At 36.1% G+C, this 264911-nt stretch overlaps 22 protein-coding genes and 3 long non-coding RNA genes across 52 annotated transcripts; 10 read left to right on the top strand and 15 right to left on the bottom strand.

Moving 5' to 3' along the window:
• The first annotated feature begins 23335 nt into the window (after positions 1–23335).
• Positions 23336–32606, top strand: LOC116170635. The gene is made up of 17 exons (XM_031487138.1): positions 23336–23461; positions 23581–24181; positions 24224–24376; positions 24428–24651; positions 24702–24839; positions 24888–25128; positions 25169–25337; positions 25394–25644; positions 25692–26035; positions 28938–29538; positions 29591–29743; positions 29803–30023; positions 30073–30192; positions 31294–31534; positions 31578–31746; positions 31799–32049; positions 32098–32606. Exons 1-17 carry the CDS (start codon positions 23370–23372, stop codon positions 32437–32439), a joined length of 4311 nt encoding a protein of 1436 aa, XP_031342998.1. The 5' UTR covers positions 23336–23369; the 3' UTR covers positions 32440–32606.
• Positions 32607–36484: 3878 nt separating this feature from the next.
• LOC116170847 (neprilysin-2-like) lies at positions 36485–39395 on the top strand. 2 transcript variants are annotated; one of them, XM_031487372.1, is made up of 9 exons: positions 36485–36691; positions 36777–37377; positions 37426–37578; positions 37642–37862; positions 37913–38050; positions 38100–38340; positions 38385–38553; positions 38606–38856; positions 38905–39395. In XM_031487372.1, exons 1-9 carry the CDS (start codon positions 36627–36629, stop codon positions 39241–39243), a joined length of 2178 nt encoding a protein of 725 aa, XP_031343232.1. In that variant the 5' UTR covers positions 36485–36626; the 3' UTR covers positions 39244–39395. The 2 variants fall into 2 exon arrangements, with proteins under 2 accessions (XP_031343232.1, XP_031343233.1); XM_031487373.1 differs by having other exon boundaries at positions 36632–36714.
• A 4141-nt stretch (positions 39396–43536) lies between these two features.
• On the bottom strand, positions 43537–43956 carry LOC116170291. The gene is made up of 2 exons (XR_004145206.1): positions 43827–43956; positions 43537–43774 (listed from the first exon to the last, which is right to left on the bottom strand). It is a non-coding gene; the product is annotated as an uncharacterized LOC116170291 (long non-coding RNA).
• An 8444-nt stretch (positions 43957–52400) lies between these two features.
• On the top strand, positions 52401–53114 carry LOC116172098 (flexible cuticle protein 12-like). The gene is made up of 2 exons (XM_031489234.1): positions 52401–52763; positions 52819–53114. The coding sequence occupies exons 1-2, from the start codon at positions 52642–52644 to the stop codon at positions 53078–53080; spliced, it is 384 nt and encodes a 127-aa protein (XP_031345094.1). The 5' UTR covers positions 52401–52641; the 3' UTR covers positions 53081–53114.
• A 4349-nt stretch (positions 53115–57463) lies between these two features.
• On the bottom strand, positions 57464–59197 carry LOC116171116 (putative Dol-P-Glc:Glc(2)Man(9)GlcNAc(2)-PP-Dol alpha-1,2-glucosyltransferase). Its single transcript, XM_031487800.1, has 5 exons — positions 58926–59197; positions 58711–58875; positions 58501–58660; positions 58284–58405; positions 57464–58231 (listed from the first exon to the last, which is right to left on the bottom strand). Exons 1-5 carry the CDS (start codon positions 59094–59096, stop codon positions 57488–57490), a joined length of 1362 nt encoding a protein of 453 aa, XP_031343660.1. The 5' UTR covers positions 59097–59197; the 3' UTR covers positions 57464–57487.
• A 1103-nt stretch (positions 59198–60300) lies between these two features.
• On the top strand, positions 60301–63478 carry LOC116171787 (aspartate aminotransferase, mitochondrial). Its single transcript, XM_031488788.1, has 5 exons — positions 60301–60663; positions 60714–61221; positions 62575–62996; positions 63047–63197; positions 63245–63478. The coding sequence occupies exons 1-5, from the start codon at positions 60602–60604 to the stop codon at positions 63365–63367; spliced, it is 1266 nt and encodes a 421-aa protein (XP_031344648.1). The 5' UTR covers positions 60301–60601; the 3' UTR covers positions 63368–63478.
• LOC116171785 (BRCA2-interacting transcriptional repressor EMSY) lies at positions 63401–72229 on the bottom strand. Of its 2 annotated transcripts, XM_031488785.1 has the most exons (7): positions 71819–72229; positions 71510–71769; positions 71281–71455; positions 71188–71231; positions 70869–71133; positions 68217–69376; positions 63401–63999 (listed from the first exon to the last, which is right to left on the bottom strand). In XM_031488785.1, exons 2-7 carry the CDS (start codon positions 71568–71570, stop codon positions 63797–63799), a joined length of 1908 nt encoding a protein of 635 aa, XP_031344645.1. In that variant the 5' UTR covers positions 71571–71769; positions 71819–72229; the 3' UTR covers positions 63401–63796. The 2 variants fall into 2 exon arrangements, with proteins under 2 accessions (XP_031344645.1, XP_031344644.1); XM_031488784.1 differs by having other exon boundaries at positions 70869–71231; positions 71819–72145.
• Positions 72230–73502: 1273 nt separating this feature from the next.
• LOC116171788 (WD repeat and FYVE domain-containing protein 2) lies at positions 73503–75601 on the top strand. The gene is made up of 5 exons (XM_031488789.1): positions 73503–73698; positions 73755–74102; positions 74363–74609; positions 74654–74985; positions 75032–75601. Exons 1-5 carry the CDS (start codon positions 73541–73543, stop codon positions 75165–75167), a joined length of 1221 nt encoding a protein of 406 aa, XP_031344649.1. The 5' UTR covers positions 73503–73540; the 3' UTR covers positions 75168–75601.
• Positions 75602–80060: 4459 nt separating this feature from the next.
• On the bottom strand, positions 80061–89312 carry LOC116171777 (neprilysin-2-like). Its single transcript, XM_031488765.1, has 11 exons — positions 88664–89312; positions 88504–88616; positions 83337–83654; positions 83079–83290; positions 82857–83033; positions 82596–82813; positions 82389–82547; positions 81011–81251; positions 80799–80967; positions 80495–80745; positions 80061–80447 (listed from the first exon to the last, which is right to left on the bottom strand). The coding sequence occupies exons 1-11, from the start codon at positions 88681–88683 to the stop codon at positions 80109–80111; spliced, it is 2217 nt and encodes a 738-aa protein (XP_031344625.1). The 5' UTR covers positions 88684–89312; the 3' UTR covers positions 80061–80108.
• A 2264-nt stretch (positions 89313–91576) lies between these two features.
• On the bottom strand, positions 91577–100194 carry LOC116171778 (neprilysin-2-like). 4 transcript variants are annotated; one of them, XM_031488766.1, is made up of 10 exons: positions 100057–100194; positions 94063–94184; positions 93469–94016; positions 93280–93423; positions 93020–93228; positions 92817–92975; positions 92493–92733; positions 92282–92447; positions 91987–92237; positions 91577–91938 (listed from the first exon to the last, which is right to left on the bottom strand). In XM_031488766.1, the coding sequence occupies exons 1-10, from the start codon at positions 100086–100088 to the stop codon at positions 91597–91599; spliced, it is 2214 nt and encodes a 737-aa protein (XP_031344626.1). In that variant the 5' UTR covers positions 100089–100194; the 3' UTR covers positions 91577–91596. The 4 variants fall into 4 exon arrangements, with proteins under 4 accessions (XP_031344626.1, XP_031344628.1, XP_031344627.1 ...); XM_031488768.1 differs by having other exon boundaries at positions 92288–92447; XM_031488767.1 differs by having other exon boundaries at positions 93469–94013.
• Positions 100195–101709: 1515 nt separating this feature from the next.
• LOC116171776 (neprilysin-2-like) lies at positions 101710–107878 on the bottom strand. Of its 5 annotated transcripts, none has more exons than XM_031488759.1 (11): positions 107790–107878; positions 107662–107740; positions 104297–104424; positions 103726–104246; positions 103498–103671; positions 103252–103445; positions 103040–103201; positions 102751–102991; positions 102538–102706; positions 102231–102484; positions 101710–102130 (listed from the first exon to the last, which is right to left on the bottom strand). In XM_031488759.1, exons 2-11 carry the CDS (start codon positions 107694–107696, stop codon positions 101786–101788), a joined length of 2223 nt encoding a protein of 740 aa, XP_031344619.1. In that variant the 5' UTR covers positions 107697–107740; positions 107790–107878; the 3' UTR covers positions 101710–101785. The 5 variants fall into 5 exon arrangements, with proteins under 5 accessions (XP_031344619.1, XP_031344620.1, XP_031344622.1 ...); XM_031488760.1 differs by having other exon boundaries at positions 102231–102481; XM_031488762.1 differs by lacking the exons at positions 107662–107740; positions 107790–107878 and adding an exon at positions 104558–104859.
• Positions 107806–112406, bottom strand: LOC116171783 (neprilysin-2-like). Of its 4 annotated transcripts, XM_031488780.1 has the most exons (10): positions 112318–112405; positions 111644–111943; positions 110856–111586; positions 110665–110811; positions 110397–110605; positions 110221–110343; positions 109928–110168; positions 109715–109883; positions 109415–109665; positions 107806–108256 (listed from the first exon to the last, which is right to left on the bottom strand). In XM_031488780.1, exons 3-10 carry the CDS (start codon positions 111408–111410, stop codon positions 107909–107911), a joined length of 2043 nt encoding a protein of 680 aa, XP_031344640.1. In that variant the 5' UTR covers positions 111411–111586; positions 111644–111943; positions 112318–112405; the 3' UTR covers positions 107806–107908. The 4 variants fall into 4 exon arrangements, with proteins under 4 accessions (XP_031344640.1, XP_031344641.1, XP_031344642.1 ...); XM_031488781.1 differs by lacking the exon at positions 111644–111943 and having other exon boundaries at positions 110856–111435; positions 112318–112406; XM_031488782.1 differs by lacking the exons at positions 111644–111943; positions 112318–112405 and having other exon boundaries at positions 110856–111019; positions 111093–111204.
• Positions 112407–116106: 3700 nt separating this feature from the next.
• Positions 116107–119820, bottom strand: LOC116171786 (neprilysin-2-like). The gene is made up of 10 exons (XM_031488787.1): positions 119725–119820; positions 119399–119541; positions 118828–119348; positions 118599–118772; positions 118350–118546; positions 118141–118299; positions 117853–118093; positions 117640–117808; positions 117334–117587; positions 116107–116549 (listed from the first exon to the last, which is right to left on the bottom strand). The coding sequence occupies exons 2-10, from the start codon at positions 119508–119510 to the stop codon at positions 116202–116204; spliced, it is 2175 nt and encodes a 724-aa protein (XP_031344647.1). The 5' UTR covers positions 119511–119541; positions 119725–119820; the 3' UTR covers positions 116107–116201.
• Positions 119821–123466: 3646 nt separating this feature from the next.
• LOC116171779 (neprilysin-2-like) lies at positions 123467–126546 on the top strand. 3 transcript variants are annotated; one of them, XM_031488770.1, is made up of 10 exons: positions 123467–123628; positions 123968–124098; positions 124148–124686; positions 124732–124905; positions 124949–125142; positions 125187–125330; positions 125378–125618; positions 125663–125798; positions 125850–126091; positions 126139–126546. In XM_031488770.1, exons 1-10 carry the CDS (start codon positions 123600–123602, stop codon positions 126451–126453), a joined length of 2145 nt encoding a protein of 714 aa, XP_031344630.1. In that variant the 5' UTR covers positions 123467–123599; the 3' UTR covers positions 126454–126546. The 3 variants fall into 3 exon arrangements, with proteins under 3 accessions (XP_031344630.1, XP_031344632.1, XP_031344631.1); XM_031488772.1 differs by having other exon boundaries at positions 123954–124098; XM_031488771.1 differs by having other exon boundaries at positions 123628–123753.
• A 1730-nt stretch (positions 126547–128276) lies between these two features.
• On the bottom strand, positions 128277–128935 carry LOC116171792. The gene is made up of 2 exons (XR_004145520.1): positions 128878–128935; positions 128277–128824 (listed from the first exon to the last, which is right to left on the bottom strand). It is a non-coding gene; the product is annotated as an uncharacterized LOC116171792 (long non-coding RNA).
• A 2989-nt stretch (positions 128936–131924) lies between these two features.
• On the bottom strand, positions 131925–137576 carry LOC116171782 (neprilysin-2-like). Its single transcript, XM_031488779.1, has 9 exons — positions 137146–137576; positions 133845–134437; positions 133651–133800; positions 133376–133593; positions 133191–133328; positions 132900–133140; positions 132683–132854; positions 132420–132637; positions 131925–132363 (listed from the first exon to the last, which is right to left on the bottom strand). Exons 2-9 carry the CDS (start codon positions 134412–134414, stop codon positions 132022–132024), a joined length of 2049 nt encoding a protein of 682 aa, XP_031344639.1. The 5' UTR covers positions 134415–134437; positions 137146–137576; the 3' UTR covers positions 131925–132021.
• A 1611-nt stretch (positions 137577–139187) lies between these two features.
• LOC116171774 (neprilysin-2-like) lies at positions 139188–145328 on the bottom strand. Of its 2 annotated transcripts, XM_031488755.1 has the most exons (11): positions 145208–145328; positions 144193–144327; positions 143272–144143; positions 141848–142574; positions 141625–141801; positions 141354–141574; positions 141147–141305; positions 140861–141101; positions 140644–140812; positions 140337–140587; positions 139188–139590 (listed from the first exon to the last, which is right to left on the bottom strand). In XM_031488755.1, the coding sequence occupies exons 3-11, from the start codon at positions 143301–143303 to the stop codon at positions 139252–139254; spliced, it is 2316 nt and encodes a 771-aa protein (XP_031344615.1). In that variant the 5' UTR covers positions 143304–144143; positions 144193–144327; positions 145208–145328; the 3' UTR covers positions 139188–139251. The 2 variants fall into 2 exon arrangements, with proteins under 2 accessions (XP_031344615.1, XP_031344613.1); XM_031488753.1 differs by lacking the exon at positions 145208–145328 and having other exon boundaries at positions 143272–144224.
• A 623-nt stretch (positions 145329–145951) lies between these two features.
• On the top strand, positions 145952–149062 carry LOC116171781 (neprilysin-2-like). The gene is made up of 9 exons (XM_031488778.1): positions 145952–146080; positions 146294–146879; positions 146924–147076; positions 147138–147358; positions 147409–147534; positions 147595–147835; positions 147881–148052; positions 148105–148355; positions 148415–149062. The coding sequence occupies exons 2-9, from the start codon at positions 146325–146327 to the stop codon at positions 148760–148762; spliced, it is 2067 nt and encodes a 688-aa protein (XP_031344638.1). The 5' UTR covers positions 145952–146080; positions 146294–146324; the 3' UTR covers positions 148763–149062.
• A 6075-nt stretch (positions 149063–155137) lies between these two features.
• On the top strand, positions 155138–159531 carry LOC116171780 (neprilysin-2-like). Of its 4 annotated transcripts, none has more exons than XM_031488777.1 (9): positions 155138–155156; positions 156225–156682; positions 157381–157533; positions 157595–157845; positions 157895–158020; positions 158065–158305; positions 158351–158528; positions 158581–158831; positions 158889–159531. In XM_031488777.1, the coding sequence occupies exons 1-9, from the start codon at positions 155153–155155 to the stop codon at positions 159234–159236; spliced, it is 2010 nt and encodes a 669-aa protein (XP_031344637.1). In that variant the 5' UTR covers positions 155138–155152; the 3' UTR covers positions 159237–159531. The 4 variants fall into 4 exon arrangements, with proteins under 4 accessions (XP_031344637.1, XP_031344635.1, XP_031344636.1 ...); XM_031488775.1 differs by lacking the exon at positions 155138–155156 and adding an exon at positions 155165–155253 and having other exon boundaries at positions 156103–156682; XM_031488776.1 differs by lacking the exon at positions 155138–155156 and adding an exon at positions 155165–155253 and having other exon boundaries at positions 156097–156682; positions 158083–158305.
• A 14371-nt stretch (positions 159532–173902) lies between these two features.
• Positions 173903–176627, top strand: LOC116171790 (neprilysin-2-like). 3 transcript variants are annotated; one of them, XR_004145519.1, is made up of 4 exons: positions 173903–174411; positions 175571–176147; positions 176196–176344; positions 176404–176627. XR_004145519.1 is itself a non-coding variant. In XM_031488793.1 (4 exons), the coding sequence occupies exons 2-4, from the start codon at positions 175725–175727 to the stop codon at positions 176436–176438; spliced, it is 606 nt and encodes a 201-aa protein (XP_031344653.1). In that variant the 5' UTR covers positions 173903–174411; positions 175571–175724; the 3' UTR covers positions 176439–176627. The 3 variants fall into 3 exon arrangements, 1 of the variants encoding a protein (XP_031344653.1); XM_031488793.1 differs by having other exon boundaries at positions 176192–176339; XR_004145518.1 differs by having other exon boundaries at positions 175571–176344.
• A 42-nt stretch (positions 176628–176669) lies between these two features.
• Positions 176670–178168, top strand: LOC116171789 (neprilysin-2-like). Of its 3 annotated transcripts, none has more exons than XM_031488792.1 (5): positions 176670–176807; positions 176860–177048; positions 177146–177317; positions 177370–177620; positions 177679–178168. In XM_031488792.1, the coding sequence occupies exons 3-5, from the start codon at positions 177176–177178 to the stop codon at positions 178021–178023; spliced, it is 738 nt and encodes a 245-aa protein (XP_031344652.1). In that variant the 5' UTR covers positions 176670–176807; positions 176860–177048; positions 177146–177175; the 3' UTR covers positions 178024–178168. The 3 variants fall into 3 exon arrangements, with proteins under 3 accessions (XP_031344652.1, XP_031344651.1, XP_031344650.1); XM_031488791.1 differs by having other exon boundaries at positions 177139–177317; XM_031488790.1 differs by having other exon boundaries at positions 176860–177078; positions 177122–177317.
• A 5505-nt stretch (positions 178169–183673) lies between these two features.
• Positions 183674–188018, bottom strand: LOC116171775 (neprilysin-2-like). Of its 3 annotated transcripts, none has more exons than XM_031488758.1 (10): positions 187690–188017; positions 187255–187388; positions 186674–187197; positions 186451–186627; positions 186179–186399; positions 185980–186138; positions 185694–185934; positions 185477–185645; positions 185173–185423; positions 183674–184119 (listed from the first exon to the last, which is right to left on the bottom strand). In XM_031488758.1, the coding sequence occupies exons 1-10, from the start codon at positions 187716–187718 to the stop codon at positions 183781–183783; spliced, it is 2244 nt and encodes a 747-aa protein (XP_031344618.1). In that variant the 5' UTR covers positions 187719–188017; the 3' UTR covers positions 183674–183780. The 3 variants fall into 3 exon arrangements, with proteins under 3 accessions (XP_031344618.1, XP_031344617.1, XP_031344616.1); XM_031488757.1 differs by having other exon boundaries at positions 186674–187209; positions 187690–188016; XM_031488756.1 differs by having other exon boundaries at positions 186674–187388; positions 187690–188018.
• Positions 188019–191289: 3271 nt separating this feature from the next.
• Positions 191290–193078, bottom strand: LOC116171793. Its single transcript, XR_004145521.1, has 2 exons — positions 191962–193078; positions 191290–191913 (listed from the first exon to the last, which is right to left on the bottom strand). It is a non-coding gene; the product is annotated as an uncharacterized LOC116171793 (long non-coding RNA).
• A 4855-nt stretch (positions 193079–197933) lies between these two features.
• On the bottom strand, positions 197934–222469 carry LOC116171772 (neprilysin-2-like). 4 transcript variants are annotated; one of them, XM_031488752.1, is made up of 11 exons: positions 206075–206328; positions 205868–205926; positions 205582–205721; positions 204964–205532; positions 204737–204913; positions 204469–204689; positions 204265–204423; positions 203979–204219; positions 203766–203934; positions 203466–203716; positions 198487–199402 (listed from the first exon to the last, which is right to left on the bottom strand). In XM_031488752.1, exons 3-11 carry the CDS (start codon positions 205688–205690, stop codon positions 199064–199066), a joined length of 2235 nt encoding a protein of 744 aa, XP_031344612.1. In that variant the 5' UTR covers positions 205691–205721; positions 205868–205926; positions 206075–206328; the 3' UTR covers positions 198487–199063. The 4 variants fall into 4 exon arrangements, with proteins under 4 accessions (XP_031344610.1, XP_031344612.1, XP_031344611.1 ...); XM_031488750.1 differs by lacking the exon at positions 205868–205926 and having other exon boundaries at positions 197934–198583; XM_031488751.1 differs by lacking the exons at positions 205868–205926; positions 206075–206328 and adding an exon at positions 222281–222469.
• A 23466-nt stretch (positions 222470–245935) lies between these two features.
• Positions 245936–249056, bottom strand: LOC116170634. Its single transcript, XM_031487137.1, has 3 exons — positions 248790–249056; positions 247234–247419; positions 245936–247182 (listed from the first exon to the last, which is right to left on the bottom strand). Exons 1-3 carry the CDS (start codon positions 248812–248814, stop codon positions 245936–245938), a joined length of 1458 nt encoding a protein of 485 aa, XP_031342997.1. The 5' UTR covers positions 248815–249056.
• Between the last annotated feature and the right edge of the window lie 15855 nt (positions 249057–264911).

Raw genomic sequence — 264911 nt, 5'->3', positions numbered from 1 at the left:
TTGTAAGGGGGGTAAGAACCTTCGCTTATAACTCGTAAAGTAACAATATTTTTGTAACCTAGTGCATTACAAAATTGTAGGGCATTAAATTTGCTAGACTTTGGCTGGTGAAGCGCATTTCTAGACCTAATATTAACCGAAAAACAGCTGATCAAATTTAGAGAAGGTTTCTCGAAATGTAAAAAAATCCGAGAAAAGCGAAGGTTTTGGTTCTATAACTATTAATTACCACCATTTCGAATTTACACACTGATCTTGGAACACCTTTCCCCCCCCCCCCCTCTTATTGTTATCATTAGAAAGGAAATTTTCTTGCGAAATGATATTAACCAAAGGTGTCTTGGTGCAAGCCTCGACACCATAACGAACCAAATACCGAAAATAGTAGAATAGCTTTTAAGATAAAGATCTAGTAGCGACATATAGGAACGGACAAAGTGAAAATGGTGAATTAATTAAAAATGGCTATATCTAAATTCCCTATTGGTTAGATCTTTTTGCGTTACCAATCCCGAACGTTTTTAGGTCATTAATTTTCATACAGAGGAAAGCTGATGCAAGTTTTCCACGGTCTGATTTTGCGTTATGTCGATTTCACTGATGTAATTTTATCTAGCTCTTAAAAAAGGCTTAATTTGAGATTCCCTTGCGTTATCGCGGCGCCATAATATCCTGAACTCATTACGAAGACAAAAGAGGCGATGAAACTTGAATTATGCACTTCATTTCCAACACGATTTTAATTTTTATTAGTGAAATTCCACCGCGGACGATTTTTTATGGGACACTTTAAATATCTAAATTTCGACACCCTGCAACTTCCAATAATATTCCAAAAACAACACGGATCTACCCTTACATTTAAAATTTGATACGATTCCAACGAAGGTTCGAGAAAAAAATTGAAATCCCAAATGACCTCTCCCGTTACAGAATCGCCAAGAACGTTCTGATAACCTTTGAAGTCGCATTAGAATTCTTCTCCTAATTCTTTCCTCGGAGCTTTTCTAGAATATTCCTGCGATTATAGAATATAGCTAGGATTTAACGGTTCTTCTGCACATTCTTAGAATTTGTATAAAACTAATAAGAACGTCTGGAATCTTTAGAATGTTAAAAGAATCGTATAAATATCACCTTAGGATCTTCTTCGAATGGAATATCCTAGATAATCCTTCAGAATTCAAAATATCTTTAGAATCCTTTTAGAAATTTTTGTTCTAATATTCCTTAAATGGAATCTGAACAGCGTAATTAGAACTTTGTAATAAGACGTATCTAAATATAATTTTGTGGTTCGCGAATGTGTACAGGAAAATTAATATTTCATGATTCATAATAAATGGTGTTTATTTAACCGCAATAGGAAGCTACAAGGGCATTGGCAATGTAAAGCAACAAGTGCGGTTACAAATGCAATTTTATTTCAAATGTAATAGAGTAAATTAATATTTTTACGGCAGTAACATGTGTATATTCAGGATCGGACAATGAAGCGGGTCATTGTAATTAAAATAAGGGCGAGTTAAATACGTTTGTAGTAACCGAATGTTGATCTACAAAAAGTTTATGATAGCGCGGAGGTTAAGTATTTATACCATTCATCGTTGTAATAAAGCGTTTATTGGGTCAGATTTTCCAAGGGCGATACCTATAAATATGAGTGTACAGAGTGGGAAAACAAGCATTCGCTAAACGCTGTTACGCAATGCTAAATCTGCGCCGGTCGTTTTCGCAAGGCGCGTCGTACAATCTTAAGCAAATCGGTCCATTGGGTGAACCTCAAAGAAACGAATTTGCCAAGAGCTAGCCATTATCCTCACCGAGCCACAATAGGTATTATATATTGGGCGATCAAAAATGAGTGACTATCGAGTCGACTTTGGAAGTTCGAGTTAAGTACGATTTCCTGTGTAAACAAGAAATGCAAGTGTGACTCGACGATCACTCATCGCTATGTATATACAAATAGACACAAATAGGCGTGTTGTTGTAATGCATAGCAGTATTGTTGTTTTCCGTTGTGGTTGTATATTTGCACTAGAGTTACAAACCATTTTTGCGTAAAACATTTGTGCGATAATAATATTTTGAAGACATCATTCGGGAGGCAACAATTGGTCCATTTACCCACAACACAAAGCTTAATTAATTGGGCAAAATTTAATATTAGGTAACACAGCACAGAGGAATCTTGGCGTTTTATTCCAGAGTATATAACAATATTGTGTATTATTTTCGTAAAATTGGAACTTGGAGCTTTGCATTCAACACGAAGTTAACGTTACCAGGCTGGAAGTGGCATTTTTCCGAGAAAAGAGGATCAATAATTGTAAATTTAAAGGAAGGTTGGTTATTTCTAGAAAATTGCATATTGGTTTTGCTTAAAATAACGTTGATATTCCTGAAGAAATCTACCTATGAGAACTATTTGTATGAAAAGATTCTGCATTGTATTTCATTCATTGATAAGAATCAGATCTAAGGAAACGATTTTGGTTTATATTATTTCAATAGTTGGGAATTTTATTTGCATTTAATTTCGGTGTTAATTAATTTAGAACTTTTATGGTCCAAAGTGAAACAGATTTACAATTGTGTGTAAATGGGGCCAATGTACATGACAGGGGTAAGTCTCTTCAGTCCAAGAAATTTCTATTCCAGCTACTGTTTGTAATGATACCTAGATTCCTACTGATTAACAGGATTAACAGGAAATTAAAAATACCTTCCGGTGCAAAGCGTAAGAACAATGCTTCCTTAATCGATGAAAATTACACTGATAAATCACACTGTCCTCTTTCTGGCAATGAAATATGGGTGTTCTATGAGACGATACTACTTATTGTTAAAATTTACATATTTATTAATTTTCTCTTTTCCGCTTTACGGACTTAATGTGTATGTAACCCAGTTTGTAAACTTAGGAAACGCCCTCACAAATTGAATTTCTTGCATACCAAATTAACTGATGAAAGTGCTTAATGGTGAAAAAGCTGCCATTGGAAAATTATCGTCCTGATCTTTCAATTTAATGGTATAATAAAATGAGTAGATATAATAATTTATATAACGCGCTTGCAGTGGGTTTAAAGACTTAATTTGAATAGGTGTAATTTTATTTCATTTTTGTTAGCTATACAAGAGTATCAAAGGCTAAGTTGCAAACAAGATGAATTGTCACGATCAACATTGTTTTTATTACAGCAACTTGGTCATCTGGTGTTTGCCCAATAATTATTGTTATCTGTAGTAAAGGTTCTTCTCGGTCAATCTACCGCTAACCTTTAAAGAAGATAAATATCTTGGATTAACTCTGATAAATATCTGAGTAAGTAATAGTAACTTAGGAAGACGTACCATTTATTAATGTGTAACAATTTTACATAAATCGCTTTGAGAAGGTTTGGTTTTTTTTATTACTAAATTCTCTAAACCTATGTAACAATGTGGTACGTAGTAATTATCCCATCAATATATTGCTGTATAATTACGCGTGTTATTTCCTGGTTTACCTAAACGAAATATGAAGAAAAGGTAGAAATTAAATACCATAAAAATAAATGGTTGTGAACTAAAGGTTTCATCTTCATAAAAAATCATATAAAAGTGTGGAATGCATCGATACCACTTAATCTCTGGTGCTCCATCGTTTAATAATTATTTCTGTAATATCAGGCCGTATACATTAAGTTCCTTTACCTAATATTCTATCTATAGTAATATGACGTTCTAAATTTCAACTATTTTCAAAGTGTGTTTGTTCATAGCGTCCACGAGGCATCATTACGAAATCTTCTATGGGGTAGAAGGTTCAGCATGCTGGATAAAACGTGTGGCGTATTTACGCTTAGTTTCGGAGTTATAAGTGAACGGGTAGGGACGTTTCATACCCGGACAACTCATACCCGGACGACTCATACCCGGACACCACATACCCAGGACAACTCATACCCAGGACAACTCATACCCAGTACAATTTGTACCCAGGACTATTCATACCCCATGATAACTCATACCCAGCACTATTCTTACCGACGATAATTCTTACATAGGGTGCGCCATACCCGGGAAATTTTACACATGTGGGCATCATCTCGGGACACATTTGTCAGCACCCGAGGGAATAGCTACCGCATTATATACTCCATAATATACCCCTTCGGATCCTCAAGGTTTATTTAACATGTGTAAGAACTGTTCAGTTTCCTCCCCTTATTATTTTATAATGAAAATTTGGATCAACAGTTAAAGGGTCCAAAGGGGTATATTATGGAGTATATATTGCGGTAGAGATTCCCTCGGGTGCGGACAAACGTGTCCCGAGATGATGCCCACATGTGTAAAATTTCCCGGGTATGGCGCACCCTATGTAAGAATGATCGTCGGTAAGAATAGTGCTGGGTATGAGTTATCATGGGGTATGAATAGTCCTGGGTACCAATTGTACTGGGTATGAGTCGTACTGGGTATGAGTTGTCCTGGGCATGAGTTGTCCTGGGTATGAGTTGTCCTGGGTATGAGTTGTCCTGGGTATGAGTTGTCCTGGGTATGTGGTGTCCGGGTATGAGTCGTCCGGGTATGAGTTGTCTGGGTATGAAACGTCCCCGACCCATAAGTGAAAAACTTTAAAGTAGTCCGAAAATTTCAACGTTTTTCGAATCCTCTTATACATGATTTTTTGTTAAATAAACTGATACAACGATATATCCTCAGTATTATCGCAATTTATTCTTTCGCCAGAATGTTTGTATATAAGGGGGTTGAACCACTGTTTCGACTGTCTTGAAAATTCTTTAGCAAAATAATTAACTGGCCAATGACTAGCTCTATATGGAATAATTTTTTAATATCTGGTCCCCGAATGAAAAAACTGCTCCCCTTCGTTTTTACCTGAAACAAAAATTTTTTTGTTTGATTTCTGATTTCCTGGTAGACAATGAATATTCCAACGAAATATTAACACAAATATATTCCTATGTGCAATGGCATACGGACACTAAGCCACCCACCACACACCTGTCCAGCTAGCTCAATTTAATAAGGTCACTCTCAATAACAAATAACTCTTAATATACTGGGTCGTAACTTGGGCTCATTTTAATACAAAACCATTCTTTTAACACAAAGCACAAATTTATTCAAAAATTGTAGTAAAACAAATCGGCACTTAGGGCCAGAAACACATACCAGTTAAATAAAGTTTGAATGACCTGGTAATATCAATAATCCAAATTCTTTACAATTAAATAAACAAAATAAAAAATTACAATAAGTACGGTTACAAACAAAACTTAGGCATCGAATAAACAACGTAAATTAACAACTAAATTTATAAATAAAACAAATCTTAATCCAGACTACGTAAGTTAATAATTAATATCTCTTATGTCACAAATTTATTGGTCCAATTGCTTAGAAATGGCGGGCGCGAATCCCGCCATTGGAAGGGTGGTTCGAAGGCAGACTTAATTACAGTTAACGTTTCCGAAATAATGCATTGTATTTAATTAGGATTAATTAAAATTTGGCCCTTTCGGCCGTCAATTGTTTGTAATTTGAATTAAGTTTGTTAATTACGTAAGCTGCTAATAAATTATATTAACTTAGCTGAAGTGATAAATTAATTCACTCATGTTAATTTTATCATATCACTTCATCCATATGGATTGAAATGCGTCAAAGAAAGTTGTAATGGTTTAGGTTGGTTTTGGGACATTTCGGCTCCGATACCAGTCGGCGATTCCGTGGCCAATCAGTCAACGAAAGACCAGTACCAATAAAATCTGGTACAAAAAATGGAGGATCGGTGATGTCGTTGCGTACAGGATCGCGCCGACGGGAAGGAGGTAAGGGCGATGCCGTTTAGGTCACGCTTAGTAGGCACTCGCTTAAATAAGTGTCGGAAAACATCCGATTGTATTGTCTATCGGATTGCCTTTGCTTATATGCGAGTGTGCAACTGCAACAAGCTACGGAAGCATCACCGCCTAGGCTGTCGAGGTAAACTCTAGCCAGTGCTTGCTCCAGCGTTAGTAACTCACCTGGGCCGATTTCGAAGTAGGAGTTTGCGAATATTGAGGCGCTGGTGGAGTCTGATTCCCGCAACGCCGGATAAACAGATATTGTTTACATACATAAGTATGAAAGAGAATTTTATCAAAATAAACCTGCAACACTGTAGGGCGTCTGCTGTTATCTTAGGCAGACGCCTCACTGTAAAGCAGGACATTACCCTCATTCACGAACCTGAGGGTTTCTGGTCTTGGGGGCACAAAAGGAACCGCAATAAAAACCTAGACCTTAAAGCTCTTCTGCTGCCACACCTGTGTGATCGTGCTATCACGACTATACAGTTAAGCTGTGACATACAGGGTAAAGGTCAAGGAGTAATGTAATAGCATCAGTATATCTCCCGGGAGATCCTGTCAACCTACCTCCCAGTAATAAGATGGCAGAGTTCCTCATTATAGGTTGTGACTCAAATGCTCACCGTACTACATGGGGGAACACTAACGGCAACCCTAGGGGTAAATCATTACTTGAATATCTACAAGTACTAGGTAATACTCAGTCAGGGCAGTGAACCCATGTTCGTAACTACCCGAAGCCATACTGATGATCTCAGTCGGGCATCATTGAGAATCTCTGACTACATATCGAACTGGCAAGTCACTCCAGAAGCGACTATGTCAGATCATAGATTAATTTCATTTGGAATAAACTGTAAGGGCGCCGTCCGAAAGGGTTTTTGCAACCCCAAGTTAACGGATATTCTCCTTTACAAACATCTCCTTGGAGAAAAACTTAGAGAGCACTTTTTCGGGGAACGCCTCTTGGGTCCTGCCGACATACAGGATAAAGTAATCCACTGTGGAGTTATTTGACCAGGGATGTCCTCTAAGAACTGCCAAGACTCACACCATCCGTGGTGGAGCAGGGCGCTCGAAAAGCAGAAAACTCGTTTGGGCAAACTGTTCAATAAGGCAAAGAAGAGCAAAGCTACAGCCGATTGGGAGGCCTATACGGTAAACCTATGGCTGTATAGGAAGGCGTCAGAGAGAGGCATGGAAGAGTTTTTGCACCTCTGTAGAATCCACCCCCTCAGTATCCCGCCTAAAAAATTCTAACGAAAGTTCATATTATAACCAAGCTAGCCTCAGGCGATACGATGGTTCTTACACGAACTACCTCTCAGAGTCAGCCGAGGTACTGAGGGACGACCACATTCCCGAAGTTACCACAGCGCCATACCCCAACTGGGGTGGTTGCCTGGTAGATGGTGGATGTGGCGAGGGTGACCTGGGCGGTGAAATCGTTCTCAGCAGTTCGTTACAAACGGTCCGGTAGTTCTAAAATTTTGATATGTTGTCTAAGATTGTTTGTTTAAATGGGACTGGGCGCGGAGGAGGAATAATTGTGCATTTTGCATTTCAAACACTTACTAACCATCCTAGACAACTTATCAAAAATTTAGACCTACCGGACCGTTTCTAAAGTACCCCCCCCCCTCTTTTTTCTCTATTCTCTGGACTAAACCTTTTCCAGCTCAAAGCCGAAAAAGCGAATAGGGTTTTCTGGCAAAGTCGTCGCGCAATTGGTAGACTTTTGGGACCATCCCCCAAGGCTTCTTAACCATGTGCGAAGTCTTCCGTGCTTTGCTTGCACGGGCGCGATGCGAACAACTCCCACCTACCTCCACTAGATCTCCACGTGAGAGAGCAGGCCATTATGGCATCCTTGCGTCTGAAAAATAAGGGGTTGTTGAATAGCAGAGGTTCTGAGGTGGGCCACTCTCGAATTCTGGGCGAGGTGATGAAGTGATTGCATATTCTAGAAGGGCGATCGAACTAGCTCACTCCTCAATTCGTATTAGGGAAAAACTATCTCGATGATGATGTGGCATCCCGACCAGATATATTCTACTTCACTGGTATTTACTCCCAAGAAGTGAACTTCCATATCACCCAACCACTAGGCAAACTCCCAACGGTATACCGCTCAGAATGGGTAAGACTAACGGTTAGCGCAAGAAAAGTTCTTACGCAAAAGATAAAGAACAAAACTATCAGAAACACCAGTGATAGTAGGGCACTTGGTCTCTGTAAAATTACATCCAGGTTGGTTTCCGAATGTCACCATGCACTAGAGCAAGTAGCAACACCCTTGAGCTCGCATGGGTCAAAGGGCATGCTGGAAATGGTAGGTCATGAGAAAGCTGATGAGTTAGTCCGACTGGCCTCAAGGGTATCCTAGCCGGACATGGCTACGATTAGAGCCGCCTCCCCTTCCAACATCCTCAGGTTCATCTCACGTGTGGAATTAAGGGGTTGAACGATTTTACTCAGGGAGGAACTACAAAGGACCCGAATTTGAGGCCTAGGTGCGCGTGGACCCTGTCCACCCTCCCATCCTAGTCTAGAATCCAGAATCTAGTAATACTAAGCTCAATTAGGTCACTTGTAAATCAGCTTCAAAATGTTATCGTTTCATTTTTTACTTTACCTAAAGCTATTTAAGAATTTTATAGTGCCCTCATTTATTAATTATTTGCTTAGCTTTATACTCCCACGATCCAGCTTACGTGAATATTAGCGTACTACGATTATTGACCTACGACATAACAGACTCTCTTCCCCTAAAGCGTAACAAACGTAACAATTTCTTGTAGTTGGTGTTATTACTCAAATTGACAATGAGTGAATCAATCATTTAGAGTCTTCGGCTTCGAAATTTGCTGCTTGAATATCACGTTCCCAAAAAGGAATGCGACAAATAGGAAAATGTCATTCAGGGCTCGTGCAGTTAATGAAGATTTTCATTTTATTTTGTTGCGCTGGAAAATGGTAAATTTTGACAGGTAGGTACTAATTACGCAAAAGTGCATGATTTATAAATTAGTTTAGATACTCATCAAGTCATCACATTGACATTCGAGGAGCGTCTAATAAACGTGTTAGTTGTTTACGGCTTGGCTTTTAAAATCGCACAATTACCAAGATAAACAATTTTTCACTTCGGTAAACAGGAGTAAAAAATAATTTACAATGGAAATTAATTATTCATGTTTGTTGACATCCTCCTTTCATTCAGTACGCTCTTGAATTAGAGTTTATTATAAATACCAGTAAGACAAAGTGAAATGTTTGGCTTTGAAATAATCATTAGATTTCGATTAAACGTGAGTTTACAGGTTCGTGTACATAATCCCTAATTGTTATTATAAGACTATTAACTTTATTTAGGTAACCTCGGATATAGCACCAAAAAAAGCTAAGTGTCTATGAATATTCAGAGAGAAAATAATGGTATTTTCAAATACGAAAAAAAATGTAAATACGGAAGCAGAACAATGATGCTACCAAGTTTGGTCTGAAGCATTGTAATAATGGCAAAATGTTGCAGCGCAAATTCATCTCGAGGGTTATTAAAGGCTGATTTAAAGTAGAATGCGTGCTGACATTTCATCTTCGTATTGTGTTGCCTCTATTACATAACCAGTTTTCACCTATTACAATATATTAATCATCTTCATTCACATCATATGTATACCTACCTATCGAAACGAAAGATAGAATGGGTATAAATATTGTTTTAATTATCCGATTGATATTTCTACTGCCAGAAAAAAAAACGAGAATTAAATTAATTTAATTTTATAAACCTATCACGACAGTAGATAAAAGTGAAGATATCTTCAGGTATGGATGGAATCCTCTATCCACAATGCCAAAGAACAGAAAGGGAAAGACCGTTATTGGTCAGCGTTTAACCTTGCCCAAGGTAAAAGATGTTCAAATGTCACGTTAAAATGTACGTACGAAATAACAAATACTCACGGATATATTTACAACATTAATGAGTACCTGTGGAATGTACCTTTATTTTGTTAGATGCGTCCAAGTGTATTAATTACTATTGCGGGTCAATCGAATATAATAAATTTAAATAACCGCAACATTAGTATTTTTTATACCGTAATTACTAATTTTGCAATCGGTAGATTAGACAAAGATTCAATACTGAATTCACTAAATTTTGAAATAGCGAATGTGCATTAAAATTAACTATCACATGATGCATGACGAAAATTATATTCAATATTTACCATCGTCGGACATTTTTCACATCTTTGATGTACTTGTAAGGATGGGTATTGCTTATTTATCTTCGCATTTAATTGTAATAAAGGAAATTCCAGTAGTGAACGTCAAGCAACAGGTTTGGTATTCTATTAGGATGTGGCGTCATTTACAGCTGTGCGAAAAATGTGATCATTAGCAATCTTATTTGACCCACAGAGAAAATTTAATACAAACATGTTGTATTGGTAATTGATTATAGTTGTACAGTCGCGTATCCTTCAGGTGCTTTTACTGTTGCACATTTGGATACTTTATTTCGAAGCAATTTTGCTCTGCACTTTGTCCTCTGCTGTAAAGGAAAAGCATAAGTAACTCCTATAAATCAAAGTCGAAACGACAATGCGTTTCTAATGAAACTTAAATTTTTATTACTTAGTTGAGTTTCCTATTTCATGAACTAGATTCAGTGATGATTGGAGATTTTGATCCACTAGATCCAAAAATTACCAAGTTTTAATGAACTATTGAAGGATATTAATAACAAAATAAAACCCCAATAAATCATCCCTTGAAATTTTTCTAGGCAAAACCTGAATCAAAAGTAATAGGCAAAAATCCAATTTCGAAAAAAATTCAAGGGGCTGTAACTTATGATCTAGTAGCCCAATCTTGGAACTGTTTGAAATTATGGATTCTACAGGCAACATTCTATACGAAAATCTTTTTCCCGGTCGATCTGAGACAATTTTTTTTCCGGCCTCAAAAAAAGGCAGTGTATAACCTTCTTTTTTTACCAAAACTCGACTACACCAAAATTTCTCGGGAAAACACATTTTCTTATTAATTTCGGTGCGTAGAATCCAAAACGATTCGTACTTTTTCGATTAGGCTTCTCAATCAAAAGTTATGGGCAAAAAACCAATTTCGACAAAAAATTCAAAGGGCTGTTACTTTTGAATTAGTAGCCCAATCTTGGAACTGTTTGAAATTATGGATTCTACAGGCCACGTTCTAGAAGAAAATTTTTTTCCGGGTCGATCTGATACAATTTTTTTTCGCCCCTCAAAAAAGGGCAGTGTATAACATTCCTTTTTTACCAAAAATCGACTGCACCAAAATTTCTCGGGAAAACACTTTTCTTATTAATTTTGGGGCGTAGAATCCAAAACAATTCGTACTTTTTCGATTAGACTTCTCAATCAAAAGTTATAGACTAGAAACCAATTTCGAAAAAAAAATCAAAGGGCTGTAACTTTTGAACTAGTAGCCCAATCTTGGAACTGTTTGAAATTATGGATTCTACAGGCCACATTCTATAAGAAAATTTTTTCCGGGTCGATCTGAGACAATTTTTTTTTCGGGGCTCAAAAAAAGGCAGTGTATAACCTTCCTTTTTTACCAAAAAACGACTACACCAAAATTTCTCGGGAAAACACTTTTTCTTATTAATTTTGGTGCGTAGAATCCAAAACAATTCGTACTTTTTCGATCAGACCTCTCAATCAAAAGTTATAGACTAGAAACCAATGTCGAAAGAAAATTCAAAGAGCTGTAACTTTTGAACTAGTAGCCCAATCTTGTAACTGTTTGAAATTATGGATTCTACAGGCCACGTTCTATAAGAAAATTTTTTTCCGGGTCGATCTGGCACAATTTTTTTTCGCCCCTCAAAAAAAGGCAGTGTAACCTTCCTTTTTTACCAAAAATCGCCTGCACCAAAATTTCACGGGAAAACACTTTTTCTTATTAATTTTGGGGCGTAGAATCCAAAATAATTCGTACTTTTTCGATCATACCTCTCAATCAAAAGTTATAGACTAGAAACCAATTTCGAAAGAAAATTCAAAGGGCTGTAACTATTGAACTAGTAGCCCAATCTTGGAACTGTTTGAAATTATGGATTCTATAGGTCACGTTCTATAAGAAAATTTTTTCCGGGTCGATCTGACACAATTTTTCTTTCGCCCCTCAAAAAAGGCAGTGTATAACCTTCCTTTTTTACAAAAAATCGACTGCACCAAAATTTCTCGGGAGAACACTTTTTCTTATTAATTTAGGGGCGTAGAATCCAAAACAATTCGTACTTTTTCGATCAGACCTCTCAATCAAATGTTATAGACTAGAAACCAATTTCGAAAGAAAATTCAAAGGGCTGTAACTTTTGAACTAGTAGCCCAAAATTTCTCGGGAAAACACTGTTCCTTATAAATCTAGGTGCGTAGAATCCAAAACGATTCGTACTTTTTCGATTAGACCTCTCAATCAAAAGTTGTGGGCAAAAAACCAATTTCGAGAAAAATTTCAACGGGCTGCAACTTTTCCCGGTATTTTTTCGATTAGACGCTCTGCAAGATTTCGTAAGCGGAAGAGTAAGTACGTAAATATAGCATGTGCGTTACTATAGTAGTGAAAAATGAATTCGTTTATAGCGATTGTTGTCCCACAATATCAATCAGGCTGGGTATTTCTATGCGAGAGTATTAATTTAATTACCCCGAACTTTTAATGCAATAGTTGCAAATTTTGTGTGATCCTTAAAGTGACAGAACCAGGGTCAGTAGATGAACCCCAGTTTAAATAAAATTGTAACTCGTCGTATATAAACCCATTTAAAAAATGTAGTTTATGTAAATGCATCCACTGTTCAATTTATTTTATGAATAATATAATATGTAAACATCCATTATGGCTCTTCCTCAAATAAAGATAGCCCATTGAATTATTATTACGAAGTGCGGAAAAAGCAATCGCCATCAACTATTTTCCTAATTATCATCATCGAAACATAAAAGATCTCGTTAAGGAAATTAATTTAAAAACACATAAAAATGCAATTTTTTACGTCTGTCGGTAGGAACACGAGATTAATGTCACTAAAAAATTTATTGGAAAATTTATGTAAACTAGCTTATTTTTAACTCTTCCGTGATGTAAACTGATAATAATAATCAATTATCACAATACAACGATACATTACATGAGGTTTTCAGAGAGCCTTTGATTGATTTGTGTCAGTTCTACTTGACTTTTGTCAAATATATTAAAAAGATTAATGATCACCAATCTTGTCAGTACAAATGCTCAACTACTGCATCTCATTTGCATACTGGACAATGACTTCGCATGACCAACCGATAGGTATAATGATTATAATTAGCTTATGATATAATTGTTTGCTTCTTCGTGTATTCAGTCGACTTATGTTCACGACATGACATAATACAGGCTTCTTCTTCCGTATTGCCAAATAATTGACATATATATTTGATTAATTTGACCATTTATCGTAAATATTGTCAAAAGATTTCTCTTCTTTAAACCATTATTAAGGAAAGAGTAAAACACAAGTCATTTTATTTAATGTAAGAAGTCGTAATCAATATAAATCAAAATGAGTAATTCAAGTAGTATTGACCCTGGTATTGACACAAACTATGGGGTGTTTTTTTCAATCTTCACGAAGGGTGCGTAGGAATTAATCAGACAATCTGTCAGGTCGTTTAAAAAACGATACAGAGAGTTCTTGTAGATGCACGTTATTTTTTTGTTTGAGGAAGCCCAAAAATAAAGTTGATGATGGTTAACCTTCTTCTTAATTATCCACGAGGAAATCAACACCAAGTCTTCACCTAAGGAGTATTGGGAATTTTTTCAGTTTCAAAACGATATTTTTGACAGTACCCAAAACCCTTTAACCCTAACAGGGCACATAAAATTAACATGAAAATTATAATACCAATAAGGCGTTGGCATTTTAGACCAATGGTAGTCAATTTTCTTCGTCTTGTTCTATTTGTGTAGTACGTTGGGACCTACCTTTCGTACTTTTACTCCCCAGGCTAGCTCAGGTAAAAATGGCCTAAGAATTGCGAATAATTCAATAGATGTTTCCTTCACTGATTAAAAATTCGTAAGCAACATTTCGAAAAATATTAACTTGCTACGTGCACTTTAAGCACACGCACCACGCTACTCTGTTTAGAAATCGGGATTGAAGAGAACATTTTCTGCAAATAAATTGAGGGCCCAAAATGCTTTGATGGTGCTACGGCAAAAAAACTTGCACATACGCCTTCTTCCAAAAAAGCGCAAACGAAAACCAAACCGGCCTTCAACTTAACAATTAACTCGAACTTGATTGAGCCTTTCTTCACACGAGTACGAACTGGGCAGAATTAATTTTTCACTTCTGAAGAGTCGTACTCGAAACTGGCAAAAAGGTTTCTATAAACGGACCGTAACTTGTCCTGAAAATTTTATACAAAAGATACTGCTTCTGCGGTCGTCGTCGTCGTCATGTCCACACTAAACAAAAGTGTTCTTTTCTAAACCTAAGAAATTTTCTTAATGATTAAAATTGTCACGTTATCTCTAACAATTACCTTTATCTTTCTCAAATAAGAAACCTTAATAAATCATATCGAAACTGTCACATTCGCATTAATGAACGCCTAGATAGCAAATAAAGTTGAGTTACAAAAATTCCTTAATCTAACAATTCCAAGAAATACTCTATGGTTTATAACGACATGGATTAGAAAAAAAAATGTTTAATAAACATAATTAACAATTCATTCCAAATTTCTTAAAACAAATTACAACGTCCCAATTGTTTACACAGCAATATGCATTATTTTGTCATTTAACGCCTAGACATGCGTTATACCAAAAAATACGCAGTATCAACTTTATTATTTATAAATGTGCGTAATTCCAGCTTTATTATTTATGGAAATATTCTTTTGAGATTTGAGCTAAACATTCTTCTAGTAAAGGTAAACCTACCCAATATTTTTGTACATACTTTTAGTTCAACTTGTCTATAGCAAATGGCAGAGAAAGCTAATCTGCCGCCCTCCATCTCCTACTACGCTTCCCTTTGCCAGGTGCTTTCAAAGCTTGAAAAAATGTATACTGAATTGAATGCCATAACATAATACATGAACCCCCAGTGTACTTTGATAAATTTTGATGAAATTTTGCAGGTGGATTCTTTTACAAATTTTATTTTTTTATTTTTTGTAACAGGGTTACAGTAGTCCCAAGTTTCCAATACATAAATAGCGTTTTTAATTTTTCTAAAACTAGTAATTTCGCACTTTTTCAGTTTCATAATTGGGTAAATTGACAAACAATGTGCGAAAGATGTGTTTTAACTACTAAGAAAATTCTAAAAAAGGTTAAAAAGTGTTTATAAGCCAAATCGTGTTTCTAAAAAAATTCGTCAGACCTGTTTTAAAATTTCTACGGTTCCTATATTCCAAGATTATTACGATTTGTAGTGAACTTCCAACAATTTCTTAAGAAGATTTCCAAACAGACTTGATAAACTATTGTTGAAAATTTGTAATTTCACTGATGTCAAAACAATATCCTAATAAGGTATTTAAGAAACTTAGTTCTGAGAAGAAAATTGCAATTAGGATAGTCTGCACGGCCATATGTTTGCAAAACGTTTCAAAAATGTTTTTTTAAATATAAGTCAAATCTGCCTAAAAGAATTCACGAGTCGGTGACCACTATAATCTAATAATCTAATAATTTCAATTTCCTTATTTATTGTGATTATAACGAGGCCCGTTTATTTTCCTTCGGGTAGTAATTCTACAAAAAATTGGATGCCCTGTTATTTTTCCAAGATAATCGTCTGCACTACCTCAATGACAATTAACTGCAAAAATGTAATGGATTTCTTACTACAGTTTTTTGGAAATCTCACGAAACTGCAAGATGACTTTTAATGTCGAACTATTTTGTTCCGACAAAAAGGGGATGTCTAAAGTTACTGCCTACACGGGTTGACTTCGCTGTGGTCTGTTGAGCAAAAAAAGTAAAAAGTAATTGCAAACTATAGTAGAATAGCTGAAGACTTCTCCTAATCCGCCACGTCTGTTAAAACGAGTTCACCCTAAGCCTATTTGCAGACGATGAGGCAAAGTGTATTCGATGCGTCAAGCCGGTGTAAAAATTTCAGGTGTGGGACAGGGTGAGATGTTTCTAATGTACAGGGTGGCCAACTGTAATTGCGAAGTACTGTATCTTGGAGCCTATCCATCGTAGAGGCTTGCGGAAAAAGAGTTATTACTAAAACGACCAAGAGAAAAATCTGGAAAATATTTTCAAGTTTCTGAAATGGCCGCTAGGGTACGTAACTGAAAATCTTGAACCTAAAAAAGTGATGTTTCTGTGAATTTCTCTATATTACCCTAACAAAAAATTTCTGGTCTTTAAAGTTGAGGATAATCTGAATCTTTTTTGTTTGACATTTTTTGCTGTATCTCTAAAAATAAGGTGGTGGGGGTATTCAAAGATTTCCCTAAAAGTACCCTGTATCTTCGAAACGGCTGAGTCGATTTTAAAAAACTTGGGCTATTTTTTGAAAAAGGCTGCTCTTGAGCTACAAATATTATAATATTTGAAGTTTTGTTAGTTTCACATGTCGCCGCTAGAGGGCTTGTTTCGACATTCCGACAGAAATGGTTAATTTTCTCAAAAAAATTACTCCCCTTAGCGGCCAGTTCAGAAACTTGAAAAGTACTCGTATAGAACTCAATCCTCTCTTCTTGAGAAATGCCTTGTACCGTTGTACCAATGTACCTTTAAGCTTGTGGAAAATCTTAATTGATTTTAATTTGTTGTTCAGCACGATAAGACTAGAAAAGTTCAAGGCGGCTTTTCCAAGCTGGCGGTTTCTTTTGGACCTTTTTGGAAGCTTTCACATATTATTTACAAACTTTCAACAATCAGTGAGTAATCATTTCAGTGCAATTGAGCTGTTAATTAAGTTTGACGTTGCCGAAACTCCCTCGTCAACACCAACAGATTAAAAACTCTTTTTACACACTAATTTACCTTCAGACAGAAGTTCAAGATACTCTCATTAGCGAGGAAGGTCGATACTGACCAACTTCGTTTATCTAACACAAATAAAATTCAGTCAAAACATTCGCACTTGCCCACATAAGGTACCAATTACAGTAACCTTTCGGATAAAATTAAACAATTACGTCGACATTTACCTTGTATGACACCGCATTACGTATTAAACGAGGCGCGTAGGCAGTATCTTTACTAATTACTGAAAATTTTGCGTGTAATTTTTATGCAATCTTTGGCTTCAATTGCATAGATCCTTTACTTACTCACGTCTGCATTTATGTGTTGAATAGGACGATAGTGTCAACTGACCTTTTGCACGTTTCTATGAGGTAATAGGTCAACCTCATCTGCCTTTCCCCGACAGTGATAGAACGACACTAAATTAAACAACGCTTGTTTGCTACGGCAAACACAATGTCTAATTTGTAGTAAACGAATTTCTTTGGGTGGGTAGGCTATGATTTGAGAAAGTAGAGCTTCTGGCGATATGCGTTAAATTCACGATCGAAGTACCAAACCACGTGTGCATGGGTACTTGGATATGACAGTTTAGTGGAAAAGTGAACTTGCAACGTAGGTATGCCAAGGATAGCTCGGTTTCTATTGTAGCATCATCTCCACTCTTACTTTTCTTAAGCATGTCAAGTTCAATCCACCTTATCAGAAATTTGGTCATTTAACGTTCTTGAAATATGTAGATTGGTAGAACCAATTAAGTTTCGTAATCGAGAAATTTCCAAAATAAGTTTCACGGATGTTTTCCCATTAGTGTATTAATTGCTTTTTTTTTAGTACACTGACCTTCGGTAGATGTCTTCCCACACAAAAAGACATTTTGTACTAATTTATCATCTCGTATAAGGACTTAATCGTTATGGGATGTAAACAAGACGGTCATTTTACACATACAAAATGCTTTACAAGGTCTGGCTACTGAAGCTTCAAATTCCATTCCATTTTTATTCCAGCCGAATGACATTTCCTAATGTATACGATAGCAAAACGAAATGTCATAACTTGGAAAAATTGGATGGGAATAATAGATAAACATGTAGGTGAAAGTACCACAGGCTGTGCTTATTTGATGAGGAAATGCTCATTATGATGAAATTTATTCCGTCAAATACAGAATTATTTGACATTATATCGGCAATCTTAGCAAATAAAATTTGCACATTTCCAATTTGGTAGTTCGATGCCTATTGCTATTTTGATGAAATATTCGCGTCTGTAGAATTTTTCTTCCAATTGGAAAACTTTTTTTGGCAAACTAAACACGATCCCCGTCACGGGATCCCTTTGCATAAAAAAATATCAGAAGAATTTTACTGTGATTGCTTTTCAAGATGATCAATCGGCAAAATGCCCATTGATCCTGAAGTATGTCATGTGTGACCTTTTTAAGCGCACTAATAGCGTTCAATCCACCGTTTTGGTAGCATAACTTCTTATAGACTAAAGAAAACTATGTGTTAATTCTGGATTTCTTCAGTTTTGGAAATGTCTCTACTGCCAAGAACACATAACGAACTTAAGAGACGCACTACGAAGCACCCGTCTCCCGACTGGAAATTACCAGTTTTAGTGATCACTATGTAGATGCAATGCACACCCTGTATCTAGAAGTTGGGCGCTTCGTTACGAAGACTGTCGCTCTGAAAATATTTATTTCTGTTTAGGACGTGTTTAATTAGCCGTTTGCAACTGTTCCCGTAGGAATATTTAAACTATTTTTACAGCCACCACCGAAAGCTTTCTTGCCAGAGAAGAAGAGAGAGGATCAATCTTCTTAAATATTAGGTCCGTTAATTACCCCTTAATAGCTTTTAATTTCTAATGGTATACGAAAACCAGCATTAAACTGGTAATTTATAGAAAATATCAACATGATAACAGAAATCGCCGCTTGACCTGACATTCCAAGGAACAAACTTTTTACTTTAAACAGTGGCGATGATCGTATATTCTGAAGGCACAATGGCCTCGACGTTTTAAGAAATACCTTCTTGGAGTGAGTTAGGGTTTTGGCTAGAGTCCAGGCATGTCATCTTACTGTAATGAAATTTTATGGTAACCCTTATTATAAAAAAAATGAAAAATTCTAATGACATTTGGCATCGTTGTTGACCATAAGAGCCTCTACTGTAAAGTCAAGGTGAGACGGACTATAGAGACAGTGAATTATTACGGAAACTAACGGGAATATCAATCATTTAATGATATTTTGCACATTTTCACATGTCCCTTAAGCGTCAGGTCAAGGGCCGCTTCATTTTTTTTTCACAATGTTATTAAGCCTGTTCAGCCTAATTTGACTATTGTAGTTCAGGTATTGTTCACAATGTTCAGTGTTTTAGGCACTATTACTTTCTAAAAATACTCCCAAGAACTTTTCTAAGAAAGGTTCTTAGTCCCTTTTCTATTGAAATTTGCTAGGAGATTTCGAGGAAGGCCTCCTAGGTAAGAAGGTAAAGTTTACAGGAAGAGTTCTAAAAGAAAAGCACATGATCCATCATGGCCATTTCACCGCATTCGTTTACTTCAGATTCCGCCGAAAACGCCTACAAATTCAACTGCCATAGCCACACCCGTAATATGATTCAAAAGCCTACTTATACTCAACGAAACAGATCATTCTTACGCGGTAATATCCAAGAGAGTAAACGATTCGTTACTCCAGGACCGCGGATCCACGCTCGGAATATTGCTAGTACCACTCGAAACAAGGTGCTTTTGTCGCTCCAAGCAGAAAATGGTAGGTACGCCCATAACGACCTTCGATACTCAAGAGCTTACCTTGAATCTCGGCCTACGTCGACCGTTCAGTTGGACTTTCGTTATCGCGGATGCTCAGACTGCCATACTTGGAGCTGATCCTCTTAAAAACTCCACGGATTGACTATAGATATTCGACAACACCGCTTTCGACATGGACTCACCAATATCCACACCGTATGGACTCTTGCTTCAACATCATTTCCACCCCAATAACCCCGGATGGCCCAGTAGGAGACGCTTACAGGTGTATTATTGCTCAGTTTTCCCACTCTGCTGTCTCGCCTGGAGGAATGGCCACGATTCCCGACCTATTCGTCGAACATCAAATCGTCACCTGCGGACCTCCAATTTTTGCTTGTCCCCACCGACTTGCAAGATAACGCCTCAGTGCGGCAAAGCAAGAGTTCGAACTCTTATTGGAACGAGGCATCATCCACCATCATCGAGCCAGTGCTGGTGGAATTGCGTGCCACTGGAGATTATTAACATTTGAACTCGCCCAGACTACTACCCACTGCCAATCATTGAAGTCTTGCTTCAAGAAGCCAGTGGTTCAGCATTTTTGGTCATCGATCTGCAACGCGCCTTCTACCAGATTTCAGTCGCTTCTGACGAATTTTTGTTTTGTGCGCATGATTTGTTGATTGTGGTCGCCGGTTTCGGCCTGCGCTAAAAGGTTAATTCATTAATGCACTTCGTTGACGATGTACCATTTTTATATTTTTGTTTGTATCGAGAAAAAGTTTTAAAGTTAAATTGCAATTAAACGATTTATAAAACCAGCGTTTTTTTTAATAAGCAGTTCAACAAACATCTGGTTACCACGCCTTTTGGCCTTTTCGAAACTTGTTGGAATGCCCCCAGGCTGCCCAATCCGTACAGCGGACTATAAACCACCTCCTTCGTAAGCTGTATTTCGTCCGTTACCAAGATGACATCTTAGTTTTTCCCCGGTCATGAGAAGCATCTTCAGCATGTCAATGGGCGTCTTACGCTAGTTAAAAAAGCCAAGCTTCCACTAAAGTGCCAAGTTACCAATTACTATCGCCGCCATTTTGACCACAAACAGCATCACATCGATTATTCACCCTTCCCCTCTCCTACTCACCGGATCTCGCCATGAGAAGAAAGTGGTTTGCCACTGTAGAGGAGGTAAAGCAAAAATCGCTAGGAAGCCTAATGAACATCCATATAAGGGAATTTAAAGAAAACTTTGAAGGTGATCAAAAATTTGTGAAAAATTATTTTATTAAGAACCAAAGGAATTATGATGAAATGCCCGTTTCTTTTGGGTCCTCCCTCGTATAAAGATCTTCCTTTTGGTAAGGTTCTCTCTTCACAGTTCAGCACCTACCGTCAGGATTGCATATGCCTCGGTTTGGAACACGGTTGCTTTATTTCCTAGATTTACACTGATGCTGCAGCTTTCGTACACCCCACAGCCAGTGCCCTCCGTAGTTTTTGAGCCATCTGTGTAATACATTCAGCGTTACCTTATTGGACTTATCTTCCAGTCGCGTCGAGCGGCAATTGTCGTCTTAAACAGTCTGTGGTGCCACCAAGGCACTTTATTTGAGATTCTCTTTGGTTTTGTGGGACAGCACCTTTGATGGCCATGCGAAGGTTTGATTCCATGACCTTTAGTACTTTCTCTACAGAGTTCCCAGTTGGTTCTTCTCTGATTTCTATATACGGCTACAGATGCTTCATCCAATGTCAAAATGAATATATCTATAGTCAGATAGCGGTTGGTTCTTCTGACATATGTCATTTGTGTATTGAGCTACATACAGTCACAGTTCCAAACGTTATGTCAATTACCTACCCCCCTTCGTCGATTATTGCCATTGCCCACATTAGCAACTCTAGTTATTGTTGATAATGTAATCTAGGGGAGAATCGCCTCTTCGGTTGATGTCGGTGTTGCCGGTGCCCCTTTGCATCACATCCAAGGAGTTACCATCCTTTCCGCTGACAGTGCTCCGCCAGTATGCTAACTTCTATGCTTGGTGGTGGATAAGGTTGATCATACGAGAGTCCACTGTCAGCATTACTGCCACCAGGTCTCTGCAACAGAATTCCCATAGTGGCAGTTAACGCTATTCCTAGCTAAGATGCATGATCTGGGATTGATTTCCTCATGTATGCACAGATGCAGATGAATTTGTGCAACTTTTCCATTAATAAAATACTAAAACCGGGCATAGTTGGCTGTGATTCCCCTGAGGGCCCCTCAACTGTCTCTTCCCACTCCATGCTTGTTACTTTCTAGCCCTCCACCTTGGGGAGGATTTTGAACGTCACCCTGCGATAGTTGCAAGTGACAGCCATCTTGCCCACACGATTTAGATTCTTTTCAGGATCTTCTCCGGTTATACTTGAACCCCAGGGATCCAAACGTGTGCCCTTACTGGTTTTGGGAGATTCTTCGCTTCGACGAATTGAAATTTCGCCTCCTCCCACGGAGGTACCTACTTCAGACCTTAACAAGGCTTCCGGAAGCTGGTCTGCGCATGTGATCAACAGCGCTCCTCCTCGGTAACCGCCCCAATGGACAAAGCGTCGACTCAATCAAGGATCCGGGCTTTGAATCGCCTCGTCTCCTCATCCAACGTTCCCTCCAGATCTTCATGGACAAAAACCATTCGGAAGCCTGTAGCTGCATCGCTAAAGGTTATGGTATCCTTTGCGGACCCAGTTTTTGCCTTTTTCGAGCTACTTCCCTTCAGGCCGGTTTCGCGTTTACGTCCCAGTATGCAGCACGGCCTTGGTAGGTGCGTTTCCAGGTTGCTTAGGGCTCACTTCAGCACTTTCGGTGCCCCGGAAAGTTCTTTACGATGTTCAGTACCAGGTGTTCCGGGAGTAGTTGCTTATTTTTGTTTTTCCTGGTCCATATGAGTCCCACTAGTAATGGAAAATGAAATGTCCACACACGCGGTGCCCCCCGCGCACTTAATACAACGGATTGGAGCCCGATGCTCCGAGGGAGAGCACGGTAGCTGCTGATCTACTATTCAGTCCTCGGTCCTGCCTTCTGGTCCTTGCAATTTATTGGGTTGTATTTTCTCGGTCCAGGAGGCCTTCGGTCCATCCTGAACCCACCAGGTTAGTGCATGCTATATCGACAGGGCTAACGGACATGAGCACATGTCGGCGCCGTTTAACTCCATGCAAGCCCTTGGCAACAACACGACAGCTGGGTGAAACACCTGGCCACGACGCTCTGCTTGGTTACTACCAGTCACTATTTCATAAGCGACCAACATCCTTATCCCTAGCATTAATACCTACTAGATAAACTGAGTAACGATGATTCTTGAAAGAATTGCTTCTACACCCGTTATAGGTTTAAAGAAGAAGTTCTTGAAAGGATTCACTAGATCTAACAGACTTTGCGAAAGGTTTGGTGATTATAAGGCACAAGTGTAGTTTTAGAATAGCAAACTCCCAGCAAAATTCAAAGTTTTCATAGTATAGAATTCTTAATTGGTAGATAGTGTTAAGTATCCATATAAAACAAAGTTACTGCTATAATGTATAGTCCATTAACTTTGACTTACACGTAAGTCATTGTTCATTACCGTAAATTTAATTGGAAAACAACATCCAAATTAAATTCAATCAACCATGCGAAGTGTGAAGAGAAGCATAAGTGAAAAAAGTTTTGTAGTTGGCTCATTACATATGAAACTTGCTTTATTATTATCACAGATAATTGGGTATTCTATCTGTGCGTACTATCACAGATAATTTTATCTGTAGTACTATGCACTTCCGACAAGCTTAATTACAAAGCGGAACGTATCTCCAGATAAAACTAATTTTGGTATCTTTTTAGAAATGAATCACTGTGCAAGAGGAGAATAAGTATGAAAAATTACCTAATTGTAAGTGCAGCTGTAAATATAGCGTTGGTGGCTTCAGATACGACTTCCAACCAAACGCCAAGCTTATGTTTAACTCCAAGCTGTATTGATGCAGCCTCGAGTGTTTTAAATAATATGGACGAAAGTGTTGAGCCATGCGATGATTTTTATCAATTCGCATGTGGTAACTTTCTCCAACACGCAAAAATACCTAACGATAAATATTCGGTTTCATACTTTAAAATTACTGAAGATTTGGTTAAACACCAGCTAAGAGTAGTACTGGAAGAGAACGTCACAGTACAAGAACCACGACCGTTCAAGCTAGTTAAAAGGACATATCAAACATGCATGAATACAACTGCTATTGAACTAGACGGATTGACGACTATAAAATCAATTTTAGAAAAACTAGGCGGATGGCCGGTAGTACAAGGGTGCAAGTGGAATCAGGAGAAATTTGATTGGAAACGGTCCGTTTACAAGTTTCGTAACTTCGGTTACGATTTTAATTATTTCATTGCCGTTGACACTGCGGCCGATATAAAGAATTCTTCTGTGGACACGCTTTATGTAAGTATAATATTGTAACTCACTGATTTAACTGTTCTCCAGATAGGACCAGCGAAAGTATCTCGTTCAAACGCAAGTGGCCTCAAATGGTACCTTAATAAAATGGTGAACGTTGCCACTAGCTTCGGTGCTAAAAAAGGAGTGGCCATTAGGGAGCTAAATGAATCCGTACACTTCGAGCTCAATTTAAGTATGGTAATGTGCAGACGGGTGCAGTCTTCGGTTTAATTTTAACTATATGTTCAGATGGCAAGACCATTTCAAAAAGAGAAAAACCTTAGTTTTTTGTACCATCGCATATCTGTATCAGAACTACAACAAAAGGCTCCTAATATTCCTTGGTTGGAGTACTTAAATTCAGTACTAAACGTTACCAACGTTACCATTGAAGCTTCTGACCTAATAATACTGCAGGTAGCTCCTAGCTACTTTTCCGAGTTAGAGAAATTGCTCAACAATACACCAAAAAGGTTTAATAAACATGCCCCCTATAAAACAAAATTGAAGCTTTCTATTTCAGAGTACTGGCCAACTATCTTATGTGGAAAGTTGTCGAATCATCAATACCTTACCTTGCGGAGAAGTTGCTGAACAACTCAACACAATACAAGAATTCCACTTTCAGGTGGAAGAAATGTGTCAGTTTCACTTTAGAGAGGTTAGTAGTGACAATTAACGTATTTAACGTTAACGTAATTGCAATCAGTATGCCAACTGCTACCAGTGCTTTATATGTTCGAAAACATTTCAATGAAAATGTCAAGCAACACGTTATGGAAATGGTTTCCGACATCAGAAAAGAATTTGTCAACATGGTAAAAAGGACCGACTGGATGGATGGCGATACAAAACAACATGCTTTAGAAAAAGCCGCAGCTATGTCGTCTTACATTGCGTATCCAGACGAATTTCTCTTAGACGAAAAATTGGAAGACTATTATAAAGAGGTTTACAGAATTTCTGTTTCATTTTATGAATTAGTTTTAGTTCCATGTGGAATCCGACAACTTCCTCCAAGTAAGACTAAGCACTAAACTCTTTAATTACGAGAATGTAATCAAACGTTTGGTACTACCAGTGAATCAAACCAGTTGGATTAAATACGGAAAATCCGTCGATGTTAATGCATACTACAGTATGAGATCGAACAGAATAAGTACCTACATTAAACTGCTCCCTGTAATGCACGTTGAATTATTATTAAATTTACAGTACTACCTGCCGCAATATTGCAAGGCGCCTTTTTCAGTGATGATAGGCCATGGTATATGAACTATGGGGGAATAGGTTTCATAATCGCACACGAAATTATTCATGGATTCGACAATGACGGCCGACAACATGACAAATTCGGAAATTTGGAAGATTGGTGGGCACCTTCCACAAAAGCAAAGTTTCTCACAAAATCCCAGTGCATAATTGATCAGTATGGAAACCATTCCGTGCCCGAATTGGGATTAAATGTACGTTGGCAGCAAAGCTGCGTCTGACTTTGTGTTAACTGTTCTAGCTAGACGGCTTTATGACTCAAGGCGAAAATATAGCAGATAACGGTGGTATAAAAATTGCGTATTTAGCATACAATGAGTGGATTCGGCGCAATGGAAGAGAACGACTTCTTCCCGGGCTGAACTACACTGATCGGCAATTATTTTGGATTTCGGCTGCGAATGTTTGGTGCACAAAGACGGAACCGGTTATTGAAATGATGCTAATGTATGCGAGCGTGCATCCTCCGGCCAAATTTAGAATAAATGTGGCTCTAAGTAATGCACATTATTTTGCTAGAGATTTCAATTGCCGTATAGGAAGCAAAATGAACCCCTTCAAAAAATGCGTGGTTTGGAAGTTTTTTTAAGCGAGCTTTTTGACGCGTAATCCTTTGTCATCAAAGGATGAATGGATGAAAATAAATTAAGTATATGCTTTCTTTCGTACAGTAAAAGAGCGAATAAGGAAATATGACAATTAATTAAGAATAAATTCACTACAGTCTTCAAATGGATTAATTTAAAACCGTAATTACAATGTATCACTCACAATTATTTATAACATAACAAGAACGCACCAAAAGTCCCCGAATAGTGTTCTAGGGCACTAGAACAAAATACCTAAAAAACCTACACTGGATACAATCATTCTCTTCACTCTGATATACATAAATACAATACAAGAAACAAGGACTTAGTATGTACCTATACCTTGTTGTCGATTAAGAAAAACTCAGAATGGACCCACCAACTTGGCACTTAAAATATACAACCATGTACCCAGCTGTTTAACCGCCTTAGAATTAAAGCTTTAAGTTAAATGTTAAAGCTTTCTTATTAAGTAAAGCGTTCTATTCTGTTGCAGAGTTTCTGCTTTACGATATGAAAACTTCCATGTAATTATTAAGCATGTATAATATTTTAGATTTACCCATTGTTTTGAGGAATGTAAGTTTCTTTTGTTGACTATGCATGAAATAAATATTACCTACTATTATTCTATTATTACGTCAAATTTTCCGAAAAAATTACGTTACATCGTTTAGTAAAAAATATTAAGGAAGAGGAGTAACAGTAATGTAAACTTTGTGCCTCAATCCATAATGTAGGTATTCTCATCCTTGTCTAGCACGTTGTTTTATACTGAATATGCAACACCGATCACACGTATTTGGTTAAAAATACAGAAAAGTAAATAAACTGAGAGGTTGGGGCCTTAGAGAGATAAAGATAAATGCTTGTCGATGCTTTTATAAGTGCTAATATCTATGGGTTAATGGAATATCTTAAAATATATACTTAATAAAGTGGCAAACTGCGCCATTTCTCACTCACACACTCACATACTTGATTCTTGAAGTTTAATGTCATTCATAGTGGCTCGACGCATTCCATTTGCTTATTCACGTAAAATAAAGTTATAAACAATGGTTGTGTCCGTTTGTAACGCACCCTCTACGTCAATTTTAGCAAGGGTTTATCTAATATATTACAATTGGCGTCGAGGTAAACGTAAATTAAAAAAAGCGCTTTTTTTTTTTAAATAAAATGAGTATAAGAATCGTGGGTACTGTAAGAGCAAAAGTTCAATTTACTCGTAATGGTCACCGCTTTGCCATTAGATATTTCAATGAGTGGAATCGACTTTTAGTAGGTGTTAAAAAAACCCTGAGGATAAAATTGACATTTCCATGCTGCGGAATATTGGTTCAAGAGTTCAATTATATTTCAATTTCAATTATATTAAACATTTCACTATCCAATTTTCCGAATTTTCTATACCTTTCAGAACCAGCAGAAAATGTGTCTCAGAAAGTGCTAATTAACGCATATTATGCCCTAATTCATAGTGTTATGACTCATGCAATCATAGTGTGGGGTAATCAAGGAAACGCAATGCAGCTTTTATAATGCAGAGAAGAGCTGTTTGCATAATTGCGGGTTTGGGGTACCGGGAAGACTGTCGCGAAGCATTCAAACATTTAAATATATTAACTCTGTCGTGTGCCTACATCCTTGAGTATTTGTGCTACGCAAAGAAGAACTTCTACTCATTTACAACAAACTCTCAAATACATCACCACAACACGAGGCACAAAGTTGACGTAAGAGTAAACTTCGGCCGACTCTGCAAAACTCAAAAAGGTCCTAGAATACAATCACAAATATTTTTTAACTGCATCAATGTGTCCCTAAGTCATAAATAGAATTTAAGAATCAAATAAAAACATTTTTAAGTAGCCAATGCTTTTATAGCTATCAAGAATTTTTAACTTTTGATTTTACCTGTGATACTTCTAAATATTTGTTTAGATAAGTGACTGTGATATTTTTGGCGATGTGTAAGTACTCCATGTATGTAAAGCCTGAATATGTATTATTATTATTCTTTCAAAAGAAGAAAATATACTTACTGTAAATTGGAGAAAAGTCCAACGCATCGATCAACGTAAGTTATTTGAATTTTTTTCAGTGTGTTTGTAAAGGAGTTTATGCTCAAAGTCAATTTAACATTCCTAAAGTAGTCGACCCACGGAAGTTTATTCCGTGAACAAATTTGTATATTTTTTAAGAATTATAAGCGGGTCCAAACAAAAGGTGTTGGTGATTTTTTCTCATTCTTTGTTAAGTTGATTCTTGTGTGTAGAGGTGTGTAAATACTTTGAATAGGAAAATGTACCAGATGTTGGAAGAGTGTACTAGATCAGAGTGCAATGGTGACTCGTGGAAGAATTGCTTCTACCCCCGTTAGGTCTAAAAACTGCGCTAGTTTTTGGAAGTTTTTGAAAGGGTTATATGGCACTAGGTCTAACAGACATAAAAATTCAAAGTCTTAATTGTAAAATTAAGAATCCCTAATTGGTAGGTACTAAAACAAAGTTGGTACTATAATATTATGGTCCATTAACTTTGAATAAGCAATTCACATAATCACGTAAATCTTTGTTCATTACCATAAATTTAATGCGAAAACTTCGTAAATGAAAAAACTTTTGTAATTGGTTCATCACATACAAAACTTGCTTTCCAGTTGTCAATTAATATCCTAGCTTAGTTATTTCGAATTGTTTTCTTGTTTCCGTGCCTGAATTACTGTATAACAGGTGAAGAGCATGACATTCGTCAACCCCATTGCCGCCATATTTTATAGGAGTTATGACTACCTTGTTGAGTGCGGGTAATGTAGAATGATGTACCATATAAGTGTGTAGTTTAATTACAAGCGGAGCGATCTCCAGATAAAACTAATTTTGGTATCTTCTTAGAAATGGATCACTGTGCAAGATGAGAATAAGTATGAAAAATTACCTAATTGTAAGTGTAGCTATGAATATAACATTGGTGGCTTCAGTTACGACTTCCAACCAAATGTCAAACTTATGTTTAACTCCAGGCTGTATTCATGCAGCGTCTAGTGTTTTAAAAAATATAGACGCAAGTGTTGATCCATGCGATGATTTTTATCAATTCGCATGTGGAAACTTTCTTAAACAGGCTATTATACCGGACGGTAGCTATGCTGCTTCATACTTTCAAATTACTGAAGGTTTGGTTAAACACCAACTAAGAGTAGTACTGGAAGTGAACGTCACAGCACAAGAACCACGACCGTTCAGGCTACTTAAGAAGATATATCAAACATGCATGAATACAACTGCTATTGAACTAGATGGATTGACGACTATAAAATCAATTTTAGAAGAACTAGGCGGATGGCCGGTAATAAAAGGACGGAGGTGGAATAAAAAAAAATTTGAATGGAAACGGACCATTTACAAGCTTCGTAATTTCGGTTACGATCCTAATTATTTCATTGCCATTCTAATTGATGAAGACATGAAGAATTCTTCACTGAATGCGCTCTATGTAAGTAGGTATGTATAATATTGTGACCCTCACTTATTCAACTGCTCCTTAGATACAGCCACCAAAGATTTCTCGTTCAAACGCAAGTGATAACATCAAATACCTTAATACAATGGTGAACATTGCCACTGTTTTAGGTGCTAAAAGAAGGGTGGCCAAAAGAGAACTTAATGAATCATTAAACTTCGAGCTCAATTTAAGTACGGTAATGTGTAGAGCGATACAGTGTTAAATGCATCGGTTTAATTTTAACTATACATTTAGATGGCAAACCAATTTCGAGAACTGAGAAATTTTAGCTTATTGTACCATCGCATGTCTGTATCAGAACTACAACAAAAAGTTCCTAATATTCCTTGGTTGGAGTACTTGAATTCAGTATTAAACGTACCCACAATTACCATTAAAGCATCTGATGTAATCATAGCAGCACCTCCTATCTATTTCTCAGAGTTAGAGAAATTGCTCCTCAATACACCAAAAAGGTTTAATAAATATATCACCTATGAAACAAAATTGAAGCTTTTTTTTTAGAGTACAGGCAAACTATCTTATGTGGAAAACTGTCGAATTTTCGCTACCTTACCTTACAGAGAAGTTGCTGCACAGTTCAACTACCGGTTGGAAGAAATGTGTCAGTTTAACTGTAAAGAGGTTAGTAGCGACATTCAGCCCTGTGATGTATCAGAAACGTCAAACTTAACCTGCATATTATCTGCCAAAAAACGTTAAATTGCGTTATTTAGTATAGGGAAAATGAGATTTTTGACAGATAACTTGCGCGTTAAGATAGCGGGTAGTTTATACGGGATAGTAAATTGCGATAGTACTTCTGAGAATAACTTGCGCTAACGTTTACATATAAGCAAGTTGTAAAAAGCACTTTCTCTCAGCAAGTACTCTCATAAACCTTTCAGCTAAAAATTTTAATGTGTTTTGTTTCTTGAGTCTGTCTGTTTTGATTTGACTTGCCACAACTCCGGAAATTCTTCAAAAGTATTAATTAAAGAAGACGTGCCTTCTTTTGACCACCCACGTTTTGCCTCCATGCAGCGCAGCACTTGCGTACAACTTTGAACAAGATTGAAATAAATGTCAACGTTCTGTCAAAACTGTGTTTAAACGTGCAAGATTTTATTGCAGCAATTACTTCTTGGCAAATTTTCGACTTGCTGGGAGAGAGCCCTGTATCACTGTTTACATTATGACACAAACTTGTGAGAGTTTTACTATCCCGTGTAAATTACGCTTTGTGATATATCACAGGGTTGAATGTTTAAATAAAGGGTGTTAATGACCGCATGTTAAAAAAATGGGCGGTAGAAGGGATCAGGGCAAGCACTTTTTCCAAATAAACAGAGGGTCCAACGTGTTTCGTTTGGGAGCCACCCCACGAAATTCGGTATTTGGGGTTTTTGAACATGGAAATCACGAATCTGGAATTAGTTTTTGAAAATTCGAAAAAAAAGTTCCACTGCAATTCTTGGCCAGACAACGAAAATGAAAAGAATTCCACGAAATTTGTTGTGTACATACTTGAGGGGGAACAAAATTTTTGTAACTCTTATGGTTGCTGAGAAAAAAATTAAAGAGAAATCCAAATTTCACCACTTCTTTGGGGGTGGCTCCCAAACGAAACACGTTGGACCCTTGGTTTATTTGGAAAAAATGCTTGTCCTGATCCCCTCTACCACCCATTTTTTTTTACATGCAGTCATGTAACACCCTGTATAACCTTAACGTAATTACAATCAGTATGCCAATTGCCACCTGGGCTTTGTATGTTCGGAAACATTTCAACGAAAATGCCAAGCAAGACGTTATGGAAATGGTTTCCGACATCAGAAAAGTGTTTGTAAATATAGTAAAAAGGGCCGACTGGATGGATGTCGAAACAAAAAAATATGCTTTAGAAAAAGCCGAAGCTATGTCGTCTTACATTGCGTATCCAGACGAATTTCTCTCAGATGAAACATTGGAAGACTTTTATAAGGAGGTTGACATTAGAGTGCGCGTATGATTTTATGAATTAGTTTTAGTTGCATGTGGAATCCGACAACTTCCTAAAAATAATGCTGAGCACTAATCTCTTTGGTTATGAGAGTACAGCCAAACGTTTAGCACTGCCTGTGAATCAAACCGATTGGGTTAAATCCGGACAATCCGCTGGCGTTAATGCATACTACAATGTACTATCGAATAGAATAAGTAAGTTAAACTGCTTGCTGTAATGCACGTTGAAGTATTATTAAATTTACAGTACTGCCTGCCCCAATATTGCAAGGCGTATTTTTCAGTGATGATAGACCATGGTATATGAACTATGGGGGAATAGGATTGCTAATCTCTCACGAAATTGTTCATGGATTCGACAATAAAGGCCGACAATTTGACAAATTTGGAAATTTGGATGATTGGTGGACACCTTCCACAAACGAAAAGTTTATAACAAAGGCCCAGTGCATAATTGATCAGTATGGAAACCAGTCCATACCCGAATTGGGATTAAATGTATGTTGGCAGAAAAGCTGCATTCTTTTAGTATTTTTAACTTTCTAGGTAAATGGGTTTAAGACGCAAGGAGAAAATATAGCAGACAACGGCGGTATAAGAAATGCATATTTAGCATATAATGAATGGATTCGGCGTAATGGAAGGGAACGACTTCTTCCCGGGCTGAATTATACTGATCGCCAATTATTTTGGATTTCGGCTGCAAATATTGGGTGTATAAAGATGGAACCTGCTGTTGCGAAGATGCTAATCCGCATAGACACTCATTCTCCCGCCAAATTTAGAATAAATCTACCTCTTAGTAATACGGATTATTTTGCTAAAGATTTTAATTGCCGGATAGGAAGCAAAATGAACCCCGATAAAAAGTGCGAGGTTTGGAAATGATTCGAAGTTTTTTTTTGGCGATGAATCAATTCTAGAGTTTGTTTATACAATTCCTTTTATCAATTATCTATATGTTGTTTGCTTTCTTTCTTACAGTAAGAGAGCGAATAAGAAAATGATTATTATGTTATTTAATACTTATTAAAATAGTTTTATGTATAATTAGATTATTTGTGCTTTATTATCCAACTGGATATGCCACATGCGTTTGTCATTCAAAAAAGGGGAGTTGGACGACGCTTTAGGTTATGGTAAAATTATTCCTGTAAGCCTCTTTTTTTAAAACATAGATTCTTAGCCTTATGGATTTCCATCTTAGAGGTCCTACCGTTCGTTCATAATAACATCCTTCACTTACTTACCGGTACTATTCAGGTCACATCTTAATTAACTGTTGAATCAAATTCTAACAGCTTAGGTACTTACAAACTGGAAACCAGGAAATTTTGTCTCAATATCTGTTCAAATTCAGTTAAAATCAAATAAAAGTTATGTGGGAGAAGTAAACTTATTCCCCCCTTACTATCTTTTCCAAAAGTGGTCACTTTGGTTTCGATGATGCGCGTAACGCGAGCAATTGTTATAACGTCGATAAAAAATAATATCGTACGACTTTAGTAACGAAAGTTAATAGAAAACCAGGAATAAAGGTGTCTACCAGAGAGCTCACGAAGAAAAGGAATTCAAATTAAAAGTTAAGTGACAATTCCCCACGCGGGTGGCATGGGTGACTGAAAAGCTCTTGTTCCTTGTTCTGTTCCCCTTAAAAAATACTATGCAGAATTAAAATTTTGGAGTCGAGTATTTGGCGTGTATGGATTTATTGTGTGCTTGTGCAATATTCATGAAGTCCCCTTGTGGGTTCGAGGGTGAAATTGGTCCTGGATATCGTAAAGAGAAGAGAAGTGGGAGATCAGTCTCTTTTCACACTCAAATCTCTTTCTATAATATTACCGTGCATAAAAGTCGTGTTTTTCTATACTTTCCACGAAACTTTCCACACGTTTTCAGTGATATTTTTAAATATTAAATTAAATTAAAAATGTTTGTACCACCGCTCGGTTAAGGTGTGTTGCCCTGGGTATCATGTAAATAAAAAGATTTGGTGACTTTTAGACGCAGACTCTAGAGCACAAAATAACAATTTCCTTGGTCTGGGTGAGCTTATCGTTTATAAAAAAAACAAAAATTTGTTCTCAAAATAAATTTCAGATGGAAGGCAACAGTAATTTGGAAAATAGAATGGCAGAATTCTCTTTTACAATACAATCGGTCTTTTGTACCGCCAGTTTCATGTTCCTCACAATTTCTTAGTCCTAGTTTACTTATAGGAAAAAATTACCACTCCAAAAAATAACGCAACGGAAATGTTTTGCACTTCGAACCTCAACGTGTTAGTGGTAACAATTTATTTAAGCGCTACAACAATAATTCAAATTTGCACTAAAACGAACAAATATGTTTGCGCACGCATTACAACGGTAACGCCTCGCAATAATCGCAGTTACTACACCAAGAAATTCCCCTTTTTTCTTAAATAGACCACTTTATATTAGTTAACTCTAGAGTTAACTCGTAAAGGCGAATCGGAACGCATTTAAAATGCACCCAACAATAAATTTTGTCGGACTTGCGGCGCGTTTTTCACTTAAAATCTAATGAAAAACTTCAACTTTCGTGATACACTGTCACATACGACTACGCGACTGACAAATCTTTTCACATGCCTCGATTATACTTTTTGAAGCTTTCCGTTGAAGAAACAATTGTTTGCGCGATATAAAATGTTTGCGTTTACGTTACGTAGTTTTGCATGGTCTGGCGTATAATTCCATACACGATCAAAAAAATGCAGCGCTCGTCCTGCACAGGTTCTCTCCGAAAGTTTGAGTAAGAATGCCGTTCTCCCCCCAAATTATTCATAGTCTATTCGCCAATTAAAAGCGAAATGAAAATAAAATGCAAGAGTTTCGGATGAGCACGAAGTACCAATAATAAATAAGTCGAGGTCGGTTAGGATTAGATACTTTACAGCTGCAATTTGCAAATCCATAGGCTAAGTCCCTCAAAGTAAAATAAGAATAAATACATTGTTATTAGATAGCCATAAGAAGAAAATAGAGACAGGTGGTCGCTTTAGGTATAGAAAGTTGTGTTTGTTGGGTATCGATTTTACAAATTTCCCAGTAGAGGAAATTTGATAACTGTACCGCTTCATAGTGAAATGGAACAAAACTGAAATGCAAGAGAATGAAGTGCTTTCATATAAGCAGCGAATGTACGAGCAGGGCCCTTGTTTTTGAAGTTGATAGGAATAGAATTAGAAAGAAAAAGGGCCGAGTTCTCTCTTAAAACATCAATCAAGGATAGGCTTTTGTTTTACGAGAGAACTCTGCCCTCTTTCTCTCACTAATTCTGTTTCTGTGAACTTAAGAATAAAGACCATGTTTACGGAGCGTGTGGGACGGCTGTTTAGCTATACATTTTCAATGTATATGAACGTAGCCGTAGATTAGGTGGGTCCGTTTTGGATTTTTAATTTCGCGAGTATATTAAGAAAAATTTGCCGTAACTAGCACAGATATCACCCGCGCACCTGCACATGGCGCGATTCTACCCTTTTATGCCTAAGAATATGTATACCAAATAGAGAGTACAGACAGACAGACAGACGGATCGGTCGACATCATTAAGATTTGATACCGATTGCTGGTGCGCTTCAAAACGTATATTTCCGCCAAAAAATTGGGGGGGGGGGCAGTACTTTCGACGCGAAACTACAGCGTTGTAGAGCATTTTAAGGACACGTAATATTAAGTTCTCAGCTGAACCTCCAAAGGGAATCTATTTAAGTTGTACGCCGCATTATTTTAGAACGCATAACATTTTCAACTGAAAATTCCAAGACGAATTCATAAAATCACGGTGTACGGGAGATTTCAACAGCCGTGTAATCGTACGTTAAATTTTCACTGGTGAAGTAGAAGTTAATCGCCGCATAATCGGAAAACTGTCGCCATGTGACTTTAAATCCTCTGCGAGTTGCCATTACAGGTAAGCTAACATAAAGTGGCATATTTATGCAAAATAGTATATTATATACCGCCGGACTGAAGTAGTACTTTTAATCCCGAATGTAAAGTTTATGGCCTCGAAAACCTTAGGATCAAGAGTACAGGACATTTCATTGCGTTTATACTTGAAGTGGTTAGTTACGATTAAAAACGACTGTACCAATTAAATTTATGCGCCTATCGTGTTTATATAGACAATTCTTTCTAATTTAAAGGGCAACCGTTGAAAAGTCTAAGGACGATTAATTAGTGCTTTTAGTAGGTGTTAAACTCTGAGATTATAAGGGTAAAATTGACATTCCCATACTGCGGAACATTGGTAAATCATTCCAGTGAGTAAACAAACGTTCAACAACTAAGTTTCGAGAAACCTGAAGCCCAGTTTGTTCCTGATTTGGGTCGTCAACCGTATCTCAAAATTCACTTTCAACGATATGTCAAATTTACCAGGCGATAGAAAGTGTTCTATTATTACATATACAGTTTTCCATTAATAAATATAAATCAAAGTCCATTTAACATTCCTGAAGAAGCCGACCTACGGCAGATTATTCCGTGAACAAATGTGTATATTCTTTAAGAATTATAAGCGGGCCCAAACATTTCTCATTCATTTTAAAGTTGATTCTTGTGTGTAGAGGTGTGTACATACTTTGAATAGGAAAATGTACCAGGTGTTGGACGAGTGTACTAGAATCTAGATCAGCAGAGCAATGGTGATGCGTGAAAGAATTGCTTCTACCCCCTTTAGGTCTAAAAAACTGGGCTAGTTTTTGGAAGTTGTTGAAAGGGTTATATGGCACTAGGTCTAACAGACATCAAAATTCAAAGTCTTTATTGTAAAATTAAGAATCTTTAATTGGTAGGTAGTAAAACAAAGTTGGTACTATAATATTATGGTCCATTAACTTTGAATAAGCAATTCACGTTATCACGTAAATCTTTGTTCATTACCATAAATTTAATGCGAAAACTTCGTAAGTGAAAAAAGTTTTGTAATTGGTTCATCACAAACAAAACTTGATTTCCAGTTGTCAATGAATATCCTAGCTTAGTGATTTAGAATTGTTTTCCTGTTTCCGTGCCTGAATTACTGTATAACAGGTGAAGAGTATGACATTCGTCAACGCCATTGCCGACATAACTTATAGTAGTTATGGCTACCTTGTTGAGCGCGGGTAATGCAGAATGATGTACCATAGTGTGTAGTTTAATTACAAGCGGAGCGATCTCCAGATAAAACTAATTTTGGTATCTTCTTAGAAATGGATCACTGTGCAAGATGAGAATAAGTATGAAAAATTACCTAATTGTAAGTGTAGCTATGAATATAACATTGGTGGCTTCAGTTACGACTTCCAACCAAATGTCAAACTTATGTTTAACTCCAGGCTGTATTCATGCAGCGTCTAGTGTTTTAAAAAATATAGACGCAAGTGTTGATCCATGCGATGATTTTTATCAATTCGCATGTGGCAACTTTCTCAAACAGGCAGTTATACCGGACGATAACGATTATGCTTCATACTTTCAAATTACTGCAGATTTGTATGAGCAACAACTAAGAGTACTACTGGAAGAGAACGTCACAGCGCAAGAACCACGACCGTTCAGGCTACTTAAGAAGATATATCAAACATGCATGAATACAACTGCTATTGAACTAGATGGATTGACGACTCTAAAATCAATTTTAGAAGAACTAGGCGGATGGCCGGTAGTAAAAGGACGAAGGTGGAATAAAAGAAAATTTGAATGGAAACGGACCGTTTACAAGTTTCGTAATTTCGGTTACGATACTAATTATTTCATTGCCATTAAAATTATGGAAGACGTGAAGAATTCTTCACAGCATATGCTCTATGTAAGTAGGTATAATATTGTAACCCTCACTTATTCAACTGTTCCTTAGATAGGGCCACCAGTGATATTTCGTTCAAACGCAAGTGACAACATCAAATACCTTAATGCAATGGTGGACGTTGCCACTGATTTAGGAGCTAAAAGAAGGGTGGCCAAAAGAGAGCTTAATGAATCATTAAACTTCGAGCTCAAATTAAGTACGGTAATGTGTAGAGCGATACAGTGTTAAATGCATCGGTTTAATTTTAACTACCTATACGTTTAGATCGCACGCCCATTTCAAGAACACGCAAACTTTACCTTAATGTACCATCGCATATCTGTATCAGAACTACAACAAAAAGTTCCTAATATTCCTTGGTTGGAGTATTTGAATTCAGTATTAAACGTACCCACAATTACCATTAAAGCATCTGATGTAATCATAGCAGCACCCCCTATCTATTTCTCAGAGTTAGAGAAATTGCTCCTCAATACACCAAAAAGGTTGAATACACATATCACCTATGAAACAAAATTGAAGCTTTAGATTTTAGAGTACAGGCAAACTATCTTATGTGGAAAACTGTCGCATCATCGGTACCTTGTCTTACAGAGAAGTTGCTGCACAGTTTAACGCAGAACATGTATTCAATTGTTGGTTGGAAGAAATGCGTCAGTTTAACGTTAGACAGGTTAGTAGCGACATTTAAACGTATATAACCCTGACGTCATTACAAACAGTATGCCAATTGCCACCGGGGCTTTGTATGTTCGGAAACATTTCAACGAAGATGCCAAGAAAGACGCTATGGAAATGGTTTCTGACATCAGAAAGGTATTTTTAAACATAGTAAAAAGGGCCGACTGGATGGATGTCGATACCAAAAAATATGCTTTAGAAAAAGCCGAAGCTATGTCGTCTTACATTGCGTATCCAGACGAATTTCTCTCAGATGAAACATTGGAAGACTTTTATAAGGAGGTTGACATTAGAGTGCGCGTATGATTTTATGAATTAGTTTTTAGTTGCATTTGGCATCCGACAACTTCCTAAAAATCAGACTGAGCACTAAACGCTTTGATTATGAGAGTGTAGCCAAACGTTTAGTACTGCCAGTGAACCAAACCGATTGGGTTAAATCCGGAAAACTCGCTAACGTTAATGCATACTACAATGTACTATCGAATAGAATAAGTAAGTTAAACTGCTTGCTGTAATGCACGTTGAAGTATTATTAAATTTACAGTACTGCCTGCCCCAATATTGCAAGGCGTCTTTTTCGGTGATGATAGACCATGGTATATGAACTATGGGGGAATAGGTTTCCTGATCTCTCACGAAATTGTTCATGGATTCGACAATAAAGGCCGACAATTTGACAAATTTGGAAATTTGGAAGATTGGTGGACACCTTCCACAAACGAAAAGTTTATAACAAAGGCCCAGTGCATAATTGATCAGTACGGAAACCAGTCCATACCCGAATTGGGACTAAGTGTATGTTGACAGAAAAGCTGCATTTTTCTAGTATTTTTAACTTTCTAGATAAATGGGTTTAGGACGCAAGCAGAAAATATAGCAGATAACGGCGGTATAAGAAATGCATATTTAGCATACAATGAATGGATTCGACGTAATGGAAGGGAACAGCTACTTCCCGGGGTGAACTACACTGATCGCCAATTATTTTGGATTTCGGCTGCAAATGTTTGGTGTACAAAGATGGAACCGGTTTTTGCGAAGGAGCTAATCGGCATCGACACTCATTCTCCCGCCAAATTTAGAATAAATCTACCTCTTAGTAATACGGATTATTTTGCTAGAGATTTTAACTGCCGTATAGGAAGCAAAATGCACCCCCATACAAAATGCGAGGTTTGGTAATGATTCAAAGTTTTTTCAATGATGAATCTTTTCTAGAGTTTGTTTATACAATTCATTGCTCAATTAACTGTATGTATGCTTTCTTTCTTATAGTAAAAGGGCGAATAAGAAAATGTTATTAAACCATTAAAATAGATTTATGCTGCACTGGATTACTTGTGCTTTATTATCCAAGAGGATGTGGCAATATCTCAAGTCTGTCTCCCTTCACACTCAAATCCTAGCTCAAATCTATGTAAAGGTAGGTACATCTTGCTAGCTAGCTCAAATTACACCATTTAGTTTTTTTCCTTTAAAATTCTCCCTTAGGACACAACAATAAAATCCTGTAAGAAGGCTAACAGCGCCTTTTGAGTAAAACACACCCCGTTTGCAAACGGTCGGCCTAAACACAAATTAAGAGGTCTCAAAAATTACTCACATAATAATCCAATAGACTGGTCAGGCGATGTTCGCCGAAACCCATACTTTAACACAAATCTGACAGATTCTTCTCAGGACCAAAAAAACTCACTTTCAATACACCACAACTGGCTCGAAGACGACACACTTCACCTTATGGCTGCTCGGGTGGTAAGAGTTTTTTTTGTATTACACCAATTATTTCTTCATTCTTGATAACACAAACTTTTTAAACTCGAAATTCCATGTGTAAAACTTCTTGGACAACTTGTTTCCGCATTATTTAAGTAGCATGAGGACGATTACGGTACCAAGATTAGCGACACGCCCTTCTTCCTATTTAAGGGAAAACCGCCTCCTCCAATAAAATTAACATCGTTATTCCCGACGACACTCAAAATTCCTCTATCACCGCCGACCCTGATAAAACAGCTGCATCGCTTGTCTCGCACGTACCGTTGTTTGTCGAAAAACCAATTAATTCTTGTCCGATAACTACTCATATAGCTTTAAACTCACCTAAAAATTTCGATTAAATGTTCCCCAAGTTATCCGTTATCACACAAACTAAATATAATTAATTGCATTAAACAATTACCGACTAAATTTACAATAAGAAACTAACATAAAAATGATAAATCAACAATTCTGTGTATATTGTTACATACAGGCTTTCCTGACTGCTATTTTCGATATTCACGCTGAAATTACGTTAACAACACGTAGGTATTTTCACATTACAAGGTGGTTCGCTCTCATCTTCGGCATTGTGTCAGTCTAGAGAAACCACACCAACAATATTGTGAAAAATTATTATGTGGCAGCGCAGATGAAACAGAAATCTTTTTCAAATTAGTCGAAAGTGTAAGGAGTGAATGTCCAAATTTCGCACTTAAAATTCAAGCATATTTTTTATGGCAAGTGGGCAAAGAATAAACGGACTTATAACTGATTCAAGAACCTAAAATTTGAAACTGTTAATTTGGTACCTTTTAGACACAGACTTCACCTAAACAGTAAATTTTACATTTTGGACAATCATAAATTGAAATATTTTGGATGGTATCTTCTTTTTCTGAACCTTTTTTAAGCTTTTGAAAGAAATGCATATCCAAAAGAAGAAATTTTTGAATCTACATGTGTTAGGCTCTAAACTCCATAAAAATTTGTTTTAAAAATTGGAAATTCTTCAATATTAGTTATCCTGGGATGGTATAAAGCCAAACAATGTCTTTAGTTTTTCAACTTTAGAACTTGATATAGCTCTGCAGCTAATAAATTTGAAATCTATGCAAACCAAAGGTGCTAAAAAATAATGCTCTACAATTTCGATCTTCTGTCAATGAATTGAGCCATCTTGCAAATCGCTTTTCAATTAAAGATTTGCTGAAAAATTCGAAAAATCAATGAATTCAAAGACAGAACGGAACATGAAATCATCATGAAAAAAAGCACAAAGAGTACATACAGTATCATGAGACATTGGATATGACTACAACTTAATAAGATCAATATAATCCATTATAGTACCACCCCCAACATACAATTAAAGTTTCCACCCCTGCCAAATTAGTGTCCACAAAGTTTACAAAAAAGTACTCTTACAAATCATATGCATCGAAAGGGGCGAAATTGAACTCATCACCCTTAATCACAGTTGCCACCCAGTTGAGAAATTTAATTGACACGATAGGGCGTGAGCATGTAACGAAGTCCTTTGTATATTCCGATCTAGAACTTTTCTGGGACTTTTCCCGGATTAACTATCAAATGACTGCCGCGATCTTTTTCGTTGCTTCGAAGAAAACTACGTTCAGAACCGCCTGTCTCTGGAATTTTTTTTCTCTCCCTCTTAATTAATTAATAAATAAATTAATATTTCCTATCAATGCGAAGTCTGTTTTTGAGAATGAATTTGCCTTACAGGATTGCTCGCCTCAACCCCATTCACTGATGCCCTTATAGCAAACAATTTAAATGTTACTAACGATTATTGACTTATTATTTATCCCTTTACCTTATCCTTAAAACCAGAATAAGGTTATCAACCGACGTGTATTAATTACATAACAAGAACCACCCCTAACCATATCCAGAAGAAGTAGGAGAAGACGTAAATTTGTAACGTCCGTTTCACAGTCGATTTTCTAACATAACTAAACTGGAAATGTTAAAATAAGAACCTAAACATTTTAAGACACAAAACTCAATGTGTTACGTATCGAGAGATGTAAGCGAATTTAATTATCGTAATGCTGTTCTTAATCTTTCAGTAAGTTACTGATCCTATTGTTGCTTTTATTGCATTTTAGCGTGAATTTGAACTATAGAAATCCGATCCGCGATCCCCTATACTTGCCACCCTTTTTCATACTCCGTCCATCCATCATTTATGCTCTAGGTCTGGAAGTCGACGTCATTTTGAGTATGGGGTTTTTTACGACCGCACCTAACGGATGTAATCTCGACTTAACCGGAGGCTGTTATCTGTAACCATTCAACTAATTACAGTTAATTATATTTATCCAAATAATGGGAATGAAATCTCCAAATTGGGCAGTCCAGAAATGTTCCCTGGAATGTCAGGTTAAACGACGTAATCTGTTATTACGTTGATATTTCCTTTACACTGCAGGACCTTGCTGCTTTAAAGTTGGATTTCGTATACCATTAGAAAGGACTAAACTAAAACCGACTAATGAATAATTAAGGACCTAAAACTTAATAAAACTGATTCTCTCTCTCCTTCCCTAACAAGATTGCAACCGCAACCTCTCGGATACCAGGCCGCAACGCAACCACTGCACCACCGGCTTCATATTTCCAACTCCCTACACAGAAATACATATTTTCGGTGTGAAAATCTTCGTAACGAAGCGCCCATTTTAAAACGCTTCTTGATACCGGGTGTTCATCTACAGAGTGATCACTAAAACTGGTAATTTTAAGGCGGAAAACAGGTGCTTCGTTACAACACTTCCAAGGGAGGTTCGCCCCTTGGTGACTTTTGAGGCCTCTACATCGCTGTACCAACTCAAATCCAAGACGAAGTGAATGTCGGACTCTCAATGTGTTGCAATAGCTGCACAAATTTACAGATTCACATCTTGCAAAAAATGCTTACATTTCCCTTGTAAGATCGTAAAATCGTAAAAGTACACAGAAACTTAATGTCTCCCTAAAGACATGAAGAAAGTGAATTTGATAGTTGACACGTATAAAATAGCAAATTTGTAACAAAACTCAATAACAATGAGCAATGTAGGTACTCAACTTAGCACGTTTTGTATCTTAAATAAATATAAATAAATTGTGTTGAAAGTGAAACCACAACGTCTAGACGTTAATAGGACCCGCCTTTCTAACGGAATTCCGCAGCGAATATAGTTTGTAAACCACGGTGGCATTAAACATACCTAATGGAAGTTTTGATAAAGTTTTACCGAGATTTTTGTGCAGTAAGAGAAAATTTGCATGAATAGGTTATGGGTCTTGGTCTTTCACAATTCAAATTCAAACTATTGACGTCCGTAACAAATGAACCGCATAAAGCAATAACAATTATAGCTAATTGTTGGCAGTCACGAATCGCATCTCGATTATTATATAACAACCTTTTTGTATTGAAAATCTGTTCTTCGGCGCCTACATGCGCATGCAACTTCTCAATCTAACCAGAATTGCTGACACATAACTTGAGGTGTGACATCGCAAAAAAGGCAATTCATATTTTTGCAACCAAAGATCGTTTGATGTTGATAACCACCTGCTAGAAAAATATTGCAACATTTAATGGGCGAGATTATCCTGCATCGCACTTTTAGGTAGATTTCTATCTACCTATTGTAATGGTACCAGTTTATATACTCGTATCACTTCCAAGAAACAGTCTAACTGCAGGTATAGTATATTATTGTCTGATTAACAAAGTCAGTACAACAGTGATCATTTGCCAAGACCTCCACCAGAAAGTGCCTTAAGCGCCGCTGTATTGATTCTAAGAAAGGGCATGGCCCACTCCACTACCTCATCTGCACCATCTGAATTTACCTCAAATCGACCAAGTGAGCCATTTGTTTCTTCGCTAACATTCGTACTTTCTTGTCCTTGTATATCGTCGTAGATCGATCTAAAGTAGGTAGGTATCTTGCAAATGAAGTGGGTAGTTTCTGAACACTTACCGATAAGAATCGTACGAATTATTTATTACACGTGCATCTATTACTAATATTAACAAAATGAACATGAAAATAGTGCACATTTTCAGCATCGTACTACTGTTAGAATTAATGAAATAAGAATGGCGAGAAATAAACGAGAAAACAATTAAATATGTATAATTAGTTATGTTCGAGTGATTATTAAAAAAAAGCAGGCCTAATTGATAAGTGATTGTTAATCTAAGACTGATAAGATGCTAATTCAGGTCACCTTACACTACTTTTTCAACTTTTTATTTAAATATTAGCGCAAACATAGATAAGGGTAGGTATATCCCAAAAATATGGGTACCAAGTAACTCTTCCAAGTGCCATATTGAATTTTTGTCCTCTAAATTCGTTGCTGTAAAAAGAAAAACTGGGAATTTCAACAAGAAAACTGTATTACTAACAACAATTACAATTCTTCTTCTTCATGGACGCGAGGGAACTCGTATTGCTAATTTCTACTAGTCAAATTGGGGTTGATATCAGATGGTTTCTAAAAGACTGCATAGGTACTTAAACCCGCTGGTATGGTAGTGTTCCGAAGATATTTTTCTGAGTGAAATGTGAAGATTGAATGGATATTACAATGCTGACTTGGTCCAAAAAAGTGTTTTGCTTACGCACTCACATTAACTTAATTTGACTACGGTTTTATTTGGAGAAATCTCTTAGGTTGAACTTAATTGTCCTTTATATTAGAGGCACTAGCAATGAACTTTATTTTACAAACAGTATTCTTTGTTGTAATTCCACGCAACAAATGGATCAACAACTCCTTCTTCCTTGCTCTATTACGCTGCACACGTATACTGGAAGGTTTTCTAAGGAAGGCGAAAGTGCTTGCTAACACTCTATTCTGATGAACTAGCATGCATTAAGAAACTTGCCAATTCGAAATTTATACGCTCGATCCGTTTATTTAAACCAATTCAACAGTAACACTTTTAATTTTCCACGTTCACGTAAAACGGCTTCTATCCACCGTACTTTTTTCCAACTTGAAACGACAAACGCGGATTTTTCACAATTTTCTTGACCACTAGGTCGCTAATAATTTAGATCGTCTTTGACCAGGTCGACAAACGACAATCGTTTTTTTTATGGACCGTACTTTATACCAGCTAACTGCTACTCTTGGAATGCCTCAATTTTTTTTTGCTAAAATAATCCCCTCGCCAATTCCTGGTGCAACAATGTCTCTTCCCCTACACCCAATGACCCAATCTATCAATTGAACTCGTAATCACAAACTATCTCTCTATTAAAGCGGAGAATGTGTTTTATTGTGTCGCTGAAGATTGGGATTCAGATTCCGACCAGTTAAGTTATACCAAATTATGAATTTATTTAAAAAAAAAAAGGTGTAAAACGCATATAAGTGCAATGAATTAAATCAACTACGAAAGCATGCAAAAACCTTACAAAACTACCCTTTATAAGGAACTCCTATAATAAGTATAGCTTAATAGTTATTCGGGGGTAAGTACACAAGAGCTTGAATTTTAATCGGATAATTATTTTTACACGAAAGTTTTGTTGCGACGGGAAAAACTAGAGATCAAAAGCGTAATCTGGAGCGATTTTATCTTATGCTTTCGAAATGGTGTAATATGTAATATATTAATACTGATTTAAAACCAAAATCGAGGGTATTTTGGGGAGATTAATAATAATAATAATAATAATTTAATCGTTCGATCGTCATTACAATCATCGATAAGTCAAAATTAACAAACAATAATATATATAACAATTGGACAAACAAAGAGTGTATTACATCAACTATAGCCTAGAAGTATAAAAGTGTATGAACTCTTGAATCGCATAAAAAGCATTTTTCTGGAGAACAGTCTTGATGAGAGATTTAAATTGTTTAATATCACAGTTTGTCAGGTCCTGGGGTAGCAAATTATACAATTTAGAGGCCATATAATAGGGTGATTTTTTATAATACTCATAATGGTGTTTGTGAATTAATATTTTGTTTTTTCCTCGTGTGTTATAATTGTGTGTACTTCCTACTCTACGGAAACTATCTGAGTGCGAGCGCATGTACATTAATAATTTTAGGATGTATATACAGGGGAGAGGTAAAATTTTGAATTTTTTAAATGTGTCTCTACAAGTTTGTAAGTAATGCAGATTGAATATCAATCTGATTACACGTTTTTGTAAAACAAATATTCTATTTACTTCGGTACTTGCACCCCAGCACATAATGTTGTAACTTAAATGGGAATACACTACTGCGTAATACACTTCAATAATGTGTGTGGTGTCAAATTGGTTCCTAATACGAGATATTAGATAGTATGCCTTGTTTAATTTGCTACGAACGTGATCCAGATGAGAGTTCCAGGAGAGGTTATCGTCTATTTTGCATCCTAGGTACGTGGACGTTGGTTGGCATGGTATTACTGCGCTCTCCATGGGGGTGATGTATTGTCCCACTTTGACCCGAGACATATTCAAAATTATTGTCTTCTCAGTGTTCGCTGTAAGTTTGTTTGTTTGACACCAAAATGTAAATTCCGCTATAACTTGATTTAACTTTTCTGCAGCTTGGTCAGGATTATCGGCGCTCACTACTACAGCAGTGTCGTCTAGGCATGGGAATTTTTTTCGATATATCGATATGTCGATAACTATTGATATATCGATATGTCGATAACTATCGATATATCGATCGATATATCGATATGTCGATAACTATCGATATATCGATATGTCGATAACTATATCGATATGTCGATAACTATCGATATATCGATATGTCGATAACTATCGATATATCGATATCGATTGATATATCGATATGTCGATAACTATTCGATATATCGATATGTCGATAACTGTACGATAAAATTATGTTATTGTTGAGATTTCAACGAGCGCTACTATTTTTATTAATAAAATCCATTTTCGGGTTTACTCTCGTGTAAATTTACTATTTTTAGTTGCTCGACGTTTCGGAAACTTAACTTTGCTCCCTTTCTCAAGAGAAGCGCTACGTCACATCATCATCCATGCCAAATAAACGCAGTAATAAAATCTTTAGAAAATAGATCTTTTCGTCTTACTGACGATTGCTCAAAAAAAGAAGCACTTCAAAAACTTGAACAAAATGTTGCATCAAAATGGCTACTCTTTAGATAAAATAAAGAAGACAATCAAAGGGTGTAATCATGGCCTATGTATCGGTACCTGATTGATGGTTACAGAGGACCAGTCACAAAAAAACAGAAAAAGCTAAGAACAGTTCAAATTTAGATATACAGTTTCAATTGATTGACATTTACGAAATCTAACAAAAAACTCTTGATAAAGGTAGCAAAGAAACGTCGAGTAACTATTAATAGTCACTTTACACGAGAATAAACCGGAAAATGGATTTTATTAATAAAACTCGATAAGATAACTATCCCTGTCGATAACTATCGATACGTCGAATATTTCTCTCGAATGAGGCGTGCAATTACCGCTTAATTACAGCGGTAATTGCATTGTAGAAAGCTAAAGAGCCCTGCGATAATTGCACATTTAATATGGTAACTCCATTAAAGTTGCAAGAACTGCATTGGGTTATTTTCATATTTTGTTAAAAGAGCCCTCTTGTCTTGTCGGGCTCTTTCGCCAAAATATAAAAGTAAACTCATGCAGTTTTTAGACACGCTTTCAAAAAAATTATCGGTAATATTATATCGATACCTATATATTAAAAACTATCGCCATAACGAGAACTATCGATATACCGAACTTATCGATATAGCGACAGTTATCGATCTTTCGATAGTTATCGGTGTATCGATAACCATCGATATTTCGATAATTATCGGCATATCGATAAGTAAAATATATCGATAGGTAAGTACCCGATACTTATATCGATAGGTGAAAACAGTTATCGCCCATCCCTAGCGATAACTATCGACATATCGATATATCGATCACTATCGACATATCGATATATCGATACCTATCGATAGTATTCATATATCGATAACTATCGATATATCGATAACTATTGATATCGATATATCGATAACTATCGAAATATCGATAACTATCGATATATCGATAACTATCGACATATCGATAACTATCGATATTTCGATATATCGATAGGTATCGATATATCGATAACCATCGATATTTCGATAATTATCGGCATATCGATAAGTAAAATATATCGATAGGTAAGTACCCGATACTTATCGATAGGTGAAAACAGTTATCGCCCATCCCTAGTGTCGTCAGCATACATGTAGGTTTTTCCGTGCAGTATATGTCGTGGCAGGTCGTTAATGTATAGTACGAACAAGATGGGGCCTAAGTTGCTGCCTTGGGGCGTTCCTAAATTCAACGTATATTCGAATGAAGACGTATTATCATAATTCACGATGTACTTTCGGTTAGCCAAGAATGACAAGATGAAATCCTGGCATTCATTGCGAATACCTGCATCCTCAAGTTTCCTTGATAAAATACCTACATCTAAACTGTCAAAAGCTTTTCTGATGTCAAATAACACAACAAAGCAATGTTTATTTGAATCGAGTTCCTCATATATATGCTGCACTAAGTGCGTTGTGGCGTCTTCTGTGGATAACCCAGCGCGGAAACCGTACTGACTGTCGGAAAGAATGTTGAATTTTTGCAAAAACGTTGTTAGTCTCTCGTTAACACATTTCTCAAAAATTTTCGAAAAGGAACTTAATAAGGATATCGGTCTGTAATTGGAGACAACTGCTGTGTCACCTTTTTTATGCACAGGCACTACGCGCGCACTTTTTAATTTTTGATTAATAAAAGACCATAAATTTCACAACCACCATATACAGGATTATCATAAAATAAGGGATATATTTTAAATTATTATAACTTTTTAACAAACTAAGTTAATAACAAAAAATTAGGAAACTATTATTGGGTGGTTAAGATGGGGGAAGTCCTAGTCCACCTAACCACCCAATAATAGTACCTAGTGCTCTATACGAAACAATATCGTTGTTATTTTAATTGTTGATACGAGTGTCAAAACGAAATCATTGAATTTGGAGTTTTAGTTTGAAATTAAAACTCAAGTAAATGTAGAGTTCAGATGAAAGCGTACATACCGCAATTTGATACAAAAATGTGAAAGAACAGGGTCCGTAATTGACCTACCAAGATCAGGAAGACCAAGAATGTGATGTCCAAGTTGCAGAAGTTCTTCATGAAAATGTTACGGAATGCTGTGTACAATTTGAAGGGAAGATTGGTAATCTTACAACAGCAAAATGGAGGTCATATTGAGCAATTGCCGTATGGTTTTGGGCATACTAAGTCCCATTTCTTAAGCAATTAGATTTCATTTATTTTTTGTTATTAACTTAATTGGTTAAAAAGTGATAATAATTTTAAAATCACTTATTTTATGATAACCCTGTATTTTACGCATTCTACACGCATTTTAAAGCAGATAAAAAGCTACCTATTTCAATCGCTGATAAAAGCTACTTAGCTTTTAATCACTTAAAAAATCATCTGATTGGTTAGAATTTGAAACAATCGCCAAGCTGATTGGTCGTATATTAATGTAGTGTATTAATCCTTTATAATTACTTTACTAAAAGGCTACAAAAGTTCATTATAAACAACGCTAACTTCTGCGAAGAGAATCACGCAATAAATAACACTTCTGCAGAAATTACAGATTCTGAGACTCAAGGGACGAATCTACCCTTCAAATATAGGGGTAAAATTATATCTTCTGCAATTATGTTTGTAATAATCTGGAACAAGTTTAATAAAATCATGCAAATAATAAAAAAACACCCCTGTCAAGACTCCAGAAATAGGGTTAAAATTATATCTTCTACAATTATGTTCGTAACAGGCTAGAATAACTCATATGAAATCATGCAGAATATAAGAAACACCACTTAATTTGAAAAATTCCAATAATAAGTCAATCCAGTACGAAGACAAAGACCCCACCCCTACTTTCATGAGGCAACTCGTCCGTCCTTTCGTCGCCCCCTATTCCGCAGTGCGCTGGAATTATAATTAAGCTGATCCTAATAGAAGACTCGTCCAATGTATCTGGAGATCGCCTCCGTAGCCGATTGGGACAGGGCCCTCAGCGCCATCTGACTGTTACCGCATATGTTTACAGGGTGCCCGTTTTTCGGATGTCTTCAAAGGTTGCCGAGATTTTTGAAAAATTTTTAATTTGCGATTTTCCCTTTTTTTCAAAAACGACAAAAACTGGACGTTTTAAACTAAAACATTATTGACGCACTTTTTTATAAGGAATCCTATTCTAATATGTTATCGAAAAATTCAAGACACTCTAGACTTGGAAGTTACATTAAATAACTTTTTATTTCTTAGGCAGCCATATTGGATTTTACCATTTTTTAATGAAGCTCGTTTTTCTGATTAGAATGATGTTGAAAAACCGTTTTTGAGAAAAGTGCTTTAGAAAGAACATGCATTTTTTTGTTTAAAACACATATTTTGATGAAGTTCAAAAATTATTTATTTTTTAAAAATTTATTGTTTCTTGAAAAAATTCTTTAATGAAGAAGAAAGGAAAAAAACCCGCTCAAAACTATTTTCTTACGAACACAATTTCAGACCACATTTTGATTTTGATTAAATGCACACTATTTCAAATTAAAAAGTTAATTCCAATAATAATAGATAAAACCAAAGTATAAATGTATAATAAACATGAACCCAAAGAAGAAACTTTACAAGAGATCCTCAAAGGCTTCACCATCTAAAAAATAAATATAATAAAAATAATTTTGAGCAGACCTTTCAGGATACCGCTCTATGCATGTTTGTGCAGTAATATGGGCATTTCGGTGTGAAGCGTAATAGATTTCTAACATATCTCGTCTTTCTCCATTTGAAAACGGCATTTTATCGAGAAACATATAATAAATAGACGAGAAAAAGCAACAACTATTGAAATTTTAACGAACTGTCAAGTATGTGTTTTTGTTAAACAAAAGAGTGCATGTTCTTTCCAAAGCACTTAAGCAAACATGGTTTTTCCATATTTTGAGTTGAAACATGATACATCATTGTAACCAGAAAAAAGAGCTTTATTCAAAAATGCTAAAATCCAATATGGCTGCCATTAGAAATAAAAAAGTGATCTACTGTAACTTCCAAGTCTAGAAATCTAGAATCCCTTGAACTTTTCGATAACATATTTGGATTCATCACCAAAGGTCCTTTAATAATGTTTTCGAAATAAAAGGGAAAATCGAAAATTAAAAAATTCGTTTTTTTCCAAAAATATTGGCAACCTCTGAAGATATCTGAATTTTTGTAAAGGCCAAAATAGGGAAATTTTCCCGAATTTAAACTACGATTGCACCTCTTCAAATAAAAACGGGCACCCTGTATATGTTTATTACGATAACCTCTACCGAGATTCTCCTGTGCACAGTTGCTATGCAAGGGGGAAACTTGAGGTGAGCTTTCGGTCGATCACACCGTATCCAATGTATTCCAGGCGTTCAACGTACTACTTCAACCTCGAGCTAACTGCATCCCTCCCACATCCGCCCGTTCCAAGGGCTGTCTCGATCCATCGACTCGTCCCAATCGTTTAGCCGTCCCGCGTTGGTCCAAGAAGTGCCTCCATGGCCAACGTTGACCTGGTTTTCATGACTCCAGTGACTTCCAGACAGGTGACTCTCTGTACATTAGCCAGCTGCTTCCTGTAGGTATCACTGCAGTAGTCGAGGATTCAAGTCCCATGTACAGCCAAAAGCCCTTCTACAGTCCCAGCCTGTTACAAATATAATTGAAGAAGTTAAATTTTACCCCTATCTTTGGAGGGCAGATTCGTCCCTTTTATCTGAAATATCTGTCTTGGCAGAAGTTTTTCTTATATTATTTATTGTGTGATTCTATAAAAGTTTTTCCATCCTTTTATGCTAGATTAATTGCAAAAGTCATAATTCTACCCTATCGTTGAAGGGTAGGTCGTGATGTGTATAATTAATGAGTTTTTGTGGCCTGTTACTAATTTAATTATAAAGGAATAACTATTAACCTATACCTATTATAGTAGTTACTAATAAGGGGTAGTTTGATAATGTTTGTTATTTTGTAAGGTTTTTTGGCATGCTTTCGTAGTTAATTTATATTGTGTTCATTGCGCTTATATGCGTTTTAATTTGGTATAACTTAGCTGATGACCTGTAGTATTTGCAAATCCGAATCCGAATCCCAAGCTCACTTCAGCGACTAATTTGGTAGATTTTGTTTTGATACACTATGACTAGCAAAAACATTAATTGACATTTGAAACCGGATTTTTAAAACTGCGTGCAATTAATACAAAATAGTAACAAAATTTGAAATCAACAATATTAATAGGCCAAGCACCTCTTCTACAAAACACCAAATATTTACAAGCGATTAAAATACAATGACCTGTTTTACTAGTATGCCATTGAATCGAAGATGGTGTGCCTACTGCCTACTGCCTACCTACTGCCTATCCTTAAATCTAACTTATTGAATTGAAGGACTTCAACTCAATCGACTTCCGAAATCAGTTCTCCCGATTTTATCTTTAAGAGACCAGTTCGTACGACGTAACTTAAGTTGATTAGTGAAAGTGTTGATCTTCATAAGTACCTAATAAGAAGAATTCGTTAACAATCGTGAAGGACTTGTATTACATAATGCTAAATCTTTGCAGTCTCATCATGCCGAGTATCTAATAAAAATACAACTAACACAGTTACTTTTCGTTATTACACCAAGACGCGGTGCAATGCGTGTAATCGCCTACCTATTCGTAGCGTTCATAAGCTTCGCGTTTTGCCAGGATTCCAAGGATGCCAAAATTTTGGAATACAAGAATGAAAACGCCGACCCGAGCAAGTATTATTTCAGGTAGGCTAGCAGATTTTCTTTATGCGTATAATTTCACCAATCTGTTTTCTTGAAGATTTGAAACTAGCAACGGAATTTTTCGAGAGGAGTCTGGGCAGTTGGTCGTCTCAGAATCCAATCAAGAGATTATGGTCGTGCATGGCAAGTATTCGTACGAAGGGCCCGATAACCAACGCTACATTGTGAAGTACGTTGCGGATGATAAGGGTTACAGAATTGAAAGAATCCAAAAGGTCGGCATCGAGCAATCTAACAACCCTCTTGTTAATCGAATCAGTAAAAATGCGATTATAAGCTTACAGGGGGGCCTTGGCTAAAATTGAAAACAATAAACACTGATTTTGAATTTGATAGTAGTTGTTAATCCTTGGGGTTTTATCCTTAGATCATAGTGTGACCCATATAAATTGTTTGTGCGGCATATTTTTTCGGTAGGTGAATTAAATAATCGCTCTCACGACCTCGTCTTTTAAACTCTCTACAATATACCCACTATTAGTCCGTGCATTAGCAAATAATTAGCGTGCAAAAACACAGTGATTACCGCACGCCGTGTTTGAAAAGTGATCAAAATTCAGTTAGGGCTTTTCCTCCTCAGATACCTTGGATGGCCGAAAAACTACGAAATGTTGGCACTGTTTGCAGTTTTTAGGCTATAACTTGAAAGCAATGAAATACTGAAAAATAGATGAGACCTTAATGCTATGAAGGTGTTACCGGCAGTTTTATCAAAATTTTATTTGTGACACCTTCTGGTTGTCGGACAGGTGAAACGATCCACTAGGCACCATTTTCAAAGTCAGCAATTTTTGTAAACACACCGAAAACGGCCTCAGAACTTGTAAAATATATCCGCAAATGCGTCAGCGAAGTGTTGAAAGCAAAATAACAAGAGAAAACTTCACTAAACGTATACAGCACCAATAGAAATTCCAAAAAGACTGACAACAATTTTCGAGTGTAACTGTAATAGCGTCTATATTCTTCTGCAAGTAATGATCGAATCTCGTCTTTGTAAAAAGAAGTGCGTACGCTGAAAGAAATAAAGAGAACTCTGCATGACTTCGGACGGAAAAACAAAGAACATCGTAAAACAAATCTATACTAAGGTAATAACAAATTTACTACAGAAATAATTTACATCTAAAATTATCGGATTACAAAGAAGACACCTAGATGGCATAAGGACTTAAATAAGAGCACAAGAATACTAAATTTGCTGTACTTAGCAACATATATGACATTACCAACTTACAGAGGTGCGCAACCGCAGAGGTGGGAGAACTAAATTTTAAATATTAATAAATGCATTTAATTTGTAAATACTTTTTAAACAATAGCGGTTTCCGCTTCTACTTTGAATTAATGAACACCCGGTACTTTGACGAACTCTAACGGGCTCTTCCTTACTAGAAATTGTAGTTCCGGACCTATGTATTTCTTTTCTAGACGGTAAAGATACTGACTAATTTGTAGCGCCGTTTTAGCCACCGATAAGGAAATCAAGATACTGCAACTAATTTGCAGTTTATAGCCGTTCCCGATTAGAAGAGGCGGGAGAATTAATACTGTATGATTAATTAATGAATTGGCCGATTTTAGTTTAGCCTAATGGTAATTTAAACCTAGGATAGTAAGCTCTCACTTGCACGCATATCGTTATAACTGAACTACCGAATTTCGAAATGAGTATAACCATAGATGTTGCGGCAAAGATATCAAAATGGGCTGTGTTTGCTATTGTTGGAAGCGCGCTCAAATACCATTGATTTTAAGACTGGTCCCAGATTTCTAGTAGGATGACAGGAGCTCGAGTAATGAATTAAAGAAGTGTTAATTTTTGAACGATATGTTCCCTTTCCGCACCGAGGCACGTGGCGCAGTGGATGCGCTCACCGATGCTATTCGGGAGGTTGTGGGTTCGAATCCCGCTGCCGACTGCTCTGTCTGAGGTTTTGTCAGGGGGTTTTCCTCAGACATACGTAGCTTCGCATAATGCTAGCATTATGTTGAAATCTACGAGGCGAATGCTGGAGCAGTACTCTCCCCCTCAGCACCCTAACTCCATTCCTTCCGTTCCCATCCCTAACTTAACCCATCCTTACAATCCCGTTCTCTGGCTGAAGAGGGCCAGGAAGCCCTGAGCAGCCCGCCTCCGGTATCCCTGTAGTCAGGAGTGCCGGAGGAATGAAACACGTTGGCCTTTTTCCTTTTTTTCCTTCCCTTTCCGCATTTTTATAAAAGAGGTGGCCGATAATTAGGGGGGGGGGTCTCTTTTTCTTTGGTATTTTTGATGGTAGAACGTTAACGTTTGAAAGTTTTTTAATTTCGAACCGCACCAATTTAAATTAAAAAAGTTTTTAACTTCAAATCAACAATACGGACTGGATGTTTTAAATTTTGATCGCCCTATTTTAAAACTAATTTTAATAACTTCAAACTTTAAAAAGTTAGTTTTTTCAAATAAAACATGTTTTCCCAATTTTCACCGATTTTACGTTAATTTAAAATTTCAGTTCAAATACTCAAACACAACCGATAAATTATACAATTGAAAGTATTTAATTATAACTTACAAGTCTCACCCCTCGACTGCCGTCCATATTGACGAGGCGTTCTCCAAAAAAATTGGGAGATTGCACAGCTTTTCTGGATGGTACAGCCAAACTTTATGGGTGACCCTCGCACGATATTGACTCTCGCTGTAACGGATACGCAATGTGTATTTACCTCGACCACATCAAACTGCTCAAATTTCTCGGTAACATACTCGAGATATATTAGTACTGTTTAGGCACAGAAATAAAAAGCCAATTTCCATCTGTAATGAATATTAATTTCACACGTTTATTAGTTGGGTTTTGTTGCGAGTAATTGCACCAATCACCAATTAATTGTAGTTAGAATGTTACCCTGCCGTTGATAACAGAGATCCTTGTGTGTAAATGCGTCACATCCAAAAACATTCACAGCCTACAGTTTACCTATCTGAAATCCGAAATACCTATACATACTTTCGTTCACGTTTACCATGAAGCGGTATATGTGTAAATTTTCTCTATTTTGAACGATATCCAAAATTTAAAAAAATTTCAAAACTGCAAAGTTGCCACCCGTTACAGCATGCAAGCCTCAAACACCAAGCCCTTTGTAATTTCTTAAAAGCAAAAGAAACATTCTGTTAACGTTGCACAATTAAATATGATTCAATATTTAGTAAGTACCTAATATTAAATTGAATGAGTTTATAGTGGTGAATAGTGTGTTTGTAATTGTGTGTTATATTTGTATATGCGAATAATTAATATGATACCTGCAGAAGCTATGAGTTTTGATAATAATTAACACTTTGTGACCATTATGGTCCTGGTCATGGCGAATGTGCAACATTCAACAATCAGTTTCATTGGATTCATCTTACTGTCTGTCAGCGCAGTATTCAGAATATTTACCCACCTCTGAACGCTAAACAAAATTTTAAGCCTACGAATGGTAGGTATCACTCAAATGAAATGTAAATTCCCAGCTAATGAACAAAATTAACCGCAATGTCCTTTGCCTGGATTCGATTATTATCAATAAAATGCGATACAAATCGGTTTTATGCAATTGTTTTTCACAGGTCGGTTCTTTTAGGCTTTTTATTACGTTAAACAATACAAATTCCTAAAAATAATCGGTCAATACTTACGTTAAATTGTTTACAGCCACCAGATAAAATTTCACAAACTAGTTGTACGCATTTGCTCTAGATGTCAAACTGAGAATCTGCCGAGCACGAGTGCAGGTCTACGAATTAATTCTCACGCGCCAAACTTGTACGTGCTCGCTCTCGAAGCCAAAGTGAGAATGCCGGCTCTTTCATTTCGTTGGCTTTTTATATTTTGCCCGCTAGAAAAACGGAAACGTCACACTCATCCGGTTCTCTGATTTTATCCATACGCTTTATAGCCCCCTAACTCTCCGACGCCGCGGTTATTAAAACTGAAAACACGCTCGAGCTAGCGCTTATCTACTAAGCACAGCCTGAGTTTTTTTTTCGAAATGCGCGTCGGTATCGCCAGACATAGTTTCGTACACGTTTACTACGAAGCGGTATATATATAAATTTTTATATGTTGAACAAAATCGGAAAAGTAATTTTTAAAACTGCAAAGCGGCCACCCGTTACACGATCTTAATGCATCAAAAGCGAACAGATTTTTTGATGCCAATGTATAGCACTTTTCGAATATGAACAAAATTTACGTCAATAAAAATGTTTTAGTGAGTTTAGGTGCATCATAATTAAATGAAAGGTCACCTTTACGCTTATTAGTTTAGTCTCTCCAAGTGAAGGATAATTACCGTTGGGCCTATCATTTACCATTGGTCACCCAGTTGACTATTTTTTGTTCCTGAATCTCAAAAAAAAACAGGAAGGGGGACAAAATTTAGGAACAGTAACGAACTTATAGCAGCTGGTGAGGGCCATTTTGTGGGAAAACCAAATGAATATTTGTATACTGGATTAAAGATGTTATTAAAATGGTGTATACCTGTATTCAACTCAAAAACAGGGGAACTATATTGAAAAATAAAACTTTGTTGTTGCTCTAGTCTTTTGTTTTCATGCCTACTCCAGGAATATAAAAATGACTCCTCGTAATTTGTTGTTGCTTCTTAACATATCAACTAACACTCGCAAGAAATCAACTACCTATACTTTATAATAATTTCTTTATTCACCAAATTAACTTTTGAACATAATCATAATCCGACCAATATATATCTTTCGTGAAGAATACATAAAATGTTGCAAGATTTATTGTGCAAAAAGTACAAAACTCCAACAGTAGATTCGACCATTTCACATTCTCTAAATGTAACCTGAATAAAACATACGGAATTAAAAAATATCTGACCTCAATCATTTTTTGAAATACTAAAACTGTAGTGGTACAGAGTAAAAACATGAATGTTAATATTATCTTGCGATTAGCATTCAAATTTGAAAGTAATCCGTACAATCCAAAGTAATATACTAGGACCATTAAATAACGAAATAGTTTATATTTGGCGTAAAACCTGTTCCAAATGTAAAAAGTGTAGTGACGATTGTCTGCCAACAAATAGTCATGTTCCAATGTGTTTACGTAAACTATTATTGCAAATATAGTTAATACAAGAACAGAAAAAATGAACCTGTTCCGAATGTAAGAGAAAAAGTGAGATAATTCTCTCACAAAATATGGCCAACCAAAGATCAAACAAAATACAAGAAAGTAAAATAGTTGAGGTACATGTAGAGAAGCAGTGTGCGCAGATTTATCACCAACAACAATACTACCATTCATAAATATAAAAAGTACAAAAGCAGCGAGCACAAGGATGTAAGTTGCAATATTGGTCCAAAATTGATGTGATTTTGAAAAAAGATTTCTCAGGATGTTTTGAACCTTTAAATGCCGCTGTAAGGGTGCCAAATCCTAAAACAGATGAAAATAATATTGGCAAAACAAATACTATAATCAAACGTACACTTATACAAATATCTGAATGCTTTTTCTTTAAATGTACAAGGAATTGCTTTAAAGCATATTGTCCCAGTAGAAATACCACCCATACTATATTTGTTTGTCTCATCATAACCGACAAGGCACCTACAATGCATCATGTAAATATTAAAATACGAATTGTGAACAGTGTGAATATTCGCTAAATTCTTATTGGGTGCAGGTTTTAAAAAAATTATTACCATAAAGTGATGCCATGATGTGGTTATTCTTCTTCTGAGCAATACTTGCCAACAAAATGAACGTAATTGAAAGAACATCAGTATAATAAACATGCGAGAAGAAGTACAATGGTGGTAAAATCGCTATGTTAATACTCGACATCAAATTAGACCAAGAATGCTGTAACATTTAAATGAGTATCCACAACTGTTACTGTTTTCAATGTGTACCTTTGGATTCTGTAGCGTGAGATACTTGCGAAACAGTATAAGATTTAAAAATGAACCCAGTAAATTTGTAAATCGTAGTCCATACACTGAACATAATTGTAATGGTCCTAATATAGCAGCGGAAATTAAGTACAATCCTGGTAAAGTTGTTATTTTAGGATTCCACTGAAAAGTGACGTGTTAATACAATATGGGAAACACAAGGGAGAGTTTACGGTATTAAAGGTGAAATTGCAATATAAAAGGCCCTGTTGAAGATGAAACTCTTCGTCGATTATCAGCTGGCTTGCACGAAACACATTATCAAAGATGTGTTTCGAAAAAACAACAAATGCGGCGAGGCTTATGTAGAAGACCGCATTCGAAGAGAGATTTCTTGACAACATACTGATGGGGACGTTGCTGTTAGTCGGGGTTTATGAGAGTTGATAACATTTTTAGTTTCAGAAAATTATTGAGGTTACAAACAATATAACCTCAACCTCAACAAATTAAAAAACGGAATTTTTACCAAAGAATAGAATAATTATAGTTCTGTGTTTATACTACAGGGTGTTTCATACATACGATGTAATGGAACAATGTCCGACTCTGCAATACCAATTTAAATCAAAGAATGGTGGCTAATGGTAGTATAACTACAAATTACCTTCACGCGATACAACCCATTTTTACTCACGAGGATATGGCAACCGTGGGATGTCCGGCATAACAGGTCCTCTACCCTCTACCTAAGTGAGTCTTTGAAGGACGGATGATCGAGTAGAGGGCTGGACACGCTTCCAGGGAGTTGTGTACCTAGTTAGTTAAGGTGCGAAGGTTAAGAAGAAAGAAACGTGGGTGATGCACATATTATTTTTGCAGGGGAGGAATGGGGTGGGGTTTATTGCAAATAAAAGAATAAAGGCTTATATAAGAAAAAGTACGATTGTAATCAGGGACGTTAAAATGCGTCCTTGGTTGTGATAGCAGTAAAGATCGAAGCTAGCCATTCCGGTATATATGCCGATTAGTAGTTGGTGAAATATTCATGAAATCATTACGGAAGGATTCAAGGATTACCGTCACATTTTAAAGGGCGATTGCAATCAGGGGCTGGAACCGCGGAAATGAAAAGAACCGGAACCAATTGCATTTATAAGCCTCTCACTTAGAACTGGGACCATTTTATATTGTTGCTCTTAAAATTTGGTTGCCAGAAATGAAACGAACACACAACTTGTGAAAGACTACAAAATATGTTTACTTATGCAAAATAATAATGTACTTTTTGTATTATTTTTTCCTATAACATATTATTTAGTTATTTATGTTGGAACCTTTAAAAACTTAAAGAAAAAGCTGGACGTAAACCGAAAATTACTGGAAACGCAGAACAATGGGCCTTGGTTACGGGAGTTCCCAGCCTAGAGTTGAGAACAGTTCAGATTATGAGATTATTCTTACCCTTTGATTATATACCTCAAAGTTCTTACCGATTGCTGTAAAATAGGCATTAATGCTTCCTGTAGGTCGTATACTCTGCAGTAGATCAAATGTTTTGAAAATTCAATGGCTTCTTGGAGGGTTATTTGAATGACCTATTATTCTCTTTATGTTAGGAAATTGAGAAACAACTTGAAGAGTTCTGTTATCAGTTACGAGATTGTATTTAGTTCAATAAATAATCTAAATGAAAGTGAACGTTTAGTACGCGATAAGAGTTGCTATTTTTACTTTTAGCCGGTCATTTTTTTCCATGACCTCTACATCTGTTAATTTCACCTTGGGGACTCGCCAAATTATTCACGTAACAAATTTTATTGCCAATATCTGCATTTGTTGCATTTTAAAATAAGTTCAATCGTTAAATAACATTCTAATCTAATTCCAACATTTGTGATAATAAAAAATGTCATTTAAATCGATAAGTTTGTGCAAAAATGCTGTGGATATCATTTCCAAAAGGCCCAGGTAAGGTGGTGGCGACCGAAGGGGGGTGGATAATTCAGATTCGATTTAAGCTCTTGGTGGTCTCACGTTGCCATGGGTCCTCCGGATGCGATTTTGGGAGTAACAGAGGCATTTAAGAAAGACAACAACCCTAAAAAAATTAATTTAGGCGTGGGTGCGTATCGTGACGACAACGGTAAACCCTACGTCTTACCTTCGATTCTGAAAGCCGAAGACAAACTGAGAGCTAAAAATTTAGATAAAGAGTATCTCCCGATTTCGGGCCAAGCGGATTTTTGCAAACTTAGCATACAGTTGGCCTTGGGCGACGATAGCGAGCACGTAGCGAATGGCTTGAACGTGACGACACAAGGAATTTCGGGAACAGGATCGCTTCGTATTGGTGCTGCATTTATAAACGCGTTCTTTCCTGGTCCTAAAGTAGTCTACTTACCTACACCGTCCTGGGGTAATCACACCCCCATTTTTAAGCATTCCGGTGTTGATGTTAAAAGCTATGCCTTCTTCGATCCGAAAACCTGTGGATTTGATTTTCAGGGAACATTAAATGATATTAATGTAAGTGATAGCATTTTATGAATGGCCCCGTAAGGATTTTTTTGTACTTAAACTTCGAAGTCTGAGTATAAACTCGAAATTCCAGAGGTTTTTGAATTGCCCCCTTCCAAGATAAGACACACTGTTCATCAGTAGGGAAAAAGTAAGTTTCCATTAAAAAAATAAGTTTCCACATTTTCAAAAAAGAGAATTTTAACATGATTTCTTGAGCACCATGTATGTTCTTACATATTAGTAGGTCTTATTTATATTGGAGCAAAGTTGTTCAGTTAAGTCACATTTGAGCTCTTTAATTCTTGAAATAATTGACAAAAAGAAATTTGAAAATGAAACACGTCAAATTTCTTTTTAAAATTTCAAAAACCAAATTTGGATTCCTTATTTACATGTTCAAAACTCACCAAATACCAAATTTCTTCGAAATCAAAAGAGTTTCCTGACTAGTATTCAATACTCCACGAGCTCCTGATGTTACTTTTATGGCTCCTCTCGAAAAATTCTGGATCAGGTCATATATGTAGTACCTATACGTTTTGGAAATTAATGTAGAACAGGGGGCCTGGAAAATCCCTCAGCTCGCCCCTCAAAATAGAATGAATTAGTGCTTCTTTCCCTACAACTGTTATGTTTTGGGGTTGAATGTAGAAATGGGAGTCTGGGGAGTATAAGGCAGATCAATTAGTGCTTCTTCTCTTACCACTATCACAAAATCTTCGTGCTTGGAGGGTATTGGAATACCCCCCAGACCCCCAGCACTACGTTCTCCCACAAAACATTCAGCCTTAAGGACTATTGTGGTACTTTTGCATTCATTTCCTGACTCCATGAGATTCTGATATACTTTTATGGTCCCTTTTCAAAAATTCTGGATTATGTCGTATGTGCAGTATACATTTTGGGAATGAATGTAGAACCGGGGGCCTGGGATACCCCCAGGATAGAACGAGTTAGCGCTTCTTTCCCTACAACTCAAGATCTTGGTTCATTGTTTGTATGTTCAAAACCCACCAGATACCCAACTTCTTTGAAATCAGAATATTTTCATACCCGTTTAAAAGAGCGCCTTCTTGGGAGAGATAATACAGCAGAAAGGCAAATTGTATGACTTTTGAATTCACTTCTTTCAAAATTTGAAAAATGAAGCAATTTGTGAAGGAGAAAGAGACATAAAGAATGCAGACTCAGGCTACATTTTGTACAATATATTGAAAAAATTAGTTTCCGGGAAGGAAAACAGTAACTAAAAAATATAGGGAGAGAGGTCATTTAACCAAAGGTTAAAATCAGAGTACAGAAAAATCTACACAGGCCCTTCTACGCCTTCATCTACACTTTTTAGTTTTTTCATTCCAGAAAATGCCAGAGAAATCTGTTATACTTCTCCACGCGTGTGCCCACAATCCGACTGGAGTCGATCCGAACTTCGAGCAGTGGAAGGAGTTATCCGCGCTAATAAAAAAGAAGAATCTATTCCCCTTCTTCGATATGGCGTATCAAGGATTTGCTTCGGGCGATTGCACTAAAGATGCGCAAGCTGTACGTTACTTTGTAAAGGAAGGCCACTGCATAGCGTTGGCTCAAAGTTACGCGAAAAATATGGGTCTGTACGGGGAGCGAGCGGGCGCTTTCAGTATAATTACCGATAACAAAGAGGAGGCGGCTAAGGTTATGTCACAAATTAAAATTTTAATTAGACCCATGTACTCAAATCCGCCTCTGCACGGAGCGAGGCTTGTGACCGAAGTTTTAAGTGATCAAGCATTACGAAAACAATGGTAAGTCGGAAGTTGCTACAAGGTTGTCATTTTAATTGTTGATTTAACAGGTTGGGAGAAGTTAAGGGAATGGCAGATAGAATTATATCAGTACGAACGAAACTTAGAGATAATTTAAAGAAGGAGGGTTCCAGCTTGAATTGGAGTCACATTACCGACCAAATAGGAATGTTCTGTTTCACGGGAATGAAGCCAGACCAGGTGATAACGGCAGGGTGGTACGGTCATGTTGTAATTTCCAATTTCAGGTGGCTCGTATAACAAAGGACTTCAGCGTTTTCCTGACTAAGGATGGCAGAATTTCCATGGCCGGAGTCACATCGAAGAACGTCGAATACCTTGCTCATGCCATGCATGAAGTAACAAAATGAGTTTATTTATTGTAGATTGCATGTATCGATTTATTTTTCTAAGTGTCGCGATTGCACCTTAAATCATTTCAAATGTTACAGTCTTCACAAATAAATTCTTTTATTTTATAATTTAGAGTTGGTGAGCGTTCCTATTTACATATTTGGAAATTTACAATCACATCTACATAACGTAATAAATTATGTTAGAATTGAAATAAGTTAAAGTGAAATCATTTTATGCACACATTTAGCATGTATGATTATTTTACATAAATCAAATATACAGAATATTACATAAATTATACATCTCACAAAAGTCAGATTGGTGTTTTAATTATAATTCACAACAAGGTTAAAACTAATTATCACAAAATATAATGACGCTTGAGAGAACAATGCACAAAACTGAGACAATTGAGTTGAGAACTTACAGAGGGGGGGAAAGTGTCAGTTTATCGTTTCAATGTCTGCAGAGTTCTGCACATTGACCACTGGGTCACTAGTTACCGCGTATGACTGTTCACTTTCGTAGTCAGAATGAGGTGTGGCCGTTTTGGCGGTGCACTCACCATTTTCCGTGTCTGAATTGTGAATGACCACATCTTCGCCGACACTATTGTTCATTATTTCACAAATTTCGTTGTTGCTATCTGGAATTAAAGTAGATCAGTTAATAGCAGATGTAGTACAGACTTTCCCCGCTTGGTGTAAAAATGCACGGTGTATGATAGGTTGAAATTTGGGCATTCACTTGCATCAGAAGACTATTTTCATATAAACATTTATAAATCATTTATTACATTATGACTTAACAAGTTAAAAAAGTAATCGTAAACGATTTACAAAAAGCGCACATTAACACGGCTCCTTCTGTTAAAATTTTGATTTTATGAGAAGCATCTTCAGTTGAAATTTGAAAAAGTGTGCGCATGCGCAAATGTATATTTTTACAAGTGATTTCAATTTGCAAAGTTCCATTGCATTTACGTAAGCGCAGTCCCGCACTTTCCCTTAAAATTTCAGAAAAACACCGCACATAAATAAGAAAGTTGAGTCTGCGCATGCCCAATCTATTTTTTCAAAAAATTCCAACAGAGCCAATTTGATTTTTTTCTATTAATACACTTAACCGTTTCCTCAATCAAATTTCGGGTTTCTTTAAACCACAATAAACAAAAGTGTAAAACAGCGGGAAGCGAACAAATAGTTTTTTTAACAGCCTTTGTAAGAGACAGAAAAAATTCCTTCCTTCATGCAAGCCTCGACATCATAATGAACTAAATAGCAAAGTCAGTGGCGTATTTACGCGGGGGGGGGGGGATGAAGGGGATATATCCCCCCCCCAGAAGAATTGATTTATCATCATAGCTACTAGGTATTTAGGTAATACTCCACTATCCGCTCCGCCCACTTTAAAATAAAGGCAATAATATATAGGTATATATAGAGAGCAATTTTGGTTTTGGTTAAAGTCTAAAGTCACTAAAATCTAAATATTCTGTAGTATTCAGTATTCACTATTCAGTGAGTGATCAGTGTTGGCAGTCAACGATTTGGCTATTCGGCATCGATCGGCAATTCGCTACATTGATGCCCAAAATAACAAATAGGTATCAGGTACTTAGTACTGCTACTGAGGTGAGGTACCTGCGTCCTGCCTTTCACGAAATGACGAAAATAAGAATTTTAAATTTTAAAAACGGGAATTTTTTTGCTCATAACTTTTGATTGAGACGTCTAATCGAAAAAGTACGAATCGTTTTGGTTTCTACGCACCCAAATTTCTTATAGAATGTGGCCTGTAGAATCCATAATTCCAAACAGTTCCAAGATCGGACTACTAGATCAAAAGTTACAGCCCTTTGAATTTTTTGTCGAAATTGGTTTTTTTGCCCATAAATATACCTATTATTCAAAGTTTTCGTTGACTAATTAAAGCAAAAGCAATAAAGGGGCCTGTCAGCAGTAAGAAATAAAATACCGTTCTAATCTAATCTTTTTCGCCTGTACAATAATAAATAGATAAATGACTACCAGCATCAGCAACCCAATTTCTATTTCTTACCCCCCCTTCTAGTAAACACTGGGTGACTGTATGTGCCACGAACTTGTTTAATCCCCCCCCCCCAGAATACATTTCTACGTACGCCACTGAGCAAAGTAGCTCTTAAGATCAAAATCTGAAAGCAACACAAGGACCGGACGGGCGCAGAAAGTTCGCACAATAGCACATTTTTATTTTTGTGAAGATGTGCTAAGAAGCTAAGATCTTGGCTCAGCGTATGCGCAATTCATTTCCGACATACATAAATTGGCCCACAAATAAAAGTTGAATTTGCGCATGCGCAATCTGTTTTTGGGAGATGTCAAACTTTCGCCAATCGATTTCTATGAGTTCAAAGATCACTGCTATTGAATATGAAACGGATTAAAAGTCTGGTTTCTGAATGTGAGCGGAGTGGCAAAAAATTCCCCTACATATGCCATTCTTCGTATTTCGTTTTAGATTTTTTATATTTATAAATTGTTCTACGTGTTTTTAGTCTGCGTTCTTTTAAAGTTTCAGAAAAATCCGTCCACAAATTTGCGATTCACATTAACAGCGAGACCTCTGGTGGCAGCACACTGTAATTACCATTGGTGGTATAAGACCGCCATTTTGTTTATTTACAATGACCAAAAGTAATCAATATCGTAGTTTTTACGGTTGTAAAAGTAAAGACACTTGTAAAAATTTCATTGGCAATCAATGTACTTACACTTTAAAGAGCAAGGATAGTTTAAAACGTCACATTTTATCACTTTCAAGGATTGTAAATGTGATCGGGGTAATTATGCAAACAACAATAAGGATAATTTAAGAAATCGTCGTCTAACGCATATTTAAGTAATAAGTTTTCAATTGTGAACAGTGCAATATTACACAACCAATAATAGGAAAAGGATAAGTTAAAGAATCATCGTCTAACGTATGACATTTCCAAAGTTTTTAATTGTGGACAGTACAATTACACAACAAAAAATAGGAGATATATACGTCATTCTTTGACACTCCGCAGTGTAATTACGCTACCTTCTCAAACATTTAATTTGTGAACCCACCAAAGCTTTATAAGAAAATATTGAGTACTTTTTGAGAGTATCATGAAATACGGAAGCATGTTTTCCGTATATTTACCATAGACGAAATCCTAGCCTTAAGGAGTGCGCCCAGAACTAATTAGATGTGCAACATTTGGTAAATGAGGAACAATTACAAAGAAACTGACTTTATTTAGAATCCAGACACCTGGTTCTATGTGCCCGGATGCTAAGTGGACCATATTTTATCTATTGTCAAAATCAGTAAACTTCTATTTAAACCCAAAGAATTACTTCTAATTCACCAAACCAAAGTCTTTAGTAATTACCAGAAGTTGTAGGGTAATTGTTTTGTATCACTAGCTTGTTGAGTTATTAGGTTGTTTGCTTCTATAAATTTGAATTTGCAAGGCCCTATAAAACATTGCGTAATGTTCGTAAAATAAGTTGAGGAAGTGACCGTACTACTTAGGGGTGGTTTTTATTTGCTATAGATGTCACATACATAATGCTTTCTCATATACGTAGAAGTTTCATTTAGAATGTCGCTTCAATTATGTTTATAGGAAGGGCGAGCTTCCTTTAGCTTGACTAATTTTTTTTCCTGTTTTGAGTTCAGGGGTTAGATTGACTAATTGTTAGAGAAAGGATAAAGATTAGTACTAGTAATGGAGCCCAATAAGGGATTATGGGATTTACTCAAGTGCAACAGATAAGCCTAATATAGGATCGTGAATCTATAGTACGCCATCAGAGTAGTAAAAAAAATGGATCGTTAGAAACACTCGAGCGCGTCAGATTAAAGTAAGGTGGGTTGACTACGTGTCGAAAAGTGTGCATTTCAATAATCTGACGGTTTGAGCATGGCAAAAGGGAGAAGTTCATAAACTTTGCAAAAAAAAACATTACTTTATATATTATATTATAAAGTTTGTATTTTTATTTATTTACGTCTGAAACAATAAAAAATTGCGCACTTAAAAAAGTAATTCCAAATCATCAGATTAAGAGGAACACTCTAAAATATCGTTAGATTATAGGTCAGCTCGACTAGGACTTCAAGCTAAATCGACTGTAAAAATATGTTGCGTTCGCGTATTTCAAAATGACGATTCTTTTAAGTTTTTGCAAAAGCCGCCCGAGCTTGCGTCATGTTCAAATCGTCAATCTTTTGAATAGCAGTTCCTTTGGGTTCGACTTAACATACTCTAAATATCTGACACGCTCGAATAAATCCCGTTTTCTACCCTTCCGTACAGCCTGTCCCGGAATAGAAACTGGTAGATCAACATACCTCCAATACCAGAGACATGTGGGACATATATACTATCAATATCTATCGCAGTATTTTCATGTGTCAATTATTGTAGCGTGTATTTTTTATTAACATGTTCTGACCGTGACCTGACAAATAATGTGAATCGGTCTTAAGGAATACACGCTATAATAATTAACAGGACCGTGACATGACTGATGATGTGAATGGGCCTTTATGGCGTAAGACGTAATTTTTAGCCCGAGGGCGCCGAGGCGTCGCCCGATATAAAAGCAAGTTATGCTTGAGAAGCATACATAACTTGATGCACAGATGAAGGCCTTTTATTAAAAGATCATAAGTATAAACAAACCTGTAGTAGTGATATTAACTATGACAATTGTCGACAATGAAATGTGGGAGATAAAATAGTTGTCAAACCTTAGATTATACAAGGGATAAGATATCTTTCTCTAACAAAAAAATCATACTTCCCTGTATATGTATAAAATTTATAATGAAAAAGCATACCTGAGGACATATACGAGTCACACTGATTATCCTCACATCCGTCAGAGCTTTCACTTATCTCCGAAGTAGCAACAACCTCAAAAGTCTCATCCATTGTGACGTGTTCGTCCACAACCCTCTCCTGAGAAATCGTATAGCGCGATAAATGCGCCTCCACATCAAGATCATTCTGAATATCATCAGAAGGTACTTTTACAACGTCTGCGTTTAAATTTTCGCCTTCGCTAGTCTCGCTATTATCGTCGCTACTTTTTCTGACGGGTTCCTGAGGCTTACAGGTCATTATCACAGGCGTGCTCGAGGTGCTTTTTGTTATGGCCTGTACTCCACTGACACTATTCATGATATACAATGGAGAAGTAGTCGTCGCTTTTGTTACAAATTTTCCGCCCAAAGGTAACATTTTGATACTTCCTTTAGCGTTTAGTGCCTGCAACTGAGCGAGCGGAATAACCTTTTTACTCGTCGAATTCGTCTTGACAGTGACCACCTTGTGCTTGGCCGAGTTCGTAGTAAATGCGCCAGAGGTGACGTTTCCGATCGAAGTCAGTTGAAGAGTGTTAGTACTGGTACTTGTCGCGACAATTTTAAACTTGTCAAAGTTTTTCACCGACACATTTTTCACAAACGGAATGGAGAGGGTACGCTGTAGAATGCTGGTCGAGTTAATCGGCTGAGCGTTCGACACAATTATCAGTTTTTGACCACCGATTGCTTTTGTTAGAGGTTTGCGTGTGGTGCACACTTTCAAACACTTTGGTGCTTCGTTGCTGGGCCCCGGCGAGGCGATATGTTTGTAGGTGATATTTGAGTTCGGTTTCAAGTTCACTAATGTCTGTTTTTGAGACTTGGGAGCTTGATTTTCGTTCGAACAACTAGGCTGAGGAGACGGACAACGTGTATCCGTATTTTGCGGTGCCGATAAATTGCTTATATCACTCTTTAGATGCTCTGTCGATTCATCCTCTTTGCTTGGTGGTGGTATACTAATGTTTTGTAGGATATTGATTTTAGGACTAGCACTGGATAAGGATAATGGCAGTTTCGCTGGGTATTGCTGTAATATTCGATTTGGTTGATGAATGTTTTTGTAGTCGTACTCTAATTCTTGTTTGTTCTTTATTTTCTGTTCTTCTTTTGTTGATGCTTTTACTTTCTGCCTAGAACAACAAATATTTATTATCAATACATTATCAAAATTTTTATTTTATTTATTTTATTATACCGAGTGTTAATACCAAGTCGTTACACTCGAAAACGGCAGTTCGAACTCATTAAAACAAACAACTTTTCTTAGTTCCAATTTTTGATTTGATGCCCCGGTTCAAAGTTAGTGACGTTTCTTTTTTTTCCAAAAATCTTCATAACTTTCTTATTTTAAGGACTATTGAAAAAACCTCGGACCTCTTTCAGCTCTCTAAAATATTCGTACTTATAATTATTTTTTATTTTTTCAAATAATCAAATAGCGATGGATCAAAAATCAAAAAAACATTTATTGATAACCACCCCATCGATTTTTGAAAATAAAACATTTATAAAATCCCTACACCATTTACTACAACATTTGTCCTAAATTTTTTTTCAATATATCCTATGAAGGAGGGCCATTTTAGAAATTGAAATTGAAAAAAAATAAATACCATCCATTGTTTTCTAAATAATGATAAGAGTTGTCAAATTCATCCCTAACGTTATGAAAAACTTCTATCGGCATTTCTTGACATGCCACTGTGATTCTCCGGATCAAGTCTTCCAAATCTTGAGGCTATGTTTTATAAACAACTGATGCCCTCATTAAAAGAAATTTAAATGTGTGAAGTCCAGTGATCGTGGTGGCCATTCCTCTGTTGTCAACCATCTGCCAGGAAGTGTCTCATCTAGCCAGTGTCGAACTGGTAAAAATTAATGTGGCGGAGCTCCATCATGCTAGAAGTGAATAAGACCTTCTTGCAATGTACTTAACTTGATTAGCTTGACCAATGGTAAGACTATTTTAGGTGGCCCCAAAATTATGCAATTAAAAAAGTTGAAATATTTAACAAAATAGGAACCTCTATTATTTTAATACTATGTACTATCACAAAATATATGTTTTTCTTTAACTTTGCAAGCCTAAGAAAATATGTACAATTTAATAATACATTGTTATTAATATTAATAAAACATTCATTCAATTGCACTTTATTTATTTTATTTCTAAATTTTAAAAGTAAACATTTGTAAACCACAAGTAATCACTAGCAATAGTTGGCACCCAGTCACCAGTCTGAATCAGTCAGGCATGCACTAAGAATCATTGGAAACATTGAAACACCCCTTGATGTCAATGGAAGAATAAGTGTACCAGGTTAGGTTTCTCCACATAGGAGAAGACATTTTTTAAACATTAGATACACAATGTAAAATATCCAAAAAACAAAATTATTAACCTTGACCCTACCTACCACCTACCACCCATTTTTTTAAATATAGACTCAGTGTAAATGTTATAGTAATACATTGTTCAGGGAAATACTTACCCCGAGACTTACCCTTAAAATAATAAATACCATGAGATTTGCGTACTTTTATCAAAATGATGTACATAGTACACAACAATTACTTTGCATTATTTACATGTGAAAATGAATGTTGATTAAAACAACTTACCTATAAATTTGTTGAATTTTGCTAATTTTAGAAGGGCCAAGTTGGGCCAAGCTACTATGTTCCACTCCAAACGCAAGCTTCCGCTTCTTCGAGTCCTCGTTCTTAAATCCGTCCCCTGTCCTAAACACTTGCGCCCTTGAAGATTCAGGTACATTGTTCGATTGCGCTTGTGACGACGTGCTGCCCCTTTTTCGTTCCGATTGTGTCGGATGTGACAACTGTTCGTTGTTCGCACTTGCGTTATCCGCCACTTCATCAGCTATGGCTGAATATATGGTTTGAGGAGCAACTCGCGGCATTAATGATATTAATCTCCTACCTTCTTTAATCCATTCATCGGACGTTTCTACCTGACCACACGAGCTAGTTACATAGCGACATTAAACAATTACCAACAGTGACAGTGACTTACAAGTAAGCTATCGTGTTTAACCTTTCGTCCAAAATAACTCTTCGAATTTCCGCTTTACATCGTTCCTGTGGGATTCGTAATGCATTACCTACATCCTTTAGTAACTTCAGTTTCTCCGAAGTCGGTGGCCCTTGTGCTCTTAGAGCTGCTAGCATATTTGCATAAGCGTCCAGTTCTACAAAATGTAACACAGAACACATCACAAGTGTAACATTACGTGGTTACAAACCTAGCATTCGTAAGTACTTGGAGGATTCATTTTCGTTCATATCCAGAATTGAAGGATACATTGTTGAATTAGGTAACGCAAACAGTAAATAATCCAAGTATTTGACAGCAAAAAAGCGTCCCTAAACTAGCACTAAAGTTTGAGGTTAAGTAAAACAATTTTTACTGGAAATTCTTCCTGCATTTGCATCCATTTTCCACAAAGATACTTCTTTTTGGCTACATTTTTAATGTTGTAACTAGCCCCAGTCCAAAAACCTACTGAGGGTTTAATATAAGAGAAATTATTGTAATTGTAACAGGGTTATACTTCAGTTTTAAGTAATGGTTGTAGGTACAAATAATAACAGATCAGGATTCTCGAGTTGTGGCTTGAGGGTCTTCAAAAACGGCCCAGTTTTTCTTTTAAAGCCAATATGAAAATATTTCTGGACAAATATTTCAAATGTGGTGGCTTCTACTGCCAACCGTCAACGTCATGTACAGCGAAAACTTGTTTACCTTCTTACTTGATTTTTTTTTACTTTTGCATTGGTAGTATACATTTCTTTGTTTAGCTTATTGGGATGTATATCGCCATCTCTGTAATATTCTCGCCGTATCAGTTATATACAGCGTGTTTAGGATGTATTCGAGATGCAACTTTTTCGTTAATGCGTTGCAGCAATTATAATGTAAAACCTATGTGTCATAAATTGCGAGTTTGTTATATGCACGTTATGTTTTGTTATGCATGCAATGCCCAGACCTCTTAATTAAGAGGTACATGATGCAATAATGCAATTATATTGAAATTAAGTTGATAGTTATCTGATATAATAACTGAATATTCTATAAAAAAGACTTGTCAATCCTTCAAAGTTATAATTTATAACTTTATTGAAACAGAATATTAGCCGCAGACAGTGGTTACATTTTAGTTGCATGTATTTTTAGATGAAATCTACGCTATAATTTCACATCATGTCTATTATCCAATGTTTCCATTGGGCGATTGTTAATTCCTGGAGCAGAGAAGGTAGCCGCACCCACAAAGCGAACATACTCTGACCAAGTCACCGGGGTTGCCACTATACAGTCGTGCTTTTTGCTTGGGTTGTGTGATTATTTGTTCGGATCCTGTCCCGCTTGAGGTATTTTATTTGCCTCCTGCCCGTTATATCTAGTGAGCGTTCCCCATAGACATATATGCATCTATGGTGTTCCCTTATCCGCCACCTGGGGACACAGAACCTACCTTACATATAATATTTTATCGTTAATAATAATAGCGAGCAAGCACTAATGTTAAATCTAGAAACGGTTTTAACACTAACTTCAGAACCAAATTTTAAGAACAACAATACGAAGGGTTCTTCTCTCACAACACGCAACATGTTTATTCAACCGATAAGAGACGGACAGAACCGACAAATACCGATTATTTGGTACTAATAATAACACGGTTCCGATTCTCGTTATCATAACTTCTTGAATTGCGGTTACGGTTCCGAGGGAAGTGTTCATAAATGCAATTGGTTCCGTTTCTTGTCGATTCCGGTTCCATCCCCTTGTTAGTAAGTTTCTAAAATGCTGTATGAACATACAAATAGAGATCATCGATTCATTCATTACAGATTCATGTATTAGTATAGTATCTAAGAAAAGTAAAAATTGGACTATTACTCATTTGTCTTGAAGGCCTAGATCTCTATCTTTTAGAATTTAAACTATTCAAAATAATTTTATGGCCGTATATGAAACGACAAATTTAAGGCTGGAAAACCCATAGCAACCATTGTCGCAATAATCGTTGCCAAGGATTATAAGCTACGCTCAAGCTAAGCCTCGCTTAAATTTTGTGGGTGCATACGGTCATAATACAGGCGGGGGGTGTGTATAATCATTTATGACCCTGTGTGTCATGTGTAAAATACTCCCCACAATCGTCACAAAGCTGTCTGAAACGCTCTGTGTATAAGAGGACATGTTGGTTTTGTAGAGACCTGCAAACATATCTTGTCATTTTTCAAATCAGTTGTTAAAAATAAAAATGGCAGCGGAAATTAAACCAGCAACACAATCAAACGATAGATTCTGTACGACAAAAAAGCCGGCACTGCTCGCAAAACTCGAAGGCTGTAACGATGAAGTAAACGCCGCCGTTTTAATTCCAGGAGAAGACGGCATTATTAGCGTATCCGACGACAAGTAAGATTCAAATCTGGGTTTGACATTACCCTTTTCCTACTTAAACTTTCACACAGGACCGTTCGAGTATGGTTGAAACGCGACTCCGGCCAATACTGGCCCAGTATATGTCAATATATGCCCAGCGGGGCGACGTCGATGTTTTACCAAGTCGAGACCAGGGAATTATTTGTGGGGCAAGAAAACGGGACGGTTTCCGAATTTTCGTTGGCCTCGGACTTTAATCGTATGATGCCCGTTCGAGAGTACTTAGCGCATCAGGCTCGGGTTACCGATGTATTGTACGCACTCAATTGCGAATGGGTTTTGAGTGTTAGTCGAGATAAGGTATTTTCGTATAATTGTACACAGACTGGTAGGACGATTGGAATTTTTACTGCTGAAGCTTGGTGCACCTCTTTACAGTATCCTTTTGGCATACGAAGGAGAGCGATGGTTTTGCAAATGTCCCCTTTAGGTTTTAGACAAATAGTGCAAAATTGTGTAATTAAAAATGATGCCTGCTCCCTTTAGTAATATGACAGTTGATCAAAAACTAGGTATTGGCTTTGGACTGAACCAGCTGCCCATCCCAACCTTTTATATTAATCAATTTTTTTCAAATCTTCCTCTTAAATCATTTGTTGCTTTCTTAGCCACTTAGACCTCCTTAACACAATAACAGATTCGATTCTCAGACGAAACACGCCTTCGTCGGTGATTACTCAGGTCAAATAACTATGTTGAAGCTAACTAACTCGGGAGCTACATTTGTAACCACACTTAAAGGGCACTCAGGATCTGTACGTACGTTAGCTTGGGACCCAGATAGGCAAATGTTATTCAGCGGCTCATTCGATCAGACTGTTATTGTGTGGGATATAGGAGGCCAACAGGGTAACGCCTATGAACTTCAGGGGCATCACAATAAGGTACTACTAGTCTTTATAAACGGAAGTCACATTGTCTCTTAAAGGTTTCCGCCCTATGTTACTTAAGTGGAAGCAAGCAGTTAGTCAGTGCCGGCGAAGATAGCGTTTTAGTATTTTGGGATATGAGTCAACATCGGCAGGAGACCCCCGAATGGGTTCAATCAAATTCGTGTCAATTATGTAATCGACCATTCTTTTGGAATTTGCGTGCCATGATGGATCAGAGGCAGTTGGGGCTGCGACAACACCATTGCCGTCACTGTGGGAAAGCTGTGTGTGATCGATGCTCGTTAGGAAGACTAACAATTCCAATTATGGGCTTTGAATTTGCGGTTCGAGTTTGCGAGCCGTGTCATATAGCGCTGAAAGACAACGAGTAAGTGAGTGAGTTTTTCATTCATTTGCTATAAATTATGTTCCAGACGTCCATCAATGGCGACCTTTCATGATGCGAAACATAGTGTTGTAGCAATGGAAATTGATGAAACTAGGAAGAGATTAATTACAGTTGGGCAGGATCGTCTCATTAAAGTGTGGGACATTTCCGCATTATGTTAGGTTTATATATTGATATAAAGTGATGTGATTAAACAATTCTGATTTGTATAGATTATGTTACATTTTAGGATACATTTTATTATTTAAACTTCTATTCCATACAAGTAGTTAATTTAATATTAATATTGTGAATACTTAATTTCCAGCATTTTTCAGAATTTTATCTAACACAATGCATACATATTGTTATTGCCTTTTTAATCGAACAAAAGGTTGTGTAAGCTACATGCTTCTATGTACATTATACCTACAGTTATTTTTGTTTTTTATGTAATTATGTAATATATTCAATGTAGCATTTGTTTAGAATTTGAAGTGTTTCCAAAGATTTATTTTAAGCTTCATTTCTTTTCTTCATTTTAATGCAAAAAGACTTTTGCACAATTTATATTTTTATCGTTTGTAAACCAAGTGCAACTATTAATTAGTTTGTTTACTTTAGTCGAATATTTATTTAATGGTTATGTAGACTTTCTGATTTTGTACAATTTTAAAGATTATGTAATTAAATATATAATTATATTTGTAAATAATGTAACATTTATATGCCACAATATATACTCGATTCTAATTTGAAGCATGTTGCTAAGAAGTTGTCTCAAACTTTGTTTCAATTTAAATAAATTTAGTATTTACAAAGATTGCGTGATAAAAAAATTTGAAAATGGATCAGAAACTTAGAGAAGGAGGGATAGAGGAGAGATAAAAGATGACCGTAAGTGAAGCAAATCTTAGCTCTGTTTGCCATCAATAACATGGCCGCCTACAGTCTTTTTGCAGGATTAAAGTAGCAACCGTAACATTTTCACAAAATATCTATAATAGCTACTTATTATAAGGGGATATTAGTGAAAGATGTTTTACAGATGGTTAGTTTCCCTTCATCGTCTTGTATAATACAAATTCTGAATTTTATTTAGACGTCAAAAATAGTAAGCTTGGGTTCTGCCGTTGCGGTCTTTTCCATAGAAATAGTATTGTCATATGTTCTGAACGTCATTTTATATCATGCTCCCTGTTCTACTTGACAGATTAAATGCACAATTATCTGTTTCACTTTATCTACCTTCAGGATTAAAGAGCCTACTCATTCAAACCTATTAAAATGTCAATTTAACATCTGTTATAAAAATAAAGTCAATTATAGTATGCTTACAATTACGTACAGCCGAAAGGAAAATGCAAACAAGAAGTAAAACAGTTTTGCGTGCCACCAAGCCATGCAAAAATTTGTTTCAACCCGCAGTATTGCATTTGATGGGGTGAATTACAGGTCCCCTCCTTCCATAGTCTAAGGGTCAGAAGGTAGCATCTAGGGTGATTATCATTTGTTTAGTATTTCCTCAGTATTCCGTTTTGCTACCCTATTCGACGAAACAGGGTTTTATATCAGATTGTGAGGACGACTCGCAGATTGATGGTATTTCACATCTGCTTATTTGGGGTGACAACAAAAGTTAGGGCAGACCTATCAGTTCGAACTGGACAATCCGTCTGAAAGCCGATCGCCGAATTGACTTGATGACGACCCCCCAGACGTTCAGGCGAATCTGCAATATTTTTCATAATCATCCATTTCCATGATGGCCTCTAGTGACGACGACGCGATAGCAGTTTTCGGTGAATGAATTTAAGTTGGTTCCAAAAAGATTGGCATCTACGCATGGATGAAGATACTTATGTGCAACTTTTGTCATTGGTAGCGCCTTTGATAGAAAGAAAAAATATTATAATATAATATAATACAACATTATGAAAAGCCGACTATGATAAATTCGCGAAAAATTCCTCCTGTTTTCTGTTTCGTGTGACATGATGTACGCGAGCTCACTACTTGTAGTAACCCTGTCATACACACGTTCCAACTTGCCTTTGATTACCAGGTCGACCGGATGAATGAACATACTTTTGATTATTCTCCGACTGCCTGAATAGATCGACCAGTGTATACACCGTCAGGTGACCAACTTTCAGGCGGACTGTTCAGTTCGAAGTGACAGGCTTGCCGGATCGTGTGTAGCCGGCTTTAGATTTTTTCCTGAAAAATGAAGGTTTTTTTGATATAATTTCGCCAATTTTTCAAGAATATTTACTTCTTGACTTTTTGAATGTATTTATATTAAGTATCTAAATTTTCCTTCCGGAATTCATCTAAGGGACTTCCTCAATTAAGAGTTTTGGAAAATAAACAGAAATATCGATGTAAAAAAAACGAAACTCGCGTGCCCCGAGTTCGGCGCGCGCACGCCCCTATTCGAACCCGGTGCCGAGGACTTCCGGCAACCTAAAACCTAAAAAAATAAAGGCAAATAAATAAATAATTCGAGTCGGTACCGTTGGTTTTCCGACTTCGTCTACTCCTCGTCAACAATTTTTATATTGGACTTTTTCGTCCGCAGAAAAAAGTCGATTACTGAATTTTACTACACCTAATTCTTTTGTCGACGCGGTGTCAAGGGTTGCGCCAACGTATGTCACCCTGCCCGATGACTTTTGCTACATGTATTTTCACACGAATGCACGCTTTTTTAGCGCATTTTTTAAAAATTAAAAAAAAGTGGTATTTCCCTTATACCCCAAGAACGGATTGTCAGTTAGAAAGATATGGAGAACCTTTGAAAATAAAACTAAACTGATAAGTCCATTAAGGGTTTTGGCACATGATGAATTGAATTAAAATATTTTCAATTTCCGCAAATACCGAAAGTAGCCATCAACTTTGTTATTTTAAATAGGGCCCCCTATTTTTTCTACATTTTTGGATTCTACGTGAAATTTGGAGTTGGTACAACGATACCCCATAGTTGACTCTTTGCATCAAGGGCTTCGTCGATATTCAAGCTTTTATGTCAAAAATGGAATTTGCAGGGGTAATTTTAAAAATTTGAGATATATTTGAGAGATATTGCAAAACAGTTTTCACTGCTTTATTAAGGAAAGATCAAATTTTCTTATGGCATGCGTAACCGTCTAAAAAAGTGAAACTTATATGTCACTTTTTCAAAGCTCCTCAACTTTTAATTTTTAAATATCCGGAACACCATTTTTTCAAATAGCACCCCCTCCCCCATTTGTTTCTTTACTGTTGTTTTCCTTTTTCCGAGACCTTTAATTTGATACAAAATGTCAAAGGCTGCTTCAAACGGTTTCCGAGATATTCCATGTTTTAGTTATTTCTCGTGAATAATGGCTCGTTTGGGTTACACTAATGAAGATTTTTTGAATTTAATATTAATACACGGTGAAGTAATCGAACAGCGGCCAAGACTTGCCGGTTTTTCGAAAGATACCCTGAGAAGGCACGACCCACAGAGGGTACAATTCGCAAATTATTACAAAAATTGCAGGAATAACGATATGTTTCAAACAAATACAAAAAAGAAAGCCTGTGGTAGACTCTGAAGAACAAGAAATAACTGTACTGGCTTATTTTGCTGCAAATCCAACTGCATCGCTTAATGATATTCAGCCTTAATTTTTTTATAAATTTATTACAAGAAGTAATTAAAACATGGAACATTTCGGAAACCGTTTGAAGCAGCCTTTAACATTTTTTATTAAATTAAAGGTCTCGGAAAAAGGAAAACAACAGTAAAGCAAAATTGGGGGTGCCATTTGAAAAAATGGGGTTACGGATATTTAAAAATTTAAAAGTTGAGAGCTTTGAAAAAGTGACGTAATCTCACTTTTTTAGACGGTTACGCATGCCATAAGAAAATTCGATCTTTCCTTAATAAAGCAGTGAAAACTGTTTTGCAATAATTATCTCTCACCGTTTTCGAATAATAAATTTTTAAAATTACCCCTGCAAATTCAATTTTATGACATAGAAACTTGAATATCGACGAAGCCCTTGGAGCAAAGGGTCAAGTATGGGGTATCGTTGTACTCCAAATTCGACGTAGAATCCGAAAATGTAGAAAAAATAGGGGGCCTCTATTTAAAATAACAAAGTTGATGGCTACTTCTGGTATTTGACTATTTTTTCCAATACCGACCGATTTAAATCCATTTTTCCATAAATGATTCACAAAAAAACAAAAATGAGATTAAAATTATCTGTTAATGCACAAAAATTAGGGATTAAATTCAATAAAACAATGTAGGTATTGGAAAAAAAAATTGAGCCAAAATGTAACTGATCTAATTTTCGTATTTTCAAATTCGCAAATCAACTTTTTGTGTTCTTTCTTTGTCAAAGACTATAATATAGAAATGACAAACTGGACAGCATTTGATGTATCCTATGAGGTTTATTTATTTTCCCCAAAGCAGAAAAATGAAGAAACTATTACATAGATGGAACGAGACCATGCTGTAGGTGGGGCTTAACCCCCTTCAGTTTACTTCCCGAATAATTGAATTATCCGTGACACTTCAAAAAACACGAAAAATCATTAAAAAAATACTGCCTGGCTTTAAAAATCTAAAATTCACTAGATTTAAAGGTTAAATTTGACGGATGAGGATAAGGCAGTTTTTTTAAGTTTGAAACTAAAATATGACGAATAAATGAATGTCATGTTATTTTCATGTTTACCAGGAAAATAACCGAATTCTATTAGCTCTCAAAGCATTGAGCTTCCGTCAACCTGACACCTGGATTCCAGTGCAACTCGAAGCGGATTCAATTCCGAGGCGTTTGTCTTGTTTAAGAAAAAAAGCAAAGATAGATATTAATTCGTTAATAAATTTATCTTTTGGGATTTTGTCATCTGAAGACACCCTCCACCCATGCACCTATAGATACAGTTGTAATACCTACATCCCTCGCTACAATTTTTTCCTTCTTTTCGAACGTTACCTCAACCACAGATATACGCAAAGTATATCTGTGCCTCAACAGAACAATGGTGGAAGATGGATTCTTCTTCTTTTCGTGTAGTGACAGAGTAAACAAAGTAACATTTATTTCCTAAAATAAAAGAAGCTATAAGCATTCTACCATACAGTACACTTATGAATTGGGTTCATTACTGAACCCGACGGACATTTAAAATCAGTTGCGAATTCCGCAAGGTTACCAAATGGTCCCAGTACTCTAAACTCATTTATGGAATGGGTGTCAGTAGCTAATAGCCACGTCAGTACTTCAGGCCGATAGACAGCGCACCAGTTGATAGCACCTGAAATCCAAAACAATTGAGATGGAGAGTAGCTTAACCCCGGCAACATAGGCTCAGGTTCATTTCTCTTTATCCATGTGGTATAAGCGAAGTACGCTTCCTTAATTCCGCCGTTGTCTGCGATATTTTCACCTTGAGTGTTAAACCCGTTCAGCTACAACCCTTGGTTTTATAATCATAACCAAAAGTGTACCTACTTACGGTCTGATTGACTTCAACGACGGTGTACTTGTTGTATTGGTCAATAATGCATTGGGTTTTTTCCAGAAATAGTTCTTGTGTCTTTTGATCCCACCAATCGGTGAAAATGCCATTTTTGTCGAACTGTTTACCGGTGTCATCGAAACCGTGCGTGATTTCGTGACCGATAACGGAACCGATGGCGGCAAAGTTCATGTAACGAGGCCGATCCTTATGAAAATAGGTACCCTGGAGTATACCCGCAGGAACCACTGGAAACATAAAATGAAACGGTGATTGGAAAAGTAGGTAGTGTTTTGTTTACTGATGCTGTTTTCCAAAGGGTTGTAAAACGCGTTAACCTGTGCCACGTTGCTGTGGTCAATCCAGGAGGTTTTATTTACTGCCTCACGTAAACCAGAGTTCGTAACTGATAAAGAGTGTAACTGAATGTTTAAATGGGACGAAAAATATTCATCGGGGTCCACTTTCAGCTGAAATTGAGTTGTAGAGCGAGGTCGAAAACGTATCTGTTACCGTTTCGTGATATTTCCCTAAGATCTCGTCGTCCAAAAGTTCGTCTGGGTAACCAATGTGACTTTCTAACAAAGCAGCTTTGTCAAGTGCACTTTTCCTAGTCTGCTCATCCATCCAATCCAAAGATAGTAATATATTATGGAAAGATTCCTTAATGTAAGTAACCATTTCGTGAGCCGCACTTTTTGCATCATTATCAAAGTACTTACGTACATATAACGCACTTGTAAGTATTGGTAACCTGCAACAATGAACCACACAAATTTTGAATAGGTATATATACCAAGTACAATAATGCTATTTTAAATAAACTACGGCAATTACCAAAAGGCCAATAACTGTTAATAATTTTAATAGACTACGTAACTACTATCGCAAAATAACAACTGATTCAGGGAGGAAAAGTGCGACCACTCTCAAAGGGGGACTACTCGCTGACTCAGGAGCTGATAGATATCTTGAATCGTCAAGGCGGCCGATTTTATCTGTTGTTTTATGTTTTTTTAAACTGTAGTTACGTAAAAGTTTTTTTTAATAAACTGTAACTCCTTTTAGGCTATCTGTGTATTTCTCGTGTAAAATCGCTATAGTTTTGTTGGTAGTTTTTCTTTCATAGTTCTTGATTTTCCCGCTAGAGGTCACTCTATATGTACCTTTCTGTATTTAATTCTATCTCTTCTTTAATCCTGGTTTGCGTACAAGCTGTACTGGTCCTTTTTCAGAGATGATTTTGCATTCATAGTGGTTACTTGTGAAAGAATTTAATACACCTTTACTTTACTTGACTACCTTGTCTACCTGAAAAGTGATTTTTATTATAGCATTTATTTTTCTCCCTGTTTCTGATATGTTGATTGCGGATTTATATTTTCCAATTAAATTACGCTGTGAGGTACGTACAGTTATGACTCAGCATTATTTTAACACATACAGTTTTGTCTTTTCTCCTTCATTGTTTTTCTTCATTATATTTGGTTATTAAATCTACCTAAGTCGTTATGTTCTAGACAAAGGCGGGTCCTGAACTAATGTAGTCTTATGAATGAATCACAATGGCTGACCGAAATAAATGACATTGATTAAGCCGAACGGCTGAGGCCGAAAGTTCCGAAGACACCACTGGTCCAAGGAATGAAATATTGGAAAAGTGACTTTGTGAAATGATTGGATTCATGCACAGCCACTTACACTTCACATTTGACAAAATTTTGACTAAATAGGAGTAGCAATCGTCAATCCTTCCGTGAAAATAGGATGCCAAACTTAAAAGTATGGTCGGTATGGAGCATGTGGAACGATGTGGGTTAAGGTAAAAGCTAAAAACGTCAACACCTTAAAGGCATAAATGAAGATCTTCTGTTAATGTTGGGAAACTTACTCTGAACTTACTTCTTCCACGCACTCCTTCCAACGAGATGGCCTCTCAGAAACGCCAAACAGTGTTCGATGGAAATTAAGCTGATGTTGAATCATACCTTCAGTTAAATAAGAAATCTGACTTTTAATAACCCTCCACATTGCATAATTTGCTTGAACCCTATCGGAAACTGCAAATAATTCAGACATTCCTCTTAGATTTATTTACCGTTTTGGAGTTCGCGAAAGCAAATCGATTAGCGATGAAATGTAGCGCGGTGATACAACATTTACCGCCTCACTGGAATTAACATGAACATGGGGGTGTAAAATGCTATTTAAGTACTCCAACCATTGAATTCCCGAAAATCTTTCTTGAATTTCCGCTATCGTCATTACATTATATAGCATCGTTATATTTCGCCTCTCTTCTTTAGAGGAAGATATCTGAAAAAGAAGATAATCGACGGTTTTCGTAGCGTACACATACTTTAGCCAACTCAATTTCAAAATCCAAAGATTCCTTTAATTCTCTTTCAGCTGCCTGCTTTTCACACCCCAATTCCACAGCGACATCGATCATATACTTAAAATATCCTTGCACAAATTGTGACTCATTCCCTTGCAATATAAAGTCTCTACTCAGGCCCAAAGAAGGTTGATCTAGCTGCAGTACAAATATTCATCTCTATTTTACAATGCGTCCAGTTACCTGAATGCCCCGAATAGAGTTGTTCTTTAAATCAGTTCCGATTGTCACTTCTACAAGATACCCCGAGTCAAACCCTATTCTGTTGAAGGCGAACATTAAATTTTCCCAATCGAACGAATCTGGAATCCACCGTGGCCCTTCTAATACCGGCCAACCCCCACAGCTGACCAAAACATCTTTCAGTACTTGCAAACCAAGCTCAGCGATTTTACCTGGAAATAGACGAATCGGTACTATGGAAAATTCGAAGAACCTTACCTTTGTTCATGCATGCTTTGTAATAGTCCTTCACCGTTTGTAGAACTTTTGCCTCATTTTTATCGTGAGATTCTAATACAACCCGCAACTGTTGCTGCACTTTATCATTCACAATTGAGAATGAATTCACTGCAAGTTTTTCGTCAGGAATAATGTTATTTTTTATGTAATTGCCACAAGCAAATTTATAAAAATTATCACAAGGATCTACACTGGTGTCTATGTACTCTAATACCAAATTGGAGGTGCTAACACAACTTTGTGTTACACATATTTCTTCATTTGAAGACGTATAGGCGACGTTTTCCTTGGTATGATCTAAAATAAATTATTTTAGAAATTCCTTTCAAAATTACATGTCTACTAAGTATGTACAAAAATAGGTGGTAAAAGAAAAAGCAGTGCACGTTAGGAAATAAATTCAATGCTTACAAATATGCTATGGTTTGTCCCAAAAGTAATGAGACTCATTTTTTCGCCACGCGACTGCGCACACCTGCGCGACCAGTTGGAAGTGGTGGGGGGATTGTAAGCTTTTCTCCTTTTCAGGAAGCTCAGTTTCCCACGAGCTCTCCGAGCGGTGGCCCGTGGGTTTTAGTGAACCTCCGTGGAGAGTGGTTAGGATGGAGATAACTATGAAGCTACGCTGTGCTATGCGATAAAATTTTGCGTCAAACGCCACAGGAACGCGCGGCAACGAGTTGCTTGAACTCTGCGAGGAGGACCCAATTTTCCTTGACAACGTCGTCACAGGAGATGAAATCATAGATCTTTGAATACGACCCGGAGACGATAATGCAGAGTGCGGAGTGCCATACGACCGAGTCATCAGATGAAAGTAAGAATGAGCAGATCCCGCATCAAATCCATGGTCATCGTGATCTTCGTTGCTAAGGGAATCGTGCGCCACGAGTTTGTACCACCTGGGCAGACCATGAATAAGCACTTCTACAAACCAGTTCTAAAAAGATTCACAGAGTCATCCGCATCCGCTCAGAGACCCAGTGGTCAAGGAGACTCCACCATGACAACGCGCCGAGTCACACAGCCTTTATTATCAACTGCTATATAACGCCCGATATAGCCCATGAAGACTTCTTCTTGTTTCCAAAGGCGAAAAGGGAGGTGAAGAGAAATCCGGAGATCCTAGACAGCATATCCATGACAACCATTGTCGGAATAATCCTTACCATAGATTTTAAGCTACACTTAAGCTAAGTTCAGTTTAAATTTGTCGGTGAAAACGGCCATAAGTTGTATTACATGTTTGATCAATAAATATATTTTTTTTGAATAAAAGCTCATTACTTTTGGGACAAACCCTGTACAAGGATCGGATATAATCGAAGTATGAACCAGTAACAGTATATTTGAAAAACGTCTAAATTTTTTAGAATTTTATATACAGTGTGTTCCAGGTAGATCGCACCATAGGGAAACGGTAATGTATTTTTTCGCGAAGGATCCACGAAGCCTTGGAAATTAGCGTTCAACGTACTACTAGTGGAGGACCGACAAGAAATCCAAATTCCAACTCTTTAGGGACAAATTATCCAAATAATTTGGATTGTTTTCGTCAAGATATCCAATTTTTATCGACAAATTATCCAAATCCAAATAAAGCCACAAAATATCCAACCAATTTGGAAACTCCGCGCCACCGACAAGATATCCAAATATCGAATTTTTTTTAGACAAGAAATCCAAATTTTTGGACAAAATATCCAAAAAGTTCGGAAATTTTTTGACAAGATATCCAAACTTTTTTAGACAAGAAATCCAAAGGTTTGGAAAGTTTTCAACAAGATATCCAATTTTCGAATAGATAAAGGTACGCCATTTTTTCGTGTATTTGATCATTACCTATACGTTTTTAACAGCAGTTGTTTTCAGCGTGAGAGCTTTGTGCTTGTCAAAGTGCTGAGCTTTAAAAGTACTTATTAATTATAATTTTAATCAGGCATGAACCTTGTGTGGTACGAAAAATTCCGAATCAGCATTTCAGTTTCAGTGTTAAACCCCGGCATAGCAATTAGCATTCAGTTTTTATACAGCGTTTAATAGTGTAGTGTACTTGTTCATTTTGCTGCTATCCTATAACTCGCATTTGTTACTAGGTAGGCACTAAGACGCTGTATGAAAACATACTAAAATGCTATGGCGTGCTTTAACACTTAAACTGAAATGTTTCGTACTGCACAAGGTTCATACGTGATTAAAGGGCTTGAATAAAATTTGGATTTCTTGTCTAAAAAAGTTGGGATATCTTGTCAAAAAATTTCCGAACTTTTTGGATATTTTGTCCAAAAAATTTGGATTTCTTGTCTAAAAAAAATTCGATATTTGGATATCTTGTCGCGCCACCGACAAGATATCCAAATCGGAGTTTCCAAATTGGTTGGATCTTTTGTCGCTTTATTTGGATTTGGATAATTTGTCGATAAAAATTGGATATCTTGACGAAAACAATCCAAATTATTTGGATAATTTGTCCCTAAAAAGTTGGAATTAGGATTTCTTGTCGGTCCCCTACTAGTGGTTAGCTCTTTCTAGGATCAGGCAAGCGCAACAACGTACGTTGAACGCTAACTACAAATACATACGTATCAAAGGCCTCGTGGATCCTTCCGCGAAAAAATACAATACTCTGTTTGCTTATGGTGCGTTCGGCCTGGGACACACGGTATGTGTAAAATATCATATGTACCGCTTTATAAGAATAGCGGGTTTAATTGCGACAACGGCTAATGATTCGTGGGTTTTGAAAAAGTATAAACGAATCGCAAGAATTCTGTCGGTTCCTTTTCGGTTTTTCTGCGGGACTATAGATTAGATAAAAATAGAAGTTCGTGATTGGATAAAAGGTGTGGGGGAAGCTATCGGAGCCGAAGACGAGCCTTCCTGTTTCGTTTGAGTCGTAAAGGGTTTTCTACGCGGCAACATAGATAGTGAAGTAAAAGGTAAAATGGCAGAGACACTAAGCAGTCGCAATAGCGTGTAGGTCGTCCACTAAAAGTTCAATTAGCAAAATAAAGTAAATACTCCTTTAGAAGAGCAAACATTAGTGAAAGCACAGCGGCGAATTAAGCCTTTAAACAAAGTTAATCGCGACCGCGCCGACTGAACTTCGAGGAAGTTAGGGGCATTTATTGTATTAATAAAATATTAGAAATTCAAGCCGGCCCGTACTAATTTTTTTGTGGGTGAACAAGTCGGAGTTCTAAATAAAAATTCCATTGAACAACGAAGAAGCAAAACAAACTCAGTTCATTTCCGTAAGCGCTATGTTTAACATACATTGGAAAATACGTGACATTGTATTCGGATCATCGCGTTTTAGAGAGAGCAGTATAGGAGTGGTTGTATTTCGCAACTCGTGATACTAAAAATAGAAAAGGCAATTTTTCGGACAAAATAAAATATTCTACGCGTGGATTTCGTGTTGAAACCGCGCATAAGTTTTGGAACTTTGCGCTCCGCAGAATTTACACTATTATAAACAAAGTCACACTTTGACATTAGGAAAGCTGAAGCCGTATAAATGCACAATAATTTGCAAACCCAGACGAAATAACGAACCCTTTCAATAAATTTTGGAGGCGTTGTTCGAGCAGTCAACTTTGACCAAAAAATTAACCCTCAATTACTTTTGAAAGCGTTGTTCGGACAGCCAACTCAGGCAAATGGATCGTTCTAAATAGACAAATTGCAACCAATTATCAAAAAAATGTTGTTTTGTTTTCCCCGAGGTTTTTCCTATCCACCACCGTCTAATAAAACAACCTTGTACACCACCTACATACGATTACGATCGTATGGGCGTTGCGCTTACTTAAACCAAAACACCAGATGAAGCGAGTTTGATACAGTTTCCTAACTGTTAGATGAAGCTACATAGCTCAGTAGGTTTGCTATAGGACTAATAAATTCAATAGTTCACCGTTCGAATCCGGCCCATTAAAAAAAGATTTAGAGGTTCGATATAAATACAACTACCGAAACATTATATTACACGCGCTTCGGCAGCGTGAGTTAGCTACAGGGCTTATAATCCAATGGGCGGTGGATCGAATCCGTGCCATTAAAAAAAATATGTTGGGGTACTCAGATCACGCGACGTTCAAGATGTTCTTCAATGGAATCCACAAGAAATTGAGGATTCAAAGAACTCGAGGATTCCAAGAAGTCTCCAAGAAGTCGAGGATTCCAAGATCGCGGATCCAAGATATGCAATGGGACGGGGCGTGCATGCGCAATGACCGCAGTGATCCAAAAACTACTAATTAGAATGTCCCACAAGAAATACATGGAGCATTGGCGATAATTGTGCCAGAACTCCTGTTGCGCCTATACTCAAATTCATCTACATATTTTGAACAATTCTCCAACAGTCAACTTCATATACCAGCATTACAAACTTTGACCTAGGGGAATCGTGAATTCAGACAATTTCTATGAGAATGGCGGTAACTTTAGGAGAACACTAGTTTCATTAAAAAAAAGTGCGGTTTTGTCGATATTGTAAGAATGCGACTGTTAATTTATTGTGTATCTGTTCTAACTATCTATTCAGCGAAAAAAGACACACGTTATAATAACAAAGTTAGCAATAGATAAGTTTGAAGACCCTGTATTTTTTTGATTTTGACGCAAAAAGTTCGATGGTTAATGAAAAAGTTTAAGCCAACAACGAAATGAGTCATAAAGGTTTATAAGCTCACTTGTGGTGCAGTTTTGAACTGTAAACCTTTGGTTTGGATACAGATTTTGGCAGATAAATTGTGTAAATTTAGTATGAGTGGTAAGTATATAGAAATAATTAGACACTAAACATAATAATGACGTGATTAGGTTGGATGGTTTGGCAGAAATATCAACCATTCAATCTTTTGTGGAAAACGCAATGATGACATCATGGTTGGAATTAATTGCTTCCTCTATTTAGTAGGTACATAATAAATGAGTTGTTTTATTCGTCAAAAATTCATTTCCGGATTGATTAAACCAAAAACCAGAAAACCAGTTCATTTAGGTTTTGGTCTACGCACTTAGAATGATTTGAGTATTGTTAAATAAGACGTTCCGGTGCTATGTCATTTTTATATTTTTATTTCTTGCTTTATAGATGTGCTTGAGAAGAGAATATAAATTTGGGATAGTTACATACCTTGTTGCATGGCAATAACAATAATTAGCACCAAAATGATGAGAATAAGACATGGCAGTAACGTCAAAATCCATTTTTCAAGACCCGTCCTTTGTTTCCAGCAGGAATCGCCCCTGCATAACCGGAATAAGTTTTTATTAATTATTAAAGTGGCGATTACCGTTTAAATTGCGCTTCCATGATTGGCAAACAACAAATTATAATAATACGCGCACCTTTTCAACCTTTACGAGGTACCATCACTACTCACTAAAATAACGTGTTTTATCGTCAATTATACAATTTTTAGTTGAATAAATTAATTTAGTAGGACGTTGAGCAATATGCGTATTTTGTAAGATAAATTGTATAGGTACCGCTTTCAGACGGCTGCCAAGAGATGTAGATATAATTACTAAATGTGTGATGATAAAGTACAATGCTGTTAAATAATGTGTGGGAATCGAGGAATTTAGTAAATACAGACATTTATTTATATGACTCTCAATTTTTAATGGGTACCTCAAACCTTAACAGGGGCGCACGTAAATATAGCATTTAATCATACACGTGACTTGGCATTTTCATCGAGTTTTAAAGTACATCATTATTGAAAAATTGAGCTTATGAATTTCGGGATGTTTTTCTCTTAAAATTAACATTTATAATTCCGGCGCGCCATGGTCAACTACCTATACGATTATAGATCTACCGCATATTGTGGTGTTAATTACATGTTCCATAAGAATAATTATATTACCGGAAACGAAGAAATCAATTTTACAATGTATGAATAAATTTTAAATTGGATTTTTGAAGGAGAATGAGTTTTTTTTTCATTTTAAGCATTAGGATCTCGAAAACCGTAAGACAGAGATTCGGTTAAATGAGAAAGAGTTGTCGTTTTAAGAGCTTATTTAAGATATGCTTTGTTTTTTTTTAAAAATCCACAGTTTACTAGATATGAGCGAAAAACAGATTTAGTGACTTTTCATTTAGCTGTTGTGGAATCGTTAGTATTAGAAATACAGAAATATGCAAAGAACAAAAATTGTAGATTTTTTTCGATTAATAAGGTAAATTTATTAATATTTATACTTCTTTTATAATTTTCGAGTTTTAACTTACATTTTTTTAAATGGTAATTATAGTTGGCTGTGACATTTTTAAAAAGTGCATTTTTTTCTGTTACAATGATATAAGGTTCATTGTACTTACTTTGACAAATAAACATGATACAGAACTGTTTGTATTATTAAGAGTAGTAAAAACAGATTTTGCCATGGGAAACATTTTTGTTCTCTTTTAATTATTACTGTCTATTATAATATTCAACTTGCAGTTAGTTGTGCGGCGGGGCACCGTTGTGTTGAAACCAACGTAAATTACGTCGTGTTTCCAAATCTAACCCATCCTACATATCTTGAAATTCATTTGGTAGAAAATGAATTGACCTGTCCAATTTTCGTCGTAAATGAAAGCTACCTATCTCACTAGATATTGTTTTCCATGGCCAACTCTGTTTACTTACCTCTCAATAATACGAAAATTACTGTAGGGAGTTTATTTATTAAAGTACATTTATCAAGCCTTATATCGTTATAAAGAGAAAAATTTGTCCTTTTTAAAAATGTCAAAGCCAACTATGACTATCATTTAAAAAAATTAAAGTTTGTATTATAACTCAAAAATTGTAAGATCTAAAAATAAATTAGTAGGTTCATCATGTTAAGCATTAAAATGTCTAAAATTGTTATTCGTGTCATTTTGTTGCATTTCTGTAATAATAACGATTCTACAACAGTTAAATGAAAAATCACTCAATCTGTTTTTCGCTCATATCTAGTGAACTGTGGATTTAAAAAAAAAAAAAAAGCATATCTTAAATAAGCTTTTAAAACGACAACTGTTTCCTCATTTAACCGAATCCGTATGTCTTATGGTATTCGAGATCCCAATGCTGAAAATGAAAAAAACTCACCCTGTATATATTAAACATATTAGCACAAGGTGTAAACTATATATTATAATACCGGCTGGTCAATTATTTTCCTGAGAAATAACTCTTGTTGATGTGCTGCATCGGGAAGTTAAACGGTTCACTGAAACGAGATAAGGAATCAAATACAATTTTCTTGTTGTTTAGATGCGTTTCTGGATTGTGTAACAGTTGGTGGATTTAGGCTTAGAAAGATTTGGTTTTGAATTTGCAAATTTGTCAGTATAGGAAATTTTATACGTGTAACGCTTGATAGTAGACAATAGAACTAAAATGCGAAAGAATGAAGCACTTTTAGATCAGCAACCAATGTACAAGCAGGTAACAGTCAAAACAACAACAAATTTGTTGTTTGTATGGGCGATAATAAGATTCTAATGTAAACGGCAACTGCTAAAAAGTTTAAAAACGATTAATTAGTACTTTTTTTAGCTGTTAAAACCCTAGGTATACAAAGGGAAAATTATATTTCATATTGCGGTACATTGGTAAATTATTCTAGTGAATAAAGAATTTCTATTACATTTCGAGAAACCGGAAACCTAGTTTGTTCTTGATTTGATTCAATGAATAGTCAAATGTACCGGGCGAGATAAAGGCTTCAACTGTATTGCACAAGGCGTTCCACCTCCAATTTTTTGAATTGCCGCTAGTTTTTAAAAGGAGAAAATCGACTGGAGCAATGTGTAAAATAGGTGATCATTGTGGGGAGTTGTAGGCAATTTCAATGGTACACCAAATTGGTGTCGACTTCCGAGGGGAGTAAACTGCTTATTCGGATTAAAGATCCTGTGAGCTAGTTTGGTGCATTAATTTTTTGATTTCATGAACATTGACATATTTCAAGTTGCGCAAGTGGTGTTTTTCGTGCTGACAGCATCTCCCAATGTTGTTTTTGAGAAAGGGAAACCGTCAGGCGTTTGTCACGTAACCCATTAATTTGCGATCAAGGAAACACTATTTTCTTGTATAAACAATATTTTTCCACTAGGCCTACGGCATAGTGTGCGATAGAGATCATTACTCAAATAAATGATCAAGTGACATGGAGAACTAGAAACCCAAAACGTGTTGGTAGTAAAATAAAATATATGCGACCTCTTCGTACATTTTAATCACTTCCACAGAACACATTTATCTACGGGGTTCATTTTGCTTCCAATGGGACAATTGAAGTCCTCAGCAAAATAACCTGTATTCCCAAAAGGAATGTTTACTCGAAATTTTTTCGGTGAATGTATGTCATCCTCGATTTGCAACCTGATAAATTGCAAAGATTCCTTTGCGCACCACATGTTAGCATTGGAAATCCAGAACAATTGCAGATGTGTATAATTGAGCCCTGGAAGGACTGGTTCGTTTCCATTCCGTTTAACCCATCTAATGTACGCCAAGTAAGCTTCTCTTATACCACCATTGTCGGCTATATTTTCGCCCTGTGCTTTGATGCCATCTAACTAGAACAATAGGGGGTAACACAAGTTATTTGTTTGTATTTGCCTTACATTTAATCCAAGTTCTGCTATGGTCTGATTTCCATATTGATCCACCATGCATTGGGCTTTGTTAAGAAATGTTTTTGTTGTTGACGGTGCCCACCAATTATACCATTCACCATGCTTATTATACTTTCGACCATGATCGTCAAAACCGTGAGTAATTTCGTGACCAATTACAAAACCAATTGTGCCATAGTTCATATACCGCGGTCTATCGTTACCGAAGAATGTGCCTTGCAACAACCCGGCAGGGAGTTCTGTAGAATGCATTGATAACTAAGTTAAGGAGAGAAAGTCGTACCAATACTGTTTTCGGTAGTATGATAATACGCTTGAACCGTGGAAGTCTTTCCGCGAGTTGTCCATTCGGGCGGATTTGGTGCCTGTAGCATCTTGAACTCGTTCTCGTATTTAAACAAGTTAATTTTCGACAACATTTCCAGATAACTGTTCGATGTAAAATCGAGCTAAACGGAATTTAAGTAATGCGAAGAAGAAGTTAGCGTACTCACCCCTTTGTAAAGCCATTCCAGTTTTTTATCTGACATCAGTTCCTCCGGGTATGCAATGTGGAATGACATAGCAGCGGCTTTTTCTAACGCACGTTTCTTGGTAATCTTGTCGATCCAATCAGCTTTCTTAAGTATATGAACAAATTCGTTCTTTATATCAGATACGATTTCTATTGCTTTTTTCTTGGTGGCAACGTCAAAATGTGTCCGGACGTACAACGCATCCGCAGCAATAGGCATACTGTAACATATTAAAACCAACATTAAACGTGATTGCAGAAAAGAGCCGAAACTCCACCAAATCAAATTGATGGGACGACTCACCTATCTGAAGCCACAGTGACACATTCTCTCCAACGCGACTCTCCCTTGGTAGGTCTACTGCCATTTGTGACAAATCGCGCTTGTCGTTGGCGTAATTCTTGTGTGAGATATGGAATTGATGCATTAACAACTCGCCACATAAGATAATTTGCTTGTACCCTACAACGAAGTTATTAAATGTTGCTACAACTAGTAAGTGGTACCTCTTGGGCGTATTAATAAGTAATTTCTCCAGCTTGGAAATGTATCTAGTAGGACCACGAACCCTTACTACGTCAGTACGTTTAATTTTATAATCTGGAATGGCTAAAACGGAGTTGAAGTATGTTAACCAAGGAATACTGGGAAACTCGTATTCAAGTTCAAACACATACTTGTGATGGTACCATGCCAAGGAATTTGGAAGCGAGATCTAAACACACGACTGATAGAAACCAAATTTATAGTACCTACTCGACCTTACATTTCTTAGCTTCTCTATAAATTTAAACGTGTCGTATAACTCCTCTCGGATTACCTCTTTTTTAGCGCCAAAGATCACCGCGATATGTACCATATAATCAAAGATGCCTTGGTCACTGCTTATAAACGGATCTCCTTGATCTATCTGCAAAACACTACTGAACTAGTAATCAACAGGACATTACCTTACATTGAGCATCTTGTATGAAGCATCGTACACATCTGGTTTAACACTCAAACGAATGAAGTAATGAGGACTGTACCCAGACTTTCGCAACCTAGCAACCGACTTTATCCAATCAAAGCTTTCCCGATTCCATTTTCGCCCTTCCAACACTGGCCACCCGCCCAATTCGTGCAAAATTGATTTCATGGTTTTCAAGTTGTCTAATTCGATCTCAGTTTCATTCATGCAAGCTTGGTAGAGCCTCTTCAGTAAAGCGAAAGGTTTCGGTTCTGTTGGAGTTTGCGGCGCTTCCATCATTTTACGTAACTGATGTTGAAGCAAATCTTTCGCAACGGTAAACGACGTAATCGAAGATTGGTCGCGTGAAAGGTTTGTCGTCTTGAGAAAATTACCGCACGCGAATTGGTAAAAGTCTTCACATGGATCAGTGCTTGGATCCATGTTTTTCAACACGCTTGAAGCTGCACGAATACAACCCGATGTTAAACATACATTTTGATTGGCGATTGAACCCGGATGGTTATCCAGTAAAGCTTCAGTGTGGCTAACTGCTACAATAATTGTATAATCAATTTCTTCTAACTCTAGCATACTTACTCGTAGATTTCGAAAGAGTACTGTTATATAATACAAAGCCCAGTATGATTGTCAAAAAAAGTACAATAGAAAGTACTGTTAGGTTCTTCTGTATATGTGTCAGACTTTTCCATGTTGAAAATCTAAAGGTAAAGCGAATTATGAGTTATTTGTTGGCTAGCACACTTGATAATCTTATTTTCATACTAAAGTGACAATCTGAGGAAACCATGGCCAAATGTGTGTATCTGGATCGAACGGCTAGGCTAGAATCTCATGTTTTTCTCCGGTCGTAGATAAGAAGCTTTCTCATCGCTCCATAGTTAATTAAATTACAAGATAAAGACGTGTTGTAGCCGTTTAGAATACATAGGTGTAGCCTTATTTTGTTAAAAAAGGAGAGGCGGAAGTTGAGGAAAGGGGAAGAGTTGTTGAGAAGATACGGACATTAAACGAGGATTTTACGTATGTTGGCTGTTGCTTCTAGTCTTTTGTTGGGCAACCCTTTTGATTGGTGGGCGTTATTTGTGCGACACAGTCCGTTTGGCCAGTTACGTTTGAAAAGAAAGTTTAATGTAGAAGAAGGCTGCTGAATTCTTCAAATTAACAACATTTACGTCAATATCGAGATTTTAGTCGTGGCAGATACCTTAGAAGAATTATAATTATTTAGGTTTTATTAGTACCCTAGTTTAATTGGGCTAGATGGACAAGTGCATAGAATTCCTCTTTATACGCCACACGGGTCCGTCATTTTTGGTGTTTAAATATTGTACAATGTGATCAAAATGCCGAAAGCAGTGTATCTTGATCGCGATGATGGAACGCATGATTACTACTCAATAAAAAACATAAACCCTTAAGGTCTCTACCCACTACAACGTACCGTTATTGGAATGTGCCAGACAAAGAATATCGTTTGTATGGAATAGTATGAGACTATGCCCTAATTTATTCCTCCCATATCTGCAAATGCAGTACGCATTGTAAAATGTGCCCAACGACGAGCTTAGTTGATTATTATCTGGGAAACTAATGAAAATATACACTGTTGTTGTACAATTAAACAGTTATAATTATGTTTTAAAGAAAACAAAAAAAATTCCGACTACTTCTGAAGATATGCCAGAAAAACCGAAATTTTCCGATTTGATTTTTATTTTTTCTGATGCTATTTGAAGAGATACAAAAAAATAGAAAAATATAACATTCTCATTGCCACTTTTTGAGATCTACAATACAACGTTTCATTTCGAAGAAATCATCAACTTTATTTTTTTATATGGTCCATAAAAAAAATAAAGTTGATAATTTCTCCGAAACGAAACATTGTATTAAAAAATCTCTCAACGGGGCCTTGTCGAGCGCAAAAAGTTGCAATGAGAAAGTGCTTTCTATTTTTTTGTATCTCTTTAAATAGCTCCAGAAAAAAATAAAAACCAAATCGACAAATTTCGGTTTTTCTGGCACATCTTCGGAAGTAATCGGAATTGTTTAATTTCGAAACTTGGCCTTAATTTGACCATGATGGATATCCTTATCTTGGACACAGTGTATACTGTCCAAGATCCAATTGTATTGCATGGGTAACTATGTTATTATGAAAGATAGAGATTGGGTTATATACAGGGTGTTCATTTGAAAACTTCCCCCCCTCCCCCGGATTTATCGAAAACCACTGATTAAAGGAAAAAACGCCGAGACACGTCAAAAGATTCACCTCCTTTCACCCTCTGCCGCCAAGGTCATTCCATTCAAAACTTTAAATGACAAGTGGTATCGAGTAATAGCTTGTTTGAAAGGTTTTATCCGACTTTATGGTTCAGTGGTAGAGCATTGGACTATAAATCCGGAGGTCGGGTGTTCGAACCTGGGTTGAGGTGAATTTGTCATCTGTGGCAGAGATGAGAATTACCTTAGACCACTTTCGACCATTCTGTAGACTACTCCGAATAAGGTTTTCCTGCAGTTTTCCTAATTCGTAAGGTAAATAAATAAATAAATTTAATTTAACCCGAAAGTTTAAATGAATGGATGAAAGCTGGCAGCTGCCATGATATCCCACAACATGTTTTCGAAAATGTCCGTCACGTATTTGAACATCGCCTATATCACTGTTTGGCCCATAACCGGCAACATTTTGAGCACTTGTTGAAATAAAAAGTGATATTTTCTTTGTTTTTGTTTGTCCCATAATGCAACCATCGATTCCAGAAAATGGTATAATTAAGATAACGAAATTCTTTTTGATTTGTATTCAAAACATCTATCGGATCTCTTTAAGAAAGTGCATTAAATTTTATTGAACATAATCAAAAAAAATCTTAAATGAATCGGTCTTTGTACATTGACTGAATACTCGTCGTATACCTAAAAAACCTAAATAAGAAAATGTAAGAGAAAGTACAACTTTGATCGATGGTTTATTTTGTTAATATACTAAATCATTTCAGATTAAAGCTGTCTGCCGTTAATCGGCTCAAACGAGAGTACCAAGATTGTAATTTGCAGGTTTTAAAGAAAATATTCGGCACGAGATGGCTAGAATACCTCAGCAAATGTTACGGGTAACAGATGTACTTGAAAATTTTTTCTAAAGAAAAAACTGTCCATTTTAGAAAAATTTTGCCCGTTGTTTGTATGCTCTTTCCATTGATGAATAGTAAAGATATGGTTTCCATTTGAAACATTTTTCACCCAAAAACCGATTGCCAAATTTGAACGCTTATTCGTATTATTTTCGAATCAAATTTGAAAATCAGACCAATAAAATAACATTTGCTAGCGTGGACTTTAAAGTAGTTAGAGCGCGTTTGGCTGAAGTCAAGTGATATACTCGGCCTACCTATTACTTACGGTAAACGTACCCAAAAAAATGTTGTTATGAAGGAAACATAATTAGAAATACGGTATGAGTGGTATTTTGTACCTCAGCACAATGCAAACGTCTTACATGAATTTTAAAAAGGTATATACAGTAGTCAACTTGACTAGTCTCCCTACTTTTCGACCCTGTTTCAAACCTTTGCACACTAAATGTTGACGACACACCGCGACTAAATATTCACAGTGTAAGCGGTACATCCTAAACGAATATATTTATTTTTAATCAAAACGTATGCGAGACGTATGTAAAAGCCGGGAAACTAAACAATTTGGCGTTTTACGTGAAGTCGGTGTAGTGGATTTGGTTTTTCGATGTTGGCGCCAGAGATCCCCAGCCGCTATCTTGATCTCGATCCGATCAGTGTGTCAACAAGACGTGTGCAGGCCTTTATAAATATCGCTGGTTTTGATGTTCTTTCTGAAAGACACCATGCCTTTTGTGAAGAAAAGTGCTCAGCAGAAGAAGGAAAAGATTGTCCTAGCTCAGCTATATACTAGACCTAGTGGAAAAGTCATCAGATTTAAACGCGTGCTGCATAGCGTGCCGCCGCGTCAGATCAGACGCCGCTCGGCGGTAAATATCTTCCTTATTTCATCATGAACATGTACTTTTCCGTGCATATTTAGATTCGTCACAAAATTTCGCTTCTAATGAGACCCATCTCATTTAAGTCTTGATACAAAAACCTTCGCTAGCTCAGAAAAACTGAGTATGTCCATAAGAGCCCATGTTAAAATACCCTGTTTTTACTGTCAAATCTCTCAGAAACGGCACATAGGAACACTTTTTTCTTTTGACCATTAGAAAGTGCGTCTCTTAGAGAATAAGTGACCAAATTTTCACCAACTTCTTGTTACTTTTACCTAGGCGCTCTAACTACTTTAAGCTGTCCATTCGTAAAAAAATCATTTTGCAAAGTTTTCAGACAATAGTGATATCGCTAATTTATTGAACCTCTGAAACAGTGGAAAAATGTGTAAATTTGAATTTGAAACAAGAAAAGTTTCGGTATCGTTCTGATACAACCGGAAAAGCGGTAATCTTAAAAATATTTTTGAACTATTCCTTTTCATCGTTTCTGAGATATGGTCCACACAACCCTGTATATTTGCCTATGATCTTTCCTCCTTTGGAAGGTTGATTGCTGTGTTATTTCCTATTCTTTACTATACACGTAAATTACCACCTTTTAGGCCTAATTTGACAATAATTAGAAATTTTTCACTTACTTTGTTTAGCGATATCATCATCATTCTTCAATTGCACGAAATAAAGTACAATGCTCCCATAGCTGCAGCTCTTTATTCGACACACTCACTTAAACGACTGATTCATATCACAAAATTTTAAAAGATAATATCTAATTCTACATGAATCAGACCTGTATAATGTACATCACATAATACCTGTTCTTAGATAACAAAATTGAATTAGAATGCTAGTGCAATAAGTGCACATATTTTGATAATTAAGCACTAACTGTGAGGAATGTAGCATTTTTTCAAACCTTCCAGAAAATAAAATTTGGGGTAAGCGGGCATATGCAAACGAAAAATAAAGTCAGTATTCGCCGTCCCAGAAGCCACAAAAAATAAATAAGTGAAAAAGTGTATATCAGGTACCTTGGCTCCTGAGCCTTGGCTGCTCCTAGGCTTAAAAATAATAGGTTTCTTTGTTTTTGTTAATGTAAAAGAGAGGAGGGAATGGAGTGAGTAATCCCATTTGTAAAACCGCAGATTTGCTCCGGAAAACTCGACTCGATAAAATAAAACCTGCCCCTAAGCATTCAAGCCCCGAAAATTCGGTCCGCGAGAATTTGATCTTCGCTGGAATACTTTCTCGTAGGTAAATTTTTCTGAGGAGTAAAAGTTTAGTAAAGTGAAACTAGAAAATTTGCACCCAAGAAAGCTCGCCTCGGAAAATTTGCTTCGGAAAATTAGTTTTGGGCCCGTGGTATTTTCCAAAATGCTCCATTGCAAAAGCTTACTCTATGGAAATTTGTACCGAAGAGAAAGTATGTTCTATGTATTGTTCTATGTTTAAATTAAAATCTTGTTTTTGAAACAGTTCTTGAGGTGTGCATACAACACCACTCACCGACCTTCAGATGTGTGATAAGCAATCGGAAGCGAATTTTATGTTAATTCTATCACAGAAGCAGAAGAGAGTTTTAGGATTTGAGTACATACAATTAGCTCCAAAGATAAAATTTCCTATACTAATTTATTGAGATTGTTTTAACGCACATTTTCCTTTAGAAGTTCCTGGGTAGCTAATACCTTACTGGGGGCAAATTTTCTATGGGAGAAAAAGGGACAAGTCATGGAAAAACCTAAAAATAAGTCAACCCATTCAAAACTATATACAAATTGATTTATTGAGGTAGAAGAAACGATATACCAAGCTACATAATTATTTTTTTATAGTACAAGAGGCCCATGTGGAATTGCGTTGATGGCCGCTGTGGCGCTGCGGTATTATAAGAGTCCCTGGTTCAAATCCGGGTTTGGGCATGAATATTTGCAAATGTATAGTCGTTTGGGTTGGTAGAGCAGCCCTTGGCCGAAACCCCGTCCACTTAAAAATAAAGACCAGAAATATGAGTAAATACAACGCAATTAGTGAAGCATTGATTTTATTGTCCATGTGAAACTGTTTGTAGAATTATTTCAAAATGAAAGGATTTTGGAAATGTACAAACTTTGGTACAAAGATTCTTTTAGAAAAAAAAAAAAGTTTATTACGACCCTCTAACATGCCACCCCGCAATTAACGACGTGGTTAGTTGGTTCAACTATGACTACACTTACGAATAGCGTGAACCCAATAGCTGTTCTTGTGGAAAATAGGGGCGAAAATATTGTAAGCTTTACAAGAGTACGAGTTGTAAAATCCATATTCCATAGAATTATTGAAAAGATGATCACACATTAATATGTTCTAAATCTAAACCAAAGAAAAAACACGTTTTAAAGGCTATTAAACACATACCAAAGGGTAACCATACTCTTTGCACATATACGTATGTACAATCACAGGCAAAATTAATGATCTCCCGGCTTCTCAACAATTTATATCTGAACTGAATTAGAACGAGAACACTAGATTTAGTTAGCGAAATTACTCACTTGGGTGCTACTTGTTCAATTTCCTGGGCCATTACAAACCACCAAAGCCCGATGTACTGTATGATTATAAAAATAAGAGAAGACAATCGTACTGTGCTTACATTAATAATAAAAAGAGCTAGGTAAGTGATTCAATAAAATGCTATTAGGTATACATAGCTCAACTCCCCACTCAATCACTACGAGTTGCTATGGTAACGTTGTCCGTTTTCTTCTATTGTTTAAACTGTCCTCCATTTTCATTAATACATTTTTAATAAGGCGTGAACCTAAGTACCTATCCACAAAACAGTTATAAATCTCGAGTTGTTCTCGGTGTGCCATTTTTCGAGTTCAGAAAGAAAACGCTGTTACAGGAATTTTCTACCCATAAAGATAACAAAACAATCGTAATTAAAAATCATGGGGCTCTTATCAATAGTTACGTTTATTAACTTAAAAATAGTAAATCTAGGTATTATTACACAGTTAAAGATCAGCGACCGTATCCTTAGATTGATTCTACCACTTCTTTGATTACGGGGACATCACGGCACATTCGATGACCTACTTTTTTGTACTTTTACTTGCCAACTAGCTCAGTAAAAATTATTTACAAATAGGACAGAATTCAATCGATGCCATTCTCACTGATATCCAAAATTTCAAAATTTGGAAAAAACTAACTCAAAATTTTGTACTCCAATATGTTTCGGAAGGTGTATGCAACTTCCATATAGACTTCTCTTTGAAATCTAAAACTTTCTTACTCCCTCCAAAAAGCTCATTAAAAGTGTATTACATTTATTATGCCTAAACAATGAGATAAATGAACAAATCCTTACAACCTCTAAAGTGAACAACAAAAAGTACACCTTACTGACAATATTCCTGCAAATCAAATATAACTGTCGCCTCGAAAGATTGACGGTCACAGCACACCTTGTGTCGATTTACAATCTTTGTTTTTATTAACATGTTAGCGACTTCTGGAATAGGAGCGTGCTAATGTTGAACAAAAAATCTTTTCGTTCAACATTGACACGATACTATCCCTGAAGTCTCTAGCACCTTACGAAAAACAGAGATTGTAGATCGGGATCAAGTATTCTGTGACCGGCAATCTTTCCTGGCGAGAGTTATATTAAATCTATCTTAGAAATTCATAGAAACAAATGAAATGACACAATCAAATTTAAAATTACGTTCGTTAATAGTTCGAATATAATAATTATTCGAAACCAAACGGAAAAGTCAATATTGACAGCGATTCCAGCAGGATGGAAATCTATCTTCTGCTATCAGGTTACCGTAGCACATCAACCACTTGAAAGCTGGGTTCAATGTATCTTACCAGATCCACAATTCATGTAGTACCTAAGTCGGGAAATTGCGATTTTGCATGCACCTCAAAATAGTTTTGATCTTCGTATCGAATATACCATCTCTTTCACAACAAGATGTGGGCTGATCAAAAAACACTGGCTAAAAAGACAAACGCGAGCTTCGGAAAACTTTCCTTTCTTTTTTATGATCAAATGGACGCAATTTTGCTTCCCGCTACACTTACTTACTAGCTTTTACGTTGAGACTATACGCTTTAATTCCCCAAAAACTAACAGAGGACCACCAGTGGCATCGAAATTGCTAATAGTAAAATACAGAATACCGAAATTATCATCGTCAATGGACCTTGTGTTGCATTACTTTATTAAATGTTATATGCCTACTAAATTAAACAAAAAAGACATCATTTCCAAACCATACATTTATCGACTGGGTTCATTTTACTTCCTTCTGGACAATTGAAATCATCAGCAAAATAATCCGTATTGGCTAGTGGGAAGTTAACTCTAACATTGCCAGGTGAATGCGGGTCTTTGTGAAAAAGGTACTCGGCGTGCTCCACGCGACCTTTTGAACACCCTTGAGAAGTAGCAGCAGAAATCCAAAATAACTGACTATCGGTATAATTTAAGATTGGTAGTCTTTGCTCTTCTCCATTTCGTTTAACCCATCTCTTATACGCTAAGTAAGCCACCCTGAAACCACCGTTATCGGCTATATTTTCCGCCAACGTTTGAACACCGTTCAACTGAAAATTTTGGATTAGTGACAAATTTAGACAAAAAAGTAACAATTTAGTTAGTGTTTGTTGTAGATTTTTTCACAAAAGTCACAAATTCAACACTTACATTTACTTTGAGTTCGGGGATGGTGTACTTCTCATATTGATTAACGAGGCATGTTTTCTTCAGCTCCAATGCCTCCATTGCTGATGATGACCACGAATACGAACGTTTTCCGTCTTTATCATACTTCACACCTTTACTATCAAACGCGTGAATAATTTCATGACCAATAATAGTGCCAATGCCGCCATAATTCATAAACTGCGGCCTATCAATGCTGAAGTAAGCTCCTTGCAATATTCCGGCAGGAATTTCTGCTTTAGATCAGCTATCAATCTAACCACAAATATTACTCACCAGACAAACTTACGTATACTGTTTTCTTTAACTCTATAAAATGCGTTGACCACTGCCGAATCTGCGTGAGTGGTCCAGTCGGTTTTGTTTATTGGGAGCCTTAAACTTTTGGCCGAGCATTCACGTCCAAATAATTTCAGACGAAACCGCATATCCAGGTAATTTTCCGACGTAAAATTAAGCTAACATTGAATGTAAGGTTACGAGAATATCGTCGTTTGCTTACCCCTTCGTAATATGCTTCTAAATTTTTATTCAGCAGTATCTCATCGGGATATGCAACATGTGACACCATAGCTAAGGTTTTCTCTAGGGCGAGGTTTTTGGTTGTGTTATCTAACCAATCGACCCGTTTCAAGATATTAACAAATTCGCCTTTAATGTCAGAAACCATTTCCATAGCTTGTCGTTTTGTCTCTAATCGAAAATATCTTCGAACATACAAAGCACCGGTAGCAAGGGGCATACTGCTTGTATTTCATTATATAACTTAATCTTCGATACTTTATACTAACCCTTGTGCGACTACATCGACGCATTGCTTCCATCTGGGCTGTCTTCGCACTCGCCCACTCAACAATGAGGTATAATTCAGCTCGCGTTCTCGCAAGTGTTTCGTAAGGTGAGGTACCACCATTGTAGAAACTATCTTCCACATAAAGTAGTTTACTTGTGTTCTGCAATGTAAATGTTCAATTCTTTTCATTAGTAACATTTGTAGTGATACCTTTTGGATGTAATCTTCAGCAGTTTTTCTACTTCCAAAATATAGGCGGGACAAACATAGACCATATTAATACGTGTATCAGGTAAGTTAAATGCGTGGTTAAAGTATTTTAACCAAGGAATACCTGGGAACTTGTGTTGAAGTTTAGACACAGACATGAGAGTGAGGACTGTGCACTTTATGTTTTTTTTAATCTAAACATAATAGTAAAAGTGATCGTTTAACACAATCGAAAATAAACGTTACATAATGCAATTTTTCTGCCAATCTAAACACTTTAACGAATTCCTTCTCGGCCACTACTTTGCTAGCACCAAAGATAACAGCAATATCGACCATGTAACTAGAAAGATGTTCCAGATACTTTTCGATCATACTGTACGGGTAGGGTGAAAAAAAAATTGAACTCGCATGTGACACCTGCAGCACACGGTGAGCTAAACGACAATGTCCCTTCCCCTAACCTATACTTACATAGATAACGTTCCTTGAAGTATTCCTGTGGTCCAGTTGAACCTCAAAATTTAAAAATACACACAATGATTGACTATCAAATTTTTCTCGATCTAATTTTGGCCCCCCAAGCAAAGGCCATCCGCCAAATTCCTTCAAAAGTGATTTGGCGGTCGTCAATCCGTCTAACTCGATCGCGGTCACGTTCATGCATGCCGCGTATAACTGTTTCGCTAGGAAGAAAGGTTTAGGTTCACTTGGATTAATATTTTCTTCTAGTGTATATCGTAAATGTGTTTGAAGTAATTCATTTACTTTATTCATTGTTCCAATCGAATGTTGATCATCTGGTATATTAGTCGTTTTCAGATAATTGCCGCATACAAACTCATGAAAATCATCGCATGGATCTACGCTTGGGTCCATATTATTCAAAATACTGGAAGATGCGCAAAGACAGGCAGGTGTAGTACACACATTTCTTAAGGAATCCAAATTGAGAATTGGTTGACTACTGGCCATCACTTCAGCGTGGATTGCGCCTATTTCTTACTGTCTTAGTCAAGTTGCCAAATTTTAAAGTGAAACTTACCATCTGTTTTGATATAGAGTGCAATTACCACAGATATTAATGATAAACGAGTCATATAGCAGATTACTGTAGACACTAGTATCGGGCACCTCTTCATGGTTGTTGGTCTATTCCTGCATGATGGGTTCCTAAAACAAGATGAAACCTGTTTAAACAATAAAACTATATGAAAATATCTGTTTGATGTGGAGTAACAGCACAGAAATACTTACTGCACGTAGTTTCTTCAACAGCTGAATTTATTATAAAACCAATACTTACACTATACTATAAAGCAACTTATAAGAATAAGAATAATCTGCTTGGCTTTCTTGTAGTGATATTTAAACTCGGTAATTAAATTTCCCTTTCCCTACCGGCTTATGGTTGCCATGTCAACCTTAATTTTCTTTTGAATCGAACTTTTTCGAGGGACAGCAGAAGGCATCTTCCCCAAAAAAGTGGACCCTCCTTGTTTTCAACCAAACTAAGAGCAGCTTATAAGTAAAATTAATGTTTAGTTTGAAACCTTGCATATAAAATTATAGTTATTATATTATATATTATAGTTAGAAATTTTAGTTAAACTAAGGTCCTATATTGGGGTCATAGGGCACCTCCGATATGTTTATCCATTGTGGTTGTTATTCATCTATTGCTTTTGTATATATTAAGTATTTTTCCATGACGAATTACTCACATATAGCTTTAGTGGAATTCAAACGCTTCCACAGATCCAAATGGTGCGTTCAGGCGGTAATTATTGAACATAAAGCACTTCACAATTGCTTGATCTATATTCCACTATAATAAAGATAACAGAACAATAATGCTACAGTAATTTTTAAGTAGTAAAATTAATTTAGACTAGTAAATTGTACTTGAAAAAAGTCCATGGCAGCTGATAATATGTGTCCATTTAAGCTTCTTCTGTAAAAAAAAGCTCACTCCGGCAAAATATGAAAAGATATTTTATTAGCACATCTTCCTCCTCTTTCGCCTTCGTATGAGTTTTCTTGTAGGTTAGTAATCCGGTTATTTTGATATCAGTACTATATATGGCATGCAGAAGTGCAGACGTTCTCTTTTGAGCCATAAACAAATAGTCATTTGGACTTGATATTACACCAAATCTTTATCCATATTTAGTTTAGTCACATGAAACCTATTTCGTAACAAAATTGTGCCAGTGTTTTTATTAAAGAAAATTTGTTAATAATTGCAATATTCAAGAGGTTATGGGCCCAGGAACAGGGAAGAAGTGACATTGAACTATGCGCAACCAGACCAAATTTGTCGACTGACAATCGTACGGACAGTCATCGACACACGAAAATTATCGTACATGGAGTTTATCAAAGGCGATTTTAAACTTGAATTACCTATGGGATTTATCAAAGGCGATTTTAAACTTGAATTACCTATGGGATCAGGGAGGAGGTAGACGATATGAGAAAATATTTAAATGATCTGTTTACAACGTGGCAGAAGCTCAAGGAACTGTCGCTGGAGATCAGGAATTATTTCCTTAACCCGTATTACTGAGTCTCCCACCAAGTTTCGAGGTATTTTGCACCACGATGGAGACTCACTGCCTTGCCGACCCACGAGGAACTGAAAATCAAGATAATTGAGTGTCGAGAGTCAAGAAAGCAAAGAAGAGTTCAGGCTACAGACCTTTGAACACTTGCAAACCTTGATGCTTCCTCCTCAAAAGTGCCTAGTAGTCACTTTAGTATGAGAGAAACACGAGATTTAGCGAAATTTATTACCGTTCGGTGACATTACATAATTTATGTTGCCTCTTTGTTCGTCGTGTATTGTTGTTCTCCCTTCAATGAATTACTTGACATAACGTCTTCACCATAAAAACTGTGCTGTCGTTACACTGACCCAAATTCCCCGCAACTTCCAGACTTTTCTATCGTTTTTTGCCGAGTTAACTACATTTTCATCATTTATTCATTATGAAAAGCGTCTTTCAGAAATTCTCTCCCTCTTTCCCCTAACGATCTGCACTTTCCTATTCTTGCTCCTCTTATGTTTTTTTAAGAGCGCTATATAGCACGTGACTAAATGGTATGCAACAGCAGCACTCTCCCTCGCAAGAAAGACATGCGCCAATGATGACCACTTTTCCGCGAGGGCTTTATCTTAGTTATAACCTTGCTACCATTTATTGATTGATAATTTACCTTGTTTTGATGAAAATGAAAATCGCAATCAGAAAACTGTCACGAAAAAACATAACAGTGAAATTAAAATTGGTTAGCTCCTCTACTTTTACGTTGGTTTACTTAAAAGATCTCTTTTCGCTATCAGGGGTAGGTATAATTCATAAAAAAGGGCTCTTTTAAACTTGTACTGTTCAAGATAATAACAACCACAGAAATAGTTAACTTTCGATATATTGGCAAATATTAGGACAATTCAATATGCACCTCCTTATATACAGTAATATACAGGGTGCTATTATGTATGGAATATAGTATATGTTTCGGTAAATATCGACTGTATACAAAATTTTTCTATATGAAAATTACCGAACAGCGCTAAACTGTTCGCATTGACTCTCAAAAGCGACTTCCTAGCATCACGGCTCGGACCAGAATGTGTTCGCACCACGATTCAAAAACAGAACCTTCCTGGTTGAACGATCAAACGCGAATCCTCAGATATGAAACCTTACATTACCTTTTTTTATCACGTAAAACGATACTATTTGCCGACAGATTAAAAAAAAGGCGTCTCTCATAGACTTGACAAAGATCACAAATTGAGCTCGACGGATTCCAATCGACAAAACAAAAACTTGAACGTGACCTAATGAATATTTGTTTGGTGGAACATGTATGACTGAAACTTTGACTGCATTTAACCTTTTTTTTCTTCCGCATGTTTTAATGGAATAAAAAACGCAAAAAATGTACTAGTTACAACTTGGCATTTAGTTTTTGTTGCCTTCGTTAGGGGGCACCAGGTCACAGTCGTTTGAAAGGAAATTTTTTTTTCATTTTAATGAAAATACTGCCTAGAAGTTATTGTTTTGTAGACTAAAATCTCTAACAGTTGTTTACATAAAAGACAGGAAAATGACACATTACTGGCGAGGAAATATTAATTTCCGAGTCAAGTAATGTCATTTGCCTAGACACCGACCTTCAATGCCGAACATTCGTTGATTAAAAGTCGGATAAGCTCTTAGAACAGACCTCCTGCTTCTTCATTTTAACGCATAAATAATATAAACTTGCAAGTTTCTTCCAGAGACTTGTTACAAGTCTCTGGTTCCTTCGTGTTAAAGAAAGTAACCAAGTTATCAAATGGCTACCGGAATAGCATTTGCATCATGTTGTTAGTTCAATTAACAACCAGATTTAAATTACCTAGATAATCCATTATTTACCAAATCCTTTTGCATCTCATTTTGGATCCAGTCGAAACCTTCGAGATAAACCCATTTGGCTAATGCATTCGCACAAAAATTATATAAAATTGTACTAGAAATACTTACAGTAGCATTCCAGTTGAATAATTTAGCACAATTTTAATAATCCACTTTTGCATAAAACTATTTTAATAGTTAATCATTTCCTTATTCGCTCTTTTACTGAAAGAAAGCAAAGAACATAATTATATATAAAGAAACTTCCAAACCGCGCATTTTTTAAAGGGGTTCATTTCGCTTCCTATACGGCAATTAAAATCTTTAGCAAAATAATCCGTATTACTTAGAGCTACATTTATTCTAAAGTTGGTGGGAGGATACCGACTGATCTGAATTAGCTCCTTCCTCGGTAACACCTTTTCGCAAAAAGCATTCGCAGCCGAAATCCAAAATAATTGCCTATCGGTGTAGTTGAGATTGGGAAGAAGTGGTTCCTTTCCATTGCGCCGAACCCATTCATTGTATGCTAAATATGCGTTTCTCACACCACCGTTATCTGCTATATTTTCTGGTTGCGTTAGAGACCCGTTTAGCTAGAACAGTTGAAAATAAAAACTAGTTGTCAGGTAAACTCCTGGCTTGACTTTCCGACTACTTATAAAATAGGAATAATGGATTTATTGTGAACTCAACGCAAAAGTTCGACAACTTTACAACCTTTTAAATCTAATTGATCTAGTAACATTTCAAAATTTGCTTTCTTAATTAGATGAAAAAGTTGTCGATTTAAATTTAAACCAAAGCTAAACTGTTCGCCTTGAGTCCCAAAAGCGACTTCGTAGCACCAAGGCTCGGACCAGAATGTGTTCGCACCACGACTCAAAATCAGAACCTTCCTGGTTGACCGACCAAACGCGAATCCTCAATTTTGTCTAAAGCTCATCCCCTCTTTCTATATTAAACTGACTTAAAACGCCCATTTCATGGCGGAAAAACAACGGCGGAGATACTACGTTATTTTTTTTATTTGCATTGGTTCCCCAAATCGAAGGTCGTTTGTAAAAATACCGATGCAGCAGAAATTTACTTTCCTTAGAGGAACCCAACTGGCAGCGTCAAATATGAAACCTTATATTACCTCTTTTTATCACGTAAAATGATACCAGACCCGTTTAGCTAGAACAGTTGAAAATAAAAACTAGTTGTCAAGTAAATTCCTGGCTTGACTGTCCGACTACTTATAACATAGGCATAGTGGATTTAGAAAATGCCCTCTGGCACCTTTATTTTAAACCCAACGCAAAAGTTTATCAGATTTTTCAGAAGTTATTTCGCGCATTTGACTGATATTTTGACTCGGCTTCACCTCGTCAAAATACCTTCAGTCGCAATGCGCGAAATTGAACTTCGCGCTCTTGTTATATAAATAACTATTTTGTAGAGTTTTTAAGCCACTGTGGCAAGTGTATGCGAAAAAATGAAAGCCGTCGCGTCAGGGCTTTTTTAAACTTGACATCCTCAACAACTATGAATGGTTAAGGATCAAACCGAATACCAGTCTATATGCACCCCAAATTCGGTTCAGGCGTTGTTTAGTTATCGTGTTCACGTCAAGCTAAAAATCACTTGTTTGGGGTCTGTTCAAAGGTCCATAAAACGCAATATTGCATTGGCATATCGAAAATGTATCACGATACTTTCCTTTATATGTAGTCGGAAAGCAAAAAGACGTAGCTTTCTTGTCAACATACATTTAATCCGAATTCCGGTACGGAAACGTTTCCATACTGATCAATTAAGCACTGGGCCTTTCTTATAAACTTTGTATTTGCGGAAGGTGCCCACCAATCTTTCAAACTTCCAAATTTGTCATACAGTCGGCCTGTATTGTCGAATCCGTGAGTAATTTCGTGTCCGATTATGAAACCTATTCCCCCGTAGTTCATATACCGTGGCCTATCGGTACTGAAAAAGACGCCTTGCAATATTGCGGCAGGCAGTTCTGTAAATTTAACATTTCAATGTTCATTACAGCACGCAGTTTAACTTACTTATTATGTTAGATTGTCTAACGTAGTGGCCATTCACATTAACGACGTTTCCGAATTCAAACCAATCGGGTTGCTTCACTGGCAGTACTAAACGTTTGGCTGCATCCTGATAATCATAGAGTGTAATGCTCAGTATGATTTTTAGGAAGTTGTCGGACATCACATGCAACTGAAAATGAATTAATAAAATGAAACACACACTCTAATGTCAACCCCTTCATAAATGTCTTTGAATATTTCGTCTGAGAGGAATTCGTCTGGATACGCAACGAAAGAGGACATAGCTGCGACTTTATCTAACGCATGTTGCTTTGTATCGTTATCCATCCAGTCGGCCGTTTTTATCGTGTTTGCAAATTGTTTTTTGATGTTGGAAACCATTTCCATAACGTCTTGCTTGGTTCCTTCGGTGAAATGTTTCCGAACATATAATGCACCGGTGACAATTGGCATGCTGATTGTAATTACGTCAAAGTGATGTACTTTTAAATATTGTCGCCACTAACCTTTTTGAAGTTAAACTGACGCATTTCTTCCACCTGAATGGACTCTTATCTAGTTGCACCTCCTCTGTAAGGAAAGGTATCGATGATTCGACAACTTTCCACATAAGATAGTTTGCCTGTATTCTGCAATAAGTAGAAATCATCAGTTGACATATAGATGTTGAAGATTATTAAACCTTTTTGGTGTATTAAAGAGCAGTGTCTCTAAATCTGAAAAGTAACTAGGAGCTACCCGCAATAACATTAGGGCAGGAGCTGGAAAAGTAACGTGGGGAAGGTTTAATACTGAATTCAAGTACTCCAACCAAGGAATACTAGGAACTGTTTGTTGTAATTCTGATATAGATATGAAACGGTTTGTATCTTCTCGAGGTTCACTTGCCATCTAAACGTATAATTAAAATTCAACCGATTCATTTAACACTGTAACGCTCTGCACATTACCATACTTAAATTGAGCTCGAAGTTTAATGTTTCATTAAGCTCCTTTTCGGCCACTCTTCTTTCAGCGCCTAAAGCAGTGGCAACGTTCACCATTTTATTTAGGTACGATTTGAGGTCACTCGGACGAGTTACATGTGCTGGCTCTATCTGAAGAACAGCTCAATACGTGAAAGTAACAGTATTATACTTACACAGAGCGTACGCTGTGAATAATACTCTATCTCTATCCATGGTTTAACGACAAAGAAATAATTATATTCGTACCCGAAATTACGAAACCTGTAAACGGACTGCTTCCAATCAAATCTTTCCTGATCCCACATCTGTCCTTTTAACACCGGCCATCCGCCTAGTTCTAGTAAAATTGATTTTATCGTCGTTAAGCCATCCCGCTCAATCGCAGTTGTATTCATGCATGCTTGATATACCTTCTTAAGAAGCCTGAACGGTCGTGGTTCTTGTGTTGTCACGTTCTCTTCCAGTGCTACTCTTAGCTGTTTGTCAACCAAATCTTCCGTTAATTTAACGGATGAAGTTCCATTCATTTCCTGTTTGATAAACTTGCCACATGCGAATTGATAAAAGTCATCGCATGGCTCAACACTTGCGTCCATATTGCTTAAAATATTCGAGGCTGCTTGAATACAGCCTGGAGTTAAGCATAAGTTTGATGTTTGGTTGGTAGCTATATCTGAAGCCACCAACGCAATATTTACAGCTACACTTAAAATTAGATATGTTCCCATACTCGTTCCTCTCTTTCACGGTGATCTATTGATAAAACGACACCAAAATTAGTTTTATCTGGAGGAACTTGTCAGAAGTACGCTATCATTGCATATTGTGCCTGCATTAGTCCAAGTATTTAATTATTCCGCACTCATGCATTTACTTTACACAATACTACTCAACGTACGATCAGCTAAACCAGAAAAATGATCAAACCATATATACAACATTTGAAAGATAATGAACGTACCTAAAATGTGTAAAGACTTTTGGCCCATCGTTTCACCTCCACTCTAAATCCCCACTGGCATGTTTTGGCACGTCATATATGTAGACAACCTTTACTCTCATCAACTTTTTTGAAATTTCTTTTTTTTTATTTTTCGAAAGTGAATCGTATTCCGATTAATATTATGAGCTTTTGGCTATATGAGGCTTTAAAGTTTAAAGCTGTATCCCAAATAAAAGAGCACTCATTTTAAGTGTTCTTCAACTATCTTTTAAAATCTTCTTTAGACTTAAACAGTTAAACAGGCCAATAGGAACAAACCTACAATGGATGTTATGGTGTTAGACCAGGACCACAAACTCGACTGGGCCGAGAGTAATCCAATTAATTCTGAATGCAAAGCAACATATGTAAGTGGATTTAAAATTTCTCATTCGCTCTAAACTACCATAATTAGGTATAGTATGTAGTGTATTAAAGAACTAAGGAATTACATAATTGGTATGGAAGGGTATGATGAAGGAATATCTCGATTTCTTTCAAAATATTATCGAGTAACTGGGAACAAATTCACTTTGGGTAGGTTGTATTACGAAAGTTCAATTGAGTATCCGAAGAAAGAAATTTAATTTGTTAAAATGTGTTGTTAGTAACTTTATAAGGTGGATAATTGTGGTAGAAATTGCCATACATACCTGACCAGAAATAGTTAGAAATGGTGTTTCCTATAAATACACTAAAAATAGTCAACTAATGGGTTAGGGTATTAATTTAAAGAGATTATGGCATGCAATGGCCTTTCTTTTTTCGCTTTCGTGTCGATCATGGTCGATTAAGTTCATTTTGAATCGTACCGTATCGTTTTCTCATTAAAGTTATAAGGTGAATATGTGAATATGTCAATGAAAGCCCATTTTAAGTTAATTAACCAGATAGGTGCTATAACTAGTTTATGTATATTTTATGGTCTCTCTCTCAGAAAATTATCCACAAATTAAAAGATACTATCATTTAAATTTTAATAATATTTAGAAAGGGTTGATTCCATTTTATTAAATTTATAAATTTTATAAAAAAAAATTGTGTTGGAAGTAGTGGGTACCAAAACCATTGGCATTGACATGAACTTCACTTTTGCTTTTGTCGTTGAAATGGCAGTTCTGATTTTTGCAAAAGAAGGTGATTTCTGAAGTGAAAAATTTCCACAGTCATATCAAACTAAAATTGTTTAAATCATTTATTGCAGCGTGTTTACGCGAATGAGGAGGGCTGTAATCCTCTTAAGGTAAAGTTCATTTCATATAATTCCCCGTTTTTGGTTATGTCATATGTGTTAATTTAATTGCCTTTGCTCTTTGTTTTATCTATATCGTAATCTGAAACCAAATTATTAATAGGGTACGTAAGTTCAAATTAATTGGAATTATGTTAGTGTTCACAAATTGTTATTGTTATTTTATTTTTATTTTACATTTTTATTTACTTTTTGCCCTGACTTGTAGGTACACGTCTGGCGCCCAAAATGATACGAGCTTGTCAAACTTTGGTAGTTGTTTCACCAGAAGACCCGTTTCCCTGGCTAGTCGTAGCCAACTCTCTTTTACTTCTCGAGGTTCGCTGCACACTGAAAATTAGCTCTTCCTTGAGTGATGATAAACGTAATACTGAAAACGGAACAGGAAAGTGCGAAACGGTTCGCGAGTTATCATGTACACAGAAAAGAAGAACTGATTAAATTGTCATTGACCCAGGAGATCGTTTGTTATATTTGTTACAATTTTATTACTCTTTACAAAAGGGGTAAAAAGTTTTAGGTTTTCACGATACATTAATTTGTGGAAGTTGCATAATAAAATTCTCCGGACATATTGGAGTATCAAATTGAGAATAGTATTTTTCAAAATTATTTACATTAATGAGATACTAGTGAAAGAGAAATGAATTGAATTCTTTCCTACTCTTAAAACTATCAGGGTTTGTTTTGACATATATACGATACCCCCAAATAGCTATTCCCTTACGTATGAGTACTCATGTGGACGTAATGTATTTTATGGACGGACTCTTTTGAGCCAGAGAAAGATAGTTATTTCGACTTGACGTTACACGACACTTTACCCCATACATATTTAGTTTAGTCACATGAAACCTTTTTCGTAACAAAATTGTGCCAGTGCTTTTAGTGAAGAAAATTTATTAAAAGGTTGTTAAGTGGATTTTGATCGTAGCTAGTAGGAACTCAATTTTGACCGCCATGAACGATAGATGTCAATGTTTATATTAGTATTCTTTCACTGTGCCGTGTATATTTAATCGCATACTGAATTATTGCAATATTCAAGAGGTTATGGGCCCAGGCAATTAGTGACATTAAACTATGGGACAGAAAGTCAACAAATTGTCAGTAAGGAATTATGCGACGAACTGGGATGGTTCACGCACAAGCGGTGAGCTTCAAAATTAAGGAATATTGACGGAATATTTATTAATTGGAGTTTAATTTAAAATAAATAAATAGATATACAAATTCTATTCATTAAACGCAGCAGTGGCGGTCGGTGACAACCTGATTTGTCGGCGGAAGACGGCGCAACGTCGGCAAGAAAAGGTAGAAACGGACGGATGGGCTCGGGCGCCACCAAGCGAAAAATTTCGCGCCTGGTCGAGGTCGGCGGTAGCAACGGTTTGGCGGGTCAGTCTCTGTAGCCTCCAAAGAATCGGCAGCCCGGATGGGTCCAGAAGATATAGGCGGCCATTTCGGCAAAAGTACCTGCGAAAATGCAAAAGCAGAAAGATCCAAATCCATAGTGCGTTTTCTACTTATCGAAACGTCATTTTTGGGGACTGGGAATCCCATTTCGTACGCGTATACCCTGGATAAGTTAAAAACCAAATTAAACTGTTTTTAAATAATTACCCCTTTCCTTTATTTCGGAAAAATATGCGACCGAAGTCAGACTTCAAGTTTTTTAAGCGCGCTTCTATTGAAATAAAGCCTAAGTCAATCGGACGGATTTCTAGCTGTAACTCGTTAAAATTATTTGCTACTAATTATACTCACTTGATTTGCCGGACGGAAGTTTCGGAAAAAGGAGTTCTAATTGATAGCATTGTCTCTTGGAAGTGTAATCGGCGAGGTCAAGATAGCAAGCTGCTATTTGCAAACACACAGTCTTCGAGTCCCAAATAGGTTTTCTATCCTGGTTATACTTGTAACATTGGAATCTAAAATCGGTTTTAATTGCCTCATGAAGCTGCAATCATAAGTATTAAATCGGTGTCATTTTCCCCATGCGAAGGCGTGTGGGATGCTACAAATTTGATTACAGTTTTTTTAGTAACGAAGCGCCCAACTCCTAACGCTTCTAGATACCAGGAGTTCAGTAAACCTGGTCGACCTCACAAATATACGACTTCCGGTATGAAACTTCAAAGCGAAAAATGGGTGCTCCGTTAAAATCATATTCTTATCTCGTTTTACTGAGTCGCCACCAAGCATTGAGCTATTTTGCACCATGATGGAGTCTCACGACACACTGACGGACAACGAACTAAGAATATAAATGTAATGGCCTACATTTTTATTAAAAAATTATATACCTACTTATTAAGTACCTTCTATAATGGGGAAGTATTTAAATTTGACAAAGTTAAAGGTTGAATTATTTAGAGCCATTTGCACCAACCAATTTAAGCGGAGCTTACCTATTGTAGCTTAAAATCCCTGGCAACCATTGTCGTAATAATTGTTACCATAGATTTTGAGCTACGCTTAAGGCAAGTCTCGCTTAAATTTGTCGGTGCAAACGGCCAGGCCATTAGTGTATTAATTATTAAAGTAGGTAAAATTATTCTAGTCTGGTAAGCAAGGACTGTGTCAAAGTTAGCCCTAAATAATAAGGGTTAGGTGCATTAAAAAGGTGGGGTGTGTGTGTAAAGAAGAGCAATCCGCGAGCACTCAGTGAAAGCGGAATAAACTAAATTCTTATTTAATTTTTACCCGAGCTAGCTGGAAGTAAAGTACCCAAAGTTAAGTTCGAAAGACACTTTAACATAACAAGGCAAAGAAATTATAAGAAGAATTGGTACTATGAATCCGAAAAAATCTTCCCATCTCTGCAAGGATACAAATACAAAAAAAAAAGAGTAGGAGTTTTGTAGTTTCATACCAATACAAATTTATACCGCTTTGAGGTAGTATTACCGAACCATTCTTTTCATTTGTAACAATCCATCACAAAGACCATCGAGTGTTGATATTCAAAGAGCACCGCACAAAAACAGAAATTCAGAATGCCAAGGTCGCAAAGAAGGGTTCCAAAAAACAATCGGAGGAAAGTGAAAGGACAAGAAGGAATTTCCTTACAAGTACCACCGAATGGTAAGAAAGGGCACATGGGCAAATTTTGTAACCAGAAAGAGAAGAAAAACAACTCAACCAAGCTGTCAATACACAAATTGCTTCTTCTGACAGAAACATCAAGCACGCCAAAATTCATTTTATTTGGAATAAAATTAGTCTGTGTTGTAGCACTTTAATAAAGTTTGTATGCCTACTAAATTGAACAAAAAAAAAACTTCATTTCCAAACCCTACATTTATCGACTGGGTTCATTTTACTTCCTTTGGGACAATTGAAATCATTAGCAAAATAATCCGTATTGGCTAGTGGGAAGTTAACTCTAACCTTCTTAGGTGGATGCGGGTCTGATGTGTAAAAATTGTACTCGGTGTACTCCACACGCTGTTTTGAACACCCTAGCGTAGTAGCAGCCGCAATCCAAAACATTTGACTACCGGTATAATTTAAGATGGGTAGTCTTGGGTCTTTTCCATTTCGTTTGACCCACCTCTTATATCCTAAATATGCCACTCTGAAACCACCGTTATCAGCTATATTTTCCCCCAACGTCTGAAGACCATTCAACTGAAAATTATGGATTAGTGACAAATCACGTACCAGAGTGCAAACGAATTTATTATTTCTAATATATTACTTGAATGTGTGTGTCTGTTGTCATAAAACAATCTGCGAAAAGTACCAGAAACCGTGAAACGACATATTTAGACAGAAATGTAACAATAATTGTTAGTCGGTTCATTACCATTTTTTGTTACAACTGTCAAAAAACCTGTCATTTTCTGACGGATTACGAAGCACCATATAACTACTTACCATTAAAAAAAATTAAAGTTTGTATTTTAACTTAAAAATTGTAAGATATAGAAGGAAATAGTATCTTCATCATGTTAAGTATTAAAATGTCTAAAACTTTTATCCGTGCCATTTTGTTGTATTTTAACAATAACGATTCTACAACAGTTAACTGCAAAATCACTAAATCTGTTTTTCCCTCATATCTACTAGTAAATTGTGGATTTAAAAAAATAAATAAAAACATATCTAAAATACGCTCTTAAAACGACAACTCTCCTCATTAAACCGAATCTGTATGTCTTATGGTTTCCGAGATCCCAATGCTTAAAAATGAAAAAAAAACTCACTCTGTATAAATTATATAACAAGAGCGCGACGGTCAATTTCGTGCATGGATACTGAAGGTTTTTTGACGAGGCGATTCCGAGTCAAAATATCGGTCAAATGCGCGAAATAACTTCCCGCTACTGTTATATAAAACATTTTTTCTACAACTGAGCTGTTTATTAATTAAAACAGGCACAAATTAAATTTTGGAAAATCCGATACTTACATTTACTTGGAGTTCGGGAATGGTGTAATTATCGTATTGGGAAATGAAGCATTTTCCCTTCTCGTTAAATTTCTGGATTGCTGATGATAATGACGACGAGTCCGAAAGTTTTCCGTCTTTATCATAGTTCATACCATTATTATCAAACGCGTGAGTAATTTCATGACCAATAATATAGCCAATACTGCCATAATTCATAAACTGCGGTCTATCAATGCTAAAGAAAGCTTCTTGTAATATTCCGGCAGGAAGTTCTATTTTAAAACGGTTACTAATCTGCCCACAAATATTACCAGACAAACTTACGTATACTATTTTCTTTAACTGTATAAAATGCGTTGACCACTGCCGATTCTGCGTGAGTGGTCCAGTCGGTTTTGTTTATTGGTAGCCTTAAACTTTTGGCCGAGCATTCACGTTCAAATAATTCCAGACGAGACCGCATATCCAGGTAATTTTCGGACGTAAAATTAAGCTAAATTTGAACATAAGGTTACCAGGCTACGCTCGTTTGCTTACCCCTTCGTAATATACTTCTAAGTTTTTATTCAGCAGTATCTCATCGGGATATGCAACATGTGATACCATAGCTAAGGTTTTCTCTAGGGCGAGGTTTTTGGTTGTGTTATCTAACCAATCGGCCTGTTTCAATATATTAATAAATTCACTTTTAATGTCAGAAACCATTTCCATAACATGTCGCTTTGTTTCTCTTCGAAAATATTTTCGAACATACAAAGCACCTGTAGCAACGGGCATACTGCTTGTATTTATATTATCACTTAATCTTTTATACTCTGTACTAACCTTTGTGCAACGACAGCTACGCATTGCTTCCATCTCGCCTGTCTTCGCAATTGCCCAGTCAACAATGAAATATAATTCAGCCGACGTTGTCGCAAGTCTTTCGTAAGGTGAGATGCCATTTTAAAAACTGTCATCCACATAAAATAGTTTGCTTGTGTTCTGCAATGTAAATGTTCAATTATTTTCATTAGTATCATTTGTAGTAATACCCTTTGGATGTACTCTTCAGCAGATTTTCTACTTCAAAAATATGGGCCGGGCAAATATTGACCATATTAATATCTTGTATGTCAGGGAAGTTAAATGCGAGGTTAAAGTATTTTAACCAAGGAATGGTAGGGAACGTGTTTTGAAGTTCAGACATAGATGTGAGAAAGCGGGCTCTGCAGTTTATGTATTTTTTAATCTAAACATTACGGTAAAAGCGATTGTTTAGCAGAATCGAAAATTAACATTACGTAATGCAATTTTTCTGCCAATCTAAACACATTTACGAATTCCTTCTCTGCGACTTCTTTGCTAGCGCCAAAGATAACAGCAATATCGACCATGAAACTATAAAGTTGTTCCAGATACTTTACGACCATATGGTAAGGGTAGGTTGAAAAAAAAATTGAACTCGCATGAAAGACCTGCAGTATACAGTGAACTTAATGCCTAATTTGTCTTGGCATAATCTATACTTACATAAATAACGTTCCGTGAAGTATTCCTGGAGCCAGGTCTAACCTTAAAATCGAAAAACACACGCAATGATCGCGTATCAAATTTTTCTCGATCTAATTTTTGCCCTCCAAGCAAAGGCCATCCTCCCAATTCCTTCAAAATGGATTTGGCAGTCGTCAATCCGTCTAACTCGATCGCGGTCTCGTTCATGCATACCCTGTATAATTTTTTAAGTAGTGCGAAAGGTTTAGGTTCACTAGGATTGACATTTCCTTTTAGTGTTTGTCGTAAATGTATTTGAAGCAGTTCCCTTAATTTCTGTAATCCTCCAACCGTCTCTTCATCATCTGGTATATTAGTCATTTTCCTATAATTTCCGCATACAAACTGATGAAAGTCATCGCATGGATCTACGCTGGGATCCATATTATTCAAAATACTAGAAGATGCGCAAATACAGGCAGGTGTAATACACACATTTCGTAATGAACCCAATTTGGGAATTGGTCGACTACTGACCAACGCTTCAGCGTGGATAGCGCCTGTTTCTCACTGTCTTAGTCAATTTGCCAAACTTTGAGGTGAGACTTACCGTTTGATATGCCATCTGTTTTTATGTGTAATACAAGTACCAGAGCTATTAATGATAAACGAGTCACATAGTAGATTAATGTAGACACTAGTATCATCAGGCTTCTCTCCATGGTTGTTCGTCTATTCCTGCATGATGGGTCCCTAAAACAAGATGATACCGGCATATACAATAAAACTATATGATGGTATTATAAATATCACCCTTATGTTTGCTGTAGAGTTGTTACAAAAACGTAAAACAACTAATAAAATTCAGACAATGGGGTAGTTTATTTTAACAGCACAGCATTCATTAAGCAATGAATTATATTTATCGTTACATACTGGCACGTAGTTTCTGTAACAGCTGAATTTATTCTAAAACCGGCACTACCTAATAATAATGATGAAAGTAATGTGATTGTTGTACTGATAGTTAAACTCGGTAATTAAATTTCCCTTTCCCTACCGGCTTATGGTTGCCATGTCAACCTTAATTTTCTCTTGTATCGAACTTGTAACTTTTTGGAGGGACTAACATCTTCCCCCCAAAAAAGAATTAGCTATCCTAGGTTTCATCTAAACTTAATCTAGCTTAATTAGAAGTATGAGCTGAATTTTTATAGGAAATAAGATTTTTTATGTTGGAACTATAGGGCACATTTGATATGTTTGTCCATAATTGTGGTTATTTATCTTTAGTTTTGTATGTATTAAATATTTTTTTTTGACGAATTACTCACATATACCCCTAGTGGATTTCAAACGCTTCAACAGGCCCAAATGGTGCGTTCAATCAACAATTAATGGGAGAACGTAACGAACTTCACAGTTGATTGATCTATAATATTTCACTATAAAGATAACAAAACAATAATGCTACAGTATTTACCATTAAGTCTTTTGAAGCAGTAAAATCACTTTAGATTAGTGAATTGTATTGGACCATAAACATTAACAGAAAAGACTATGACATAGCTGATAGATAGCCATCATAATGATGATCGTGATTATTAGCACACTCTTTTCCTTTGCCGAAGAAATTCTTTTACGTATGAGTACTCATGTGGATGTATTGTACCTACTTTATGGCATGTACACGGACTCTTTTGAGCCAAGATAGATTGGACTTGACGTTACACGACACTTTACCCCATATTTAGTTTAGTCACATGAAACCTTTTTTATAACATCATTATGCCAGTGGTTTTAGTGAAGTGTTAAAAGGTTGATAAGTGGATTTTGACCGCCATGAAGAATAGATGCCAATGTTTACATTATTAGTATCTAATTAAACATGTTCATTCACTGTGTCGTGTATATTATTAATCACACATTGGATTACTGCAATATTCAAGAGATTATGGACTCAGGGAATTAATGACATAAAACGACGACTAGACGAACGTGCGTGGGAACATTTTTCGAGAAGAAAGATGACATCGTACGGACCAGCGAAGGTCGAGCCATTGACACAAAAATTATCGTTCATGGTTTCGTCAAATGAAGACGATCTTAAACTAGAATGGCGTATGGGATGAGGAATCATGTGAAACAAAGAAGCCAGAACTACAAATCGGATGGCAAGGTCAATGGTTTGGCTGAAAGAAAAACGTGGTTGAAACAGGATGGAAATGCACAATCCTTGATGACGTTTGCGAGTGCTGCCCACACAGCAGACCTATATAGATTGCATATACCATGTACATACATTCCACGTGGGATATTGTATATCCATAGAATGTGGAAAAGTATGTCGCAAATGTCCAATGTATGTGCATGGGATATAAGTTTGGCAGACTTCACATAATACATAGTATATACGTTTTGGATGTCTTATGTATATGCATGTATATACATCAGACATGCTATGTATATTGGTATACTGACAACTGGATATACCATGAATATTCCTGTAATATGCAAAAGATGTTCAATAGGATATTCTATGTATGTTGTATATATTCAGAATGGATATTCTATAGAGATTCCTCTAACATTCGGGAAGTTTACTAGCATCTATACCTACATAAATAAATTCCTTTCACGGAGTGGAGCTTTTTGTTTAGTAAGTCTCCTAGTATACAATGGAATATTGTTTTATTTAACATTGATTGATTGATTTATTTAATATTGAGTCATTTTGATCGTGTTCTTGCTCAACACTATAATAGCGCGAGTTCATAACAAATAGGTTGCTAACATACCTGCCATTCTTGTCCTTATATTAATTCCCATCCAGTCTTTACGTATTACTAACACATATTTGCAACGTTAGGTCATGAACTGTATTTGCATTAGCACCTTACTATCTCCATCGCCGTAATTCACAGAAAATGAGACGCTAACGTTTGTAAGGTCGGTAATGCAGAAAACGCATGTATCAAATCCAGAACGTATATCCATAACATATAATTCCATGTATATGCATAGCACATCCAGAATGTATGTTTATAGAATATCCATACTGGACATAAAACACATATGTCTATAATGAATATACATAGTATATACATAAGATGTACAGGATATTCCCTGTACATTATGGATTTAAAATGTATATACATAAGATATCGAATGGTATGTGGGTGGTGAGCAAATTGAGTTAACCAATGAATGTTAGACACCTTAAGAAGTGTGGAAGAACCTTCGGAGGATTCACGTCACACAAGGACAGACAAAACATTCTAATGATTTACGCCGGGGCAGAAAGTCAAGGAATTGTCAGTAAGGAATTTTGCGACGAACTGCGGTGGTTCACGCGCAAGCGGCGAGCTTTAAATTTAAGGAATATTAAGGGAATATTTATTAACTGAAGTTTAATTTAAAAAATATTATATACGTTTTCCACCCCGAAGGGAGGAAAACGAGTATTTCGGGTCTTGCTGAAGGCTTGACCTCTCGGAGATTACACTCTTCTTCGTTCACGTTTAGCACCCCTCGTGTTGCGTCGTTTAACTTCGTAAACGCCTGGCGAAAACGGCCGGCTAGTAACCCTAAATATTTATTTAGTACCTATCTGAGGAGAACCAAGGTAGTCAAGGGTTTTCCAGGTCAAGCCTTCAGCAAGACCTGAAATACTCGTTTTCCTCCCTTCGGGGTAGAAAACGTATATATTTCAGGGTCCGTGCCTACGGCTTGACCTCTCGGAGAGGTGTTCGTAATCTGCCGGCCCGATAGCATACTGTGAAAAGATAAACGGAGAGAAAGGTTACTTAATATTCATTTTACTCCTTGTTAATAAAAAACGTAATGATGAAAAAAAAGTAAAATCAAAATTTTTGTTGACTTCATAAAAAAAATAATGAAATTTTATTAACTAAAGTACACTTTAACTCAGGGATGCATGCTTAGTGCATAGAGAATGCCTTTCCCTATTACATTTTTTTTATGTTAAAAATTCACTTTCTTTCTGTCTCTTTTCTCCTCTTGTTTTTTCTTGTAGATATCCTTAAAAAAATTTTTTTTGTTTATATTACTCTCATGTAGTGAATGCACCTGTATAACATGATGTATGGGAATAAAGTCAATTAATATTATATTATTATTATAAATAAACAAACACGTAAACAAAATTCCAATTAGTTTCTTATAATAACAATCGATTCAGCTCATCGTGGGACAGTGAATCCGTGTAAATAAATTCGCACTAATCATTTTGTAGATTACTAAGTCCTTCATCTAGGTCAGTTGATAAACCAAACGAATCGTTTTACTGTAACTTTCTATAGTGCAAAATTTACAGATAGCCTTAACATAGGTATATAATTTTTTTTGTAAGGGTAGCCGCTGAACTTTTCGTGGAGGCCCTGGTTTTCCGTTCCTTTACCACACTTTACAGTCATTTATTTATCTCACCCACTTTTTCTCCGACTGTGCACACTGATACCTAGTAAAGTATATGAATTTCGTAGCTAATGCAGCATGAAGATGGCTAAATCACTAATAAATACTTCAAAAGAACAATATTTCACCGCTCATTAACTGCCATTTAGGTGCGTTAGCGGATCGTTTCAGATTAATTTTACAATCTGTTAATAGAACGAAATGTTTTAAACCTTTTCAACCGTACGATAGACGAACAAACAGCTCATAACTCAAGGGCAGGTTAATTCGTTTTTTTTTATTATGGAATTTTGATCGTTCACTTAAACTGACACTATGAAAGAGTGTTGATTATTTTCCATTTGTTCACTTTAAAAAACCTTGGTATTTCGACAATGACCTTTGAAGTTCACAATATTTCAAAGTAAGTTTACCTTTAAAATTTTGTGTTCAAATTTGGTTTTTCGATATTTAAAACTGGACGAAAAGTATATCAAATCGGCGAGGGTTGCGTCTTCTTCTGTGTAGTTTTTGATTTATACAATGATAGTAGGTATAACGGGGTGGATACATTTCTTTTATTTGTGCTTTGTTGGCTACTGCATAATAGTTATAAATGCGGTGATACCTTTTTGGGGGAATGTCTTCCTCTATGCCTCGTCGCTTGCATTAGTGCTCTGAAACAATTTTAGTAATAACCTAAGTAATCGGCCCAAAATACCCCGAACTAACGAGCTACGGATTTTCAGTGATACTTTTTCAGAAACTTATCCTCGAGAAAAAGCACGGTAAAATGTCAAACAGTGCGTTTAACTCTATATTTTCTTATAACTGTTACCTTAATAATAACATTGTTGATTGCATTCTATAAAGGAAATCTCAACAAGTCGAAAGGTACCTTTCAATTTAAGTTTCACATAAAGGAATAACGCATATTTTCCAGACCTTTTCCACAGTGAAGCCCTACAAATTTCTGAGAGTTCTGCACAACATATGTGTTCAACCCCTAACTGCCTGAAAGCAGCTTCGAGGATTTTGAACAGCATAGACTCGAGTGTTGATCCATGCGATAACTTTTATCAATTCTCATGCGGTAATTTTCTCAAGCAGGATACAATGCTAGGAGCCAAAGAATCGGTTTCGTCTTCTTCAATTGCATTTCATATGCTCAAGGAGCGGTTAAGACGGATTATGGAAGAACCAATCCCTCCAAATGAACCTAAATCGTTTCTACTGCTTAAACAAATGTATAAATCGTGCATAAATACAACAGCAATAGAACGCGATGGGTTGACGACCATCAAATCGATTTTACGCGATGTTGGAGGTTGGCCTGTGTTGGAAGGTCAAAATTGGAACTCGGAGGATTTTAATTGGACTCGATCAATTTATAAGCTTAAAAAATACGGGTACACCTCCAACTATTTTATTAGTGTCAGTGTTAAACCCACCCCTACGGATAACCCCCATTATGTTCTTTACGTAAGTGTAACATCGTTAGGTTCAGTTCTTCTATTCGCATTGCAGGTTTCGCAACCAGATTTGCCGCTCATGGAAAAACTATTTAATACGAACATTTCAATGCCTCTTCATTCTCGCCTTGAATACATGGTGGATGTCGCCGTTATCTTTGGGGCCAACAGGGAGGTGGCCAAACAAGAACTTAGTGAATCATTAGAATTTGAATACAACTTAACGATGGTAAAGCCAATTGAAATTCAACAAATTACGTTATTATTTTCAGGTTGAAAACACGGATCACGACTGGATGCTAATGGTATCCCAACTCCAGACGCAGGTCTCCAGTATCACTTGGTTAGAGTACTTCAACTCGATATTTAACCATACCGGCGTTACGATTAAGAACTTTGACTTCGTCATAGTTACAAACAGCTACATTTGGAACTTCGAGAAATTACTCTTGAACACGCCTAAAAGGTAACAGAGGTGCTAGTGAACCGCAGTGAATCTTTGTACTGCAGGATACTAGCGAATTACCTGATGTGGAGAGTAGTGGCTGCATCAATACCATACCTAACGGACGAGTTGCGGCAACTTGAACTGGAATATAACAAAATTTATAGCGAGACGCGATGGAAAAAGTGCGTCATTAAAGCTTCTGAAAGGTTCGTACTAATTGTAAGCCAATTGGGGTTAAAGTAATTCCCTTAAGTTTTCAAAGTGTCACTGCGGCTTTGTACTCTCGGAGATATTTTCGCGGAATTGCCAAACAAAACGTGAAAGACTTGGTTTCAAATGTTGGAAAGGAATTTATTGCCCTACTGAAAAGGGCCAATTGGACCGTTAACAATACCATAGAGCACGCGTTGGAAGAAGCCGCTGCTGTGACATCCCACTTTGGATACCCAGAAAACTTTCTTTCGGATGAGAAATTAGACGAGCTTTACAAAGGAGTGAGCAGAATAGTGCCGTTAATATTCATTAATTGCAATTTTAGCTTAACTTCACTTCCGATAATTACCTAAAAATGATTTTGCGCCTTAATCTGCACACATTCGAGCGTTCCGCCAAACGCTTAAGGCAAGCAGTAGGCAAACGGAGATGGATTACTCCCTCTCTTAGTAGCGAAAAAGGTAACGGACCATTTTCTAATGTTCCCCATATGTATTTTCATTATTTGGTAGAGTTACCTGTCGGAATATTGCAAGGTGCATTTCTCAGCGGCGATGGACCACAAAGTATCAACTATGGTGCAATTAGTTATTTAATTGGTCACGATATTACTCGAGGATATGACAGTGAAGATCGAGAATTGGACAGAGGTCTTTACATCGTGGATTGGTGGGCACCGACAGCAGAGGAGTTGGTCACCCAGAGAGTCCAATGTATAATTGATCAATATGCTAATTCTTCCATGCCCAAATTCGTAAGTTATATGCTGGCATCCTCTTCCTCAGATGAAAACTGTTCTAGATGGACGCGATACTACTTCAAGCTTATGACGTAGTAGATCACGTGGCTTATATGGCGTATCAAAAGTGGGTTAGAAAAAATGGCATAGACCAAGGACTTCTAGGTTTAAATTATACTGGCAATCAGCTATTTTGGATTTCTGCCGCTAACGTTTGGTGCACAAGGACGGGGTGTGCAGATGACACGGATTCGTATTCATTGCCAAAGCTTATGGTTAATCTGCCACTCAGCGGTTCTGATGGTTTTGCCAAGGACTTCAGTTGTGCTAAGGGAAGCAAAATGAACCCTGCTGATAAATGTAACGTCTGGAAGTGAATGTTTTTGCAGCCATATACGTATAATTAGAATTTGAGCGGTTTTTGCTTTAGACGTTTAGTCAAAAATTATACATATATACATCACGCAATGGCATGGAGTTTGGATAAACTATATACTTTGGGTCAGGTTATGTTTGACCATGATTTACAATCTAAATGCGTGGAAATTCTATAAATGAATGGGAATTGGGATGAAAAAGTAGAGGCAGTACATTTTCTGTAGTGTCTTGCCGATAATGACAAGCAGTATTGCCAGTACATATCATAATGCACCGTAATCCGCCATGAGCTCGAAAATTTTGAGGAAAATCGAATTGGATTGAAATTGTGTTGCTCGCACCATTTCCTTTAAAAACATTGTAACTAAAATTGGATTCAGGTTGAACCAGATCATTCCCAAGCGTGGAAAGGAGAACCTGTGTCTATACTACAGAGTGAGCAACAAAGATTGAAGCGTGCCGCTTCAGCTAAATTGGCAATGTGCCGCTCATAGCATATGCTGATTTGATACAAGATACGAAATACGAATAGACGCACGTCACTGTGACAGCGCAGAACGTCATTTTCGTATACAACTACATACAAAGAAGGTAGTTTTGATATTAATAGGAACAAGCGGTGATGACGCACGCTTCAATCATTGTTGCTCACACTGTATAAACTCGTATTGTTCCGTTAATTACTAAGTTTTTTAAGCTACTCTACATATGTAAATAACCAAATCGGAGTAGCCAATTTCTAGATCATATCCACTCTCTTGTTCTAGGCCTTTTTCAAAACTATTTGTCAGTCTTTGAGCTTCTTGATTTTTGAGGAGATTTTTAAGCATCATCGCTGGAAAGAATCCAGAATATTCTGCATAGCTTTGAGAGGAACATTTTAGCGGTTTGCAGAGCAGTCCCAGAACCTTATACATACGTTCTTTAGTTATCTAAATAGATGTCCTCTCTAAAGATTTGTAAATAACCTTCAAATCTAAGGACAAGGCACAGATCTCCCAAAAAGTAATGTATTTGTTTTCGATACTAACAAAGTAGGGGGGCTATAAGATCGTTTCCCTTTTTATTGCGTATTGAAAACTGGTCGTATGGTTGTGGAATTCGCGCTAGTGGTTCAACATGGATATAGGGCGGGCAAACACTAGAGAGAAACTTGTCTCCCACAACGCAGACCAGTCAAACGTAAAAATGGATGCAGTACGGGCTGAAATAAGGGCAACAAGGTACAAAAATTAGTAAAGAAATAATATACTTATTAGTGGCTTGAAGACAAACTGCATGGTCACTTAATTTATGTACATTTAAGTTTAGAAATCGAAGTAAAATTTGTATTCAGTCTGAAAAGGGGTAATGGCACAGCGTTGATTATGGTACAACCCACGACTGGGAAAGCCAAATCGACTGAAAGTCAAAAGCCCGACTGAGACAACGATAAAGAAATAAAAAATCCAAAAAACTTATAACCGGAAGAAGAAAGAGAGGCTTACTAAATCCGGTTGCAAAAAATGAAAAGCTGATGTGGAAACGCAAAATAAGAGTGAGGGCGATGTGAAAAAAAATTTAGTTAGATCTCGGAGATTATGTATCACACATATTAAAGTTCAGTGTGGCGTTTTCACACTGCAGAGGTAAATATGATTTGAGGGGACCAAGGCGAGGCTTTTATAATTTACGTAATTGCGTTTATATACACCGTGGTTGCAAGCGATACTCCTGATCGATTTTGGCATCTTTATGTTACATTCATTACAATTTTAAATGTAATACACATAGGTATTGGGTAATTGGAACTCAATCCTAAAGCTATATCGAACAGTATACGCTATGTCGACTGGATTTAATAGGATCGAGTAAATTCTTTAAAAAGATCATTTACAAAATGTTACCCCTGATTGTATAACAAAAATTAGTGCTTTCTAAATATTATTGAATCCCTGTTACTGCTGATGATCAAAATAAAAATTTAAATAAAAGAAACCTTTAATTTGTGGTTAATTTTCTGAAGGAGTTTTTGTTAAATCAACAAGACAACTTGTACTGCAATCATTGAGTCTCTTTCATTCTTTTCTTCTTTTTTCCATGTGCGCTCCCGCTGTACTTCATTCCCCTGAGATTTTTTTCGTTTTCCTTTCGTATTTTTGTGCAATATCTGTTGATTAAATAAGCACAATAAACCGCGTGGTCGATAATTCCTCCTTAAAAGAGGAAATTATTTCTGGTGTGGTACCTATCTTAACGATTCTTCTCAGGGTTCTCGGTCAAACCAAACCTTTTTCACCGTGTTGTATGAAGACGAAGCAAAATTGCAAAAATCAAACGTTGCACTCGTCGAAATTCAAAATAAAGATGAGTGTGTCTTCAGAAGGAAATCTAAAAAAGTGGTGATCGTAAATATACATAAATCAAAATGAGTAGGTACCTACTATAGTACTTTTCTGGTTAATTACCTTCGAATGTGTTTTCATAAACCGTCACGTTGCTCAGAAAATGATGCTGTACGATTCAAATTAAGCTTAATCGACCATGATCGACACGAAACTTAATGCCATAGCTGTGAAAAGAAGCATAAGCGAAACTATAAAAAGAGTGCATGCCCAAGTTTTTTTAATTAAAGTACCCTAACCCACTAGTTGAGTTGACAGTGTATTTATAGAGCACGACATTTCTAACCATCTCTGGTCAGGTATGTATGGCAACTTCTACCACAATTATCATCCTTGTGAAGTTAGTAACAATTGAAAATTAAAAACTATTTAACTTGTCTGGAGAATTTTTGAATTTTAGTCATATCAATTTCCTTTCATCGGTTATTCATTTAAACTGAGGTTGAACTATCGCTGTACAGCCTACAAAACTTAATATAATACCAAGGGACTAAAGTGTGTGCTTTAGTCCCAAGGGTGCAGATTGTTGCCCGAAACGTAGTCGAGCCTAATGTAGTCACTTTTTTACTGATGCATATGTCCCTACCATCTTGTATGTACAGTGTATGTAGTACATACTAAAAGTTCATACAAATATAGGTCCGCAAACGACGCTTCGATACTACAGGGTGTTACAATTTTTTAGGTTTTTTTTCATGTACCTCCTACAGATATATAGCTCAAATTTGGAATATATGTTACACTGAAAGGCTTACATTTTTGGCCATATCAATGGCTTCGGTGTCGCATTTTTATTAGTTGACAGTTTTTCTCGTCTAATTGCTAGGCAACAGATTTTCATTACCTAAACAACCCAAATTTACTCGGTAAAATACAAACCTCTTGTGCAATTATAAATGATAAAGTCCCCTTATTAAACACCTGTTAAATAGTGTTAAAATAGACGCAATAATAATAAGGCCGACGAAATGCGAGCACTTATGTACATCGCATTTCCTTATCCACAACTTTGCATGCGTGCCATCGATTATTTAAATCAAATTACATTCTACTTTGATAAAGTTCCCATATCAAATAAAAAAGGAATATAGGGAAGAGAAGAAATGGAGAAATTAGGTGGACATGATTTGGTATATAATAAAGTGAAGAGAAATACGCGAGATAGGGAGAAAAAAGGTGGAACTGTGACAAGGATATAAATAGAATATAAGGATTGCGAGTTGTTGACCGAAGAAAGCGAAGTATTGGAAAGATGGAAAGAATATATGGACGACTTATTTTAAGCGAAGGACAAACCAACACACCTGACAGTGGAAAGCGTAGAAGAAGTAGAAATGACAACATCGGAGAAGTCATTTTATCAAGTAATGGCGACCATAAAAGAAATGAAGGATGGGAAGGCAGTTGATTGCAACTAGAGAGGTAATTTCTTTGATTCCCTTTTCTTGCAGACATGTCTTTAGACCTATGGGAATATTATCGACTATTGAGCAACGCTTATCTTCATTTAAAGGGAGATGTCATCCAGAGAAGTGAGCTCAGTTCCCGGATTTCCAATTAATTAAAAGTGAGAGCGTATAACCCTGAAGGAGCAAAAATAGTTACAATAATTAATACGCTAAAAAGTTACGGAAGTTGTTTCGTGATTGTGAATCGAATGTGGTGCATGACCCAGTTTCAGCAAATGGCGGCTCCCTTATCAGCAAATCGAAGGCTCATGAAACGGTGGTTCGTTCCTGCACGGTAGGTGAGTTTACTTCGAGGTTACCCACGCGTATGTAAAGCGTATTCGGAATTATAAAGATAGAATTGGATACAAAATTAGAACTAAAATTAAAAACCCTAAAAAAAATTAAATGTAACCCTGGTTCTTGATAACCTTCAATGTACACACCTCTTTAAATAAGAGGGCCAATATTATCGATGAATGCAACAGTTGTCGATGAAACATTGCAAAATGAAATATCAGTCGAAACCCAAAGAAGATATTCGTCCAGCAAATTAAAGGCAAATGGCGTACTTACAATGAAGAAGAATAACACAACTATATTCTCCTAATAAAATGATAATAATTAAAATCCCATGCGTTTCGCTGTTTGATTAAAAATCAAGTGCACTCTGTGACAGCTGACGAACGAAAGACGAAAATGAGTGTTAATCATCGACAAAGATAAATCGCAGCGCCGTACAATTTCACGCTGAATATTACGTGTTTCAAATTCCAAGGTTATAACTATTACGAGGATCATTCAACAAGTAAATATACCGGCAACAATAAACGTAAAATAAATCGTTACAATCACCCTAGTGATACACACACAGCAAAGATCTTATTGAAAATATTGAATAGAAGGCTTCGCAAAGTTACGAAGGAGAATATAGGAGAGGGACAGTTTGGTTTTAGAGGAGGAATGGGCACAAGAGACGTATCACAAGTAGTGAGAACGATCGGCGAAGGATATTTGGAAAAGGTGCAGCTTTTGTTGAAATTCTAAATGCATTAGATTGGGTAAACTGGGAGAAACTGTTAGAAGTACTAAAGAGGAGAGGTGTCATTTGCAGGGAAAGCCGGCTAATACGAATGATATATATGAAACAAGGAGCGAAAAGCGAAATTAAGACTAGGATAGTGACGACAAAACAGGTAGAATTTTATGCAGCAAGATAGAAATCCCCTTAAGAAAGACATTAGTAAAATGTATTTTGTGTATGGAATGTTCTAATGTACAAATGAAAAGAGATCAGCAAAGATTGGAAGCTTTTGAAATGTGGATATCTAGTGTATGTATAAGTAATGTAGAAGGGAGGGCAAATGCATGCTAAAGATCGTAAAGCGAAGGAAAATGAACTGGATTGGGCATGGTTAGTACATGTACAGGAAATTGGTTGACGACCTGAAGGAGGGAGAAGAAGGATATAAAGGAGTAAAGAGAACAGCAGAGGATAGAGATAGTCGTGGAGAAGAGCCATCAGGAACCTGCATTAGCAGAAAACTAACGTTGATGATGATGAAATAAAACAGAATGAAAAAACCGAAGATCTCGTATCTTATCCTGTCTTTTTTTTACTGTAGGAAAAACACCAAACAGAGAGTAGTTGTTTTATTTACATTTAGAATTAGTTGTTGTAAGTGAAGATTATTTCTTAAACATACCAAAATTATCGCTTAAATAAAGATTATCATTACTTCAAAACTTCGCACTTACTAACGGGGTTCATTTTGCTTCCCATATTGCAATTAAAATCATTAGCAAAATAAACCGTATTACTTAGAAGAGCATTTATTTCAAATGTGAAAGGATAATGCTCATCGGTACCAATTTCCCTATTCGCGACAATCGGTACCAGCTTTTCGCACCAAACGTTCGCAGCCGAAATCCAAAATAATTGCCTATCGGTGTAGTTGAGACCGGGGAGAAGCGGTTCCTTTCCATTGCGTCGAACCCATTCATTGTATGCCAAATATGCATTTCTTATACCACCGTTACCTACTATATTTTCTCCTTGCGACCAAAAGTCGGTTAGCTAAAGCAATTAATAACAACACATTTAGTTGATATCATGAGGATTTACCAACATACATTTGATCCCAATTCGGGTACGGAATGGTTTCCATATTCGTCAATCATGCACTGGGCCTTTGTTATAAATATTTCTTCTTTAGATGGTGGCCAATCTTCCACATCGTCGAATCGATGAACAATTTCGTGGGCAATTATGAAACCTATTGCACCGTAGTTCATATAACGTGGCCTATCATTGTTAAAAAAGACGCCTTGTAATATACCGGCAGGCAATACTGCAAATTAAATGATACTTGAAGATACAGATTAAGATATCTTACTTATAGTGTTAAATAGTCTATTGTAGTGTGCATTGACGTAAACAGCTATTTCCCCGAATTTAAACCAATCAGTTTCATTCACTGGCAATACTAAACCATTTGGTGTATTTTCATAATCAAAGAGTTGAATACTAAGGCTCATTTTGAGAAAGTTGTCAGACTTCACATGTAACTGAAAACGAATTTATATATTACGCACACAAAATCTTATGCCAACCGCTTTATAGACTTCTTCCAATTTTTCGTCCGAGAGAAGTTCGTCTGGGTACGCAATGCGAGATGACATAGTTGCGACTTTTTCAAAAGCATGCTGCTTTTTTGTATCATCCAGCCAGTCAGCCCTTTTTATCATGTTGATAAATTCGTTATTAATATAGGAAACCATTTCTATAGTATTTAGTTTGGTATCATTTTGGACATATCTCCGAACGTATAAGGCACTGGTAGCAGTTGGCATGCTGATTGTAATTACGTCAAGGTTTAAACATTGTTGATTGTAGCTACTAACCTCTTTAAAGTTAAACCGACACATTTCTTCCAACCAAAAGTTGAATACGTGTACGGCGTTGAGCTGTGTCGCAACTTCTCTGTAAGATAAGGTAGCGATGATTCGACAGTTTTCCACATAAGATAGTTTGCCTGTACTCTAAAATGTAAAGCTTCAATTTTGATCCATAAGTATGTTTATTAAACCTTTTTGGTGTATTGATGAGCAATTTCTCCAACTGGGAGAAATAAGTAGGATGTGCTGTTATGATTACATCAGAGGATTTAATGGTAATGTTGGGTACGTTTAATACTGAATTCAAGTACTCCAACCAAGGAATATTAGGAACTTTTTGTTGTAGTTCTGATACAGACATGCGATGGTACAAGCTAAAATTTGTTGGTTCTCGAAATTGGCTTGCAATCTAAACGTAGTTAAAATTAAACCGATGTATTTAACACTATATCGCTCTACACATTACCTTCCTTAAACGAAACTCAAATTTGAATGATTCATAAAGTTCCTTTTGAGCCTCACTTTTTGTAGCACCTAAGACACTGGCAACGTATACCGTTTTATGAAAGTACGATTTGAGGTCATTTGTTGAAAGACGCACGTCTGCTGGCCCTATCTGATGAACATCTGAATAAGTGAGAGTTACAATATTATACTTACATAGAGCATATTCAGTGAATAATTTGTCATATCTATCCCAAGATCAACGGTAATGAAATAATCAAAAGTAAAACCGAAATTACGAAATTTGTAAACGGACTGTTTCCAATCAAATCTTTCCTGATCCCACGTTTGTCCTTCTAACACCGGCCATCCGCCTAGTTTTCGTAAAATTGATTTTATCGTGGTTAATCCATCCAGTTCAATTGCAGTGGTATTCATGCATGCTTGATATACCTTCTTAAGTATCGTGAAAGGATGTGGTTCTTCCGCCGTGACATTTTCTTCCAGTACTACTCTTAGCTGTTGTTTAATCAAGTCGTTCGTAAATTGGAAGGATGAAGCTTCATCTTTATCGTCCGGTAGAATTGCTTGTTTGATAAAGTTGCCGCATGCGAATTGATAAAAGTCATCGCAGGGATCAACACTTGCGTCAATATTACTTAAAACACTCGACGCTGCGTGAATACAACCTGAAGTTGAACATAAGTTTGACGTTTGGTTGCAAGTCATATCTGAAGCCACTAACGCAATATTTACAGCTACACTTACAATTAGATATGCTTCCATACTTGTTCTCCTCTTTCACAGTGCTAAAAAGACACAAACATTAGTTAGCTATAAATACCCTAGGGGGTATCATTCCATATTGAGCTCGTCACCTCTTGAAACCATTGCGTATAGAGTCTTCCAGACCAGGATTGCGCTTAGATACTCCAATTTTCGATGGAAATATCCCATGGGAGACAGACGTACATGCCGCAATTCAAAGCAGTTGCAAAAGCAAATAACTGGACGGCACGATAACAGGCTTTGGCCTTAGTGACTTAACTAAGGGGGCCTGCACTAAACGTTCCTCCACTGCTGAAAGATGACGAAACCGAAAACCTTCGTTGCTAACGGAGAAAATGGATAGTCAGTTTGGGTCTGCACATAAAGGGCCAGTGCAACTAAAGGCTCGTGTTCAAAGACCCGGGAGTCATTGCAAGATTATGGGTCAGATATAGTGAGACTGACAAAAGCTGTTTATCCCGATACATCCTAAATGTGCTGGAATAAATTTCCACCGATCAATTCGTTGCTGGAATCCGAGATACTAATATTCAGCAGGCAGTGAGTTAGTGCTGAAGCTTTCATAGCACTAGAAATTGAAGGCACGAAATCATCAATGCATCAATCATACACACAAAAGTGCAGATCGCGACACAAGAAACCGATTTCCCAAACCATGAAGAAAATCTCGAAAAATGTGGAAAGGGCCGCCGTCGATGTTTGAGTTGCGGGAAACTGGGGCATTTGATGAGTACATGCAGAAAGTCCCAGGAAGCCAGGCCTTCTGCTGATTCAACGGAAAACTAAGCAGGATCGATTAGATTGTATTCCCACGCACTGACTGTCACTGTCGCATTACTCACTCTTTGATGGACCCCAGAGCATCTTTATTGATGGTCTGCTGAATGGAAAACTAATGAGTATGTTGGTGGATACGGGCGCGACAAGGACCATCATAAGATCCCAGTGAATCAACGGACGTATTTCAACTGGATATGTCGCGATAGTACATGGATAGACCAATGCTCAAATCACTATCGGCAAGACTACTATTACGCATCGTGCGCTGGTAGCCATCTTGAGGATGGACATAATGGGCACCTACGGTTTTCAACTTGATCTATTACATTATCAAGCAAGAAGTAGGGGATAGGCTGATGAATGTTAGTTCGTACGATGTGAAACTGAAGAAAGGAACGACAGCAAAAAGTGACTGAGGAATCTAAAGTCTTTTGTTATTTTTCCGGTAGTCCTTGTAAAGAAGAAAGACTCCACCAGTTTTCGTATGGATTATCAGTCCAACAACGTGACCAAGGAAGACCTACATGGAACCAGGTTACCTGTATAACACCGCTTCTCAAATCTTATTGGGCGCAATGGGATTCTATTATTAGGGATACTGATGTCCTCCTCAAGCAAACCTTACAAAATGAAGATGGTTGTAAAGAAAGAAAATGGCGCTTGGTTCCTAGAAAGAAATGTACAAAGGGCTGAGGGAAAGATTTTAGTAGGCCAATATCAACGACGTAGAGAACAGTGTAGCAAGTGTGTTGTTTGCGCTGCAAGAAATGGCCCACAACGACGCCCGAAAGCGCCCATGAGACAATACAACGTTGGAAGTCCCTTCAAAAGAGTTCTAATAGACATAGCTGGGTCATTCCCGGAAAGTGATGGTGGAAACGTACAGTCGTACATTATGGGTGTGATGAACTACTTCAGAACTACACTTTGCCAAACCAAGAAGCGGCTACTGTCGCGGACGTTTTTGTGAGAGAATATATTTGTCGATTTGGAGCTCCGTATGAAATTCATTCGGACCAAGGCACGAATTTCGAGTCTCTGTTGTTCCAGGACGTCTACAAGGCTACAAGAAGAATTAATAGACATCTCTCCAGAATTGTCTCTGACCGTGAACAAGACTAGGATCAACATCTATTATTATTCCTTATGGCTTATAGCTTTTCGGTGTATGAAACTACCGGACGGACCCTTTTAAATATTATATTTGGAAGGCAAAAGCCTTAGTTTCATGAAAATGGGTCGGTTTATATTTTACTTGGTAACCAAAGAGCAATCACATGAGAAGCCAATGTGGTTTGTTCCACAATCACTAAGGACTCAACTTGTAGTTGGGAGGATCCATAAAATTACGTTGCCTAAGATCGGCTGTATGAGTTAAACTGGAGGATAGTCCGCAACATGTTGGAAGCCGTTTCCAAGGACATGGGCATCGAAGTTTTGGTATGCGTGGAAAGTGCGCGGAACTCCGGAAGACCCTCGATTGTTACTTCTTCAAAACTACAGTATGTCGGAAAGGAGTTGCCTGTCCATACCGACCGTATATTTGAGGGGAACTGGGAGCAGTGTTACGCACTGTAATTTGAATTGAAATCAGTGTAACGGAGAGGTGTAGAGTTCGGCGTCACGATGACTTAATTCCCGTTTTTAAATAAGTTGTTCTTATACCAATACGAACTAGAATACCAATATAGTTAGTTGAATAATAGTGTAGTGAAAATAAGTTAATAAATGTTACAATATTTATATAGTCTCTAAAGTTAGTTGCATTACCAAAAACCCAATTAAAGAAGCACTCAGTGTTTTTCAACAATTGTTTAAAATTTTAGTTACCTTTAAACAACATATAATTAATTTCATGTAAAAGATTGTCCAACCAAGTAGGTTTAAATTCGTAATATGTTACTAACTTCATAGGGATGATAATTGTGGTAGAAACTGCCATACATACCTCTTAGATCTATGGCTAGAAGTGGTTATAAATGTCGTTTCCGATAAATACACTGGAAATGGTCAATTGAAATGTTGGGGTACTAACTAAAGAATTTTTTATAATTTCGCTTATGGATTTTTTTTACACATTCAGCTTTCCTGTCGATCATGGTCCATTTAAGCTTAATTTGAATCGGGCCGTATAGTTTTCTAATTACATTTATAACGATGAAAGTCCATTCTAAGTGAATCAGGTATTATAGTAGGTACTAACTCTAGTTTATGTATATATTACGATATCTTGAAATTCCCCTTTAAAGGTAGCCACACACAGTTTGTCATTGAGGTTTGGACTGCGCAGTCACATCTCTGAGATTTCCCTCACAGTGTGTGCTGTAGACGTTGAGGTTGATTAACTGCACAAACCTGCCTGAACATGACGAACTCGTCTGTAGCTATACCTATATGCGATACATAAATTAACGGATAATCTCAGGAAAATCTTCAAAGACTCGATTGAACAGTTTTAGTTTGAGGAAAAACTGTATGTGTGTGACTACCTTTATATTTCCTTCTAAAGGTACTAGCGTCCCTAGATTTATGCAAAACCGTCCACTAGAGAAATCAATTTTAGTAGTAAAAATGGCAAGTTATCCACTAGTGGACATAATGTTGATGTTTTACCTCAAATATTATTTGTTCAACAATCGTAAAGTTTTTTTGAGTGCTCAATGTAGCGGTTCCTACTCGCGTGGATTAAGAGTTTAAACCTCGTTTACCATTTTCATTACACACAGGGGAAGCAACCACAAAAGAATTCATCGCGGTTGAAGAATTTTTGTATTATGCTCGCCAGGAGATAATTTAATTATCTGGCCAGCAGTAGAACGGCATCAAGTGTTTTGTGACCCCCATTCTCTCCTAACGAGCATTATATACATTTACTAATATTGAACTCAACTTCGTCTCGGGTTTATATCATCGATGCTAACGACACACAGTAACTGAAGATCCAGAGGAAAGAAGGGATGTTGTTGAAGAGAGCCAAGATGTATTGGACACTCCGAGTAACAACGAGATATGGTGGCATATTATCAACGAAAAAGTAAGGATCATAGTTACTAGGCCACGATTCCAGATTTATATTAAGATCTTTGACAAACTGTTATCCTTGTTTTGCTTAATTTAGGTAGGCCTTTTAAAAGAGGAAAGCACAATAAGAATTCGTTAGGAATTTCAACGGCCTTGAAATTTCTTTGAATTTTCCCTTTGAGAAGAAATACGAGAGAGATGTGTACCGCTGGAATAAATTAATTATATCCCTCCAATAAGGGTACTAGGAAAAATGCACTTTATCAATCTTAAAATTACAGATAGGTATGTTAGTAAAAATCGTATTAATCTAAAAGATTGTGGCCCCATTGCACAAACATATTTGATTCGGGTTTAATCTTCACTCTGGTGATAAAAAACGTGATTTGTTAATGTCTTTGGCACTCTCCAATTTAGGTATAATATAAACCCATCCACTATGACGCAAATCAAATGCTGTAATACTCGGATTAAAAATAATTCCGTGTGAACACCTGATTATGTCGGTTGTGCAACTGGACTGGTCCTGTATTATTGTAAATAAATAAAAATAAATAAATAAATAAAATTCCTGAAATTTCGATAAACATCAATAAATAAAATAAATAAAAGATTAGTCATCAGCGATAAAGAACGAAGGCGGCTGTGTCGCAATCTTTCCGAGAAATGTGACGTGTTTGTTCTAGGACATTCTAGCAAAACTGGGAAGTGTTCCGAAACGTTCCAACACTGTCGAGAAAGAGTAGTCGCGTAATTTGAAGCAATATTCCTTTTTTGCATTTGTAACATAATGTGTTACAAGACCTGTTAAGTCATTAATGTTTATCCTTGTGTTGCAGTTACAAGGATAACGACCACAATGTATCAGCAACGGATGCAATAATTATATGCCAATTTGCTGTGAAGTAGGAGCTTTATATTAGTATTGTGAGAACTGCAGTCTGAGTAGCTTGACCAAGCTTAGTTCCATTTTTTTGTGTCTTAAGGCAAGTATTTATTTAGAATCATTTAACAAACTGTTAAAAACATAGGATCACCACACAGCGCACTTATGTACCGGATTCATTTTTGAACCTACTGGGCAATTAAAATCTTTCGAAAATATAGGAGAATTGCTGAGCGGTCCTTGCACTCTAAAGTTGTCTGGGGAATGGTATCCAGATAAGATCTTCGTTCTTTGAGATTCTGGACGATGCACAGAGCACCATACGTTCGCGCTTGAAATCCAAAACATTTGTTCGGACGTATAATCTAAACCGGGTAATCCTGGTTCGGGCCCGTGACGCTTAACCCATGAGCCGTAAGCTAAATACGCCTCTTTAACTCCACCGTTGTCGGCTATATTTTCACCTTGTGTGTTGATACCATTCACCTAAAATCAGAAGGTTGTCAAATGATGCAGATGCATAGAGTTGGGTATTCCGTTTAGGGGTGCACCATCTTAGAGTAGGAATTGTGTAACAATTTTTACAAAATAGGATCGGATCTCACGATTACCGAGAAAAGACAAAAAAGGAAAGCAATTTTTGAGCAATTTTTCAGGGTTATTTCCAAATGAAACACTTTCGACCTTCATTTTATTCCAAAAAGATGTTTGATTTGCTCTTCTCTATCACCATATTTTTTGTACACACCTCAAATAAGAATTTCTTGATAAAATTTTCCTTGACGTAAAAAGGTTTTTCTATTAAAAAATTCAGAATTGACCGTAGGCCAAGAAAAGCATTAGTTGAAGCTCAAGCACCAGGTAAAGTAGACAATTCTTGAAAAAAAAAATGTGCTCATTGACGTCTAAAGTATCGATTTGATTGTGAAAGGCCTCTTTAAGGAAAAAATGATTGATTTTTACGTTACTATGCAGCTAGTTGCAATTAAGGGAATTGGTAGAACATTCCTTCCGATTAAAACTGCTTTCTTGGTACCTATTCTCATAAAATAGTACACCGATCCGTTGACCCGCGAAAGTCATAAACATGTTAACTAATTTTGCCCTTTATGCAATTAACTTTAGTAGTATTTGGTAACCTCTAGATAGGAGAATGATGATCATACGCTCTCACTCGTTTAAAAAGTAGATATATAAATCGCAACATAATCCACCAAGCACCTGGAACTTACTTTTAAACCCAATTCAGGTATGCTATAATTTCCGTATTGATTGATTATGCATTTGGCGTTCTTTAAAAACGCCGCCTTTGTTGGGGGTGCCCACCAGTCGACCAAATTTCCATCTTTATCAAACTGTCGACCCTGGTCATCGAATCCGTGGGTGATTTCGTGACCGGCCACAAAACCAATGGCGCCATAGTTCATGTATTGTGGCCTGTCATTGCTAAAGAATACGCCTTGCAATATCCCAGCAGGAAATTCTGTTAAATAATAAGAAATTGTCACGCACGGCCAGCGAAAATTAACCGAAACGTACGCATACTGTTGTCGAGAAAAGAATAAAATGCGTTGATAACGGCGGGTCGTCCAACAGAAATCCAATCGTTTTTCTTAACCGGTTGGTTAAGCTTTTTGTAGGAGGAATCGGCTGCAAACCGCGTGAGACTCAACCTAACCTCTAGATACGTATTACTGGTTAAATTTAGCTGAAATTTGATTAGCGCAATGCAAAATTTGAACTCATTTTAACTCACCCCTTCGAAAACCCCTTCGATTTCTTTATCTGAAAGCAACTCATCGGGGTACGCCACATGCGGCACCATTGCATTAGCTTTTTCCAAAGCGTGGCTTCTGGTAACGTTATCCATCCAATCGACCCCTTTGAGAATATCAATAAATTCTGCCTTAATATCAGAGATTATTTCTGTGGCCTTCTCTTTGGCACCCTTGGGAAAATATTTGCGAACGTACAGAGCACCTACAGCAACCGACAAACTAAACACAATTACCTCTAATCACTGTGTTATAGTTAACGAATACCTTTGTGTCACTAAATCGGTGCATTCTTTCCACCTGGGCACTCTTTCCGTACGTCCGTTCAAAAATTTGGTATATTGCAGTTCTCGTTGTCGCAATGCTTCGGTGAGGTAAGGTACCGATGAAGCTATAGCTCTCCACATTACATAGTTTGCTTGAATCCTACAAAACAAACTTCAATTTTAATACGTGGTATTACTTTGACGTAACCTTTTAGATGTGCTGTTAATCAATTTTTCTAGTTCTGAAATGTAACTAGGAACAGAAACTATTACTATATCGGTCTCTTGTATTTGAACGTTTGGAATATTCAACGCTGAATTTAAGTATTCTAACCAACGAATGCTTGGAAACATATCCTGAAGGTCGCACACCGATATAGGATTATATAATAGACTGTAGTTTCTTCGATCCTCCATTGACATCGTGACCTATGCGGGTTAAACCCAATTAAAAGAGCTTGTACTGTTCTGCACCTTACGTTGGATAGCTTCATTTCAAACTCCAATGCTTTTTTAAGTTGCGTTTTGGCAGTCAGTCGATTAGCACCGAACATAACGGCGATATCAACCATATAATTATAGTAGGCCCGAACGACATCATTCTCAAGACCCTTACTAAATAATTCTTTGGCTAGCGATAATATCGCTTGATCAATCTGCAGCAAGATAACTATAACGTGAGAATTGTAATGATCCTGCTACCTGAATGACTCGCTTTGTGGTATTCCTGTAGTCAACTGCAACAGTAAACGCCAGGAAGTAGTCCAAACTGTAGCCAGCTTTTCGAAATTTATACACGGACTGTATCCAGTCAAACTTCGCTTGATTCCATCGTTGTCCTTCTATCACTGGCCATCCACCTAAACCTTTTATGATGGATTTGATGGTCTTCAAACGGTCAAGTTCAATCGCAGTTGTATTCATGCATGAGCTGTAAAGCTTTTTAATTTGTACGAAAGGATGGATCTCTTCTGGCATAATGGGCTCTTCTATCATTGATCTTAACTGAACTTGAAGCAAATCATTTAATCCTGAAAATGATGTGACGAAGGACTTGTCGTCTGGAATACTTGTCTTGTTTATAAAGCTGCCACAAGCAAATCGATAGAAATCATCGCAGGGATCAACACTTAGATCCATATTGGATAAGACGTACGACGCTGTGCGATTACAGCCTTCTGTCATACAAATAGTTTTGGAGTTTTGCCTCGAGATTCTACTTGCCATAACTGGGCGATCATTTTGTAACGCTTTACCTACGATCACGGTTTCACCAAAATGGGAAGTAGACTTTGAGTTGTCTTCATTTATATAGACCAAGGCAATGACTAATATCACTACTAACCCAATTGTGATTAGTGAAATTACAGTTGATACTTGTATTAGACATTGCTCGATCTTTGTTCTTCTTTTCCACCATGATGGGGTTCTGAAATGTAAGAATAATTAGAATCTGATAAGGACCTAAACCTGGCCATCTTAATATTATCCAATTAGTCACAGTGGTTTCAATTTTCCATAGAAGAAAAAGTAGTAACTCCCTCCTTACCATCAATGAGTTGTATAGGTGATTGTTAATCATCTAGTGTTTGGAGAGAATGCCATGGGTTATGGTTTACGATTCAAGGAAATCATAGTCTGACTGGCTACTCATTTGTTCACTTTCCAATTCGGGATTTGACTATGGTTCTAAAAATTCGGTCACTTTCGAGTGATTAGCGACTTGGTGGCCTGGTGGCCAGACATCGGAATCTTTGTGAAATAGTAAAAATCCAAAAATATTGTTAAATATAGCATATAAAAGCTAATCTTGTCATCTAACATGAGGTAAGCACTATTTAAACCTACAGGTAAAATAACAAATTTCGTAACACTCCACGCGTTTCACTAACCGCGTCTTACTCCGTTTTATAATTATTCATAGACCGAAGATCGAAGACGATGATGACTAGCCTCGAGGAAAAAAAACTTCTTACCCTATATTTACAAATACGAACTCTGGTAAGCGCACTATTGGATTTGTTTGCAATACAACTACAAAGAACTAAAATTTGGAATTGCAAACATTTCAAATTTTTGAACATAGCACGGCTTGAACCACAAAGAATAAAAACACGCCAACTCACTTGACTATAGCTTGTTTTTCCTCCGACATCATTGTAAAGTTCGACACAAAACACTACTTCTGTGAAAAGAATCCTGGAAGTAAACCCTTCCCAACCTTTTTTACCTGTGTTCCCCTTCCTGTCAGAACTCTCGCATACCGAGCGACCCGAATATAGCAAAAAGAAACGTCTTATTATTACACATCAAGCATTGTTTGTTAAATAGTTAATTCGCTATTATTTATGGCTTAATATCACTCAGCTTTACCTAACCTTGGTGAAAGTAAATTTAACAAATTTGATTAATCTAGATTAAATTCAAAACATATTAGCAAGGGGAGCACAGAAGGACAATTGAATCTTGTTTTAGTTTCTCTTTTCCTAAGATAAGATAACTACAAAAAAGCTGATATTAATCAAATAAAAAGATAAGATAAATGTCGTGATTTTCCGAAGAATCTAAAAAAAAAATTTTGGAGGCTACTGTGCCAATTGCAAGATCATCTCCAACCAGCAGTTTAGTAAATGGTCATGGATGCAGTTAGACATTTTGCATCCTTCCAATACACTCATCCTAAAGAGACACAAACTACCTTTTTCCACAAATCCCACGTGCTAGTACTAATTTAGCGTGCGCAATGTACTCACACTCATATCTCGCCAGACGTCCTGAAACGAAAAAGAAAAGATGTGCGTGATAGTGTTAACGTTTATACGAGTTTTTGAAAATTCAATCGACCTAACTGGGTTGGTATATTTTGCTATGGTAGCAATTATTATTATCACAATTGTTTCCAAGGATTCGATAATCCCACATGTCGTCTTCTTACCAAATAAAGCAAATTATTGGATTGAGCATGTGACAGTAAACATCATGGACTGCCATGCTTTACCTAAAACACAGCTGGACGTAGGACTTTCACCAGATCAAATAAAAATTACCAGAGGTGTGCCACAGGGTGACACTTTAAAACCATTACTTTTCGAGTTATTCATAGCAAACATGCACGAACTTGTTTAAAACTCTGATTAGTTTTAGTGTCCCTTCAGACGCACGGTGTACGGCTCTCAATGTATCTAGAACAGTGGTGGATCCAGAGAAACTTCTCAGGGGGGGCCACATGGTGAAAATAAAAGACTGATTGATTGATATACAAGAGGAGATACATATAGGTGGGATAGGATTCCATTTCAAACAATAAATTCAAGTCTTCGATGTCCACATACAGCACGGAACCGAAAAAAACCGGTACCGGAACCGACTGCATTTATAAGTCCTTCACTTAGAACCGAAACCGTTATTTAAGCAATTATAACCGGAACCGATACCGTTATTATTAGTGCCAAAGAACTGGTATTCTTCGGTTCTGACTCTGCTGGTCTCTGCAGTAGGTAGAGTAGATACGTTGCGCTTCGTGAGAGGAAAATACGTTTTATATTGTTGCTCTTAAGTTTTGCTTCAGACTTCTGACTTGCTCTACTTTTCCTTGTTTGAATCATTATTTTAGTTCTGTAGTAGTATCAATAAAAACGCCTTGATTATTAATATTCCTTATCGCCGATGACTGGATCCGGTATCGACTAGATGGCCAGGAATAAAATCTTCCCTTCTGAATTACGTTCAAGAATAACCAAAAATTTTCACTTTATTCAGAGCTGCCCATTAATTTCTACCAACTTAACCCCAATACTAAACAAATATAAAATATTTTAGTGACCAAAAATGAATCAAAAACAGTAAGAGAGTTGGAACCGGAACCGAAAATTAATGAAGCCACAGAACCGAAACCGCTACCGGAACCCTTAAAAATAATTCTACCTAAATAGTCCGGAAACGGAACCTATATTTCATATGGGTTCGAAGCCCCCTGCATAGTACACATTTTGATAAGATAGAAAGTGGGGAATGTAATGGAAACAATGTAAATGAAGTTGTTTATAAAAGGGTTTTTTTTACCTTTTCGGTAAGCTTTTTTGGGCTTGTCGGAGAAGGCAATTGCCCCCTTTGCCCCCTGATGTTGTATCTGCCACTGATCTAGACGGTCTAGTTATATTGCCTGCCACCAGAACTTTGCTTTAAGTGCCCTAAAAAATTATGGTTTAAGGAACGATCTAAAAGTAAATAATGATTAAACAAAAATAATTGCCTTTCGCAAAGCCAATGAATTCCCAGATGATCCTTTTCTTCATAAAAAAAGGAGGCCGAGTACGTCACAATTTTAAATGTAATAAACACAGCTTAAAATTAATAACTGGAACTCAATCCTAAAACTATGTCAGGCAGTATACGTTATGTAGGCTTGATTTAAAAAATTCATGTAAATTACAAAAAAAAATCACTTACAAGATTTCTACCCCTGATTATAATAAGAATGGAGATAATGGTTTCAATTCGCATTGCTGCGCTTGATAAAAGTAACAACTTGAAAAACAGAAAAGCAAAAATTACAAAAATAAACAAGAAACTTAAAAAAACAACACTTTTTGTCATTACACCGAATCTGAACTAAAAACGGATCGTAAAATATACATAAACTAAAGTTAGACGTACCATTCCTGTTCCATTAACTTAAAATGGGCTTTCATTGGCACATTCACATCAGTGTTTATAAATTTAATGAGAAAGCTTAATCGACCATGATCGACACGAAAGATGAAAGCCACAGGTGTGAAACAAAGCATATAATATGCGAAACTATAAAGCAGGAATGGAAGGCCAACATTTTTCTAATGAGTAAGTACCCTGACATATAAGTTGACTTAGGTGAATATTGCCAGTGTATTTATAGTAAACGATATTTCTAACAATTTCTTACCATACGGCTAGGAGGTATGTATAGAAATTTCACAATTATTAAGAATTGAAAGCTACTTTGGGTAATTTTTAAATTTTAACCAATCAATTTTCTTTTTTCGGGTATTCAATTGCACTGAAATTGAAGTATCGTAGTAGAACTCAAAAGTCCATAAAGATTTCTACTAGATAATATCAATTAAAAACGCAACATAGCTCGAGATAAAACTAATTTTAGTTTTGCCTTAGCAATAGATCACCGTAAAAGAGAAGAACAAGTATGGAAACATATCTAATTTTAAGTGTAGCTGTAAATATTGCGTTAGTGGGTTCAGATGTGGCTTCGAACCAAATCTCAAACTTATGTTTAACTCCAGGCTGTATTCAAGCAGCCTCGAGTATTTTAGACAATATAGACGCAAGCGTTGATCCATGCGATGACTTTTATCAATTCGCATGTGGAAACTTTATCAAACAAGCATATGATGACAATTCATACATTCAAATAACGAAATATCGGGTTCGACAACAGCTAAGGGTGGCACTGGAAGAGAACGTTAAAGCACAAGAACCACGACCGTTTCGGCTGCTTAAGAAGATGTATCAAGCATGCATGAATACAACTGCTATTGAATTAGATGGATTGACAACTATAAAATCAATTATAGAAGATCTAGGCGGATGGCCGGTGTTAAAAGGACGGAAGTGGAATCAGAAGAAATTTCATTGGAAACAGTCTGTTTACAAGTTTCGTAATTTAGGTTACGTTGTTAATTATTTGATTACCCTTACAATTATGGAAGGCATAACGAATTCTTCACTGAGTACCCTTTATGTAAGTATAATATTGTAACTCTCACGTACTAATCTGTTCTTCAGATAAGGCCAGCAGACGTATCCCTTTCAAACACAAGTGACCTCAAACCGTACCTTAATAAAATGGTGCACGTTGCCACTGTCTTAGGTGCTAATAAAGGAGTGGCTGAAAGGGAGCTTAATGAATCATTAAAATTCGAGCATCATTTAAGTATGGTAATGTGGAGAGCGTTACAGTGTTAAATGCTCAGTTCAATTTTAACTTATAAGTTTATAGATGGCCAGCGCAATTCCAGAACACAGAAACTTTAGTTTAGGGTACCATCGCATGCCTGTATCAAGACTACAACTAATAGCTCCTAATATTCCTTGGTTGGAGTACTTGAATTCAGTGCTAAACATTCCCAACGTTGTCATTAAACCTTCTTACGTAATCATGGTGGAACACCCTAGCTACTTTTCAGAGTTAGAAAAATTGCTTAATAATACACCAAAAAGGTTTAATAAACATGCCCCCTATAAAACAGAATTGAAGCTTTCTATTTCAGAGTACTGGCCAACTATCTTATGTGGAAAGCTGTCGAATCATCGATACCTTACATTACAGAAAAGTTAGAGCAATTCGAGTGTTCAACTTTCAGGTGGCCGAAATGTGTCAGCTTAACTTTAGAGAGGTTAGTATACCTAGTGACAATTTTTTAACGGATTTATAACCTTTACGTGATTACAATCAGTATGCCAATTGCTATCAGTGCTTTATATATTCGGAAGCATTTCCACGAAGATATCAGGCAAGAAGTTACGGAAATGATTTCCAACATAAAAAAAGGATTTGTCAAACATGTAAAAAGCGCCGACTGGATGGATGACGATACAAAGTTTCATGCTTTAGAAAAATTGGCAGCCATGTCGTCTGTCGTTGGGTATCCCGATGAATTGCTCTCAGACAAAAAATTGGAAGACTATTATAAAGGGGTTGACATTAAGATTGTGTGTTTCAATTTATGAATTAGTTTTTAGTTGCATGTGGAATCCGACAACTTCCTAAAAATAAGATTGAGCACTAACCTCTTTATGTATGAGGCTGAAGTCAAACGTTTAGTACTGCCATTGAACCAAATCAATTGGATTGGAAATGCGGGAAGAGTTCTTTATGTTAACGCATACTACCACTATCCAACGAACAGTATAGGTAAGTTATATTGCTTGCTGACATGCATGTTCAATTATTATTAAATTTACAGAATTGAATGCCGGTAGATTGCAAAGCATCTTTGTTAACAATGATAGGCCACGTTATATTAACTACGGTGCAATAGGTTACATAATTGCACACGAGATTACTCATGCATTCGGCGTAGAAGGTTCAAACTTGGATAAAGATGGAAATTTTGTAGATTGGTGGGTACCATCAACAAAAGAAAAGTTCATAACAAAGGTTCAGTGCATGATTGATCAATATGGAAACTATTCCGTACCCGAATTGGGATTAAATGTATGTTAGTCACAAATCCTCATGACAACAACGGAATTTTTTGTTATTAATTGCTTTAGCTAAACGGCTTTAGGACCATAGAAGAAAATATAGCAGATAACGGTGGTGCGAGACATGCATATTTAGGATACAATGAATGGGTTCGGCGGAATGGGAAGGAACCACTCCTTCCCGCTCTCAACTACACCGATAGGCAATTATTTTGGATTTCGGCTGCGAATGGTTGGTGTGCAAATGAGATACCGAGTTCGATGAAGCGGCAAATTCATAACAATCAGCATCTTCCTTTCAAATTTAGAATAAATGTGCCTCTAAGTAATACGGATTATTTTGCTAAAGATTTTAATTGTCGTATAGGAAGTAACATGAACCCTGTTAGTAAGTGCGAAGTTTGGAGGTCATTGTAAGCGTTTTCAATAATTGTACTAAGTGACATAAATCATTCTTTACTTACAATAATGTGCTATTGAAATTAGGTTTTAATTTAGTTTAATTTAACTAATTTTTGTTTCTTACGGTAAAAGGCAATAAGAATATAAGAATAATAATACGATATCTTCGACTTTTGAGAACTGACTTAATTAATCAAGAATAATGTGCTAAGCTAAGCTGTTGAACATATCTTAACTGTATTATATTATAAATCATATTTCAAAGCCCATATTTACAGGAGATAATGGTCAAATAAAGTTTAGGGCATGGACGAATCTATTTACAAACTAGTAATTGATAAAAATGTCCCAAATTGTAGTTTCATCTTTGCGAAACAACTCACTTCTTATGGCCCCTCTCAGGTGGCTTAAAACCGTTCGTTAAAGGAGCTGAATGAAGATATATGTGACCATTTTTTGCAAGGAATTGGGTTATATTTCGAATTATGTTTTTGTGTTCAACTAATGGCCGTTTGCACCGACAAATTTAAGTGGAGCTTAGCTTAAGCGTAGCTTAAAATCCATGGCAACCATTGTCTCAATAATCGTTGCCATGGAATTTAAGCTACGCTTAAGCTAAGCTCCGCTTAAATTTGTCGGTGCAAACGGGCCCAAGTCTCTCAAATATTTGTGAGCGAATAATTAAAATTTTCTAGCTTCTATTAGTACGGTGCAATTAGTCCAAAAACGGCCTAGCCTCAACATACAAAGTAAAAGCTTCCTTCTTCCAATGTGCCCATTGTTCTATACAGTCCACATATTATTTGGTTTCACCATTGTAAGCGTAGGATTTGTTTTGGGGGGCAATATACAGCCAAGTGTACCTATTTTCTAAAAAGAACCTCCAAAAGCTGCAGTTTTAGAAATAAGGTGATTAAAAATAATATAATATAATTATATATTATCATTATTACACAGGTGATATTTTTACATATAACGGGCGATCAAAAATGAGTTGCTGTCGAGTCGCCTTTGCCTAGTTATTTGCTCTCGTGTTATATATTTCTTATTGCTATAGTTATTGGTGTCGCCATCCGAGGTTGTGCAGTGTCTTCCATGGTGTGTCTAATCTTTAAGTTTATCTTTCTAACGCAGTTGCATTTCTTTTCCCTTTCCATACAGTTTCTACCTTCGTACTGATTACTTGATAGTCTCTTGGTAACCATTACTTTTCTGACTACGTATCTACCTGCTTAAGGCATTAATGTTTTGGCAATAGCATATTTATCTTTGGAGTGGTTCTCTCTTTTTCCGTGATGTCTTGGTGACTCTATCGAACCGCTCTTCCGGATCTGTGATTTGCGTTTAACCAATTCGAGGTATGTTATCTTATATGATGGAGAATATTTTTCTTAAGACAAGTGTATTTTTAGGGCTTAACTTTTGCTCACGTTTTGCCTTTAAGTTCCTCATCTTTCTCTCGACAGGTTCTTTTAAGTTTTTATCGTTATGTCTTTTGGATTACCCTTTGCGTTTGACCTACTTGAATATTTACGCATTACCGACGCAGTACGTGGATCATTTAGCAGTTTTATATGGACCCGCCATTTTAATGAATGAAAAAAGACGCGTGGTTGGTTCTACATTACCGACTTGGCAGATTTACCCACCACTTCAGTGTAACTAAACAGCTGATTCTACCAACATTGACCTACTTGGAGATTTGTACTTGGAGATTTAGATACTTGTTCCGGAATCCTAACTGCAAGTATATTACGAACCCTTGGAGACCATTACCATCTTTCATATTAGCTCTGTTATACAGATATTAGTACCGTTGCTTTGTAAATCACTTTTTGAAGGTACCGATGCTTTGTCTGAAGCCGAGATCACCGATTCTTAGTTTCTTCTTCTTCCTTTACTGATAAAAAATAGTGTACAAATGACTAAAGAGTAGCAGAAGGAGTAATTATTAAATTGGGAATGTAAATATGTTTTTTCACTACTAGCGTCTGATGACATTGTTATTAACCTTTTTTCCACTTGTAAAGTAGGCTTTCTCGGCATTTGTTCAAAGTGGTTAATAATTTTTTATTATTAACTATAGACCGGGAGGCAGTGTACATAGTAACTAAACCATAAGCGACAAAAAATTCGACAATACAGGCTGAGAGTACGTTGAAAACTAATAATAAAATCACTAGTCTGCCAGTTGTAAGTGGCAGCATTAACTTGGGGCGGCGCTGAATAGGCGACTTCTTTAGGTGATCAACTAAATTACCAAACTATTACGGTCACGGAAAAGATTTGTATCAAGAAATCCCATTTTTTCCATAGTTTTCAAATATGCTATGGCAGACGATTTCAAGTGCAGCGTTGGTAGCGAAAGACGCCCTCCAATGTAGGGAAAAACACCCCTGAACTTAAACCATGAGGACCGTATAAAAATTATTCATAAAAAATTCCTCTTTTTGTCACTACTTTCAAATATATCCTGGCAGACGATATTAAGTGTAGCTTTAATAGTGGCAGACGTCTTAGAAGTTAAAAAAATTTAGGTATAGTAAATCCCAGCGAGTGCGAGCGTGTGAGAGATAAGCGCGCGAGAGCACAACGAACAGAGATAGCTATAGATTTACGCACCGCTTGGAGTTACCAAACGAATTAAATTAAGGAAAATAATAAATTCTTTATTTCGCGATAAGATTGTCGGTATTTCTTGAATTCTTCTTAGACTGAGAAACAGAAAACTTGAAGAGAAAAGAAGATAGATCTTCAGCTCGTTCTAAACTATCCTCTGACTCCAGGTTGTCTCTATGCAACATTGATGGATCGATGATTAAAATCGACAAGTTTGTTTTGCTGAAGCTTTTTCGGAAGTATGATTTCTTCAAGTGCTCCTAGTCCATCGCCAGTTGTAGATGTTGTTTTAATCAATGGATTATTTTTTTTGCTTCTTTTAAAAGATCTCCGGTAAACCTTTGAGCGATTTTCTGAACACATCCTCGGCAAGATTTGTGCTGTGTCAGCGAGAGAAGTACATCTTACTTTTGACAAATAGTTACCCCTTCCATGAAGCACGCAGAACATGATCGTTGAGAGCAAAATAAGGACAGATTACAATCCTACTCAATTTCTGTTTCCACTCAGAAGCAGTTTGCAAATTTCATAAAACCACTTCGCAATGATAGCCCAAAGCCTCTCTTATAGATTACTTATACCGTTCATAGGCAAAAAAGACCTGTTGCGCTTTACTTGGAAGGAAAGTTGTGTTTGCCACATATGAAGATAAGTGCTATAAATTTGTGACAAGGGAAGATGATGTGGTAAAAACTGAATTGTGCTGCAGTCACTAAGAGGCAGATTCTCGAATAATTTACCATCTTGGTAAACTACCAACAAGTAGCAAAGTCATTATTAGCGCTTCCGATAGGGATATTGCTGTTATTGCTTTGGGAAATGTAAAATTGACGCTACCATCAAGGTATTAGATGGAAGTAGGTCTCTTTTCCAATAACACGCAGAAATTCATAAATCTTCGAAAGATGTTCGTGAATTTGGGTGTTGATGTGTGTAACGCGCAGGGTAACGCGTTACCGGGTTCCCACGCATTTACCGGATGTATGACTTATGGTCCTTATGGTTTAGTTCATCGCAATTTGGGCGAATGCCACCGAAAAATGTCTGAGTTTCTACAATCCGTTTGATTGAAGTGGATGGAACTATGTGAATCAGAAGTTTAGAATCAAATGGTTTGAAAGATCTCAGTAGTCAGTATCCTATCGCTATCTCTGTTCGTTATGCTCTCGCGCGCTTATCTCTCACACGCTCGCACTCGCTGGGATTTACTATACCTAAATTTTTTAACTTCTAAGACGTCTGCCACTATTAAAAGCTACACTTAATATCGTCTGCCAGGATATATTTTAAAGTACTGACAAAAAGAGGAATTTTTTATGAAAAATTTTTATACGGTCATCATGGTTTAGTTCAGGGGTGTTTTTCCCTACATTGGAGGGCGTCTTTCGCTACCAACGCTGCACTTGAAATCGTTTGCCATAGCATATTTGAAAACTATGGAAAAAATGGGATTTCTTGATACAAATCTTTTCCGTGACCGTAATAGTTTGGTAATTTAGTTGATCACCTAAAGAAGTCACCTAGTAGTCAATAATGAGAACTGTCACGCTGTCACTTTTAGAAAACACAACCCGAAATTTCGCTCAATAAACGTTTAGACAAGTTCTCTAAAACGAATAATTGCCACCATTCGCAATTTCCAGAGAAATTACATACCTAAAATTATCACATTTTGAAAAAATTCGAACCAAATTACTCTTTGAAAAATCTCAATGACAGAACAAAATACGGCCTGTTTGACTTGTACTTCCACGTACTTGATTGACATGTTAAATTAAGAAACAAAAAAATCTGTCCAACCGTTCACTCTCTTATCAATAAAATATGTTCATTTAGAGGATTTCAAGTGCTAGTAGTGAAAAAAATAGTATATATACCACGGTAGAGAAGTCTATTATTGCCTTCGCACCTTACACCCCTTGGCGCAAGCGCCTCGAGATGTAATCTTGGTGCTCAGGCAATAATAGTGGACTTCTCTACCTTGATATATAATGTACTATTATCTACGACCATATAATGTGAGTATTATACTTATGGTTTGTTCGGTATAATACCATCTATTATTCCCTTAGGGTTTAGGATTTTAATCTGGTAGTTTATAGATTTGGGCTTATGAATTTTGTCCTGTAGAACCAATAAGAATAAATTGGATTGATGCAAAACATTTATGGATGACAAAATGATTTTAAGAAACAACAAACAGGACGCAAGCATCAATGTTGCAAACAAAAAATCAATAAACTGTTTGCGATGCTAGTCGCACAGAATAATAAATATGTACTTAGTAGGAAATCTGAAACGGTGGTAGGCACGGATCCACGAAAGAGGAAAATTGCCCCCCGCCCCCAAGGGCAGAGATTTTACGGCTCATAGAACACTACTTGAGTTTGAAGAAATTGTTATGCCATTGGCTGCACAGTACACCTCATTTGATTGAGAGGGTTTTACCTACTAAAAACCACGGTGTTGTCAACTCATGGAGAGTATTATTGACAAAGTGTTAAGGGGCATCTTAGATCTAAAACAAAAGCTTGGTATGTGAGTGTGATAAATTGACTGGCAAATGCATAAAATAGCGTCTGTAAAGATATTTTCCAAACTTTTCGGGACCCCCCTTCTACGTAGAGGTACCCCCGAGAATAGGATACCTAACCATCCCTGTACTAACATTTAGCATCTCCAAAATGTCATGAGACGGCTCTGAACGGTGGTGATGCCAACTAATCGTAAAATATACATAAATTAAAGTTAGTACATACTATAGTGGTTAATTAACACAGAGTTCATTGACACAATCACGTATTCCTGTTGATCAGTAAACATATTGTTATAAATTTAATGAGAAAACGATACGGTACGATTCAAATTAAACTTAATCGACCATATTTGGCACGAAAGCTGAAACCTATAAAAAAGTATTGCATCCATTTTTTTTTAAACTATAGTACCCTAACCTATTAATATTTCCAGTGCATTTATAAGAAACGACATTTGTGATAATTTCTGGCCAGGTATGGATGACAATTTCGACCACAACTATCGTCCTTATGAAGTTAGTAACACTTAAAAATTTAAAATTACTTAACTTGCTTGGACAAGTTTTGAATTCTAACCATTCAATTTCCTTTCTTCGGTTATTCAATTGAAATGATGTTGAACTATTGTAGTACAACCTATCCATAGTGAATTTGTTCCCATTTACTTGACAATCTTTCGAAAAGGATTCTTTTCACTGCCAGTATGGCTTATTGCTTCATTATGCCCCTCCACCAATTATGTAATTCCTTACACCATAATGGTAGTTTAAAGCAAATCAAAAATTTTACGTAGGTACATATTATGCTGTTTTGCGTCCAGAATTAATTGGATTACTCTCGGCGCACTCGAGTTTGTGGGATAATAGAATATCCAATGTTACACTCGTGGAAGTTATAAGGTTTTATAATAAAATCTATAATACCTAGCGCTATGTGGTGCTAGTCGTGCAGAATACAGATGAGCGTTCTTAGTAGGAAATCTAAAACGGTGGCAATGCCAACCGATCGTAAAATATACATATAAACTAAAGTTAGTAGCTACTATAATATATGGTCAATTAACTTAGAATGGGCTTTGATTAGCGCCTTCACATATTCACCTTAATTAATGAAAAAACGATAGGGTCCGATTGAAATTAAACTTAATCGACCATATGACTGACACGAAAGCTGAATGCCACGCATGTGTGAAAAAAAGCATAAGCGAAACTATACAAAAGGCAGTGATTGGCATGCCAACATTTTTCTAATGAGTAAGTACCCTAACACATTACTTTGACTTAGGTGAATATTGCCAGTGCATTCATAGGAAACGACATTTCTAACCATTTCTTGCCATACGGCTAGGAGGTATGTATAGAAATTTCATATCACAATTATTAAGAATTGAAAGCTATTCTGGGCAACTTTTAAATTTTAGCCAATCAATTTTCTCTTTTCGAGATTTCAATTGCACTGAAATTGAAGTATCGTAGTAGAACCCGTCCAAAATAAATTTGTTCTCAGGTACTCTATAACCGTTGAGAGGCGAATAACGTTTCCCTGACCTATAGTTTATCTCGCAATAATGCAATAACTATACGGTAGTTTAAAGCCAGCGACAAATTTCAACTTTACTTATATGTGCAGTTTTGCGTCAAGAATTAATTGGGTTATTCTCGGTGTTTGTGGACTAATAAAGAATAACTAACTGTTCGAGATATTTGAATGGGTTTGTTCCTGTTGAAAGTCTACTTAACCAAAATTTCGGTAATTGCAGCTAACTTAAGAGCCTAATATAGATATCTCATACTAACATTTAAAATAACAGTGAAAAGCTTATAAAGTTTTCTTCTAAATAATTCTAATTGGGATACAAGTTCACTTTCTAAGAATAAAAATAACACTTCAAAACAGTTAATGAGAGGAACATTTGTCTATATATGACTTACCAAGTCATTTATGTGTCAATATGGAGTGGGGATTTAGAATGGGGGTGAAACGATGGGATGGGCCAAAGGGCTTTACGCATTTTTGCACATTTTTACAGATTTTTGATAATTTCAGTATGTTTGAAATCGAGAGAAGCGTGAAACTGTAGTTAACCACCTATGGTTTTATTATTATGTAGTTAAGTTATCTGATCGAACGTTATAATTATAAGTTTAATTAAAAACGCAAGATACCTCGAGATAAAACTAATTTTAGTTTTGCCTATAGATCACCGTAAAAGAGAAGAACAAGTATGGAAACATATCTAATTTTAAGTGTAGCTGTAAATATTGCGTTAGTGGGTACAGATGTAGCTTCCAACCAAATCTCAAACTTATGTTTAACTCCAGGCTGTATTCAAGCAGCCTCGAGTATTTTAGACAATATAGACGCAAGCGTTGATCCATGCGATGACTTTTATCAATTCGCATGTGGAAACTTTATCAAACAAGCAAATGATGATACTTCATACGTTGAATTAACCGAAAATCTGGTTCAACAACAGCTAAGGGTAGTACTGGAAGAGAACGTTAAAGCACAAGAACCACGACCGTTTCGGCTACTTAAGAAGATGTATCAAGCATGCATGAATACAACCGCTATTGAACTAGATGGCTTGACAACCATAAAATCAATTTTAGAAGATCTAGGCGGATGGCCGGTGTTAAAAGGACGAAAATGGAATCAGAAGAAATTTGATTGGAAACAGTCTGTTTACAAGTTTCGTAATTTAGGTTATGCTGTCAATTATTTAATTGGCGTTAGAATTACGAAAGACATTACGAATTCTTCACTGACTACGCTCTATGTAAGTATATAATATTGTAACTCTCACGAAGGGTTGCCACATTGACTGCGTTGAATTCCGAGACACCATTCCTCCGTGAACCCAAATTAAGACCGGTAAAAATATGCCTTATTCAAAAATTTATTGGGTAGGTACCTCGTTTCTAATTTTTATAATAAAATTTTGGTAAAAAATTGTTGTTTTTTGCTGCTACTTTTTTATCGTTATTATAGTTAATTTTTTTTAATTTCAAACGTATTAATCCCATTACATTTTTTAACGCACAAAATAACGCAACAGAAAAAAGATTTTAATAAAAATATCAGAAAAAATAAAATGTGTATCAATGAAATTTAACAAACGCACGTCTTTGTAGAACAAAAACCAACATATATTGAACAAACAAGTTGTAAATCAGCATCGAATAACTGAGGGGCGCGGCGCGATTGTTTGAATTGGTTCACTATAAACTACGTATTAACGTAATTGTCAAAATCCCGCGGTCGAGGTTTATTGCTATTTCTTTTGGCTCGAGCAATATCGTCGCTTGGATTTGGGCAAATGTAAATTTGGAATTTTTATTTACGACGTTTCGTTATTTTTTCCCGGGATTTAATATGAAAAACCGGGATCTGGGACAATGCAGCTATTTCCGAGACAATCCCGGAAAATCCGAGCCATCTGGCAACCCTATTCTCACGTATTAATCTATTCTTCAGATAGGCCATGGAGCTGAATCCCTTTCAAACACAAGTGATCTCAAACCGTACCTTAATAAAATGGTATACGTTGCTACTGTCTTAGGTGCTAAAAAAGGAGTGGCTGAAAGAGAGCTTAATGAATCATTAAAATTCGAGCATCATTTAAGTCTGGTAATGTGGAGAGCGTTACAGTGTTAAATGCATCAGTTCAATTTTAACTATACGTTTATAGATGGCAAGCGCAATTCCAGAACAAAGAAACCTTAGTTTAGGCTTTGAATATAATACATTCAAAGGGTTAAGGTACTATCGCATATCTGTATCAGAACTACAACAAATAGTTCCTTATATTCCTTGGTTGGAGTACTTGAATTCAGTGCTAAACATTCCCAACATTACCATTAAAGCTTCTCAGGAAATCATATTTGAACATCCTATCTACTTTTCAGATTTGGAAAAATTGCTTAATAATACACCAAAAAGGTTTAATAAACAGCCCCCTATACAACAGAATTGAAGCTTTCTATTTCAGAGTACTGGCCAACTATCTTATGTGGAAAGTTGTCGAATTATCGATACCTTACATTACTGAAAAGTTAGAGCAATACGAGTGTTCAACTTTCAGGTGGTCGACATGTGTCAGTTTAACTTTAGACAGGTTAGTAGTGACAATTTTTTAACGGATTTAACCTCGGCAATCAGTATGCCAATTGCTATCAGTGCTTTATATGTTCGGAAACATTTCCACGAAGATAACAAGCAAGAAGTTACGGAAATGGTTTCCAACATCAAAAAAGAATTTGCCAAAAATGTAAAAGGCGCCGACTGGATGGATAATGATACAAAGCTTCATGCTTTAGAAAAATTGGCTGCCATGTCGTCTCACGTTGGGTATCCAGATGAATTGCTCTCGGACAAAAAATTGGAAGACTATTATAAAGGGGTTGACATTAAGATTGTGTGTTTCATTTTATGAATTAGTTTTTAGTTGCATGTGGAATCCGACAACTTCCTAAAGATAAGATTGAGCACTGAACTCTTTCTTTATGAGGCTGAAGTCAAACGTTTAGTTATAGTACTGCCAGTGAATGAAATCAATTGGGTTGACAGGGCGAAAAGAGTTCTTGAAGTTAACGCATTCTACCACATTCGAGCAAACAGTATAGGTAAGTTATATTGCTTGCTGACATGCATGTTTACTTATCATTAAATTGTCAGAACTGCCTGCTGCTCAATTGCAAAGTATCATTTTGAAAAGTAATAGGCCACGTTATATAAACTACGGTGCAGTAGGTTACGTAATTGCACACGAAATAACTCATGGATTCAGCGGCAAAGGTTCAACATTTGATAAAGATGGAAAATTGGTAGATTGGTGGGAATCATCTACAAAAGAAAAGTTCAAAACAAAGGTCCAGTGCATGATTGATCAATATGGAAACTATTCCGTACCCGAATTGGGATTAAATGTATGTTAGTCACAAATCCTCATGATATCAACGGAATTTTTTTTGTGATTGATTTAGTTAAACGGTCTTAATACCATAGGAGAAAACATAGCAGATAACGGGGGTATGAGATATGCATATTTAGCATACAATGAATGGGTTCGGCGTAATGGGAAGGAACCACTTCTTCCGGCTCTCAACTACACCGATAGGCAATTATTTTGGATTTCGGCTGCGAATGGTTGGTGTGCAAATCAGATACCGAGTTCGGTAAAGCGGCAAATTCATAACGATGAGCATCCTCCTTACAAATTTAGAGTAAATGTGCCTCTAAGTAATACGGATTATTTTGCTAAAGATTTTAATTGTCGTATAGGAAGTAACATGAACCCTGTTGGTAAGTGCGAAGTTTGGAGGTCATTGTAAGCGTTTTCAATAATTTTACTAAGTGACATAATCATTCTTTACTTACAAGATTGTGCTATTGAAATTAGGATTTAATTTAGTTTAATTTAACTAATTTTTGTTTCTTACGGTAAAAGGCAATAAGAATATAAGAATAATATTACGATATCTTCGGCTTTTGAGTAATCAAGAATAATGTGCTAAGCTAAGCTGTTGAACATATCTTAACTGTATTATATTATAAATCATATTTCAAAGCCCATATGTACAGGAGATAATGGTCAAATAAAGTTTAGGGCATGAACGAATCTATTTACAAACTAGTAATTGATAAAAATGTTCCAAATTGTAGTTTCATCTTTGCGAAACAACTCACTTCTTATGGCCCCTCTCAGGTGGCTTAAAACCGTTCGTTGAAGGAGTTGAATGAAGATATATGCGACCATTTTTTGCAAGGAATTGGGTTATATTTCGAATTATGTTTTTTGTGTTCAACTTAGTCTCTTAAATATTTGTGAGCGAATAATTCAAATTTTCTAGCCCCTATTAGTACGGTGCAATTAGTCCAAAAACGGCCTAGCCTCAACATACAAAGTAAAATCTTCCTTCTTCCAACTGTGCCCCATTGTTCTATACAGTCCACATATTATTTGGTTTCACTATTGTAAGCGTAGGATTTGTTTGGGGGGGGGGGGGGCAATATATAGCCAAGTGTACCTATTTTCTAAAAAGAACCTCCAAAACCTGCAGTTTTAGAAATAAGGTGATTAAAAATACTATATGTAATTATATATTATCATTATTACACAGGTAATATTTTTACATATAACGGGCGATCAAAAATGAGTTGCTGTCGAGTACCCTTTGGAAGTTCAAGTTAAATACGAGTTCCTATGTATGTCCAAAGGTGACTCGACAGCAACTCATTTTTTATCGTACAGTATTATAAAATCATTTCTGCTGGAAAGACATTCATTCTTAATGCGGTAGGTATTTTCAATAGAAAATTCAGAATCGGGTTTATATCACCTACTATAGGCCTGTGGAAGCCTGTTTAAAAAGTAGCGGCCCTTGAGAAGGTGGTAAGGTTGTAGTTCCTCCAAGGGCTTATCACTAACATACTATCTGCCACTCAAATCGCAAAGTGCTTTTACAATATAGAGTCTTGTATTCAAAAAAGTAGTCCAATGTTTCCAAAAAAACTAAAACATACGTTCTACTTTTAACTCTGGCACCGTTCACTTGTAACGTGTTTTTTTTCTGCTTAAACATTCGAAATATACTCTCGTTTAGATTTAGTATTTTACTCTATTTATATTCCATACGCCTTCTAGGTAGGTTTATTCTTGTAGTAGAGTTCTTTTGCCTAGTGTTATAGATTTCTTATTGCCATAGTTATTGGTGTCGCCATCCGAGGTCGTCCATGGTGTGTCTAATCTTTAAGTTTATCTTTCTAACGCAGTTGCATTTCTTTTCCCCTTCCATACAGTTTCTACCTTCGTACTGATTACTTGATAGTCTCTCTTGGTAACCATTACTTTTTTGACTACGTATCTACCTGCTTAAGGCATTAATGTTTTGGCATTAGCATATTTATCTTTGGGGTGGTTCTCTCTTTCTCTGTGATGTCTTGGTGACTCCATCGAACCGCTTTTACAGATCTGTGATTTGCGCTAAACCAATTCGAGGTGTCTATCTTATATGATGCAGAATATTTTTCTTAAGACAAATATATTTGCTTAACTATTGCTCACGTTTTGCCTTTAAGTTCCTCACCTTTCTCTCGTCAGGTTCTTTTAAGTTCTTATCGTTATTTCTTTTGGATTACCCTTTTGACGTACCTACTTGAATATTTACGCATTACCGACGCAGCACGTGGATCATTTACCAGTTTTATATGGACCCGCCATTTTAATGAGTGAAAAAAGAGGCGTGGTTGGTTCTGCATTACCGACTTGGCAAATTTACCCGCCACTTCGGTGTAACTAAACACCTGATTCTGCCAACATTGACCTACTTGCAGATTTGTACTTGGAGATTTAGATATTTGTTCCGGAATCCTAACTGCAAGTATATTACGAACCCTTGGAAACCATTACTATCTTTCACATTAGCTGTGTTATACCGATATTAGTACCGTTGCTTTGTAAATCATTTTTTGAGGGTACCGATGCTTTGTCTGAAGTCGAGATCACCGATTCTTAGTTTCTTCTTCTTCCTTTACTGATAAAAAATTTGTATAAATGGCTAAAGAGTAGCAGAAGGAGTAATTATTAAATTGGGAATGTAAATATGTTTTTTGCACGATCGGTTATTGTCGGCTACTTACTAATTCATTTTCAAGGCTGTAAGGTGCACTTACCAACCTAGGGCGGTAAGTGTATCATAGCAACGTGCTTAGCAACCAAGTGACAGTTATAGTAACATGCGACAAGTAGGATATGTGTCAAAATTCAAATTATTCTTTATTAATGTAGAAGTTAAATGTACAATTTGTCAAGTTACAAAAATTAGTTCGGGAATTAGACAGGCAATTGGAAAACACGGTGTTTACAGATTCTTGACAGTCAGCAGTCGACAGAGGATTTGAATTAGTACGGTATGAAATAGCAGGTTCTGTTGATGGCAACGAAGATAATGAAGGGTTCCCTGGAGGTCCACATAAAATCTTCTGAGCGGTTTCAATCTTGTTAGTTAATGACTCATTGACATAACTTTCAGCAACATTACTGCTCTTCCATCCACCGTGCCTTTTTAATCCAATGATATCTATTCCTGCATCCGCTAGCAAGGTAGCGGATGATCTACGGAAAGAATGTCCAGTGTATTTCTTGGGGTTTGGTAATTTCAAGTAGCTAGCGATTTTAAAAGGCCAAGTACCAATTTGATTTCTTCCAATAACTTGTCTTGCACATTTTCCTTTGCAGTACGATACAAATAGTTTTGGAGACGGCATATTCTTCGGTCTGAGAGCTATATACATTGAGTTAGAAAACTAATGGAGGGAATTAAATGCTTGGCCAGACGTAGACCACGGGAACCAAAAGTGGCCTCTAACTGTGATTAAAGTACCACACCACTTCCGTTATCATTAGTGTCTCACTTCAGTGGCGTAGAGATATAATTTTCTTTCCACTAATAGGAATAATAACAAAAAAAAACGTATAGAAGGAGTAAAATACATGCTCGTGGTAAAGTAAGCAAAATAGACAAGGATGGGAAAGTATGCAGATTTAATATAATCATTGATTACAAATCTAAATATACATCGATGTGTTCCAGTAGTATAATTAAGGCCAGTTTACTGTAGCCACTACAACTTGACAACTCCTATTAAATTCACTGTGTTGATCAATAGCTACAATTGATTGGTTGGTCTCAGGTTCATTACAACGGCAGAGATATTCAATAATAATTTATTGTTTATTGGTCTCAAAATGTATCCGCACTCGTAAAAAAACTTACACCTGATATCCATATTATAAACTCACACGTTTAGCTGTAAAAACAAGTTTTGATAGTACCTACTGCATATTTGACGAGATATTTGATGAACATTCTCCGGTGCAACGTTTGGTCGAAATCACAGTCAATGAAGCGTTGTGAGCACAAAAGCAAATTTCGAGAGCTGTTCTTGAGATATATTTACAAATGTTAGGTAACCATTTTGCTCGAAGTACTGGTTCGTTTGGAAAACTAAGAAACATAAACTAGGTACCTACAACCTCGCCTACAACATGATAAATGACATGTCTTACCGATGAAAGGAAATGCCCTGTTTCTTCCCTTTATGAGAAATTTTGCATGATACGCAGCTAATCATTCTCAATTCACAAAATTGCGTGTGATAAAAACACTATGCGGCAGTTAGTTATTTATATAAACCAGAGCACAAACCGATCCGAAATGATTAAGTACTTCAAAATGGCAAATTTAATAAAATTTGAATTTGGTGGAAAACTGACAGTGACAGGACCCGCGTTTTCATATGTCAAATAATGTCGGTCAACATGTACCTTCACGGGAACCCATCCACGCGAGTGGCCTCTATCTGTGGCAACTTCCGTCTACAAAAATTCTTACCCCCTCTACGATTATGTTCCCTCCATTAGTTTTCTAATTCAATGGCTATATATTTACGGTAAATTTCCATATAGTTGACAAATTTATCATTTATAATGGAAAACGTCCTCTGTGTATAGTTTTTTTGTGGTTAATAATTTAACGGTAATATATGTTCCGCAATCAAGTACATCATTAATTGTAATATTATACAATTCATCTCTTCTGCATGGTCCTGCCATGCCAAACATCATGCCTAGCTGTATACATATTAATGTTAAAATTAATGACTGGAGTCTGTACATTACTTACCTTTATCATCAAGTACGTGTCATCTGGTGCTTCCCTAAGAAATTTATGGAAATCTGCTTTAGAAAAAACGCTAGATTTTTTTGGCCGATATCCAACGTTCTTTTTTGAAATATCAACACCCCTTCTTAGAAAAATCATACTTTTCAACATGGAATAATCACACCATAAGCTTGATGGCGATTTCAATCCTTCACTACGTTGAACAAAATATGCTAACACAATTTTTTCACTTATGTCAGTTTGACATTTACTTTCACACCATTTAAGGAAAGAACCATATGCAGCTTCATATCTACTTTTAGATTTTTCGGGAATAATCGACGCGCAGCCAATACTCCATGCATTTTCTATTTCGGAATCTTCTGAATCATTCATGTTCACTGCATATATATATATGGTTCACTGTCTCAACCAAACCACGTTTCGCGTACGTGTTGTTTTGTTTTCAAAAACAGAAACGTAACTGTAGCAACCCACAAAAAATTACTGAACCCATTGTGATGCTACCACATTGATACATTCGAATTTAGTTTATATCAATAATAAATTGATCGTGCAAAAAATAGCGTAAGCACCACGGCCAGTAGGTGCTTAACCAATTTCGGATAATATTGCAAACCTCGAGCTGCGCTCTCGGTTTGCAATTATTATCCTCAATCGGTAAAGTATACACCTACAACTGACCTTAATACTTAATATACTATATCTACGAATAATATGAGTATTATACTTATGGTTTGTTCGGTATAATACCATCCATTATTCCCTTAGGGTTTAGGATCTTAATCTGGTAGTTTACAGATTTGGGCTTACGAATTTTGTCCTGTAGAACCAATAAGAATAAATTGGATTGATGCAAAACATTTATGGATGACAAAATGATTTTGAGAAACAACAAAGAGGACGCAAGCATCAATGTTGCAAACAACAATCAATAATACTGTTTGCGATGCTAGTCGCACAGAATATAAATATGTACTTAGTAGGAAATCTAAAACGGTGGTAGGCACGGATCCACGAAAGAGGAAAATTGCCCCCCGCCACCAAGGGCAGAGATTGTATGGCTCATAGAACACTGCTTGAGTTTGAAAAATTGTTATGCCATTGGCTGCACATTTGATTTGATTTGATTGAGAGGGTTTTACCTACTAAAAACCACCGTGTTGTCAACTCGTGGAGAGCATTATTGACAAAGTGTTAAGAGACATCTAAGATTTAAAACAAAAGCTTTGTATGTGAATGTGGTAAATATAACTGGCAAATGCATAAAATAGCGTCTTTAATAGTTATATATTTCCAAACTTTTCGAGACCCCCCTTCTACGTAGAGGTACCTCCCAGAATAGGATATACCTAACCATCACTGTACTAACATTTAGCATCTCCAAGATGTCATGAGACGCCGCTGAACGGTGGTGATGTCCACTGATCGTAAAATATACATAAACTAAAGTTAGTACCGACTATAGTGGTTAATTAACACAGATTTCATTGACACATATTCCTTTTGCTCAGTATTCATTGTTATAATTTATAAATTTACTGAGAAAACCATACGGTATGATTCAAATTAAACTTAAATCGACCATATTTGCCACGAAAGCTGAATGCCAGGAAGTTGAAAAAAGCATAAGCGAACCTATAAAAATAGTATTGCATCCATTTTTTTTTAATTAGTACCCACCTATTAGTATTTCCAGTAAGAAACGACATTTGTGACAATTTCTGGCCAGGTATGTATGACAATTTCGACCACAAGTTTATTATATCCATTGGTAATGTCAAAACTTTAAGAGCGAATATCTCGAAAACGGTTTGTCGGAGGAACGTACTCTCAAAGGCAAAATTTGCAGAATGGAGTCTCGGAGAATTTTGAATGTATGCCAGGCGGTCTTTAAATGTTTGTGTGTAAAGAGCCTCCTCCCCTTATAACCCAACCATTTACTAAGCTATATTGGTTATATTGGTTATACTTGTTTCTTATCGTTTATGGAGGAAATTTTCTACAAAATGATGACCATTTCTTTCTTACAACAACGAAGAAGATGAATAGTTGAATAGTATTGATATATATTTTTTTAATTTCAATAAAATTATTGAATTATAAGTTGTTTATCAAATAAATAGATTTTTTTCTAATCTGAGTTGTGATTTCATACAGAAAAAAAATTCTCCACGCCCTGTACATGATGAACATGCTTGCTTCCCCTTTTCGAGCAGAAATGTATTAAAATTGGTTTACACATAACAATAATAAGTCCATTATTCGAAACAATTCATAAGAGGTAAACAGTACTAAGTCCCGTAAAACAAAAATGTTTGATAAAATTTCAAAAATTCGATCGTACATATGTAAACTTACTAGTTATAAGTAACATGGTTCTTCATGATGAAAGTAATCAGATGTATAGGTTAATACGGTCAAATTTATTTGTGCTTCTTATAATGTGGTTTTCTGTAAACTTTTGAATTTGTGACTTAGTATACTTTACCTCTGAGGTACAGAATGGTAGTTAGCAAACCAAAATTTCAATTTTAGGTACGTAGGTACATACTATGCTGTTTTGCGTCGAGAATTAATTGGATTACTCTCGGCGCACTCGAGTTTGTGGGATAATAGAATATCCAATGTTACACTTGTGGAAGTTATAAGGTTTTATAATATAATATATACCTAATAGCGCTATGTGGTGCTAGTCGTGCAGAATACAGATGAGTGTTCTTAGTAGGAAAAATAAAACGGTGGCAATGCCAACCGATCGTAAAATATACATATAAACTAAAGTTAGTAGCTACTATAGTATATGGTCAATTAACTTAGAATGAGCTTTGATTAGCGCCTTCACATATTCACCTTAATTAATGAAAAAACGATAGCGTCCAATTGAAATTAAACTTAATCGAGCATATGACTTACACGAAATCTGAATGCCACATGTGTGAAAAAAAGCATAAGTGAAACTATACAAAAGGTATTGATTGCATGCCAACATTTTTCTAATGAGTAAGTACCCTAACACATTACTTTGACTTAGGTGAATATTGCCAGTGTATTCCATTTCTTGCCATACGGCTAGGAGGTATGTGTAGAAATTTGATATCACATTGAAAGCTATTCTGGGCAATTTTTAAATTTTAACCAATCAATTTTCTCTTTTCGAGTTTTCAATTGCACTGAAATTGAAGTGTCGTAGTAGAACCCGTCCAAAATAAATTTGTTCTCAGGTACTCTAAAACCGTTGAGAGGCGAATAACGTTTCCCTGACCTATAATATATCTCGCAATAATGCAATAATTATGGTCGTTTAAAGCCAGTGACAAATTTCAACTTTACTTACATATGCTGTTTTGGGTCAAGAATTAATTGAGTTATTCTCGGCGCACTTCAGTTTGTGGACTAATATAAAGAATAACTAACTGTTTGAAATATTTGAATGGGTTTGTTTCTGTTGAAAGTTTATTTAACCAAAATTTCGGTAATTGCAGCTAACTTTAGAGCCTATTACAGGTATCTCATACTAACATTTAAAATAACAGTCAAAAGCTCATAGTTTTCTACTAAATAATATTAATTGGGATAGAAGTTCACTTTCTAAGAATAAAAATAACACTTCAAAACAGTTAATGAGAGTAAAAGTTGTCTACATAATGACTCACCAAACCATTTATGTGTCAATATGGAGCGGGGATATAGAATGGGGGTGAACAGATGGGATGAGTCAAAGGGCTTTACGCATTTTTGCACATTTTTACAGATTTTTGGTACCTTCAGTCTGTTTCAAATCAAGAGAAACGTGACATTTTTGTTAAGCTCCTATGGTTTCATTAATATGTAGTTAAGTTACCTGATCGTACGTTGAGTAGTTTAACTGTTTAATTAAAATTAAGTTAAATTAAATACGTAACATACCTCGAGATAAAACTAATTTTAGTTTTGCCTTAGCAATAGATCACCGTAAAACAGAAGAACAAGTATGGAAACATATCAAATTTTAAGTGTAGCTGTAAATATTGCGTTAGTGGGTTCAGATGTGGCTTCGAACCAAATCTCAAACTTATGTTTAAGTCCAGGCTGTATTCAAACAGCCTCGAGTATTTTAGACAATATAGACGCAAGCGTTGACCCATGCGATGACTTTTATCAATTCGCATGCGGAAACTTTATCAAACAAGCAAATGATGACAATTCATACATTCAAATAACGAAATATCTGGTTCGACAACAGCTAAGGGTAGTACTGGAAGAGAACGTTAAAGCACAAGAACCACGACCGTTTCGGCTGCTTAAGAAGATCTATCAAGCATGCATGAATACAACCGCTATTGAACTAGATGGCTTGACAACCATAAAATCAATTTTAGAAGGTCTAGGCGGATGGCCGGTGTTAAAAGGACGGAAGTGGAATCAGAAGAAATTTGATTGGAAACAGTCTGTTTACAAGTTTCGTAATTTAGGTTACGTTGTTAATTATTTGATTACCGTTGAAATTATGAAAGGCATAACGAATTCTTCCCCGAGTACGCTTTATGTAAGTATAATATTGTAACTCTCACGTACTAAGCTGTTCTTCAGATAAGGCCAGCAGACGTATCCCTTTCAAACACAAGTGACCGTACCTTAATAAAATGGTGCACGTTGCCACTGTCTTAGGTGCTAATAAAGGAGAGGCTGAAAGGGAGCTTATTGAATCATTAAAATTCGAGCATCATCTAAGTATGGTAATGTGGGGAGCGTTACAGTGTTTTAATTGTTCATATCAATTTTAACTATAAGTTTATAGAGCGCAATTCCAGAACAGAGAAACTTTCATAGGTACCATCGCATGTCTGTATCAGGACTACAACTAATAGCTCCTAATATTCCTTGGTTGGAGTACTTGAATTCAGTGTTAAACATTCCCAACGTTATCATTAAAGATTCTCACGTAATCATGGTGGAACACCCTAGCTACTTTTCAGAGTTAGAAAAATTGCTTAATAATACACCAAAAAGGTTTAATAAACATTCCCCCTATAAAACAGAATTGAAGCTTTCTATTTCAGAGTACTGGCCAATTATCTTATGTGGAAAGCTGTCGAATCATCGATACCTTACATTACAGAAAAGTTAGATCAATACGAGTGTTCAACTTTCAGGTGGTTGACATGTGTCAGTTTAACTTTAGACAGGTTAGTAGTGACAATTTTTTAACGGATTTAACCTCGACAATCAGTATGCCAGTTGCTATCAGTGCTTTGTATGTTCGGAAACATTTCCCCGAAGATATCAAGCAAGAAGTTGCGGAAATGGTTTCCAACATCAAAAAAGAATTTGCCGAAAATGTAAAAAGCGCCGAATGGATGGATGACGATAGAAAGCTACATACTCGTCTCATGTTGGGTATCCAGATGAATTACTCTCGGACAAAAAATTAGAAGACTATTATATAGGGGTTGGACATTAAGACTGTGTTTTTCATTTTATGAATTAGTTTTTAGTTGCATGTGGAATCCAACAACTTCCTAAAAATAATACTGAGCACTAACCTCTTTAAGTATGAGGCTGAAGGCAAACGTTTAGTACTGCCAGTGCATCAAATCAATTGGGTTGACAGGGCGGAAAAAGTTCTTTATGTCAACGCATTTCATCACAGTCTAACAAACAGTATAGGTAAATTATATTGCTTGCTGACAAGCATGTTCAATTATCATTAAATTTACAGAACTGCCTGCCGCTAAACTGCAGAGTTTTAAAAATGATAGGCCACGTTATATGAACTACGGTGGAATAGGTTTCACAATTGGACACGAAATTACTCATGGATTCGATACAACATGTTTAAAATTGGATAAAGATGGAAATTTTGTAGATTGGTGGGTATCATCTACAAAAGAAAAGTTCATAACAAAGGTCCAGTGCATGATTGATCAATATGGAAACTATTCCGTACCCGAATTGGGATTAAATGTATGGTAGTAACATCATTCTCATGATATCAACGGAATTTTTGTTATTAATTGCTTTAGCTAAACGGCTTTAGGACCATAGACGAAACTATAGCAGATAACGGTGGTGTGAGACATGCATATTTAGCATAGAATGAATGGGTTCGGCGCAATGGGAAGGAACCACTTCTACCCGGTCTCAACTACACCGATAGGCAATTATTTTGGATTTCGGCTGCGAATAGTTTCTGTGCAAATCAAATACTGAGTTCGGTGAAGCGGCAAATTCATAACGATAAGCATCTTCCTTTCAAATTTAGAATAAATGTGCCTCTAAGTAATACGGATTATTTTGCTAAAGATTTTCATTGTCGTATAGGAAGTAACATGAACCCTGTTAGTAAGTGCGAAGTTTGGAGGTCATTGTAAGCGTTTTCAATAATTTGACTAAGTGTCATAAATCATTCTTTACTTACAAGGATGTGCCTTTGAAATTAGGTTTTAATTTAGTTTAATTTAACTAATTTTTGTTTCTTACAGTAAAAGCCAATAAGAATCTTCGGCTTTTGAGAACTGACTTAATTAATCAAGAATAATGTGCTAAGCTAAGCTGTTGAACATATCTTAACTGTATTATATTATAAATCATATTTCATAGCCCCTATTTACAGGAGATAATGGTTAAATAAAGTTTAGGGCATGCATGAATCTATTTACAAACTATGGTAATTGATAAAAAAGTCCCAACTTGTAGTTTTCTATCTTAGAGATACAACTCATTTCTTATGGCCCCTCTCAGGTGGCTTAAAACTGCTCGTTGAAGCGAGTTGAATGAAGATATTATATGCAGCCATTTTTTGCAAGGAATCGGATTATATTTCGAATTATGTTTTTTGTGTTCAACTAAGTCTCAGAAATGTGAGCGAATAATTCTAATTTTCTACCCCCTATTAGTACGGTGCAATTAGTCCATTAAACGGCTTAGCCTCAACATGCAAAATAAAAGCTTCCTACTTCCAGCTGTGCCCATTGTTCTATACAGTCCACATATTATTTCGTAGCACCATTATAAGCGTAGGATTTGGGGGGCCCAGGGTGTGATAATTAGGGACACAAGGGGTAGTAGTAGTTGGTTGTGTGGTTCTCTGTGACAGATTTGGAAAACGCCCCCTTCTGAGCTCAAAAGGTTGCAACCTGAGTTCAAAGGTAAATGTTGTTATTTCTATACAATCGAATTGTAATTATTACATTTACTTGAGATTCACTTAACGATTACAGCTGCGTTGTTTTTGCGGAAGCCTTTTTGGATATTAATGTTTTCCCCGACTTTATTTAAATTCAAATATTCAAATATTGACATAGCAGATCTATGTATTACAGTGACCTATTTGTAATATTTTTGAGATCATTTGATCAAATCAAGTATTGTTTATATTCTATTCTCATAAAATATTTTATTCCTTTAACTTAGCTTAGACCAAAATAAGGAACTCTAGTCTGCCTTGTTTCCCCTTTGGTAATTATTTTGACATTTACTGAAGAAGTGGCGTCTATTCGGATTACTATTACTACATGTTCCTCTTGCTCGATTTTTGCTTATGTATAAGAACCTCGATATTCACCCCGACCCAACTTTGCCTTTGCCTGAGCAATTTTGTTACGTTACGTTTGCCCAAAGTGAACGCAACACACTGTGTAGTAAGATTATACACAAGACCATTTTTGTTCGCAATTCAATGTAGACTATCTATATCTATGTATACAACACTTGTTCCACTAAACCGCGTAGTTTTCTAAATATTTAAGAAAAAATGAGAAAATAACTCCTTTTCCAATTTTCTCCTCTCCCCCTCCCAAATTTTTATTTAAAATTGTGTCGTGGGTGTTTCATTTGAAAAAAGGTTTGAAGTTATTAATTGGTCTTTAGTTTTAAAGCACCCTGTAGAAAGGCGATAAAAAATGTTGCAAATCTTCAGATTTAAAATATCAATGATAGTCTGAATATTTTTAGGTGACGGTTTGTGTGACAGTCTGCCTACAAAATTGAAGCATCTACACTACTTCCAGAAAGTACCATTTTGGCCATTCCATACTAAGGTTATTTGTTTGCATTGCCACCACGTCATGCATATAGCACGTGTCGCAAATCAAGCAAAAGAACAAACGAATATAAATAGGGTTGTTTAACTGGTAACGTTAGTGGGGCGTCAGATAAAGAATGTTGAAGTTTGTGGTTGCTGAAATTAATTTTGGAATAAAGGGTAGTTTGATCACAAGATCATACTCTCTTTTTCCCATGTCATCGTTTTAATTCTATAGAAACTCCATATTTATTTACTATTGAAACGTAGGTAATTCTTCTTACCTAATTCATTTATTAAAACATTTAATCCTGCATGGAGGAAGTAAACAGATTAAAAAATCACTAACCTTTGAACAAACTTTGAAGGCATGGTGGGTGAGGAATTGCGGTATCTTTGTAGAGGATCAATGGCCAAATAACTTGGTCAACGCCAAAAAACGACTACACTGTAATAAGTTATACCTACCATTATTTGATCGTCTTACTGTAATTATTTCAAGTAAGTAGAAGAAATATCTCTTCCGTGTTCGATGAAGCATTGCCAAAGATTTACTTTCATTAATTCGTGGCTTGTTCAGTGTAGATCCGACAGGACAACTGGTAAATTTAATGTTTGCGTGGTGTCGGGATTTACGTAACATTTGAAATTACATCGTTAATGAGCACTTGCACGGAAGGCAAACGACGAATTGTAATTTACGCTACAAACGTATCTGTAGAAACAAGATAATGAATTGTGAAAAGTCAAATATCGACTCAATAGATTAAAAGAGATTAGTGGTTGCAATGTGCCTTTTAGAATTGAGTGATCTCTTTTCCACTCATTAGCCATAAAAGTTGCTATTCGATTACGTATTAGCTTTCTCTTCAGTTTATTGTTATAGCCCTATCCCAGCTATCTACAAAATGTTAATGAGAATGTAATCTATCTATTCCACCTGAATTATTTACCCTTTATTGAGGAATATCTGAAGGTTACTATACGCTACACATATATACGGGATTCATCATTGAATTGATTGGGCAATTAAAATTTTTAGAAAACTGAGGAAAATTGCTGAGCCGTCTTTCCACCCTAAAACTGTCAGGTGCATAAAAAGCAGTTGAGATTCTTCATTAAGAGCTTCTGGTTGATTTGATGAAACGAACACTATTCATTCGCAATAGAAATCCAATACTACTGTTTCGGTGTGAAATCTAGACCGGGCCGTCTTGGTTCGGACCCGTTTTGCTCCAAAAGGCGTAAGCCAAGTATGCCTCTTTAACTCCACCGTTATCGGCGATATTTTCTCCTTGGGTGTGATGCCATTTACCTAATAAATCAGTAAAACTATAAGAAAACTAATAAGAACATTTTTTTTCCGATTTGATCTGAGACAATTTTTTTTCGGGCCTCAAAAAAGGCAGTGTATAACCTTCCTTTTTTACCAAAAATCGACATCACCAAAATTTCTCGGGAAAACACTTTTTCTTATTAATTTTGGTGCGTAGAATCCAAAACAATTCGTACTTTTTCGATCAGACTTCTCAATCAAAAGTTATAGATTAGAAACCAATTTCGAAAGAAAATTCAAAGGGCTGTAACTTTTGAACTAGTAGCCCAATCTTGGAACTGTTTGAAATTATGGATTCTACAGGCCACATTTTATAAGAAAATTTTTTTTCCGGGTCGATCTGAGACAATTTTTTTTGCGGGCCTCAAAAAAAGGCAGTGTATAACCTTCCTTTTTTACCAAAAATCTACTGCACCAAAATTTCTCGGGAAAACACTTTTTCTTATTAATTTTGGTGCGTAGAATCCAAAACAATTCGTACTTTTTCGATCAGACTTCTCAATCAAAAGTTATAGACTAGAAACCTCGCTAGAAACCAATTTCAAAAGAAAATTCAAATGGCTGTAACTTTTGAACTAGTAGCCCAATCTTGGAACTGTTTGAAATTATGGATTCTACAGGTCGCATTCTATAAGAAAATTTTTTTTCCGGTTTGATCTGAAACAATTTTTTTTTCGGGCCTCAAAAAAGGCAGTGTATAATAACCTTCCTTTTTTACCAAAAATCGACTGCGCCAAAATTTTTCGGGAAAACACTTTTTCTTATTAATTTTGGTGCGTAGAATCCAAAACAAATCGTACTTTTTCGATCAGACTTCTCAATCAAAAGTTATAGATTAGAAACCACTTTCGAAAAAAAATTCAAATGGCTGTCTTTTGAACTTTTGGAACTGTTTGAAATTATGGATTCTACAGGCCACATTCTATAAGAAAATTTTTTTTCCGGTTTGATCTGAGACAATTTTTTTTTCGGGCCTCAAAAAAATTTTTTTTTTATTCTATAGAACTAATAAGGATAAATAAATCGGATTGATGAACAAGTGTTGCACTCGTCGAAATTCAAAAGATTTATAATAAACTTTATAATACCACTATGCGGGCGCTAGTTGTATGGAATACAGATGAGTTTTTTTAGTAGGAAATTTAAAGCGGCCTTAAAATAAAGTTAGTACTACTATAATAAAATGGTTTATTAACCTAGAATAGGCTTTCATTGGCTCATTCCCATTAATCAATGTTTATCGGTGAACATTTAATGAAAACGATACGGTACGATTGAAGTTAAGCTTAATCGACCATGATCAACATGAAAGCTGAATGCCAGTGGTGTAACAAAAAGTATAAACGAATTTATATAAAATGTTTTGCATGCCAACATTTTTCTAATGAGTATCCTAACATATTAGTTGACTTACGCGAATATTGTTAGTGTATTTTATAGGAAACAACCTTTCTAACCATTTCTTGCCATACGACTAAGAGGTATGTATAAATTTTGTACCACAATGTTATCATCCCTATGACTTAAATTGAAAGATACTCCTTGAATTTTAACCAATCGATTCTCTTTCTTCCAAGTACGTCCGGCTTCGATTTTATCTTGGCTAGTTTTCATTTGTTGCATTAATTGCAGTAGTTGTTTCTGGTCACTACTGACATAAACCTTCACTAATTGTTAACTAAACACAATCCCATTTCTGCCACCAGTTTAACGTAAATTTAATTACGTCGTCGTATTTATTTACAAATAATTAAGTCTTAAAGTGGATTAACTTATGGCAGTACTTATTACTTATCACTCACTATTTATAACATAACTCAAGCTCATCGAAGTTGAAACCGTCCTGAAACGTATTTAGTTTGCTTATTTAGCAAACGCCCCCTCTATTCTGAAAGATCTCGAGCGCTTCCGAAGGAATCCCGACTATTCTAAAAAATTCTAAAACAAACACGTCATACTTTTCGGAAGGAATACGTCACATCAGCCTTCGTTAATTGGGCTACGAGTTCATTCTCGAAAAATAAAAAAAGAAACTTTTAAAAAGTTGATTAAAGTAAAGTTGTCTATATATGACTCGCCAAACCATTTATGTGTCAATGTGAAGAGGGGATTTAGAATGGGGCCGAAACTATGGGCCCTTTAAGCATTTTGTACACGTTTTTACACATTTTTGGCACTTTCAGTCTGTTTCAAATCGAGAGAAATATGAAATAGCTAAGCGCCTATGTTTTAGTATTATGTAGTTAAGTTGCCTGATCGTAGTTTTGCGTCAAGTAAAGGAAACAAACACAAATAAATCAGCATATGCATTACTAAAGCACATTTTTGCTAGTATACAGATCAGTATTTTATTAGAAAGTTCAAAACAATAAATCAAATCAAACTTCTATTAATAGCTTAGTAAAAATTTGATTTCTAATATTGTAATTGCCGAGATCTTTTTTTCCAAAAATGCACTAAAAAAATTATTTGCGAAAACGACATCCGGCGCGGAGTAATTAAATATTTCGACTAAATTTACTGCACATACATCTTCCTAACTTCTAATGTGTTACACCCAAGGATACACCCTAGTGTGCACTTATATCTATTAAAAACGCAGCGTACCTGGAGATAAAACTAATTTTGGTTCTACTTTAGCAATAGATCATCGTGAAGGAGAAGAATGAGTATGGAGACGTATCTAATTTTAAGTGTAGCTGTACATATTGTGGTAGTAGCTTCTGATATGGCTTCCAACCAAACGTGCTCAACTCCAGGTTGTAAGCGTGCAGCGTCGTGTGTTTGAAGTAATATGGACGCAAGTGTTGACCCATGCGATGACTTTTATCAATTCGCATGTGGCAAATTTATTAAGCAATCTGAAGGTTCATACTTTCAATTTACGGACAAATTTGTTAAAGAACAGTTACGTGTAATACTGGAAGAGAACGTCACATCGCAAGAACCACGACCGTTCAGAGTACTTAAGAAGATATACCAAGCATGCATGAATACAACCTCTATTGAATTAGATGGATTGACAACTATAAAATCAATTATAAAAGATCTAGGCGGATGGCCGGTGTTAAAAGGACGGAAGTGGAATCAGAAGAAATTTGATTGGAAACAGTCTGTTTACAAGTTTCGTAATTTCGGTTACAATTTCAATTATTTCATTACCGTTGGAACTATGAGTTACAAAGATACAGGAAATGTTTCATCGAATATGCTTTATGTAAGTGTAACACAGTAACTCTCGCTGATTCAGCTGTTCTTCAGATAGGGCCAGCAGACGTACCTCGTGGCGCACCAAGTGACCTCAAACAGTACCTTAATGAAATGGTGCAAGTTGCCACTGTCTTAGGTGCTAAAAAAAGTGTGGCTAAAAGAGAGCTTAATGAATCATTAGAATTCGAGCTCAATTTAAGTATGGTAATGCGCAGAGTGGTGCAGTGTTAAATTAATCGATTTAATTTTAACTCCGTTTATAGATGACAAGCCCCTTTCGAGAACAGAGAAACCTTAGTTTAGTGTACCATCGCATGTCTGTATCAGAATTACAACAAAAAGTTCCTAGTATTCCTTGGTTGGAGTACTTGAATTCAGTATTAAACGTTACCAACATTACCATTAAAGCCTCTCACGTAATTATATTGGTACATCCTAGCTACTTTCCACAATTTGAAAAATTGCTTAATAATACTCCAAAAAGGTTTAATAAGCCTGTCACTTATAAAAAAAAAGCTTTCTATTTCAGGCTACTGGCCAACTATCTTATGTGGAAAGCTGTCAAATTCTCAATACCTTCCGTTACAAAAAAGTTACTTCCGTGGTTAGATGAATACGAGTATTCAACTTTCAGGTGGTGGACATGTGTCAGTTTAACTTTAGAGAGGTTAGTAGCGACAATGTTTAAACGTATTTAACCTTGACGTAATTCCAATCAGTATGCCCATTGCTATCAGTGCTTCATATGTTCGGAAACATTTCCACGAAGATCTCAAACAACAAGTTATGGAAATGGTTTCCAACATCAAAAAAGAATTTGCCAACAATGTAAAAAGCGCCGACTGGATAGATGACGATACAAAGCTTCACGTTTTAGAAAAATTGGCAGCCATGTCGTCTTACGTTGGGTATCCGGACGAATTGCTCTCAGACAAAAAATTGGAAGACTATTATAAAGGGGTTGACAATAAGAGTGTGTGTTTCATTTTATGAATTAGTTTTTAGTTGCATGTGGAATCCGAGAACTTGCTAAAAATGGGATTGAGCACTCGACTCTTTGATTATGAGAATGCAGCTAAAAGTTTAGTATTGCCAGTGAATCAAATCAATTGGGTTAAATGGGGAGAACTAGCTATTTACGTCGGCGTACTCAATGACCTAAAAACAAACGAAATCGGTAAGTTACATTGCTGGCTGACATGCATCTTCAATTATCATTAAATTTGAAGTATTGCCTGCCGCTATATTGCAAGGCATCTTTTTTAGCAATGATAGGCCACACTATATGAACTACGGTGCAATAGGCTTCGCAATTGCAGAATTAATTACGCATGGATTCGATGATAAAGGTCGACAGTTTGATAAATATGGAAATTTGGAAGATTGGTGGGTACCATCTACAAAAGAAAAGTTCATAACAAAGGTCCAGTGCATGATTGATCAATATGGAAACTATTTCGTATCCGAATTGGGATTAAATGTATGTTGGTAACAAATCCTCGTGATATCAACTGATTTTTTGTTATTAATTGCGTTAGCTAAACGGCGTTAGGACGCAAGGAGATAATACAGCGAGCAATGGTGGTATGAAAAATGCATATTTAGCATACAATGAAAGGGTTCGCCTCAATGGAAAGGAACTACTTCTTCCCGGTCTCAACTACACCGATAGGCAATTATTTTGGATTTCGGCTGCGAATTCTTTGTGCGAAAATCAGAAACCGGATTCCGCGACAGGGCATTTTCTTAACAGTCAACTTCCTCGGAAATTTAGTATAAATGGGGCTCTAAGTAATACGGATTATTTCGCTAAAGATTTTAATTGCCGTGTAGGAAGCAAAATGAACCCTGTTAGTAAGTGCGAAGTTTGGAGGTCGTTGTGAGCCTTTTCATTAATTTAAGCGATTATTTTCGTAAGTGAAATAAATCATTCTTTACTTACAAGAACGCGTTGAACGATCTAGTTTTTAATGTAAATAAAATCAGGTTGTTTTTTTGTAAGTAAAAATAAAAGAAAAATATACATCATCCTTCGATTTTTCAAAAAAGAAAATAATCTATGCTAAAGGTTATAGTTTCTGTAAAACTGGATTAATCGGTACCTTATATAATTATTGTATGACTCAAATTTCAAGCCCCCAATTACACAGGGGACAATCGTCAAATAAAGTATGAACACGTATGAATCTATTTAGAAGGTAGTAATTGGTAAAAACGTCTCAAATACTAGTTCTGTATCTTTACAAAACAACTCACTTCTTATGACCCCTCTCAGATTGTTTAAAACTGTTTGTTGAAAGAGTGTTGAATGAAGGTGGACGTCCTTTTTTGCAAGGAATCGGAATAATAATAATAATAAAAGGTTAAGCATCTTGAATGACGATTTGGCCACTTTCTCTAAATGTATACTTTAATTTTGAATTATTGAATTAATTTTCCCATAATAATTACCGTTAGACGTAGAAATCCCATAATGAGTTCAGTGGGTAAATTTAAGATCCAACAAGCTAATTGGGAATTATTTACAAATAAGCTCACTCCTCCAACCTTAGATAGTTTAAATCTAAAAACGCTTACGTCTGCTATTTTAAACGCTGCGGATGCCAGTATTCCAAAATAAAAAAATGGGTTCCGTGATGGTCGTCTGAAATAAAAGAAAAAATATGATTAAAAAATTAAACCTTATATAGATCTAGATATAATCCTACATTGGACAATTTAATTGCTTTTAAGAAATGCCGATGGGAATGCCGCCAGAGGAACTCCTGGTATCAGTACGTGTCCACGATTATATCGGACCCTACCAGAAAATAAAGTGGAAAAAGGTAGGAGCTGTATCAGGTAAAATTGTTTGCAATTGTCTGACTTTCTTGCGAACTTCTGAGGGAAGAGTGAATAAATAAACGGATATCGAATATCATAGCAACTTCCTGAATATCCGGGTACGTTTCTACACACTAAAAGACACAGAAAATCCGTTACTATTAATGAAAATTTAAATTATCCGTTTATCTTGGAAAAGTTGAACATGATCGTCAGTGGCACCGGGAGAGGATGGCATCCATACCCAGATCCTTCGTTACTGTACTCCTGAAATGCAACAAAGTATAGTAAATTTCTTTGATATTTGTTGGAACAAACATGCTTACCCCTCGGAATGGAAACAGGCCGTTGTCGTCCCTATACCGAAACCAGAAAAAGATCCTTTGGTAGCACAAAATTACTGCCCAATTAGTTTGACATCTTGCTTAAGAAAATGGTTAACGTGCGGCTGCAAACGTTCCTTGAAAACAATAATGTATACGTACCTTATCAAACCGGATTTCGGAAAGGACGGGCACCGGTTGACCATTTGTTCAAGTTGACCGATAGAATTCTGAGGGCATTTGACAGTGGCAAGCATCTGGTTGGGGTTTTGTTGATATAAGGGGTACCTATGACATGAGTTGGAGATATGGAACATTGCAAAATTTGTTTAAATACAATCTCGGAGGGAATTTACTAAAATTTGTAAAAAGATTTTTAGAAAACAGGAAGGCGATGTCTTGTAACGAGTGGGCAATTTTGCGTAAATTTTTAACGCTTTTATTCCATAAAATTGCGGAAGTTAAATTCTAAAGGGTATATGTAGTTCAAGTTCACCTAGTCAGCCAAACAAATATTCGGTAATCCACGTTTAAGAACTTAAAACCTTCCCCATAACATTCAATTTATTCAAAAATTTGATGTTGAAAAATAAGGCTAAAATTGACAAGACTTGATCCATCCAATACTATCTAAAAATTCCAACGTTAAGATTTAGATAGTATTGGATGGGTCAAGTCTTGTCAATTTTTTCGGTCAGTCTACCCCTTTAAGGGGGCTGATCTTTAATTTGCCTTAGAAGTGTTCCCCTTCTGGGTTCTCTTCCGTTTAATTGTTGTACATGGATTTTGTTCCGTTACGTTCTATGCGTCTAAATGTAATCTAATAAATATTTTCCCATTAAAGTATTTAATTAGTATGGAAAAATAGGTTACTTAAACCTTTAAATTTTAGATAAAACTTGATTGATTGTTCCTTAATTTAATATTTCGGTTAGGCTTCCCTTCAGGAAGGCGGCTTTTAACTTGCGCGGTTGGAGTGTTCCCCGTCAGGGTTCATCTTCCGTTTCACTTGTTTATATCATGGACTTTGTACCGTTACCGGTAGTTTTAAGATTGTAAGTTTTGTCGCCATTTGGTTCTTATCAAATTTGTTAAAGCTGAACTTTTAGGGCCTGATGATGGCTTGTTAGCCGAAACATGTCGCCTTAGCCTTATTTTTCAACATCAAATTTGAATAAATTGAATATTATGGGGAAGGTTTTAAGTTCTTAAACGTCGATTATCATTGCACCCCATTTCGAGTTAGAGAAGGAAAAATGTATACCCAAAGAAATATTCGGTAAATCATATTCATTTATCTATATTGTCGATTTAAGTTCATCGAGTTTTAATTTGTCATATCTATTAGGACATACAGGAGACTTCTTTGTTTACTAATAGCTAGGCGACAGGAACTCGCGTCTGGTTCTCACTTAACATACATTTTAATGACCCGTTTAGGTTACAGATACCCCTGCTAACATCTTTGCTGGCCCCGAAATAGGCTTGAATTTTTTAATAAGCAATTTTCATCAACCAATTACAGGATGAAACTCCTATGCCATTTTTAATCATTTGCACGAAGGTGCATGATTTGTCATTAATATTGAGTAGAGGGGATCATTTTTTGGTTAAGAAAAGGGATTCTATTCTATTCTTAAATTACGGTTTGGACTGGATGTTGTCATTTCACTCAACGAAACCAAGTGCATTCTATGTAAAAAAATCCGCTGAATTCAAAAATCATAGCCCCCCTGGGCGGAAACTGCCGGAACACATTGCTAGAAACAAAAAACGACAACTAAGAAAAATTCATCCGATCTTTTTAAAAATCCATATTTGGTCACTTCTTTTTCCAGGGCTCCAGGGTTGACAAGTAGTGCGCAGTGCATTTTGTGGAAAATTGTCGTTGTTCATGGAAAGTGTTTATTGTGTAATTATGTGAAGTGCGATGGTGGGAATACGTTTCAGTGAGGACACGTTCGAGGAGGGAGTTGTGTTCACTGAAATACAGGGACGAAGTTCTGTTGTATGTTTCACGGGGATACAGTGACAGAAATGCGGACACTCAGAGTGAGAGGCTAAGAATCATCCTGACAGCAGTTCGCCTTCTTGGTCGGACATACTGTCTAAATCATACGAGACTTATGGTCGATTCTCACATGACGACGTGTCGCAACCCGCAGCTGCATACAATGCTTTTGGAACCGGGAACCGTTTGATTTGTGACGCGTCGCGCCGCTTAGTGAGAACTTTTGGAAGCAACATTTTGCCGCTTCGCGTCGCGTTGCGATGCGTCGCCAAGTGAGAATCGACAAATATTGTTATCCATCTGTGCCAGACATGTCAAGAGGTGGACAGAACTCTTGCAATCCAAAAGCAAGAAAGGGCATGTGAATAAACAGAGAAAGGCAGTTGTCATTTAAGAACACTGAAGAATAAATCTGAAATGTCAGATGTCAAAAATTTGATCGAATGAAAGAAATTGCGTGATTTACTTGAAATTCCACTTTTTCCAGGATATCCCGGCTATCCCACTAGGGAGGTAGTACAACTTTTTTGAGCGTCATCTTGGAAGGTCTCTGAACATATCTATTCAAAAAGATCCCGCTTAGTAATTATGAATGTCCGCGTAAAATTTTGCATAAACTTGAAAGATTTATAATATGTAGATTTCAAAAATGCAATAAAATACAGGGCGTTCTATTTAAAATAAGAAAGTTGCTACCCACATCCGATAAAACCGGAATTGGAACGATCATAATAAATAATAATAAATAAATAATTTTTTCTCTGTGGCGCGATGGGAATTTCCTTAGATCTGTTTCGAGCATTCTGCCGGCTACTTCGAATTAGGTTTTCCTGCAGTTTTCCTAATTGGTAAGATAAATACTGGAGTAGTATAGAACAGTGTTTCTCGACCTTTTTTTGCTGGTGGCCTACTTGTGAATGTTATTTATTTCTGTGAGCCCCCTCCACGTTAGACCTGGGGGGTATGGAACCCCCCCCCCCCCCTAGGGAGGTGGGGTCATACCCCTTTCTCAGGCTGCACAAAAATGTATAGAATATAGGCCATTACATGCGGCTTTTCAATATTTTAAACACTTTAGAATTAGATCAAGATTAATTTGAGTTATTTTTAGTTATCAAGAAACCATTTTCAAGCTCATTTTGTTTTGACGCTGAAATTCTTTTAAACCAGTTTGCCAAATTCTTGACAGAACAGCTTCCTACCTCAATCAAAAAATAATAAATTTAGACAAAAACGTTTCCCACGAAAGCTTATTATTTTCCGATGTAGAATAAGAACATTCTTTCCTAAATACGAAATTCGCGTGGCGTTTGCATCTTTTTTTGTGTGCTCTTTTTGTAAAAAAATCTCTTTTTTCTTTAAATTTTGCTCATGTTGGTCTATTGATTTTAGATTTTATTAATAATAATTGTAATTTCTAAATAGAATTAATTTAGTCTTGCCGAAAAAAAATATTTTAGTTTTTTAACTTTGAAATTTTTTTTCTGTTTCTTTTGTAATAAAACCTGGCACAATTTCTAGAGGTTGTACACTGAAAAATAAGGTCTTTCGAATAACGTAATAAAAATGTTCGATGCCGTTGCGGCGCTCAAACATTTTTTTTCAAAAATCCGGCTCGTTATTTTTCGATTCAGGGACAATAAATAGATATAACTAAATAGCAGGTCTCACAGATCAATCAAAAAGACAAACGAATATAAATAGGGTTGTTTAAGTGTCAAGTGTGGCGCGGTTAATTCTAAAATAAAGCGTAGTTTTATTATAAGATTATACTTTCTGTTTCCATGTCGCGTGAAAAATTTTTAATTATATAGCAGCTACAGATCGATCTACTATTGAAACGTATTTTTTATTTAATTCATCTACTAAAACATTTAACTCTGCACGCAGGAAGTAAACTAAATAAAAGATTACGAACCTTTGAACAAACTTTGAAGATATGGTGGGTGAAAAATTGGGATACCTTTGTAGAGGGTGGAAATTCATTCCAAATAGACAAAAACAAGGATCAATGGCCTAATAACTTGATCAACTCCTTAAAACGACTACACTGTAATGAGTTATTCCGTTATTCGTTCGTCTTACTGTAATTATTTCAAGTAAGTAGAAGAAATATCTCTTCCGTGTTCGATGAAGCATTGCCAAAGATTTACTTTCATTAATTCACTGCTTGTTCAGTGTAGATCAGGCAGGGCAATGAATAAATTGAATGTTTGACTTACGTAACATTTGAAATTACATCGTTAAGGAAGGCAAACAACGAATTGTAATAACGTTTTTGTGAAAACAAGATCGTAAAGAGTGAAAAATCAAACACCAACACAACAGCTTATGAGATTACTGGTTGCAATGTAGTACCTTTGGCAAAAGCTTGGATATTTTCTAAATCAAGCGTCTCTTTACTTTATTGTTGTTCATGTCCCAGATATCTACAAAATGTTAATAACAATATATAAGTCGAGTTAGTTAAACTTGATTAAGGATCACCATACGCTACACTTATGTATGGGATTCATTTTTGAATTGATTGGACAATTAAAATCTTTTGAAAACTGAGGAGAATTGCTGAGCGGTCCTTCCACCCTAAAATTGTCAGGTGCATGAAAAGCAGTTGAAATTCTCATTTTAAGAGCTTCTGGTCGATGCAAAGAACACCATACATTTGCAGTAGAAATCCAAAACATCTGTTCGGGTGTGTAATCTAGACCGGGCAGTCTTGGTTCGGACCCGTGACGCTTAACCCAAGAGGCGTAAGTCAAGTATGCCTCTTTAACTCCACCGTTATCGGCGATATTTTCTCCCTGTGTGTTGATGCCATTCACCTAAAATCAGTAACATGCATGGTTAGATTTTGTTGCATTTAGTTTCGTTATTACAGTGGAGAACTTCTCCTAAGGGATGTCATAAATATGTTTCCTGTTGGCCTAGTCAATTGAAAGCGATGAAACTAAGGTGAGGTAAGTGATATATAATAGCAAACAAATTCAAATTAATTCATGTCGATTCAGAAATCACGTTAATTCAAGTTAATTCACATTAATTCTCGTTAATTCAATTTAATTCACGTTAATTCTAATTAATTCACGTTAATTCAAATTCATTCAAATGGGTGTACACCAAAAATTCAAAGTTGTTTCTCCCTAGAAGGTGACCTTCAAAAGTAAACCCTCAGGGATAGCTCGAGATTGTTGCAAGCTTGCGAAAATTCTCGAAGCTGGCTTGAACATAGTTCTAAAATCTCTGAAATACTATAGAAAGTTGCTCAAAATTTTCTTGAACCAGGTCAAACCGTGAACACAATCGAGGTAAATATATAAATTTGAAAAAGTTGCTTTTGAAGAACATACGGAAGGAGAAGTGTTTAATAGGGAAACTAATGCTGTGGGAATTTGTGTTAATGAGCATTTCCCTTGTTTCCCAGTGGGCAGCGATTTGTGAAACTTGGGTCTTTAAAGCACGCATAACGAGTTTAAAGGTGCTTTTAAAGGTTGCAAGTGCTTTAAAGACCAATTGTACACGCGTCTTATAGTATTTTTTTTATTATACCTGCAATATAATTTAAAAATAAAGGAAATAAAATTAGATGATATTGACTAACTCGAATACATCTCTAATTAAGTGCTCTGATTATGCGTAATACCATGATTGCCAAGGAAATGTCACTTGACGTTTGGTTAAAAAAATCCCCGCCTTTGTAAATAAAACAACTTCGGTTGAAGAAGATGTGTAATTTCCGTCAAAAGAATGGTCATTTTTTTCCCCGCTGCAATACCTCCGTAACGAACGTGCGGGTGGTAAAAAGGAAACAAATCGCTAATTGGTGGGCATATTGTTACAATAAAATCCAAAATGTTTGTTTTTTAACATACACTTACATGTAATCCCACTTCTGGTACGGTATAGTTTGTGTACTGATCAATTATGCATTGCGCTTTCTTCATAAACGCCGCTTTTGTTGAGGGTGCCCACCAGTCGACCAAATTTCCATCTTTATCAAATTGTCGACCTTGGTCATCGAACCCATGAGTAATTTCATGCCCGATGGCAAAACCAATACCACCGTAATTCATATATTGCGGTCTATCATTTGAGAAGAAAACCCCTTGTAATATTCCAGCGGGAACTTCTGCTTAACAAACAATCGTTTCTTTAGGAACTTGAACCGTAAATAAAACGTACGTATACTATTGTGGGGTGTAGAATAATACGCGTTGACAACAGCAGGTCTTCCGATGACCATCCAATCTTGTTTTTTAACTGGTTCGGTAAACTTTTTGTACGCGGAATCAATTCCAAACAAAGTAAGACTTAACATAACCTTTAGGAATTTATCTGATGACAAATCCAGCTGAAATGTAATTAGAGAACACAAAACTTAGGCCTATTTTACACTGACCCCTTCAAAAACACGTTCCAGTTTTTTATCCGAAAGTAACTCATCGGGATATGCAACGTGAGCTGTTACCGCAGCCGCCTTTTCCAATGCGTACCCTCTGGTAGCGTTATCCATCCAATCGATCTCTTTGAGTATATTAATAAATTCTTCCTTGATATCGGACGCTATTTCCTTCGCCTTCTGTTTGGCATCTTTGGGGAAGTATTTGCGAATGTATAAAGCACCCACCGCGACTGACAAACTATAAATTACACTTGATGGTGACTGCACAAGACCAGCCACCTACCTGTTTGACACAATATCTGTACATTCCTTCCACCTGGGCCCTAGTTCGGTACGTCCATTCAAAAGTTTGGTATATTGCAGCTGCCGCTGTCGCAATTGGTCTGTGAGATGAGTTACTGATGAATACACGGCTCCCCACATTACGTAGTTTGCCTGAATTCTGTCAAAGATGTTAGCATATCACAAAGATTTACCCTAACCTTTTAGGTGTGCTGCTAAGTAACTTCTCCAACTTTGAAATGTAACCAGGAACAGAAACTATTATTACGTCGGAGCTTTTAATTGGAATACTCGGGATGTTCATTGCGGAATTGAGGTACTCTAACCATGGAATACTGGGAAACTTAACTTGAAGGTCGTGCACAGACATGGGATTGTATAGTAGACTGTAATTTCTGCGATCTTCGGGCGAAAGTGAAATCTAAGTGTAAAATGTTTAGTTATGAATCATTGGGGAAAATGTGCATTTTACGTTAGACAGTTGTATTTCAAAGTCTAAAGAATCTTTGAGTTCGGATTTGGCAATCTCTCTATTAGCACCGAACATAACGGCAATGTCAACCATATAATCATAATAGGCTCGAACTAGACCATCCTCAAGTCCTTTACTGAAGTATTCCTTTGCCAATAACAACTCCGCTTGATCTATCTGCAACAAGCTCATGAAATAATAAAAATTGCATTGTTATAGTTACCTGAATTACTCGCAATGTAGAGTTCTTGTAGTCAATTGAAACAGAAAACTTGAGAAAGAAGTCGATACTGTAACCGGTTTTTCGAAATTTATAAACGGACTTTGTCCATTCAAATTTCGATTGGTCCCATTGTCCTTCTATCACTGGCCATCCGCCTAAATCTTGTAGGACAGCTTTCATTGTGGTTAAACCGTCTAGTTCAATTGCGGTAGTATTCATGCACGAACTGTAGAGCCTTTTAAGTTGCACGAACGGTCCGGGCTCCTCTGGTTCAACGGGCTCTCCTATCATTGTTCTTAATTGTACTTGAAGCAAATCGCTTAGAAGGTTAAATGATGTAACAAACGATTTGTCGTCTGGAATTTTCGTTCTCTTGATGAAATTGCCGCATGCAAATTTATAAAAATCGTCGCAAGGATCGATGTTTGGATCCATATTGGATAAGACGTCCGCCGCCGTACGATTACAACCTGCTGTCATACATACGTTGTTGGAGTCGTGAGTCGATGCTCTATTGGTCCTAACTGGCAGGTTACCTTGTAATTTACTTTGGATAAAGGTTTCATTCAAGTGCGACGTACCTGTCGACTTGATTCTGGTAAGGATGGAGGTTACCAAAACAACTACCAACGCAACTGCGATTAGGACAGCAATTGTGGAAACTAATGCAAGCCATCTTTCCGTGGTTGTTCGTCTTTTCCACCATGATGTGGGTCTAAAAAGACAATTGCTTATTTCCAGTTCGTTATTTCAGAAGAAACTTCTGGAAGATCGCACGCTAGAGACCGAATTCTTTATTTGAAGGTCACTCACAAGTACCATCATACTTCAAAAAATTGGCAATCAAGAAGTAAAAGATGGTAAACAGACATTTTGCTTTGAAAGATACACATGCAGTGGTAAATGGCAAAAACTAAATTTCGCAAATTGCAGAATGAATTATTTTGTTCATTTTTTATTTAAGAAAAAATGTTCTAGCGTGACGGCGAAAGAAAATTTATGGAATGTCAACTTACTTGACCGGTTCCTGATCCTTGGATCCCATTTTGTCCGACACAAAACACGAGTAGGTACCAATATCACAAAGTACCTTTAAGAATTTCTGTAGTAACAGAAATGAGCTAGATGTTCTTTATATAGTGTAATCCCGTTCCCCACCCCCATAGCTCTCGAGTGCAATGTCAGGCGAAAAAAACTAGAAGCCCAATTTATTATTGCAAATTTGTAATTTTTCGCCCAATTCTTTACAAATTTTCTTGGCTCATATGCAATTACATTTATTTTCAGTAAGGTAACAACATCCTTGGCGAACGTGAGATAAACATGTTTGATCAACTTTGACGAAATTTATAAAAATATTTACAGGAGGATTAGTGGCATAGGATGAAGCCTTTTCTCTAAAAACTTATTATTTTCTACTAGGATTAATAACAAAGAAATTGTCATAAAAATGTAAATATTGCTATTTTCGATTAAATTTATGTTACTTAATCCGATAGAATGCATCTGCTGCACAGATGAACACAAGCTGTACACTTAAACGAGTTATGTGCACTTTGCATCGTTGCAAAATAGTTTTTTGTCTACTTTAAAGTTTAAACTATTTTGCGCTTAACAGTAATTTAATAACAAACATTCCTGCTCCTTGCTCCTGCCGGTTGGGTGTATGAATCACAAGCAAATACTAGAAAGTGATCTGTGGAAATTACACCTTTCTTGCACTAAACAGCTATCATTGATATAATTTGGTTACCTGGAAGTAAACAGTATAACTAACCCTTTGTTGGTAGTAAAACGTTAAATTTGTTGAATATGAACTGGCCATTGTACACGTCGATTCCCAGCGTCGAAAAGAAAACGTACCACTAGAGCTCTAAACTTTGAAAGAGTAATGCACTTACAAAGATCCATCAGAAGGAATTATTAAAAAGTATGTATAGCGTAATAAAATCAAAATTCCCCCCCCCCCCCTTCTAGAGCCATCGCCAAGAAAGTGAACTTCAGATACCATCCCTAAAAATTCGCGGACCGGATTTTAGATTTGAGTAGGTAATACTTTCCGAATAGGCGCAGTTCCTAAAGAATTCATATTTCGTTGTCCACTTAAACCTTAGGTAACTAAAAAGTATTACATTATGGATTGAACATTGAACAAGGAGACTATACTCGTAAATTATAATTTCCTGTTTTAGTTTTAATGTCACCCCAATATCTTTTTTATTTGGCGAGAGACGAAAATTTTATATGGGACATTACAATCTGTCTGAGCGCATAGTGAAACTTCCGGTATCCACTTCCGGTTTATCCGGAAATTAATACAACTTTAGTTTTTCAAATGCAATGTCTATGTCTATATTTGAGAGGAGCGCAATCAATTTGCTGTACCACAACATATGATATGAAGGATTAAGTGAAGGGAAGAATAAATTGAGGCCAAAGGGTATTAGAGGAGTTTACGAATAGGAGAACAACTTAGGACGAGAGTGTAACCAGAGCATTTTATCGAGTTAATTTTTTGCGATTTTTTTCGCTGAATTACGCGAAAATAGAAATTTTTAAGTTGCAAAAGTGTCAAGGTTCTGGGAACATTCCCCCAAACAAATACTGTTCATGGTAGTTTCAAGTTTGTATTTTGTCGATTGTAATAAAAGTGGGCGTTCGTCAACTTCCCACATCTATCAATGAGTTAATTGTTTCAAATGTTACAAAATTTGAAAGCCCGGATTATTTTGCGCAAAATTCTTCATTCGTCTTTTGTTAGTCGACCTTATCAGAAATTGGTCTAGGTAAATGTGCGTGTAGAGGGTCAATGAGAATGGATTCGCAATCTAAGAGTGAAGCCGGAAAAAAAGTAGGGTCTTAGAAGATTCGTTTTCTGTAAACGTAAAAAGTCTAACTTTGTGTATCGGACTGTACGAGTTAAAAAATGTGCAATCGTGCAGTATTCATTAAATAAAAGACTCCGTTCGCGAATATAAATAAGCCTAAGCTTAGAAAACAAAACCTGCCATACAAGATGAAAACTTTCAAGTTTGGGGAGGAAGTATAACTAACTTATTTTCTCGGAAGGAATTACAAATTAACCAAGTAAAATTAAGTAAATAAAAATTCATTGTTAGAGCCGTTACCACAAAAGGCGAATTTAGTGCAACCGCTTAGACAAGAGATAACAAGTTAAAAAGTAATCGTAAACGATTTACATAAAGCGCATTTCCACTTGCATTCATTTTCCATTTGTAAGATGCAACTTCTGTTAAAATCGTAAAAATCCGGCCACAAATATGAAAGATAGCGTTGCACATGAGCAATCCATTTTGGACATGCTATTTAAATTTCATTTTATAAGAAGAATTTCATTCCAATGCTTTTCTAAATAAGAAAGTTGGAACTGCGCATGCGCAAACCTAAATTTTAAAACTAATGTTAGATTTTCCTTTGTTCCAAGCGCCAAAGTATCAAATTTCACTTAAATGCTTCCATAGATAAAAAAGTTGGCACTGCGCATGCGCAAAATAAAATTTTGAAACTGGCGCTTTATTTCAAGTGCCTATGTATCAAATTTCATTCAAATACTTTTATAAAAAAAAAGTTTGCAATTCGGTTTATAAATGGTCGAGATGCGAAAAGGGCACTGTGAATTTTGAATCGATTCGACTCAACTTTTGGCATTGCGTATTATATGGCTAAGGCTATGCCCATATTGAATTTCATGCAATTCAGTTCATAACTAACGGAGATGTAAAAGCGATCGGACATTTCTAAACAAAATTATCGTTCAGATAGACAGATAGAGGGACAGACAGGCAAAGAAACAGACGGACAGACCAACAGACAGACGACAGACAACAATACAAAATTATAAATGATCTCTAGGATGGTTAATAAACGGCAAAAGTGTAAAATTATGGAACATGTAAAAAACGTTTTGTTGGTTTTTTTACAATAACTTTTTTAGCAATAAACGCAGAAAAAATTCCTTCCTTGGTGCAAGCCTCGACACCATAACGAACCAAATAGCGAAAAAAGTAGAACAATAGCTCTTAAGATAAAGAACTAGTAGCGTCGCAAAACGAGCGGACGGACGGACGGACGGACGGACAAAGTGGCCACAATAGCGAATTTTTTTTTATTTTTGTGGAAATGCGCTAAAAAAATTAAACAATTATTCAAGTTAAGTAAATATGAATCCGTAAGCAAAACGCAATGTTGGACCAGATTTGCAGTTCTCTTATAAACCATGTGATTTCAACTCAGAATAAAAGGATGGACATGTGCATAAACGACAAGAATTGTAAACGAAGGCTAGTCGTATTTATTTATTTCGCCAAGTTTATTGGATACTCTTATAAGATCCGTTATCAAAAGAAATCATAATCTGTAGAATATTAGAAGGTAAAATTTTACGTAAAGGATCTAAAAGGATTCAAATAATTTTCGTGGAATCAAAAAAAATTTTGCAATTTTTTGTATTGAATGTAACCAAATTCAATAGTTTGCTTATTACCTATTTTGTCATGTTAATAACGAATGAAAATTTGGTTAGGGTGTAAATATATGTAATTGTATTAGTCGAATTCAAATTAAAAAATTAAGGTATTTAGAGTTAAAAAACGAGATGGTTTTTAAAGTAAATTTTATTATCCAGATGGTAACACCTATAAATAGAAGTGAATGAAATTTCAATGTAAAAGGAATATGCATCCAGAACTGCTGCAAAATGTCACCCACGAGTGCGTAAGGAAGCAAGAGCTTCGTAGGAATTAATAGACGCTTAAAAAAGAAGTTGCGATAGAGAGCTACTTAATTAAAGTAGGTAATTGAGAAACGCTTAACGGGGAGGGAATTTGAGAACTTCAGCTAAACTTTAGAGGAACTTCAGAAGAGCTTATTATAAAGTTTTCTTGGAGATTAGACCTGGAAGCAGTGCATCTTACCAAAAAACTGTGCTTTTATTCATTTTTTTTTAGCTGATGATCCAACTCTTGCGAACTGTTACCGGCAAACTTATTCTTAATAATTGGAGGGCTTGCTTTTTGTTAGATCTGTTACTCAAGATTACTTATTGTACTGCAGCTTAATGTTATGGTGAAAATAGAAGCGAGTGGTTTAGGAAAGCTAAGTGCATGTAATAGACGCCTTTCGTGAGATAAGATGTTCGGGTTCAAAAGGCACATTAGACTTACCTATATTCAACACGCGTGGGAACCATTTTTCGTGTTTGTGGGGTTAGGAGTAGGTACCTGGAAAGTGTAACAAGAAATACAAGGAAAGAAATCTAAGAGTCTTACCCAAAAACTGATTAACCATTAATTAATTTCTGTCAAATCCAAAATCAACAATAATTTCAATCACTACCACGATGTTCGGGAAAGATTAAGCGTAAACGAAGCGAAAAATAGGGACTTCAGTGTATTTTGGCTTGTTGTGTTGACAAGTAGACCCACAAACACTGTTAGGGTTATTAATCAGGTTAAATACCGTGATGTTTACGTTGTTCCCTGCAGCCACCAGTTTGAATTGCGTAAGAAAAAGGCATATTTAGGTGTCGTAAGCAAATTGCATTTTTTGTATACCCTTACAGCCAAATAAACTCATATGAAATGTTACCTGGTAATTACAACACTATTGCGGAAATGCGCCATTTCATTAAATAACTTTTTCAACCCGTTTACGTACCAACTAGCTAATTTCCACTGTAAAATAGGCGAGGTAAGTTTCCATGCATCCATTATCCGTTGATACGTCAACATTTTCATGCTGGGATATCCGATTTATCACTTGTGATTATTCCAATGTATTGATGGATAATAGAAGCAGTATGGTCAAAATAAAACAATTGCTTATTACATAACCAGTTATGAAATGGTCCAGTTTGCTTAATGAGAAGAGGGGAGTCGAATTAAAACAAAAAAAAGTCTCATAACTTGTTGCGTACATAATTTTGCGAAATAAAGTTTGCTTAATCTTCTTTATTCACATTTAAAGTAGCTCATTAGATAAGCACATCCATTTAGAAAGCAAACCTCATATCCTGAAATCCTCCTACAGGTTGTGGTTACAATTAAACGGTTTAAACTAAAACGGACGAGTTGTGAAAGACCCCAATTTTTTGGTCTGGAATTGAGGTTCTGTGGAGATATTCAAGATTCTGGAAAACAATAGAATCTCTACACCTTTAAGCAAGCTATACTTTTGGCAGCTGGGTCTTGTACGATTATCTGTTGCTGTTCCAAAAGCCGATCCTTATCGCACTTACATTATTACGGTGCAAATTTTAGTTTTTTCACTAAACCTTGAATTCTGATTTTATTCCTAACTTTAAACATAAGCTACAAATACCTAATTAAATTAAAGGTACTCACCACTGTTGATTAGTCGCCTCTTACGACATGCAGTGTCACTGCAGTAGAAGTATTCTTTCCCGCCCCTACACGGGTAAAATCTAAACAAACTCGAAAGAAACAGATCACTGAAAAAAGAGTGAAAACCTTAAAACGAAAATAAAACCAATCTACGACCCCAACTGGGTTTCCGTTACAGCAAGTATTTACTTTCTTAATGCTTTTGTTATAAATTTGAGTTTCGATATTTTTTCTGTGAACTGTATATTGAATGCTTACTCTGCTTTTGTATAAAAGGAGTGTTGACAGAATATCGTCAAATGATTAACGTGTTTATTCATAAAATATAAAGTAAATTGATTCTAATCTTGATTTGGTGAATCATATTCGAAGTACATAGCGATAAAAAATGAGTGGCCATTGAAACACCTTTGGAATTTTTGAAGTTTAGACTCGAATTTCCACAGACGACTCGACAGTCATCTCGACGTCAAATAAATATGAAGACAGAATGCTTTGAGATCGTATTGTCATTGGGGTGCATGATAAAAAATTTCAATTAAAATTCTTAGATGGTCACGATGATACGCTTGAGAAGGTACTTTTGATGAATCGGTCAACCTTAATAAGATCATTTTGAATTCCAAGACTCCGGTAGTTGCAAGCATTGCAAATGAAAAGAAACCACCAATTGTTGGCGCAATACATTAATTTTATTTCAATTGTGGGAGACCGTGGAACCCAAAATATGATAATCTGTGTAAGGCGAAGGATGTTGTATGTTTAACATTTTGCTAAACTATGCCGTCAACGAGGAAAGAAGGCAAAAATTCAACCTAAAAAGGTTTTTAGTACCGAAATAGGTATAAGGACAACGAAATAGATAGTGTCACATGGGTTGATATTTCAGGTAATTTAGTTAGAAAAGTTAAGGAAGTAGGAAATAGTATATTGAAAGACAAGTGTTACAATGCGACCTATTGTAATACTTGTGGCACGAGTGGCGACGCGAAGCGTAGCCACGAGTGTCCGCAAGATAGGAGTATTACAATAAAGCATTGTAACACGCGTTTTTCATACTATTTTTTCTATTTCGGTGCTTTAATTTAATTTAAAAAAATCATTATCAGAAACATTAGAACTAACATGTTTTATGTTGGGAACACTTTTTATGCCGTTAAGTTTTAGGTTGGCAGCGTAGTAAGACTGACATTTTGAAGTTCAAACAGGGAAGTACCCAACGAAGTACCTACTTGTACTAACTAGTAACTGCCAACTTAAGAGATGAGTTACCAAAAAAAACGACTATAATCACTGTCTTTGTACAACTGTTTTCGGCCGAAAATAGTTGTACAAAATCATCATTGTGACACCGAAATAGAAAATAATAATTTTAAGTATTAGAATAAAATCATTTGGGCTAAATCTAAATGGATGAAGGAGAATCAAATTAAAAATGAAGTACCTAGTTAACTTTAAAATTGATACCGGTGCAGACGTCAATATTGCATTCCTTTTAATTTCGTTAACTAGTAAAAAATTAAAATTGACGATAAAGATAATTATTTCTCTGTATTTGATTATAGTACTAATAAAAATAAGGTTTTTGGTACTGTTAAGTTAAATTGCAGAGATTTAGGTTCTCATTTTGAACAGGAAGCATTATTTTTGGTTGTTGGTGATAAATTTGAACCGATTCTTGGAGTCCTAGTACGGATACCACAAGCATTACGGAACGATTAATAAATGAGCTTGAAGCAATTGTGCAAAATGAGATTATTTCACCTGTCGATTACCCAACTGATTGGGTAAACAATTTACAAATTTCGAATCTGTCTTGATCCAAAATAACTCAATGCCTGTATTAAACGTGAACACTTTTTGATACCGGCGATTGAAGATCTAACATCGGGTCTGGCTAATGCTTATGTTTTCACAGTAATTGATCTTAAAAGTGGGTTTTGGCACATGTTACCGGACTAAACAAGCTCAGAATTAACAACATTTAGGATACGGTTCGGTAGACAAATTTAATCGGGTACCTTTTGATCTTAATTGTGCACCGGAAATGTTTCAAAGGAAGATGATACAAATATTTGGGGATATTCCCGGTGTTTAGATATATTTTCATGATATTTTAGTTACTGCGCCAAATTCCGAAGATCACGAGAACATTTTGTCAAAAATAGGTAATGGAACGTGCGCGTAAAACAACGTCAAATTTAATTCTGATTAAATTCAATATCGCCAGAATTCCTTTAAATTTATGGGGAATGTTACATCGTATAATCAAATTGGACCGGGCAGCAAATACTTTGAAGCAATTTTAAGCATAAGATAAGGCGGACATATCGCGATTTCTTGGTGTACTCAAATATTTAGCTTGTTTTATTTCCAAATCTGTCTAAAATGACCGCTGGACTTAATGTTGAATTTCAATGGAATGAAACACATGAAAACGAATTCAAAGATTTACCTACAGAATGTTATTGTTTCTGAACCAGTCGTCTGTAATAATTCAAACGGATGCTTCTAAAGACGGACTAGGGTGTGTTGGTTCAAAACGGACATCCTATAGAATTTGCTGCTCGTACACTAACTAAGAGTGAGCAGAAGTGGGCTCAAATTGAAAAGGAACTCTTGGCTATATTGTTTTTGCCTGTCAACGTTTTCATTATCTTTTTACGGTCGTGAATTTATAGTAGGAAGCGATCTCAAACCTCTGGAAACATTGGTTAAATGTGATATAGATGATGTCACTATTCGTCTTCAACGAATGTTTATGTTTTTACTCCAATATCTGCAAATGACTATTGTTTACAAACCCGGAAAGGAAATGCTGGTCGATGACTGCTTATCGTGTGCACAATGACAGGAAGATCTTTCAGGGGTCATACATACAATTATCAAATCGGTTTGATTATCAGAAGATAATTTTAATTTTTATAGAAATGTTTTGAAAGACAATGAATATAATCGTATTTGTACGTTGCAAACGGTTGGCCGAGGTTTTTTAAGTCAATATTTTTATAAACTTATATCAAAGTTTCATGTTGAAAAAGGGTTACTATTCTTGGATCATGGACTTGTTATAGGTACCTACCAATTCAATTACAAAAGAAAAATAACAAAGTGGTTACCTACATGAGCCATACCTGGGAATCGAAAAAATTCTGGCTTGAGCTAGAAAAATGTATTATTGGCCTGGAATGTACGCACAACTCAAAGAAGCGATTCAGTCGTGCCCTGTTTGTGAAAAATTTCATAGGGATAATCAAAAAGAACCATTGATTTATGAAGAAACTCCGTTTTATGTGGTAGGCATGGATTTATTTGAATATGCCTTACATCCCAGTTGCATTGGATTGTTGGAGAGTATTAAGTGAACATTCAAATTATAAAAAGTATGTGTAAAAAGCAGTCGGGTACAAACTTATGATTTTAAACTAATTAGACACGGGATAATAAAGCATAAGAAACAATCCACAAAGTAATGTTAGCTGAAAAGGGTGAAGCTATCGCGTAGAATGTATTAAAACTTTGTTATGAGGCTAAGGATCTCAACTTATATCAATATAGAATTTTAATATACAATACGACTCCTTTAGCAAGCATGTGTGTACCTCCATCTTAATTATTTTTTGGAAGATTGGTCAAAACAAAACTGCCAGTATCGGAATCGTTAATTATATAAAAAATTTAACTGAAAAATTAGTACAAGATAAACTGAAAAGAAAAAGGCTTCACAAAAATATTATTATCGTCGCAATGCAAAATCATTACCGGTATTGAATGTAGGAAATTTAGTTATTTAAAAAATTATAGTAAAGAGTGGCATTATGGGAAAATAGTAGGAATAGTTAACAATTATAGTTATAGATAAAAGATTATATATAGTTAGGGACAATTTTAATTATCATTTTACTATTTTAGACGTAACAGACAATTCATTACCAAAACAAACAACAATGACTTTAATTCTAGCGATGTATTGTTAATTTAAAAAAATGTTAGGCAATTTGGTTATCAAAATATACCTAAAATGCTGCCACCAAAAGTTAGTAATTCAAATATTAGTGAGGAACATATTTCATGTAGGTACTAGCATTGTATTTAATAACAATGGTACTAGTAATAGTGAGCATTGTGATGCAGAGGAACCGGTAACAGAGAATACTGAATACGAACCATAAATGCTGCTATTATAGAACTCGAAGCTGTCGCAGAGTTAAATCCCAAGCAAGATATAACTACTGATGTTTATTGTTAAAAAAAATGCGTGTAGTAAGTAGTCAGGGAGAAATAATGTGGTAACCTAGAAACACGGTATTTATTGATTAGTAAGGTAGTGGAAGGAAGTAGTTAGTACTTAAATTAAACAAAAATAACGAGCTGTTTCGTTTGCTTTTAAAAAAACAAAAATCAAAAGAAGTTGCGTTTATTCCTATAGTCATTTTGTCAAAATACAAAAAAATGAACAAAAATTAGAGCACTTTGTTTAATATTTTAGCAAAATTTTTCAACAATCTATTAATATTTCTCATATTATCATCACCTTTAACGTTAACACTTCGCCAGGATTTTGACTTGAATTCATTTTTGCCTCCTCATGCTCATTTCAAAAACCGAGTAGGTAACCCCAAGGTGTCCTTCCGTCAATAATAATAAAGTATACTGCAAGGGAGAGAATTTTTGGACCTTGTCCTTGGGCCAACATGCCAAAAAGTAAAGAATATAATGACTGGATGTTAACTCCCGTTGCCATTCTCGGTCGTTGTCTTCGGGCATCGATTAAGCTGCGTTTTCACAAAATCCTATAATGTTTGCGTATAACGACTACCTAAAATGTAACTGATTAAAACATACAGGTACCTCCTTGGTTATCTTAAATTGAAGGGTAGGTAATGATTTCCTTTGAAAACATTCATATGTCCATTTTATTAATTTTGAATCACAAATATTCCTATTTCAATTATTTACACCAAACAGTGACGAAAAATACTGCCCTTAACAAAAGATCAACAAACATTTTGCTTACAGCTATTACACAGTTATCAACAACGTAAAAAATCTACAGTATAAAATTAATTTAAATTAGGATTCGAACATTAATTTCATTGGGATAAGTACAGTCTTCATGAAAAATTGTAATGAAACATAAATAGGTTAAGTAAAATGAGAGTAGTACAATGTTATCACAAATATTATAAAAAAAAATGGCACCAAAACTTTACCATACACTACATTTGTGCACAGGATTCATTTTGGAGCCACTCGGGCAATTGAAATCTTTCGAGAACTCGGCTAAGTTGCTAAGCGGTCCTAGTACTCTAAAATTCCCTGGCGAATGGTATCCGGTTAACACTCTTATTTTTAAAGCTTCCGGGCGATACACTGAACACCAAGTGTTTGCTGCGGAAATCCAAAACATTTGCTCAGAGGTAAAGTCTAAGCCAGGAAGCCTTTGTTCCGGACCATTTCGCTTAACCCACGAGTTATAGGCGAGGTACGACTCTTTTATTCCACCGTTATCAGCAATGTTTTCGCCCTGTGTGTTGATGCCATTTAACTAAAAGTAGTTTAACAAATTACTCTCACGTTCTCTAGATTCGCAATAATTTATTTAGGTACTTACGAAGTTTATAATTTAAAAAAACCGCTTTAGGTGCTTTTACATTGTAAAAATATACATTTATGTACAACAAACCTATTTTACTCATACATGGCGTTGAGGGTACGCAATGGATGAGTCATGAAAATAAGAGCGTACATAACAATAAGGTTTATAACCGAAACCTGTATAAAACCACCAAAGGTGCAAGTGCGGACCAATTTGTGCAAGTATACTACAAACGGCTGTGCAATTAAGTAGTGGTTCTAAAACTATCTAAAAGCTGGATCACGATATTATTTACAATTCAGGATACTTATCACTAACAAACAGTTGGGTATTTAGATCTCTACATACTTACATCAATAAAACAGATTAAGATATAAAAACCTATGTACAAAAGTCGTCAATTTAAATAAAAAGCAATAATTTCGATCACTACCAAAGACTACATTTACTGGCGGGATTCATTTTGCTTCCCTTAGGACAGTTGAAGTCCTTAGCAAAGTAATCCATATTTCCTAACGGTACGTTTACTCTAAATTTATCCGGCGAATGTCCATCAATAACGACAAGCTGCTTGATCTCTTCCAAACGCGTCTTTGAGCACCACACGTTCGCAGCCGAAATCCAAAACAACTGATGGCCGGTATAGTTTAGACCGGGCAGTCTAGGCTCTTTTCCATTTCGCTTAACCCACTTACTATACGCTACATAAGCCTCCTTTATACCACCGTTATCAGCTATATTTTCTCCCTGCGTGTTAATGCCATTCAACTGTAATAATTAGTAAAAAGGGGAGGCCCATTACTAGAGGTTCGTATAGTGCTGGAAATGGCACGAGTGATGATAATCAAAATGTATCGGATCAAGATCTGCGTAACCAATATAAAATAAAATGGCGTTTTACACGTGCTCTGGATTTTTGATTGCTCGTCTATGCCAAATTCCATTACAATATTGCTTCTCGTGTTGAAAGTTGATGTTGCGTTTCTTAGTATTTTACCGAGGAAGTTAAGGCGATGGCTCCAAATAGAAAAACGTAACCATATACATTATAAATTAAAGCTCTAAGTAAATATGTACCATTGTACCTACATTAGGAGCTACACGCGCAAATGTCCCGAAAGCTACTATTTTTCTTTATTTGACCAAGGAAATGTGAAAACTTGGACAAAATTTGGTATCAGAGATTATAATAATAACGAATGCAAACATTTTTACCACCTGCAAGTTAGTAATGGAGGTATTGTACTGGGATAAAACATGACCTCCCATTTTTTAAACGGAAATACACGTTTTGAAGCAGCAGGAAACCGAATCAAACAAAATTTCGATGATCTCGATCGGTCTGTCTGTCTGTACGCTCATTTCCGGGTAAACAACTGAACCGATTTGAACTAAATTTAGGTACACGTTACACGTATCCTTAAGACATAAAACGGCAGGTGTGCGAGTGGTTGGCGAGCCACAGCAAATTTTTAGCGCATTTTTAAGAATTAAAAAAAATTTGCTATTGTTTGCGTTTTATCCGACCGTCCGTCCGTTCGTCCGTCCAGGACCCACTTCTGTAGTTTCGAACTACTTCTAAGGAAATTGGTCCATGAGTCCTGGAATTTTTTGCAGTAGGTAGCCTATACCTTGAAGGTGTGCCAGACTGATCAAAGTACGGGGTGGAAGGGGAGGGGGGGGGAGTGGTACTAGTTTTATCCTTCATGGTACTCCTATGAAAGGAATGAATTTCTACCAACCATAGCCCTCCTCCTCAACCTCTTATCGTGATCGCGTACATTCCGTTATACCTCAAGAACGGATTTTCGGAAAAGGGTACTCACAAAGTGCGATTGAGATGTCTGCAAGAAATATATCCATTGGTGATGTCAAAACAAAAGCTATTTGGGTTAAAAAAATGCGCTTTATCTGCACAAGAGTTGTGCACAATTTGTACTTGTTTACTATTGCACACATGAGAAATACGCCTTATGGATGCGCTGTCATCTTTCCGTAGGAATTATGGACAGAAGAAATGCAAATATTGATACTTTTTCGAATTTGTACCCCTTTAGGGGTTGAGCATAACTTTTGGTGCCCTAAAAACTTTGGAATTTTCGGATTTTCTTCAGTTTTTCGCTAATAACTAAACAACGCATCTTAGCAAAAACCTTACAGACATATTAAAGAGCATTACATTCTGCATCGATTGACTGGACTAATGGTAAGTAGTAATCGACGGCTGAAAGACACCATTTTTCCCGTATTTTTATCTGTAGCATCCAAAGTACTGGTCCTATCAAAATATTCTTGTGATCAAAGTTGTAGGGAATTTAATTAATTAATTTGATCCTTTTTAACGATTCTCATATGGCAAATTCCATAAATAAATGTTAAGGGTTTTGCAAGTTTTGGGCACCATTCCTCAACTGTGGGTTGATCTCAATGGCATTAACAAACTTCATCTTCCCCTGCTGAAAAAATGCTGATGTGCTGTCGCATCCACCGATTGCGTGGAGGAAGAGCGAAGGTGCCCAGCAGCCCTGCAGGCAACAACGTGTTGGATGACGGCGCCCTTCCCTGATGGTTTTAGAGGTTGGTAGATGTTGTGACATGAAGAGGGTCTTTAACAGCTCTGATGTAATTGGTCGGTTGATATTCTTCTCGTTAGACAGGACCCTTTCTTTCAGCATTGTGGCTTCATGGTTTTCGTAATAAGGACAGTCGCTGCAGAAAGTTTTCTTTGGCGACGATCGCGCTCTGATACCTTGGTACTTTTGGCTCAGTATCCATCACAAATTGCAGATTGTTCTTTGAGGGTTGTAGTGACAGTTTATGTATGCCACAAATTTATTAAGGATGGTCGACACTATGGTACCTTGTGTAATAGGAAGCATCGAGCTGCTGTTCGGATGATGCATAAGTGAAGCCACAGAAGTCTTCACATTGCACAGAATTTGAGGCACAAATGCAATCCATTTCATGATGGTACTATCAGTAATGCCTCGTCCATGAGTTAGGCCTCTACCTCTTGTCTTAATTGTGCTCATTACCATCTGCTCAATATTGTCATATCAGTCCGTATTTTACGAAACGGCCCAACTCGGCTTTTGAAAGGTTAATCATGTCTTGGTAGATAGAGCTGGCATAATTTATCTTATCAAAAATGGCCACAGGTGGGGAAGTAAGGCAACATTTGTTGTACACTTTCCAAGCGAGTCTACCAGCGATCATTTTACAATGGTTGCCAACTTGAAGTACAGTTTAGCTGTTTGAGTTTAGACAATTTTGTGATGCAACTGTGCAAAGTAGAGCTGATTGATGAGTGCTGCAATTCTTCAAAGGAATGTGGCCTCCCAACATTGTTTAGTACTTCCAAATTAGAGGCGTTTTCATCATCAAGTGTGAGCCTATGCCAGGTGAATAAAGATGTGTCCCCTGACTGCCCTTGAATATGCATGACATGTGAGCATTTTCTCTGTTAATGCCCACAAGTCGAAACTTCGAACTCAACACTTAAATTGAGAAGGCCGAAGCTCTTGAGCTCGAGGTATAGGAGGGGACAAGCACCATATTCCTTTGTTTTGTTTTGTTACAAGGGTGTTTTCATAAGACCAGAACTTTGGATGCTACAGAAGCCAGAAAGTCGTCAAATGGTACACCTTAGTCGTGTCGTCCTTCAGCCGGCGATAGTACCTTATAAATTAGTCCAGTTTTAAAGTTTGTGGACTCAGTAGACGCTCTTTAATTTGTCTCTGGGTAATGTTTTCGCTAGAATGCGTTGTTTAGGAGTTATAAGCGAAAAACTGAAGAAATTTCGAAGTTTTTGGGGCACCAAAAGAGCTCGATGTGGTTTTTAAATTACCTTTGAGGAACGCCTCGTCTGCTCTCCAAGTTAAGATGAAGTTGTCAATAGAACCGATAAGGGTAGGTAATTAAAAGAGGTAAGTCTTTGACCTTCTCTAGAACTGAACCACTGGAGATTCTTTGGCGCCTTGAATGTTAAGTACCCTTCCCCTTTGAAACTTTTGAACGCGTAATCAATTTATATACTCAGTTGCCACGAACACTTTTATAGCAAAATGCGCTGGGAAGCATTAGCCCAATTTGGTTATTACCAAGGAGTACACATATGTGCTGTCACACATAGAAATCACCAAAAGTAGTTACAGGTTTTGGGTTTTCACAGATGACTAGACGTTTCTAAACCAAAAAGGGGGCTCCCAGGGAAAGGAATTGTGATCACGTTGGTCGATTTTTGGTTAGTAAAGAATGTAAGTGATTCAGAAACAGTGGGCAGATGTTGTTAGTAGAAGAGGGATCAGGTCATTTGGATCATTAGCAAACTAGCAAGAAGTTAATCATAGTTTGTTGGCTTGTGGCTTATATAATCTCAACTCAAAGATGGGACAGTAAAATCTGCATTCAAATACCGTTAGCAGAATATAGAGCTTTCTTGACGACACTGTGACGCTAGCTAGTTCGAGCCACTACTACATTGCCTAGCTGGTAGCGTAACGTAAAAAACCTAAAGGATCTCCTTTTAATCATATAAAATATTATGCTTTACACAGAGAAGCGCTAACAAATATTGACATCAGTTCACATAGAAAGCCATTTTATTTTATTACTGGAAATTTTTGATCCAACGGATTTTAGTTAAGTCAAGAAAGCACGAGGTGCTTTTCCAACTTCCCTAATTTCACAGTATATTTAGTTGTATCAAACTGGGAACGCTACAATTTGATACAACGTGATTAGTAATGCGATCGACGTACTCATGTTAGTAATGTCTACGAAGCGGGCGTATTTACAGTGATGCGAAATAAAGAAAATGCAATCAACTTACGTTTAATCCAATTTCTGGAATGGAGTAGTTTCCGTATTGGTCGATGATACATTGCGCTTTCTTGTTAAAGGCTTCTTTCGTAGAGGACGCCCACCAGTCGACCAAATTTCCATCTTTGTCGAACTGGCGACCTTGATCATCAAATCCGTGAGTGATTTCGTGGCCAATTACGAAACCGATCGCCCCATAGTTCATGTATCGTGGTCTATCATTGTTGAAGAACACCCCCTGCAGGATTCCGGCGGGGAATTCTGTACGGTATAATGATTAAACCTAAACTAAAAATAAAGTAAAACGTACGTATACTGTTCTCGATTGCTGAATAAAATGCGTTGACAACAGCAGGCCTTCCATGAGTAATCCACTCGGTTTTGTTTACTGGCATTGTCAGTCGTTTGAAGGAATACTCGGTTCCAAACAATGTGAGACTCAGCATGGTTCTTAGGTAGTGATCAGATTTAAAATCGAGCTGAAAATGTAATTCAGCCATTGAAAAAGAGATAGTGTACTCACCCCTCCATAAAACTCTTCCAATTTTTGGTCTGAGAGAAGCTCATCGGGGTAAGCAATGTGGGACGTCATGGTAGCTGCTTTCTCCAGAGCGTGTTTCCTTGTAACGTTATCCATCCATTCAACTGTCTTTAGTATATCAATAAACTCGTTCCTAATGTCGGAAACCATCTCTATGGCGTTTTGTCTGGCATCCTCGTGGAAGTATTTACGAACGTATAAAGCACCCGCGGCAATAGACAAACTAAATTTAACTTTACAATGAGCTCATTAGATACCTGTTACTAACCTTCCAGCAGCTATATCGACGCATTCCTTCCATCTGGACTCTCTTTCTGTGCGACCGCTCAAAATTGTGCTGTACCGCAATTGACGTTGGCGCAGTTGCTCAGTGAGGTACGATACCGAAGAAGCAGCAGCTCGCCACATGACGTAGTTCGCTTGTATCCTACAACGCAAGTTTCAACTTCTGGTTAATTGCTCTTCTAGTTACCTTTTGGGTGTATTGCTAAGTAATTTTTCTAACTCCGTAATGTAACTAGGAACACTAATAATGACCATGTCGGTGTTTTTGATTTTAATTTCAGGCAAGTCTAATACTGAGTTTAAGTACTCTAACCAAGGAATACTGTGGAACTTTAGTTGCAGATCGGCCACTGACATCGGATTGTACAATAAGCTGGCATTTCTTCGTTTCTCACTTGGGAGTGAAATCTAAAATTTACACTTAAGCTCAAAATTCAGGAAGAAGCGGGAGTTACATTGGCAAGTTTGATTTCGAAATCCAACGATTCCTTCAGCTCCTTTTTAGCCACCTCCGTATCGGCCCCAAAAATAACGGCGATGTCGACCATGTAATCGTAGTAGGCGCGCACAAGTTTATCGTCAAGTCCCTTAATCAGGAATTCTCTTCGTAAACCTAAAGCTCCCTGATCGATCTGTAACGTAATGATGAAGTGAAGAAAGAGAGTTGCAACGTTATAGTTACGTCAATAACTCGCCGTGAAGTATTCTTGAAATCGATGCCAATAGAAAAGTCGAGGAAATAATCGACGCTGTATCCCGCTTTCCGGAATTTGTAAACTGACTGTCTCCAGTTAAATTTACCCTCTTCCCATTTCGGCCCCTCTAGCACCGGCCATCCGCCCAAATCCTTCAGGATTGATTTTATCGTAGTCAGACCGTCAGATTCGATTGCGGTTTTGTTCATGCACGACTTGTAAACTCTCTTGAGCAGCACGAACGGTTTAGGTTCGCGAGGTTTGACCGGTTCTTCTATCATCGTCCTTAACTGTTCTTGTAGCAGATCGCTGATAACGCTAAAGGAAGTAACCGAAGACTTGTCGTCTGGGATATTCGTCTTCTGGATGAAGTTACCGCATGCAAATTGATAGAAATCGTCACACGGGTCGACAGTCTGGTCCATATTGTTTAAAACATCGGCAGCTGTACGAATGCATCCTGTTGTTAAACATACATTCTTCACGCAGTGTTGGTCGGAAATTGTGTTTGTAGAATCTGGTCGATCATCTTGCAATGCTTCACTGTGGATAAGATCTGCAAATAACCCTTTCAATAGGCGATTCGGGATAACATTGGCAATTACCGCTTGATTTGTCACTAGGTCGGTTGTACAATACGGTTACAAGAGCTATGAGCAAAGCAATGGTAATGAAGAAGACTACCGCTGAAAGTAACGTCAGACATCTTTCCATGCTTGTTCGCCTCTTCCACCATGACGGATTTCTGAAAGACAAATTGCTAGAAATATCTAAATGCCCAAGACCTACACCTTGAAATTGAATTTCAAGCATTTACTGCTTGGAATGCCAATCAATGTGTTGGAAGTAAGTTTTATGCATTCAGTATAATCGCTCTCCTGCTTCAATTACCTATAGCCTTATTCGAAAAGTTGTTTAACTGTTCGCGTGAGAGAAATTACACGCATTTGCTAAAAAAAATAAAAATATTTAACCGCGTTTTGTCTCCAATTATTTATACTCAACAAGTTGGACGATTTCCAACTGCGGAATAGTATATGTTTAGGTAAAAGAAAGGTTACGCAACCTACGGCTATTAACGACTAGAAAATATCCTACCCTAATTGGAAACATGAGAATGTTTTTATTCCTTCTGGACCTGATATTCGCCTATAGCTAATTTCGTCGTCTAAACGCAGCATTGCACTTTCACTTTGTTAATTACAAGGTAGATAACTGATAATAAGAATGTTATTGAAATGTCGAGATTAGGAACACAGGGAGCACATAATTAAAAATTTCACTTTCAATAGTATTAAAAGTTAGAAAGTAGTGTAACCACTGAAACCATCACATGTCGACTACTGACGAAATAGCATGTTCGCGGTTGATTTACTGGCGCTCCAATAAATTTTATGACCGGCTAAAATAAACAAAACACACTTTCAGATAAGATTATGATGTTAATGAATGGTTGCAATATCAATAAAACAGAACATATTGTGCGATATCGTAATGTGACTTTCAGTACGGACGTACCTATCAAATTAGCTGAATACACGAGGATAGTTCGGAAAACGCTGAAGTTTCAGGATTAATCATCGCGGCTATGCATGTTACCATTGTATTTATAAAATACAATGATGTTATATTACCTTTGCCTTGTATCTTATTTATTTATTAATGACATCAGAGGTCTATAATGAACCCCAAAAGTTTGATAAAGATCTAACCGTTTTTTGTTAACCTTTCAAGTACAAGTAGGGTAATTGATTGTCCGAATAATTCTGTTCTACTAAGTGGTAGAAAATTAATTGACTGACATGGCAATGGTATTTTTTACACGATTGTACTTAATTTTCACTATACTATATTGTATTCAAGATCATGGGACTCTCAGAAACCATTCAAGATACGACGATGGTCAAATTACGGAAAAGTTGTGCAATTAAAGAGCTCAGGTTGTAAGGAAAACAAGAAAATTTCGAATATTTCCCAAGACGGGCCAGAAAATCCAACATTTGCCGATTTACAGTTCTGTATATTGGCAAAAGTTCAAGCTTTTTCTGAGTTTAAGTAAAAGAATTTGGTTATTCCACAGGAAATAATCACAGTTTTCAACTAATCCTCTAAAATTTTCATGAAATTTGATAGATTCATAGGCGCGTAGAGTGGTAGAGCTGTAAACTTTGGAAAAACCCAAAAATTAAACCTTTCAGAGATGAGTAGAGTACCAAGGAGGATGGCGCAAAACCTCTTATGTCATTTGGAAGCTTAAAAAGTAATCTCGAGCATATTTCTAACTAGGTTTCTTCCATAAAGAATTAGGTATCCCAAAATAGATACGCCTACCCGAGGGAGAAACCGGAGTACACATCTAATGCACACAGTAGTAAATGTCCACAGGATATCCAAGGATGTCCACAGATACCCAAGTGTATCCGGTAAACTTTAGATTCAGTGGTTCGCGTTTCAGTGAAAGTCCGAAAATTTTACTTTTCTCTCAACACATAGGCGAATAGAATTAACCAGGGAATTAACGGGTTTGACTAGTTTTTTGCAAAGGCGCACCCAGAACGGGGGTGGGAAAAAATTCTTGTCACGTGTCACGTTATCATTGACCATGAAAATATCAAAACCAAACTTTGTTTTTACAAATAAAAAAAAATACCTTTCACATTCAATTTACACACGTGTGTCCACTTCTTGGTAAAGCGAGCATATGTTTGAAGAAAAGCACAACAAAATCATAACCGAAAGCCTATCCTTCTATCTACTGTTGTAACGAAGCACCCGGTTTTACACCATGGAATCGACCAGATTAAACGAACACTGAGTACACGGACGAACTCAACCGGGCGCTTCTTTACGAGAAACTGTCGCTTCCAGATCTATTTATTTATCTTCTAGTGGTCGGAAATAGAAGGTAAAGTTAATTGCTTTAATTTTTCGTTTTAGTCGCTGTAAGAAAAACAAGATGCCGTTCCTAATTGTTCCCGTAAAGATATTTTAATTATTATTGAACCTTCTAAAAGCTCTCGTCATTTGGAGGTGATTTCCGTTCCGTTAATTGATTAAAATTTTTATCTCAATCTTCGCTATCAATTTGTTCGTTAATGCATTTGTGACAGCTCCGACTTGATTTATTGCGTTTTCGCTTATTTTAGAAGAGATTAATGTAATTGTCACACAAGGTGGCTTTTGAATCGTAAAAAATTGTTTGTTTTTGTCAAAAATGATTTTGGTAAGATAATTCCGAGAAAAATGGGTGTACGTAAGAAAAACCCAGCATCATCTCGCAGCGAGCTGATGATTGGTTGATCGACTTGCCAAGGGTCGTTAATTGGTTGTCAAATCTGGATGCAATATAAGGAGGAAAGTCCTGGAGTACGCGTTCAGAAGGTTTTTTTGCCAATTTTAGAAGAAAGTGTTTACCGATGTTCGAGACCAAGTTTCGATTCGCGGAAAATACCTTTTTGCCATTATTTGAAGCCGAGGTGCCGTTGTAAGTAAAAGAAGGCTGTATACCAAGTTCGAGGCCGGTTTGCCGTCCGTGATCTAAGTTTATTAATTAGATTTCATGATTCATTTCTATTGTAGCCGTGGAATAAATTTTATTATTGTAATACCATATGCAAGTCGTGTGCTTATTCGATCCCTTTAACAACGAAGAGAGATATTTCATGCTCAAATACGTTTAATTTCGTTTTTTTGTGCCCAAACTTCATTTCAAGTGCTTTAAAAATTTGGTGTGACCTTTTTGAAATTTAAGGAGTTTGATCCTGACCATTGTTTGCTTGAAACCAGGAATTTGAAGTTAACATTGAATTATTTTGTTGTGGCGGGGGGTGGATATGTACTGAGAGAAATTTCATTAAGATATCTCGATAACGGAACGAAATGGGGAAGCACTTTGGAAGTATGGTGTTCCCTTAAATACTGGATTCAACGTAAAAATGAAGCTGCTGCCACGAGTTATGCGACGGTTAAAGAGCGTGTAAATTTGTTTACACTAAATCTCGGGTAATCTGCCTTAGTCGTTTTGTTGAAGTAAAAAAGTGGAGTTTCCTGAAGTTGTCATTGAGAAATGGTTTATGAAACCGAGTATGAAACGCAATGAAGGCCTATCTTAGCTCAGTTGCTCCATTATTTCATTTGGAATTTTAGGGTTGTGATCATACCCCTAAGAGATCTGCAGTGAGTTCAAATCGAATCTCTTCTAAAAGTTAGACAATAATGGGTGTGTTGCTGTTCAAATTTGCGATTTTTATGCAAGTTAAAATGAGAGCTGAATTAGAATACGTACAAATGAAATAAAGTTAAAATCTGTATCTTTCGTAACAATAAAGTGTTCAGTGGAAGCGTGATCCTCATAAAGTGAAGAGACCACAATGATGTTACAGAACTATAACCAGTCTATTGAACCTTGACATTTCGGTGGGTTTTCTCTGATGGCTTAGTTTCCCAATGTTCTTAGAAATTGTTTACGTCTCCTTGTAGCATTACAATCAAATTTTGAAGACACACTGGTAAGCTAATCGATTTATTCAGCAAGTTATTTATACGTTGTCTTCCATAAAATTGATTGCCAATTAAATCAACAGTTTAACCGTGAACAGTTACCTCAAACCTGCATCCGCCGTTATTCTATATAAGCCAGTAAGGCCAGTGCATTATATTGCAATCGTTAAACTTTAAGAACAAATTAGTACTTCGGTTGTAAATTAGCCGGTGTGACTGCTGAAGTGCCAATAATATTTTCTGAGCAGCAATTTTAATTCTTATATCGGGTTCGCTGATGAGAATAATTTTTAATTCGGTTCACATTACAATTTAACGGATTTAGTCGCCGCCCTAAACTAAAAGATTTAAATAATAGTATATGGTATTTTGGATATCAAAGAAATTTTAAATAAAAGGTATGCCAAAACTAAAGCAAGTTATTTCAATTGTAAATGAGTTAATGATCAACAGGTCTCTAAGAGAACCATTTCCTTTTTGTATTTATCTAATCCCATATTATTAAATAATCAATGAAATCAAAATGAATTTGAAAACGCTGCTACGGTACCTATTAGACACTGAAAAGTGAAACCATATGTATCTAAACGAGTAAAATGCAAAAAATTATCAAAAACTTCCACCCGTTTGGGGCGGAGTAGATACAGATTAAATAATGCTCGACCACTAAATGTAAAACAAGAACTTTTTTATTTTAAGAGTTACAGAATTGTTATTGTTATTCCTTCTCCTTGGTAACCCTCCACAACCACCTTCCACCAAAAATCGATCACTCCAAAATTTCGCGGGAAAACACTTTTTCTTGTTAATTTTGGTGCGTAGAATCCAAAACAATTCTTACTTTTTCGATCAGACTTCTCAATCAAAAGTTATAGACTAGAAACCAATTTCGAAAGAAAGTTCAAAAGGCTGTAACTTTTGAACTAGTAGCCCAATCTTCGAACTGTTTGAAATTATGGATTCTACAGGCCACATTCTATAAGAAAATGTGATTTTCCGGTCGATCTGAGACAATTTTTTTTTCGGGGCTCAAAAAAAGGCAGTGTACAAACCTTCCTTTTTTTCCAAAAATCGATCACTCCAAAATTTCTTGGGAAAACACTTTTTCTTATTAATTTTGGTGCGTAGAATCCAAAACAATTCGTACTTTTTCGATCAAACTTCTCAATCAAAAGTTATAGACTAGAAACCAATTTCGAAAAAAATTCAAAAGGCTGTAACTTTTGAACTAGTAGCCCAATCTTGGAACTGTTTGAAATTAGGGATCTACAGGCCACATTCTATAATTAAATGTTTTTTTCCGGTCGATCTGAGATAATTTTTTTTTCGGGGCTCAAAAAAAAAGGCAATGTACAACCTTCCTTTTTTTCCAAAAATCGATCACTCCAAAATTACTCGGGAAAATACTTTTTCTTATTAATTTTGGTGCGTAGAATCCAAAACGAATCGTACTTTTTCGATCAGACTTCTCAATGAAAAGTTATAGACTAGAAACCAATTTCGAAAAAAATTCAAAGGGCTGTAACTTTTGACCTAGTAGCCCAATCTTGGAACTGTTTGAAATTTTGGATTCTACAGACCACATTCTATAAGATAATGCTTTTTCCGGTCGATCTGGGACCTTCCTTTTTTTTCAAAAATCGACCACTCCAAAATTTCTCGGTAAAACACTTACCGACTTTGTGGTTCAATGGTAGAGCGTTGAGCTATAAAAGCTGGAGGTCGGGTGTTCGAACCTGGACTCCGGTAAGAATCTTTCATCTGTGACAGAGATAGGAATTTCCTTAGACCAGTTTTGAGCATTCTGTCGGTTACTCCGAAGTTCGTGAGGTAAATACAGGAGTAGTATAGAACAACTTAAAACCTTCTGCACTCTGCAGTGGCACCTCTGAAAAGCATTATGCGGGTCACTCTGTAATTGGGCGCAAGCTTGTTGAGGGCCCAGATCAAGAGAGGGATAATAACAAACTTGGGACCCAATGGTTTTTAAGGAGCATTTTTGCATAATATGTAAAACGGAACCATTAAGATGCCTTTACGGGTTTACGAAATCAGACTAATAGACAACACAAACTAGGACGTTTAAAAAAAGTGTAATAACTGATACAAAGACAAGTGGCTAATCTAATCTATACAATTAACTACGACATTGAAGAAATCAACATGAATACCTAAATCTGGTGTAAGATGTCGACTCGTTTTGTTGCACTATATCAAAAAGTAATGCAGGGGTGCAGGCTTATTAGCAGAATGCCCTTATTTATTTTTCTTTTTCTAATTCTATAGTATTATATTTATATTTATTTTAATAAACCTACGTAGTAAGGATTTACAAAAGTTATAGTTTTATACCGCAACGTTGATTGTATGATCGTCATAATCATTAAATTTAAACAAAGGTTTTGTTTTTTGTTTAGTTTTCCAGTGAGTAATATCCCATCGTGCCCGCCAATTAAAAACAATTAAAGTCATAGTCTTTTTTCCTACAGTTTTGAGTAAAGATGTGATAATAGTGTAAATAAATGAAACCTTACTATAGAGGTAATGCAATCGCTTCATTGCGATTAGCGAGTGAAACACGACACGCACTTTAGGCCCTCAAGAAATTCGTTATCTATGTCATTCGTATATTCAGGGGCTTTGATATTATATGACTTGTAAGTTATGTAGTTTATAGTAGACAAGTACTTAACTTTGTTTTGTTAATAAACTTGCTAATAAAAAAATTAACTTTCGAGCCTTTACTCCCATAGTGTGGTTGCTCAAAACGTCATCAACTTTATTTTCTTTGAAACTGCATACAACTTTTGTTGCAATAAAGTAGGAAACTGACTTTTTTTATTGCTACGAGATTTTTCCAAAAAGATGCTTATTTTTTGGGTTACGACGACCTTGTGTGTAGGTACGTAATTGAGTTTTAAATTTAAAGGAATAAGGAAATGTAGAATTGACGATTTTTTCTATAAGTGAAAGTGTGCACAATTGCCACAGATGCATTTCACTCTTTACGTATGTGTTACGTTAAAAATGAAGTATTTACACACTGTTTAACACATTTACTTACCGCAACCTCATCTCACTTCACTACGAAAAGTCGGAACCGAATATTTAATTGAGCAACGTGTCACACCGTTCTTTTTGTATAAATAACACTCAATTAAATCTTGACCTTGTTGGCCGTTGCAAAAATCCCACGAGGGTTACACAATTTAATTGTTACCAAAATACTCGTACCTACATTAAAAAGGGAAGGTACACAGTGGTTTCATTTGTACATCAAATAATTAGATGCGGCAGAAAAGAAAAAAGATCAATAATCACTTTCGGAATTAGTCCTTGTTACATTTTCATTTTGCAAAGAAGCTATTTTAAGGTCAAGAACAATAATGTATAGTATTATGAAAGTTGTATAAAAAAAACACATTTGGTGATTGGTTGTTGTTTCTAATAATCTCGTCGGTGAAATTATTTTCTCATTTCACTTTATATAGACAACGCTTTCAATATCTAATTTGATAATTATTGTTACGGATGATGAAGATATTTCGGTTATACAGAAGTGAGGGCTCATCTCCTGTGTCATTTGATGTGGACCCTCACTTTGCCTTCAACCTAAGGTTTCCGTTTACATCTCAAAGAATGCCCATAACTTTAATTTTTATGGTGACTACAAAATCATGATGAGAAGAGGTTAGTGTACGAAGTTTTTGCTAACCTCTCGGTTACTAAAATCAGTAGAACGAATACAATTTCCAATCAATCGGCGTAGCTCAAGGTTCAAACTATGGCATTGCGCTATTTTCTCGTGTTAATGCTTGGTTCTTGTACAAATATGCAGATGACGTGCTGTTATTACTTTACGTATTTGCAGCAGTTATATATGCTCTACATCTTGCTCAGTGAAGTAAATTCCATCAAAGGCATTGTTTTGCCCCCAATCCCTTAATACTTATGTCTTAGCGACTTTCCAGGTGCCTGAGAATTGAATTGAACGGCCACTGAGGATGTATCAATTGCAGACACGCATGGTCAAAAAGGACAGGGCCGGTGAAACACGGCGTATAAAGTGAAAATAAAGTGAAATAATTCCAGGTACCTGCAGGGTGCATTAGCAATAAAGAAACAAGGATCAAAGGGACTGAGAACGCCCCGACTAAAAGTATTTTTCCGAAACATCTTTGCTAACAGCACACTTGCACGCTGGCACGAATCATATGCAAAAGACCTAAAGTCCCAAGCTAGTGTTGTTCTAAAGTTCGAATACGAAACACGGAAAGGTGACCAATAAATGAACTTTTTGCGAATTTCGATTCAAAATCCAGGCGAACAGTTCTATAGGTATGTCGAGGCTGCATTAAAGAGTGGATTAAAAGTAATGATGTTGGTTTCTAGAACTGGCAATTAAAGTGCGTTTCTGGCACAATGAATTTCTCGTACATCATATTATTCAACGGATTAAGGGGATTGGTCGATACGTGTAACAGGCATTAGCCGGTTAAATAAATATATTGGACTGGGAAAGGCTTTGTATCAGTAACTTGCGCGGAACGTACTACCAATTTCACGTCATATTGACAGATAGAAGAACTGTCACTTTCCGCAATTTTTGGTTCATAGGTGTTTTTACATGCAAACTAAAAATTGTTCTGCTAACTCTGGTAATCAAAAATACTGAAAAGTGAAAAACTGATTCATATTAATGAGGTGTTTGAACATTCTCCTAAAATTACCAACATAGTTAATCGTAATAATTGGAGTCTGAACTAACTAATTCTCAGAAGTGAAGTTGGCAACGAATGTATATTGACTCTTAATTTTCGAAATATTAATTTGCCATGTTGAAGTGAAGCTGGCATGACAAGCAGATGGAAATATTCTGTCGTAAAGAATTGATAGTAATCACTAAAAGAGAGGATTTAGGTTTGGATTTAAATTTTTCTTGCAGAAATAAGTAAAGTTACTGTTACAGTGTAAAGAATTTCAAGGTTCCACAGTGTCTTGTGAAACAAATTTTGGTCACGATAATGAAAATAATTTATCTGGATGATTGCCATCAACGAAATATGTGTTTCGAACATACAAGGTGAAAACAAAAAGTTTGACTTTTTGGGATGTTATCGTATCTTACTGCCTATGTAAGATAAAAAAGTAAAAAAATGCCTATTTTAGATATTTTTTCGTAGATTCAGTGGCGTAGTAAAAAAATGTGGACCACCCTTTCTCAGATTTGACCCGACGCTGGTTATTTTTTAAATGCAACACGCTGGATATCTTCACGTCAATTTTTTTGCATTCTGTTTCCTGATTACATTTATGTATCACAACCTATATTGTTTTAAATTTTAGTCATGAGCCAAATATAAGAACCTTATTTTTTACGGCTTTTAAATACTAGGCTATGCATATGTGCAGAATTTGTTTTGTTTATTGTAAATAAGGCATCCGATACCATCAATAAAATGGTTGACAGTAGTGGTATATATGTAATTTCAAAACTTTCAGAAATATGACAATACATAATTATAAAAAAAAATACAGGTTGCGATGCATCAATGTAATCAGGAAAACCAATAAAAAAAATTACGGTTAAGATATACAGTGTTGCATTTAAAAATGATCAACTTTAGGTCAAATCTCAGGAACGGTGGTCCAAACATTTCGACTACGCCACTGGATTCTACGTAAAATGTCTAAATAGTCAGTTTTGATCTTTTTTTTTACCTTACATGGGTAGTAAGATGCGACAGCGTCTCAAAAAGTTTTCACCCTCTATCTTAGAAACAAACGTAGTTATAGATGATTCTGTGTGTGGTATTAAAGGTATCACAAAAAAGTGGCACAGGGTCTCTATCTTTAGAAACCGCAGAGATACACTGCAGTCTCAACCAAAATAGGACACACGGTACTGCTCTTTGCAATTCTTATTTGCAAAAATGGCTGAATTTACCAACGAAGATCATTGTTAGAGAGACCAGCACCTCTCAAGTATCAAATTTTGCGATACCTCAACTATCTTTGTAATAAGGCACATTCTTCAAAAGGCGTTACTTTTTGAATAATAGTGCAATTTCTTTCATTTTGAACACATATCTACCCACTTCTAGCTCTTCTGAGTGGGAATAAATGCATACGTTATGTTAATGGACACCAAGTAATTAAAACAATAAATAATTCAAAATAAAGTAGCATGCAAATATGTAGGTACAATGGGCACATTTGGCTCAGTCTACTACGATATTTGTAAATGTTTACAATACGCCGAGACTATAAATACTACCGGTATAAAGGTTAATTTAGAAAGTAGTTCGAATTGGTATGTCTTAAGCATCTTAAAGTACTAATTCGAATTCTCAACTCGAAGTTTTTGTGGAGCATTCTCCGGTATAAATAATAGAAAGAATTAGCCAACTTTAATTACTGCGAGGGTTTTCTTACGCTAAATGCCCGAATAATATGCAAAGCGGGTAGTGTCGCGTGAACTTGAAAGTTTTGCTGAGAAATCTAAAAACTTTCTTGGTGACGATAAAAAAAATTGACAAAATACCGTTGGTCGCGCGATGAACGGAATGGAGGTTAAGCGATCGATTACCTAAACGTACAACTTTGGTGTTTAAAGTAACCTAGAATCTTATGTAAATTTAAAGCGGCAACTGCAAGGTTACCAATTTTAAAGAATTAATCGGCACGTTGGATACGGTTGTAGTTTGCGGCCGGATGTACCAATGCTGTTTACCGGAAAATATTTGTACGCCTTTTAGTATTATAATGTGTAAAATTGCAAACGATTTGTGGTTACGTAATACACGCAAACATTATAAAAGTGAAGTCATAGTTCAAAGGCACTGTACCTACCTGATATGGTTTGCATGTCTATTATAGGCGCTAAGTGGTATACCGGCAATAAAAGGCTGTGTTGATCTTAAAAATTAACAATGATGTGCAGCTGGAAAGTTTTGCAATTTCTAGAGACGTGGTAATTACAATCAACGTTAGCTAATTGTACGTGTGAATATAATGACTTTTGGTTTCATTTGTTGATTATCATCATTATGTCAATGTATAGCTACTGATGCTTACCAGTTAATGAGACGACGTGCATTTGCATTGTTTGTGGCGAATTAAACTGTACATGGAAGCACAAATATGTAATAATAATTATCAGAAATTAACAGATTCACTCACAATGGGTATAATTAGATCATTCGATATAGGTAAATGTGTGCAAGTTACGGTTGATATCGTGTAAAGTAGCAAAATTATGGATATGACCGATGTCATTGCACAGTATAAAGAAAATAAATTAATGAAGTCAGAAATGAATAGTATATAGCATAGGCTTTAAAAGGGCGCAGGTATCAAATTATCACTGTTTATCCGAATTAAATTAAAAAGGTGAAATATGTTCATAATTATCGCGTGAAATTGCCAATTAAAAACATTGGTAACCTTTACTGCCTCCATAACCATACGTTGCAGCCGAAATGCGTTTTACACAATCAATTAATTTTTTATTGAACGCTTGAAGTAATATCTTCTATAAAATTGGATGCCAGATCCTATTTAAAATTTTGATCCAATTTCACCTTTACTTAAAGATGGCTTGTCATCAAAATTGTTTCAGATTGTCATACGTACTCCGTATTAATCACCTATTCGTTTTGCTAAAATGACACACTAAATTAGGAAATGGAAACTCTAATCTTCCTTTGGTTCAATTCTTAAAAACTGAGAAGGAAATTCAAAAGGTGTTCTTTCAACGTATGTAAGAATCTGTAATTTGAAGCCTCAGTCGGTATTGGAACCAACCCTGAACTTGTAAGAACGAATGTTGAAATATTCCAATTCAATGATGAATACTAGGATTGCCGAAAACCAAAGAGTATCCAGAATTCATACTTTCAGCTTATTGTTCATGCAATTATAAATCTAACGTAATCGTACAAAAAAGTCGACAGTTCACAAATTCAATTCCTAATCCGCAAAACTCATTGGCGAATGGCGAGATATAGTCACGTGTTTCACGCTCCTCTCAAAATGTAAAACCAATAACAGAAAGTAAATTCCAATACATTATGACAATTCTGATACATAGACCAGCCGTCTAATACTAACTACGAGTGACAAGTCTGTTGCTAGGGTAAAGTCGTTCGAATTATTGCTTTTTCTTGAGTATTAATTACAGTTTTTATGTCCGATTGCCGATGTGCACCGCGATTCACTGCCCTTTTTATTATTATGTTTGTTGTATTGTATGTTACAGATTTGCAGAACGCGCCCTTCTGAATTCAGACCAGAATTCAAAGGTAAATTGTGTTATTTTAGACTACTCCTTGATTTAACGTTTGATTACATATACTAGTTTTCGATACAATCGAATTGTAATTATTACATTTGTGTGAGATTCATTTAACAATTATAGCTCCGTTGCTTTCTTCGGAAGCCTGTTTTGATATTAATATTTGCTCTAACTACGTGTTAATCCCCTTTTTATTAATCTGAATTCAAATATTGATATTGCAGATCTATATATTACACGGTCGTATTTGTAATATTTTTGAGATCATTTATTAAATTATCCTCGATTGTGACCCGAATGATTGTGTTATCTGCTACGTTTTTAATATACCTACAGTAAAAAGTACGCCTTAGTTACAGGGTACTAAGAAAATGGGAGATGATAAGGGCGAAATTTAAAATTGTTGGAGTTCTGCACACCCGGTATCGGTAAAAGTATCGTGGTAAAAGTATATATGCTGGTTCTAGCAGTTCAAAATAGAAGGTAAAGGTAATTGATTTCATTTGTAGAGTTGAGTTTTAACCGCCGTTACCGTAAACAAAAGCTGTAGTTAAGTCGCCGTTTGCAACCGTTCTCGTCGAGATATTTCAATTATCTTTGTTGCGTCTGAAAGCTCTTGTCTCTTGTCCATTAAGGCATTATTAGCCGGTTTCAGTATCTTATTTTAATTGAAAACAGGATTATAACCAGTCGAGACCGGTTGATTCCAAAATTCCAATTAACAATAGGTGTCAATTGGATTACCGAATTTTGATATTTCATCTCGCCCATTGAATGAGTAGGTATAATTAGTAGCTAGCAAATGAGTTGCAGGAACAGCATCCGGTTAAGTAGTAAGTGGTGTCAAAATAAGCGCTCTTATGGCCGTTTGCACCGAAAAAGTTAAGCGGAGCTTAGCTTAAGCGTAGCTTAAAATCAATGGTAACCATTGTCTTAATAATCGTCGCCATGAGTTAAGCTACGTTTAAGCTAAGCTCCACTTAAATTTGTCGGTGCAAACGGCCATTAATTAATTTAAATGTCAAAAACCAAATACTGATTCTTAGGACGTCTGCAGGCCGTGCAATTAATTAAGGAACTTTTAATTTTTGGACCGTATTAACCGAATACACCGGCCGGTTCGTATTTTCTTAGGTCCCCGCTCCGGAAGTGAAAAGAAAACTCCTAATTTGGAGGGTCCATGGGTACTTTTCTAGTTAAATTTGTAAGTACCGTATTTATTAAATGTTGATAATTTCTGTAAATTGCTCCATTTATACCATTCAATGTTGTTTTCTTCATGAAATATTCACTTTACCGCTCCATATTTGTATTTGATTTTGATATTTCCGTGGTGATTTATTTTGGTGATTTACTTTGCGTTTGATTTTACGTAAACTTTGCAGTTAGCGTTTGATAGGTTTAGTTCCATTAATTAAAGGGGGAGGGGGGGGGGAGCTTTCCGCGTTTAACTTTCCAATAGATCCCGATATCTAATTTACGCCTAGTTACGTATATAACATTATATTACAGAGTGCCCGTTATGTATGGAATATAGTATATATCTTGGTAAATATAGACTGTATACAAAATTTTTCCATGAAAATATTTATGGATTCTTAAAATCCTTATATTTTTGCTTGTGCAAAAGTGGATGTTCCACTCGTGCTTATGCGTAAAAAGTGGGATACCCTGGAGGCCTGTATGTAAAATATACGAGGGGCTTCTTGCTCCAACTCGGACTTGGACAAATACAACCCCTGTACACATCGATGACGATGATCTCAGTGATTTCGTAGAAGATGAAGAATTAATTTAATATTCAGTTAATAAATAGTGTAAAAGTTTTCCAACTGTTTTTTTGTTTAAATCCTACTTTTGGCTTGAAAATATTGTCTCTTTTCCATTTTTTCAACAAAAACTTCGACAAAAACCATTCATATTACTCAAAATATTGTTTTTATAAGTAAGGATACGATCTCATTCGCTTCAGTGCAAAAAATTACACGGAAAATGAAAATGGCACTTCACTCGCATAGTTTGTAAAATATGTACTTTTTTAAAATTTCTCCCCTGCTCGTTACCACAGGAAGGGGGTTAGGTCCCTTGTATTTTCGTAGGACTTGGTAGAGCCTAATTTCTAGTGCCATGATGAAATTAAAAACAAAGTTTCATTTTGTCACCAAAATATGCTATTTTTCCTGTACACTTCAAGTGCAGCTATAAGAGTTATATTACCTCCAAGCTAGCGCTAAGAAAACGGTAACTAAACTAAAGTTTTTAGTAGGTAGGTAGGAGTTATTAGGTAATAATAAAAATGATTTAGCCTAAAGGTACACATACCTACGTAAGGGAAGTATAAATAAAGTGTGTACGGGTGTGAATTTATATTTTTACCCAAAATCGTCCTGAAACATTCATGTTCATGCCTACTTTCTGTCAGGAAATTTTAGTTTCCATGACGGAAGCAGAGCAGACTACGTTTCCTGCCGCTTGTCACTTAACTGGCCGCACCTGTCACTTTAGCGGTCGCACCTTCACTTTACCGGCCTCATTTGTAACATTTCCAAATGTCTCTCCTGCCATCACTGACAGATTGACATTAACCAAAAGCTCTATATAAAAATTGAAATTTTATATTAAAATACGATTTCGGGTAAAATTTAATACAAAACTCGTCAGTAAAATGTACCTGACTCGGAAATTAAAGTACTCGGCCCTATAGGGGCCTCGCCCTTCAATGTTTCCTCGCCAGTAAGGTGTCATTTTCCTTACTTTTATGTAAATACATATTTTGGTGAAACAAAAATTTGTAGCTTCAACTAAACTAGAATCGGGAAAATGACTGAATTCATGACATTTATCTACATTTACTGCAGTTAAACGCACTGAAATAAATGATTCTAATTTGGCTCTCCAGAAAGTATAACAGGTGGGTAACTGAAGTTCTTGCTTTGAAGACCAAGCAATAATGCAACTGACCCAAGGTGATGGAAATCGCAACCGAAGTTGGGTCTGGTTAAAGAATAGAAGAAGCTTTCAAAATATGCAGACTAGACTATCGGGTTAAACAGTTACAGCCCAAAAACGTACTTGAGAGTTGAGGATAGGTATTCAGTTGTATTGGATTTTATGTGATCTTATGGTTATAAGTTATAACGTATCTAAATCTGTATTAGAACCAGTTTATATTTTCAAAGCGCCTTAAATTAAATATAAGATGACAAATTTCAAAAAGTTCGGTATCTGATGTTGAAAGCGAGGACATGCCATATCACAGATGACATCGCCAAATCCTAAGCTAACTGACCCTTCGCATATCGCACGAGCGGCGACTTGTTTTTTTAGCGAAAGGCCTTGAGAAATGTGTAAAAAAACAGAGGGAATCCAATCATCAATCTCTTTCGAATAATTAATACATGAATAAATTTACGAGATCAATGATTGTTTGTTTCCATTATGTGATTGCGCATTTTTTCTTCCGATAAACTCGCAAATTAAGTGGGCTAATGTTTGGGAAACACATTGTTAGTAATTTGGGCGCTTATGAACTTCTACGCGTCATGGAAGAAGGAAATTAAAATTCATCGCGATTTAATTGGCGTCAATTATAGAAAACCGAATACTATCTACATAATTTTTTCAAGAGTGAGGTAAACAGCTACAGTAATTGTTAATTAATTTTTATTGATTTGCGCATTGTTCATCGAACTAAATGCATACGTTATACGCTCGCAATTATTATTCGCTAAGCGTTCGTGTTATTGTCAGATAACGATGGTGACTAATCGCCTACCTCAAATTTGTAATGCAGCGGAGCCGTTACGAATTTTCATTTAAGTAAGGGTAAACAACATGTTGAGTGGAGACGCGGGATTTCTCATTAAATTTTTAAATTAAATCTCCTGGTTACACTCCATTTAAAGATTGCGGCGCGTTTTTGCAATTTTAAAATTAACTTCTTGCGACAGGTTATCCTAAAATGCCTAATTCCACAGGTTGCGTGTGATCCTAAAGGATTACTTTGTTTTGAAAGTTCGCGGCTTTGCGAACACTACTTTTCGATTAGAAGTAGGTAGTAGTACCGCAAATATGTTTACATTATTCAGTCCAAAGTGGCATGTACTCTACATTAGATATTTCAACTTTTGACGATAGCTTGAAGGTGAAATTTATTGTTAGCATTTGTCACATTTCTATAAGTATTATCATTTTACTTGTCCTTGCGTTGTACCCATGCAGGTCAACTTCCAGGTGTATTATCGCATAGTGAAAGTACAATATTGGGTCAAGAATTTTGCATAAAAAACTGGGTGAAATTTATTTCTGTGGCTAATTAGCAAATTCTCACCACGAATCTCAAAATAATAAATTAGAAAATCTCCCAATTATTAGTTTACAAGATCACGCATCAACTTTCAATAAAAATTCGAAGAGCGTTTTTAGCCTTGTCCTCAAACCGCGCTTCCTATATAACTCAATTCTCTAAGTACCTGTTAGCGTTAAAAGTTAATTTAAAAAATACTCACTTGATCACCGTTTGCTTAACCCCCGAAGTCATTTTAAAGTTCCACACGAAAACACTGAATAATCACAACAGTTCGATATTTTAAGATAAAAAAAATGCCAAATATTAAAGAAATCAATCACGCATTCCTATATCTTAAAGAGAGGTGATAAATATGAGTTTAAAACAGACAGGAAGCAGTAATAAACTGTAGAGCTTTGCTATCCCGCTATATAACCTAACCGTATTCCCCACTCTCTATCGACTCACGGGTGCCTTGTCAAGTTACGCGAAAAGTTCGAAATTTTTACGATTTTCGGTGTCACTACTTGGCTTTTATTGAATTTTCAAGAGACAGAAGCCACCTGGTTTATATTTATTACTTCGAACTTGAACTTTTTTCGTCATCCCAACGACACACTGATAACAATTCCATTTGCGATCATCTTCCGCAAACAACCGAATTCTGCACCCCGAAGACTAATTTATAAAATTTTAGCGCAGAATATTCAATTTGACTTTATTGATTCTACTTATAAGTACATATATTAGGAAGTTAAATGGGAGTTTGAAAAGTTGTTTAAACTTGTAATCATATTACCCTTAAAACTTTGAAAATTGGTTGAAATTTATAAGGCTTTATGCACCGCTGAAAATGGATTGGTGTATTGCAGCAGTGGAGTTTTAATTTAAAATCGTTGTGGATCCATAACCTTATCTGATAACATTAACATTGTGCAAATAAGTACTAAGCTAATTAAATACAGTTTATAAATGAGGCAATTGAATTTTTGTGGTCCAAGAATTAAGAATTATGTATGTGTTTTTCCTACGGGAAACAACAAATACCGTGGTTTTTCCTTTTCGATCGTTAATGAAATACTATTCTAATCAAAAATTTGCTTATTTAATGATCCTGATCAATAAGGTAACCACAAATCACGACGGGTTAAATGATGTAATAAAATTGCGCAAAAGCAAAGGTAAAAGATAAAACCCAAAGTACTTACATATGTTGATGCCGAATTTCGGCATTAAAATCTGAGGACATGGGTATACCAGCTTCTGTACTGTAGTCAATAGAACACCAAACCGACGAAGTACGTTTTAGAAAATGGGCCAGTTTACCACGGTACCTCATTTTGCGAATCAAGACGGATAAACATTTTAGTGGTGGCAACAGTCCAAAACGTGTCTAAACGAAAGTCGCAATCTGTTGCAGACGTTGGCGTGACACCCTCAGTCATAATGTAACTAGAAATAAACCGATACAACGGAGAATCAAGGAACCGACAAAACAAAACGAAATGAAAAGCGAACATTTGCAACTTTCGTGATCTTTCACCCCATGGTTCTGACGGGGACTAAGAGGAACCTGATGGTTCAAGACTTATAATTATAAATCTACACATTTATCTAGGAATACGAGGACGCTGCTACATCCTCCTGGAGATTTTCGGATGTTCCCGGCAATCAGCGATCCCGTTTGCACAAGATCGGAAGATTTTAAGGATAACGGAATTTAGATCTTAAAAAAAGTTGAAATTAGTTTAGTTTCCGAACGATAATTCGAATAACAAGGGCAGTTCAGGAAAAGTAAGTGGTATACATTTTCAGTCAGGTTATTGACCGAAGAAGTTCCTTTTGAACATACTCAACAGATTATTATTACTTGATAAAACGAAGAGGAACTTTAAATGTAATGTTGCAAACATTAAATAAAATGCAATACGGTAGTCAATGTACTAACTAAACGAGCCTATCATTACGTGCTGAAGAAAAACTTTGCTTTGCAGTCTCGATGCAGTAAATAAACCTCGCCAGATTTAATAAATCCGTATCAAGTTGCCAAATTATAACTAAAACTGTCGATATTTTCCACAATGAGCTGTTCCATCGGTCTCATTTTGAGAGATGTTCTTTAAATAATCTTTTTGGGCTTGCTGAGTATTTGCTCCAATTATACTAAACAATAATTTGTTATTCAGTATCGACGAGTTTCCAAATGCATTTTCCATGAAGGAAAACACTTGTATCATCTGTGTCATACCCATTCTGTAATCAGATGTTAAGATCAAGCCATTCCACGAAAAAGAAGACCTGTAGTCCAAGAATAGTCTATTTATTTTTGTTTATGGTGTCATTGTAGCTATTAGGTATATTAAGAACTAATGTAGAAATAATAAATTGTATAAAATTTAACCTAAATTGATCTTAAACGATTCAACCAATTTTAAATTTCTGATATAAATATAATATGTAAACTGAAGAGCCTATTGAAATTGACGTAGGTTCAAGATTCGTTTTTTAAGCAATTTAATTTTTTTATTTCAATAATCAATCAGCCAAATTCAAGGATCCATTTATTTTGAATATTTTTTTCGCTTATTTGAAAAGTGAACAAAAATTTTTTCACATATACGTTTTTTCTCTGGGAGAAATATTTAAAAAAATATTTAAGGGGTAAAACGTAACCATAATCAATTCTGCGCATCCTATCACGTTGATATTTTCCATAAATTACTATATTTCCAGCTACTAAACAGAAATAAATGTTTTCGGGGCGACAATATTCGTAGCGAAGCGCCCAACTCAAACCCTTCTTGATTCCGAATGTTCATATACAGAGTGAACACTAAAATTGGTAATTTCCAGGTGGGTGCTTTGTTACAACTGGAGTCATTTGACGGCACCTGTGACGTCGTATCAGCTGGGCTGAATTTATCATTCGAATATTCATTTAAATTATATATTAATTTAAGCTACATTTTGCAGTTACGAAACTTACATGGAATTGTTTAAATTGTCACCTATAACGTTTGCATCATAATTAAAGCAGACGACGTATTACCGGCATTTGACACTATTTATTGATTTAAAGGTGTAATTCAGGTAACGTATCGATTCTTGGTGGGATATTTAAAATTTCTGCCCTATGTGAGCACAACGTTTCCTAAATTTTCTTATGTGAGTGAATGTTCATGTATAACATTATGTATGGGAATAAAGTCAATTATTATTATTATTATTATTTATTATCATAAATCGACCCAAATGAAGTTTTGGATATACCAATACCACATTATTTATTTACCGCATTACACATAACAGGTATTTATATAGGCAAAGTAAAAAAGTTTAGTTTATACAACCACCTATAATCTAAGGAGCAACAAGTCGAAGAGTCGGTAAATAAAATAAACACATTGGCATTACTAACGTGGACATCACAATGTCAATATTTAAAGTTAAATTATTTTTTTTGTAAAAAGGAGATCAACACGTAGTCAGAGAAAATATTAATATCAAAACAAGTTTCCGCAGAAAACAACAGAGCTATAATCGTTAAGTTATTGTCAAGCAAATGTAATTATTACAATTCTATTGTATCGAAAACCAGTAGGTAATCAAACTGTATATCAGGGAGTCGTCAAAAATAGGAAAAATTTACCTTTGAACATCAGGTCGCAACCTTGTGAGCTCAAAAGGGCATCAGCCAAATCTGTAACAGACAAAAACAAACAAATAAAAGGGGTAGAGAAAGAATTTAAATAAAAGCAAAGATCAAATACTTATTTATGCAGAATTTCAATCAGGAATATCAATAGGTAAAAAAAATAACGTTACAAAATGTAACAGGAGATATTTTCAACACCCTGTATTTGTTTTACACAAAATTTTTATAAATGTTCCTTGCAAACCAATTGCTAATATTACCCCGTCAAAGTTCATTCAGTTCGTACTTCAAATAAATCTTTTCTCCCCAAAACACGTAACGTTTCAGTATTCCCTGTTTAAGTAATCGTTCAATACATCTATGGTTTAAATCCGAAAAAAAACTTCTCAAATAACTTTCTTTGCTTTTAACTGACCTATTAACCTATTAAAACCTAAATTAACCTATTAAAAAGAACGTAATTTGATCCCGATAGCTGCTATCTTGACGCCTCAAGTACTTAAAGAGCAACAGTCCATTGAAAATGACTAGTTAAAAATGACTGCAAAAATAATATCCAGATAAATTCTCAACATCATCATGACCAAAATTTGTTTGGGAAGACACTTCAAAATCTTGACACTTTTTACGGCTTAAAAAATTCTAATTTGCCTATTTCTTTGAGAAAAATCGATAAATTTAACTCCAAATCTAATACTCCCCTTACAAGATTACGATACCACTTTTTTGAACATCCCATCACGTTATTTGAACGCAGAAAAGAATAAATTTACCGAGCCAAGTGGTTATTGGGATTTTCTTTATTTTTGTAAGATGTGTGATAAAACGATGTTACATATGTTCTGCCACTGGCCACACTTTTTGAAAAAGTAAATATACCTAAATTATAAAACTCCAAGTTGAAGGGTGGACGACAGCTGCCAAAGTTTATTTGCCCCCGCATTTTGGTTACATTGCAACAAATTAAATTGTCAGATCAGGGCCCTTGGATAGAGTCATCTACTGTGAGCGTGAATGTGTTACGGCTATGTGTTCGTTTTCTTTGTAATTACTTGTGTGCCTGTGTCTGCTATATTTATATGTTATTTTATATATCTACTATTTTTATTATTTATTGACGTGTAAATAATTGTTATTGCAATTCTACTTACTAATAAACTTATGATATGATGATGATATGATATGAAATTCCTCTAAAAGTTACATTAAGTTAGAACGTATAGTCAAATGTAAGCACATTTTTTTTAATGATATTTTCGTTATAGTAAATCTAGAAAAGATTCCTTACGCAATTGAAGAATCTATCGAATAAGTTGTAAATTGCGTTGTAGGTTTGCTTGCGGTAAAAATAGACAAATTGGTATCCTATTCTCAAATTCTAAAGCATTGCAAATAGGCGGACCGATCATTATCTGATATTTTAGGTACACTATTCACAATGATAATTCGAATAAACGTTGTAATTTAGATTAAACTGTTTACGAGCTATATCATTTTCGTGTAATAGCTACTCTTGAATAGGGCAAAACACCAGACGTTGGTGAAAAAAATGTACGTAATTGTAATGACTGTCAGATAAAGTGTTTATAGTCAAAATGGGGTGGGATGCACAAGTAGGTACTCCTACATCCATTTGACGCTGCTTGGACGGGGGCGCGTGTTTAAATTTCACGGTGAAAACTGACACCCAGTTCTTTTTTCAACGAGTACGTTATATTTCTCTATGTGACCAGCATAATCGATTAAACCTTAATTTTAAATTGTTACTCCATTCTATATTTCGGTATCTAGTGGTTTCAACTATTCCTCTGTTTTCATGACAGTTATATGAAGTCAAGTAAAATGAAACAAGGAATTAGCTACATACAGCTAATATAATACCAAAACTTTCACTTTCACTATTATCATTTTGCCAAATATTGTTGGGCGAGCTCTTGTGTGATTTCAGCACCCACCACCTACTACGAATTTACCACAGTAAATAGCCCAAGTTCTCAACCACCTTTTTTTTGCAGAGCATTAAAACCAAATTTAAATAAATTAACATAGGAGTGTTTTACTATGAAAGCAAATATTTACCAGTATTGTAATTGGGACAATTTATGTGTTTTAAATTTTCCCGATCCGATTTAAATGCGCCTTGGTACTTCGTAACAATTTATTAGTAATGTATTTGTGAGAAAAATAATTCGACGTCATTGCTGGAATATACATACATTATAATACATTGCGGTTCAGTTGAAAAATGATTAACCAATTCAAGACGCAATAAAGAATTTAGGTTTATTTTAGGATAGAATAAACATTTATTAAACGGCAGAGCTACTAAGCGATGCAAGCTTTATAGGGGAGTCGATGGTGTCCGTCTGTCCGTCCATGAACACGATAACTGTCAAACGCTGGACCGATTCGATTCAAACTTTGCACAGTTGACCTATATGCCACATGCAACGAGCCTATTGAAAATAGGTCAAATCCAATGACCCCGTAGGGTCGCACCGCGAGGTGCTCTTCCGCTTTTTTAGATCCGCTTTAGAGGTTTTGTTTATTTCAGTTGCATTTAAATTAGAGGGATACTTTTAGTAATAAAGTAGATGAATGGTACTACGCTGTGTTTTCCGACTGCAAAGTTCCATGTGTGTTTTAAACGGAGAATAAAATGGAATATTGTTATATGATTCTTTGTTGTTTGCTCAATAACTTGTTACGATAGCGTGGAGAAGTTGATAAACAATTATTTTTGCAACTGACAAATTTTTCCGACAATTACCAATCGTTGCCACATTTTTCTGTCAATAAGTAACTGCTACCTTTCCTTGTACGAACTGCAGACTTAAATTGATCACAGTCTGATGTTGTTGGGAAGTGACCAGACCTTGAACTAATTTCTGTATATGACTAAGTTTTCCAGGCCCAAAAGGCAGAATGAGCAAATCAATGTAAAAACAATGCCCATTGATTCTTTTCGACATTAAATCAGATCAGTGGTCCATAAGAACATTTTTCAACAGTTAAAGCCGCCTACTGGCTGGAAGGACTTCGAAAACGAGTCGCCACCAGGACGAGAGAAGACATATCTGTTACCTGACAACTCCATCACGACAACGCGCCTTGCCACAACACCGCGAGTTCCTGCCTGGATCGTGTGGGCCCACCGCATTGGAAGGCTCCTGCTTGCCCTCGTGCATTATTTATTTATTTATTTTTTATCTATGAACAGAATAGGTTGCCCCAATAACAATGTTCATGTATTAATTAAAAAAAAAACTATTCGAAATTATAAGGAATATAAAAAAAATAGAGTATTAAAATAAAAAAGACAACGGAAAACAGAAGAAAAAATGCTGTGACATTTATTGAGTTATGTACGACAGTTTATATAAAAAAATGTATATAAAAAAGGAACAACTCAATAGGGCAGAGTTCAGACTGGAGCTACCAAGATAACCCCGTCTGCTCTACCACTCAACCCTTCAGCAATCTATATTATAATTACAAGTGATAAGAACAGCTATTTAGGAAATTATTAAAGAGCCGGTAATAAGAGAGGTAACTATAACTAAGTGTGATACTCAAAAGAGCAGAAATATCTAGCTAAATTACATAAATTTATAAAAAGGAAAAAAAAACTGTCTTTCAAGGAGTATGAGGTACAATTTCTTTTTGAATGCATTAGACGATACCTAGTTGTTTTAAATGAGTTGGAAAATCATTGTAGAGGTTGGTTATATTATAAGTGAAAAGTGTTGTTTTATGGTGGGGTATCGTTATGGAAAGCTTATCTCTCATATTTAAATCGTGAACAGAGCTCCTAAAGATTACTTTTTCAAATAAATATTATCCTTATGATCCTTTCTGCATTCGATTGTGAAACGTATCTATGTAAACATATTCAAAACCCCCATTAATCCCTATCCAGGAAATCAGTCAAGACTAAATGAAGGTTGCATTTGCATTTTTCATTTAAAAATGTATAACTTTGTTATTTCAATGAAATTAGGCAAAAATGTTTAAAATACAAAGATGAAAGTATAAAAAATAACCACCGACTTCATTTTTTTCAAAATGGCCGTCATTTAAATATTTCGCAATTTAGTTTTTTAAAATGTCCGCCATTTTAGAAATAATGAAATAAGGTCTATGGTTATATATTTTAAACTTTTATTATTGCATATAAATAAAATGATGTTAGGTATTGAATCACTCAAGTTATTGCAAAGCATGGTATTCCATTATTGAACAAAAACTAAACTGATTTTGCCGTTTTTCCACAATTCTTTTATAATCTTCATCTGTATTTTCGATTCTTTCATCTTGTATTCGCGGAGGACTACTTTGCCAATTTGTTTCTTGGCACTGACATGAATTAGCACATTGCAAATCATTCTTTCGTCAATTACATTTCATGGCAGCGCATTGGATATTTCAAAACAAAGTAACCAATTATTTTAATGGCCGGCCATTTTGAAAAAAAAAAATTAAATCAGTGGCTGTTCTGTTATACTGGTGTTTTAAAGATGTTTGCCAAATTTCATTGAAATAACCAAGTTATAAAGTTGTGCGTGCTGCAATTTTGCCCAGGTCATAATTTATTTTTACTGAACCATTAACACATTTTTTTCAAGTTACAGTTTTTGTGTAAAGGCAATAAAACAATCTTTTTTGTTAAAGAAACCGTCGAATTTTTGAATTAAGTATTACAATTGAATAAAAACACTATAAGAAGCATAGTGTTTTTATTCAATGGTATTACTAAAGAAGTATGGCATCTAAGTATTAATAAGTAGTTAATTGCGTGGAACTTTTTATTTTACACTTTTTTTTCTGAAGTGGTTAGCAACGAAAATATGAAGCAACAATGTTTGAAGTATCAAACTCTACTACTAAAAATCGAAAAACCATTTGGTTTAGTGCTTTAGTCGATTTCAGGAACAAAGAGTTCAGAGAAAAGTTGTAGAAAAATGCTTAATCTTTTGTTGGTAATGACCCAAACACCGGGGATGAAATAAAAGAGCACATGTTTTTACTGAAAACTGTCCCCAAATGAAAAGTTTTGCAAGTTCTGACAGTGCAAAGTAGTTTTCGTTATATCTCAACTGGATAATAATTTTGTTGTTTTAGCTTGATTCAATTTATAGTTATTTAGATAAAATTCAAGAAAATTTACTGGCGAGGAAATATTTAAGTACAAGGCCCCTTTGGGACCGAGTACTTTAATTTCCGAGTCAAGTAATGTCATTTTACTGACGAGTTTTGTGTTAAATTTTACCCGAAATCGTATTTTAATATTTTAATATAAAATTTCAATTTTCATATAGAACTTTTGATTAATGCCAATCTGTCATTGATGACAGGAGTCATTATAAATGCGGCAGGAAAAGTGACAAGCGCGGCTGGTAAAGTGACTGGTGCGGCCGGTAAAGTGACAGGCGACAGGAAAAGTAGACTGGTCTGCCTCCGTCATGGAAACTAACATTTCCCTGAGATAAAGTATGAAGGTTTCATGACGATTTTGGGTAAAAGCTTAAACTACACATGTCATTTTTCTTCAATTTTAAGTACTTAGATTGAAACAATAATTGAGGGTCTATAGAACAGTGCATACATCCCATTTTAATAACTCGCTCAATTATTATGTCATTAGCATTACTAATTTATACACTATTTTGTCTTGGCATTAACATAAGATCCCTAAACTGTTTATACTGCACCTTTATATGCTGTAGGCGTCAAAACCTCGATTATACAAAAGGCGGATGACTTTAGGGTTGGGTAATATTCGTTTATACCTGCGTACAAGTTCTGGCGTATTATTATTTTAAAGGGTTCGTATGCTTCTGATTAATTTTTTGGTCGCGTGCATTTCTTATTGACTGGATTTTCAGGTTATATTCCTTTGACGAGCATTAAATCTCGAACCAGATATCCCGCTGAGGTTATCTATAGATTTTAATTTAAATTGAAGCTTACGGTACTAATCGATTTGAATGGATACCTAATACTTTTTAAAATTGTGCATCACCTGATGTTCTCTCAGAATGAAAAGAAGACGATTTTTGGTTACTTTTAGCTAATTAGATTAGAGGAGTCAATGTCTTTACATCTGTATGATAGCTTCCCCTTATTTTTTCTGACATGGTATTTTTTTAACATTTGCCATGACCTTCCCTAAATAGATACACAATTTTTGTTAATAGGGACGTATATTACAGCTGCAGCTGCCATTTGTAAGTACACTCAGATTTACTGTCTTATTACTTATAAGTGAAGTTTCTGTAATATATTATCAATTCTTTTAGCGGTTTTAACCTGTTAAAGGTAATTGATTGTGCAGTTGTAATTTATTTATCGACGTTTAGTTTTTATTTGAAATCTTTGTTCTTAAAGCTGTCTATTTTGAATTTGAAGGATTTGAAGAAACTGAAAAAATTGAAGCATAAGAAAATCCGGAAGGGTATCAGGAACGGAAAAGTTAACTCACTCTAAGGTACTCACAAATTGAAGATAAAAGTTCTTATCTGTTGCACTAGTGAAACATAATATGAAACAGGAACGAAGACAGGGTTTTCCAAAAGTCACGGGACGGAGCTCAAATGAAACTTTCACACACTGCGGATCTTTGTTTAAGGCGTGATAAACCGAAAATTTTTAAATTGTAACCCCTTTCGAGTTTTACTCGTAAAGGTAATTAAAAACGAAACACATCCGCATAAGCCAAAATCAAAATCAATACAACCCCTATCTTCTTGTTGCCACGTATCAGATATTGATGGAATCGATGTTTTCGTTAGGTTATAAATCCCTCCCTTAAAAAAGGCCCCCTTCTAGGAAACTGGATCGCTTTTGGGGTGATATGGTAAAACCCTTAACCCTGCAGTGGTGACGTGAAATTTTGGAACACCAGTGGTGACCTCGGTCTGAGAGACCGAATTTGATTTTGGCTTGATTTCGTAGTTACTACGCATGTAACTTGGCTTAAAATAAAGGAAAAAGTTCAGTCAATAAATAAACAAAGGCATATGAATCGAAAAAATAAATTTTATTCTTGTAACATGACTTACGAAGCTCTGGATAGGACACATAGGAAATTATTTTGTCAATTACAGTTGTAACTGGGAACTATACTAATTTACAGTTATAACTGGGAATTAGTTTATAATTTACAGTTGTAATTGGGAATTACACTAATTTACAGTTGTAACTGGGATTTAAACTAATTTACCGTTGTAACTGTCAAGGATAATTCCCAGTTACAACTGTAAATTGGTGTAATTGACAATTACAACTGTAAATTATAAACTAATTCCCAGTTGCAACTGTAAATTAGTATAATTCCCAGTTACAACTGTAAATTAGCATAATTCCCAGTTACAACTGTAAATTAGTGTAATTCCCAATTACAACTGTAAATTATAAACTAATTCCCAGTTACAACTGTAAATTAGTATAATTCCCAATTACAACTGTAAATTATAAACTACCCAAATTTCCGAATTGTTCTTGATTTCTGTTTGAAAGAATGTGCAGTGGCAGCTTGAATTTTTAGGTACACCAATGGTGACGTCGGTCTGACAGACCGAAAGGGTTAATTGTCAAAGAACGGCTTGCTGCATCAAGTTGTTCGTCTGGTACTAAACTCAGACACGCAAAATATTAAGCTAGCAGAACTAGCAGTGCCATGCACTGCGCCGTTTTTACAAAAATTTGAAAAATACTTTTCGTCGGTCTGAGAGACCGTGCGTCACCACTGAAGGGTTAAGACCACTCTGGTACAACTGTCTCTCGTAGTATAAAAATTTTGGGGATAATATGAAGTTTGTATTTACCTCGACCGCATTCAAAAATTGCGTCAAATGCTAGAAAACAATAACTCGAATTGTGGATATCAGTGCACCGAAGAAAAAATCTAAATTCCAAACCTTCCATACGTTAATTTTTCCGCTTATTATTCGTAAGCAAAATGCCACTTTAAATACGATTTCAGCGTCTCTGATTTTCCACCAAGACCGTCTTACGACGAAGAGTTTATTTACACCCCCGTTTCTTCACTAAACGTTCAGTAAAGTTTCTTTTCTAGTGGACTTATACGTTTGCGATTTAAAATTAACTTTTCCCGTGAAACAACTGAGTTAATTTCGCTTGCGATTATAACATTATATTTTTACGTGCCGTACTAAAGCCATTATGATTATGATTTCTAATTATTGGGAAGTGCGAAATTTTGTGCAAATTATTTTTTTCTGACTATTTGCAATCCCTGCGGCCATCGCGCCCTCGTGATTCAGAATCGGCATCTAATTCTGCACAAGATAAGTATTTTTCAAAATGTATCCAGACCTCATATTTTTCATAAAAAAACTCGTCCCCAACCAATTCCCAGTCAGAATAATCGCCTTTCTTCCTATTTGTAAATTCCTAACCCGCCAAATGTGGTAGGGTAAGCTCGAGGGTAAGCTCACCTATGAGAATATTCGTGTGAATAAAAAGTTGTATCATTGGAATAATCCCCCCCCCCCCCCCCCTCCCCACCCCACACTGCCATTCATAATTCTGAAAACTCAACCCCAAGGAAAGGCAAAAAACTCACTCTCGAAATATCATGTACGTAGGTAACTCGGGTATTTTGAATATAAGATTTCGTTCGTTGTTTGTAGGGGAATACTTAAACAGGCCATGGTTGCAGTATTTTGCAAAATAAAAATGTTAAACTACAACTTTCACTCAATCTAGTTCTTCCATTCGCATTAGCGGCGCTAAGAACGCCCATCAATTTGTCTGTTCAAATTTTAACACTAAAGATATTCAGTGTTTCAGTCAATTATAACTACGCATGTTTATTATTGGCTTATGTAATGCAGAAACGTGCTTGAAGGATATTATTCACCGCATAATAACAAAACCTGTCTATTATTTTTGTGTACCGCTAAAAAACCATTAATGAATGAGGATGAAAATTCATTCCTTCGAATGAAAATAAAGATACACAAAAGAGTCAATCACGTTCGTCAATCATACAAATCTCAATGGCACTATGTAATTAACAGGTATTTTTAATAGTGTCCCAGATCGGTAACTTACGTCAATTCGGACAACATCATTAATCTAATTGCATTTTCATTATTAAAATTGTGTATCTAACAAAATTAACGTAACGCAATTACTCAGAATTGGTGAAAGGAAAACACAACTGAAACTAAAGGATATGCAAAAATAATGGCTTATTACTATTTAATGCGTGTTAGCATAATTTTTCATTTATGTCACACATTGTATTTGCCCAACCATTCAAGCTTTCCTTTCAAGCTTTTTTCGTTCCTTATTATAATTGATTGACAGTCATTCAATATATTAGGGGTAAAATATTGCGTTCAAACAAATTACTTGGATTCAAATGAAATTATAATGCTTGATTTTTTAAGGAATTTTCTCCAACCAGCTTATTCACATTGGCTTACAGCTTCCAAACCAAAAGCTTTACAGCAACAATGTAATTAATTATCAAACCAAGACTATTTTACAAACTTTACTTCTCTAAATATACACAAAAGATGATCGACATGAACAGCTACTGCACCAATTATCAGATCAACAAAATTCCATAAATTCTTTCTGACGAGATCGTGACAGAATTTTTTTATAAACATAATACATCAAAAAGTCATACTTACCACTTTTTGATATTGGTCCAAGAAACTCATTTAAATAGAATAGTATCATTGCTACCAATTTGAATAATTTGATTTTTAAATTAGCTGTGCAAATTGCCATCCATTTGTAAATCATAATAATATTGTCTATAAATAAAACATTAATCTTAAAATAAGTTGTATACATATTAAAAGGTTATAGACTTGATTTGAGTTCTTTGTCGTCCGAAGTAAAATACTACGGAAGTCAATGATGGCAACATTTTTCAATTCATTTTCTTATGATGTCCATTTTTCCGAATACGGATAAATACAACACGATACTTTTTATTATCTGTAGCTGAAGACATCACTATAAAGGTACTGGCAGGGTACTGGTATTGCGAATTCTCAAAAAAAAAACTACATACGTACTCCATAAGGTCCAAATATTAGAAAGGGAATATGATAATGAACAGAAGAATCATATTATGAATAGAAGGAATCATACTTACTGATTTAAGGCAAACGCTTACATTCCAATGGAAATTAGACATCAAAGAAGGTTTCATTGTGAATTTATGGTGTGGGACCCTTGGAAACAGGCTGACAGGACCGTTTTTTATCGTGGGTGCGTTAAATATAATCAAAAATATTTCTATTTGCTCTCTACAGAAATAGAAACGTGCTTAGATTGTCTAGGAGAGTTGAACAGGACGGAGCGCCTTCACATAATGCTCAACTAGCTGTAAATAATTTGAATGAGACTTTGGAGATTTTCTGAAAGATAAGATACACACCACTTCACCTGAAGGTTCGAGACGTCGCTTAATTTCCCCCAGAGATTTTGAGAAACGTAACTTCAAGTGTACCAAGGAGATGCCAAATGTGTATCGAACAGAATGGATTACAATTCGAGCCTGTGTTCTGAGAAATTCAGGACTTTTGTTTAGGTTTAATTATTGCATTTAACCAATAAATTTTTTCTCGAGAAAGCAAAAACAAGTACCTATCTGTGTAAAAAAAGAAACTGACGCCTAAAAGAGACGCAATGTGTCATCCATAGCGAAGTTGGGTGCAATTACTATTATTATTATTCTTAGATTTATCAGAAAAAGTTATCATGTATTATATCAACGTAAAAAAACACCATCATAAAATGATAAAAAAATATATGGTGCCATTAAAGAGTAATTAGGTGTCATCAGGCTAGGCAAGGTATGGAATAATACCAGCTTATAGTACCTTTTCCACCACTTTAATTAAATTTTATTTGGTGAAAGTCGGTTTAGAAATAAAGATTTTATGGAACGTGCTTATAAACACGGCGGACAAATTTAATTTATCATTAAAATACACTAAACTGGAATGCAATAAAATCATGTTTCTTTACCGAACTGATGCGGTAAACCTATTATTTTAAGAAAAAAGCCAGCTTTCTGTAGGCCTTCAGTAGGCCGAACCTGGATCTGTTCAAGGACGCTCGCCACCTGATGGTGACTTGCGAAAGTATGTCAAGTTGATGCTTCAAGGTTGTCAGAGCTCAGTGACCTCATTTTGGTGTTGCCACATTTCAAAGTTACCAAAGGTCTGAGACTCAACTTTTTTGCGGAGCCACATAGCTCAAGGTGATGTTCAAAGGTCATTCGGCACTTTGACGTGGCCTTGGAAAGTAGGTCAAGGTAAACCATAGATGTCCGTTTGGTCATTCACCCCTAATCATTTCCTCCTCTAAGGTACCACGTGGAGATTTCGGAAAATGAGTCAAAGCCTTGTTCAATCAGTAGTTTACCCTGAAACTTCTCCCTTCTCACCTCTTGGAACGTTATGTACTTTGCACTAGAACTTTACTCTTTTGTAACCTTAATCTAGTTTTATTGATGTATATACACTTAGTAATTATAAAGCCCCCACATTCATGCGTATCGAATAATATTATATCATTGAAGCTAAAAGGTTGATCACCGTTCTAAGGCCAAAGGTTGGGCGACATTCAAAGTCCAAAGTTTGCTCACCGCTCAAAGTCGAAAGGTTGGTCGCTATTCAACGTCCAAAGTTTGCCCGCCGTACAAAGTGCAAAGGTTGGTCGCCGTTCAAGACCCCATTTTGTGGTACCATATTCCATTTTTATCATCAAAGATCAATTTCATTTTTAAGGTCAATTACTCCTTTTTTGTGGTGTTATAACCCAAACAAAACGTCCGCATGGCGTAGTTTACACAGCATTTTTCTTTTTTCTTTCATTTCTTATCGCCGATGATTTATACTTTGCCGAATTGGTGGTGACATGATGGCACCCTGATATCGCTCTAGAAAATTCGGAGTGTTGCAACGGAGAAATATAAAACCCCATTTTGATCATAAGGTCCAAACCCGTATACAAACAGGTTTCTGGAAGAGGAAGAATGCCTTTGATTAGCGGACTCTTACCGCATGCAGTGCACTTCTGCAGTGGGAATATTCTTTTCCCGTTCCCACACAGGATTGGAGTAAGGGTCCAAAATATAAAACCCTAACATATGTCAAATAGAAGATTGCCTCATTACCTAACGCCCCTTGTTACAGACCAACAATTGCGGGGTGGTATCTAGGCCAGTAGTTTAAAACTGTGATATCATCTTTAAAGGTCTGTTGACAATAAGAGGATGCAGATTAATGGTCATTCTTAAGTTGTGCGACTTCTTGAATAATTACTTCGATTCTCATTAAGGCCCTTACTAACACGTTTTACAAATCCTGCTCTAAAATTTTTGAATTGATTTCTGAAACTCCTAAACTCTTACAGAGTCCTTTGAAGATATAAACGGTCCACGTCTCCGATACATCTGGACTAAGATGGATTGTTTGCGACACTGTTTGAGTGCAATCGAATTTTTCCGATCAAAACAAAATTAAGCCTTCGAAATTATTCTTGTTCAGTCACCTTTTAATACTACTAGTGCGCAATTTATCAATAGGTTTGGCCCTTCTTGACGAATATTACGAAAGGTGCTGATTGATTTAAAAAAAATTGTCCTGAAACAATAAATTGATGTTTAGTTTAAGATAGTTTTAAATTTTTTCAAGAGGCTGTATACAACTTTTATTTTTTAGCACATTTTTTAAGAATAAAAAAAATTAGAAAAATGCTATTGTTAGCGTACTGTCCGTCCGTCTGACCGGACTCACTTCTGCGTTTTGGACTACTTGTAAGGGAATTACCTTAGAGTCCTGGAATTTTTTGCAATAGGTAGCCTATACCTTGAAGGTGTGCCACACCGCATTCAAATTTTGTTGTCTTAAGGGTGAGCTCTCCCTTGACTTATGCTACTATCGCCTTTCGTTTTTCTCCCTTATTAAAATGGAGGGGATGGGAGGACTTGTTTTATCCTCCGTCGTACCCTCATGAAAGATCTTAACGAAACGAATCAATTTCTACCAACCAGAGGTCTTCTCCACGACTTCATATCGTTATCGGTTACAATTTCACATAGCATAAGAGCAGAGTGGCGAATGGTACTCACAAGGGGCGATTGTCACCCGTGGAAGAAGCATATCAATATTGGTAACGCCAAAATTTTATTAAATGCATAGATTCTTTAGAAAACACCGAGGAAAACACTACCTATATGGTTTTTGATGATCAAAGTGGTTTGGGCCGCTGTAGCATTTCTTCTACCACATCTGAAGGAGAAACACCACAAGCACCTTAACACCCTATTAACGTACAGGTTCATGATTTTTTAATAATTACGCGATTTGTTTAGGCTCTTTCTGCATTTCGCAAGAATGGTTAACCCTGATTATTTTATCGTACCATATCGATCGCCACAACATTGGTAATAGGTGCATTTTATAGTAAAAGTGAAACTTGACCTTTATCCTCTAGACCACGACCACGTAGACCATGACATAATAATTTGTTCTTCTCTATTTACCATCGTGTACCTTCGCAGAACGTTATAGAACCAGTTGCGCACCAATCGAAAAAATGTAACAAAAACTTGACAAATGACCATTAGAAAGTCATCCTGTGCAAATTCCCAGATAAATTACCTATCTAAATGCACATTACATAACAAATACGACTTTTAGCATTATATTTATCCAGCGCTTGCCGCAACATAATCGTAAACAAAATTTAATTACAATAAATTTTCTCCTGTATGGCTCGTTTGCCACACATAATGTATGTAATTTTTTTAAATATCCGGTAAACTTTAAGGTCACCATAAGCATTGTCAGCAAATCACATTGCTCAAAGGAGTGAACTAACTTTTTCTGCACTACTGAATCAATTTGTTTAACAGGCTTTTTTTTCTAAAAGTAAAAAGCGAATGGTGAATCCCCCAAAATGGGTATTCCAACATCCTGATTGATATTCTGGAGTTACGAATGTCATTTAACCTCAGCGGTCTTTTGTCTGATCGTCTAATGACTAACTTATCAGACACAATTGGCATTCGCAAAGTGTCACAGTATTTATCTTAGTCACGGTTCTACGTTCGACTTTCGTGAATAACAATCGATACGAGAAAGAAAATGTTTCGTATAGTTTCCTTGACGATCGAACGACATAATTTCCTCTTTCGGCATTGTATCTTTTTAATTTCCGACTTAGAAGTAAACTCACATGTCGATCGACAAGTTATTATTTGCGCCCAAAAGTGTAGGCACGCAACATCAGTTTATGTTTACATCAGATCTTATGCATAAAATCCTCATTTATAATTGTCGACACCTAGTTCTGTTAATTACATAATTGATTTACTGAAAAAAATACCAAATGGGAATGTTCCAGTTCTACATTAGAGGCAAAAGAGGTGAATCCAGTTCTTGCTGGTTTTTCGTAGAGGTGATTCATTTTCTGCGATTTGAGCGATTAAGCACGATTTAAATTATGACATCTATGTCATATAACTCGTTTAGAATAGGTAAACGCTCGTTATTAATAAAACACGGTGTAATTATCTAAAACCTAATTGAACGTCTTTCATTTGTAAACAAAGTCAATATGAGGAAGTAGTACGAATGCACGTGCGCATATTCTAGTATATAGACGTATTTCTATCTATATTAGTATGTCTGTCGCGTATTTACATAAACAATTATAAAAATACGCACAGTATGTAGGAAATAAATTGGTATGGTAAAATTACGTACGTCCGATAAGAAGGAAAGATAAGCTCACCTTCAAATTTGCACACATTACGTAGAGTATTTTCAGAAACCTATGGTAGGTCACTGATGAAAACCAAAAAGTATGAAACACGCCTTCGGGATACAGTTTGAATTTTAATTTCAGAATATCATAAATCGAACATTTACCCCAGTTCTAACGCATATAATGGGCATATCGAAACTAAAACTTCACTAGTTGCCAGTTTTTCCAACCGTCTACCAAAATGGCAATATTTTAGCCACCCTTGAATCATGCACTTCGATTCAATTTTTAGTTGAAACGAAAATTAGATTAGATCATATTAGTTATGTTTTTTTCATGAAAAATGCCTTGGTTCATTTGGACTTAATATTGTTTGAATTTAAATTAGATGACGAAAGGCGCCTTAAGCTCAAAGATTATTAATTAATGTTAATCGTGTAGATTATGACTTCTAAAAATAATGGCGAAAGGAATGTATGTATACTCCCGGTTATGCTTAGGATAGAAACGCTCCCAGCATTTTCGGACTAAATTTCATTATTACTTAACTAATATACGGGTAGGTACCGCTTTTCTTGGTATTATGATGTGAATAGCACCATCCATTATATTAAAAAGTGCGTGGCAGGTATTAACGCATGGTGTTGTAGTAGACCATAATTCAGTAAGCGTATGAGGTTGTAAGTGGAAGGACTTAAAAGGCACCGATTTATGCCCACCAGTTAATAGTGGAAATTTCTTTTCTTAAGGCTACCGCCATTAAATTATTATTGGATATACAAAAGGTGCCAATATTAACACATTGGAATAATTTATTTTAGAGCACACATTGAATTATTGAACATTGAAAGTTTATATACATCCACCCTCTGAATTGTGTTCTTGCGTTCCGTCTTTGTATGTAACAGTTGATGGTATAGAAATGTATAAAATTATAAATATACAGGGTGTTCATTTGAAAACTTCCCACCACGGATTTATCGAAAACCACTGATTAAAGGAAAAAACCCCGAGACACGTCAAAAGATTCGTCGAGGGAGACAACTTTTTAACCGAAAACTACTCCATCCTCTTTCACCCTCTGCCCCTCAGGGTCATTCCCTTAAAAATTTTAAATGACAAGTGGTATCTAGTAATAGCTTGTTTGAAAGGTCTTTTTTACGTTTGATTTTTTAAAATCGGTCGATTCGTTTTCGAGAAAATTTGATAAATCTTTAGTTCATGTATTTAATCGACCTATTTGTTCATATAGAAAACAAAGACAAAACGAAAATGTCACTTATTTGTTGCTATGGGAAAGAAAGAAATTAATTACTGTCATAAATTAGAATAATTTCCACTCTTTCGGCTAGTGTGTAAACCATTTTGGAAGTATAATTTTCACTATCCCAAGATTGTCACAAAGGTAACTGACAGCAAATTTTTTATAATTTGATCAATAACATTAATCCAGAGATCCTACAGCAAATAAGCCTAGTGTGCATTGTTATTTAAAAACATTCAATTGTTTTTCGATATTTATGAAATAAAACAATGGAATGCTGCCTTGTTATGGGAAAATAAAATGCTAAACAGCTTTCATATAGATAAATTTTTAATACAGTCAACATTTACCGAGCTATATATTCTATATTCCATACATAATGGGTACCCTGTACATATACGTCACGTGGTCAGATATTAAAATACTTGAAATTAATGTGATCATTAAATGATATTAAATATGCGATGCGTCGATTGCAAGAAGATACATTCTGCGTGAATGTGGCTGGTGGAATCTTTGAAAATGTCATTTAAATAGAGTTCTATAACAATGTACTATGCAATAAATAATACAAACAAAAAATAAATAAAATTATTAAAAAGCCATCCAAAAAAACATAAACAAATAATGAACTTATAAATAAAATTCTTGAATACAAGCATTATATCAGACAAAAATTGAAGAAGAAACGCAAATTCCACCACTTTTGTAGGGTGACTTCCAAATGAAACACATTTGACCCTCGGTTTATTTGGAAAAAGTGCTTGTTTTGTTCCCATGTACCAACCAATTAAGTAAGACCCTGTATACAATTCGTATGGCTGTAGCATTTCAAAATTTCCGCTTCTGTGGAAAATCAAAATTAGCTGTCTTCGTATTCGATTGATTTCATTGAGATGGCACCACATAGTCGAATTTTAATTTGGGTAATAATGTATGAAATGCGTGTATGAATGTTGATGTATCAGATAATTGTTTAAAAAGAAAAAAATGCTTGTCGTTTGGTATTAACTACCAAAATATCATAACTTTTTGGGTATAGATTATTGTAGATATTAGAATAAGGGTTTTCATAATATTATTGTATGTGTAGGTACCTAAATCTATTGTCAATTGTTGACTCTAGTCTCTCTATACTTATTATTCAGTATTCAGAAAAAATTAAGTGGCGCCCTATAAACACATTATTATTACATCTGTAAATTTATTTTATCAACAAAATACCTACCCCTTGCCCACGACTCTGAGTATTAAGATTGAGCTGCTGGCATTTCTTTTCATTATTAAAATAAGCAAAAAAAAGGGCTATATGGCAAAGTATTTCTAAAATGTTGCAGATTTTTTTTACTCATTAAAATCGAATCTTCACATGTCAAGGTGCATTTAGAATGAAATGTTTTACAATGACACTTTTTGTACCGCAAAATAGTACCTATATTCTATACCTAACTGCAGTCTTTAAATGTGTGTTTTAATCCCGAAAGTGCATTTTGTTAGACGAAACGATATTGAGTTCCGATTCGCAAGAACTTAATACTTGTTTGAAGAAACCTGTGCAGTTCAATTGTTGTTGTGTTGTGTTCTGTAACTTTAAATGATTCTGATGCACATTTTCTTGTTTTTTTTTTGTGAATTTTGTGAGATACTGTAAACTTATCACACTTATTCAAAAGATCCTTCGAAGGAAGAAAATTCCGTCGGTATATGTTGTAACTACCCACATCTTCTTTGGAAGGATAACAAACAAACACGTTAGAAGAGAATAGTGTAAATTAGACCAGCCTCTTGCTAATAATAATCAAGAACCAATCCTTGTACCAATTTAAATATTATAACTAATTAATGGAAGCTTGCTTTGAAATTGCAGCCAAACATAACCATCATCATCAGAAAATTTAAATATTAACGCTTTGGAAGATATTTATTGAGGCACTTATACCAACCCAATTTATTATATAGATTGGGAAAAACAGTTCAGTGATCGCAATCAAATAGTTAATATTCCTCTTATCTACCTGTGCAAAACCGCAAATATTTGATGGAATAACAAAGTGTTTACAGTCTGGATCAAGCTGGGACAGTAACCTATTTATTGCCCAGATTAAAATTGTGGAAGGGTGAATAATAAATTGCTTATGTTTAAAAATAAATAAGGTAGGCGGCAGGAGTAAAATGCAGAATCATTTAAAAACAATTTTTTAGTCCTTAGTCTAAAATTAAAACATTTAATATTTGATAATTTGCAATAAAATTGCTGTGGGATACCTATCTTATTTTCGTGTGTACGTAGATTACACACATCAGCGAAGGCAAATTAATAGTACTGTAAACGTTGAACAACCCATTTGTGTTATCTCCCTTTCTTTTATTCCGACACTGTCCATTCGTATCACTACAAGATTCCAACCAACAAGAGGTACGCTGTCAAAACTGATGGGACCAAGCCCATGATTAGCAATAGAGGCGAAAGTCACTATTGATACTCACAATTCACAATAATAATAATAATAATAATAATGCATTTATTTTCACGTCATAACAACTTAGAAACAAAGACTGAGAGTGTAATAAGGAGACAAATGCATATACCTAAGCTGTATGGTGAAAATCACAGGGGATATTGGTTCAGGCGTTGCAAATAAATGCAAGTTCTGATCTACCACCAATTCCCTGAAAAAAATAAGTGAAAGATTGTTCATCGTGCAAAACTGAACTTGTAAACATTTTGCCAATTAACTTAAATTATGGTGTCAGATGATAATTGGATGAAGGATGTCGGTGCAGCGATGTAAAGATTAATTAGTTATATAACAGGTGGTTATAGTGAAAAGTGTACCTACATATTCTGGGTGAACCCAGACGTGGTAATGTTTGTACGTTTTAATTATTTAAACTGACTGTCTAGCAGATTCTGGCGCATTCTTTTCTTGAAGGTACACAGTGGTAGTGATTTCAGTGGTTCCGAAATAGAGGAATAAATTTTATAAAAGTCATACCTACGTAAAGGATCGTCTAAACAAACTTGTACGATGTATCGGTGGCGTTATTCTCCCTCTAAATCGAATATTAAGATTATGAACGTCAGATCTGAACGTTATTTTATTATACAAGTATGGCGGGGATTTGTCTAGCATTATTTTGTGGTACAAGCATGCCGCATTTAAGAGTCTTCTGTTTGCCATATTGAGCCAAGATAAGTCTTTTACTTTATGTGACACGTGCTGGAACTTCTTTATTCCAAATATTAATCTAATGCAACAGTTCTGAATACGTTGTATTTTGGCCGAAATATTTTGTGTGATACCGGGGCCATAAACTTGGGAACAGTAGTTGAAGTGACTCAGCACTAAGGAATTACAAAGATTTGCTTTTAATGTTTGTGTAAGGTAGTGTCTGTGGGGAAAGATTAATTTAAGGTTGATGATTGCTCGTTGAATGAAATTCATTATTAGTTTCGTATACCTGAAGGTATTATCAACTACTACTCCCAAATTCTTGACTTCATCTGATATGATTATTTGTTGATCACCGATATATAACCTTGAGTGCTCCTTTAGCCTTTCAAGTTTATGTTTGTTGCCAAAAAGTATAGCCATCGATTTTGAGGGGTTGATTACTAATGAATGGTGTAAAGAGCCTGTAGCAAGTGCATTTAGATCACTTTGAATAAGATTTAAAGCTTCAGTGCTATTTTCACTATCAAACGAGTAGTACATTTGTAAATCATCGGCGTACATGTGAACTGAACATGTTTTTACGACGGAAGGTAGGTAGGACGAGTACAAATTGAACAGAAGCGGAGCAAGTATTGACCCTTGTGGGACACCTCTAGTTAGTTTTCGATAATGAGATGTCGAACCCATTAAATGCACGCATTGCGATCGATCTTTTAAATATGTTTGAATTAGAGCAGTTGCGTTGGGCGATAGGCCAAAAGAACGTAGAATTGAGGTCAGAATGTCATGGTCTACAGTATCAAATGCCTTGCTGAAATCCAGAAGTGTTAGCACAGATACCTTGCCTTGGTCAGTCGCTCTTAATATATCGTCACTCGTCAGTGACATGAAGAATAGCAGTGGCACAGCTATGCCCGGCCCTAAACCCAGATTGGTTTTGTAAGAAAGCGTGGTTAGTGTTTAAATACGCGCGTAGCTGTGAATCAATGATTTTTTCTAAAATTTTTGACATTACTGGGAGAATACTGATGGGACGAAGATCTTTGTATTCTTTTGGGTTGGGTATTTTTGCAATCGGTATGACAAGTGCTTTTTCCACGCAGTTGGAAATGTGTTAGTATTGATACATTCGTTAATTATATGCGTTAGATAAGGAAGAATTGTAGGACAAAACAATTTCACAATAGTAATGTTTATACCATCCCAACCAGTGCTATTCGTTTTTATCGAGTTAAGCAGCTTCGCAGCCATGCCGGTATCAATCGATGAAAATTCAAAATTTACATACTTATAATCAGCGCTAAAAAGAGGCTCAATTTTAGACAGATCACTTTGAACAGCAGGAATACTATTTATAAAGTAATCATTGATTTGGTTAGCATGTTGTAGAAAAGGAGGTATGACGTTTTTCCTGTCATGAACGATTTTTAGATTTTTAAGTTCCTTCCATAATACTTTGGGGTCCTTATTATTGAGTTTGTACTCCAAAAACGCTTTCTTCTCCAGTTTTACCGTTTTGTTCACAAGATTACGCAGAGATTTATAATATTCCCAGTGTGCGGGTGATTGCGATTGTTTGAATTTTTTGTACGCTTTATCCCTTAGCCTCATAAGGTATTTGGTGTTGGATGATAACCATTGTGTGTTAGTTTTCCTGTTGCCCGATACAGTAACTATGGGTGCATGCTTGTTAATAATGTTGAGAATGTTATCATTTAGGTAATTTAGTTTCAGATTTACGTCAGCTATGTAAAAAATATGTTGCCAGGCTACTCTTTGTACATCGGCTCGAAATAAGTCTACATCGAAATTTTTAAAACTTCTAATAGCTCTGCGTTCATGATGACTTATTATTTTGTCTAAAACGAGTTCACAAAATATGGTTTCGTGATCAGCAAATAACATACCATTTGTACCAGATTTTTTAACTACAATAGGATTTGAAACAATTATGTGGTCTAAAAGCGACGTACCTAAACGTGTGGCCTTTTCGATGATTTGAGTTAAGCCCAGAGTTTCTAGCATGTTTAGATAATATTTAGTTTCAGTTGAGGATTTATTAAGAATATTAATGTTTACATCCCCTACACAAACAAGACTCTCACATGCCAGCAAAGCTTCTAAGCATACCCCTTCCAATTCGTCACAGAATACTTTGTAGTTTTGATTTGGAGGTCTATAAATAACGCCAACTACCACAGACTGAGTACTTGTTTTAATATTTAACCATAAGTGTTCAATTGTGTATTGATTAGAGACTATAATAGTAAATTTTAATTTATTTTTTATATAAATACAGACTCCACCACCTCTGTTTACCCTATCCTGCCTCACCAGATTATAACCAGGAATAGTAATATGCTCATCGCTCACGTCATTCTTCAACCAGCTTTCGCTGATAGCCATTACATCATATTTTTCGACATCCAAAAAACTTTTAAGAACGTGTAACTTTGGCACCAGGGATCTTATGTTTACATGTGCAATACGCATTGCTACAAAAAAATAACAGAATTAGTACAGAATTAATTGGCAATTATACTTAATACAAAAATAATTAACAAAAATACAATTTTGTAGATAAACGATTAACATAAGCAAGATTGTCCACAGACCAAAAATTCGTGCGATCAAACACTGCATCGATTGCATATTTAACAAAGCCAGTTTATTTATTGTTGACAAGAAGATCCAGCTGTTTATTGGTTGTCGCCTTTTTGATACCATTATCCGTCTTTATACAAATTTTCCCATCGGAGGTCCACACTTTCTTGCTACCGTAACGTTTTATAGCTTCCTTTAATATGAGCAAGCGTCGTTGTGTCAAGTCCTCCCTGATGACGATGGGTGTACCCTTCAGTTTTTTCTTGTTGTAAAAAATGTTGTTTTTTATTTCCCGGCGAACAAATTTTATAATAATTGGTTTATGATTTGCATTATTGGATGGCAATCGGTGGCAAATATCGATGTCAGCTTTGGATATAGGACAGTTCAGTTTATCTGCGATTGTGTTGACTACAACATCTGCAATGTTTTCGTTCGGCTTTTCTGGTATTCCAAAAATGCGTACACTGTTGATACGGGTATATTGTTCGTGAGCATCTAAGGCATCATCCATATCTGAACGTGTTTTTTTCAACTGCTCCTCTAGATTGTTGACTTTGTCTTCGTAAGCTTGAATTGTTGCAGATAATTGTTCTTTTATTGAGGTGTCGATTACGAACTTTAATTTTTCACAGAATAAATCGGAATTTAACATTTTATCAACAACTTTTTGAGCAAGAAGGTCGATGTCACCTAGGCCCCCGCTTTCAGTACTTCTTGTCGTAGGCATTTTCTACACTTGCAACGGAAAACTTATCACTGAATTTAGATAAACACTTATATTTGCAGCGTTATACAAACACGTCTACTCGGTACTGTAGCTCATGCTATATATGTATTACCAACCATGGGAAGCTTCATTTTAATAAAACTTCCCCGCTAATTATTGGAAGTGCGGTTGGGCTAACAGCTGAACCAATCGGAACCAAATTTGGTACACATATTCTTAGATATAAAAAGAAGAACTGAAAATCTTTTGGGCAGAACACACATCCGCACTACTGGTCACTTGTGTTTATTACGCCTGTCTTTCTATTTCAGTGGTTTCAGTAGAGAACCTAAAAATAATTATAAAGTAGCGCGAGGTGCTTTAGCTGTGCTTTTGACTTATTGGAGCGAAGGGATACTGCTAAAATATATAAGTTTAAAATTTTGTATGGACGAAACCTCAATTTTTTAGCCGAAGCGCCCGCCAGTACCAACACGTGATCATCGGCAAATGCAATGGCCGTGGTTGATACTAGCGTGCGATCCAAACCACCCATGGCCCGGAACCAGGTCTCCATGGCGGCTATCCACAGAATCCTTGCGGTCTGACACGCGAGGGGGTTCTCCAGGTAGCCAGATGTTTCTAGTTGTCCCTATTTCCTCTAGTCTATTTATGATCTGACTGGTCTTTGTCAGTTCGCTCTTTTGGAGGTGGCATTCGTCTTGTCATCGCACTTCTTATAAATACCTCACCTTCCTCCTTCTCTCCCATGACTCGCCTTTAAATGTCTACGTTCACTAAAACAGAAAATCACAAGTTAAAAATTTAGGGGGGGTGGCCCCTCTTGGCAACGGCGCCGTGCGGTGCCGACTACCTAATCTGTAGCGGTAGGGCCTGTGGGTACCGTTCGGGCTTGGGAAAGCTGGGTTAGGGGGGTGGAGGGACCAAGGAAACTGCGATGCTAACTCCATCCTAAGCGCCTAGCGTAATTTCTTAGCCTGTTCGAGGATTAACCGAAGTCGGCTTATACCTTGAGCCCTTCCCCAAGGGGCGAGTATGCCTTTGGACAGTCCCCCAAGTTACCACGGGGAGGTGTACCCACGCAGTTAACTAATAAAACATCAATAAGACACACAATCGCACGATGTAAATACGCAGAAGACAACCTCATCGGTTACAATATCGCCACTGCGCAAAGCAAAGCGATACATGCCAGTGAGGTAAAATTATTTCGGACCTTCTGAAAAGAATGTGGTCAAGTTATGTTGAAGTGTTATGATAGTAGAAACTTTGGTAAAGCTGTAACAAATTATCATTTAATCATTAAACAGAAAATTCTCCATAACACGTCTGGAAAACTCACGTTTTCTCTGGATTCAACGCAGTAAAATCGCTCCAGAGAAGAATTTGGGACCATCTCTTGCAAAGAAATACGTTCCGATCAATTTAACCGTAAAACTTGTTGATATTTGCTTTAAAATAAAGTAGTCTCAAAAAGCTCCGATTTAAGCAAATTCAGTTCTTGATAATTCGCTCCCTTGTAAATTTATTTGACAGAAGATTCTCAGACAATGGAAACACGCACAGGTTATTTCTCACCGATAGGTTTGGACCCTAGTCTTCGTCTAAGCAAATAAAACAAAGAGAACTCAAAGGTATAACCCTAATAAATGGTGCTATTGTTAATTGTCAACCCTAAAGAATTTTCTACCATCAAGTTATTTTGCGAGCAGGTTGGTTGCAAATTTAAATAATTAAATTTGAGCATAGCGCAAAATGGTTCGAGATACGGTTATACAAGGCCGCTGATAAGTCTAGAAACTAGTCGAAAATATTATACAATACTTTTAGGGTTCTTCAGCGTCTACTAGGCAGTAATTGTTTGAATTATACAGAGCTATTCATCAAGGGGTGGCATACATAATTGGATATTTCAATTCTTCTCTCAATTTTAAGCAAAATTTGTAAGAGCAGGTTCAATCGTTTCCTGGCTTTGAAAATAAACGCTAGAACAATAATTTAATGACATCGTGTATTTAGTTTGAAAACATTCGGTGGTTATTAAGAGAACCGATTGTTCTTCATTCAATCGTTCAATAAATTAGTATAGAATAGTAGCGTTTATCCTCAAAACTCGACAATCCGGAAACGTTTGATTGCTTCTTACAAATTCTTCTTAAAAATAATAGAGGAATTGAAATGTAGGAGAATGTACGGGGTGTTTCATTAAAAGCAAATGCAATTTTGGTGCGGCACACTTTTATGAACAACCCTGTATATTTAAAATTATTACTACCTAGTAGATATTAATGAACCCTAAAATCTTGTATATTTTTTACCACGATAATCGACTGTTTACAGACTTATCAGCGACCTTGTATAATAGTAACTCTAGGAAGGATGTAAACCTATTTGAATTTAAGATAAACACATCGCAAAATTTCTTGCAAAATTGCGTTATACCAATTAGTGAATCGCGCAGAAAATCTCTGCATATTTTTGAATATTAAAAGACAATTGCGCGATGTTTTCGTCCTTTGAAACTGTATGACACTATTTCATCATTAGTTCTTGAACTAGAACTCGATATGGTAATTAGATAGATTGATAGACCTCATCAAATTGGAATAAAAAATAACTAGACGCATTTTAGTCAGTGGTAATTATTAAGGTCATTTGGCAAACTGATGTTTATTACTTGCAGTCCTACAAATAAATTGCAAGTTGTTCTCGAGAACGTGTAAGCAATACTAAATGCTTACTGCGAAGAGCAATGCTCTGCAAAGTTTGTTGCAAAACTATTTCGCCAAACTATCAGAATTCATAAAACTGGCTGCAATAAATTAGTACTGATGGAAATACTGTCAACAGCATGTGTAATTTAACTACGTTCTGCTTACACGTGTGACGTATGTTATTGTTGACAAATTGGTTTTAACTAGGGGCGATTTTTTAAATTTTTGCTCTTGCATTCCATAACTTGATGTAAATCAATTGCGTCAGATCTATCGCAGTTAAGACTACATTATCACATAAATCGATAAATAGCTTTAGTAAAGTTTCGTGTTACACTTCATGGGACATTTGGGAACCGCTTTGCTGCATTTTGTCATACTCAAAAAGTATACTAAATAGACGCTTCCAAATGTGTTATTTCATTCATTTTTATCAAACACCAAACACTTGCCCCAGAAATTTAAAAAAATTGAATCCAGTAGTTTTAAAAAGTGCAACTCGAAGTCATAAATTGGCATAAACACGGAAATCGTTCAGTTTCTCTTCGAATATGGTATTAAAGTAGACCAAACAAGAAATATTACTCGAAAGGCGGTACACTTACTTAAAAATATTCCGTAGAAGGTGACCGGGTCAAGGTACTTTTTATAATTCCGTACTTTGCAAGTGGTTCGTATACCTATGCAAATTTCATCGCCTCATATCGAATTTTAAACGAACTCTTTGCATAAAGTTATAAATGAATTACAGTCCTAAGAAGTTATTTACATACAATAACTGAGATATCTAAGAAGACGATCTCTAGGCAGTGCGACAAGAAGAAGATCGCTCATTTTTTTGGTATGTTGATAATTAATAAAGTAGGCTGTCATGGTTTGTGAACAAAGAATTTTAGTGTCAATGGCTTTCTCCCATAGAAAATTAAAAGGTGTCGGTCCATTTTTTTGACAAATCCCAGATGAATTGGACGCAAAAAGAGTTCTGACAGTATGTCGTGCCTACTTGATGAATAGCTTGGAATCTTTTACGTACCCTTGACAACAAAATGTACATTATAAGAATATGTGATTTTCATTTAAATAGTCAGGTGTAATGTAGTGTTGTTTTTTTCCATCAGCCATAACAGCTTATTTTGAACAAAGACACTCCTGCATGTATGCAACCCATAATGTAATCAATTACTGTGTTGTTAGGTATCTACCTTATTTTTAGCCATGCTTTGAATACAAGTACGTGAAGAGTACATAACCAACCCCCTTTCTTCTCACCATTTCTACCTAAATACCGTCTCCGAAGGATACATTTTCGAAACTGAGACATGTTCTTAGCTATTCTGAGTTGCTGCCCCTAGAACCTAGGTGAACATTGTGGGTTGCTTTAAAATGTGAACAATTATTCTCGGAAGATTTAAAAGAATCTGAACTTAAAAGTTCTAAAAATTCTATACGGCTTCAAAAAATTCAAGAAGATTCAAAGATCTTAAGCTAACTGCGAAATCCCTGTACAACGTTCTTTAGTGTATCTGAGGTCATAAAATAAACATACAGCAGAGAGTGCGCACGGATAAGTGCTTGATGCCTACAATGGACGCGTGTGTTTTAGTAGTGCTCCTAAAATCCACTGTTTTATTTAATTGTAGCAGGAAAGGAGTCTCACAAAATCCCAACTTCTAAGGTATTTGTACAAACATTCTAAACATTCTAACAATTCCATAGGTACAGATTCTACAAACGATTATTAAAATATTCTGGGAAGATTTATGGAAAATTTGTAGAAATTCCAAAACGATCCGAAGATTCAACGAAAACGTAAAAGATTCTAGGGAGGTTCTAAGGAAATCATGAGATCCTAAGAGGATTTTTAAAACAATCTATACTTTTTGTCTAAGAAGATTCTAATAATGGTTCTGAAGCTGAAGGTTTCAGAAGTTTTGGGGATGCTAATAAAATAACCGATCCTATATATTATAGACTCTGAGAAGATTCTAAACTTCGGAGGTGATTCCAAGCCTGAAGAGTTCTAAGAAGAAGTTCTTGTTCTAAAATTCTAAAAAAAAATCAAAGTCCTCGTGTGAGATCGAAGGGACTTCAGCGCATTTTTGTGTGGCAGATCAGTGTTTTATTAGCCAATATTGGACTCCACCATCAATAAGATCTTGCCGAAAGCTACCACGTTCACTTTGTCGGTACCATTTTCTCACTTACCGTGCACTCGCAATTCGCGTTTGAAGTTTTGACTCCACCATCATTAAAATCCTTTGGGGGTTACCATATTCCCTTTGTCGACACCCACTTCTGATCACCCGCAACAATTCGGATTTGAAGTTTCGACTCCACCATCAGTAAGATCTCGTCGGGGTTTACCACATTCCCTTTGTCGATACACAGTTCCGACGTCCCGTTCATTCGTAATTCACATTTTGGTAGATTTCGCTAAAATCCCGGCATAAAATCGTATTCAACTTTTGGGTACTTCAATAGCTCGACCTTCTATTAGTGACACGAGAAAGAGAGACCGCGATTCGCGCTGTAAGAAACTTTTGGGCGCCCAAAGTCGTCTACCCCTCGAAGCGCGCCGCGCAAAAGGTGGTTTATGTCGCCCCTAGGAAAAAAAAACGAAATTCCGCGACGCAGGAGTTGTGCGCGTTGACAAGATCTTCCCGACGACACCAATTTGAAAACAATCGGAGAAAAACTGTAGAAGAAGATAGATAAAAACTGAAAAATCTCCAGGTTAGTATAATACGCTCGGGGATGGCGTTCAGATGTCGTCGACTCCAAATCTTGTAGCCCCATCCCTAACGTTCTTAATTACACGGCCCCGATAGTTACATGTACACTCCTTGTCTTTTTACAAGCGTTTTTCTACGGGCGCGCATTTACTGCCAGCCAGCCAGCCAGCCAGCCAGCCAGCCAGCCAGCCGACCAGCCAGCCAGCCAGCCAGCCAGCCAAAGTGAGATTAAAAGCTACTTTTTACAAAAAAAATTTTTTGCAAAAATGCGCTAAAAAGATGCAAAAGCCTGTAAGATAAGTACTATTTAAGATACAATGTTATAATCACGTCTTTTAAAGCACGCGGCAAACGAGTTAAGGGCGCGACGCAAAGCGGAAGTGCCTTTAACGGTTGCAAGTGCTATTAAAGACCAATTATAACACGTGGTATCTTATAGTAATTTTTTTATTATACCTGCAGTATAATTTAAAATAGGACAATACAATGAAGTCATATTGACGTTTATACTCGAATACCATGTCTAATTAAGTGGGCTGGTGTGGTTCGTATTTCACGATTGCCATGGAAATGTCACTTGACGTTTTGCTTTATAAAAAATCGTCTTTGTGAATTAAAACGATTTCCGTTGAAAAAAGATAATACACCGTCCATTAAATCGGTTGTTTGTAAATTCTAACAAACCGTTGGTAGTGCTAAAATTCAATCCAGTAAGCCTATTATCAAGAAATTTGAAAAGTTGTTTCCAGGATGAATAGGAAGTTACTTACGAATACAGTTTAAATGCATCGATAATGCTGGCATATATGAAGGAAATGTTCAAAGGTATTTAAATCTTCCATATTTTGGTGGCATTCTTCAAACTTCAAAGCAATACTGCGATTTAAAAAGTGGAACAGATTTGGAAGCATACCGTAAATTACGCGCGTTTGTGAAAAGCTCCAACCAAAGGATAGGTACAAAGCCAAAGAAATGTTCTGCATTTTACAAAGCGACCTAAGAGGATTTTTTATTTCATCAGATAACAGTTTCAAAAGTCATTCACTTGAAGTATCGTACTTAGCACTTTAAAAGCACGTGTGTTTTAAAGGCCTTTTTTCGCAACGCATTTGAGTGTTTAAAAACGGGAGATTGTTGATTCAGGTATAATAAAAAATTTTTTTTCTAACAACTGTCAAAAAAACCTGTCATTTTCTGAACGGATTTTCGAAACGCGAAGTACTAGATTTTAATCGGTTAATTAATAAGTAAGGTTTGCTCTTGACAACGTGCGCGAAATCTGTCAACAGTGAAACAAAGTATTTCGCGCACGGGACAAAGTCTGAACTTAACAGCAATTAATTAAAATAAATCGGTTCAGTATGTGAAAATATTGTATATAAGCTACGCGAAGTTATTTCGCGCATTTGACTGTATTTTACTCGGCTTCGCCTCGTCAAAAAATACTTCCAGTCTCCATGCGCAAATTGAACTTCGCGCTCTTGTTATAATAAATAACTATTATTAAACCTGAATCACAATCTCCGTTTTAAACACTCAAATGCGTGCGAAAAAGGGCCTTTAAAAACAACGTGCTTTAACAGTTGCTAAGTAACGAATACTTCAAGTATGTAACATTTGAAACTGTCATTGGGGCTGAAATAAAGATCCTCTAGGTCGCTTTCTGTAAATGCAGAAACATTCTTTGGCGTGTAACCTAACCTTTTGGGCTGAAGGTTTCACAAACGCGTGGTAATTTAGGATATGCTTTCCCAAATCTGTTCCACTTTTATTCGCAGTATTGTTTGAAGTTTTGAGTTAAATGCACAAAAGATAGGAGATTTAAATACCTTTGACATTCCTTCATATATCCAGCATTATCGATGCATTTAAGACTTTATTCGTAAAGTAACTTTCCTTTCATCCATGGAACAACTTTTCATATCCTTTATAATAGGCTTTACTGATTTGGATTTTACACCTACCAACGTTTGTTTAATTACAACAAGCGATTTAATGACGTGTATTACTCTTTTTTCAACGGAAAGTCGTTTTATTTACATAAGACGAATGATTTTTATAAGCGAACGTCAAGTGACATTTCCATGGCAATCGTGGAAATTTCGAACACCAGCCCACTTAATAAACATGTATTCGAGTATAACGTCAATATGATCATTGTATTTTCCTATTTTTAAATTATGACTGCAGGTATAATAAAATAAAATACTATAGGAGATACACGTGTAATAATTGGTTTTAAAGCACTTGGCACGGTTAAAAGGCACTCCGTTTTGCGTCGTGCGCTTAAACTGTTGCGCGTCTTTAAAGACTTGTTAAGTACACTTTATCTTAATATCTATTGCAAGGATATTGCATGAAGATTGCAAGAAAGTTTCTAGAAGATATCTGTATTTGTTAATTGTAGATGCTCGAAGATTTAAAGATGCTTAATTTATAAATACGCTAAAAAACCTCGAATCGAGGAATAACTAAATTAATACCCGACGTAAAATTCATAAACCTAATTGCATCGTTAAGAAGTTGCGATTTTTTATTGACTAATCTCGTAAGGTGCACGTAAGGGGCTTATTGCTGTACGAGTACCAAGTTAGGGCACAGTCAAATTTGGTATTGAGTCTGTTTTACTAGGAGTGACATTAGTATTAAGTAATTAGAAACCGGCAGTACACAAGATTTGTGCCTAAATTCGAACAACTTTCAAAACATGCAAGTTGTTTTCCTTAGACAGGCGAACACTGCACGTACGCGTCCGGACGAACCCACCCAATAACACTCTCTGTGTTTCTGTTGGAAAGTACTTAAAATCTGTCTGGGACACCAGTGGCACCAAGATCAATGAGGTCGTATGGTATCGTACAACTGTGTCATAATATGCTGCTCATTAAATCCGACAAAAACAACGCATGTGTGTCGGTTTCTACAGATCCACGCTAAAAGAAAATCCGTAGTCAACTACTACTAGAACAAGATTGAACGCCCATTATTATAAGATCCTAAACAAGTTACATAAACCGTCCGCCTGTCCGTCCGTCGTCCGTAGGACTGTGTACATGTCCTATTTTTTATAACTGCATTGTTATTAATTACTAATTATATTTATTGCTTGTGGATAACTAATTGCTATTTGTAAATTTTTGTTATTTTTATTTACTAATCATACTGTAATCATCATTTAATCAATTTTAACTGTGTTTGACGCAGGACGAACGAACTTTTGAAAGGGACTTAAAACGTCGGAATGGATGGTTCGCGTTAGCCACTACGTCTATAAAGTTTTTTCGGATAATCTGAAATCCTGATATCAAATTTCCAATAACACTAATTGGATTGATAGGTATGAAATAAGTATATAAAGTTTTTTCCTTGAGGTTTATCGATTTCGCTACATTTATTTATAGCATTTTCGGACCTTTTGCTAAATCCTATAATAAATGTAGCGAAATCGATAACCTCAAAGGAAAACTTTATTACTTATTTTAATACCTATCAATCCACATAATGAAAAGTAATTACAATTGGAGGAACATACATTAATAATTCCATACACTACTTTCTTATTTCTCATGGGCGCCATATTGGATTTTTACCGGAATGAGACGAGATAAAGAGGAATTCATTTGAAATGCATCGCCATCATAGTCTGTTGATTCAGCAAGATCGAGTTATCGCAGGAAGAAACCAATGTTAAAAAGATATTGATTTTACATTTTATCTGTACATTTTGCTAATGAGTGTTACACGTCATAAGGAAATTTCTGAGTATAAATTCACATTCCTTCGAAAAATGGCCTACAGAAGATGCTTAACGGGAACAGTCCATTCCTACCGTTAAGGGCTAGGGAATGAAAACGAGTCCAAATAACTCAGATTTGCGGTGATATCTCTATTAAATATTGCCCCCATTTAACCTACACCCTATCTCTCAACCGATTAACGTGATCACCCTAAAAAATCTTCAAAGATGCAAAAAACTTCCAAAATTGTGATTTAAGAAATTTGCAAAGTTTCCTCCAAGGATTCTACGAAGACTCAGAAAATTCTAATACTTACTAAGGTTTTAAGACGTTCTGAAGACTCTGAGAAAATCCCCAAGAGGAAATGATTACACAGGACTATTTTAAGAAGGTTGTAGATATCCAACATTCAAAGAAGATTCTTAGAAGTTTTTGAAACTAACGTTCGACTGATTCAATTTCGATCTAAGAATTCCGAATGGTTTCTAAGAATTCCAAAACGTTTGGGAGGTTAATGTGATTCTAATAAACTTCAGGCAGAACTGTAAAATACTGCTGCTAGAAAATTCCAAGGAAATTTGAGAGTAATCTAAGAAAGTCCAAGAAACTTCTTAAGAGATTGTGAAGTGAAGATTATTCAGGCAGATTTTTAAATGGCAGATGGCAGCTATACACGGCCACTGCCTTACTTTATTATTTTATTTATTTTGCTGTATGGTGTTACATACCCGGCAGTGGAGCGAGAAAGAGAGAGTGCGGAGGAATTTTTAAACCCCGGCAGCAGCAGAATAAAGTGCTTTCGATGTTGAGTTGGTTCGAATCTATGTAAAGTTCTCCTCTTTTTTTTTTGCAATTGTATCACAAATATTAATAGGATGCTAGTAATTAGTAGGTGCTTAATATTACAAATTTAATTTGGCAAGGCATAGAATTTAAAAAGGCAAAGGAGATTAGTAAATCACGATTAAATTGGCTTTCAAATAATGTGCCAATTTGCCATAGGATTCCATTTAAAATTTTAGGGTTAAAAGCTCCTACGTGGAGGGGTGAAGACTTGGGTCCGTTGATTTGTATTCCAAAAGTTGTTCCCTCAGAAATAGAAAATTACTTGTTCGAGGATTTTTCGAAATTTCTAAATTTAATACCCCCCCTAAAAGCGCCCTCTGTATAACTTCTCGTTGGGCCACTCTGTATATATTTACGGTGTACTCTAACACTGCCGTTGAACGGCGTGTACTAAAATGCCGTAGCAAGATATGACGTCAATTATGTGATCGCCGGTTTGACATACTAGCAAATTCGTCATCAAATTGACGCATCTTATTATACTGCCGTTACAGCTGTTAGTGCATGTTACTTAATATACTCATTTCGCCGAGAGCGTATTTCAAAGTTAAAGTGGTTGTTGTTATCATTGTTGGACCACCAACTTTTGCCAATATGAACTAAAATCTGATCTGTTGATATAGAATGAGGTAAGTGCTATAGTCCATACGTTTCTATTGCTCTTATCTACTTTTATTAGTTAGGTTTAGATACCGTATTATACATGCCAAGAATGTTAAAAGTTGGAGATAGATTTACCTCATTTGCGGATGCAAAAAAAAGCCATCGCGGAACTTTGGTGACAAATACGTATACGACATTTTGGAACGAGATGCACGTACTATTTGCAAGTAGTAAAATTGCTAACAATAAAAAGTTCTTTACTATATTATCAACTTGTTTATGCCATCAATCATGGTGAGGAAATTCAAGAGCAGTGGTAAGAATAATTCGGCAGGTCCTTGGACATATTAAAGAGATTGTCCTGTTACATGTAAGATTCAAGGCATTCAAATAGATGGAAATGCATGTAGAAGTAACGTCGATTCAAAGCAGCACAATCATGAGCACATCTAAGTAAAGTACCTACATCTTCATAATTCGGATTTTTAGGGTTTAACGATAATGGATTCGGATTGTAAATTACTATAGTTTCTTAGATGAATGAACTTCAAAAAAAAAAATTTTTCATTAAAGTTGTCTATAGCAATCTACATAATCTATAATTGTTGTGCATGCCCCAGCGTATAATTAATTTCCATTTTTTATGCAAATTGTTTTGAAAATCGGTCATTCTTTTCCTAAGGTATTTGAATTTAATGGATAATCTATACTTTTCAGGTCTTTTATATGCACAATACCCTAGTCAAAGAAGCTGCCTAGCCAAATGAAGGAAAGTTTAAAAGATTATTTGAATATGAAAGCAATAGAAAAATGATACAACAAAAATTGAAGAAACACTGGTAAACATTACTTTGCAAGATTCATCAAATTATACCAAAATGACCAAATCAAAACAGAAATCTGGGATAACTGCTTAAAATACTCAAACGCCATATGGTAACCCTGGAGGATTTATTTATTGTGGTAAAGTGTTAAATAATTATCTATTATTTACTTTTTAGGTGCCCATGCACTGTATTGCCGAGCACGTAGACAATAATTTTAGGGGTCTTTTATTCAAAACGCCAGTATGAAAGCCACCATGAATGCATTTCCAGAATTCTTGCGTCATGCACATATAAATTACTTAAAATAGGATTACCGTTTTTCTTATAATTGTAGAAGACGGTAAATGTCAAACTGAAATAGTGGGTGTGTGTATACTGGCATAGAAGAATAGACAATTTCACTGGTTCTTAGAAACCTTTAAAAGTGAGAATCGCAGCATGATTAAACGTGAAATGCAATGACTGACGAAGGACTTACATGAAGAGAAGTAATTAGAAGTTTTCCTAATGTAAACCTTATAATATGCGTGTTCCACACATTGAAAAATTTTATCGTGAAATTTCGTGTCAAAAAAATGGAATTACTCCAAGTCAGCGTACACTTAGTTTAGAACTAATTCACGAAATTGGGTCTACGCTAAGACAGAATGATGACTACGAAAAATACATGCAAGGTTTAAAAGATAGTGTGTCCTCGCACAGTGTAGAGTATTTTATGAAAAACTGGCAACAACCTATAAAGATGAGTGGAATCTAGGGAAAATTTTTAGAACAGTTTTTTAAAAAATAACACAAATACCGTCTGGAATCTTATTAACGGCTAAAACTAAAGTCAGTATAAAACAAAAATAGTCCTTTGGGAACATTTTATAAAGCAGCTGTTTACAATTATTTCAAGTTTGGAGACAGAAAGGGATCAATAAAGCAGTTTATGGTATATTTAAAAAACCTGTCGACATGTTCCCGAAAGATCAGATGAAAGAATTTTCAAACTGCTCACACGTGAAGCTTCAAGCATGTTTTAGGAAATCTCGTATTTCGGTAACAAATCAGAAGTAATACTGTTTTCTGCAGATGGTTTATTACATCATTACTGATAGTCGGGGGTCCCAAAACACAGTTTTCCTTCGTGTAATTGTGTAAGGTATGATGCAATGATTTTTACCCTGCAAGCATATTTTTGCATTGAGGCGGCTTTACATGTAGAGCTTTTTGATAGAATGCTTGTAAACCACAGGTGGACCATGGATTAATATAAAGGCAGCGCGACATTAACGTCTTTGCTTGAAACAATGAAATCGACAGGACATACTTTGCCATGGTACATCTAACTGATAGCACTATATCTGTACTACTGACCACACAAGGGACACCAATATATTCCTATGGCACAAAGAAGAAAAATGTCTCTGTTATGTACTGAACTTGCGACTTAGCAGCACAACGATACGGGCATGTATATTTGAGCAAAGGCTTATCTATTAAAAAATCTCAAAACATTGTGGGCTAATGATACTGCTGTTCTACTTACGCCTATAGACGTTAGAGACGAAATGACGCGGCAATTTATTGTTGAAAGTAATGATGAAGTAGTATTTGAAAATGAACAATTTTTCAGAAGTTTTGTAACGAAGTGTTATCCAGACCTAATATATTAGGGTGACGTAAATCCTCTTCATCTCTGGGCCACACTGAAGTATGAGGAGGTCATATGGAAGAATAAATAATAGAAATAAGTTCTGTTCCCGCCTGATATTAATGTACGTGACTGCAACAACCAATCCCAGCAACTGTTCAAGTAAATGACATTATTTGTCGACTATCAAAATCCATTGCAATAAAGAAACGAGGACGCCCAAAAGGAGCAAGACTTAACAGTAATAAGGATTACGCAAAACGAAGGAAAAGAAAACCCTTGTCGTTTTCAAGAAATCATATCAGGAAAAACAGGATTTTAATACTAATTTCCTTTGTTCAGAATGGTGATATTGTTAAAGATATTAAAAATGGTAAAATTCTTGAAGATTTAGATTCTTAAATCCGTTTCCAGAAGAATATCTGATGCGTTTAGATATAGCGTTGACGTCCACTTGATAAGCTAAGTCTTGCTATAGATTATCTTATGCTTTAATTAATTTTAACTGTGTTTTTTCAGAAACCTTTTTGCACAGACGAAAGCCTTTTAAACAAGATCTTTAACCTAGTGGGAAAAAACGAACTTAAGCAACACTGGGTCTTGCTCTGTGTGTTGTGCAGGCAATCAATAACGACAACAGCAGTTTGTTGTAGTGGTTGCCTTCTGTGGAAACATATTCTTGCTTAGGGATTACTAGGCGGCCTAATCAAACAACAGTGGTTTTGTAAGAAATTGCTACTGAAGAATTATGTATTTTTGTGTTGATACATTTTGGTGTTTTTTTTTTCAATTAAATCACAGTACGTTTGTAATGATTAACAAAAATATTTACGTTAATTTTGCCTCAAGTGTTTGAATAATTGCCATAATTTGGAGCCACGGTAATATAAGAGGATGCGTCAATCTTTGATTACAAAAACTGCTAAGATGACCTAAACGAACGGCAAGCCAAAGTCAATCCGTCAAACGCGTCATATAAAGACGTCATATAATGCTAACGGCATTTTATACACGACCGTTCAACGGAGTTTAAGTACACCGTATATTATATTTATTTTTTTTAATTTGTAGTGGGGAAATGCAACCTTATCGCACACTCCGAAAGCACGTAAGTTTCGGAAAACTTCCCTTGAGTGAGTGCTAGTGACTCCACTAACGAGAGCCATTCATCCTCTCAGCAACTCCCCACCTTAGGATTTCGATAAGTAGATCAGGATAATCAAGGTAGGGTTATAGGATGGAGTTATAGGAATTGGAACAGATTTAAGGTAATTTCAGGACACGGTTGGACTAAGCCGCCTCCTGTCCCAATTGGTCGCCTTCTACGTCCTCCAGGGCGGGAGTGGGTCAATTCTAACTCCGTCCACAGGGGGAATTATATTATATTATATTATATTATATTAATATTATTATGTGTTCGAAATTCCGTATCCTCTATCGGTTGAAACTTAATAAGAAACAAAGATGTTGTCTCCCCAGACAATAATTTATATTTCTGCTTTGGGTGGTACAACATCCGTAACATTACCAAAGCAGAAATATAACCATGCTTTGGGGAAGACAACATCTTGATTTATTGAAACTATTGGTACGTAAGCTTGTATACGCTTGTAAATGTAAAACTATATTCTGGCTTGAACTCAAAAGTTCGATTTGATTGGTTACTGGGCGGTTGAATAATAATATATACAGGGTGTTTTCAATTTAGGGTTCTTGAAGATTTTTGTGTACGCAGTCATCATGCTATGGAACGTTCCACAAATGTATTTTTATATTTAACAACTCGCAGGGAAGCGATTCAATATTCAAGTAACGATTTTTGTTATCAGCTTAATGCGATGGATGGAGGGTTTTTGTGTTATGTGGGGGCGTAATATAATCATGTTTTTTGTTGAATTTGTTTACGATCAGTGTTTTGGTACTATATATTTTGTACATAAATGCCAAATGTGATCAATTGTTCACGACTCCGAAATTTTTATCTTTTTGAATACTGTTATGTTTTGATGGGCCTCAAACCTGCTCTGTAGGTAACATCTCGAAATTGTTACCGAAGTTGCTCGGAAAAGTAGAAAATTAGTTGCTAGAAATGAAAAGAAGTATCAGGCATAAAGATTTATGGGAGTCAATCCGTTAAAACCACCTTTAACAACCTTAATGACTACTAGCATGATGAAGGTAAAAGTGGCGAAGGGCAAGAGGCTTGAACAATTACTATGCAGCTCTGAGCTAGACAGAAATAGAATAAAACGGTAGTTCACTACTACGAACCAAAGTCCAAGCAGAAATTCGACACCGCTCCGAATTTTCTCCAATTATACGGCACTCCGTAGATGAACCCATATTCCAGTGCTATTCATTAAGAAGTAGACATAGAGGGATTTTATGTGTTTTATGTTTTTCCCTACCTCTACTTTAAAATGGACAAAACATCCTTCTGAAGGGCGCTCATTTTGGCACCAAAAAACCATCTAAAGAATAAAATGATCTGGCTGTCACATTAACTAATTTGAATATTGTTGTTTTGGGTTCTGTATCTTTATTTTAGTTCGTTTTGCGAACTATATTCCAACTGTAGAAGAAGTTATATTGTCAGTTGGTATAGGTGCCCGGAAACAGTTTAAGAAGCGTAAAAAGATTTAGATTAGGCGTCTTCAAGAAGCCGATTTTTGTCCTTTTGAAAGTGACATAGAGAAAAGCACACGTAAATCCCATGTCTTAACTTCTTAATAGATATCACTGAAAATTTCAATGGAAGAGATACCCTAGTTCCTGTTCTATTATGTACTACGAGAGCATGTCTTGTTTAGACTGATCGGTATAGTTTTAAACAAAAGCAATTGAAAACAGTTTTCCTCGCAGAATCCTCTCGGAACGCGGAAATTTATTGATATGATCATTTTCTCTTGAAGAGTAATTAAATTCAATTAGTCCAATTCTCCACTCCCTGGTTCTTCGGTGGTTTGGTTTGTTCAATTTACTTGCTTATTTATGTTGCGATTGTATAATTACCACTGAACAGCAACAATATCTGTCCTCACGAACCGCACAGCTTTCCCTACGGCAATATTTAAAATAGATTTATTGAACTTACAGAGTAATTTTTTCAGATAGGTAAATTATTAGTATATGTACACAATAACTTGCAAAAATCACAACTCTCACGATCAAATTGAACAGTTTTAAGTACAGATATTAAAGAAGATATCGCATTAGCAATGGAGGCCGACATTGAAAATAATAAAAGCACGTAACCTATAATGCAATCTGATCCTTCCTTGCGCCTTTGTTTAATTAAAACGGTTATGCTTTTATTTGTACAAATTATTTCTGCGCATCAAATGAATTCAAGCACATATCGAAACTGGGCAGTGTTTTTTACGTAACAGTGAAATAGAATACTGATTGGTAGCTAACCATACTTTACATTTATGTGGCGGATTCATGCGGAACCCAATGGAACAATTAAAATCGCGCGAAAGTCCTCAAAATTAACTAAGCGGCCCTAGTAATTCTAAATCTTGCGGTGAGTGTTCGTCTAGTGGTATTGACGACGCT

The sequence above is a fragment of the Photinus pyralis genome, unplaced genomic scaffold (genome assembly GCF_008802855.1).
Source record: "Photinus pyralis isolate 1611_PpyrPB1 unplaced genomic scaffold, Ppyr1.3 Ppyr1.4_LG5, whole genome shotgun sequence".
Lineage (NCBI taxonomy): Eukaryota > Metazoa > Arthropoda > Insecta > Coleoptera > Lampyridae > Photinus > Photinus pyralis.
This window is presented reverse-complemented; position numbering and strand designations above follow the sequence as displayed.

What these genes read in the sequence shown, in the direction of transcription:
- LOC116170635 (XM_031487138.1), top strand. Translation starts at nt 23,370, where the DNA reads ATGCGAAGTGTGAAGAGAAGCATAAGTGAAAAAAGTTTTGTAGTTGGC. An exon ending in TCGAGCTCAATTTAAGTATG is followed by an intron (nt 24,377 to 24,427) that starts GTAATGTGCAGA and finishes CTATATGTTCAG; the next exon opens with ATGGCAAGACCATTTCAAAA. An exon ending in CTCAACAATACACCAAAAAG is followed by an intron (nt 24,652 to 24,701) that starts GTTTAATAAACA and finishes TTTCTATTTCAG; the next exon opens with AGTACTGGCCAACTATCTTA.
- LOC116170847 (XM_031487372.1), top strand. Translation starts at nt 36,627, where the DNA reads ATGACATTCGTCAACGCCATTGCCGACATAACTTATAGTAGTTATGGC. An exon ending in CTCCTCAATACACCAAAAAG is followed by an intron (nt 37,863 to 37,912) that starts GTTGAATACACA and finishes TTTAGATTTTAG; the next exon opens with AGTACAGGCAAACTATCTTA. An exon ending in TGGAAGACTTTTATAAGGAG is followed by an intron (nt 38,341 to 38,384) that starts GTTGACATTAGA and finishes ATTAGTTTTTAG; the next exon opens with TTGCATTTGGCATCCGACAA.
- LOC116172098 (XM_031489234.1), top strand. Translation starts at nt 52,642, where the DNA reads ATGCGTGTAATCGCCTACCTATTCGTAGCGTTCATAAGCTTCGCGTTT. An exon ending in CCGAGCAAGTATTATTTCAG is followed by an intron (nt 52,764 to 52,818) that starts GTAGGCTAGCAG and finishes GTTTTCTTGAAG; the next exon opens with ATTTGAAACTAGCAACGGAA.
- LOC116171116 (XM_031487800.1), bottom strand. Translation starts at nt 59,096, where the DNA reads ATGTTGTCAAGAAATCTCTCTTCGAATGCGGTCTTCTACATAAGCCTC. An exon ending in GCAATTTCACCTTTAATACC is followed by an intron (nt 58,876 to 58,925) that starts GTAAACTCTCCC and finishes GTCACTTTTCAG; the next exon opens with TGGAATCCTAAAATAACAAC. An exon ending in ATTCAGATATTTGTATAAGT is followed by an intron (nt 58,232 to 58,283) that starts GTACGTTTGATT and finishes CATCTGTTTTAG; the next exon opens with GATTTGGCACCCTTACAGCG.
- LOC116171787 (XM_031488788.1), top strand. Translation starts at nt 60,602, where the DNA reads ATGTCATTTAAATCGATAAGTTTGTGCAAAAATGCTGTGGATATCATT. An exon ending in ATCATTTCCAAAAGGCCCAG is followed by an intron (nt 60,664 to 60,713) that starts GTAAGGTGGTGG and finishes ATTCGATTTAAG; the next exon opens with CTCTTGGTGGTCTCACGTTG. An exon ending in CAAGCATTACGAAAACAATG is followed by an intron (nt 62,997 to 63,046) that starts GTAAGTCGGAAG and finishes TTGATTTAACAG; the next exon opens with GTTGGGAGAAGTTAAGGGAA.
- LOC116171785 (XM_031488784.1), bottom strand. Translation starts at nt 71,570, where the DNA reads ATGTATCCTTCAATTCTGGATATGAACGAAAATGAATCCTCCAAGTAC. An exon ending in TTAAACACGATAGCTTACTT is followed by an intron (nt 71,232 to 71,280) that starts GTAAGTCACTGT and finishes CTATGTAACTAG; the next exon opens with CTCGTGTGGTCAGGTAGAAA. An exon ending in AAAATTCAACAAATTTATAG is followed by an intron (nt 69,377 to 70,868) that starts GTAAGTTGTTTT and finishes TTGTTGTTCTAG; the next exon opens with GCAGAAAGTAAAAGCATCAA.
- LOC116171788 (XM_031488789.1), top strand. Translation starts at nt 73,541, where the DNA reads ATGGCAGCGGAAATTAAACCAGCAACACAATCAAACGATAGATTCTGT. An exon ending in GCTTGGTGCACCTCTTTACA is followed by an intron (nt 74,103 to 74,362) that starts GTATCCTTTTGG and finishes ACACAATAACAG; the next exon opens with ATTCGATTCTCAGACGAAAC. An exon ending in TTCAGGGGCATCACAATAAG is followed by an intron (nt 74,610 to 74,653) that starts GTACTACTAGTC and finishes TGTCTCTTAAAG; the next exon opens with GTTTCCGCCCTATGTTACTT.
- LOC116171777 (XM_031488765.1), bottom strand. Translation starts at nt 88,683, where the DNA reads ATGGAAGCGCAATTTAAACG. An exon ending in CAAAGCATGCATGAACAAAG is followed by an intron (nt 83,291 to 83,336) that starts GTAAGGTTCTTC and finishes GTCTATTTCCAG; the next exon opens with GTAAAATCGCTGAGCTTGGT. An exon ending in CCCTTTGGAAAACAGCATCA is followed by an intron (nt 80,746 to 80,798) that starts GTAAACAAAACA and finishes TTATGTTTCCAG; the next exon opens with TGGTTCCTGCGGGTATACTC.
- LOC116171778 (XM_031488766.1), bottom strand. Translation starts at nt 100,088, where the DNA reads ATGGCCCAGGAAATTGAACAAGTAGCACCCAA. An exon ending in CTTCATACAAGATGCTCAAT is followed by an intron (nt 93,424 to 93,468) that starts GTAAGGTAATGT and finishes AGTGTTTTGCAG; the next exon opens with ATAGATCAAGGAGATCCGTT. An exon ending in CTTATTAATACGCCCAAGAG is followed by an intron (nt 92,976 to 93,019) that starts GTACCACTTACT and finishes ACTTCGTTGTAG; the next exon opens with GGTACAAGCAAATTATCTTA.
- LOC116171776 (XM_031488759.1), bottom strand. Translation starts at nt 107,696, where the DNA reads ATGCAAAAGGATTTGGTAAATAATGGATTATCTAG. An exon ending in GTAAATAATGGATTATCTAG is followed by an intron (nt 104,425 to 107,661) that starts GTAATTTAAATC and finishes ATCTTGTTTTAG; the next exon opens with GAACCCATCATGCAGGAATA. An exon ending in CTGAAGATTACATCCAAAAG is followed by an intron (nt 103,202 to 103,251) that starts GTATCACTACAA and finishes TTTACATTGCAG; the next exon opens with AACACAAGTAAACTACTTTA.
- LOC116171783 (XM_031488781.1), bottom strand. Translation starts at nt 111,410, where the DNA reads ATGGGAACATATCTAATTTTAAGTGTAGCTGTAAATATTGCGTTGGTG. An exon ending in TCGAGCTCAATTTAAGTATG is followed by an intron (nt 110,606 to 110,664) that starts GTAATGTGCAGA and finishes TTATACGTTTAG; the next exon opens with ATGGCAAGTGAACCTCGAGA. An exon ending in TAGACAATCTAACATAATAA is followed by an intron (nt 109,666 to 109,714) that starts GTAAGTTAAACT and finishes TTAAATTTACAG; the next exon opens with AACTGCCTGCCGCAATATTG.
- LOC116171786 (XM_031488787.1), bottom strand. Translation starts at nt 119,510, where the DNA reads ATGGAGAGAAGCCTGATGATACTAGTGTCTACATTAATCTACTATGTG. An exon ending in AGTTAAAGAAAATAGTATAC is followed by an intron (nt 117,588 to 117,639) that starts GTAAGTTTGTCT and finishes GTTTTAAAATAG; the next exon opens with AACTTCCTGCCGGAATATTA. An exon ending in TTCCCGAACTCCAAGTAAAT is followed by an intron (nt 116,550 to 117,333) that starts GTAAGTATCGGA and finishes CATAATTTTCAG; the next exon opens with TTGAATGGTCTTCAGACGTT.
- LOC116171779 (XM_031488770.1), top strand. Translation starts at nt 123,600, where the DNA reads ATGACCTTTGAAGTTCACAATATTTCAAA. An exon ending in TTGAATACAACTTAACGATG is followed by an intron (nt 124,906 to 124,948) that starts GTAAAGCCAATT and finishes TATTATTTTCAG; the next exon opens with GTTGAAAACACGGATCACGA. An exon ending in TAGACGAGCTTTACAAAGGA is followed by an intron (nt 125,619 to 125,662) that starts GTGAGCAGAATA and finishes TTGCAATTTTAG; the next exon opens with CTTAACTTCACTTCCGATAA.
- LOC116171782 (XM_031488779.1), bottom strand. Translation starts at nt 134,414, where the DNA reads ATGGAAGCATATCTAATTGTAAGTGTAGCTGTAAATATTGCGTTAGTG. An exon ending in ATTCACTGAATATGCTCTAT is followed by an intron (nt 133,801 to 133,844) that starts GTAAGTATAATA and finishes GATGTTCATCAG; the next exon opens with ATAGGGCCAGCAGACGTGCG. An exon ending in GTCGGTTTAACTTTAAAGAG is followed by an intron (nt 133,141 to 133,190) that starts GTTAGTAGCTAC and finishes AATTACAATCAG; the next exon opens with CATGCCAACTGCTACCAGTG.
- LOC116171774 (XM_031488755.1), bottom strand. Translation starts at nt 143,303, where the DNA reads ATGATGTCGGAGGAAAAACAAGCTATAGTCAA. An exon ending in GAAAAACAAGCTATAGTCAA is followed by an intron (nt 142,575 to 143,271) that starts GTGAGTTGGCGT and finishes CTTACATTTCAG; the next exon opens with AACCCCATCATGGTGGAAAA. An exon ending in TTTTCTCGACAACAGTATGC is followed by an intron (nt 140,588 to 140,643) that starts GTACGTTTCGGT and finishes ATTATTTAACAG; the next exon opens with AATTTCCTGCTGGGATATTG.
- LOC116171781 (XM_031488778.1), top strand. Translation starts at nt 146,325, where the DNA reads ATGGAAACATATCTAATTTTAAGTGTAGCTGTAAATATTGCGTTAGTG. An exon ending in TGGAAGACTATTATAAAGGG is followed by an intron (nt 147,836 to 147,880) that starts GTTGACATTAAG and finishes ATTAGTTTTTAG; the next exon opens with TTGCATGTGGAATCCGACAA. An exon ending in TACCCGAATTGGGATTAAAT is followed by an intron (nt 148,356 to 148,414) that starts GTATGTTAGTCA and finishes TAATTGCTTTAG; the next exon opens with CTAAACGGCTTTAGGACCAT.
- LOC116171780 (XM_031488775.1), top strand. Translation starts at nt 156,128, where the DNA reads ATGGAAACATATCTAATTTTAAGTGTAGCTGTAAATATTGCGTTAGTG. An exon ending in CTTAATAATACACCAAAAAG is followed by an intron (nt 157,846 to 157,894) that starts GTTTAATAAACA and finishes TTTCTATTTCAG; the next exon opens with AGTACTGGCCAACTATCTTA. An exon ending in TACCCGAATTGGGATTAAAT is followed by an intron (nt 158,832 to 158,888) that starts GTATGTTAGTCA and finishes TGATTGATTTAG; the next exon opens with TTAAACGGTCTTAATACCAT.
- LOC116171790 (XM_031488793.1), top strand. Translation starts at nt 175,725, where the DNA reads ATGGACGCAAGTGTTGACCCATGCGATGACTTTTATCAATTCGCATGT. An exon ending in TTTCATCGAATATGCTTTAT is followed by an intron (nt 176,148 to 176,191) that starts GTAAGTGTAACA and finishes GCTGTTCTTCAG; the next exon opens with ATAGGGCCAGCAGACGTACC. An exon ending in AGAATTCGAGCTCAATTTAA is followed by an intron (nt 176,340 to 176,403) that starts GTATGGTAATGC and finishes CTCCGTTTATAG; the next exon opens with ATGACAAGCCCCTTTCGAGA.
- LOC116171789 (XM_031488792.1), top strand. Translation starts at nt 177,176, where the DNA reads ATGGGATTGAGCACTCGACTCTTTGATTATGAGAATGCAGCTAAAAGT. An exon ending in CCTAAAAACAAACGAAATCG is followed by an intron (nt 177,318 to 177,369) that starts GTAAGTTACATT and finishes TTAAATTTGAAG; the next exon opens with TATTGCCTGCCGCTATATTG. An exon ending in TATCCGAATTGGGATTAAAT is followed by an intron (nt 177,621 to 177,678) that starts GTATGTTGGTAA and finishes TAATTGCGTTAG; the next exon opens with CTAAACGGCGTTAGGACGCA.
- LOC116171775 (XM_031488756.1), bottom strand. Translation starts at nt 187,718, where the DNA reads ATGGGATCCAAGGATCAGGAACCGGTCAA. An exon ending in CTACATTGCGAGTAATTCAG is followed by an intron (nt 186,628 to 186,673) that starts GTAACTATAACA and finishes AGCTTGTTGCAG; the next exon opens with ATAGATCAAGCGGAGTTGTT. An exon ending in TTGAAATACAACTGTCTAAC is followed by an intron (nt 186,400 to 186,450) that starts GTAAAATGCACA and finishes TTTTACACTTAG; the next exon opens with ATTTCACTTTCGCCCGAAGA.
- LOC116171772 (XM_031488749.1), bottom strand. Translation starts at nt 206,157, where the DNA reads ATGCTGCGTTTAGACGACGAAATTAGCTATAGGCGAATATCAGGTCCA. An exon ending in ACCTAGTGACAAATCAAGCG is followed by an intron (nt 205,533 to 205,581) that starts GTAATTGCCAAT and finishes GGTTATTTGCAG; the next exon opens with ATCTTATCCACAGTGAAGCA. An exon ending in TCGAAATCAAACTTGCCAAT is followed by an intron (nt 204,690 to 204,736) that starts GTAACTCCCGCT and finishes TGTAAATTTTAG; the next exon opens with ATTTCACTCCCAAGTGAGAA.
- LOC116170634 (XM_031487137.1), bottom strand. Translation starts at nt 248,814, where the DNA reads ATGGAGACCTGGTTCCGGGCCATGG. An exon ending in GACCTGGTTCCGGGCCATGG is followed by an intron (nt 247,420 to 248,789) that starts GTGGTTTGGATC and finishes ATTTTTTTGTAG; the next exon opens with CAATGCGTATTGCACATGTA. An exon ending in GCAGGATAGGGTAAACAGAG is followed by an intron (nt 247,183 to 247,233) that starts GTGGTGGAGTCT and finishes TTACTATTATAG; the next exon opens with TCTCTAATCAATACACAATT.